Below are 215422 nucleotides of genomic sequence, written 5' to 3'. Positions count from 1 at the left end.
TTTTACGTTATGTTTAATAGAACAAAACCTTTTCTTTGCTGGAAAATCCAGTTCAAACTGGTAGATTTTTTTTTTTTTTCTTTTTTTTTTTATTTGGAATATGGTAGCTAGTTCTAGCTGGTCAATAGTCTTTCAGCTGGTTGACCAGCTACAATGTTCCAAAACCAGTTTCACCACAAGATGGTATGACCTGGTTACAAGTTTAGACCAGCTAAATCTTGTTCTAAAACAAAGCTACCATCTTAAACTGTATTTTCCAGCTGGAATAATCATGAATATTTTGAGTTTTTGTTGGCTTCAGTTTAGAAAGTGATGCTACAAAATGTTAGTTAATTGCACTTAATTGACCACATAGAATCTAATAATGAACAGTCTGAAAAGAACTGTATTAATATTGCACATTAGTACAGAATGGAAAACACATTCCCCCGGTTTCACAGACAAGGTTTAAGCCTAGTCCCTAGAAATGCATGTTTGAGCTGTTTTAACTGAAAGCAACTTGTACTGATATACCTTAAAATATGTCTTGTCTCAAGATGCACACCAGTAATGTTTTTTTTTTCTTTTCTTTTTTTCTAGTGAACATTTATAAAAGCAGCTTAAATGCCCTAATTGAACTAAAGCCTGATTCTGTCTGTGAAACTGGGCCTTTATTTTTTAAGGTGTCCTTGTAATTATACATTTAAGTACTGAATATTAAATAACATACATTTACTACATGTTTAGGAATAAGGCTTGGTTTAGGGTTATTTGCATGTAATTATGCATAATTTACTGTTGTTACTACATTAAGCACATGTAACATAACAAGGACACTGTAAAATAAGTGTTAACTTTTTCTTTCAATTTCAAAAACATTAACAAAAAGTATCTAATAGTATCTGATAAATGAATAAATAATACATAATTATTACATTTTTGGTTGTTGTCTCAAATACTAGTCAAATTATTGCCATATAGTTATTTTTATATTCTTGTTATGAAGTGCTTTTCAATACACTTTGCTGTCATCTACTGCTCAGGGTAGAAATTGCATCCACATGGAACACACACACACACACACACACACACACACACACACACACACACACACACACACACACACACACACACACACACACACACACACACACACACACACACATAAAACAAACAAGAAAAAGCACTCCAGACCACAACTGATCTCAGGTAGATACATTAATGTTTATTATAACTCTTATATATATAATTTGTTACCTGCATTTGGGTTACAATAGATTATAACAATATAATCATAATAGAAACATAATATTATATGTATATATAATTATAATAATATATTTATATTTATATATTTACAATCAGTACATATGGCCATAGACATTAGTATGGACATAAAGACAATGTGAGACTCTAAAATGGACCCTTCGGATTCAACATGTAATAAATATAGTGGCGTAGGACTCGTTAGTGAAAGCTTATGTGGCATTGGCTCATACTGTGAATATTATGATATGTTTAAAGATGCATGGACCACCAACACCAGACTGACTTCACCTTGATCCCAGACCTGCTGGGCTGCACAGAATACACTGCTGTACCAATGATCGAAAATGGCAACATCTTATGCATAGTTTAAATGTGCGTACAAGTTCTGCTAGAGAGACACACACAGAATGAACAATATTGGGTGATATTTGGGTTTGGTGACAGATTAGAAACTTAATGATCAGCAAAAAATAAATGAAGGAAAACAACTGATAGTAGTAGGCACAGTTCTTAGGTTAAATGCTAAAATATCATCAGTATATCTACAGTTAACAAGAGCATAATACAGTCAACCTCTCTCTCACTTTTACTAGCAAGCTTTCACCAATAAAGATAAAGAGAAAGAAACTGGTGCATTAAAGAGGTTTTGCAGGCTTGGCACAATGCCACATAATATTGCATCCAACTTAAATTTTCAGTACAAATGTTCGGCACAATAGTCCTTTTTGGGTTGCCAAGAGCACAAAGAGGACCTCTTCATAAAGCTTTTCTTTGTCCTTTCTATCAATGACTCTTTATACTTTGAATAAATACAGATACTTCATATGATATTCATATAAACTGTATATTCTCTTTACAGAAATTTAGGGATCTTTGTTGTGTTAATCATACTTCAATAGCTGCAGGAAATGCATCGATATATAATCAATATATTATTTTTCTTGTAAATGGCATAAAAGAAAACCTTTAAAAATATGAATCATGACATTTAATTCTTACTTAATAGAGATTTCTGAGGTCACAGAGACCAAGGTCAGCAGAAGAGTCTTTACAAAGGCAATAAGGCCATTTGGAGGGTGTATATGGGGCTTAATAATAATAATAATAATAAAAATTACAGTTTATATATCTGCTTCCTGAGATGTCAGAGACCCAGAGGGCACAAGATGAATATAATAATAATAATTTATGTATAAATGCATGAATAACAAAACATAAATGTAATTATTATAATGGTTTCAGGAACTCTTGGAGTGTGACAAATATGGCCTCTTAATAGTTTAAGTTTACACACCATTCACAATAATGCTAAATTATACAATCATCCTTAAAATGCAGTTTAGCAGAGAACTTAATGATTATTTGAAGGGGAAAAAAGCACAAATTGTTTAAAGTTAATGTTTCGAACATGAAATCTTGGGTTGTTCAAAAGTTTGGGATCTAAGATTTTTTAAATGTTTTTACAAGAAGTCTCTTGTGCTCGATAAGGCTGCATTTATTTGATCAAAAATACAGTAAAAATAGACATATTGTGAGATATTACTACAATTTAAAATAACTGTTTTCTATTTTAATATATTTTAAAATGTAATTTATTCCCGTGATTCTAATATGCTGATTTGCTGCTTAAGAAACATTTCTTATTATTATCAATGTTGAAAAGAGTTTAATACTTTTGTGAAAAGAGTGATACATTTTTTCCACATTCTTTGATTAATAGAAAGTTCAAAAGGTCAGCATTTATTTCAAAAAGATTTATATCAAAGTCTTTACTGATACTTATTTAAAGGTGCCCTAGAACTTTTTTTTTTAAAGATGTAATATAAGTCTAAGGTGTCCCCTGAATGTGTCTGTGAAGTTTCAGCTTAAAATACCCCATAGATTTTTTTAAATTAATTTTTTTAACTGCCTATTTTGGGGCATCATTATAAATGAGCCGATTCAGGGCTGCTGGCCCTTTAATTGCTCGTGCTCTCCGCCCACAGAGCTCTCGCTTGCCTTAACATAAAAAAAGTTCAAACAGCTAATATAACCCTCAAAATGGATCTTTACAAAATGTTCGTCATGCAGCATGTCTAATCGCGTAAGCACAGTGTTTATTTGCATGTTTACATTTGGTTATGAATGAGTTTGATAGTGCTCCGTGGCTAACGGCTAATGCTACACTGTTGGAGAGATTTATAAAGAATGAAGTTGTTTATGAATTATACAGACTGCAAGTGTTTAAAAATGAAAATAGCGACGGCTCTTGTCTCCGTGAATACAGTAAGAAACGATGGTAACTTTAACCACATTTAACAGTACATTAGCAACATGCTAACGAAACATGTAGAAAGACAATTTACAAATATCACTAAAAATATCATGTTATCATGGATCATGTCAGTTATTATTGCTCCATCTGCCATTTTTCGCTATTGTTCTTGCTTGCTTACCTAGTCTGTTGATTCGGCTGTACACATCCAGACGTTAATATTGGCTGCCCTTGTCTAATGCCTTTCATAATGTTGGGAACATGGGCTGGCATATGCAAATATTGGGGGCGTACACCCCGACTGTTACGTAACAGTCGGTGTTATGTTGAGATTCGCCTGTTCTTCGGAGGTCTTTTAAACAAATGAGATTTATATAAGAAGGAGGAAACAATGGAGTTTGAGACTCACTGTATGTCTTTTCCATGTACTGAACTCTTGTTATTTAACTATGCCAAGATAAATTCAATTTTTGAATCAAGGGCACCTTTAAAAAAAAAAAAAAAACCTACAGATCCCAAACTTTTGAAAGGTAGTGTGTAATCATCATTCAATATTTGCTCTGTAGAAATGTAATCATATCAACTTTCCATGGTTTATATGGAGTATTGTTAAAGATTAAAGAGTCCACACAGTGGTACTGAAGAGAAAAACAGCTGTGCTAAAGGTAAGAATTGGACTCGAGCTACGGTGAAGGATAATGAGGATATTTGGCCCTAAGCATGATCATTTTGCTGTTTACAAAGTCAACATACTGTACAAACAGTCTGGCAGAAAAGTAAAAGATGTTGTGTTGATCACAGCAGACCTTCTTTGTGGAGGACAAAGTGGAAGAGAAGAAGAGAGATAGGCTTGAGAGAGCAAACTGGAGTGGGAGTGTTCAAAAATTGCTTAAGTGAGCAGAGAAAAAAGTGGTATAGCAAAACTCACCATCATCATCAAAAAGCTGTTTAATGTGTTTCTATGTTCTGGATGGTTGTGCACTAAACTACTTATACTTTAAACTTGGCAACTTACCATTGTGCACTATGAATATTGCTGGCACTAAATATTTTTAAAAAATGAATAAATTTAAATGTTTGTAAACTGCTTAGTGGACATATCGAAAGAAGAACATAACTTTACTAAATTTATAGTGAAAAATTCATCCGTGCATGTTTAATATATTAAAAAAAAAAAGTTTTAGACCTCGTAATTTTTATTTAAAATGTTAAACTCGATCTTCCAGTAAAATGACAGACTTCTCTCTGCTGACGTATGGATTTCCCCAATCATTTAGACCACCTAAACCTCACTGCTTTCTTTTAATCAACTGCAAGCTTGCATTCAGATTTCATCCAATCAACAATGGTTAAACAGAACCTAGTCTCCGGCCTTCATTTTTTTCTTTTCGATAATCCATTTCACTCAGATGTACGTCGCAATATGGGAAAACAAACATTTCACTTCCGTTTTGTTGCGACTTTAAACAAGTATGAGCAACAGTACAAGAGATTATAAATCATGTTTCTGTTCCTCTACCTTTCCCTACCATTCGTATCCTATTAGCCTCTCTAATGATTCTCTGTGAGCTGGGTTTTAGCCAGGGGCCTGGAAGTGGAGGCCCCGGGGCCCTTTGTGTGGTTTTTGGGTTATGCCTTTCATTCAGATACACAGAGAGACCAGAAATACTGGCTGCAGAAATGCTACACTCAGAGACACTGGCTCCCGACTCGGACTCTGCATAGTCGGATGGCTCAGATGTGAGGAAAGCAAACGGGGTCTGCTTGAACTCAGCGTCCCCTGCCGGCCTTTCCGATGAGAGGCCAGATAAGGGTCGAAGCGTGCGGGGCTGAATGTCTGAAGGTAGCACACGGACGCCCATAGAACGCAGGCGCTTATGGAAACTCGTTTCTTGCTCTCCGTTCAATTCATCTGGAATCTCTCCTTCAGTTTTTTTGTTCAGCTCCCACTCTAGCGTTTCCTTATTCGTCATACTCTCATTTTCTCTTTCCCATTCCCTGTCGTTCTCTAATTTCCTCTCCTCCCTCTCCCATTCTTTGTCTTTCAGCCTTTCTCTCTCTCTCGTCCACTCTTGTTCTGTCTCTCTCTCCCACTCGTCCTCCTCCTCATCTTCCTCCCACTGCAGTTTAGGCTCAGGAAGTCTCTGGTTATTGATGGTTTGTGTGTTCTTGCTCTCGTCTCCTTTACTCGTTCTCTCCACCCGTCTCACCCTCTCCTCACTCTTGCTCCGTCCTGACCTGTCTTCCCTGTTACCTTTTTCCTTCTTTCTCCCATTTCTTTCAACACTTCTCTCCAAGTTTTCTTCACTATGTCCTCTTAGTGTGTTTCTAGGCAAGCTCTGTGACCTTTTGTCTCTCGACCTTCGCCCCCTGCCCTGACTGCTGCCCTCGAGACTGTCAGAGGCTCTCGCGGTCTCCTCCGTCACTTCCACTCTCCCTTTGCACTCTCCGCCCTCTGTTGGTCTTCCCTGGTTTTTGAACGCTGGATGTGGCATCCTGTTGAGCACGGCGATGGCCTACTGAAGCCAAACCCGACTGCAGGGCCTGGGGTGAGGAGGAGACGGCTGTGACGTGATCACGGTCTGAGAGTGAAAGTGCAGGAGATGGATAATGGTGGAGAGAAAAGAGGAAAAATGAATCATTTACTCACTTGATTATGTAATATTATTACATTACTTGGAACAAACACTGTTGCAAAGAGTTCAGTGCTTCAGATTTTAGAATGCAAGACAGGACTTGTGTGGGAAAATATTTCAGTAACTCTTGTTCAAGTAAAATGGAAAGTCAATTACGGTTTAGACAGTTATGAAAACCAATCACATCCAATGTTCCAGAGTACTTCAAGTGTTTCACTCGGGTCTTTTGTCACCCTCTTCAGGAAGGACTTTGAGGTCATTCTGAATGCCATGTGCTTCATATTTAAAGCTCTGGGTGACTCATTAAAACTAAAAGCTAAGAAGCTTTGAAATGCAAAAGAGTCTGTTTGATATGCTAATAATGAACCACTTAATTATATGCAATAAATTATGACATAATTCTACAATAATAAAATACAACAAAACCCAAATAATGTGTACAATTTCAATAAAATCGAAATAATTAGGGCTGACAAAGTTAACATCATTCTTAAAAATACTGATTCCAAAATGGGTTTCCCTAAAGAACCTTGCAGTGAACAATGAACAACCTAAAAAAAAACCCTAAAGAACCTTTTCCATGATAAAGAACCTTTTGTGCAGTGGAAAGATTCCATGGATGTTAAAGGTTCATGGAATTAGGGTTGTCAAAAGTACTGATTTCGGTACCGTCAGTACTGAAATTTTAAAAATGTGATGATACCATTATTTCCTCCTAGCATTTTGAGCACTGTTGAGCGGATTCTTTAACACCTCTGATTGGCCATTGTGTTCATGCACTTAAGAGATATGTCTGTGATTGGCTACAAAGATCAACGCTTCAAAAACATGTTGTAAATAGACATCTATGCTCATCACCGATCACCAGTGTTGGGCAGTAACGCAACGCAGTTACTTTTGACAGTAACTAATACTGTAACGCATTACTTTTTAAATAAATTAACCCCGTTACTGTTACCATATGGTGCGTTGTGCGTTACTTTTTTAATTAATTAATTTTGGCTGAAGTGTAGCCTACAGCCTACTGTTTACTGCAGCGATGCATTGTAGGATTGGTGGATGCCAACCACCGTAAACACGAAGACGCACTGTGGGCGTGTTTCCGTTTATTCACGTATGTGCGGCAGTCATGGCGAGTCAAGGCGAGAACAAGACGAGTTTCTCAAAGTAGAAATATGCTCATTATTTCACTTTAGTTGAGCATAAAGACAAAAACCTTTTAGTCAAATGTAAGCATCTTTCTGGTTCGAAGGTCCTATCTACTGCGATAAACAGCAACTCCAATCTGTCGAAGCACCTCCAGAAACGTTATTCATTTAAGCCATTAGTTGACTAATCACATTTATATTAATTTAATTTCTTAAATATTGGAGAGAATAAACCATAATAATGATCGTAATATAGGCTATAGCGCACGCATAAAGCTTGCCACAAAGAACCGGCAAAATGAATGATTATGAATGTGACAAAAACAGCAAGGAGACATTTTAATTGTTTATTAATAACGTAATGTTTTGTATGTTTTCATCATCTCCTCATGGACGCGCTTAGAGAGAAAATGCATATTTCATTCGGATTAGGCTACATAATCAGAGTAGCCTATTTCTTTTCGTTTTTAGATATTTCAAGCTTTCTATAGATATATTTCTCATGTATGTGAGGCAAGCAGCCGCTGAGTTTTGGTTCATTTAGCCTATAAGTCGCGCTCCAGTTCACGCGCCAGTGATCGCGCCCGCGCATCCATGATTATATTGTCTGCTATATTTACTTCTTATTTATTAAATCCAGGCAATTGGTTGATGAAACATTGATTAAAATTAAGATACAATTTTTACAAAACGAAATTCACTTTAAAGAAAGGCTTTCTTCGAAACAAAACTTTATGAAGTGGTCAAACTCATGTCTGACCCACTCCATGCCTCCCGATATATTGCGCATCTTATGATGCATCTTACTCATGCTGTTCACTTTTCATAATCAAGTAAATTAATTTAAAACATAACATAGGACTATTTAAACATAAATATGAAACTATGTTTTCTTTAATGGCTACCAACACGTATTGTACTGTACAGAGAAATTTCATAAGCAAGAGCGGATCATGAGTCACGAGTCGGATCAAGAATAATTTATTCTTAGACTTATATTAGAATATGTATGATAACATTAGGGTGATGTTATATTAGAATAGAATATTTAATATTGGGGGCATTCAAGTTATTTGACATATTTTAATTTTTTTTAAGTAACGCAATAATTACTTTCCCTGGTAATTAGTTACTTTTCTAATGATGTAACTCAGTTACTAACTCCATTACTATTTGTGAGAAGTAACTAGTAACTATAACTAATTGATTTTTTAAAGTAACGTGCCCAACACTGCCAATCACTTACACAGATACACACAAGAACATTTGAAAGTAGGCATCTATCAGCGGATCCATAATATATCCACTGCAACATGTTCTCCAACCAATACGACCATATAGGTCGTTTGTCACTTCCCTGAAATATGACCCATAGGAGCGTTTACTAAAGTGGCGCCCCTATTGACAACAGGACACTTTCATTTTAATGCATTGTTCCCCTTTATCTGCATCATAATTTGGGTTTCGCGTAGCTCAATTGGCAGAGCATTGCAATAACAATATGCAATCATGTGATCATGCGATCGTGGGTTCGATCCCAGGGAACGCATGTTCTCATAAAGTGTATATGCACTATAAATCACTAAGGGTAGGTTTAGGGGTGGGGTGGGTGTAGTTGTTAATAATAATAAAAAAAAAACTAGTTTTGCTAAATGGAAATAAGAGAAATGGTATAAAAAGTCCACACATTGCATTTAAATGAACACACATTTTGATTGGTAAAGACAGTCATACGACAGACGTAACACGACACTGTCATTATTTTTACGCCAGCTAAAGGGTGCATGACTTTAAAACATAAATATAGGTCATAATAAGGTGCTTGAAAAATGACCTATAGGGTCGGGTTTTTTGAAGGACAGTCTCATCCACTGATAGACGAATCTGCTGATAGACGCCTGCTTTCAAACACTCTCTTGTGTATTGGTGTAAGCGCTCGGTGAAGTCTTTTGACAACCCTACATGTAATTATCAATGCCAATAAAGAACCTTTATTTTTAAGAGTGATGTTAATGTTTTTAAATATTTTTAGTGTCCTTGATATTCATATGGTTTCCTGCAGCTAAGTTCACTTTGCACACTTGTTGGAATAGTGAGAATCTTAGCAGGACAATTTCATAACCAAAATGTCTAATATAATTGGTTAATATAATTACGAGCTGACTAATTTTTTAATGACTGTTCCAAATTGGATGATTTAAACAATAGTGAAGCCATTTGCAGTCTTTGTGTGGCAGAACTGAATTAGTATTCCAAATAAAAAGGTTTGAAATAAAAGCGCAACACCATCAATGGTTGAAATGGTAATGAGAGGGCCAGTTAAGGGCTTCTGCAGAGTCAAACATCTCTGTAACATATTTTATTTTCTCTCATTAAAGAAGTAGCTGAATGCTCTGGGAATGAATGGACAACATTTTGAAAGAAAAAAATGCAATAATGAAATTAACACATTTAATCATGCCCCCTGAGCCATAAATTCTGTAATGAGAAATTTTCTGAAGCTTGAAATACCCTCTGAATGCTATGCATGTTTTGCATGCTTTGTCTGTCAAAATAATGTAATGTCTCTTAATTACGTTCATTTTGTCGGTCTATAAGCATATCATAATTTGATTATTGAAATTTAAATGACTGACAGCCATATGATATGGAAAATATAATGTAATCAATTTCAATTTTTTAAGCCTACTGACAGCCTTTAAAATAATAAGTTAATTAGCTTCATCTGGAATTACCAACAAACATTACAGCTGTTTTTAAACCATTACCTCTTCTGTCATACTGCATCACAAACAGGTTGACAACACAGTGACTCTTGGTGTATTATCAACATGTGACAGGGAGACCGGGAAACACGGTCAAAGACAATTAGACGACAGAGAAATATGAGAGAGATGTAGAGAAACAGTAAAATGGAGAACTAACAGGAACAGCTACCAACCGCGTATTTTCTGTCCTTCCAATCACATAGAAACATGGTTCGCCCAGCTTGGAGTTGGTCATACAGAGAGAGAGACTGGAGAGCTCCACTAAAGGAGGAGGAAAAGAGACAGGGAAAGCCGGAAGAATGAAAACAAGGAGTTAAGGGAGGTGGGGAGGTAGAAAAGTTTCCCTCATGGAAGTTAGAAGGAGAGTGAAAAAAAAAAAAAAAATCATAGGAAATAAAGACAATGAAAGATCAAAGATATAAATCAAAAGAAAGCAATGAGATAAAAATAAGAATGAAGGCCAAATCAAATGAGATGACCCAAAATTAAAAGCAAATTAGTAGAAATGAGTTTTAATAATGTGTTAAAAGACACAAATAATGAAAGAGGACAGTAATTAATTATAAAAATATGAAACCAAGGAGAATAGAAAAAGGGAAAAGTCCAAATAAGAAAGCAGAGAACAGTTAGTAAGCTAAAAGAGAAAAATATTTTCATAAGAAGACAAAGACTGTTGTGTAAAGAATATTGACAAATATAGTCTCTGTATAAAAGTAACAGTGACAATCTACTTTTGACCACACCATTCATTAGAGCTTTTAACGTTTGAAATAGTTAACCCTGGGTCATTCTTAACCCCGGGTAAATGTAATTGTATTTCGACTGAAGAAAGAAAGATATGGACATCTTGGATGACATGGGGGTAAGTAAATTATCAGGAAAAGTTTATTTAAAAGTGAACTAATCCTTTAAGCACAGTGTGAAAAGTCCTATTGAATTCTACACATAGGTCTACATCTACAAAATTATTTTTATTGTGAATTATTATCAGTAATATATATAGTAATATTTAATTATTTATTGAACATTGGTCTATTTTATAATTTTGCTTTAGCTGTTTAATAAAAAAGCAATAAAGAAGCCAAAGAAGACTTTGCAATAGTGGTTTTATTTAATGTTAACAATGGCCCTTTCCCACAGTTAAACCACTGTTACATACAGCCTCTCATGGCTTATTGCTCTGTACACAATCATATTATGTTATTTGACATCTGGTGACTCCATGATCCTAATAGCAATATGAATATGACCATCATGTTTTAGATGATGTATGATAACATTAGGGTGATGTTCAGCTGACTTCTGACCTGTTGTCTTACCGTAGTCAGGGACGTATCCATTTCCTCTTTTGAACACAAGGTGTATCCTGCTTCCTCCAGTCCGAATTTGCTCCACAGCCTGACTATGAGTCATTCCTGTTGTACTGTCTCCATTGATCTCCACCAGCTGATCGCTTACCTACAGCATACACAATTACAACAGAAATGGGCCACAATTGTGATTTTTTTAACACAGTGAATAAACATCAACATTCATAAAAGCACTATATGCCTTAGATTATAGGACATAAGTGGAATTAAATACAATTAGGAAACTATTATGACAATATTTTTTAATTTGTGTTGTTTGCTAAGTCACGTTTCAAAGCAATCAGACTGAATTATTTCAACATTGAAATAATACGAAATGTTTCTCGAACATAAAATAAGCATATTTGAATGATTTCTCAATCATGTGACACTAAAGACTGGAGTAATGATGCTGAAAATTCAGCTTTGCCATTACAGGAATAAATTACACTTAAAATATATTTCAATATAAAACAGTTATTTTAAATTGTAATAATATCTCACATTACTGTTTTTACTGTATTTTTAATTAAATAAATGCAGCCTTCGTGAGCATTATAAAATGTTGTATATTATAAAATGGACGAAAATGGCTCTTAAGGTAACTATAATCACAGACTAAGCTGAACCCCAATATACAACTTAAAATAAAAACCTTTATCATTATTTAGTCTCTTTACATTTTTCTAAAAGTGTTTTTTTCCCCCTTTTTTTCTTCAGGCATTTTGTATAATTTTATCCCCAAAAGAAATGATTTTATCTAGACCACAGCCACACATCGGCACCTGAATTTTGTGGCTGCGTGAGGCCGGTCCCCCCTCCATCAGTCCCAGCACATAGAGGCCCATGTTATATTCACTTCCTCCTCTCAGACTAAAGCCGAATCCAGTCGGCCCCCTCTCCAGTTCCACACTGTAGTACCGCGTGGCATCCTGCTTTGTGTTTCAAAGTGGGAAAAAATAAAAAAGGAGGGAGTTATTATTTTTTTGTCACACAGCTTATGTAAGGTCATTGTAAGGTCAAGGTATTGCTCACCTTTGGTTTTGACCTGTGAGATTTCCTGTTTTTATAATCATCATTATCTGCTCGCTCTGAGGAATCTGATGGGAGAAAGGTGTTAGGAAACAATTTTGTAATGTTATCTATTGCTCACAAAAAATTATGGTGAATATATATGAATATATATACAGTGGTGATCAGAATTATTGGCAACCTTGGTAAATATGATCAAAGATGACTGTAAAAATAAATCTGCAGGGTTTATTCTTTTGATCTTTAATTCATAAAATTAGCAAAAATATAACCTTTCATTGAAGGAAAAGAATTCAAAGTGGGGGGAAAATCACATTATGAAATAAATGTTTTTCTCCAAAACACGTTGGCCACAATTATTGGCACCCTTTTATTCAATACTTTTTGCAACCTCCTTTTGCCAAGATAACAGCTCTGAGTCTTCACCTATAATGCCTGATGAGTTTGGAGAACACCTGACAAGAGATCAGAGACCATTCCTTCATGCAGAATCTCTCCAGATCCTTCAGATTCCCGGCTCCATGTTAGTGCTTCTTCTCTTCAGTTCACTCCACTCATTTTCTTTAGGGTTCAGGTCAGGGAACTGGGATGGCCATGGCAGAAGCTTCATTTTGTGCTCAGTGACAAATTTTTGTGTTGGTTTTGATGTTTGTTTTGGATCATTGTCCTAATGGAAAATCCAACCACAGCCCATTACTGGATTTCTAGCAGAAGCGGTCAGGTTTTGATTTATTATCTGTTTGTATTTGATAGAATCCATGATACCATGTATCTGAACAAGATGTCCAGGACCTCCAGCAGAAAAATATGCCACAACATTAAAGATCCAGCAGTATATTTAACCGTGTGCATGGGGTACTTTTTATCCATGTGTGCACCAAATCCATCTGGTGGGTTTGCTGCCAAAAAGCTCTTTTTTTTTAGTTTCATCTGACCACAGAAGCTGGTCCCATTTGAAGTTCCAGTCGTGTCTGACAACTGAATATGCTGGAGCTTGTTTCTGGATGAGAGCAGAGGATTTTTCTTGAAACCCTCCCGAACAACTTGTGGGGATGTTGGTGCTGTTTGATCATTTTTTTTAGGCTTTCTGAGACTCGAGACTCAACTAATCTCTGCAATTCTCCAGCTGTGATCCTTGGAGAGTCTTTGTCCACTCAAACTTTCCTCCTCACTTCACATTAGGACGATTTAGACACACATCCTCTTCCAGGCAGATTTGTAACATCTTTAGTTGATTGGAACTTCTTAATTATTGCCCTGATGGTGGAAATGGGGATTTTCAATGCTTTAGCTATTTTCTTACAGCCACTTTCTATTTTGTGAAGCTCAACAATCTGTTGCTGCAAATCAGAAGTATATTCTTTGGTTTTACTCATTGTGATGAATGATTAAGGGAATTTAGCCTTTGTGTTTCCTCATGTTTATACTCCTGTGGAACAGGAAGTCATGGCTGGACCATTTCATGTTTATGATCACCCTGGGGTGCTAAAAAATATAAATATGAATGGGAATATACTTCAGAGATATTTTACTCATAAAAAATTCTAGGGGTGCCAATAATTGTGGTCAACGTGGGAGAAAAAAAAAAAAAAAAGTGTGCATTTATGTTCTACTTTTTGCCAGTTTTCCCTACACTGTCTTATGGGAGAAAGGTATTAGGATACGTTTTTGTTGTGTTATCTATTGCTAATTTAAATAAATAAATTAATTAAACTATTTATCTAATAAAGTAAAAGGTGTAGTCCAGGTGTATGAAATAATCTACGTACGAGCGCTGGAGCGGGGTACGATGGTCAAGCGGAGTGTGTTTCCAGCTCTCCTCAGGATCTGAGCCAGCTCTCTGTGAGGTAAATTCACCACTGATCTCCCATCCACCGCCTCCAGACGATCCCCAGGCCTGATCTGACCGCTGCGAGCCGCCGGGCTGCCTCTGCGTACCGTCACAAACCTGTGTGGCAGCAGAGACGCTGCTGCAGAACAAAGAGAGATCAATGCGATTAATTAAGAGTGCTGCTTGCCTCTGCAAAACCCGAAAACACAATATCAGGGTCTTTAGGGTTAGGGCATTACTATGTGTTACTATATGCTATATGCAGCCAGACTGTTAACAGGCACTAGAAAGAGGGACATACAACACCTGTTTTGGCTAGTTTGCTCTGGCTCCCCATTGAGTATAGAATCCAGTTTAAGGTTTTATTGTTTGTTGACAAGTCCTTCAATGATTTGGCACCACACTATTTATCTGATCTTCTTTCTTACCATCAGACATCTAATACCGTGTTGCTGTCTGCACAGACTTACTTAAAACTTAAGGGGGATTGTGTATTTTCAGCGACAGCACCTCCGTTCAAGAAAAGCTTTCATTCCATACCTAAAATCTTCCTCTTCTGTGTTGTTTTTAAATCTTTACTTAAAGTGTATCTCTTTACAGTGGCTTATGGGTTAGAGCAACCATTTCTGGAAATGTTGAGAATTGCTTGTATAATTTTTTGTTATGTATAAATTTATTGTTCTGTAATTTTTTTTACTGTCTTGTTTTGTGTTATACTTTTTTTTTTTTGTTTTTGTTTTTTTCGATTTCTATTACTGTAGTTTACTTGCCTTTGCAGCACTTTGGTCAGCTTTGCCATTATTAAATATGTTATATAAATAAACTAAACTGAACTAAAATCAGATTGTATTATTTAAATACATATCCCCTATGTGTACATTGAACAGTTACCAAAGACTTGCAGAAAAGCACACATAGTTAAGAATAAAGATGTATTATCTAGAGGAAAACGGATAAAGAAATCTCTGTGGAGATTTCTCTCTCTCAGGAGAGGAATGGGAGAGATGATGGATGGAGGGTGGAAAGAGTAAAGTGGGAGTGATTCAAATGGGACAGAGAGAAAGATTGCAAGAGAAAGATAGAGGGAAATTATTCATCAGTGTGGCAGGAAAAAAGTTACTCTCTCTCGCTCAATGTCAACTCTTTCCAGGGTGGTTTTTAAAGGCATCTATCATTAATACATGGCTGAATCAGAGATTCTGTAGCTGCTAGATCCTCAGAAAATCACACTGAATGTCACCTACAGAAGCCTGTGACGCAGCTCGCACTCAGAATATCAATGCAGATTTAACGCAAATCCTTACAGTCATTAAAATCACAGTCATCGTTTCATTGAAGGCGCTGATATGATGTTAGGGATTACAGACAGATAAGAGATTACAGACATCTGAACTGGAGCTAAAATACAGAAATGAGACATTTTGCAGAAAAATGTCATGTTTTAATGTCATTGTAGGGGTTTAATTATTCACATGAGATAAATGCTATCAAATTTTAAATAAAATATAAATATTTGGCAAATACTGATACTGAAATTTATAATTTCATTTATAATTTTTAGAACAGCATGTCGACTGTTAATATAAATCTATACTAATTTCAAAGCTCTAAATCTTTTACATGCTTCAAGTGAAATCTGTGAAGACATTTTTAAACATGCTTTAAATAAAACATTATGCTGTACTTTAGAAAATATAAACTTTAGTTCTTATGACATTTGGCAAAAAAAAAAAAAAAAGAAGAAGAATGCTGGGATAATTAACCTTTACTTTCAATATTCAATGTTGATCATTTGAAAATTGAACAAAACAACAAAACAAAACAAAACAAAACAAAACAAAACAAAACAAAACAAAACAAAACAAAACAAAACAAAACATGGGAACACCAACTTTTTTCCAATTACTGCTTTTTTATATTTTTTTAAACAAATTTCACTCAGAAATCACGTGTATTTTCTTTTAAAATGTACTCCAATAATCTTTGTTTCATTTGCAACTTTAAAAAAATATATATTTTGTGTAATATACAGAGTCCCACACAAAAAAATATTTAACCCTTAAATGCATATCTCGGGTCTTTAGTGACCCGGGACGTCATTCACTACCCTCCTCCTCGTTCATTTTTTAAAGTTAGACATCAACCTTCTTGGTATTCCTCAATCAATTCATTATAAAAAATATAACAAGAAAAAAATCATAAAATTATAAAAGAATGCCTATTTTTGTATTCATTTTTTGTAAAAATTCTATAGGGTCGCAAACGACCCGAGGTGTGTATAAGTGTAAGTATATTTTTTTGCACAACAATAATTGAATCTTAGATGACGGAGTAAGTGCAATTCACCTTTATTCCACAAGGTGGCAATGTCTGAAACACAATGCTGAAGTGACGACTCATTCAGACAGAAAACGAAATATTAAGAAAAATATGAAACGGCTCAGCGATTTACTGCAGAGCAAGTACTGAACGCAATCAAATATGACTGTAACTGTCACTGGATGGATCTGGTGAAGCTGTTAGCGATCGAAATATTGATTTTGAAGATGTTGAAAATTATATAGTTTTGAGAATACGTTTGAGATCGCGAATGGGCTCATATTCGTGACCTCAAACATAAAACTAGCCCATTATTTGCTGAATTTACTGGGAAATGAGCTCTGACGAGGACAGTGATGATGGCATAAAACATCTGCTCAACCTGAGCCCTTTCAAGCTCCAAAAGGTAACAAAATATGCTTTATTTTATTCTTCTGTAATTGTTACTCTATTATCAGAAGAGTTTTATATTATCGCGACAGGTCGAGATCCTTCCGTGTAAGATATAGATTCGGGTCGATAAAGACCCGAATATGTAAGAATGATTGGCGAAACAGTCATGCATTTAAGGGTTAAATTGTGCACTCTTTACTCGTTTCAGTTAAATCATGGCAAATAATTAAGAATTCGTTTACATGACTTATTAATTTGTTTCCTCGTTTGACCACGTTGAACTCATTTGTTCTCTGATCAAATTATTATATTGTTTGCATGATTTACTTAAAATGAGGAAATGAATTAGTATGGTCACATGGTCACTTATTAGTAACTCGATGGAACTAATTGTTATTTCAAGCTCTTCATGAGGAGCATCCTGGGATACTTTTAAACAGTACTGAAGTAGTTCACATTTATGTTACATACTTGGCTGCTTTTCCTCAACCATCTGGTCCAACTCATCCAATAAATAAATAGTCAAGTATTTCAATCATTCTGACAAGCATATGTATCTGAACACATGCACTTACATTTGCTACAGTTGCTAGTTTGCCAAATCCTGTTCTCTAATAAAACCGAACCAGCTGTTGAGTCTTTACTGGAAGTTTCTTGAATCAATTAGTAAGGGTAATGTCTGTGTACATATCCAAAAGTCACGTGCAGACACTAAAGGGAAATGACCTTGTAAGTCCACATCTTTGTCCCTAAAGTCAATCTGCCTGTCTCCATTAGTGTGCGCCATTAACGAGAACAGAAACTTGTCCTGTGCCGACCTACTTAGACACACACTCACATACACTTCCGTTGAAGGCACAAATATTCACATGCCCACACACATCTCTCTTTCTGTCCTGTCTCTATTTTCTTGGGGATGAACCTCTGTTAGCAGTGTGCGGAGAAACAGAAATCTTCATTGATGTTTAATGCTGACTCGCTTTAGCTCAAAGGGAAAAATTCATGCTAAGCCTTTTGATTTTCCCTCCATTGTCCTCAGCCTGAGGGGGTAAGAACTAGCATTAGCGTCTTGGATTAACATGACTTTCTATTACTTTGCTGGACCGATGCCAGTGTAAGATCTGCCTAGGAGGTGTTACGCATTATGATTCTGCTTTTCCTTAAAGCACTAATTGACTGAGACCATAATGTTAATGACAATCCGAGTACCATTTGACTTTTAATGTTGCCTGATTGGCAGTCTGGATTTCATGTTAAGTGTCTAAGTGCCATATTCTAATGTTACTCAATATTTCATGAACCAAAAGCAGATGTACTTGAATCTTATGTGACCATTTTTCACCCTCTTTGTAACTAATGTATTAATTTATACGTTAATGATATTGGTGGTCATATGTGGATTAATTGTGTGGGTTTTTTTAGGGGTTGGGGAGGCATTTTAGTGGTTAGATGTCTGGGCTAGTAAACCCAAGGGCTCAAATCCAATAATGGGAAATATAAGAAGAGGAAAGTGCTCGGAGTTCCCATCACTAATCTGTCTGTGAGTAAAGCACTTACTCCTGATTCCTCTGGAGGGACTGTTCCTGTAATAAAAATAAGTCACCCTGGATAAGATGGCAGCAGTAGCACATTATGTATAGCCTATATATAATGCTTTCGTAATGCCTTATAATACAGCTTACAATTAGATGTTTGAATAATAACCACAGTTATAATAAAATAAATTATAATACTTATCAAATATATGTACACAACCGTCCAAATGTTTGGGATCAGTACGTTTTTTTTTTTTTTCCTCGTTTTCTTTTTTAAAAGAAATTAATACTTTTATTCAGCAAGGACACATTAAATTGATCAAAAGTAACACTAAAGACATTCATAAAGTTACAAAAGATTTCTATTTCAAATAAATGCTGTTCTTTTGAATTTCCTAAACATTATACAATCCAGAAAAAAATATATATAATGGTTATAAATATTAAGCAGAACAATTTCTTTCATTATTGATAATAAGAAATGTTTCTTGAGAAGCAAATCTCATTTTAGAATGATTTCTGAAGGATCATGTGACACTGAAGACTGGAGTAATGATGCTGAAAATTCAGCTTTCACATCACAGGAATACATTATATTTTAAAATATATTAAAATAGAAAACAATTATTTTAAATTGTAATAACATTTCACAATAATACTGTTTTTACTGTATTTTCAATCAAATAAATGCACACCTGGCAAGTATAAAAGTCTTTCTTACAAAACTATATAAAGAATCTTACTGTCCCCAAACTTTTGAATGGTGGTGTATATTTTTATGACAATGGTATTTTTTGTGCATATTTCCCATTGTAATTTTGTATCTCATGTTTTCATTTTGTTGGCATAATTCTATTATTCCAGAATATTCCACATGTTTTGAAAAAAAGCATCCTGTCATTGTAAATATGGAATTGACTTACGTGACTTACTAATGAGATTCAGATAATCATTCTTGTATTACAACTCATGAATTAAATCATAAATTATATTATGTTATTGTCAAAGAATTAGTCGGAGATTCAGTTACTGCAGAATGGCTTGAAAATTATAAATATTTCCTATGGTTTTATTTCCTATTGTGCTATTAATAATGCATTAGTTGTTGTAAACTTCTTCGTAAATAAATTTGGATGACACATAAAAATATGTTTCTAACTGTGACGAGCAGGGCGGGCGAGAGCCGTGAGGGAACGGCGCGAGGCCGGTGGCGCGAGTGATAATGAGCATCACCTACAAGGCGCGCCGGCCTCGAGTCTCTCACGGAGGAGCTCCGGAGGCATAAAAGGAGGAGCGACGACCGTGAAGGACGAGAGAGGACCAGGCCTGGATATTATTTTATGTTTTATTATGTTTGTGTGGCCGGCAGACGTCCGCTAGGGTCTGCCGGCATTACTTTCGTTTTGTTCTTTGTTTATTTTGAATTAAAGTTTCGTTGAATGTTCGCCGGTTCCCGCCTCCTTCTTCCACATTTACGAACTGCGTTACACTAACATAAAATGTACAGTATGTATTTTTGTGGCAGAGAAAGTAAAAATCTGAACTATTGGTCTGATCAGCCAGCAGAGTTCACTTGTTGAGTTCTCCATTATATAAACACAGGATTCAAGAGTTATTACAGCATCTGTTATGACAAATCACTAAATTAATAAATAACAATGAATAAAGTCCTTTCAATATGAGCAAGTGTGAAGCTGAGAAAAACAGACAAGTAGAGTTACAAAATGAGCGGAGGACAGTTGTAATCACGGCTGTCACTGAAAATCATTAATTTTCACACAATGCCGCATCCAGTGTGAGTCATACAGATTCAGCCTCCGGAAACACTTGAACACTGAATGAGAGTGCTGGCATATGTGTGTGAGTGTGTATAAAGAGCAGAGCACATTTACATTTGTTCAGATTCACTGTTGCTAAGACAACGTACATGAAATATAAACCACCTTTAACCTCTTAAACTTTTTCATCTTTCATATGTTCATCCTCTCCTGCATATTTATTTCTTGCCTTTCATATTCCTTCATTTCATCTCATATCACCTGTCACTTCCTTTTCCATCTGTTTCTTTACATTATCTCTCCATCTAATCCATCCATCCCCCATCTTTTGCTACTCGTTCAGTCGAAGCGGCTGTTCTGTTGAGTCAGAATCATTATATAGGCCATCAGACCCAGAAAACACAACCTGCACATAGAGAACAAACTCATTCAGCTATAAACGAATTGCAGTCAGGGTTCAAAAATTTACTTTTTGGTGCCAATGCCAATGGCAAGTGATTTGGGAAAATGTAATGATTATTTTTTTTCTTACCAGCCATTAAAGTTTTGAAGGATTTTAACCCTTTGATGCACAAGCTATGAAAACACCTTCTAATGCACAACATGGGTCAAAAATGACCCGTATTTATTTTCTTATGTAATTTCAAACACGGTTGACTGTTTCTTTGCTGAATCTTTAAAAGAAATGCATTTTATCATTCATTTATTCCAGGTATTCCTTAAATATCTTGTTTTTGATTGTCAAAAATCATTATGTTCATTTTTTCTTTCTTACTTTATAAACAAAAACAGTTTTTGTATGTCTACATCAATTTTACACACATGGGTCAAAAATGACCCGTATTCATTTCCTATGTTATTTCAATCATGACTGAGCGTTTCTTCGCTGAATCTTTGAAAGAAATGTATTTTGTCATTTATTTATACAAACAAACATATTACAAACACAGCTTTTGTATATCTACATCAATTTTACACACGTGTCAAAAATGAAATCAAATGAAATCAAATCAAATTTTCGCAAGTAGGAACATATTTGCAAAAATGTGCAAATATTAAAGATTTCTATATGGGTCATTTTTGACCCATGTGTGTAAAATTGATGTAGAAACTGTGTTTGTTTATAAAGTAAGAAAGAAAAAATAAACATAATTATTTGTAGAAAATCAAAAACAAGATATTTAATGAATACCTGGAATAAATAAATGACAAAATACATTTCTTTCAAAGATTCAGCAAAGAAACACTCATAGGAAATGAATATTTTTGACCCATGTTGTGCATTAGAAGGGTAGTGATACAAAAATGATTTTTATTCAAAAAGAAAGAAATAAAAAATGAAAATGAGGATTTGTGATGATCAAAAACAAGTTAATTGAGGAATACCTGGAATACTGAATGATGAAATTAATTTCTTGCAAAGATATATAAAATTAAAACTCAGCCGGGTCATTTTTGACCCATGTTGTGCATCAAAGGGTTAAATAACATAGGCTGCACTTTGTGTTCTCATGACAATCAGTTTATTTAGCTGTTTTTTTTTTCAGTAAAATTGTTATGATAAACAGTGCAAGTTGTCATCTCTCAGTAAAATGACACCTGTCACAAAAACATCAAGACGATTTGTGATTCTGTTACTCATATTTTTGTGTCGGTGGCTTAATATGAGGAATACTCTATGCATCACCACATGGAGTTCTGGAAGATTTTAAAAAAAATAAGGATAACGGTTATTTATGATAGCCTGCTGATGGTAAAATCATCAGAAGATGCACAAATTTCAAGATGTTTTCTTAAGTAGATTTAAAGGATTAGTTCACTTTCAAACTAAATTTTCCTGATAATTTACTCACCCCCATGTCATCTAAGATGTTAATGTCTTTCTTTCTTCAGTCGAAAAGAAATTAAGGTTTTTGATGAAAATATTCCAGGATTATTCTCCTTGTAGTGGACTTCAATGGACTCCAAATGGTTGAAGGTCAAAATTACAGTTTCAGTGCAGCTTCAAAGGGTACCAGATGAGGAATAAGGGTCTTATCTAGCGAAATGATTTGTCATTTTCAAAAAAATGTAAATGTATATGCTGTATATAAACAAATGATCGCCTTCCAAGTGGTTCCAAAACCACACTTTCGTATTCTTCAAAAAGCTTATGCTGTATGTCCTACGCCTTCTCCATTCAACTTGTGGAACGAACGCAGCGCCAGTTAAATTTTTTTCGTTAAGTAGAATAGTAGAAGTAGAATATTTTGACCTTCAACCGTTTGGAGGCAACTGAAGTCCACTATAAGGAGAATTCCAATCCTGGAATGTTTTCATCAAAAACCTTAATTTCTTTTCGACTGAAGAAAGAAGGACATGGACATCTTGGATGACATGGGGGTGAGTAAATTATCAGGAAAATTTTATTTGAAAGTGAACTAATCCTTTAAATTGTGCACATCATTTGCACAATGTAAAACCGAACAGTGAAATTAATTAAATTAAATGAGTTTGTTTCACTCAAATAATAATGAAAGTTCATTGTACTTAATAGAAAAAAAGTTGCGTGAACTCAAAATTTCAATGAAGCTGAACTTAATATGATTCAGTTGAGTTGCAGCAGATTTCTAATTCCCAGCATGCTTTGCATCAGACTGTATAAATAAATATTGGAATTAAGTGTTATTTTGTGTGTTTTTGCACAAGATTAATATAGGGAGACATAAGTTAGTGTTTAATGTTGTGTTATGTTGGGATTTACAGGGGTTCTGTTATGTTAGTTTTAGAGTTACCATTGCGGTGAAGAGAAGAGCATGTGGTTAAGTTGAGGATGCACTGCAAAACTTTTAAGACCACATAAACTGTATGTTGTTTGATTATATACACACAAGCATATAATGACAGTCTCTTTGATAGTTATGATAGCATGTGTTATTTTCTATCTAACATTTAACCATGATCTGAATGTGATGTTTATGTAAATGAACTGTAAGTAATTGATAAGTTGGGCGAGGCTGAGAACTGTGGGAGCGAAGGGAGGCCAGTGACGTGACTGTTAATAAGAGACACCTGTGCACCACACCGGCCTCGCTCCGCTTCCACGGCTTTCTGCACCACCCCCCTTTTCACAAAAATGTTAAAGTTCTACAAACTTAAAAAATGAGTTAGTTTACTTACATGTATTGAGGTAATAAGTTTCCTCAAATATTTTGAGTATTCTGAACTTTTTACAGTTTTACAGTTTATATAATCCAATTTAAATCATGTATCATGTTGCATTTATGAACAATAAATAATGCATCAATTGTTGGTTTTATAGCATTTTCAATGTGAAGGGTGTTTTTTTAATGATGAGACTTCTTGACTGAATATGAAGTTTGTAATTTCTAAACTTCAAGTATAACTGCTTTCAAAAAGGCTTCTCAAACACTCCTGTTATTGCTCATACAAACAGATTGTCTTGTCCCAAACCAAAATGAAATCATCCTACAAACTGCTTGCTTATGTCTGAGCACATTACATTACACATTACACAGTTCAGCTTTGGAGATCATCCAAAACAAATTAAAATTCTTGAAAATTAAAAATCGTTTACTCACCCTCATATCATTCCAAACCTACAGTGGTGCTCAGAATTATTGGCACCCTTGGTAAATATGATCAAAGATGACTGTAAAAATAAATCTGCATTGTTTATCCTTTTGATCTTTAATTCATAAAATGAGTAAAAATCTAACCTTTCATTGAAGGAAAAGAATTGAAAGTGGGGAGAAAATCACATTATGAAATAAATGTTTTTCTCCAAAACATGTTGGCCATAATTATTGGCACCCCTAGAATTTTTTTATGAGTAAAATATCTCTGAAGTGTATTCCCAGTCATATTTACATTTTTTTAGCACACCAGGGTGATCAGAAACATGAAATTGTCCAGCCATGACTTCCTGTTCCACAGGAGTATAAACATGAGGAAACACAAAGGCCAAATTCCCTTAATCATCACAATGAGTAAAACCAAAGAATATAGTTCTGATGTACAGCAAAAGATTGCTGAGCTTCACAATATAGAAAGTAGCTGTAAGAAAATAACTAAAGCATTGAAAATCCCCATTTCCACAATCAGGCCAATAATTAAGAAGTTCCAATTAACTAAAATCTGCCTGGAAGAGGACATGTGTCTAAATTGTCCTAATGTGCGGTGAGGAGGAGAGTTTGAGTGGCCAAAGACTCTCCAAGGATCACAGTTGGAGAATTGCAGAGATTAGTTGAGTCTCAGAAAGCGATAAAAAAAAAAAAAAATCAAACAGCACCTACATCCCCACAAGTTGTTCAGGACGGTTTCAAGAAAAATCCTCTGCTCTCATCCAGAAACAATCTCCAGCATATTCAGTTGTCAGACATGATTGGAACTTCAAATGGGACCAGCTTCTGTGGTCAGATGAAACAAAAAAAAAAGAGCTTTTTGGCAGCAAACCCACCAGATGGGTTTGGTGCACACATGGATAAAAAGTACCCCATGCCCACGGTTAAATATACTGCTGGATCTTTAATGTTGTGGGCCTATTTTTCTGCTGGAAGTCCTGGACATCTTGTTCAGATATATGGTATCATGGATTCTACCAAATATCAACAGATAAAAAATCAAAACCTGACCGCTTCTGCTAGAAATCCTATAATGAGCCATGGTTGGATCTTCCATCAGGACAATGATCCAAAACAAACATCAAAACCAACACAAAAATGTGTCACTGAGCACAAAATGAAGCTTCTGCCATGACCATCCCAGTCCCCTGACCTGAACCCTAAAGAAAATGAGTGGAGTGAACTGAAGAGAAGAAGCACCAACATGGATCTGGGAATCTGAAGGTTCTGGAGAGATTCTGCATGAAGGAATGGTCTCTGATCTCTTGTCAGGTGTTCTCCAAACTCATCAGGCATTATAGGAGAAGACTCACCATGTTTTCTTGGCAAAAGGAAGTTGCAAAAACTATTGAATAAAAGGGTGCCAATAATTGTGGCCAACGTGTTTTGGATATAAACATTTGAAGAGTTTGGTTCCAAAACGCGATAAACGCCATTTTCAAAAAAATCGAGTTTCCGCCAAAATCAGTATTGTATATGGTCAGTATTGAAAAGTCATTTATTAATTTCGCGCAAAATGCGATATCCGTCGTGTTATTCTGTCATGTTCCCTCCCTTTCTTTCCAAAATGCGACAAACGCCAGTCTCCTTTTTCTCCAAAACGCGATATATCCGCTCTCAACCAATCACAGCACACCATTCCACCCACTGTAAACATTGAAGGCTTTTTAAAAAGCCGATTTTAATAACAATGTACTTGGCAAATGTGTTTATTTAACAGTGCGGTGGCGCAAGATACTCTTTAATCGGTAATGACAAATAATTTATAACATTAACAAGATGACCCGTTGAATTAATTTTGGGAGCGACGGCTGAATGTATTTTTAGTAAAATGTCTGTACATAAGATAAATATTGGCAAAGTTTAGACTCTGTCATATATGTGTGAATCAACTTACTTTGTTGTGTATTTTCAATTTGAAAAATAACTTTTATATTGATGGATTAATTGCATTTTGAAAAAAATTATCATGGATTTATTGCATTTTGGGGAAAAAAAATAACATGTTTTTATAATAAACTTTTTAAAATCAAAATGTAGATTTGAACTTTTAATGTTTTTATAACCAAAAGATGCTATGTGAAAGTTTGAAACAGAAAATAGTGGTTTTCATCTTGCCACTTTCTTGGTAAAGAAAACACCTTTTTACTCAAATTAATCAAAATGGAATTATTGCGTTTTGGAACCAAACTCTTCATTTATTTCATAATGTGACTTTCCCCCCACTTTCAATTCTTTTTCTTCAATGAAAGGTTAGATTTTTGCTAAGTTTATGAATTAAAGATCAAAAGGATAAACAATGCAGATTTATATTTACAGCCATCTTTGATCATATTTACCAAGGGTGCCAATAATTCTGACCACCACTCTATATAAATTTCTTTGTTTTGTGGAACATAAATATATTTTAAAAAAAAGTTTGAAATAAGTAAATGATGAGAGAATTTTATTTTGGGTGCTTTGATAGCTGAAAACTGTGTAACAATATTGGGCTTGAAGTATTGTTGTCATATGCTTTCCCACACTAATGCCGACAAATGGGCCACAATGTAAGTCACATAGACACTTAGCCTTGATATCCTGGAAAACACTGGACCACCTTCATACAGGCAGTAAGTTATGGAGTAAAGCTGAACCATGTGAACAGCACAAGACACTTGTTATTCACATGTACACATATATCATTTTTTAACAGACCTGACTGCAAGGTTTTTGAAGCCATCTATATATGATAATGTACTCCAACAGAGATAAAATTTATTTTAGCAAATATACAATGTAAAAATGTATAGTGTTCAAGGAAAACAGAGCAAAAATATTGACTCTTTCTGCACTACACAGATTTCTGTCAAATCAAATGTTTGATTTGTCTCTAGACATGAGGCCGTACTGAATGTAATCACAGCCATGCAGAAATTCAGACCAACAGCATGATTGTGAGTGTGACACTGCTTTTATACACAGGTAAACAACAAAAAGTTAATATTGAGCAACTGTAGAGACAATATTTTAGCAACTGAGACACGATTTTGATACTGCTAGTTACTTTGTCATTATCCCACCAAACTAAATAGTTCCAATCAAAGTCAAAACAGAAAGAACCATTGAATCAAACAAGCAATGCACAGTAGAGGAGTTTCATTCCAGAGTGAATGTGTTTTTTAACAAATCAGCTGAGTGAATAATTCAATAGCTCCTTTTACACACTTTATTGGTAAATTACCATTAAGAGATCATGTGTGAACAGGACCTTTTTTTTTTAAAAAAAAGCTGGGAAATTGGTTCTAGCAATTTACCAGTATGAAAAGTTGTAAAATTACCAGTAAATTACTGATGCTGTGTATGAACAAAGAATGAAGATTTAGTATGAGCATGTACAAAATGAGAATGCACTGACATAGGAGGTCTGCTTTGGGCCGATCATAAAGTTCTTATGGAGATGACATGATTACTCTGCACTGTTTACAGAAAGCTTTGCAGCTTTGTAGTAGTTTTTCTATGTAAATGTGCCCTAGATGAACATGTTTGACCGTTTTGCCATGTCTTGCAGCTTTTTCAGTGTGTCGTGCTCGAGACCCTGCCTTCTTTTTCATTCATCAGTGCTGCAGCTTTACACTGTAAAAAATGAATGTGATTTTAATGGTAAAATATTGTAAAAACACTACAGGAAAAAATTATTAAAATATATATAAAAAAAAATTAAAATACAGTTTTTTACTGTAAAATTTACAGTTTGTTCTGTAAATGTGTTTACAGTTTTTCCACAACCACAGCTGCCAAAATTATTTTGTAAAAACTACGGAATATTTTTTACAGTGTACAGTTGGATACTATTATGCACGTCTCGTGTTTTTAAGAGACAAAAACGTGTTCTGTGCGATCATCCCCTAACACCTGTCACTCAGATGTCAAAAATTGAACAGATAATGAAACTAAAGACCTCATGCAGGCAAATGCATTTAAAGATAACTTACATTGTCTGACATCACAGAATTTACCGGTATTTCATTGCTGATGTGTGAATGGTCTCCTAAAGGTAAAATGCCAAAACATCATTGCTTGTGTTAACAGCATATTTGTGTACCAGTAAAGTCATTCTGGTAATTTTATGGTAATTTGCATGGATTACTGTGTGAAAGGGGCTAATGACTCACTCATAAAACAGATACTTATTTAGTTCCTGAATGAACTAATGGTTTTGAATGAATCAGTTGAATGAATGATTCAGTGACTTACTTACTCATAAAGACAGTCATTTGTTGCCACCTATTGGCATAACCATGTAACCTGAAGAAAGAGCTGCTGTAAAATCCACAGACTGACAGTCTGTCTAAAACACAGATGAGCACAGTTATACAAACAGTGTGGCCTTTAAGTAACACTGATGAAATATAGAATATAATATAGTAGCAGTCTTTGTACATCTTCATCTCAATAATAAAAGTGCTCCACAGCTGCTGAAATGCACTGGCTGGCACTGTAACACCATTCACTTCAGAAGACCAGCGCTGCATACTAAAATACAAGAGAGAGACTAAGCGGGACAAGAGAAAGACACAGAGAGAGTGTGTGATGAACCTGTGTTGTACTGCAGCAGTAGTTTTTACCAGTACAGTATCAAAATGTACTAGTTATGACTATGTAAATAATGACAACTGTTAATAAATATAACTAACAATGCTGTAGATAGCTATTCACAATTCATTTTACTTCCATAATCTTTTGTATTTCAGTGAAACGATTTAACAACACATTTAAAACCCACTAAAGTACTAAAAATCGAATTTCTCATGACATGAGGAGTATGTGCACAACTTGTAAGACATAAACACTTCTGAGAGAGTTAGGCAAACAGCAACTTGAACCAAATGAGAAAAAAAAAAAAATCTGTCAAGGAATTACATTACTCACTAAAAGCATATGAGGAATGAGGCAATAATTACAAAACATAATTAAAAAGATTACAAGCCCCAGCATTCAGTCACTGCAATGATTGTACAAAATATATCACAACTGAAGCAGATGTATGAACACGAGCTGATATGCATGAGATGAAGATAATATCTTGCTTATCTTGCTATAAGATGTTCTGCAGATGTGCTATTGATTTAGGTACAATAAATGCAGTACTGCTTTTTTGAAGCCCAGAGCAAAGAACGCACAGGGCTTTTGCACCGTAACAATAATAGGTGTGTGTGTGTGTGTGTGTGTGTGAGAGAGAGTAATTTGTGGTCTAGGGGAATGTTTCAGTCACACTTTGTGCAATAATAAGAGATCTTTGACAGCAAAAGCCCCCCAAACAAGTCAAAAACACAGAGAGATATAACAAAACACCATAAAATATTACTTTTATGTAATTAGTTTAGGATCCGATTTTTACATACACAAAATACACACACAACTTTGTTTTTCTGTTATGATGGGGGGCTTTTGCAATGATTTTAATTGTGTTTATACTGAGCAACAGAGAATTGTATCCCCTAACAAACTGTATAAATTATTCCTCAACATATAGACGCATATCTATACCCAAACATTTATAAACGCACTGCAGATATCATCTGTTGTAACAGTTACAATTAACAGGCCATAGAGCCTATTAAACCCCATAATAGTAAAGCACATATCTCTCCTATTTAAAACACTCTGCATCTGCACTGACAATCTCCCAATAGCTAGCTGATTATCATTTTAAGAAATATGGGATGAAATCGAGAAAGAAAGAAAAAATATTTACGTTTGGAGTCCTTGACACTTTTCAAGGCAGACTGCAGTCTCTCCAGCATGGCTTGGTGTGTGCGTGTGTGTTAGTGTGTGTGTGTGTATGTGGAGGCAGGGTCCCGATCCCGGATCACACTCCGTTTAAATCCCCACACATGTGAGAGCGATTACGCGGTAGGGTCATAATGAGAAAACGAATGGAGGGCATAAACAAACAAGTGATGAAAACAAAACAGAACGAGCTTCTGTCTCGCCGTGCGAGTGAGATGCTTACTGTAGCGGGTTCATTTTCCTTTGGCATCTGGAGTCGGTGAACGAGAGTGAGAGAGAGAGGTGGACGGGCAGAGAAAAGGAGGGAATAAAGACAGAGAGATGGAGATAAGAGGAGGGGCGATAAGAGAGCGAACGAGATGAACGATTTAATCCTTGGACCACTGCAGAGCGGGGGGTGCCGATCAGGGGAAGGGAGGGAGCGAGAGAGACCTACATGCACATACAGTACGTGTGTAATCTGACTTTGGCATTGCTGATGCATGCTGGTCATGCCAATAAAAAGCATTTGAGGGATTGAAATTAATGCTGTATCAGTGCAGTGAGCATATGATACCACTGGTGCAATGTAAAATTGAAAATAGTTTATTGATAATTCACCCAAAAATTTTATTCATGTCAGCATTTATACAGCCTTGTGTCATTTCAAACCTGCATGACTTTTTTCTTATGTGGAATACAAAAGGGGAATTTTTAAGAAATATACTGCACATTGTTTTCCAAGTGAATGGGACTGTCAATTATGTAAAAGCACTATAAATATATCATAAAATACATTGTAAAATTGCTATTGTAAAAACCTGTCACTTATTTAACAGTAAAATACCTATATATATATATATATATATATATATATATATATATATATATATATATATATATATATATATATATATATACACACACACACACATATATATAGTGCTGTCACTGTTAATGCATTAATGCATGCGATTATTTTTTTCCACGTTTAAAATTTTTAACGCAATTAACATAGCATCCATTTTTTTCTGTCATCCGTTGGTTAGCTTTACAATATATGATCACGCTCTTATTCATGCAAATGCTTTTAAACCATTCAAGCGCGCCAAAAGAGAATGTGCTGTCTGGGAATGTCTGACTCCTCACACACACACATGAACAGTGATGGGAAAAGTTACTATTAAAAGTAATGCATTACAATATTGCATTACTCCAAAAAAAAAGTAACTAAGTGAGTTAATTAGTTACTTTTTATGAGAAGTAATCTGTTACATTACTTTTGCGTTACTTTTTCTCATCTGGGCTGGGCTTGCTTGTTAGTTTTTTAATAAGAACAAGTTTTATTTTTGGCAAATATTAAGGACCTTTCACACCAAAAGTGAAATGAAAAAGCCTCAGGCTGAAGGAAATGCATATTTACAGCTGTACAGAAGAAGGTGCAACTCAAACAAACCTTTCAGCTGTGCTGCCATTATGGATTAAAGAAGAATAGGATGCATGAGAAGGAAGTCCAACACTCTTATTTCTAAATCTAATCTAAGACATTTTTGCTTATTAGAGACAGGAGAGCTATCAGTCAATAAATGTGAAAAGTAACTTGCGTTACTTATTTGAAAAAGCAACTCAAATATTTTGTTGTAATTTGAAAAAGAGTAATGCGTTACTTTACTAGTTACTTGAAAAAGTAATCTGATTACATAACTCAAATTACTTGTAATGCGACACCAACACTGTCCCTTTAAGAGATCCACTGGCAGTGGCACGACTAGGATAATCACTCTTATTGATTCATTGATCTTGTAACTCCTCATGTTTTGCTTGCTGACATAATTTCTTCTCTCTTTATAATTCTCTCAGTGTCTCCCCTGACATTTCTTATATCGACAACATCTCTGAATTTTATATGGCTCTACAGGCATCAGCTGTACACAAACACACACATTCAGTTTCATCAGGCATCACAGTCTCAAGGCGAACTCTCTTTTATCTCGATACTGAGCCTTTAATTGCCAGACATTTATGTACGGTACATGTGTAGGAACACAAATGAGCTACTTGATTTTTTTAGGCCATTTTCCAGATGACTGGGAGAAGGAACAGGATCAATTATATGAGCCAGATTTGATCTAGCATTGCCCATTTGAGAACTATAGCTTAACAAAACTGGAAACAAACTAACCAACAGGTCAAAGTAACACAGGGTTTATGTGAATGGTACTACAATTAAACTATAAAGTATAAACCTTAAAAAAATATATAATTCATTTATAATACTGTCAAAATCTCAAATACTTTGATTCTAACATAGACTCTGAGGTTGTATAAAACATCACGACAGCACATGCAGCTCACAAAGATTATGAAATCGAGTCATACAGAAGAGAAGCATCTGAGATATTGATATACATGGAAACAGCTGTGACATTGGGGACAGGCACTTTTTTAGATGCTCATGCTTTAGTGATGCCATGGCCTCAATAAAAACCAAAAGGAACACTGAGCAAAATGAGGTCATTGTGGGCTTAGGTAGGGGTGAGTGGGAGGGTGAAGGAGGAGTGCGTGTATCCGGGCCTGACTGTTGGCAGGCCTCGGTGTTGGCAGGCCTCTGTCTCACTGTCAGTCAGTCAACTTAATACAGCTGCCACTAAAGAAACCCAATTATGCGTATAACACAGCATTTGGCCGCTTTAAAAGTATAATATATTTTAACCAACAACATTAAATAGCATGCAACTCCATGGAGCTTCATTAATATAGAAAATTTGGGAAGATTGGAGTTGGTAAGATTTGTAATGTTTTTGAAAGTATTCTCTTATGCTCTGCTACAGTTCCTGCAGAACCAAAACAACAAGCTTAAGCTGCATTCACAACATGTCGTAATTTCCATAATTAAGAGATGGCAACCCGTGACTTTTCACTCTGAGCTGTTCATGTCCTCAGACTCAGGTTTATGTTTGTCTATATGGCAACACTATCAACGCCAAAATTAATCTGCAGCAGTCATGTGGTATAAGTCAGAGCTCTTTAAAGGGTTAGTTCACCCAAAAATGAAAATTCTGTCATTAATTACTCACCCTTATGTCGTTCCACACCTGTAAGACCTTCGTTCATCTTTGGAACACAAATTAAGATATTTTTGATGAAATCCGAGAGGTATATGACTCGGCCATAGACAGCAATATAATAAGGTCCAGAAAGGTACTAAAGACATTGTTAAAATCGTCAACGTGACTGCAGTGGTTCAACCTTAATTTTATGAAGCGTCGAGAATACTTTTTGTGTGCAAAAACAACGAAAATAACGACTTCATTCAAATAATATATTCTCCTCCCTGTCATTATCCTTACGCAGTTGATGCAGTCAGCACAGTGAAGGCTTCTGTGTTTACGTCCGAATGCTGGCTCAGTATTGGCCAAAGCTGCACACGTGAGCAGCATGACGGATGCATGTGATGATTTCATCAAAAATATCTTAATTTGTGTTCCAAAGATGAACAAAGGTCTTACAGGTGTGGAACGACATGAGGGTGAGTAATTAATGACAGAATTTTCATTTTTATTTGAACTAACCCTTTAGGTTGTTTATGTTCATTATTAATGCTATGTACTTTAAGACATGTGGTAATTTAACATAGTCTCTAGTGACGCTTTGCAGACTGCTCTGGCTGTGCATGTTCATGTGTTTTGGTGGAGGCGTGGTTTGGAGGGCGCTCTAAAGGGATGGTGGGATCTTATTCTTTCAAAGCTAGTTTGGTATTGCTAGCCTCTACGAAACTGCACACCCTAGCTTCAAAGTCTTTGTTAATTATTAATGAACATATTAACACCTTATTTTTGATCTTTTTTCTCTGTATATCCTGGGGGTGCACATCACAGAGGGTCTAATCTGGTGCACCACATCACTCTCCAAGAAGGCCCAGCAGCACCTCCACTTCCTGCGCCGACTGAAAAGAGCAAGTCTCCCCCCACCCATCCTCACCACATTCTAAAGGGGCACCATTGAGAGTTTGCTGACCAGCTGCATCACTGGCTGGTATGGAAACTGCAGCACGGCAGACTGCAAGACCCTACAGTGGAAAGTAAACACAGATGCAAAGATCATCTGTGTCTTTCTTCCCTCCATCCTGGACATTTTCCTTGCACGGTGCTCCAGCAAACCCACCAGTATTGTGAAAGAACACACATATCTCTCCCACAGTCTCTTCTAGCTCCTGCTGTCAGGAAGACAGTACCAGAGCATCAGAGCCCGCTCTGTCAGAGTGCTCAACAGCTTCTTCACCCACTCCGCTCACCTCTGAACCCCCTGTCCAAAACCCTATCTCCTGAACCAGAACCATTTCAACCCCCACCCTCCACTCTCACCCCACCACACACTTACTTCTTGCTGCTATTGTTCTGCAAGGACTGTTCTCTTGAAGAACTGTTCACAACTCTTATGTGCAATACTGAGTGTACTATGCACAGGTGGATGAGTGGGTTGTACACCTGTACCACCTGTACGAATACTCTCTACTGTCTCTTAGTGCACTGGACACTTTAAACACTCCGTGCTACCCAGACTCAACATGGTAAAACATATGTTTACATGTACATACACTACAAACTCATCTTGTCTCCAAGTTCAACTATTTGCCCCAAATGTCTCTTTATGCGCTGTTTTTTTGTAGCATTGCACTACGTGTAAAACTTTTTTTGTGAGTGTGCGAGAGTATATGTATATGTATGCATATAGTTATATTAAGTATATGTGTAATTAGTATTTGTATATACAGTGCACAGCATAAATGAGTACACCCCCTCTGAACAAATACAAAAGATGTATTTTCTTTATGATCACTAATACAATTCATGGAAAGATGGCAAAACTAAAATGTATTAAATATACACATAATGAAAACAGAAATATATGTCATTAATAGCCATAAAATAAGTAAATTAGACAATTTTGTTTAAAATAAGGATTGCAGAAATGTGTACACCCTAGATTTAATTCAACAAATGTATAATATTCTAGTACTTAGTATGCCCTCCATAATTTTGAATATACTGCTCTGACACTTCTTGGCACGGAGTGTACAAGTTCATGACAACATTGATGTTGCTCAAATCTCTACAGCACAGGTGCTCAAGAGTGTTAAGACTCCCCACAGAAGGTCACCTTGGGACCTTCAGTTGAAAAAATGCACTCATAGGAAAGGGTAACATCCTGTTTCTTTGTGTATATAAGTGGTGTGGGAATTCATGCTTAAAGCACAACTCCCTCACACCTTCACCACTCCCTATGAACTTTACTGTTTACTGGGAACCAGGCACTTCTCACTGTACTCCTCCTCTAGCAACACCATAACATTTTGGATGCTGTTAGATCCAAAATGATTGATTTGGTCTCATGAGACCAGAGTATTGATTCCCAGAATCTATATTTTGTAAATATGGGCTTTGGAAAAGGCTAGCTGACTTTATTGTGCTTTGGCTACAGTAGGTAGTTCCAGTGAGAACAAGAACCATGCATGTCATTTCTGCAGCCTGCATCTTCCTCTGTGAGACAAACAGTCACTCTTTTCCTAGCTTTTGCTGGCTCTGAGACACTCGCTTGGTATTTCTCCTGCTCTTTGTCTAGCAAAAAAATCCCTCATCACTAAAAGAAAGCTTAAAATGAAGGCCTGACTATTTCAGGAGCCTTGTCACAAGTCCATTGTTTTTGAATTTGTTACTTTTGCTATAATTTCACACTTAAAACAATGATTTGGTAATCCTCTTGTACCACTGTCCACTTTTGTGCTAAGAAATACGTCTCCTGACAGTTCTCTCTCAAGTGGTTCCATTGTTGTCAGCATTAAGTCTGAGAATGATTCAGTGGGCTAAATAACACTTTTAATTGTCAAGAAATTACTTCTCTTTAAATGTTTTGGTTCAACATTGCTTATACCAGAACATTTTTATTTCGTTTTATTTAGTTACTTTTAGGAGGGTGTACTCATTTTTGTTACACAACATTTATCACCTTGATAAGAAAATCTTATTTTCCTGAATAATTTTGACATGCTTCTTTGGTAATTGATTAAGCAGACTTGCTGGAACATTATATCTCTAAAGAACCTTAACATGTCTTCTAAGTAACTGAGTAATTGCTAATTTTCAGAAGTTTTAGAGGGAGTGTACTCATTTATGCTGTACACTGTGTATAGTTAGATTACTTTCAGTAGGTTAGCTATGCGTAGGTTTATACTTGTTTACATGTTTGTACTTTAAATATGTAGCACCGTTGTCCTGTGAGGCACAACATTTCGTTCCACTGTATGTCTCTAAATACAGCAGAATAAAAACTTAGTTTTTCAATGTAAGACTCAGGAACTATCTTGAATCTAATGGTGGTCATGGTGTACTTTCAGGATATCGAATACTGTTGGTGCATTACAAATACTCACCTTTGACATTTTCCACATCCTGAGAGGCGATAACAAATCCAAAGCCTTCGCCTGGCTTCCTCTTCAGCTCCACCTCATACCCTCGCAGCACAGGCTGTTCTTTCTGCTCTGTTTTTACTCTGGGACTGAGCACTGTCCCCCCTTCCTCCAAACTCATCCAATCCCGTGGCTCAAGCGTGAGAGTGACAGGTACAGAATCCAGGAAGCTGGTGCTCTGGACCAATGAGGAGCGCACCAGCGCTGGAGAGGGCGGAGTGAGAGAGTTACGCGATAATGGCACAGAGTCGGTAAGAGGGACTTCAGAGTCGGAGGCGGAGCGAGGAGGGGGCGGAGTTAGTCGCCGCACAGAATTAGGGGAATTGGAGAAATGTGAGGTGCCTACAACAAGAGTTCACAATTATTAATATTTGATGAACGGGGGTGAAGACTACACAATTGTTATTGATTTTCTGCAACCTAAAAATGGTATTAAATAATAATACATACAGTAGGTTCTAAAGTCCGAGACTAATATCAATATTTTCATATGATCAACAGCACAATAATTTGAGTGAACTGAAAAATTAACATGAATATCTGAATGTCTAATTATTTGGTTTGTCGAGCTGAATGAACTCTACAATTTTGATCTGATGATCAGGTATGCAAGATATAGCAGTATCAGCTGATAAATGTTTATCTTAAAATAATAAAATTAAATTAAGAAACAATTTCACAGAGCCTATAAGGTTTTTATTCAGCCAATACATATTCAAAATATAAATAACTGTGGTGGTGGCCAAAATTTCAATATCATACCTACTGATGACAATGTTATGGAGAATTATTTGAAAATATTACAAAATTATCACATGATCAATGTCACAAATTTGATTATTTGATAAGTGACCTAAAATAGTGCAGAATCTAAAATATTAAAATAAATACATACATTTATAAATCCTAAAGCTTTGTTTATTTAAAAGTATAAATGATGCAAAATGTATATTTTCAATGTGAACACTGTATGTAATGGAATAGGTGAACATATAACTTACCCCCTCTGTAAACCAGCAGAATAACCTCCCCTTTTTTAGTGTGTTCTTGCAGAATCCTTTGGACCTTGAATAATAAACAAAGAATATATATATATATACCATAACAAAAGGCTTAAGCTCAGCTCTTAGTCATCTCTTTTTCTACCTGTGCAAAGCTGAGACTTTGTACATCAGCACCATTGATCTTCACAATGGCATCTCCAGACTGCAGCCCATTACACTGTCTGTGGTCCCAGACTTTCTTTACAAGGGTCTGTCTGCCTCCATGACCTCCTGCCGTCACACTGAACCCCATATTGCTTCCCCTCTCACATTTAGCCAAGGCAACAGGGACTAATTCCCCATTTCCCGCCATTCCTCCAACTCCACTGCCAATCACAGCGCTCATGGCTCCGGGTGAGGGAATGCTGTTCGGGCTGCCACTGCTGGCACTGGCTGTGCCATTGAAGGTGAAGTAAGGCCCGTCTGAATGGGCACTGCTAGGTGGGGTTAGCAGTGAATGCTGTGGTTTACGGAGATGGGAGTAGCGCCTTCCACCACCAGGAGAGAAAGCAACAGGACCCGGACTTAGTTCTGTGTGGGGTAGGGGTAATCGAGATATGGGCGGTGGAGTACTCGAGGAAAGGTCACTCTCAGAAGATTTGAAGGAGTACAGGCGTAGAGGTGGCGGAGTGGAGAGAGAGTTGTTGTTGTGGTTACGGATGACCGAGGCCCTGTGAAGATAAAAAGAAAGACCATGTGGTCAGGCAAAGCAAAGCGCAGTAGACATAACGTATCATAATCAGGGTTGGTACAGAATACGTGAAACAGTGAAAATATGAGTAACTGTATTCAGTTACAACCTAAATGCTGATAATCAGTTACATTCAAAAAGTATTTAGATTTAACAGCATTGAAACACTCTTATGATGTGTGTTACTTTCCTCCGAGTAGACAGAGGGCGCTGTCAAGAACAAAAACTATCATTAAGGAACTTCAATTTATGGGGAATTATGAAATTCTGTTCAACAAAAAGTCTTTGACAGATGAAATATGTATCCAATAAAAACAAAATTACGACAATATTTCGTTTGTCTGTGTTTTTATGCAGTTTTACAAGAAATATGAGAAATGCGTTAGCCTTTAGCATCGCAAAGACAGCTACAAATGTATTTTCTACCTCATTCTATGAAAAGAATCCACCAATGATCAGTAAAAAGAAGCTATTTTATACACTCATGGGGTTTTAAAGTAAATTTTGAGAAGCAGAAATAAACTAGTGTAAATTGTCATGTTATCATTTAGCTTTATGCTAAGCTAAAATGCTATTTCTAGTCCTTACATGCATTTTATGATAGTCTTTTATGATAAAGTCTGTCAAGAAAAATCAGTATCACATCAGATAGACTGATAAATACTAATACTAGTAAAAAGTTTCTTGAGCACTAAATCACCATATCAGAATGTTTTGTGAAGGATCATGTGACAATGAAAACTGGAGTAATAGCTGCTGAAAATTCAACTTTGCCATCACAGTATTAAATTACTTTTTAAAGTATCTTAAAACAAAGAGAATTTAAAAAATGTATTTTAAATTCTAATAATATTTCACAATTTAACTGGTTTTGCTGTATTTTTGATCAAATACGCGCAGCCTTGGTGAGCATAAACGACTTCAAAAACATTTTTAAAAATCTTACAAACCCAAATCTTTTGAACAGTAGTATATAATGATTAGATACAAGGGTAATATTCCTAACATTCTTAATCAGTAAAAATCCTTAAAACAAAATTATATATAACAAAAACTGGCAGATTTTTTCACTTGTTTATACTTAAAAACGAGTCAAAAAAATAAGTAATCTAACGGAATATGTTACAAATTACATTTTACAGCATGTATTCTATAATCTTTAGTAAAGTTTAAATAATAACCCACCCAACCCTGATCATAGCAGTGACAATATAACATATAAAATCCTTTCACCTCTGTGATCCAAGCGCAGACACCACCTCACTGTCACTCTGGCTGGCCAGTTCTGCACTCTGTAACCTCCTTATGCTTCTTGCAGTGCGTGGCGGTCTCAGGAATCCACTCCCACACCCGTTAGAGTACTGGTATGATGATGGAGGTCTTTGAGGTGAAGCAATAGGAGGTGAATTACCATTAGCATCCAGACTGAACCTTGATGCCCGTACTCTCAGATTCCTTGAGGATCCCCTCTCAAAATCAGACCACATAGGACCGTTGTGGCTGAGGTGTGGCTGTGCGTATGGGAGAGGAGCCTGGGCCTGGGGTTGGGTGGTGGTTGGTGGAGGTAGATGTAGTGACTGGTCTTGGGAAGCTGTTAGTCTAGAATTGGGCATCTTAGGGCAGCCATCAGAGTTATATAGCATGGGGTAGCCTCTTCGAACCACAACGTCTACAGTGTGACCTACCGGAATGGCTTTCAGCATTTCCACTACCTCTTTGTGAGAGAAGCCCAGCACACAGGTATCATTGATGTACACCAGAATGTCCGCTGAAAAAGGCAAGAGTTGGAACGTGTTAAATTGCATGCAATTCATTTTTGCATGCATTCAACATGAAAGTTCAACCTAAGTTCAAAACTATTTAACTACATAAGAAATAGAGTTTACACACTACCATTTAAACGTACAGGGTTGGTAAGATTTATTTTTTTTATGTTATTTTTGAGTCTCTTATGCACATCAAGGCTGCAATTATTTGATCAAAAATACTGTAAAAACAGGAATATTGTTATCATTTAAAATTAATGTTTTCAAATTTTTTACATTTTAAAATGTAATTTATTCTTGTGGTGGCAAAGCTGAATTCTCAGCATTACTCCAGTCTTCAGTGTCACATGTTCCTTCAGAAATCATTGTAATATGCTGATTTGGTGCTCAAGACATATTTATTCTTCTACTATCAATCTTGAAGTCTGCTTAATATTTCTGTGAATATTTTTTTCAAGATTCTTTGATGAATAGAAAGTTCAAAAGAACAGCATTTATTTGAATATAACTGTGTAACATTGTGAATGTATTTACTGTCACTTCTGATCAAATGCATCCATTTCCCCCAAAAAAAAATTATTTATACAAACTTGTGTATTATATTTTCTTTTTATAAAACGGTTAGTTCCTGTCCTTAATTCTGATTGGTCAATAGCTGTGTTTTATTCACGATAAAAAACGGCTATGACCGCTTCACATAGCGGTTCTGTGTATCACTACACAACACCCTTAGCAACCACTCTTAGCAATGTAAACTGTATGTTCTCAATTGATATTGTTCATTAAAGCTTACTGTATTATGTAGAAGAGTGTTGTGAGAAAGAGATTGAGTGAGCGAGTTTATGACCAGCATTCAGATTTAGCATTTTCCTTCAGGTCAGTCCTATGTTCATAATAAAAAAAATCTGTTTAAATGGCCGCTGTAATATCTTGTCCTTTTAACATTTAAGGGGTTTTCCTGTGACTGACAGTGCTAGTCAAAGCATTTGTCAGTTGCGTCTTGTTCTGTGTTCACAACAATTCAGTCTTTTCAATGTAAAAGTCTTCACTACTGACTGACACACTCATAAAGACAGTCTTTGCCGCCATGTAATGGTGTTATAATGTAACTCCTGTTGCTGTTTACCGTCAAGGACTATTTTTTCCAGCGGACGGAAGGCTTTTAGTGAAAGTTTACTTCATGAAAGTTGCATTGATAAATATTTTTGGCTTTAATATTTGTATTATGTGGAAACTGTTTTATAAAAGCAATAAGGTACTTGAGGCTAGTGCTGTATCATGAATAAGTCATGGCTGAAGGGGTTGCAAGCATTCCGCTTCGCTTCGTGCCTAACAACGCTCTTCAGCTGTGACTTATTCACGATACAACCTCTCAAACCTTATTATTTATGTAAATCATGTGTCCTGCATTTTCATGTCACTACCAAAATACGGCTCTATTTTAACGATCTAAGCACATGGTCTAACGCACAGTGCGCAAGTGTGCTTAGGGCGTGTCCGAATTCACTTTTGCTAGTTTAACGATGGGAAAAATGGTCAGTGCGTCCGGCGCATGGTCTAAAAGGGTTGTCCCTATTCTCTTAATGAGTCATTGGTGTGTTTTGGGCTCATCTCCCATTCCTTTAATAGCCAGTTGCACTCATGCCATGGAGGAATCGCTATTTACATGGCGGAATTTGCAAGAAATAAAACTGAATGCTTCTCTAGTGAGGAGACGGATCTGCTCGTGCGCGAGGTTAAAGCTCGTGAGCAGACCATCTATGGTACAAGCCGGATTCCACCAAAGCATTTTTATCTTTATGAACACAATAATAATCTTTTACATTGTAATACTTTTATTTTTGATATTTGGCATGTTTGTGTCCTGCTGCACGTCCCTATGTGTAATAAGCAGAATGTACGTCGTTGTGCACCCGCCTATAAGTGCATATTACTAACATGCTCTTTAAATAATAAAAAAAATATATTGCGCCATTGACTTCAGACCAGGTCTCAGTTGGTCAATGGCACAGTCTATTTCAGTTGCCTCAAAATAGCAACACACCAACACACCTCGTTTTTAGACCATCACGCCCATGGACGCACAAATAGGTGCAAATGCATTTGCTATTTTTGCTAAATGGTAACAGCATTGGGCTGAAACTAACAAAAAACACTTGCGTCCCGCCTCACGCCTGTTGCACCCGGTGTATAATAGAGTCCATGGCGTATGTTTTAGTCCATTGGCTGAGACTGATTTTAACTACACCCCTACATTTTTGATCAGGAAACATTTCCGTGTCCCTCTCTCATAGCTACATGGTAGGTAGGTTCATTAATTTTGAGGTAAATGTGTTCAAAAGTCTGAAATAAGAAATGTGTGTAACTGTAAGGAACATCACTACCAAACACCTTTTCTGCAATTAAGCAAACTTTTTGGGGTTGTTCCATAAAATTTAGTTTTTATGTGTTTTACTATTCAGAACTGTGCTAGGTAACCATGTACTGATAAGCATCTTTGAGCTAGGCTCAAAAGTTTCTAAAATTGTCACTACCAAAACAGTCACAACTGAAACATAGTAAACTTTTGGTTGTGACATAGTTGTTTTTTGGGTGTTATTCAATAAAATTTAGATTTTGAGTGTGTACAACTGTTCAGAAGTGTACAACCATGTGCTGATCAGCATCTTTGAGCTAGGCTCAAAAGTATCTAAAATTGTCACTAACGAAACACAGGATGTTTTGTCAAAAATAAAGTAAATTGAATTATCAACTAAGATGTTATCATAGTGTTTGGTTCAATGTATATTCAAACTAATGAATCTTTAACTTTGAAATCAGCATGATAAACTTTATGCCTTTTACAAAGACAGATTGGATTCAAAATTCAACAAATATCATAAAATTGCACTAAAAATATTGTTATTGACCTGTGAAAACTTTTGAATAAAATAGCAAAAAACTTCTTATTAAATGATTTATTATTGTTTTTCGGTAGTGACAAATTTGAGGAGAGGAAAAATATTCCAAAACTTTCTTAAAATACAATATGAGAATTAACATGCACAATTACTAGAAATGTGTACCTTGGATATTATACAATTTGCATACATACAAAATTTGTGGAAAAAGACAAATTTTTTCAGGATGGTTCCAACTCTGATTTTGAACCAATTCTGTAGAATGGCCCATATGTGACCAGTCATAGGTGAAGCGTAATATGTAATTCTTTGTCTGCGTGTAATAGTGAAGTGAGAGACAGTGTGTTCATAATGTCACATTTTAATTGTAAATGTGTATGTCGGCAGGCAGTGATAGCTGGATTACTCCATGCAGGCCATTAGGATTAGAGGGAGGTCGAGACTCTCATTCAACAGAATCACACAATCACAACACTAATCCACGGTGGGACAGAAAGAGAAATATAGAGGAAGAGAGAAAGAGATGAGCAACCTATAGATAAAACATAAAAATACCCTTTTTTGTTACAACAGTCCTCTTACTGCAGTGGGCGGCTGAAGAGAGATGAGGGTGGTTACCTGTGTTAAGTGTTGAAGGTCCTCCGGGAGTGATGCTGTAAATCTGCAGGAACTCCCTCCTCCTGCTGCCTCCCACTATGTTGAAGCCGAAGCCCCGTGGACCCTTCACCAAACGAGTGTGAACGGAGAAGCCTCTCAATTCACTGGGCTGGTCTGTAAACTCTGCCACTACAAAGCACAAAATCAGAGAAAGAATATGGTGACAGGTTTAAATATGATGACAGGCAGATTATTTAGGAAATTATCCAATTAAGAGCAAAGAAAAGAAGAAATGATTAACATTACAAAAGATGGATGGTGAAAGGTAAAGAAAAAAATTAAAATTTTCCAGAGACAAGTGAATCTAAATTCTGTCCTGCTAGCTCAACGGGTAGCACATGATGCTAGCACTGCTAAGATCATGGGATCAAATCCAAGGGAACACACAAACTGACAAAAATGTATACCTTGAATGCACTGTAAGTAGCTTTGTAAGTCTGTAAGTGTCTGCCAAATGCATGAATTTGAAATGTCTGAAGGAAAAGAGGTAGAAGTACAGACAGAGGTAAGCATTTGCATGTCTGAGCACATACTGTTCAAGCGTATGTTAAACAGCAGATTCACATGCAGCACTTTACAGCACAAAATGTAAAAACAACCACCAAATGCAGGCATGGAATTTTGAAGCTGTCATGACATCTTGTTTCTATAACATAAACATTTATACCACCCTCTACAGTCAGTAATGATGTACTGCATTTCATAAACAGACTGCAATAACTTTGTAGTACACTTTTGACCATTTATTTCCATTATATTTTATTTATTATTCTTTTAAATATTAATATATATATATATATATATATATATATATATATATATATATATATATATATATATATATATATATATATATATATATATATATATATAGGGTTATCATTTTCTTGACATGACATAAGAATTCTATTTAAGTGAAAGTTAACAATTAATGTATATATATTTCCAATGTTATTTCCAATCCAATCTAAAAAGGGTTTGTCTTCAGTCTTCAATTGTAATTTCATGGAAATAATGACCAGTACATTCTTCAAAATCTCATTTGTAATCACACATCATGTTATACAAGTACAGATACTTAACCTTAAATACTTTAATATATATATATATATATATATATATATATATATATATATATATATATATATATATTAAAAATGTTGCATTTGTGTATTTGTTGCGTATGATATTTAATACATCAGGCCTTTATGACTCATATAGTATGATACAGAAGAATATGGAGCTCATACTCGAGGAGAAAAAACACCTCAGTCTTAATCAGGGGCCCAAACTGAGCAAAACTATGCAATTTTGTGCATTCGTTGATATCTATATATCCAAAAAGTAAGATGAAATTCTGATAGCTTGTAATGAGATTTTTATAATAGTATAACAGATTACTTGCATATCAGTTGTCACTCTATAACTCCTGATAATATTTCTTAGTAATATTATTTTTAAATGCTAGTTTTACGATCAAAGCTCTGTAGTTTTTATATTGTGTTTGTGTGTGGAGGGGTGGATGGGTGTGGGGAGGTGATGACTGAGAGATGAACAAATGAACATTTCCTCAAAAGCCTGATGTATCATATTTGATACTCACATTTTAATAATGATTTTTTTTTTTAAAAAACAATGTTGTATAGATAGTCGGGTAAACTAACTGCTTCAGTCCAGTAAATGCTCATCTTGAAATATTACTAACAATATAAAAGTTATTCTTACATTTACTTAATAAAAATCAGTATATATTTTACAGCAAAAAGACACGTGTACCATGTCTAAGAGGCATTTTACTTGCTAAAAAGTATAAAATATCAATCAGATGACCGAGGGCACATACTAGATTGTCTACGAACAGGTTTTTCAGCAAAAACTTTAGCGCTTAGAAAAACTGTGTATCAAATATAATACAGAAGGCTTTATACTGTAGGGTTAAGAACATGTCAAACCCTCCGTTCATAGGTAGTTTTAAAATATAAATTTTACTACCTGAATTGATCAATGTAGCAAATTGAACAAATCTCTGATTGCTTTTTTAGAAGGGAAAGATGTTTTGTTCATGGGTGATATTTCATGCATTTTAAACTTCAGTGACGATTAAAAGTGTGCCTTTTATCATTTGGCATTAAAATCACAGTGTGACAAGCCCTATATAGACTTTATAAATCACAAAGAGAGTCAGGAGAGCAACCTCACTTTTTGTTATCAAACTTTTAAGCAAATATCCTAATGTAGCTGCATGAACATCTGTCTTTAAATCAAGCTAATAAAAGCTCCCTAGATTAAAAAGTGTGGACTATAACTTTTATACAGTGCATATACTAAATATTTATTGTTATTTACATCTAAAACTGTTACATGACTTAAACCCAAATGGAAAAAGGGCAATAGAATAGAATAGAATAGAATAGAATAGAATAGAATAGAATAGAATCTTACATTCTGTCATACACACATTCTCTCTGCTGCGAGTTCGGCGATTAAGCCAAGAGGATGGCTTTAGATGTTGGCTGCAGGACAAACACATAACACAAGAGGTCAGTGTTGTCAAATAGAAAAAGTCATTTAAATCACCTGATGTTTACATGACTGTAAACATCACACTTAAAATAACTGTGTTGCTAATACATTTATGACAGGTTGAGGTTTTTTAATTATATACTTCATATTGTTTTATAAGTGAATGGCTGCAGGTCTGTTCTGATGGAAAACCATGCTACATAATAAAAAGCAGCTAATCATATAATTGTGCATAGTTAAAGGGAAAGTTCACCCAAAAATGAAAATTATCCCATGATTTACTCACCCTCAAGCCATCCTAGGTGTATATGACTATCTTCTTTCAGATGAACACAATCAGAGTTATATTAAATAATATTCTCACTCTTCCCAGCTTTATAATGGTAGTAAAGGAGGCGTGAGATTTTGAAGCCCAAAAACGTGCATCCATCCATCATAAAAATAATCCATATGGCTCCAGGGGGTTACTAAAGGCCTTTTAAAAATGAAACCTTTATATTTAAAACTTTATAAACTATAATAACTAGTTTCCGGCAGACAGAATTTTAAATTTTTGGTGAACTATTCCTTTAAGATAGCAAAAAAGTCTTAATTTTTAAATGGGAGATGAAAATATTTCCATATATCTTGATGTCAATGACTGTGTGTCCAATCAGAGTCTACCATACTGAGCTGCAAATTCATCTGTCTATTGATTGAAGCCAATAACCAGGTTGTGTGACATTCCCTCATCCTCAAAAAACAAGATCAAAACTATGCAAGTTCAATAAAATTTGACCTAAACCGCATTAAAAACAAATAGATTTAAATTTAACAGACTTTTTTTTTTTTTTGGATGAAATATCCCTCAATGTCCAATGTAAAATTTGGGTCCTGAAGCAAAATCAGCTTTGTTTTTAGTGCTTTAAAACATATGGTCCCAACAGTATATGCTACCTTTTATACTAACAGTATAAATCATTCATATAGTGATCATTAATCTTCTTACTCTTTGTAATAGGCATTCCCTGAGTCACTGTACATCATCTCCCAGTTTTCCGACCCTGTCACCCGTGCACCTCTACGGGGTCCGAACCCATTCTCCAAGGCACTGCCGTCTCCTCCGCTTGACTCTCGTGATTGGCTGGGGGATGAAGTGGGGGCGGGGGCACTGCTCGCTCCAGCCGAACCACCTAAAACACCAATGAAGAGAAAGCAAGACTTCTGAAATGACACGGCTTACTGAAACACAAAAGACTATTATGGCTGAAAGCTTCAATTTGAACATTCATTGAATTATTATTCAAAGTCATTCTGTTTTCTATTCAGCACTAAATAGGTTTATTTCTCCTATTGGACATATGAAAGCAAGAAAAACAGCAAAATGAAACTATCATTGTGCATTACCATTATATAGGCTTCTATTTATAGTTTTCTATTTTGCAAATGTCCCCATAAAGATGGCAATATCCGAAATCCTTGTCCTTTTATGGTCCCCAATGAGAAAACAGCTTTTAAATCATACTAAGTGATGTAAAATACAGAATATTCTCTGTGATGAGAAGAGTTAGTGGATAGAATATACAGTTTGTACAGTATAAAAATCTTTGTGACCATGGAATGTCCCCATGAAGCATTAAAACCGTGTGTGTGTGTGTGTGTGTGTGTGTGTACCCATTGCAGCTAAATACAGTTGCCATACTATAAATGAATGAAATGATCTCTGTAATTATACAGAAAGCATACACTATATGGACAAATGTATTGGTATACACTTTATAATTACTGAATTCAGGTGTTTCAATCAGACCCATTGCACAGGTGTATCAAATTAAGCACCCATCCACACAGTCTGCATTTACAAACATTTGTGAAAAATTGGGTCATTTTGAAGAGCTCAGTGAATTTAAGCATAGTATTGTAATAGGATGCAACCTTTGCAATAAGTCAGGTCATGAAATTTCATCCCTGCTAGATATTTCACGGTCAAAAGTGGTATTATTGGAAAGTGGAAGCATTTAGGAACAGCAACAATAAAGCAGAAGACCAAGTAAAGTCACAGAGCGGGGTCACCATGTGCTGAGGCACAGTCGCCAACGCTCTGCTGATTCCATAGCTAAAGAGTTCCAAACTTCCACTGGAATTAATAAGAGCACAAACACTGGGCGGCGGGAGCTTCATGGAATGGGTTTCCATGGCCGAGCAGCTGCATGCAAGCCTTACATCACCAAGTCCAATGCCAAGTGTCGGATGGAGTGTTGTAAAGCTCGCCACCACTGGACTCTGGAGCAGTGGAAACATGTTCTGTGAAGTGACAAATCACACTTCTCTGTTTAGCAGATAATGTTACCTGCCTGACTGCATTGTGCCATCTGTAAAGTTTGGTGGAGGAGGGATAAAGATATGGGGCTGTTTTTCAGGGGTTTGGCTGGGGACCTCACTTCCAGTGAAGTGAAATCTTATACTCTAACATCCCAAGACATTTTGGACAATGCTATGCTTTGTGGGAACAGTTAGGGGAAGGTCTGTAGTAGTAGGACGGTGCCCCAGTGCACAAAGCAACGTCCATAAAGACATGGTTGGACGAGTTTGGTGTGGAAGAACTTGACTGGGGTTGAGTCCTGACCTCAACCCCATCAAACACTAGGGGTGGGAGAAAAAAAATCGATCCATCTATGCATCGCAATTCTCTCTCCAACGAATTCTGGATCGATTATGAGAATTTTTTTCACCATATGCGCGAAGACGTTGAATGTGGTTTAGAAATACCCATATTCTGCTTGCTTCCGTTTCCTCACACACATACGCCACTCAAACCTTCCGAAAAAGAATCTTTAATAAAGTTTGGAAAGGTTGAAGCGACATTCGCGGGCTTCATTGCTCAGGATGTGCTGTGTGGTCTCGCCCGTCAGTATTTTCCTGACAAATGCTCTACGAAGGCATCATTTATGCCGTTTGGAAAAATCCAGTTGACTTATATGTTTAAAATACAAAACTCACTAACAGAAGGCTGCTTTCCAATTTCGAACGCTGGCGCGCGGCGCACTTTGTTTGTGAAGAGTGCTCGCGCATGCGGCTATGCGTGACTCCGTGTAAGTGGTTTAAAGTACGGTTTTATGTAGTGGATTAAACGGGCATGACAAACCGCATTACTTCTTATATTTCCAAAAGAGATCCATGCGTGAATGCAGCTTAGCAATTTCCCGCTGTCTATGATGTCATAGCAACAATTAAACAACAGTAAACATGAGAAAGAAAAATCACTTATAGCTCTTGAATGGAAAACTTTTAGATAATCTTAAATACTGAAAGCACTCTGTTTATTGCTTGTAATATGTTTCGTTGCTCCTCTATTATTGCCACTTGCTTGTATGTCTTGAAGTTAAATTCTTAACATAAAATTTTAATTACATTTTTTCAATTTGTAATTATTTTAAAAAGTACTTATAATTACTGGAGTAATGATATGTAAATCTAAGGATTTTGTAGTTTTTAAGTTGTTAAACAAATTAATTAAGGAAAAAAAAAGTAGATCAAAAATAGTTTTGGAATCGGATCGTCACTCCCAGAATCGGAATCGGATCGGAATGTGATGTGACTAAAGATTCCCACCCCTATCAAACACCTTTGGGATGAACCGGAATGGTGATTGCAAACCAGGCCTTCTCTTCCAACTTCACCGCCTGACCTCACAAATGTTCTACTGGATGAATGGGCAAAAATTCCCAAAGAAACACTCCAAAAACTTGTGGAAAGACTTCCTGGAAGAGTGGAAGCTGCTGCAAAGGGTGGATCAACTCCATATTAATATCTATGTCAGGAGTGGGCAAACTCAGTCCTGGAGGGCCACTGCCCTACAGAGTTTAGCTTCAATCCTGATAAAACTAACCTGCCTGTAGCATTAGTAACAAAGCCACTGGAAGCCAAGCCTGCAACCTTAGCCAAAAAAGTATAACGGCTAATGCTAACGCCCCGCGGTACGCTGAGAATGAGACCGGAGGCTGTTTTTTTAATGGAAGTCAATGGACGAGAGGCTTCACTATGCTGATTAAACAGCTTTTGTGGGGAAATAGCTAATCATTTAATTAATCGACGTCCTGTTTGCCAATCTTCAGAATGTTTTACACTAAACAATACTTTCGTTGGAAAGTATATGTATATTTTAGCTTGATAAAAATGTATTTTTTCAAGAGAAGGCAGACTAGGGAATGTTGCGACTGCCATTACACGATAGGCTGAGAGGTGAGCACGTGATTAAGTTAGCCGTTATGCTTTCTCCAATGATAAGAGATGCAGACCCTCTTATCTCCCCATTATATACAATCTCTGATTAGTAATCCTGAAGGCATTGATTTGCTGGTTCAGGTGTGTTTGATTAGGGTTGGAGCTAAACTCTGCAGGGGAGTGGCCCTCTGGGACTGAGAACTAAGAACTTTATGTTAAAACTAAAACTTTTTGGGCACTCTTAAAGGATTAGTCCACTTTTAAATAAACTTTTCCTGATAATTTACTCACCCCCATGTCATCCAAGATGTCCATGTCTTTCTTTCTTCAGTCGAAAAGAAATTAAAGTTTTTGATGAAAACATTCCAGGATTATTCTCCTTATAGTGGACTTCAATGGGCACCAAACAGTTGAAGGTCATAATTAGTTTCACTGCAGCTTCAAATTGTTCAACAAGATCCCAGATGAGAAATAAGGGTCTTATCTAGTGAAACCATCGCTCATTTTCTGAAAAAAATTATATAAGTTTTAACCAGAATTGCTCATCTTGAACTAGCTCTCTTCTTCTCCTCTATTAGAATTCCAGCAGTGTAAACGCTGCTAAGCGTATTACTGCCCTCCACAGGTCAAAGTTTGAACTAATTTGTATATGCAATATGCTAGTTCAATAGTATATAACAATTAGTTAACAACTTTGACCTGTGGAGGGCAGTAATACGCTTAGCAGCGTTTACACTGCTGGAATTCTAATAGAGGAGAAGAAGAGAGCTAGTTCAAGATGAGCAATTCTGGTTAAAACTTATATAATTTTCATTTTTTTTCAGAAAATGAGCGATGGTTTCACTAGATAAGACGCTTATTTCTCATCTGGGATCGTGTTGAACAATTTGAAGCTGCAGTGAAACTAATTATGACCTTCAACTGTTTGGTGCCCATTGAAGTCCAATATAAGGAGAAAAATCCTGGAATGTTTTCATCAAAAACTTTAATTTCTTTTTGACTGAAGAAAGAAAGACATGGACATCTTGGATGACATGGGGGTGAGTAAATTATCAGGAAAAGTTTATTTAAAAGTGGACTAATCCTTTAATTGCATTAACTCTCACCATTTATTTTTGTACAGCCACAAGATGCCTAAACATTGCTGTGTTTATCACTATATCAGTAATGATGAGTTTGTAAGTGACTTTTGTATTCCAGATACTCAAAATAAGAGGTTCACTGTGGTGATTAAATGTGTTTGTCATTCCTAAAACAACACTTTGCAGTGTGTTTGAGGTGTTTGTTTGTGTATGTTTTCTCACAAATTTGATTTAGCTAAAAAGCAATACCAAGTTTTCCTCATTCTACAGTCTAAAGGAAATCACTTCAGTGTCAATTGTGAAATGTACTGTAAGCAGGGTCAGCATCTAAGAGACAGAGCGGTACATTTAATCCATAGAGACAGATCGGTATGTAAACCTCCTCTGTTGATTGGCTTCAATGTCATGCTTTGATCGATGCCTCTGTCATCTGTGCCACTACCCATGGGGTGAAGACACCAGGGCCTGACAAAAGTGCACAGACAAACAAAACCCAAGTGAACTTATGAAAGAGTTGACTGGACAGTTTTGTCGGCTTGTAGTCTGAACTCTGAAATGTCTTCTGACAAACTCTATGGCTAGATCACTAAGATTTATTGTTGCTTCATAACATAAGTACTGATGCACTGAAATCAGTTTTTTTATCGAAACACCAAAACCGAAATTACAATTTTCATTTAGCCGAAAACCAAAAACACATTTTGGGTAATTACATTCAGGTAATTAGATAATTGTGTGCTGTTCAGAGTGTTGTGTTTTCTGGTGAAAAATTAAAATAGACGTAGTAAAGTTCTTCGGGAACCAGCAATATATCTATTTTACAATTTTTACATATTGCTACCTTCAGCATCCTTTTTGTTCACAGTGAAAAACGTCACTGCTGACATGTTTATTTTATCTATGCTGTGAGCACTTAAATAGATGCTGACACAGTCAAAGATGGGCATCATCGCTGAATCGCTTATTAAAAGTCACTTGTTTTGGACAATGGTTTCAGTCCTGTAATTGTTTTTTTCTGTACTTGCAAATATATAATATTAAGTGTAGAAGAGAGTACACTTTCATGACAATGTTTTGGGTAGACTTTATTTTTGTGTCTGTGTTACAGTGTAATTTCAAGTACTGAGTAATAATAATTAACGTAATAGGGTTAAGATTAGGTTAAGGGTCTTGGGGTTACATATTATTTTGAGGTGTCTTTGTTACACTGTAATTATACATTTAAGTACTGAGTAATATTATGCAACTACATGTAGGGTTAGGTTTAGGGTTAGCTGCATGCAGTTATGCATAATTTATAGTTATTACTATCGTAACTAGATGTAACATATATAACAATGACACTGTAAAATAAAGTGTTACCGGGTTTGGTATAGGATTAGTTGCATGTAATTATGCATCATTCATAATTACTACACTAACCACATGTAACATGTAATAACGACAAAGGCTAAGCTAGGATAAAGCTAACTTTTAATAATGTTTTGTACATCTATAATGTGTAACTCACACCAACTTAAAAGCCATTGCCTGTATATAGAAACAGCTTCACAATCATCTACAGAGAAAGGTGTTTGGCTGTTAAACTGAACCTGTCTCTCATTCAACATCTAGTCATTAATATAAAGACATCCTCTTATATCACTTGAAATAGCATATGTGCTTGTATACAAATGAAGGATCCCCAGCTGGGACCTGAACATCTGCAACCTGCACTCTGTACTGAGGTAATTAGCATATTCCCACTAGAATCATAAGCCCAGCTGTAAACATACACATGCACCCTTGGCTGTGGTGTCATATACACACACTCAATCTGCTTTAACAGCACTGATGTTTACCAGGAGGGGGATGATACCATGAACTATGACATACAGATGCTATTTTAGTAATAATGATGGATATGGCCATGATTTTCCCCCCATTTTTATACTATTCATATGTTATGGTATATTCAGTATTCAATTGCACCAAGACTCTTTGCATAAGCAGCATTGCATTGAGACTAACCTATATATCACGAAACATTCAGCGCTGAAATGTGGCACACAAACCTTTACATTCAGACTGAAATGATGCTAAATGGTTGGTTTTGGAGTTCTTAAACACTTGCAGTACGCTTCATGCCTTGTAAAAAATAAGTGCACTTTAGCATATCTTTAGCACTTAATACACTTTAAAGGTGCCCTAGAACCAGTTTTTACAAGATGTAATATAAGTCTAAGGTGTCCCCTGAATGTGTCTGTGAAGTTTCAGCTCAAAATACCCCATAGATTTAAAAAAAAAAAAAATTAACTAATTTTTTTAACCCTATAACCCTAATATAACCCTCAAATGGATCTTTACAAGATGTTTGTCATGCATACTGCATGCATGCGTTGGATAATGTGAGTATAGTATTTATTTGGATGTTTACATTTGATTCTGAATGAGTTTGAGGCTATATGCTCCGTGGCTAACGGGCTAATGCTACACTGTTGGAGAGATTTATAAAGAATGAAGTTGTGTTTATGAATTATACAGACTGCAAGTGTTTAAAAATGAAAATAGCGACGGCTCTCTTGTCTCCGTTAATACAGTAAGAAACGTTGGTAACTTTAACCACATTTAACAGTACATTAGCAACATGCTAACGAAACATTTAGAAAGACAATTCACAAATATCACTAAAAATATCATGTAATCATGGATCATGCCAGTTATTATTGCTCCATCTGCCATTTTTCGCTATTGTCCTTGCTTGCTTACCTAGTCTGTTGATTCAGCTGTGCACAGATCCAGACGTTAATACTGGCTGCCCTTGTCTAATGTATATGCATATGCAAATATTGGGGGCGTACATATTAACGATCCCGACTGTTACGTAACAGTCGGTGTTATGTTGAGATTCGCCTATTTTTCGGAGGTCTTTTAAACAAATGAGATTTATATAAGAAGGAGGAAACAATGGTGTTTGAGACTCACTGTATGTCATTTCCATGTACTGAACTCTTGTTATTCAACTATGCCAAGGTAAATTTAATTTTTGATTCTAGGGCACCTTTAAAAGAATATGAAGAGTTTGGTTCCAAAATGCAAATAACTATTTAAGTAAAAAGGTGTTTTCTTTACCAAGAATGTGGCAAGATGAAAACCACTATTTTCTGTTTCAAACTTTCACATAGCATCTTTTGGTTATAAAAACAAAAATTCAAATCTACATTTTGATTTTATAAAGTTTATTATAAAAACGTATAATTTTTTTTCCCAAAATGCAATAAATCCATGACAATTTTTTTTCAAAATGCAATTAATCCATCAATATAAGTTATTTTTCAAAAATTTGAAAATACACAAAGTAAGTTGATTCACATATATGATGGAGTCTAAACTTTGCCAATATTTATCTTATATACAGGCATTTTACTAAAAATAGCAGCTGTCGCTCCCAATATGAATTCAACGGGTCATCATCTTGTTCATGTTATAAATTATTTGTTATTACGATTAAAGAGTATCTGGCCGCCACCGCACAGGTTAAATAAACACATTTGCCGAGTACATTGGTATTAAAAATGCCCTTTTTAAAAGCTTTCAATGTTTACAGTGGGTGGAATGGTGCGCTGTGATTGGTTGAGCGGATATATCGCGTTCTGCAGAAAAAGGAGACTGGCGTTTGTCGCGTTTTGGAAAGAAAGGGAGAAAACATGACAGAATAACACGACGGATATCGCATTTTTTTGCGCAAAATTAATGAATGACTTTTCAATACCGACCAGATACAATACTGATTTTGGCGGAAACTCAACTTTTTTGAAAATGCCGTTTATCGCGTTTTGGAACCAAACTCTTCATATATACTTGTACTAAGTGTCAACTAAAACTGTAATGTTTTGAGACACTTAATTGTGTGTTATTTACAGATAAAAATAAAAAATATCAAAGGGCGCATTAGTAATATGCAGCCAATAGGCGGGAGCACAATGTGCGTACACTCTGTTTCTTATACAAACAGGGACGTGCAGCAGCACACAAACATGCCAAATATTAAAAGTAAAAGGATTACAATGTAAAAGTTATTATTGTGTCATAAAGATAAAAATGCCTACATGTCATAATGGATTGTCATTGTATGTATCAGAATTACCTATTTGCAGTAATGACGAATGAAACTGGCTAATTATTTAACCAATCATGGCAATAGAGGGTATGCACGTGACGTCACTGTCGACCGTTACGACTGCGGTCACGGCCACTGAGTGGCAAAAGACTGAAGGGGCTCGCACACCGAACGCAAAGCTCAGCGCCTCGCCACGTCTTTAAAATTCGAATGCATTGTTATGAGTGTACGCACACCGGCGGCGACATTCGGCGCCTGTCGGCGGCTCCCAGCTACGACTCAGAAAAAAATATAAAACAATGTGTTCGAATTTGAAAGACGTGTCGCGGCGCTGAGCTTCGCGTCCGGTGTGCGAGCCCCTTGAGCGGCAGCATTGGTTTTCAGCGTGAATGTTGCGAAAAACACACAGAACACATCCAAAACGGGAAAGAGCTTTGTGATTGACTGTACAAATAGCTTTGACACAAACCCTGAGGTATATATTTAAAAACTGCAGAAAGCAACAGGGAAAAAAGCAAATGGATCACTGCAATTCACAGAAACAGCTCGACTCCAGGCAGAGAAACATGTTTTAGTTATCATTTTGTGTCAAATTGTTGGATTTTGAGGTAAAATCATACCGTATGTATTGTTATATATTAGTTTGACAACTCATCAATTAATTATTTTTCATCTTATATTCTGCATAATTGTGTGTTTTTCAATAAACAACACTGACAATAACTATACTATAAAACTATATATGTTTTAGGGCTGGACAATATGACGATATAACATTGATATAAGTGATTACGCGGATTTAAACCTACCGATATTGTAGTTATATAAAATATTCACAGGCAGATTTGCTTTATGTGTCTCCCCGCCGTCGAAATCAGGCACATATGTCAGGAAACACGACTCCAGGCTGCATGTCAATATCCATGGATTAGGTTTATTTGACAAGTTGTAAGGAACACATTCAATTCCAACCTTTAGTGTAATTTGTTAGTTTTACTCGCGTTTTCGCAGTTTCCCCTGTTAAATCCAGTCATGCAGCAGGTTCTTTTGTCACTCAGTCCAGCTGAGGGAGCGCGCTTTCGGCGGGAAAGTGACGTCGATGCATACCCTCTATACACATGTATTTAAACAGGTTGTGAGGGTGTCAATATTCAGACATGTAAATAGAGAATCTGCCATTGTGCAAGCGCAACTAGCAAAAGTGGATTTGGATGCACCTGCGTCATGTGTTTCAGACCATACGCTTAGATCGTTAAAATAGGGCCTTATAACTTTTATAAAAGATGTAAATGGAAAGGATCTCAAGCTGACTATCTTAAAATGTTACTGTAGCTATACCCATAATAGACATGGTACTTTTGGTACCTTGTCTCTGTTTTCATGGACTCTTATTTTATATTCTTTTCTCTTTTTGTGCCTATGTTCAGTTCCTGTTTCCTGTGTTTCCATTGCTGTTAGTTCAGAGATTGTATATTATAGGGAGATGAGAGGGTCTATATCTCTTACCATTGGAGAAAGCATAACGGCTAACTCACGTGCAGCACCTCTCAGCCTATTGTATAATGGCAGTGACATCAGTGCCCACAGTTCAAAATTCCTTCCCTGTGTACCACCGGAGCATTAGCATTAGCCATTACACTTTTTTGGCTAAAGGTTGCAGGCTTGCCTTCCAGTGGCTTTGGTTAGTTTCTGTAGATACCCTTGTTTGTAACAATGTCAGCTAATCACCTGTACCTGTCTACCATTAGTCCCTTGTCATCTAGTGTATTTAAACCCTTAGTCATCCTCTGTTCATTGTCTTGTGTTAATGTTTTGTGATGGTGTTTCTCGTTATTGTTACTTGTGTTTATTAAATGTGATTTTGAATCTGAATCATCAAGTCAAGCCAGTACGTGGTAATCTTTAAGATACTGTAAAAGTCATAAAATAAAACATAACCTGAAAACATAATCCTGGCAGAGGTGCCATCTTTATCAAGGTGAGTGCAGCCATGCCCTGTGAAGTATGTAGGTCAGAATAGTATCCTGTCAAATGTGTGGCTGGTGGGCAGACTGCAGTAAGCCCAGATGGTCTATGACTAGGATCTGAGCTGTTCAAGGACCAGTCTCCATGATGTGAAAGAGCAGTTAGATAAAGGAATGTTGGTAATCTCATTTTGTTGCAAACGAATCAGTGCTAAGGCTATTTCTTTAGGGATTTCTGGGAGAACAGAGATTGATACCATAATGACCTTTTGTTTGCTCTAAAAGCAACATTGATTTTATTTTGTCCATCTTAAAAAATCCCAATTGTATACAAATAATATGTACCTCAATCATGCCTTTGAACCAGAAAAAAAAAATCAAATATGAAATCTGTGGGTTTAATAACACAGGATAATGCTGTGTAATGATGTGACAAGCCTCTGTGATATATTTTGTTTTGTGCCCACACATTCCCCTCAGATCCAAATGTCAGAGAAAGGTGGAATAATAATAAAGGACAAGAAAACCAGAAATAACAAAAGGCACACAGGTTTGTAGGCTTCTCAAGAAGAAAGAGAATATGTTAGAGATGACATCAGAAGAAAGATAACAAAGGCTGAAAAAGCTGGCTGGTACTATTTTGCCTGGTAACTACTCTGCTGTCACTTTGAGCATGGAAGACAAAAGAAAAACTGGGAATTTGTATATGACAACAATAACAGCCACAGTCAGGCATTTTTTGGGCTTGTATGTATTAGCTTGATCTTGAGTAGTTTTTTAAAATGGCATTGCCTATCAAAATGTAGTTTTTTTTAAACCAAAATGATCAAAGAAATTGATTATTTTGTGTTTATATAGCACATATTGTCAGAATAGAGGATTGGAGTTCCATTCTTAAGTATGAAAATTCATTGATTTGTTAGTGTAAGTTATGAACAGTGTCATGTCAACCATCCCAAGACGGCAGACATGTCGACTTGTCTGGAGTGGTTGAATGTGGCATCTATGTAATACATGTCTATGGATATGTATGCATTCTTCCTACCTGATAGACCTGAGTCCTCCTTCACTGTTGTCGCCTTCTTCGCCGGCCTTCTCCAGGTTGCTGAGGGACTTGCTACGGGTACGGAAGTTTCTCAGCAGGTTGCGGTGCTCCTGATAGGTGATGGGCGGGCTTTCTGGACCGATGTGAACCGGACGAGGGGTTCCGTAGTAATTCCCTAATCCAGGAAATATAACAAGCTTGTCACTCAGGTCTTCCAAGGACAGTTATTACACTGCTTAGAAGTTATTTTATTCATGAAGTGTTTATTTAGTTTCTTATTTTAGGGTCTACCAGTGTTGGTAGTAATATCCTCTGAACCACCCTGAACAATTTGTTTATATGTCACATTTGATCTCTCTCTCTCTTTTCTCTCTCTCTCTCTCTCTCTCTCTCTCTTTTACAATGTGTATTTAATGATGTTTTATTAACAAAGTTCGGGAGGAACACATTCAAATGATCTACCCAATCAGCATGAGAGGTGGTCTGTATATATATAGCCGACTCGTAGACAGTTTTTGGCATCCCTCCGCCACCCCGATTCCTCACTATTGGCTAGTTCCTATCCCTGTCAGGAATACGGGGTGAGTACTCAGGGTTCGGGCCAAATTCCAAGCTCGGAGCCCTCTCCTCAGAGAGCACGCCATACTCTATCTGAAATTTTTGTAAGTGTGAACTCGTGAAACATAATTAAAGGATTTACATACTAGAGATTTATGGCTAGTGGTTAAATCCATGGATATGTGGTATTATTTCTTTCAGAGTGAATCAATAGCTTTATTTCAATACAAATAGCTAATAGGAGCAACAAAATCTTGCAAGGTCACCTTAATAACACATGATAATCCATTATATTGTCATAGTATATTCACTAAAAGCATAAAAACCACCTCAAGGATGGAATACTATACAAGAGGAGTGACATATCTTCAGACGGTTCAACAGATTGTGAACCCGTCCTGATCTCCATCTGTTATTGATTAAGTAACTTGCCTTTGCAGTGGTAAGTAAATCATACCTTGCCGCGTCGGCAAGGTGAAAATGGCATTTATGGCATTTTGTAAATCCAGCTGCATTTTTTATGCTAATTCATTTTATTCGTTTAATCAGGCGAGGTAGGCGATCCTCCCCCTGAGAGCCATAACTCACATGCTAAAGGCACATGTGTCACAGAGCCCACAGTAATGATGCTGAAAGAGGAATGAGCTTCGGACTCCACACTGAACATTGAATTGCGATACATTTGCCATGAAATGCCTATTTTGGAGAGGATATTATCTGTGTAATGGACAATGAGCTTTTATCTATGGTATAAACTGACATTATGTGGCTCAAAGTAGAAACCTGTGAGCATTTCTGCAATTTACAATAAAAAAATAATACTGTGTTCAAATATAAAGACAGACTGAGATAAACTGAAGGGAAATTAAACTTGCTTTTATTATCAGTTTTACTTCCTCATGAGAGATATCACTGAATTTTAGATATGAGTTTTCTATGAGTTTTTGTAAGACCTAAATCAAGTTTTATGGTAACTAGTTTAAACTAGTTGCTTATTAGCATGCATAAATATTGGCTATTTATTAGTACTTATTAAGCATTAAAGCCTTATTCTGCAAGACCTTATTCTACATTCTTAATCCTACCCAATACCTAAACTTAACAACTACATTACTAACTATTAATAAGCAGTAAATTAGGAGTTTATTGAGGGAAAAGTCATAGTTAATAGTTTATATATGATCTCTATACTAAAGTGTTACCAGTTTTGCTTCTCCAGACATATTGGAAAATATAAAAATATTAAAATACCATTACAATAAGGATGATATCCAAAATAGGACTAATTTTGAAAATTCTGAAATTCATTCAAAATTTATCATGAATATAATATAATATAATATAATATAATATAATATAATATAATATAATATAATATAATATAATATAATTAGTGATGTCAAAATCAATGCGTTAACGAATGTGATTATTTTTTCAGTTTAACATGTTAAAAACTATTTAACGCAATTAACACAGCATCCGTTGTTTGGTTTTTTTCTGTCATCCTTTAGCTAGATTTACATTATATGATCATTAAACCATTCAAGCATGTCAAGACAAAAGAGAGTGTGGTACTGCTGCACTCATGCGCACAGAAAGCAGCTTCAGACAGTGCGTCGGTGTTCTGACGAATAATGTTACCTATTAAACTGTTGTGCTATCAACACTATATTTGCATTGTTTTAAGGGTAGGTTTAGGGTAGGGGTAGGTAAGGACGTTAATAAAGCCTCAAATGACATGAATATGATGTTGGTAGCATTTACCGTTGTGGAATTCTGCTACTTTAACATCTTTCGTGCTTGAATGGACAGAAACACACAAAATCATGCCAAAATGCCAGCTTTATCAAGTATTCTCGTAAGCACAGTATTAAATTAGTTAAATAAAGTCTTAAATTAACACAAAGAGTTGAAGCTGATGCAGATCCAAGTCATAAAAGAACAAAAGAAAATCACTAGTAGCTTTAATAAAAATTTATAAAAAATAATCTATGTTTTAATCTAAATTATGCAGTGAACACTTTAAAGTGTTTGCTACATGCTTTGATTCTGGATATTTTTTTTCTACCTGTTAGATCAAATATTAAAATATACTGTCTTTATGTTGTTTCTACATTCATTGGGAGATTAAATGTGAAATTCTTACAATATGAAAATATATTAAAAACTTTATTGTTAGGTATGATTAAAAAAAGTGTGATTAATTAGTTATTTTTTAACTTGATTGACAGCACTAAATATTATTATATTATATTATATTATATTATATTATATTATATTATATTATATTATATTATATTATATTATATTATATTATATTATATTATATTATATTATATATGAAAGTATTTTCAGACTTTTGGCCCAGTGTTTTTATATATGATATCGGCATGATTTCTTTTTTTGCATAGAACACAAAAGACATTATACATCAGAAATTCCTGAACAACAATTTTTCTATTAACAACAAAAATAAAAAAAAAGGATAAAAAATTATAATAAAAGGGGTCCATACAACTTGTGTGCTATTTTCAGTCTTCAAAAGCTATATTAACTTTGTGTGAGAAACAGGATGAATAATGATTTTGGGGTGAGCTATTGCTTTGAACTTTGAGCAGTTGGATAGATAAGTATTGCCAACACAACAGTTGTGTTGATGCATGTTGATGTGTGTAAATGGAGCTCTTAGAACTGTGAATCAATACATCAACACCGGACAAAAAAGCCCCAAAGATATAATACATGACCTTAAAAAGAACATTTGAAATAATGAAATAATATATTTGCCCTTTAACACTTTATATTCTTCATAAATTACTCATGAATGTGGGCTGACCTTTGAACTTTCCGCTCTCCAACAGCGCCCCCGACTCCTCCAGCGAGAAGAACTCTTCAACGGTCACAAAGTTATAGTCAACTCCCGTGATCTCTCCGTCTCGTGGCTGTCTGGTCGTACCTGCAGGTGACATCGGACAGGAAGTCACACGTTAAATACAGCAAGTCCAAATAAGTTACAGAATTATTGACAGATCGCTGACCCGCACAACAGCCTTCAGCTCAATGTGTGTGTGTGCGCTTCCATATTAAGATGGCATCTTATCCCCTCTCCAACCACCCTTGACTGACAAGTTAACAGGGCTATGAACAGCCCAGACCAATTACAGCGATCCAGCCTCGAAAATCTGACACAGCCCTCCCTCTCTCCGCAGGCTTTGAACGGCTCCGCACTGACACAACATCAATCACCAATTCTTTATCACTCTCCTACCACACACACACAGATCCTACCTCCTTTCTGCTTCAACATCTCTAATTAAGAGTCTGATAAGCGAAATCCCCCAGTACATCACAACATGAACATTAGTCCCAGCGCTTCACACTGAGGTCCTGCACTCTGCAGTGTGTTTGTTTGTGTGCATATTGATATATTCACCCGCAGCTCACACAGCCAGAGGCCTACTGGAATGATTAGACCAAATTACAAACCGCCACACCCACCACACGTCAATCACAGCTAGACAAGAGGACACTCGGAGCGAGGAGAGGGAAAAGCAGCGTCTGTCTAATTTAAGGCTGGCCTCAAGGGTGTGTGTGGGAGCATATGTGTGTGTACAAAATTAAGCAATGCCTAATGCACATGCAATGAGTGGATTCTGGGCAAAAATACTGCTGTGACTGCTATATAATAGAAAAGGTCTGTACATTTCACGTGTTATGCTTTTTATCACGTGTTATGCGACATTTGCGCAACTGCATGTTCATTTAATAATCAGTAATATAGACAATGACTCTATTGACGTTAGTATAGATCATTCTGAAGACAGACATACTGCTGTGTGTTTAATAGATGTACAATCAAAGTGACAGGCCGCTCGCGGTATGGATGGTATTGAGCGGGTTTATTCCATGCCAGTAGACACGTAACGAGATGGATAGATAGCTAATAGATGTGAGAAAGAAAAGATCAAGCATAGTGCAGTATACATGACAGAAAATAAACCAAAGTGTTTTGAAATCGCCCATCACTATCGCCCATCCATTTGCTTTTTTGGCGCACAAAAAGTATTCTCATTGCTTCATAACATTAAGGTTGAACCACTGTAGTCACATGAACTGTTTTAAATAGTACCTTTCTGGGCATCTGAAAGTGTTAATTATCTTTCTGTCAATAGAGGCCTCACTGAGTCTTTGGATTTTATCAAAAATATCTTAATTCAAGTTCCGAAGATGAACGAAGGTCTTGTATCTCACAATTTCAATTACACTGTCCTGTAAATGTGACTTTATCTCATAAAAAAGTATATTTACCTTTATTTCTACAAATTGAGATGTTTAAATTTCACAAATGTTTCTTCAGATCTCAAAATTGTGACAATTTTTTCCCATTTTGCGCCTTTATATCTCAAAACTGCATCTTTATATTTCACAATTTCAACTATTTTTCACAAGTAGACCTTTATATTTCACAATTGTATCTTTACATCTCAGAATTGAGACTTTTTCACAGTTGCACCTTTATATCTCACAACTGCATCTTTATATCTCAAAGTTGTGACAGTTTTTCACAATTGTACATTTATATATCACAATTGTATCTTTATATCTCAAAATTGTGGCTATTTATCACAATTGGGCCTTCATATCCCAAAACTACATCTTTATATCTCACAGATGCAACTACTTTTCACAATTGGGCTTTATATGCACAATTGCATATATTGTTAACAACTGGATCTTTATATCTCACAATTGTATCTTTATATCTCAAAATTGTGGCTATTTTTCACAACTAGGCCTTTATATCTCAAACCTGCATCTTTATTTATCACAACTGGGCATTTAAATCCACAATTATATCTCAAAATTGTAGCTATTTTTCACAATTGTGCATTTATATCTCACAATTGTATATTTACAGTCAAACCAAAATGTATTCAGACAAATTGAACATTTCATTCATTAATAGTTTATTCACTAAAGCAAAAAAAATGGTAATAAAATATGACAAGATCTCAGAGTTAAACTGTGCCAGAAAAAAATTATCTTAATTATGTCAGATAACACTTAAGCAAAACATGGTTAGGTCAAAGTGAATAATTTTTGGCCCCAAATTTTTTTTATCAATTTTACTGGTAGTCCACTGTATGAAGAAGTTTTGGGTATAATATGTCACAGTTTACTTTATTTTGCTATCCTCACTTACATAAATGAAGTATACTGTCCTGCGCCCACTAGTAAAACATATACAAATTATATCTAATATCTGAACAATTTTTGGTTTTACTGTATATCTCAAAATTGTGGCTATTTTTCACAATTGAGCATTTATATCTCAAAACTGCATTTTTATATCTCACATTTGCAACTACTTTTCACAACTGGTCCTTTATATCCACAATTGTATCTTATATCTCAAAATTTTTTTTTTTGTTTTTTGTTTTTTCACAATTGTGCATTTATATCTCACAATTGCAATTTCATATCAAAACAGTGACTTTGTTTCTCATAACTGCAACTTCACATCTCATAATTTGCATCATTTCTTGTAATTGCGACTATAGCTCACTAGAAAAGATAAGGTTTATTTCAAATTTTCTCTGTTAACTTAACATTTTACTTTGAGACAGAAATGGGAATGAGAGCGCAGAAGCATTTTATGTATATATTTTATGTAAATATTTTCTGCTATATATGTACTTATCCAACAACTCCCGTTCTTTGGAGCTTTACTGCATTTTTGCTATACATACATATATATATATATATACATACATAAAGTAGTAATTGGATGGCAATGTGGAGTTACAAATATAGTCAGTGGCATACGAAAAAAAAAATAAAAAATCTGGTCACCAAAATAGACTTGTGAGGTAAACAACAGTTTGCTACTATTACAAATATGCTAAAATTGCAAACCTAAAATATTCTTCTACAAATCCTCTATTATTTTGAAAGTCTACAAATATCAGCAAAATCCCAGAGGCTCACAGGGATTGCAGTGATACCTCCTCACAGACACTATAGACAAGCTCAGTGTGAATAATTCTCTCAGAGCTCCAGCTAAGTGATTGAAAAACACATCAGAGACATCGAGAACACATTAAGACTCTCACCCTCCATGAATTAATGATGAGCTCGTTAATTGATTGCCAGGTGATTCTGACCCTTTGTGTCATAATGGTGACCTTCTATAAATAACCTCGCGGTGACCTCAGAAAAAGCCAAGGTCCTTCTTATGACAGATTGAGACCTACAGCAAGAGTGACACTTCAGTTCACACTCAAACAAACACGCAGTCAGCAGAAGTCTTCCTTCAACATGAGTACAGGGGTATTCAGCAGGGCGTACTGATGCATCTTATTTCCACTTTGTTGAAGGACCACAAATTATGCTCAAGGCACACGCAAAGCAAATTAATGACAAACACATGATGCCAAAGGGAAAATGATATAACTTGAATCAATCTTTCATGCATCGGTTTAGCAGGACTGATGTATAAAAGAGTTTAAAAGTCATTTTTACTTTTCAAAATGCAATCAAACCAGCTGATTTCGAAAGTTTATTGTACTTCATACAAAAGCAGAGTAATCTGTGCAGTGTGCAATCTATTCTCTAAAGAGACCCCCTCTGTACTTACCCATTATAAAAGCCATTTAATTTGATTCTATTGCATGAATAATTGATAAACGGCCGACCGTTTCTTAATTCCTTTAAGCGGTTTAATCCTTTATGTCCTGCACTCCTCTTTAGCAGTGGACCATGTGAACTGTCTCTCAGCCGCTGCCCCAGTCGATCTCTATTGTTCAGTGGCTCTGGTTTAATTGAACAGCAGCGAAATTTGTTTTATTCTAATGTGCCCTCATTTGAAATCGATACAAAATTCTAAATATCTGAAAATACTCCTAAAAACAATGTAGTCTGTGGTGGATGAAATCTTATAGAATTTACTATGCTAAAACATTAAAACCTGCTTGTATGCATACTGTTGACCTCTTTTTAAACTTGAAATGAGGCATGATGGGATAAACAGCATTAAACCATCCAATCATGCTGGAAAAATACAATCAAAAAGTGAATTAAATTCAAAATGAAATATAAATATAAAACTAAAATGTTTGCTGGGGATTTACGTATTCCACTATGTAGACTGTATTTTGAAAGTATTATCGCAACATATTCTTTGCACACTGTCCTCCTCCTGCCTACAGCTATATGAGACAGACATTATGTAATAATGGCCTGGTACAGTCATATACTGTCTAATACAGTCATTATACTGCAGTCATTTGACTTTGCTGTCTACAGCCTTATAATGGTGCAGGTCACGTTTACTGCTGTTCAGCAAATTTTCACAGGTAGAAAGTCAATCATTTCAATAGGAATCCATGCAATCAGCAGTGTTGGGGGTAACGCATTACAAAGTAATGTATGCAAGTTATGTAATCAGATTACTTTTTTTTTCAAATAACTAGTAAAGTAACTCATTACTTTTAAATTTACAACAAAATATCCGTGTTACTTTTTCAAATAAGTAATGCAAGTTAGTTTGTTTTACCAGTCTCTGACTGACACCTCTCCTGTCCCCATGTTGAGAGGAATCAGAGAAGTTGTGGGCGCTGTGTAAACATGATACTAATAAGCATGATAGTTGGTTATTACCATGATGGTTATTGTAGTTCTAGACTAAATGTGAGCATGCATTTACTCATCTCATCACAGATTCAGTATTCCTCAACACTGTAAACCCAAATAAATTGGCAAACATAAAAAAGAATTGAGGCAATCAGTTGCCTCAAAATGTTTAAGTTAAGAAATTCAAAGTTTTAGTAAGCAGAACTGGCAGATTTTTATTTTGTGCTCATACATTTTAATTATTCTTAACTTGAAATGTTTGAGAACACTAATTCATATATTTAACTTAAAATTATCATGTAAACTCAATGTAAACATTTTATTAGTTTAAATTTAGCTAGCTATAACAAGCTAATTCAGAAAATGCTAACTTGCTAATTTGCTAACGCATTAACAATAGCATGGTACAGCATTTGCTGAATGAGCACAGCAATATAAAGCATTTAACATACTTGCTCTGCCGCATACGCCACTTGTCACCATGATGGTGAATCTCTAAAAACCAACATTAAAGGTGCCATAGAATTGAAAATTCAATTTACCTTGGCATAGTTGAATAACAAGAGTTCAGGACATGGAAATGACATACAGTGAGTCTCAAACACCATTGTTTCCTCCTTCTTATATAAATCTCATTTGTTTAAAAGACCTCTGAAGAACAGGCGAATCTCAACATAACACTGACTGTGACGCAACAGTCGGGATCATTAATATGTACGCCCCCAACTTTTGCATATGCCAGCTCATGTTCAAGGCATTAGACAAGCCAGTATTAACGTCTGGATCTGTGCACAGCTGAATCATCAGACTTTATGCAGGTAAGCAAGCAAGAACAATAGCGAAAAATAGCAGATGGAGCAATAATAACTGACATGATCCATGATATCATGATATTTTTTGTGATATTTGTAAATTGTCTTTCTAAATGTTTCATTAGCATGTTGCTAATGTACTGTTAAATGTGGTTAAAATTACCATCGTTTATTACTGTATTCACGGAGACAAGAGCCGTCGTTATTTTCATTTTTAAACACTTGCAGTCTGTATAATGCATAAACACAACTTCATTCCTTATAAATCTCTCCAACAGTGTGTAATGTTAGCTTTAGCCCGTTAGCCACACATAGGCTACTATCAAACTCATTCAGAATCAAATGTAAATTATAGTTATATTAAGTTATATTAGCGGTGTGAACTTTGTTTATGCAATGTATTATAGAGTCGTGAGCTCAGGGGTGGGGAGCGCAAGCATTTTTTAAGGGGAAGCATGCTGAATCTGGCGCATATTTAATGATGCCCCAAAATAGGCAGCTAAAAAAATGAATTAAAAAAAAATCTATGAGGTATTTTGAGCTGAAACTTCACAGACACATTCAGGGGACACCTTAGACTTATATTACATCTTGTGAAAAAGCGTTCTATGGCACCTTTAACAGAAACTCTTCTAAATTAGCATAACAAAACATATATCACTACTTAATCTCCCACTTAACATTAATCTTGCACAAAAAAAATTATATAACAACTTTATTTAGCTAAAAGGTTTGTTTGAGCTGTGCCCTCTAATGTACAGGCATGAATTTGCATTACCTTCAGCCTCAGAAAGGGCCTTTATATTTGCCAACAACAGAACTTTTTTTTATTAAAAAAACAAACAAGCAAGCAAGCCCATCCCAGATTTGACAGTAACGTTACATTACTTTCCATAAAAAGTAACTGAGTAACACCATTAGTTACCTTTTTTAGAGGTGTAATGCAATTTTATAACGCATTACTTTTAAAAGTAACTCATGAGGGCAAAAGATTTCCACACACAGATTTTGCATCATGTTCAAAGCATCGGGGTCACGCAAATTAGCTGCACTGACCAAAAAGTGCAGAAATTTAGCTAATGTGAAGGCACCTAATAGAAATAGAACCTAAAAAGTGACCAATTTAGATCACTCTACATAGGTTGCAACTCATAGCATCGCAACTGATTTTTAAATAGTTTGATATTATTATGTTGCTAAGTTAACAAAGTGTGATTCTATTAAGCATAAAAATGCATTGCACACAAATATTGGGAAACATATTAAATTAGATGAAAGCATTTTTAATACCTCTTTTGTACTGAATTAATAATATTTAGGCAGTGGATATTTAAAAGAAGCTGTATGCTATTTACAATGAGTGTAAATAGTGATGGATACCATGTGCATGTGTGTAAACAGATACAAATAGCATCATATTTACACTAAGTGCAAATAGTGATAGATGATATTCATACAAAGTGTAAATAGAAATGATATGCTGTTTGTACCAAGGGTAAATTATCCAAGCAATGGTGGACAGAAGTTAGTGAAAATAGCCTTCGGGTGGCATTTTGCACTTAGTGTAAATAGACACTGCCTTTATAATATTCTGGGATTGGATTCTCTGTAAAGAATATATGCATTACTTTGCCTTTGAATTTTGGCAAAAAGACAGTGAGTGAACTCACACAATTCAGTGGCTAAGATATGACAAAACAAATATGCTCACCATAATATAACATGCATTATTTAGTAAAAACAACATAAGGATTTAACACTTTTCATTTTTGTCAGCAGATTCAAGGTCAGGCTTTGACTCTGGCTATTTGCATTGATTTATTTATTTCATTGTTGACCTTAGATCAAGGCATGATGGTTTATGCATTCACGTCGCCCCAATCACTGTCAACATTACTGCTGCATATATTGGACAGGTAAAGTATGACTACCAAGCTGGAGGCATCCAGACTGTTTACTCTGCTATTTTCCATCTCTGTCAGATGAAACTAGAGCTCCCAGCCTGAGGCCTCGGCAGGCCTTCCTGTCTACTCTGCTTAGCCAAACTAAAGCCCCTTCAGGGTCAGGCAGAGTGATCTACACAGCTATTCTATGTCGTGTGAAACAGAAGCAAAAAAAGAAGCAAATTCTGTCATTGTTTACTTGCCCTTATGTCGTTCCAAACCTGTATGACTTTCTTGAAAGAAGCCTTTTTTCATACAATGAAAGGGAATGGATGGGGACAACCATCACTCACTTTCATTTTATGGAAAAGAGCAACTTGGACACTCTGCTAGATAGCAGGAATAATAAGAAAACATTTGGCTCATATGTCTGAATGACACATTTGAGGTCAGTAGAGCTGATAGAGCTGTTCTCAGAGTACAACACAACATATAAAAGCCAGAACAGTAACAAGCAAGAGAGTGAAAAGATGTGATATGAAAAGAAACTGCTGACAAAATGAAAATGTGCTTATAAATTTATACTACACCTGGCAGAACTGCATTACAATAGCTCTGCTATTATTACTAACAGTACACCTATATTATTGTCATTATACCACGATATTCACTATATCACTGTGAATGAAAGTTTATTATCAAATGATCTGTATTTTGCATTGTAGTGAGAATAATATTTATTTGGTTATTTGTTTTGAGAGTTAAATCTGTATCATTGAATGGGGTATGTTGCATTAAGATTGCTGTGTGTTATTTTTGCAGCACTACCCTCACAAAAAAAGACGTTTATTCAAGTGTGCTATCAGGTGCTGGGTTTTGATTGTCTGGAGCTACTGTGCTGTTGGCGACTAACAACGAAACACTTTGTATTTACACTTGCTTTCCTTGTCATTCGTTCATCAACTGCGCTTTTTTTTCGTGAAGCTTTTTGTTGCACGTCAGCTGTGATAAACAGACATCCACTCTAGCATTGCGTGTGTAACAGCGGCCAGCTGACGACCGCTAGAGAATGTGGTGTTTAGCGTCACAGGAATCGGGCCGGGGTTTGAGACAGACTCAAGCAGGGTTGTTAGGATTGGAGGGTGAGTTTTGGAGGTGGAGCAATGAAGAGAGGGGAAGGTTTGTTTGGGTTGATTTCAAATGTCAACAATGTCCAACAGCGTTTTTGAAAATCTACTTATCCCACCTTTAAGGGACTTTGATAACTGCATGCAGTGGACAGCCGTTATGGCCAGTTTCCTCTGACCAAATCCATGTCCTTTAAAGCTTTGACTGCCTTGTGATGATTATTCATAATCTGAACTCCATTCACTATCATAATAGAATCTGCTTTTTCAAATGTAATCTGTCAGTCTGGCAAATTAAGCTGTGAAATCAGTCTCATTGTGATGATCAGACACAGTCTCTTGAATATATCATCAAAGAGGGCTAAATGTAACTTTTCCAATGATCATTTTGCCAAAATATTGCATGATATTAACTGAAGCCTTGTTCAAACATAAAAAAAAAATCAGATACCAAATAATTGGATATGGTCTTTGAGTTGTCTGCAAGTTCAAACACAATAGATGACTGAAAATGAAACTGCACAATGGCTAATATTATCACATATCAAACATCTGTAAACATCTCTGTTTGTAGAAAGCTTGTTATTTCCAGAACTAACTGTAGAATTGAACATTTGGAATTAAAGTAGGGGTCCTTCCTCATTCAGCAGACTGAGACAAAGAGGAAAACTTACCAGAGCAGTGTGTTTTGTGAGTTCACTGTCCTGTGTAAGTATTTGAATAATGGATGTTTGAGGGTGTCCATGTGAGAGCAGCACGTGTGAATCTTGAAGTGTGTTGCTGTTTTCCAAATGAAGCTTATGTGTGTTTTGAAAGAGCCAAAGACAAGCTCAAAGGCATGCCTGCAGTTATTGTTTGTGTGTGTGTGTCTCAGCAAGCAGAATGGCACACGGCGGGCAGCGTCAAGCTCGGCATGACCTACTTCACTATAAATCAGAGATTACCCCACTCAAGTCTACGCACTGTTTCAAATACACTCCCACACAAGCTCAAACACATGTGCAAAGCCAGACCATGTGCCATCATGTCCGAACTACGATAACTGAGTGAAAACTTTTCAAACAATGTTTGAGGAACAATTAAAGAGAAAAAGAGAGAGCTAACATCACCAGGAAGTTCCCAAAGTGGCCATGAATGTTTTACAATGTAATCAAAGTACCTTTGAGGCAAGTCAGTTCACTCTGCGGCCATACTGGTAACACCCCACACTCTCAGAAAGGTACAAAAGTTGTCACTGGGGAGGGACCCTTCTAAAAATGTACACCTTTGTACCTTATTTAGCCTTAAAAAGTGAATATTAGTAAATATTAGTACCTGACAGCTACTTTCTATGTAAGCAAGGCTACGTTCACACTGTCAGTCCAAATCCAATTATTTGTCTATTCGTTTGGAATCTGATCTAAAACAGATTGTTTATAGCACCTGTTCAGATCCGATTTGTATTCATGTGGCTCTTTCGTTTTCCAGAATATCTGGTTTCTATGCCAATGAAGTTGCGTCGGAAGGCATATATCAAAAACAACAACAACCGCAATACAGATGTTGTCTTAAGCCCTGGATATACTTACTTTTTTCCACATATGCGCACAGTTGAATGCACAGCCTTGCAAAGTGTACTTCATTTGACCCATACACAGGCGTTCAAGGCATGCACAGTTTTGAGCAATCTCTCACCACAAGTTACAACACATGTAAACATCTTTGCTAGAGTTGTACAAATGAGTGGTACTTTCTAACCTGTTCACACAATCTCTTGTCTGTGTAGGCCTCAATCGTCACTGTAGCTTGCATGTGTTCCAGGTCTGTTCTGTTTATGCAGTTTTTATTTGACTACTTTGTGAATTGATGCCCCCAGAGTACGTTTGCCACCTTGTGGATAAACCAATTACTGCACAAAAAAAATTAAATGCCCATGTGCAACCTAAAGTAAGCGTGGTTACAAAAATCCAGCGGTGCGCATACAGTTCGCGACATACTAATTATGATGACGAAATTCAGGTGCGCTGTACGCTGACCCACACATATGCATAAAAAGTTAAAGGTCCCGTTTTTCGTGGTTTTTTGAAGCTTTGATTGTGTTTATAGTGTGCAATATAACATGTGTTCATGTTTCGCGTGTAAAAAAACACAGTATTTTTCACATAATTTACTTATCTGTATACCGCTGTTTCCACTGTCATAAAAACGGGCTGATGACTTCCTTGTTCTATGAAGTCCCTCCTTCAGAAATACGTAACGAGTTCTGATTGTGCCAGCGGTTCCTGTGTTGTGATTCGACAGCAGCTTAGCGCATCTTGCCCAGAAAGGTCACGCCTCTTACCATAACGTGGAGATGCACGCGCTCAGTGTTATTGTAAACATGTCTTTAATTTTACCCTATCAATTTGAGTCGGAATCAGACCCGGTGATTGGACTGCGGGATGAAAATAACAGCGTTTCGACGACATGGCGACAAACACACTCTACAAACGCAACTCTTGTGTATTCCTGTGGGTGGAGGTTAGTCAAAAAACTGTTTTAGTGACGTCATTAAAGAAGGAAGTAGAGGGATGTAGTCCAAACTGGCCGTTCGATGTAGGCGACTTCTGTTACATAAAATATCTCGCTTGGCATTGAACTTTGAGCTTTAACATTTTACAGATTTTATTTATACTCTAACAACAACATTACACACTAACTAAAGTTTGAAACATGGGATCACGAAGAACGGGACCTTTAAGTATACTTTTGGCTTTATTTGCAACATGGAAATGTGTGTCCACCAAGCTTGACAACTGCGTCTTATGAGGAAGCGGCAGCAGAAGAGGCTGGTATGTGTGGCTTTATTCCATGGTGTCATCTCCGCCGGTCTCAAAACATTACTGTCATTTTCTGCTCGTCCGGTACTTTGCAACAGCACAACCTTGTTTCTGCAGTGACTTTCAGCATGTTTCTTCTAACAACGTCTGATGTTTGCTTTTTATGTGGTGTTGAGAAAGTCACATAAAACATACGAAATCCGATCACTAAAACGGATTTCCAGAAATGCAATTTGAATAGTATTTTAAACCACGTATGGATGTAGCTTAAAACAGTTATTTTTTATCGCATTTCATGTGATTTTTTTGCTGTTCACACTTGCTAAATCTAATTGGATTTTATGCACAAAAACTTGGATTTGTACTGACAGTCTGAAAGTAGCCTATGAGATGTACAAATACAGCTCCAATCAAATTGAGTGAGAAAGACTGAAATCTCTGAAACAGTTTATCAAGATTCTGGTCCAAGAATATGTTTCAAATCAAACAATAAAATTTGACAAGATTTTAAGATCTGCACAATTCTAGGATAAATTGAGAATTAAAAAAAAAAATGTTAATTGCTGCAGTCTATTTAAAAATGTTTAATTAATTTGAGTAAATTATTTTTTAAAAAATGGGGTTGAATGAATGATTCAATGACTCATTCATAAATACTTCACATGTTTCATTACTTTATGAATGAATGATTCAGTGACAAATGCATTTTTTAACAGTCACTTGTCGCCATGTAGTGATAATGTAATCGAAAGAATTGTTATTTGAAGTGCCTAGTTTCATTCAAAAGGTGATTTGCTTTTTGATTGCTACTGTGGACATCAGTGTTTATATCCAAACTATAAACTTTTATCCCAGAACGTCTGTGATAATTTGGATTATTGTTACACAGAAATAACAACACTGTGAAGCTGTTTCATACATGACAACTGCTCTCTGTGGGTCAGCGGCAGTGTGAACGCAGATTTGAACGTTCCGGTGTGATTTTATCAAAGGTTTAATAGGCACAGGCTAATCATTGTTATTTAGGAATAAGATCGTGTGGGTGTTTTAATGGAGATCGCAACTTTTCAACGGTTAATTGTGTAGTGCTACGAGCTTCATATTAAACATGTTTGCTTCTTTAGCTCAAATCACACTATAAACCTTTTTAGGGTTATCTAGTTTTTTTTATGGTGCATTATAGAATAAACTCTGTAAAACTCAATCAAAAAGGTGATTGGCTCTTTTAAATGAAAGGCGGGACTTGTACCTATAATTTCTCCCATTTATTTGCAACACAATTTCATGGCAATTCGTAACTATTTTGCCTTCGCCAAATTGGTGGCTAATTCGTATGAATTTGTACAATTTCATTCATATGTTTTCATACACTCTGCACATTGCAGAGTGACTGTTAGCTTTGTGGGTGAGGTTAGGAGTGGACATCCATGCTTTTTTTTTTAAATATTGTATGTTTTCATATGATTCATGCCATACAAATTCATGCAAAATCGCCATCTCATAATATCTTGTGAGATTGCGTTGTTATTTCCTATGAGTGGTCTATTTCCCCCTCCTTGTACCATCTCTGGTAATCATTCCACTATAAAAACTAGCAGAACTTCATCTACTTAACAAAAGCTTATGATTTTGATGGAGGTTAATCCAAATCTATGTCTTATCACTGCACAAAGATTAAAATGGGAAAGAAATTACTCAACATATAATTAGGATTTTAAAGCTCAGGATAAAGGGCACAGAAAAATGAAAGCAACAGGGAGTTGAGCGGAAAAGAGGGTGTGAAAGAGAGACGACTGATAGAATAAGAGCGTGAAACGCAAAGTGAAAAGCATGGAAATGTTATGAAGGCCATATTCAACAGTTCTCTCTCACAGAGCATGGAGATATGCCTCAAAAATCACTGTCCATATTAAAGGATTATATAAAGTATAAAACCTGTATAAGATCCTTCAAACATTTCTTGACATTCCGAAGGAAAAATAACAGCATGTTGGGTTTGGAGTGACAAGATGGTTTCATGTAAATAATGACAGAAATGTTTTTTTGTTTTTTTTTTCTGCAACAATTGCATTGATAACTATCTTTCACCTTCCCCCTTCTCTGTCTCTCTTTCGTTATTTTGCCTCCTTCCTTTCTTGTCGCAAGTGAAACCAGTTGGAGCTGTCAACACCTGCTTTCTATTAAATGGATCACACGCCAATTAACACTTCATCAGAAAAACTGCAGTACCTTGAGCTTGATCAGCCTGTGTGCAAGATGTTAAGTGCTGTTCCATGACATAACAAGCTCATTTTCTAGTAGTTTATTAGGTTGTTTAAACTTATGTGCATGTGTGGTTAATCATGAAAAAATACATATAAAATCTCTGACAGCAATGAAGTTAAAGGGAGACTTTTTTTCATTAATTTTATCTTATATACTTACTGTATATAAATAGTTTCTAGGTGATATATACATAGAGAATATAAATGGTGTATTATTTGTTTCTATTTTTATTTGTCCTATAAGGGCAGCTTAAACAGCTGAGTCAAATTTGAAACCATACAGGCACTATCAAAACACTACTCTGTTTGTATGAGCATTTAAATACAGCAACAGCTAAACCACTAATGTGAGTTTGGGATGGAGCTATCTGTTTGTCTGACCAAAGACAAAAGTGGGGGAGTGTTTGGGAAACCTGTTTGGAAAACGTCTCGGGTTACGAGTGTAACCCCTGTTCCCTGAGTAAGGGAACGAGACGCTACGTCAATGACGTGATGGGAACCTTCTGCATTTTGTGTTCGTGAAGCACCTCTGTATCCAACCAATGAGAAGACGTGACGTCAGAGGCGGGTGACGTCACGGACCAGGAAACTATAAAGCATACCCAGAAAGCAGAGAACGCCAGCTTCTGGAATATGTCTGAAGCAAGCGCTCCAGGTATGAAGGAGGTACGGCAACGCGACGTAGCGTCTCGTTCCCTTACTCAGGGAACAGGGGTTACACTCGTAACCCGAGACGTTCCCTTTCGTGGGAACTATCGACGCTACGTCAATGACGTGATGGGAACGCTGTCCCAACTACGCCGTATCTTCAAGTGCCTGGCTGCTATCTTGCAAGACCAAGGAACCTGGAGTAGAACTTATATTAAGATTATAAAATCTGATGAAAAGTGTGCTGGGATGACCATCCAGCTGCACCACATATGTCGTCCAGAGACACTCCTGACAAAAGAGCTTTAGAAGCGGCCATACCTCTTGTAGAATGAGCTCTAACAGCTAAGGGACATGGCTGTCCCACTGCTTTATATGCGAGTGAGATGGCCTCGACCACCCACTTGCTCATCCTCTGCTTGGATGCTGGGCCCCCCCTTCTAGGGGACCCGTAACATACAAATAATTGATCTGTTTTTCTCCACAGGGCAGCTCTGTGGGTGTAGGCATCCAGCGCCCTCACAGGGCAAAGCAGATTACGTTTTTCCTGATCCTGATTTTCAAATGGAGGAGGGCAGAAAGCCTCCAGTACAATGGGACCTGGGACTCTAGTGGGGACCTTTGGCACGTAGCCCGGTCTAGTATGTAAGAAAGCCTTGATCATACCAGGCGCAAATTCTAAGCATGATGGAGCAACTGACAGTGCTTGCAAATCACCAATCCTCTTCAAGGAAGAAATTGCCAACAGAAAGACTGTTTTTAGTGTTAGAAATTTATCTGACACTTCTTCTATTGGCTCGAAGGGAGCCTCAGCTAACCCTTGGAGCACAATAGATAAGTCCCAGGTCGGAGTTTTTGTGCGCACCGCAGGCCTCAGCCTCAGTGCACCACGGAGGAAGCGTATGACTAGGGGGTCTCGACCCACCGAGGAGCCCCCTACAGGATTATGATAAGCCGAGATGGCTGCGATATATACCTTCAATGTTGAAGGGGTTAAGCCTTCTGAAAGTTTTTCCTGAAGGAATTGTAGCACACAGCTAATAGGAGAGTGGACGGGGTCCATATTACGCTGGCCACACCATGTGGCGAACAGTTTCCATTTGTACATATACAGCTTCCTCGTGGAGGGAGCTCTGGATTGAAGGATGGTCTCCACAACCTCGGTTGGGAGACCAGATTCTATGAGCCTTGCCCCCTCAGAGGCCAGGCCCATAGCTTCCACATTTCTGGGCGGGGATGGAGAATCGTGCCGCCTGCTTGAGACAGGAGGTCCTGTCTGAGAGGAAGCTCCATTGGAGAGCCGTGAAGGAGAGATATTAGGTCCGCAAACCATATTCTTGTCGGCCAGTAAGGAGCCACCAGTATTATGTCGGCCCTTTCCTGGCGAACCTTGTCCAGAACTCCCGGGAGCAATGAGACTGGGGGGAATGCGTACAGACGTAGCCTCGGCCACGTCTGTAGCATAGCATCCAGCCCTAGGGGTGCTGGGTGCTCCAGAGAGTACCACAGAGGGCACTGAGTTGACTCCTCTGTGGCAAATAGATCGACTTGAGCTCGTCCGTAGACTTTCCATATCAACTCCGCCACCTCGGTGTGGAGTTTCCATTCCCCCGGCCTCGCGCCCTGCCTCGACAGGGCGTCTGCTCCCACATTCAACCGCCCGGGAATATATGCCGCTTTCAGTGAAAGGAGTTTCCCCTGGGCCCACAGGAGGATGCGGCTGACCAAATTGCATAGCAGGCGAGACCGCAAGCCCCCCTGGTGGTTGATATATGAGACCACCGTAGTGTTGTCCGTGCGGACCAACACATGGTGTCCCCTCAGGTCTGGGAGGAAGTGTTTTAGAGCTAGAAACACCGCCATCATCTCCAGCCGATTTATGTGCCAGGAGAGCTGATGGTCCTCCCAGAGACCCTGAGCTGAGCGACCACTCATGATCGCCCCCCAGCCCGTGAGGGAAGCATCTGTCGTTAGCATTACGCGACGACGAGGAGTTCCCAACACGGGTCCTTGGGACAGGAACCAAGGCTTTTTCCACATGACCAGAGCACGAAGGCATCGCCGCGTGACTTTGATCATGCGAAAAGGATTTCCCCTCGGGGAAAACCCCTTGGTCCTGAGCCACCACTGTAAGGGTCTCATGTGCAGAAGGCCAATAGTAATAACGTTGGACGCAGCTGCCATCAGACCCAGCAGTCTCTGAAACTGTTTTACAGTGAGTGACTGGCCTAACTTCACCCCATTCACGGCCCCGAGAATGGCATTCACACGAGCAGGAGTCAATTGCGCCTGCATCGTGGTGGAATCCCAGATTACACCTAGATAATTCGCAACCTGACTCGGGACCAGCACACTCTTTTTGGCATTGAGTCTCAACCCAAGCTTCTTTATGTGTGACAGAACAACATCTCGATGTTGAACTGCTAGTCGCTCTGTTTGAGCTAGTATCAACCAATCGTCGATATAGTTCAGTACGCGGATGCCCTGGAGTCTCAGCGGAGCCAGCGCTGCATCCACGCACTTCGTGAACGTGCGGGGTGATAGAGATAGGCCGAAAGGAAGGACCCTGTATTGGTAAGCTTCGCCCCTGAAAGCGAACCTGAGGAACTTCCTGTGAGAAGGATGGATGGATACATGGAAATAGGCGTCTTTCAGATCTATTGCCACAAACCAGTCCTCGGACCTGATCTGTGGGATAATCTGTTTGAGTGTGAGCATTTTGAACTTCAACTTTTTTACAGATCGATTTAACACACGTAAATCTATGATCGGACGCAACCCTCCATCCTTCTTTGGAACAATGAAGTAGCGGCTGTAAAAGCCTGACATTTTGCTGGGAGGAGGAACCCTCTCTATAGCTCCTTTTTGCAAAAGCGTCGTAACTTCTTGTTCCATCACCAGAGACTGCTCTGGGGCTACCACTGTGTGGAGAACCCCATTGAACTTGGGCGGTCGAGAACCGAACTGAATTCTGTAACCCTGTTGTATCATGAGCAGCACCCATTTTGAAATGTTCGGGAGACGTTTCCATTCTTCCATATATTCTACTAAGGGAACCAGTCTCTCGAGACTGGTCTCTGGTGTTTTTTGAGCACTTGGCTCGTTCATCTGGCGCGGCGCACCGGCAGACAAACGAATCGAGCGCTGACCGATCCCCCTCGGAGGATCGGTGGAGACCGCTGCGCCCTGACGCACGCTGGGTGGCAGGGTTGGCAGGACGGCCCCCTGAGGGCACCGGGGTAGAATGGGCGCCCGAGATGATAATTGAATTACCCCGGAGGGGACTGCCCTCAAAGGTCCCAAATGATTGTCAGGACCTTTTCTTGGAAGCCTTCCGGGAGATAATGACGGTCCTCAGATCCGTCCTACCCCCGGAAGGCTTCGCCTGTGCTGACCGCCCCGGTCCCCAAGCTTTCTGCGGGGGAGCCCGGGTGGCCACACTGGCTTTCTGCTGCGCCCTGTGCGCCGAGGAGCTGGCTATCGGCCGAGACTGCTCCCGCCCAGCAGTCTCGGGGGGATGAGAGCGACGGGGGAGAAGCTTTTGGAACGCCGCTGACTGTTTGCGTGTCTCCTGAAACCTGTCGACGACAGATGTCACTGCGTCGCCGAACAGGCCAGCAGGAGACAGCGGCGCGTCCATCAGGACGTTTTTATCCTTTTCTTTGATTTCGGATAAATTAAGCCATAGATGCCTCTCCGTGGCCACCAGGGCTGCCATAGAGCGGCCGATTGATTTGGCCGTCTCCTTGGTGGCCCGGAGAGCTAGATCTGTTGCTTTTCTAAGTTCATGAATGGCTTCAAATGATGCTTCCCCACTCTCATCTATTTCCCCCAGCAGGTCGGCTTGGTATGCCTGCAAGATAGACATAGTATGCAGGCATGCCGCCGCTTGACCTGCCGCCGAATAAGCCTTGCCCACTAAGCTGGAGGTTGTTTTTAATGGCTTAGTGGGCAACGTCGGGGTCTTAAGGGACGATGCAGACTCGGGAGAGAGATAGCTCGCGAGCGTCTCTTCCACCCGAGGCATCGCCCCATAGCCGTGGTGTTTCAGCCCCATGATGTTACTGTATAATGATGTTTGGGGGCTGTAAACACGGTATTGAACTGGTCTCTTCCACGACCTCGACACCTCGGTGTGGAGGTCGGGAAAGAACGGCAGACCCCGGCGCTGGGGTAGTGACCGCGCTGGAAGAAATCTTTCATCAAGCTTGCTTTTAGGTTGATTTTCCCTTTTTTCTACGGGCCAGTCTATGTTTAACTTTTCAACTGCCCTGGTCACTACCTCCAAAAGCTCCTCGTGCGCTGGAGATGAGGATGGCGGTCCCTCATCTCCTTCTTCGGCACCCTCCACATCAACCTCCTCGGAGGAAGACATGTTGAGTGCCGGTGTCTCTCTCCGGGGGGAAGAAACCGCAGCGCGTGCTTCCGCCACCAGAGGAGAGACACTGGGTTCAGCAGGTAAGGGGAGCGATAGGGCAGGACCCGTCTCTCCCCCCTCTGCTAAATCCATTTGTGAACCCCACGAGTGCAGCCTTCGCTGTGCCTCAGCAGCAGCGGGACCGGACCCGCGGGGAACACTCGCCGCGGCGCCCTCCTCAAAGAGCGCCCGGCGTGAACGCAGCACTCTGAGAGTGAGCCGCTCGCAGTGCACACAGACAGCTCCCTCGAGAGCTGCCTGTGCGTGCTCAACTCCCAGGCATTTTACACACATATCGTGTGTATCCCCGTCCGTAATGAAGCGCGGACAGGGAGGAGCACACTTAGTAAAGTTTCGCTGCTTTTCCGCCATTTATATATATATATTTGTCTTATTTTGTGACTGTGAAACTCTTGTCCTCAGACGAAGAGATGAGTGTATGCAATGTGCAGGGACAAAACAACAGTAAATAAGACAGACAAGATACAGATAGCGCTTGCTGAAGACAACAGAAGCTGGCGTTCTCTGTTTCTGGGTATGCTTTATAGTTTCCTGGTCCGTGACGTCACCCGCCTCTGACGTCACATCTTCTCATTGGTTGGATACAGAGGTGCTTCACGAACACAAAATGCAGAAGGTTCCCATCACGTCATTGACGTAGCGTCGATAGTTCCCACGAAAGGGAACAGTAACTTTTTAAATTCTCTGTGACAACAAGTGACATTTAAAAGTGCAGTAGGAGATCCATTCGAATTGTACTTCATTCTAATTTAACAATCTTGTCGGTTAATAGTTAATGATCAGTAAAAAAATGAAATGAATATCCCTAGTCAGAAACGAAATGCCTATCACAATATCTAAATTTCAGCTCTGGGGGCTTCCTCAGCACTTGATACACAGTGATACGAACAATGCCGCTGGGTTTTCTGTATCAATTTGAGCCCGAGTCCTCATGCTTCTGTAGTACATCAAAGTGGATTTACTTTGGCAGCGCAGAACATGTCGAAACAAAACAACCTCATTTCTTTCTTTAAGGAGACAATAACTCCATTTATCGTTCACTTGATTTTTGAAACAGCTATATTACACACTGCATAAAAGCTAATATTTGATCAAGCATAATAGGGGCATTTATGTTTGAATTGGAATTCAGCATCCTGTTTGCTAATTCAATTCAAAAAGAATTTGAAATCTGAACTGAATTTGAATGTAAAAGGCATTCTCAATGGTCAAATCTGAATGGTTACAGTTGTTCTGATCCAAACCTCTGGTTATGGGTAAAATTTTTCAAAAGCTTCGCCTTGTGTGTGATCTAAATTGTTCAGTACATCTGTTCTCTCTTATGTTGGTTTAAGGTTACACTACTCCTTAAAAGGAAGGTGCTCTCAGTGTCTGCGTGTTTGTAGATGCTCCTAAATTGTTGATGCCTGTTCCCTTGTTAAGTTGGTCATCTTGTGTTGGGTTACACCACCATAAAAAGAAGATGCTGCTCAGTGCGTTTCTGTTTACATGCGTGACCTCTGATACAGCCTCTCTGCGAGCTTGGCAGGAAAGCGTCGAGGTCACATTAAGAGTCCACGAACTAATCCAACTAAATCACACATACATAACAACAGCAGTATGTCTCTGTCCCTTTGACAAAGGAGAGAATATTGGATCCTGCTTACAACCACATCCAGGAGTCATACAAAAACCTTTCATGATCTCACCTCAGGCATTCAGATCACTCCTCTGTGTTGTTAATCTCTGCATATCACCTGCTTCTAAAAGCATGAAAAAAACAGACACAAGTGCTGACATAATATTACCAGAGGGGCTGTTAAGTGTTAATATGTATCAAGCTTCTGGTACAGAAGAGCTACAGGAATACACATCTCTCATTGGCTGAATAGATGATGGGGTTATCTCCAGCACATTAATAGGTTTTACCCAGCCAGAAATCTCAAGGCTTACATCTAACCCACTCTCCTAAGAATTATAAGAAACATCATAATCTTTGGCAGTACCTTTTTTTTTTTTTTTTTTTTGTGCAGTTGTGGCCTAATGGTTAGAGAGTCAGACTAGTGACCACAAAGGTTGTGGGTTCGAGTCTCAGTACCAGCAGGAAATGTAGGTGGTTGGAGTGAATGAACAGCTCTAACCACTCAATGATTGCTGCTAAAACCTAGATCACCTGTCAGACATAACTGTGACAGCAGGTACATTGGCAACATGGTTGTCAAGCATAAATTTGCCAAAACATCTATTAAAGGTGCCCTAGAACTTCTTATTAAAAGATGTAATATAAGTCTAAGGTGTCCCCTGAATGTGTCTGTGAAGTTTCAGCTCAAAATATCCCATAGATTTTTTTTTTTTTTATTCATTTTTTTAATCTGCCTATTTTGGGGCATCATTAACTATGCACCGATATATAGGTTGCAGCCCCTTTAAATCTCCCACTCCCCTCCCCCGGAGCTCGCGCTTGCCTTGAACAGCATAAAAACAGTTCACACAGCTAATATAACCCTCAAAATGGATCTTTACAAGAGTGTTCGTCGTGCATGCTGCATGCATACATCGGAGTATGTGAGTATTTATTTGGATGTATTACATTTGATTCTGAATGAGTTTGAGGCTATGTTGCGTGGCTAAAGGCTAACATTACTACACTGTTGGAGAGATTTATAAAGAATTAAGTTGTGTTTATGCATTATACAGACTGCAAGTGTTTAATAAATGAAAATAGCTACGGCTCTTGTCTCCGTGAATACAGTAAGAAACGATGGTAACTTTAACCACATTTAACAGTACATTAGCAACATGCTAACGAAACATTTAGAAAGACAATTTACAAATATCACTAAAAATATCATGTAATCATGGATCATGTCAGTTAACATTGCTCCATCTGCCATTTTTCGCTATTGTCTTTGCTTGCTTACCTGCATAAAGTCTGATGATTCAGCTGTGCACAGATCCAGACGTTAATACTGCCTGCCCTTGTCTAATGCCTTGAACATGGGCTGGCATATGCAAATATTGGGGGCGTACATATTAATGATCCCGACTGTTACGTAACAGTCGGTGTTATGTTGAGATTCGGCTGTTCTTCGGAGGTCTTTTAAACAAATGAGATTTATATAAGGAGGAGGAAACAATGGTGTTTGAGACTCACTTTTGTTGGTTTTTGTTTTATTAAAAACATTGTTGATGAACATCCAGCAAAAAGAAAACATTCCATGAATTATGTAAAAATAATGTTTTTGTGCTAATGTTTGAGTCCATCATTAAAGACCAGATAACTTTGTACATTCTATGAATGTTTCTGGAAGAACATTTGTTCATGACTTTAAGAATACCTTGGCAGAATGTTAGCCAAAGTTCTGAGAATGTTCATTGTTAGATGGGATATAGGTAGTTTAAGCTCTAAAAGAGCAACTTCTGAATAATATTTTTTGGGGGTACTCACAGGGCACGGCTCTCAAGTAGAGGTTTTCTCGGATCACCTGCTGGAGCTGACTGTCCATTGAACCCGGTGTGAAACATTTGCTCAGGTATAACCTTAGATCCTTGCATAGAGTTGAGCCTAAAAGAAGGACAGATGAGAAATTAGAAAGGGAAAGATGGACAAGCAAACAAACAAACTGAGTCGTTCCGAATTATTTTACCACATACAGTAAGAATATCCCATTAATTAACATTTACAAACGAGTCAATGTGCTTACCCACCTCAAAATCTGCAATTCAAAAATCTGAAGAGCTTGCGAAAATAAACACACACAGATACATTCTGCCTAGTCCCTGAAGGCAGTATTGATTAACCTTTGCAGATATTAGAGGTGTTTCTAATCAATCAAATGAAGCCAGTTCCACCATTCGGCCAGAAAAGAAATGCTACTGAAGACTACAATGAATTCACATTTTTATGGTCAGTATAATGCCATATCACACTATGTAGAAACACATTCGGGTTATAATGAAAAGTGTGTGCAATACAGAGACATTCTCCCACAAACACACACAGCCTTGGATTAACGTGAAAAATGTCACACACGCAGTCTTGGCACGGCTGCCCAGTGCTCCACTCAACATGGCTGATCTCTTTATTTCATCTGCTATGGTTTATGGTCTCTGATGACAGGCCACTTGGCTGTTATAGATGAACAGAGTGCCTCTCGAACCCATCAAAATGACAGACCCACCCCCACTCCACCTCTCCTAGTAATAAAACACAGCTCACAGTTCTCATAAAGGAACATAAGCCCTGCAACCACATGAGCACACACACACACAGTATATAGGTACGAAATGACCACTACGGTACTCTGGTCTGCTGCACTCCTTGAACTCACTCCTTGAATCTACTTAAAGGGTTAGTTCACCCAAAAATGAAAATAATGTCATTTATTACTCACCCTCATGTCGTTCTACACCTGTAAGACCTTCGTTCATCTTCGGAACACAAATTAAGATATTGTTGATGAAATCCGATGGTTCAGTGAGGCCTCCATTGACAGCAAAGCCATTCAAACTCTCAGGGTCCATAAAGGTACTAAAAACATATTTGAAACAGTTCATGTGGGTTCATTGATTCTATCTTAATATTATAAAGTGACAAGAATACTTTTTTTGCACCAAAAAAAAACAAAATAACTTTTCAACAATATCTATATGGCCGATTTCACAACACTGCTTCATGAAGCTTCTGAGCTTTATGAATCTTTTGTTTTGAATCAGTGATTCGGATCTCCTATCAAACGCCTAAACTGCTGAAATCACATGACTTTGGTGCTCCGATTCACTGATTCGATAAAGCTCTGAAGCAGTGTTTTGAAATCGGCCCATATAGATATTGTTGAAAAGTCTTTATTTGTTTTCTTTATGTTGTTTTTTTCCACAAAAAGTATTCTTGTCGCTTTCTAATATTAAGATAGAACCACTGAACTGACATGAACTACTTCAAATAGCCATCGGATTTCATCAACAATATTTTAATTTGTGTTCCGAAGATGAATGAAGGTCTTACAGGTGCAGAACTACATGATGGTGAGTAATAAATGACATTATTTTCATTTTTGGGTGAACTAACCCTTTAATTCAGCCAGATTAAAGCTGATTGCATTAGTTAGGAATCTGCACAAAGTATTACATTTCAGCACATAACTAGTAGCACATTGTTTACGCTAAGAACATGAATGAGGCCACAAATCATACTTTTCTGAGAATTAAGAATGAGAGAATAAATCCCATGGATTTACATTAAAGGTGGGAGCTCTTTTGACTCTGGCCAGTAAGCAACCCCTCAGCAACCACCCTGGGCTGCGTTTCCCAAAAGCATCATAAGTCTAAGTTGATCATAGCTCCATTGGTGGCAATGGAGCTACGATAAACTTAGGCTTACAATGCTTTTGGGAAACACTGCCCAGAGAATCATAGCAACCACCTAGCAACACCCTAGTAACCACATAGCAATGCTCTAAACCAGGGGTGCCCAACCCTGTTCCTGGAGATCTATCTTCCTGCAGAGTTCAGCTCCAACCCTGCTCAACACAACTGTCTGTAATTATCAAGTGCTCCTGAAGATCTTAATTAGCTGAATTGGGGTGTTTTTTCATCAGGGTTGGAGCTAAACTTTGCATGTAGGTAGATCTCCAGGAACAGGGTTGGGCACCCCTGCTCTAAACTACACGGAGAACACCTTAGTGACCACATAACAATTATCTGGAAACTCCAGCAACTACATAGCAACATTAAACACCAATTAGAACACTTCAGCAACTGCATAGCAATCATCTGGTAACTCTCCTGAACACCCTAGCAACGCCATAGCAACCACATGGCAATGCATTAAACACCAGTGAGAACACTTAGCAACTATAGCAAAGGACTGGCAACCTGGTGTTTTAATCCATCTCTTTTATCCACTTTGGACCAATTCTTTTCTGATTTCATAGAGGGGAGGGTCTATAGATGAGTAAATCTATGGATTTTTTTTACATCTTTCGATCAAATGGATGAAATATGCTCGCACAATTTACATATGAACACAAAAGGAGATGACGAATAAAACATATGGAGAAAAAAAACATACTTTCGTTTCTGCTCTGATAGAGCATGTTAAAAATCAGGAATGGTGAGAGAACATTGTGCTTGGTACATTTTCCATCTTCAAACTAAACTTGGGTCTTCAGCTGACAAAGTTTAAATCCCGTGTTGCTAGCGTGCTTCCTATAGTAGGTCAGTAGGTGGAGAGTAGGCGGTATTTGTGGCTGTTCAAATGCATTAGACCACTTGAAGATCTACACTATGAAAGCAATCCAATTTAATGTGTTTTTGACTACCTCTGGAGGTGGTCGAAAGTGGACAAGCTCAAAACGTTTTACACCCAGTTTACACCCGCATTTAGAGTTGTCGACTTGTAATCGGATTACACAGCAACTGCACAGCAATCATAGCAACCATCCAGAACACACTAGCAATGCCCTAGCAACCAATAAGTAAATACTTGTAGCAACCACATAGCAAAGCATTATACACCACTCAGAAGCTAAGCAGCCATATAGCAATGATCTGGCAACCAACCAGAGCGCATCACATATCATGGTGGCATATTTTGCACCGGCCAGCATCACTCAAATTTTAGTATAATAATTGATCATCCTGTAGCAATTCAGTAAATTGCAGAAGTACAAAATCATGAACATGAAACAATGGAAATGAAACAGGTCTAAATGAAAAAGAAAAAAAAAAAAATCCTCAGGCATTCACTATGATCAATTCCTCTGTTTGGAAGACAGAGCTGCTTTTATAAAGACTTGGATGTATTTCAGCAGGGACATATTGATCTTTTTTAAAATAGAAGTGCCAGAATTAGCACAAAGCTCCTCTTCTCTGTGGCCACTGTGCTTATATAGGATACACAGGCAGATCAAACGACGATATTAATAACAGAACAGGATGCATAATTCTGCATTTCTAGGTCTATGAGATATTCTCATCAGCTAATGCAACATGCAACAGTGAATTATACCCTTAGTGACTCAGTTTAATACTCTGCAGTTAGTAGTTGGAGGTGTCAGAGGTGCGAGAACAGCAGAAGGGGGGGATGCAGCAGACTCGGGTTGATCATCTAATAGAGGACAGAGGAAGTCACGGTCAGAGGTGACATACTGTTTGACAAAAAAAAAATAAAAAAATCATCCACACCATGACACCTTGTGATAAATATCAGCGCCCCCTAAGGGTGACATACGACCCATGTGACATAAATACCACCATCCTGCAATCAGGGACCAAATTCTATAAAAAGTTGACAAAGATGGATTTTGCTCTGCTTCAGAAAACATGTTTTTTTTCGCTCTGGCAGTATGTCATACTGTTATGACATTAAGAATAGTTGATATAGCGGTCAAAATTTCATGAATGCTCATACATTTGCTCATACATACATCAATTTTTATCGTTATAACTTTGGGGTCAGTAAGAGTTTTTAATGTTTTTGAAAGAAACCTCTTATGCCGTTGACATTGCTGTTGAAAACTAAAAATGTTGAAAAGAATAACTGTTAATTGAAATAAAGTTGAATTAAAACAGTATTATAAAGGTAAAACTAAAATAAAAAATTAAAATAAAGCTAAATAGAAATATTTAAAATCAACTAATAAAAAAGACAAAAGCACATAACAAGTTGACTAAAACTTAAACTAAAATTAAACTGAAAATCTAAAAACAAAAGCTAATTCAAAGTATTAATAAATATTATAATAGTATATAATTTTATAGAAAAAACAGGAGTCAAAATACAGTAATGTTATAATTACAACTCTTTCCTATTTTAATATATTTGAAAAGGTAATTTATTCCTGTGATGGCAAAGCTTAATGTTCAGGACCAATTATTCCAGTCTTCAGTGTCACATGATCTTTCAGAAATCATTCTAATATGCTGTTTTGCTGCTCAAGAAACATTTTTTTTTAATTATGTTGAATTAATATTAATGTTGAAACAGTTGTGCTGTTTAATATTTTTGTGGAAACCTTGAAACCATGGTTTTTGATGAACAGAAAGTTCAAAATAACAGCATTTATTTGAAATAGAAATGTTTTGTAACATTATAAATGTCACGTTGGATCAATTTAATCTATTCTTGAAGAATAAAAGTATGAATTTAATAATACTGTTCTGTTTAATGTTAATGCATTTGTAAATGAGAAAAACTAGCCACCACACTGTTAGGGTGATATGGATGGTTGCCAGGGTGTTGCTATGTACAGAGTGGTTGCTATGGCGTTGCTACGTGGTTACTGTGTTGTTCTGGGTGGTAAGTGTTCAAATCATTAACCCAAAGTGTGAGCTGTAGTAGTAGTGAAGCTTGCATTAACAAGAACCACTAACAATGATAAGAAAAACTATTGGAGAGAAAAAAAAAACTATTTAGAGCCATGTTCAAACCAGTCACATGAGAATGTAAACTTCTAACATTACCTGGAGACACTGATTTGATGCGGATTGGATGGGGGCAGGAGTTTAGAAGCCCACGCACATCTCCTAAAGTCAGGCCCAAAACAGGAGTTCCCCCGATTTCTATGATGATATCGCCAACTGTGATCCCTCCCCCCTGGTGCAGCGGTGACGAATGGGAACTCTCCATAATCTGCCCCACCTCCAATGGCAATTCCCAACTCTCCAGAGCCGCCCACCAGCGGTATGAAAGTCTCCTGCACTTTGGAGCGCCAGTGCAGCTTCTTTCCTGCAACCTTAGACATGGCCAACGAACTGACAGAAAAAAAGAGAAGAAGAGAGAGGATATAGACAGAGATTAAATTCATGTCAGTAGGGACTAAACAGAGAAAATCTAATGCTAAACATTCAGTGTTTGGACATGTTGTAAATAACCATGGATATAAGACTGTCATATGGTTTTCAATAATCACAGAATATTCATTTTTGCATGAACTACTTCTTTAAATCTGGGGCTAAGATGGAGCAGACAGATCAGTGAGGGCAGGAGGTCAATATGTGCCATAAACCACAAGAAGTATGCCCTCATTTCTATGTGTTCTGTAAGAAGCCTCCAGACAAATCAACAGATGGCGTCTCAGTAGGAGGCACAATGAACACTATACAAACCTGCTTCATCAAAACAGGTGGAGGAGCTCTTCAAGGCAAACAGGCTATTTGAAGTAACCCCTCAACAAAACACATACAGTGCCCCCCCAAAAAATATTTCAGCACTGAAGGCATTCTTAAATATGTATTACTGTCATTGTATTAGACAAATAATCATCAAAGCAAGTGATATATTTGAAAGAAAGATAGAACAAGCACATTTACCAAGCAGAACATTTGTTAGGTTTTACATTTTAAAACCAAAGATATATGACAATTTAACACAACATTATATGACAATTATATTTTAAAGGTGCCCTAGAACTTTTTTTAAAAAGATGTAGTATAAGTCTAAGGTGTCCCCTGAATGTGTCTGTGAAGTTTCAGCTCAAAATACCCCATAGATTTTTTTTAATTAATTTTTTTAACTGCCTATTTTGGGGCATAATTATAAATGAGCCGATTCAGGGCTACTGGCCCTTTAATTCTCGTGCTCCACGACCACAGAGCTCGCGCTTGCCTTAAACAGTGAATAAACAAAGTTTACACAGCTAATATAACCCTCAAATGGATCTTTACAAAGTGTTCGTCATGCATGCGGCATGTATGCGTCGGATTATGTGAGTATTGTATACTGTTATATTGTTTACATTTGATTCTGAATGAATTTGAGGCTGTGCTCTGTGGCTAACGGCTAATGCTACACTGTTGGAGAGATTTATAAAGAATGAAGTTGTGTTTATGCATTATACAGACTGCAAGTGTTTAATAATGAAAATAGCGACAGCTCTTGTCTCCGTGAATACAGTAAGAAACGTTGGTAACTTTAACCACATTTAACAGTACATTAGCAACATGCTAACGAAACATTTAGAAAGACAATTTACAAATATCACTAAAAATATCATGATATCATGGATCATGTCAGTTATTATTGCTCCATCTGCCATTTTTCACTATTGTTCTTGCTTGCTTACCTAGTCTATTGATTCACCTGTGCACATCCAGACGTTAATACTGGCTGCCCTTGTCTAATGCCTTTCATAATGTTGGGAACATGGGCTGGCATATGCAAATATTGGGGACGTACACCCCGACTGTTACGTAACAGTTGGTGTTATGTTGAGATTCGCCTGTTCTTCGGAGGTCTTTTAAACAAATGAGATTTATATAAGAAGGAGGAAACAATGGAGTTTGAGACTCACTGTATGTCATTTCCATGTACTGAACTCTTGTTATTTGACTATGCCAAGATAAATTCAATTTTTCATTTGAGGGCACCTTTAAAATGTATGAGAAATTGCTTGTTAATTTGCAAAATTGTAAGTCCCATTAGATAAAAGCATTTGCTAAACAAATAAACATAAATGTAAATTTAAAGTGGACCTATTGCTTTAGTGTGTTATGTTGCTGTTTGAAAAGGTTACAGCAAAGTCACTCCAAAAGGTACTGTACTGTTTCTGAACTCCCTGAAATGCCTTGGTTGTAGTCTTAAGTTTTGGTCCGGGAACGTACACTCCACAACATTCCTCATTTGAATAATTCCCACCGAAGGCATACACAAAAAAAGGGGCAAGGCCTGGCGTTAAGCTGCATTCACACTGCCAGCGACAGTGACCGTTGGCGACAGTGTTAGTGTGTCCAGTGACACGACAAATTTGAGATATGTTTAAAAGGTTAGTTCACCCAAAAATGACAATCCTGTCATTAACTTCTCACCCTCATTTCATTCCAAACCCGTAAGACCTTTGCTCATCTTCAGAACACAAATGAAGAAATTTTTGATTAAATCCGATGGCTCAGTGAGGCCTGCAATGCTAGCAAGATCATTTGCTTTTTCAATGCTCAGAAAGCTACTAAAACTTATTTAAAACAGTTCATGTGACTACAGTGGTTCAACCTTAATATTAAAAAGCGACGAGAATATTTTTTGTGCACCAAAAAAACCCAAAATAATGACTTTATTTCACAATATCTAGTGATGGCCGATTTCAAAGCACTGCTTCATGAAGCTTCGAAGCTTTACTAATCTTTTGTTTCGAATCAGTGGTTCAGAGCACCAAAATCATGTGATTTCAGTAAACAAGGCTTTGTTGCATTATAAGTGTTTCGAAATTTCCATAGTTCATGTGACTTTGGCAATTTGATATGAGCAAACCACTGATTTGAAACAAAAGATTCATAAAGCTTTGAATTTAAACAAAAAAGCCATTAGATCTTATCAAAAAATATCTTATTTTGTGTTCCGAAGATGAACGAAGGTCTTACGGGTGTGGAACAACATGAGGGTGAGTAATAAATGACAGAATTTTAATTTTTGGGTGAACTAACCCTTTAACTTAATGCAAATGAAGAGTAACTTTTGTGAGAAACAACCAATAGGCGTGAAGTAAGTGGAGTGCACGTGATCTGTCATTACATCCTGTAGTGGATAGTGTCAGCGGCAAGATGGAGAAGTTATTTTAGCGGTCAGCAACTTTCCTACAAATATATATTATGCCTGTGAACATAGGGGTTACTCGCCGTGCTGACTCCTGAATGGTTTAGTGCACCCAGACAGAGCGGCGTTTGTGCTTGCGATGCAGATAAACAGCCTTGACGGCAAAGAGCACTCGCTGTTTGTCGTTCATCTTTAACATTAAGCATTTTATGTACTGATTCCATTTATATTTAGTCTTTTCTCTTAAAAATGTGACAATAAATCAAAACAGTGTCTACAATATGGAATAACATCCGTGAATGTCATTTATAAACGTTACTAGGCAACCAGTAGTGGGAACCCACTAACGACCTCACTGGCAACATGCAGCGACAAAGTGGCTGGCAATGTGAACACAGCTTTAGTAGTGTATTGAAACTCACGGTTATGATAAGGGACGTGATATATTTCCGAAACACACTTGAAGCGGTTGACCAATCACAACACACTGGTCCAGCCGGCCAATCAAAGCACACTGCGCTTTTCTGAAGAAGGGGCTTCATAGAGACAGGAACTAAATAAAGTGTTACTGACAGACTGGAAAAGAGGTGCTGCAACAATGTAAAATATGGGGGAAAAAAATGTGCTTTTGAACATTCAAGCATGAAAACCTATTGTAGTGCACCCAAAAAAACTAAATCAAAGCTTTGTAAAAGAGCATAATATGGCCTCTTTAAGACTGAAAAAAAAAAACACATTGTGTGTTTGAAACATCTATAGTTAAACCACACCTATGTGAACTTAAAGAGGCTTGACTGACACCAGTTGATTAAAAAAACATTGCAAAAATGTCTCAGAAAAGTCTCCGAATACATTTCTGAGAAAAGCTCTAGCAGCATTTGTTTGCAGACGCCACTTGATTTGATTTTGTATTATCTGATGCAATAAAATGAATACATTTTTAGTGGGGCTTAAGTGCCCAAATACTATTTTTGGGTCACTCTAGTGTTTTATTTTCTTTCAACAAAATCCTCTAGAACTGTCCAACTGGGGCCTGTGTTCTGTAATATTAGGCTGCATATACAAAATTGATATTGCATAACGTAAACACAAAGCTTACTGAAATGATGATTTACTGCTGTATTATATATAATGATGCACTGTGTCTAGTCTTCATGTAGACTCTTCATGCCAATGTAGCATATATTACATTTCCTATTCAATGATTAAAAGTCATATTAATTATATTTTAATTATACATTGTTCAATTATACATTACTACTTGTGAAAGTGAAAACCTAAATTAGTTATTTTATTTTTGGACATGGTAAAACATGCTTTTTAAATGTAGCATGGTAATACCATGGTATTCTTTGAACCACCTTGCAGTACCATGTAAATATATCATATATATTTATATATGCAGTACGAAATCTAACATTTCATTACATTCTGTAAAAATAAAAAGGTCAATAGTTTCATTTAAGAAAAAAAAAATGTAATAATTCTCAGATTATACAGATGAGACAGTCCAATTATAGGCCCACAAACAAATAACCTTCAAAGGTTTTCTAAAACAAAACAACTAATCAAATGAACAAAAAATATACATTTTCACTCAATTCTCACATGCCAATATTTATCAAAGTCAAAGGAGATTCAGCTTTCTTTAGTAAAATTTGAGCGGACAGATCCTCTGATATAAAGGTGACAGACCATAATTTAAAGAGACTTCGATTTTTAAATTTCAGAGCTTTAACACGCAGAGATGCCCCACTAAGTGACAGTTGGCCAGGCTCGCGCGAGGGGCAGGTGCAGTCTGAGCGAGAGCGCCTTGAGACATGACAGTATTGGAGCAGCGCTGTCACTCCCTCGCCGGCCCCATCCAATCTCTTACTCTGAAGCGACTTTAAAGCGGCAGAAATGTGTAGATGTCCGGCGAGAAACAGATAGGGGAAAGAGAGAGATAATCAGAGAGGGAGATCAAGACAGGACAGATGGCGAGGGAGCATGAGGGGCTGACAGAATGAAGGAATGAATGTGAGAGGAGGGCAAGGAGTCGGGTCACGGAGGAAAACGCAGAGGTAGGTTAGTTAGAGGACTGATGCCAGATAGAGCAGGAGATAGCGGGAGACAAGAGAGGATAAGGATTAGATAAGATGGGGGAAAATATGCTTGTGCCAGCCAAAGGGGATAAAGCAGATCAAGCAGTCAGTATGGAAAAAAGAGCAAGACTACTGCCTTACAAATACTTGCAATAGAAACCATCATTTTTGCCAAAATACCAAAGCTAATACAGTAATTGCTACTAACGTCTGCTACTGCTACTGCACATCATTGCTGTACAGTTGGTTCAAAGAACATGAATAACATTTCACATAAGGCTTTTTGAGGTGTACAGATACTTTTCTAATATCAGATGTAAATGTGATTTTCAATTGGCAGATGATAAAACTGTTTAAAAAACTTATTAACCATCTCTCTAACACTTTCACAATCACCTAGCAACACCCTAAAATGTCTAGCAACCAAAATCATCTAGTAACCACCCATAACACCCTAGCAACAACCTAGCAATGTTGTAGAAGCTAAGTAACTATCAAGCAACCAATCAGCAATGCCCCAGCAACCATCTACTGTAGCTACCATCCAGAAGACCCTAGCAATGCTTTAGCAACTAAATACCCACACAAAACACTCTATAAACCAACTAGTAACACCCTAGCAACCAATAAACCACACAGAAATGTCCAAGAAACCAAGCAACCATCTAGAAGTAACCATTAAGCAACCACCCAGCAATGCTCCTAGCAACCAAACAAGCAACCAAATACCCACACAGAACACACTAGCAATCACCTAGCAACACCCTAGCAACTAATAAACCACACAAAAATGTCCTAGAAACCATCTAGTTACCATCCAGAAGACCCTAGTAACCACCAAGCAATGATTTGGCAACCTAATACCCACAATGAACACTCCAGCAATCACCTAGCAACAACCTAGCAACTAATAAACCACTCATAAATGTCCTAGAAACAAAGCCACCATCTATTTACCATCCAGAAGAACCTAGCAACCACCTGGCAATGCTTTAGGAACCAAATGCCCACACAGAACACTATAGCAATCACCTAGCAACGAATAAGCCACAGCAATGTCATAGAAACCAAGCAGCCATCTAGCTACCATCCAGAAGACCCTAGCAAACACCTAGCAATGCATTAGCAACCAAATACCCACAGAGAACATTTTAGCAATCACCTAGTAACACCCTAGCAACGAATAAACCACACAGAAATGTCCTAGAAACCAAGCGACCATCTAGCTACCATCCAGAAAACCCTAGTAACCACCTAGCAATGACCTGGCAACTAAACATCCATTTACCAAACAATCCAAAACACTATAGCAACCACTTAACCACACCCCAGCAACCACCCAAAACATCCTAGCAACCAACTATACTAGCATTTTATATTAAATGTTTAATTAATGTATAATTATATTATTTTATATTTTATACTAACATTTTAAATGAGCAGCATCACTTGCACTGTCTTCAAAGCATGTACAAATCTGCAAAAATGTATAAAACCCTTTAAAAAACACCCTGTGAATTAAAAAACACACTGTTTCTACCATAAAACATGATTTATAGCAAGACAGCAAACGAGTTAGCTTCCATCACCAACTTACACTTTCCTCTTAATTGTCTCTCTCATGTTATTACCACCAGGGGGTCTGAGAAAGATCAATATACCCTAATTGGTGATCGATACAATCCTAACCAGGGGTCAGATGGAGGAGCAGTCAACCTGACTGCGGCACAGTAGTAACCACAGTTACGGCGTCCACACGTCCCCTCAGGCTGTCCTGCCCACCAGGCTTAATGAGGCTAATTAAACAGCATGAGAAGCATCTGAGGAGACATGACTAATTGTTTCCAGTTGAGCAATTGGCCGATCGGTCATTTATCCAGCCCCACCCCCAAGAGATCCAGCAGCTGATAGGAGGAGTCTTTTTTTTAACAGCTACAGAGACAGAGATAAACTGAGCCAGGCTCCACGCAGGCTGCCATTGGCACAGGAAGAGAAGTCGTGGATATGACCTTGGAGCAGGAGAGCTCAGGTGTCCATGGATAGAGGGGCGGGATAACACCAATATCTATGTACACCAAAATACATTCCCTGACAGTGAATAAATAACTTTAGAAAACATGTTGTAAAACTTAGAAGTGAAAACTGAAATTTAAACCATACAATCTATTGAAAGGACTGTGCTTTAGTCACTCACAGCCCCATTTTCATGTGAAGAAATGGATGTAGAATTAAAAATAGCATCAAAGGTCTATAAGTTGAGTGATTTGTTACGTGAGCTGAAAGGTGTATATGTGTCAATGTCATGCATGTATACAGATGCACACATCCTATTTCCCCTTCTCTGTCCATCTGTGTGACCTTCTGTTGGGACAGTAAATCTGCACATGAAACAGGGATGAATGCAGCTCCACTTTATAATAGGCAAAAACAAATCATTTATATTATAAAGGATATAATTATTATTGGTCCCACTTTATATTAGGTGGCCATTACTACTATGTAAATTAATCATTTGATACACTGCACTTATTGTGTACATACATGTTTTACATAATACCAGCATATAAATACATCTATAATTATATTTACAATTACACTGTTGACCCATCCCTTACACCTTAACCCACCTTAAACCCATACCACTTTTGCAATACAATAATATAGTAAAAAAAAAAAAAAAGGAAATAATGCTTATTTTTTATGTAAGTGCATGGTAGTTAAGGCCACCTAATATAAAGTGGGACCATATTATTAATTTATAAAAAAGGAACATTTGACAAGGTGCTGACTTGACAGTCTAAGTTTAAAATAAACCTTGATATATATATATATATATATATATATATATATATATATATATATATATATATATATTTTTTTTAGGGTTTATTTTAAACCTTGATATATATATATATATATATATATATATATATATATATATATATATATATATATATATATCCTTATTATTATTACAGTTTTTCTCAGTCGCTTTGGTGCATTTCTCACATCACTATTTACATTTGCACAACAGTTAGTTCAACCTCCACAACATTTAGTCATTTGTGCACATCATAGTAGCAGTTTCTCATTCCTTCGAACAAATTGCAAATGCTTTTGGACATGCATCAATTGCTTTCATACAACTCTCTGCTGTTTTATAACATTATCATTTGCTTATGTCATGTCAGTCAAAATGAACTATACTTGTGAATGCTGAATAGTCATTCCATATAAAACTAACAGTCCTCATTTCATTGCTTGAGTCATTACATACAAAAATGTTGAACTAGTTGTCAAAATCTGTCAAGCAAATTTTTCACATTTTTTTAAATCTTTTTTTCCTGAAAATGTCTCCTAAATTGAACAATTTCTCTCAAGTGAATCTCAACTTTCACCGATGAGAAGGGGTGTGTGAAGCATTAGTTGCAACCAATGATAAGCCACTTCTCTACAATCACTGTCAGAGGTGAATCCCATAAACCCCCACTTTTACAAGCATATACGAACCAAGCAGGACATAGTGTGTACCATTTCTACAATACTGTGACACAGAAGTGGAAGGTCAGCCTCATGGAAGAAGGGGTAAGGGTGCGGGGAAGAAGGGGAAGGGGACAAAACAGGGGAAGAGGAAGAAGAGGCCAAGTACATAGGCAGATCCCTGATGAAATCAGGGCTACAATTGTGGATCATGTTGTCAATCACGGCCTCACAATGGCTGAGGCTGGTCGAAGGGTGCAGCCAAATGTTGGGAGAACCACTGACTGTAAATTCAATTATTCAAACATTTCGTTGGGAGAACAGGTGTGTATAAATGGACAGTAATTCAGCACTAAACAATCTGCACTGCACTACTGTCATCATGTCATACATGAAGCTTGCAGTGGGACAAGAACTTGTCACTGTACATTTTACATTTAGACGTACAGCTTTACTGCATCACACATTTAGTGTATTGTAGTGTACAGTAGTGTTACAGTAAAGATTTGCCATATGTACTGCAATATTGTTTACAGTTGTGCACAGCTCTACCCAAAGGGAGTTTATGTTTGTTGCAAATAAGGGTGTATTTTTTCTTTTACACAATGCTGTGAACAAATTAGAATTGCAAAGAGCATATGCAGTAAAAATGTGAAACATACATATTCAGTATTCAATACAGTAATGTGTAACTTTACTGTATTTTTCAAATGGCTGTGCAAATAGTATATAGTGCTGTCTTGAGCATTTTCAGGTAGTGTCACCAAGATCTGGACTTTTTTGCATTGGAAAACATTGACAGAGTAAACTGTCATAATGAAAACATGACAAAGCCATTTGACTATCTTGTTCATAAACAATGGTGTCAGGACTTTTCATCTTGATGACACTTGACACTTTCATTGACACGAATACTTGCTTTTGAGGAATGACCTATCCATTTTGAGCAAGTGACACGCTTTTGCAGGTTATCAACTAGGTATTGCAGTTTGTACTAATTGTTTTGAGAACTGCATTAACTGTTGTGCAAATGTAAATAGTGATGTGAGAAATGCATCAAAGCGACTGAGAAAAACTGTAATTACATCTACTGTCTTTGAAATATGGTTAAAATGTGTCAACACATCAAAATAAGTGTACTTTCTTTTTAGGCATTATTACAAAGTATTTTATTTCATTTATATTATTTTATCTGCAAGGTTTTTTTTTAGATTTGAAGTACACAACAAGTACACATTCAATACAATAAAGCACACTTGTTTTTCACAATGTTGACAGATAGATAGATAGATAGATAGATAGATAGATAGATAGATAGATACATACATACATACATAGACACAGACAGACAGACAGATAGATAGATAGATAGATAGATAGATAGATAGATAGAGAGACAGACAGACAGAGAGACAGATACATACATACATACATACATACACAGACAGACAGACAGACAGACAGACAGACAGACAGATAGATAGATAGATAGACAGACAGACAGACAGACAGACAGACAGATAGATAGATAGATAGATAGATAGATAGATAGATAGATAGATAGATAGATAGATAGATAGATAGATAGATAGATAGATAGATCACAGCCCAGTGATGTCCATTTACTTGTATATGTGTCAAGATCAAGCAAATATATTCGTAGTTACACACTCAAATGTCTAGAGGTGTCTTTGTGTTAGACAAACTGTCAAGTCTGGTTAGTTTGAGACAGCTCATGCTGTCAGGCACACACAAACATAGTGCAGGTTCTGGTTATACAGCTACACATCTTCACGCTGTCAACCTTGCTCAGCGGCATTAGTTGCATCTATATTCAAAGGTTGAAACTGTGTGAGATGAAAACCCTCCTTGTCATTGCTACAAATAAAAAGAGCATTTTGATCTTTCTCTGAGGGGCGCAAAATACATTTGATGTATACATATGTACATTCATTTTCATTTAATTCTGATTATTTGTCATTAGCGTGGCAAATTTACTTGCTGTCACCAATTGTTACACTTACAAAAAACACCATTATAATGTTTTTCTGTTCCATATTTTCCATATAGCTGATATTCTGCTTTAGAAAAGCTGTTTTGTTACATCATTTTCAACCGGCTGTAGTCTGAACTAGAACTGCTGGTGGCTCTATGAAGATACTGCATATTTTACATGTAGTGTTGAAAATGCTGACCCTTAAGGTCAGGAAAGAGCTGACCACCCCATATCCGTTTTCGCATCCACCCCTCTGTTCTGCTAGGATGGCTCACCAGTGAAATTCCATACAGTCCCAGAGCAAAACAATCTCTCACATCTACCACCATTGTTGTTTTCTCTCTAAATATATCTGTTTCCATTTTTGGAGCAGTCTTTATTCCAGGAACACCCATGGCATATCATTCATGAGAACATGAATAACTAATGCTATAGGCCATACATTGTGTGTACCAATGAAACTAGTATAGAGTCATGTGATCAGCTGCTGTGTGTCTGTTCGTGGTCAGAATGTGGAACAATGGATGTTCATCTCTGTATTCATTATCATAGCCGACCTTACCTTGGGCCGCTGACTTTTTAGAGACTGCTGAATTCATTATCACTGTAAGTGTTTAAGTGTCACATTGTAGGTGTTCAAAGAAAAGCACTCTCGAAATGCAGACTTTTCTGGAATGGTAGGAATTAGGAAAGCATTACAACTTTTAAAGATAAAAACTCTCAAATACGACTTTATTTCTCGCAATTTTAAGTTATACACTCACAATTGCAGGTTATCCACCTCATTTTCCTGGTAAGAGTGGACACAGTCCATTTGTAAATTTAATGTGTCTAGCTTCCGGTGTCATTCGCTTCCAGTTATTCCTAGCTGTACAAAACACCTTACTTCCACAATTGAAAAAAATAAGGTGTATAAAGGTGTTCGAATTATGAGCGAAATATAAACTCACAATTCTGAATTGTGAGAATAAAATGTAACAGTTATCTTTTTTATTCAGTGGCGGAAACAAACTTCCATACATGTCACTGCAAGTGGGAGGGGAAGTTATTTTGAAATATAAGATTATGAGGGCACATGAATATTAATAAATGTTGACGGATAAATTCATTTATAGCAAACTATAGTAAATACTGCAATATTCCATTAAATAAATAAATAAATAAATAAAATAGAAAAGAATTGTCAATTTTGATTGCATGGTGACTACAGAACTTTAGAAAGTTAAGTCTTGGTTAGATGGAAGCAGCAAGCCATTTCAAGGCACTTTCATTATTATGAACACCCAAAGGACAGAGGGAGATAAAAAAAATAAAGATGAGTAACTTCTTTTGGCCAGTGAAGATAAACAGAGGCTCCAGGCTTGTGACACTAATTAGAAGGTGACTACAGCAATAAAGGGATTTATCAGTTCAGACGCCGCTCAGAGAAATAAAAACTGAGATAAAATAGCAAAGATTCATAACATTTAATGATAATGTAATTAGAAAAAATGGAAAGATTAATGAACATGAATTACATGATGGACAGTCAGTCACTTAGTGGCCTTACAATTTACTGTTATTTACTATCAAGATCATTCAGACAGCTGTGATGGTCACCCATTGGGTGATATTGCAGGCAGCAAATGCAAATCAATAAAAACTTCTACTTAGTATGTAAAAATGCTAAGTAAAATCCTGTTAATTGGTTAACTGTAAGTTAATTACCATATACGATAATGATATTTTTAGTAGGACAATACTGTCACAGGTTGATTGTAGTTTAAGAGAAGCGTGACACAGAATACATGAATAACAAAGAAAAATATAACACTTTTAATCAACACAAACAGTGTTGTCATACATAACTAATGCCAAGTTCACACTACAGGATTTTAAGCCAGATTTAAGCACGATTTGCCAGTTAAGAAGCTTGCCAACAGGTCGGGCTGTGATCGGGGGAAAATCAGTGAGTGATTGGCGCTCGCCGATCTTTATGTGTGAACTACTCAACGAAGCATCAAAGAGGCTCGCTGATGCCAGACAAATATCTAGCATGCTACATATCTGGAGCTGTCGGCCAATATCCTGTGGTGTCACGTGTCGTGACGCAACAGCCAATGATATCTAATGATATCACTGATGTCTATGGAAGCAGCAATAACAATCCATTCAAATATAATTTGCCGACGTATATTCATATCAGAAACACACTGTGAAAGAAACTATAAAGCTCACTCACTCTATTGTTCTTCCAGTTCACCACATGTATTTCAGGACAAATGGATGAATTCACATTATATATTAATATCAAGGTCATTACATAGGTTTTTAAATGACAAAACACTCACTTGCACATATTTGAGAATCAGGATATCAGATAGTTTATGACATGGTGAGAAAAGCAATACATCTGTCATACAGTGTGGCCGGCTGGCCGCGGTGTTGACAAGCATGATGTGTCGTCATGGAAACAATAAAGGAAAACATTCTAAAATATGCCTTTTAAAGTTGCCTTAACTCTGGGAGGTCAGACATAAAATTTTAAACTTATGTGTGAAAGGGTTCATTTAAATTTAATTAAATTTAATTCAAAATTTTATCTAATTTCTTCCCAGTGTCCATTTTCAAATAAAGTCTTTGGGTGACAGTTGTCTTCAGGTCATGTAGTGTGTAACCTCCTGTTGTGTCACGTAGTGTGAACACCACAACGACTTAAAGACTCATAAGACTTAAGGTCACGTAGTCTGAACAGCACCGCGATCTGCCGACATTTAAAGTCCTGTGCCCGGTTGCATAAAGCGCCTTAAGTTTTTCCCTTAAGTATGACACTTAAGGCGTGATTTCCCCTTAACTAAGGGAATGACTTAAGGGTGTTGCATATAATCTCTTAAACTGTCCACTTAGGTAAGGGAAACCGTTAAGTGTTTCACGACAGCATCACAGGTTTTGCCCATGGTTTTGCTGTTATAAAATTCTACTGTTGCCATGGTTAATACATATCGTGGTAAGTTTTCACAGAAAACAACATAAGATGGATAAGGAAAACAAAAAAGAAAACCAAATATGAAAGAGAACGACCAGACGAGAAACTCAAATTGATAGTTTACTCAAAATTGAGAATTCCGCCGTCATTCACTCACCCTCATGTCGTTCCAAACCCATAACACGTTCATTCACCTTTGGATAACAAATAAAGATATTTTTAATATTCTTTCATCATTTATGTCCATTTATTGAAAGACATCGATATGATTACGGCTGTGTCGGAAGCTCAAACGTGCGCGCAAGAACCAATGAGGTTTGTTTTTGCGTGTGATGCACGCACGTTTGCGCTTCCGTTGACCATATAAGATATGTGCTACATATGTGATCTCATCAATGTTTATGTGAATAAACGGCTAAAGTACAATTTGTTTATCATATAAAACGGTCGATCGTGTCTCGGTAGAAGACTTGGATTGAACCTGCTCACTCCGTGTAACACTTAAGGTGAAGTTTTCCTAACCTTATGTTATACTTAGGGAAATGACGGTTAAGGGGCTTTATGCAACACTTACGGTTTTTTAAGGGATTACTTAAGTGAAAAATACATACTTAAGGGAAATTCTTAGGGTTTATGACGTTTCACCTAAATAAACCCTTAATTAATAATTAACGGTTATTTTCTGCAACACCCTTAAGTTTAAGGGAAACATAAGGGCAATCTTAAGGGAAAATTACACTTAAGGTGCTTTATGCAACCGGGCACTGTAGTGTAAACTTGGCTTAACATAACTTCAATGAGAGACCATGAACAGAGGAGAAGTCAGGGCTTAAATACACGAAGGAAGATCATCAACAGAAAAGGGTACAGGTGAGGACTAAACTGAAACCATAACAACTAATGGATTACTTGAACTACTTGAACAAAACAGAGACAATGAAAACTAAGACTAGAAACTAAACAAGAAAATATAACAGTACAAGACTGTGACAGTCCAGACTGAGGAGGGAAGGAAGGAGGATCTGGAGGAAGTCGAAGAACAGGCAGAGGGAGACAATAAGAAGATGGACAGGGATATGATGTTGGGAGGAACCAGGGCAGAGATAGGAGGAACCAGAGCAGAAACATGAGGAGCAGAAAGATCACCCTTAGCACATACTGTACATGAAGGTCCACAGTGGAGTCGATAGATCCATATTAGAGCCTTGGTGGAGAAGCTGGGCGGAACCATGGAGGAAACTGACTGAGGTGGAGCCAGTGGAGCCGAAGACCCAGGATGACACAGAATGCCTGGAGGGCCAAGGTCGAGCTGATGGCAGGTGTGACCGAGCTGGAGGCATGGCCTGGCGGATCCGTGTAGCTCAGTGGAACCACTGGAGTCAAGGGGCTGAAGGGAGACAGCGAGGCTAATGAACTGGATGGCTTTGACAGTGGAGGAGGGAGAGGGAGGCTGAGTAGGACTATCCGTGATGAAGGAGACTTAGAGCTGGGCGATGAAGACTTGCTTAACTAGAGACGACTTGGACGACGTGGAGCTGGACCTAACCAGCAATGACTCTGAACTGCACTTATCCAGCAATGACTTGCAACTCGACGTATCCAGCAATTACTTTGATGACTTGGATCTTGACTTATCCAGCGATGACTTAGACGACTTGGAACTGGATTGGACTGGCAGTAACTGTAGCATAGCAAACACCTCCTCATCCAGTTCATCACACATTAATTGTTAATCTATTAATTAATTTGTACAGACTCCACGTTGGGCTCGGGCTCTGGGATGAAATTAAACTCTGGCAATTACTCCAGCTCAGTTGTCATGGCAGGCTCGGGGTCTGAGTCAGGAGTGGCTTTTCTGTGGTGGGAATCGGCTGACGGCTGGCTGGGCTCTGGATCTGGAGTGGGGCTGGTAAGGTCTTCCTCAACAGGGCAGATGGTAAAAGGTGAGCCACACTGCACCAGCACCCAAGTCCACATATTGGACGAAGCTCCCTCGAAGGACTATCCGCAGGCATGCCTTCAGCCGCTCATTAAGCCCAGTGTGATAGATCACACATAGTGAGCGGTCGGGATAGTGGGTGAGGCACGCCAGCTCGAGAAAGTCCCTAATGTGATTCTTGAGGGAGTGACGCAGGGGCTCCAGCAGGAGGAGGTGGACAGTAGGGATATCCATTGAAAATTTTGACTGTAGTTCTCTCATTCTGTCACACCTTGAGTGTATTTTTTTATTTTTAGATCATTACAACTAATGTTGACTAAAATATATTGCTCATTGTTAGTTTATGTTAGTTATTACATTAATGTTAACAAATGAGACCTTATTGTAAAGTGTTACTAATTATTATTTAGTGTCATGTTTTGGTTTACATGGTCTTAACATGTTTAACTTTTTTATTATTTAAAGGTCATTAATGATAAACTAAGTAATTTCTCTGACCTTCTTACCGCCTGTATTATTTATTATGGTTATATATTTTGGTATAAACATTATTTCAGTTAACGATAGGGTCAATGTTGTTCCACAAATCTTGGAGCCCCCGCCTACAAACTGCAGTCTCAAAAGAGACGTGCCCAAATTATGAAAGTAAAGAGAAGAGAGTGTAAACAAAATGACTCAATTACAAGAGTGTCTAATTGAATTCCACAGTCAATCAATCAAAAAATGTGCAACAAACATTCGAAAATGAGAGACAAAGAGTAACAGACAGTGATTGAGATAGAATAAAGATTAATTATATTAAACCACCAAAAGATTGAATTATAAAGAACATAAACATTGTTTATCAAAAAAAATCATAACAATATAATGTATACAGTACACAGCTATAACAGTCATTAACAATAACACATCTCTGTGTCAGCAACAAACCACAGTAAGTTATCTGCCGCATGACATCTATCTTAACAGAAATAAACAAGAGTTGTAAGGTGAATATTGCACCTGTAATATCTGATTAATCTTATAAACATGCAGTGACAGCATCTGCTCAACAATCTAGAACATCTATTCCAGTCAAGGCAGGAAAAGCACCTCATTCATATGAGAAACACCTTACTCTAATAGGAATATCACTCAGTGTGAAATACGCATCTGTGTTTGTTTGGGCGGACTGATTGTTATGCCGGGTGGTGACAAAGTGGGGAAAGACAAAGGAAACAAATCTCTGAATTATTACTGAGAATTTCACCTTGCAAGTTTTCTCCTTTACAAAGCTTGTGAGGAATCAATTTACTCAGCCATTCTGCCTTGTTTGTTTTATCCTTGCTGTATTATAGTGTTGTTAAGCATGAGAACTCTCTGACTGCACAATGAAATGAATTACTTTCCTTCACAGAATCCTGAGGGACCAACAGTCCAATAATGCTGTTATTGGTTTCTTGATATTTTATTTATATATTTAGGGGTTCACCATTAATTATATATTTGAAAAATCAGAAAATTTGACAGATGATTGCCCAAATGCACACATCAACGATGCTTACCCTTGTGAAAAAGAAATACTCTTTAGCATACTTTTAGAAAGAATACTTATTACTAAAACAATATACTTAAAAAATATATATACTTGAGTGCAAACTGAATGTTAAAATCGAACACTTAATTGCATGTTATTTAAAATGAAATTAAAAAAAAGTATTATAGTTTAAATTTTTATTAAATGGAATGAAATTGAGAGTGCTCATTTGACCCGTATATATATATATATATATATATATATATATATATATATATATATATATATATATATATATATATTTGTTACGGATCCCTTGTTTCTTGTTTCCCTGGACTCCATATCCCAAGATCCTCCTGTTCTCCACACCTGCACTCACTTCCCTCGTCATCTCCCCATCATCACGGATCATCTGCACCTGGACTCTATTGTCAGCACTCCCATATATTGCACTCACTCCCTTCACTCCTCGTCCGTTCTCTGTTTATGTTAAGTGTGTGTTTGGTTACTCCTTGCCCGTGTTGATTAAAGTATTGTCTGTAATTGTGGAAATCCGTATCTGCCTCATCTCTCTACCAGCTACACGTAACGTATATATACACACATATAAATATAACATTTGAGATTCAAAGTAAACTACAAGTGCACATTCAATGCATTTAAGCATACTTCTTTTTCACAAGTGTATTCAGTGTTCATCAACACGCAGTCACGGACACAGTAAAGTAATAGGAATAATTAGGACAGAATGATATACACATAAACATCCATTTGCATATAAAAAAAGTTGTTGCAAAAAAGGAAAAAGTTGTTGGAAAAAAGTTGTTGTTGTTGAAAATGTTCACAAAAAAGCATTAGCAGCTAACAGCTTTTCCAGAAGCAGTTTATTTTTAACAGGGTCCTGGATCATTTCAGCCTTTCCTTAACATATTGTTTTGTGAAGCTTTTACAATGGTATTGCAGGTATGTAGATTTTAAGAAGAGCCTTAAAGCTACAGCAGCTAAAAACACATTTATGGGCAGAAAGTCTGAGAAAAAAATGTTCAGCAAAAACAGATTGTTGACTTTCTAGTACAAGAAACTTTAACTAACATTATATGATGACAGAGAAAAAAAAAACATAAAATGATAAAAACATTTAAAGGTTCACTCAGTAACTTTTTGTTGATGTTGCACTGACAGTGGTCTAAAGAGATGGGCACACTACACTTTTCTTTCCATTGACTTCCATTCAAATGCATGTGAATGAAGGAGACCGGAAACACAAGCTCACGTGAAGAAATTTCACGAAAGTTCAAGTTTGGTGAACTCTGACCTGCGAATTTATATCACGTGAGGACGTGTGACTAATAGAAGATAGATAAGCCATGGCTCGACCTCTTGTCTCAATTAAAAGAATGTACATTTTATTGCAGAGGTGGAACAGGTGGAACAGATTGTATATTTATACTTTTTGGATTTATTATTACTTATATATGTTGAATTTATATTTATAAAAAAGACACCACAGAGTATGACATCATATAATAACTATTGTAGTGCCCGTAGAAATTTCACATGCTTAAAGGTGCAGTAAGCAATTTCTGAGAGACAGTGTTGATATTTGGAATCAACCCAAACAAACACACCCCTCCCTTCATTGCTCCGCCCCCAAAATGCATGAACATGCAATGCGAGTGGATGTTTTTTTTTCATAGCTGAAGCAAAGCAAAAAAATACTTCATCAAAAATAAAGCGAAGATGAGGAATGAATGACAAGGAAGAACAAAAAATTAACATACAATACACAAGAGTAATCAAGAGTTGGTTGTTAGTCACCAGCAGCACACCAGCTCCAGACAAACAATGATACTCAAACCTGTCCTGTTACTACAGCTAACATTACAACAACAGCATATCTTGGTTCTGTGAAACAGCAAAACCAATGTTACTCACGTATGGAGCAGAAGCAATGCAACCTCGGCGTCCATTTTCAGGTCTTTGCGCTTTTCTTATATTAATGCAGATCCTAAAGCTCCTGCAATGATCATAACCCTACTTTTTTCAGTGATATTCCCCTGACCTTTTCACTTTTGTAATGTCTCTCAGCTAGTGGTTAAACGGATCGTTGTTGATCCGTGATCCGTACGGACCAAGCCCCACGGTTCGGGACGCATGTGATTTGCGGATCAATTGCAAGTTTAACCGCAACAGAGTGAAAGGTTATCATTTGAAAGTGTTTTGTCTTGCTAGTTTATGCATTAAATAGATATAAAACCATTCCAGTGCTAAAAGAGGATTTAATTCGGTATCTCACGCAGCTATGTTATCGGTGCGCACAGACTCGCATACATACAAGGCTCGCGCGTTACAGATAGCTTGCGAACTCCAAATTGATTTCTCTTTCGAGTCCTCAATGCACTTGGATGGACACATGCACGCATTATGTCAGTCAAAATACCCTTCTCGGCAAGTATTCTCGTAAACACATTCGGTTATGACTTAAGTGAACGAGGTGAGAATTCGAATTGTGTATCTATCGGATGTGTGCGTGCATGGAGTCTTACTCTTAAAGTGACAGCAACCTATAAATACCTGCTGTTGTCTGTCATGAAAATCCAAACAACAAAGCACAGCTTTAACAAAGATTAATCTATATTAAATTTATACAGTAAACAGTGTCATTTTACATTTAATTATTACATTTCTGTACACGAAAATTAATACTACAGTTAGACCTTATACTTTATTTGTAACTTTATGTTGTAATTTATCTATGCTTGTAATTGGTATACAGTATTTGTTCTTTTTACAGTCTGTTCACTTGCCTTTAATAATGTATTAGTTAGGCTAGTAGTTTCTGCTGTCGTATCGGAGTAGTTAAAGCGGGCTAAGTAATAAACGCTAAATAAAAAGTTACCGCCCACCCCCCAATTATTATTATTATTATTTTTTTTTTTTGTGCTGATCCGAAAAATGATCCGATCCGTGACTTCATAACCGTGATGTGATCCGAACCGTGAGTTTTGTGATCCGTTGAACCACTACTCTCAGCCATCTCTCTTTCTACATTCTCCCTTTTGCTCGCTCTCTGTCGTGGTGCTCGGTCTGATCCATTTTCAACAGTGTTTATCAGAAATTGTGCACCTTTAAAGTCTAGTGTGAACGCGGCTTTAGACTTAAACTGAAACTAATGGTGTGCATGTAGCATCATGAAAAAAACATGTTTTATTCACTGTTAGCCATTCAGGTTTGGGGAATAACGGAATACATGTAACGGCATTACGTATTTAAAACACAAAATATGACTACCTGTATTCAGTTACAGTTAAAATTACTTGTAATCAGATTACAGTTACATTCAAGAAGTATTTAGATTTCTGAATGGATTACTTAGAATTTTTCTCTTATCTAAACAATTTCACTTCACGTCAAAATACATTGTACACAACAGGCTAATGCATTACTAGGAATAATAATTCAGGCTTTGGCATAGTCTAATATTTTTAATAACCTGCATTTGAGCAGTTATGTCACCCCTTCACTGTCCTAACCTGTATTTGACTGCTCTGACCCTAATCTTACATCACCCTCCATGGAGAGACTTGCTGGAGGCCAGCCAGCCCATGCATCTTAAATTACAAACGACCTCCAAACGAACCTGAGCATCCACACAGCCTATAGCCTGCTGAAGAATGTCTGGATAGTAACACATCTCGCATCTAATCACTCTCCCGCGCCCTCAGACACGGGGTGCATTAAACTCTGTGATGCTCAATCCTGCCCAAATCTGGGCCACTAGTGTAGCCGACACACACGGACAGCCGTGACAGATTTAAAAATAAAAGATTAAATGTGAGTGGGCTGAAAAACACACAGCAAACATTCCCAAACACAGCCTACGGACACACACACACACACACATACACACACACCCATGTTAGACTTAATACCCATGAAGCTCAATACAATCAGGGTAGGAAATAAATGTGCTGCTATAAATTTAATAAGACTGCATAAAATCATGTACACTACTGTTCAAAAGTTATATTATATATTACAAAATATTATTACAGAAATAATTGTTTCCTATGTTAATATATTTCAAAACTGTATTACTGCATTATGTACCAGTAATGTCAAAGCTGAATTTTCAGCATCATTACTCCAGTCTTCAGTGTCACATGATCCTTCAGAAATCATTCTAATATGCTGATTTGCTGCTCAAGAAACATTTATTATTATTATCAATGTTGAAAACAGTTTTTTAATGGAAACTGTGATACTTTTTTATAGGATTGATGAATATAAAGTTCAAAAGAATAGCTTTTATTTTAAATAGATTTTTTTGTAACATTAAATTATGGATATATATAAGATATGTGTGTATATATATATCATATGCACATATCTTATACATATTTTACATGTGTTACTGACCCCAAATTTTTTAATGAAAGTGTATATTGTCAAGTAAAGTATTTAGGTGTAAAAACAAAGAATGTGCTCTGTCCCAAAAAAATGGATGGAAATTTACAGCAAAGTACTTCAGAGATTCAGTCATAGATCAAAAGTGACAGTGCGAAACAACATGCTTGAAAGCTTTTAATTGTATTTTTTTCTTTGTCGAAGTCTTTTATTGTGAGAGATAAGACATAATTGTCTCTGCATGATGTGTAAAGACCCAAAACAAAAGTATGACGGAGCGAAACGCTTGTGGAGGTGTGGTGATTGTCAATAAAGATAGAGCGAGAGAAAGACCAAAGATGTTGACATAATATAAGGGAGATGAAAAATGACCCAAACACGAAAAAAGTCTTGGTATATCGAGATATGACAAAAGACTCTAAAGCTCTATGATGACAATGACACGATATTGGATAAAGTAAAACCATCACAAATCATAAATCCTGAGTTGTGTGTAGTAGGTACTAGAAGGGCAAAACTAGGAAGGATGAGAGAAGATTTAGTTTGTATAGATGAAAGGTCAAAGGAAAGGGATAGAAAGAGACAGAAAATGAAACAGGAAGAGAGGCTTGGCCTCAGAGAGTCCCAGCATGCTCGGTTAGGTCACAGTGCAGTAACCCGAGTGGGAAAGATTGTGCTGAATCAGATGCCATCTCTGAAGGTGACCCTCCATCGCTCCCTTCTGCATTCTCTCTCCCCACCAGCCTTCTTCTTCTCCTCTTTTGCCCCGCCTCCTCGTCCTTTCTTCAATCCCTTGCCCCTCTTTTTCTCCCTCCTCAACCATGTCTTCCATCCCTCGTTCTTCTCCTGCTCACTTGATATTGATCCCTGCAGCCCTCCCTCTCACCGCCTCAGTGCAGCCTACAGCTCAAGGCTGTGTGCGGTTCTCTTGTAACAATTTTACAGCGACACGCTTATTCCGTACTTGCTATCAATATCCATATAACGGGGACCGATCCATCATCATTCAGGTTTATATTTGTGTTGTTCCAAGCAACAGACATGTCAAGGTCCATTTGGCCTGGATAATGAAGCGAGAGGAACTGTGGTCCAGGTATTGACTCTTGGGTTAAATGGTGGGAAGATAAAGAACAATACAATCTCAACTGTGCCACACTTCACTGACCCATGTTAAGATTTAAGTGCTTCAAACAGTTTGGTTCATTGATTGGTGTGTTGTGATAGTTCTACTAGACTTTTGCCCTTAGTCCCATTACTTTGTATGCTTAAAGGGACAGGTGTGCTCAAAAAGAGTTGATCTATTTGCAAGCATTTGATTTTCTTTAATTAAAACAAAGACTATAGAATAACACAAGATGTGTCACTCGTATTGTTTTGAATGGGAGAAAGTGCAATGCCCAATATGGGGGAATAAGTCCCACCTTCTAAATAAGAGTTGTTCCTATAGAAACAGTCAGAGGTGTGCCTCCAAAATGAGACACAAGAGGGATTTAGAATCACGCATTGGCTTCATCAATCTTGAAAAATACAGGGGGTTTTTTTTTGTCACGATTTCAGTGTTTAGAAACAAAATTTAATGAGACAGTTGTTGTTAGATTTCAAATGTTGGTGATTTCAAATATGAAATTTAATCAAAAGCTTGGCAAACAGTTTTGGAGAATTTGATGTTTCCACATTCAAAGAGATAGGAGCTGTCCCGAGAGGCGTTTCAAAGATGGCCGCCAAGTGAAATGACTTGTCTTAAAGGGACTTTGATTAAAATAAACCCAAAATTACACTGCTTCATGCTATCTGGAAATAAAAACATGGGAAACAGAACAACAACCTATTGTGAGACGAGAACTGACAAAGAACTGAAAATGAGGGCTATATATACAGAGAGAAACTAAACGAGAGGGACTAAACTAGATATTTAACAAGACACAGCTGAGACACATGAGAACAAATTAAAACCATAGCAACAGATGAACAAAGGAAACACAGGAAACTGAACTATGAATTCGAAACCAACTAAGGGGGCTTTCACACTGGGCTCATTTGCCACAGTCCGAGCCCGGGTGCGATTGTTCCCGATTCCCCCCACAGCGTTGGTCTGGTTTCACACTCAAATTGATTCTATCAAACCCTGGTGCATTTGTGTTCATCTTATGTTATCACAGACGTGCGCATGATAGAAAACAGAACGCGGGTCAATAAATTGTGTTTTTTTTTTTATTAATGTGGTGCTATTATGGTCAGCAGAGTAAACGACACTTGTGTTTACTGTATGTGCGTCGCATGTAGATGGTTTTCCTCTGTTTGCAAGCAGCCTATTTTGAGAGAGCTCATTGCCATTAATTTGTCTCTCTAATTGCACTCGCAAAGCGCGAATACACTGCAGGCTCACTCCTGCTCGAATCCAAGATAAATCATCAACACTATCATATCTTACATGTGTTTTATTTAAGTAAATACATTATAATCGGTGAAAAAGCATGCGCAGGTTACTTTACTTCCTGAACAAGTGCGCACCCAAGTCCGTGTTGCTTTCATATTCACGCGAACCGTGGCACAGTTCGAGTGCTGAACTCAGACCACCTCCTTCAGGTAGTCTCGGGTTCGGTACCCCGGTGCGCACCCGGGTACGCATGACAGCTTTCACATTTGAGATTTTTCACGCGAACCATGCTCCGTTTCGAACTAAACTGCCAGTGTGAAAGTCCCTTTAAAGTCCAAAACTCAGGGGCCGTTTACATGACGGCTAAAACTTTTTATGCATTTTGGGCATTCATTTACACAACAACAGCATTTTGGGGGCCTGAAAATGCAAGTGGAATTAAAAGTGCACATTTTTGAAAACAATAGCGTTATAGTCTCTATGTAAACTAAAAAAAATAAATAAATTAAAAAAAAAAACATGTATATTAAATGTTCAGTCTATAGGCGCATAGTGTTTCTTTACAAAGTGACATCACCAACTACTGGAATGGCAGCATAATACAGCTTTTTAGTCGTTTTCACAGATCACAGATCCGTGTGAACAGGGATTGTTTTGACAATGTTGTTGTCTGTATGTGAAAAATGGAAAGGAAAAATGTTTCTATTTTTAGTACATTGTTGTCATGTAAACATACCCTGAAACACAGAACAGATGTAACAGTAAGTGTGAAAGGGTATGAAAGAGAATATTAACTAATGTCATTCCAAGCCATATTTTTTGAGGAATACAAAAGGAAATTTAGGAAATATTGGTCAATAATGAAGAGTGACGTTAAAGTAGGCATGTGACGGTATCAAATTTTCATGTTGCGATTAATTGATGAAGCTTTTATCACGGTATACGGTATTATCACGGTATTAAAATAAGTTGCAAAACCATTTAAAGACTCGTCATGTGGTGTAACAACCAAGTAAGGTCCCACTTAAGAACTGGCTTAACTACTTGTAATAAAACAAAAACAACTCAGTGACTGAAATTGGGTTCAAACAGATTAAAATGCAAAAGAATTAGCTGCTATAAAGAACAACAGATAGGGACACTTTGGTGGTACTCTAGGTTTAATGCATTAACTAAGATTGAGCAATAGCTACATTTGTTACAGAAAGTGTTACAGATTAATTACAATCAGGTGTTAATGTTAGTACAATTAGAAACATGTATGTACAACTGATCATTGTTAGTTTTATCTCAGGTCCATTAAATGTAAGTTATTTTGATTTTAGTAATGTTATTAAATAGTAACTAAGAAATTAACATTAATTAATAATAATTAATACTTTATAAGTATTTTTATTGTCAGTTTAGTGATAATGAATTAACATGTTAACTAATGAAGCTGTATGTTTTCAAAGTTTTACTGAACAATAACAAATAATCAGAACATTTCTAATCATTAGGGCATTTCTAAGCTTCAGAGCTTTATGAATCTTTTGTGTCGAATCAGCGGTTCGGAGCACCAAAGTCACGTGATTTCAGCAGTTTGGCGGTTTGACACGCGATCCGAATCATGATTCGATACATTGATTCATTTATGCTCCGAATCTTCCTGAAGCAGTGTTTTGAAATTGGCCATCACTAGATAAGTCGTTATTTTGTTTTTTGGCACACCAAAAATATTCTTGTCACTTTATAATATTAATATTGAACCACTGTACTCACATGAACTGATTTAAACATGTTTTTAATACATTAATGAATCTTGAGAGAGGAAATGTCATTGCTCCCTATGGAGGCCTCACTGAGCCATCGGATTTAATCAAAAATATCTTAATTTGTGTTCTGAAGATGAATGAAGGTCTTACGGGTGTGGAACGACATGAGGGTGAGGAATTAATGACATTATTTTCATTTTTGGGTGAACTAACCCTTTAACTGAGTTCTGTTAAATGAATGAAAAGGTAATGCCAAAGTTAACAGCCCTGGTCACTGCATGCTTTTGTTGTAAAGACCAACCATTAAAACTCTTCAAAATATCTCTATTTCTGTTTCACGTAAACAAGAAAGTTAAACAACGTGAGGGTTAGAAACTGATGATGTAATTGTCATTTTTGGATTAACTAAGTTTCTAATCTGACATCAATTCCTTTGCAAATGACCTTCACAATTTCTCAAACAATATGACTGATATTCCATTATTACACATCTGAGAATGAATGAGGTGACACAGATTAGCAGATTGTCATGGCCTCGTAATGCAAACAGTGAGTCAAAGAAGCAGAATTGTCTTGCAGTTCTGTCCTACACAGCAAGGGTAAACTGCAGCATCCACACATATCTCTCTCCTTCATCCACGCCTTCAACACATCACCTTGAATATGCATGAAGTGAGGTGTAGACTGTGCATATAATCACACAATTAACAAGCACGCACAATACATGCACCGCGCGGAGGATCAGAATCATCTCATTAGCAGACACTCAGCTATCAGATGAACTCAAATGAAGCAACATTCAGACAGCTTCAATAAGATGATTATAAGTAATTGGCCGAAGTTGGATTGATAATTTAGCTGAAATTGAGAAGGTGAGGGGGAGTCTAGAGTACACACACGACCATATGTTCACACACACACATACACACACACACAGCCTGGAGTGTGAACTGAGTGTTTCTCAGGGATTCGGGAATGGGGAATATTGCAATTGTTGCTTTCTTCAGACTTCTCTCTCTTTCCCCTGTCTCTTTCTCATATTAATGAATGATTCATAACTGTAGGATAACCTTGACTGCTCCCTGAGCCTACAGCAATGCACTGTTGTGAAGTCTAGGTCACAACATTCATTATTTCAGAACCAGATGAGGACAGACACACCCAAACACACAACCGCAAGAACTCCAGCATCTCTCTGCCTGTTTCTTAAACACATACACTAGCCACATAGAAATGACTCTGATTTAAAGTTGTATAAACATATTCACACATGCATGCTTTCAAGAGTCATTCAAACCTGATCAAATGCAAAGACGAGCATCGAGTTGATGACATGCAAAACAGTGTTGCATCACACTCATGTGAGAAAATCCACAAACTAGTTTACAGCATCAACGATAAATTTGCCATTTGCGTGAAAAATTAGACAAATAAACCAAGCCAAATAAATTCATATCTGGCTATCTGTGCATGTCTGAATTCATCTTAATGTACATATGAAGGTATAATAAGAAGGCTACACTAACAAATAAATTACATATAAATTCAAATATCACACACACACATACGTGACCCTGGACCACAAAAACAGTCAGTTTTTCGAAATTGAGATTTATACATCATCTGAAAGTCGAATAAATAAGCTTTCCATTGATGTATTGGTTTGTTAGGATAGGACAATATTTGGCCCGAGATACAACTATTTGAAATTCTGGAATCTGAGGGTGCAATAAATAAAATAAATAATTTTTTTTTTTTTTTTTTGAGAAAATCACCTTTAAAGTTTGTCCAACTGAAGTCCTTAGCAATGCATATCCACTCACAAAAATATATTTTTGATACATATTTATGGTAGGAAATTTACAAAACATCTTCATGGAACATGATCTTTGCTTAATATCCTAATGATTTTGGCATAAAAGAAAAGTGATAATTTTGATCCATACAATGTATTGTTGGCTATTACTACACAATGCGACTTATGACTGGTTTTGTGGTCCAGGGTCACATATATCATTACATTAATTAACATATAGCTAATTATATAATTAAAACAGTTATTTATTAAGTAAACAGTTTATAGTTTATCATACAAAGTAATTTTTTGTTTATTTTTATGATTAATCAGATTAAAATATGTACTATTACATACCATATATATATATATATATATATATATATATATATATATATATATATATATATTCACTTTTAGTTTGAATCAAATTAATCACAAAATTAATGTGTATGATTAAATGTAATGTGTGCGCTAATGCTAAATTGTCATTAATATGAAAAAATAATTTATAAATTATTATTATTTAAAATAAATAACTTAAAGTAAATTAAGTATGATCATATATCAACATTTAACAAAGAACAAATTTGTACAAATAACTGTTATATTTGTAATTTTATAGACTTCAAAAAAGAATATGATTGTTTAGAGATAAATAAAAAGAACTAAAAAAGGAACATTTGTCAAGGTGAAACTGAACTGACATCCTGAAATTAAAAAAAATAAGCCTAGATAGATAGATAGATAGATAGATAGATTTAAAAATGAAGTGAAAATGAATCAGAACTACCTACTATGTAGCATAAGCTGTTGACAATCACAAACTCCAGGCATCTTTCTGTCTAGAGTCTCTCCCACACCCACATTTACAGTCCAAACATTTCGACAACACGGATATTTAGCAGAAAACACTCACCTGCACTGCCGCTGACACACACACATTCTTTTCAAACAATTCAGCCGTTCAAATATCATCCGTTTAAACGCGTCTATATACATTGATAAAAAAACTAAATTTGACCCCGACGGTCAAATTCTTAAAATAATTCCTAAATATTAATTATTCGGAAGGATGCTGCGAGACTTGTAACTTTATACGACTTCTAAAAGGCTGTTTTCTACAGAGAACACTATCTGCACGCAGATGAGATGCGCGCGCCAGACGCGTATGTGGACAGTGTGTGTTCAGCTGGGAACGGGACCAGTGATGATCTGCGAGGAAAAAAAACCACAGGGTGAAAAAAAACCGCACATCGGATTCGGACAGCACGTTTGCACTTGGTTGTAGACACTCCAAAACAACAGACACTGTCATTGGATTGTGGCTTTTGGGCCAATGATAACTTATGTCCCAAACAAACTGAATAGCTTTTTTGAATTTTCTTGGCATTAGCAGCACCATGAGTGATTTTCAGTTTCACACAGACAGCAACACGTCCACTTAGAATCAATGGCAGCATAGCCCAAATCTTACCTTCATAGTTATCTTTCTCCTCATCGTGTGTCCCGAGGCGTTTTAATCCGCGTAATTGTTTTGACTTTCTGGATAAATGCGCTGATCGGTTACATTGCAGCGGTTATGCTGAGTCTGGCTTCTCGCAGCGCTCAATAAGCAGAACACGGCGACAGTATCGATTATGAACCGGAGGACAGTGTCACGGATGTCTGTGAAGGCATGCTGCGGGAAGCGATGCGTGTCACCGGTCCAGATCGCATCTAGCGCACGCTTCGATATTCCCAGGCGCAGGCAATAAGGAAAGAACACTGTAATAAGAGTAAGAAGCGATATTGGAGGCGCTGAGGGGAGGGAAAGATATAAGGGGAAGAACCGCCCCTTGTGTAAACGAACCAGGTAGTTTGCCGGTTTTGTTAAAAGCGTATCAGGTCAAGGGAGAGAATGCGGACAGGTGAAGTGTGAGGATTAAGAGGATAAGTGAGTTGGGAAACTATGTGGAAGTGCCATTTGTACCACACTCTCCCTGATAAATAAATAAATAAATAACAGCTTAAACCGGTCTAAGATGGTTTGCTGTTCTCTAAGATTGATATTGGCCTGTTTACTGGTTTCAGATGGACTTTGCATGGGCACCTTTAGCTGCTAAACCAGCAAAGACCAGCAAACAATCTTAGGCTGGTTTAGCCTTGGTTTTTTTTCCCAAAACCAGTTTAGCCCTGGTTTTGATACCCTTTTTATTAATCATTGATACACTGTCTATGAAACTTTTTACAAACCTTCGCCCAGACTTCGCGGTCAAAATATAAACAACTAGATTAAATTTAGACATGTTGATGTGCTTTTAGGCTTATACTCCTGTATATTATTTTTAATTACAACATTTAGCCTATTCATATTTAGGAGCAAAAAACTACAAGTTTTAGTAACATAATAATACATTTTTACTAAAAATATGTGTAGCTTTATATTTTCACTGCTAATTTACCCTCAAATCCCCCTAAATTAGGGGTCAATGCAAGGTGAGTTGAACCAGGTCGAACTATATTCATTATTAATATAATACTATATTAGTAACAAAATAATAGAACAGTTCTTTATGCGTTACCAATGTTAGACTCTAAAATTTATCTCAACTATATTTAAAACATTTAAAAAGAAGTGATACCGTCGTTAGTAGTGTGTTGCATTGTGGAAATTGTAGTCTTTTGAATCTTTCAGGTATAGAGATGTTGGCACAATAAAACTACATTTACCAGCGACTACAAACCACAACAAACATGGCGTCGCCGGAGCCGCATCAGGAGCGTCAATCACTGAAGATTAATATTAGCCAGGATGATGGAGGCAAAAAATCTGCTCCAATATCTTTTGGTTTTAGTAGAAACATTAAGCAGGGCCAAACCAGGGAAAGCGGAAGAGCGAGATTATTTAGTTGAAGTCGAAGGGAAAGAACTAAAAGGGTGAGTTGAAGGCTAACGTTAGCTAGGTTAGCAGTAGTCTCATTTGAAAGCAGTATAATGTTGATTGTTTATATCTCATCGTGTGCTTCAACTCGTGTATGTTTGCTGCTTCTTACAGAACAAAACCGGTGGAGAAACCGAAGGAGCTGGTTATCCCGTTGATCCACAAGAACCGCTGGTACCGGCAGGATGCTGAGCGAGGGGACAAGAGCAGCGAGGACAAGACCAAAGATCCGCCCCAGGAGGTGCAGGACACGGTGGAGTCTCAAGCCGTCAAAGAGCTCATCGAGGGTGTGTTGCTCTATTATTCGTTCTGTTTGTTTTGGATGTGTTTTGAAACTTAGTGAGATGTATAACAAGGAAACATTTTGGGGCACCCACAAATATAACATTGCTATAAACTTACACGATTCATGACATTTAGGCTGGAGTATTAACTTCAGTACAATTGTACATGAATATTGTAATAATGTTAGTGTTTGAAAAATGTCAGTGTACTACACAAAGTTGCCTATGATGCTCTAAAAGGCTGTCCAAGTCGCTAACTAGATATTAAAACACAACATTGCTGGGTTTGTTTACTTGTGCGATGCCAATTTTACCCTACGGTTTCAGATTATGGCAGTAAATCAGAAGGATTTCACTTGTGAAAAAGAATTCTGCTTAATTCTATTGATGTGTACTATTGTACCTCAAATCTTAAAGTAAAAACAAAAAAGTACTTGCACTTTAAGTTTACTTTTAAATCATTGTTTTCATTCTTATTTTTGTTATAAAGAAGTGCTTTATTTTTATGTGTAGACTAACATACTAAAGCAGATAAAAAGTAGATTATTATGATTTTAACTTTAGTGTGTTATTTGATATTACATTTAAAAGGTAATATATTTTAAATATACTAAATTACAATAATTATTACAAATGTGTAATTACAAATACTTTAATTACACAACATACAAGTTTCAATAGAAATGACAAAGTATATTGTAATTTACTATAAAGGCTTGTCATATTTCAAAGACAATAGAAGTAATTTTGAAATTACATATAAAGATATACTAAAGTCCTACTTAAGTGTGTCAAAATGCTCTTAAGTTCAACTTATTGCATTTAATATAAATTTAAACTAGAATACATTTTCATTTAATTGCAAATAACATGCGAATCATATGTCCAAAACATTACATTCTGTTCACACTTTAGTGTATTCTTTTAACCTACATTATTTTTTGTATGCTAAAGTGTGTAACTACTTTTTGACAAGGGCTAATGGAGGAATCCATGTGCTTCCATATGCAGTAGTTTTTCATTGATGTAATGCTTGACATTAAATGCTTCATCAATAATTCTTAAAACTCAATTGGTGTGGCAATAATGTGGCTTAGTGGTTATAGATCTGGGATGGTAAGTTAAAGGTTATATGCTGAACTCCTTCAGTTATTGTACTAAAAATACAGCAAGTCACTTTTTTTTTTTTAACAAGAAAGCATTTACTAAATGAACAATAATGTATTAATTTAGTTCTGTTTGAATGTCATCTACAGAGTCTCAAAAACACCAGGAGAGATGGAAGAACGGACCACAGTCGGATCCGAACCTTTCCATTCCTCTTCTCATGCAGAATCAAGCTCCTGAGGGCTTTGAGGATGGTGACAAAGTCAACGTGGATTTGCGACCAGAGTCTGTAAGTCCATGATGGATAAAAAATAAATAAATAAATAATTTAACAAAAAAAAAAAAGAATTGAAGGACTGGCATCCCTGTTTTAGCCAAAGTTGAGCCCCTCTGCTGTTTTTGAATAGTCTATTTAGCAATGAATGTTGGTTTTCACAATGCAGTGTTACACATTATAAAAGGGTTAGTTCACCCAAAAATGAAAATTATGTCATTATTTACTCACCCTCAAGTTGTTCCTGAACAAAAGAAGATATTTTGAAGAATATGAGAAACCAAACAGTTGATAGGCCAATAAAGAGGCCCCATGGACGTCCATAGTATTTTTTGTTGGAGCCCATCAACTGTTTGGTTTCCCGTATTCTTCAAAATATCATCTTTTGTGTTTAGCAGAAGAAAGAAATTCATACAGGTTTGGAACAACTTGAGGGTGACAACTTCATTTTTGGGTGAACTATCCCATTAAATTTTTAAATACTTTTGCAAATACTTTGTCTCCTCCTGAGAATCCTGCACATAGGATATGTTTTTAGTGTCAAACTCATCATAGCAAATGCTATTGAATTAAATGGAAAAATCTTGTAAAGCAGGATGAATCTGTCCTTATAGATCTAGAATGAATGTGAGGTACAGAACGAGACTGTAGTGTGCACTCAAGTCTAATGGACTCTATACAAGGACATGACTGTAGCATTAGTGTGAGGCACAATCATACAGATTTAACGTTCTGTGAATACTGTGAGTTGAGAAATTCTAAACATTAATGGTTCAAGAATTGAAAATTGTTAGTAGTATTTGGTTTTCTCCTTCTGAATTTTGGTACAGTTTGTCTTGCTGAACAAAAGGGAGCTAAAACTGAGCTGAATTTGCTAAAACAATGTCTAATGCTATTAGCGATTTAGCTGTGACTAATAGCCAAAAGTTGTTTCATAAGAATAGGTTAAAAGGTTAGTTCACCCAAAAATGAAAATTCTGTCATTTATTACTCACCCTCATGCCGTTCCACACCTGTAAGACCTTTGTTATCTTCGGACACAAATAAGATATTTTAGTTGAAATCCGATGGCTCCGTGAGGCCTCCATAGGGAGCAATGGACATTTCCTCTCTCAAGATCCATAAAGGTACTAAAAGCATTTTAAATCAGTTCATGTGAGTAAGTGGTTCAATATTAATATTATAAAGCACAAATATTTTTGTGCGCCAAAAAAAAAAAACGACTTATATAGTGAGGCCGATTTCAAACACTGTTCAGGAAGCATCGGAGCACAGATGAATCAGTGTGTCGAATCTACTGTTCGGAGCGCCAAAGTCATGTGATTTCAGCCATTCAGTTTGACACGCGATCTGAATCATGATTCGACACACTGATTCATTTATGCTCCGAAGCTTCCTGAAGCAGTGTTTTGAAATCGGCCATCACTAAATAAGTCGCTGTTTTGTTTTTTTGGTGCTCCAAAAATATTCTCGTCGCTTTATAATATTAATATTGAACCACTGTACTCACATGAACTGATTTAAATATGTTTTTAGTACCTTTTATGGATCTTGAGAGAGGAAGTGTCCATTGCTCCCTATGGAGGCCTCACGGAGCTATCGGATTTCAACTAAAATATCTTAATTTGTGTTCTGAAGATTAATGAAGGTCTTACGGATGTGGAGGGTGAGTAATAAATTACAGAATTTTCATTTTTGGGTGAACTAACCCTTTAAATATATTTTGTTGATACACTATCATTCAAAGTCGGGGTTGAAAAAACACAAAGTCTTCAGACGTTGAATTTTAACTTTACATGGCTTTCTAAACATGCGTCTCTTTTTTGCGAGACGCAAGTGCAAAGGTCAAATGTGTCCGTCTAGTACATGTCTACATAGAAAACAATGGAAAAGCAGTGCAGAAAATGCATTGTGTGAACAGTTTTGACTTAACCAAGATTTTCTCCACATTCTCTATTTCTGCAATGTTTCTGCAATCTAGTGGGTTAAACTGTATAGGCCAATAAAAACATTAAAACACAACATCACCATCACTCATTTCTTGTGCCACTGATAAAGCTGCCTGACGCACATCTAAAATTCGTATACACCGTTTTTGATGTTAAATTCGGCAAATATTCGAAATTTGAATTTTATTTGACAACCCTAATGGATGCATTACAAAAATAAAAACAGAATCAATTTTGATTTCATCCAGACGTAAATGGAAAAATAGAAAATTGTTTCATAAATTCTGCCTCATTAATCATTTAAAAAATATGGACCTCATTAAAAATCTCATGTTAGTATGCTGTCTGTTTAAAAGAGAAATGGCTATTATTGGTGTTGCACCAATTTGTACTTGCTGTATATGGCTGTTATCAGATTTGTATACATATAAATCTCTTTCAGTTAATTGCAAATCTGAGCCACATCAGTGTGTTTGAACATGCTGAGGGTTTCTAATGCAATTGTAGCTGTTGATTTGTGAAGTGTGTTTTATTAAAACTCATTAGTGTTCCATCAGTGTATGTTCTGCAGCTCGGCTGGTCGAGCTGTTGTCCAGTAATGGTGCCAAATGTGGTGTCAGCACAGGGCAGTTCAAGGTCATTGTACATGCAGTGCTCTTGTTACATTTACTGTGTGTGTGTTGTGTGTGTGTGTGTGTGTGTGTGTGTGTGGGATAAGGGCGTGTCCTAATGAAATGAGTGATGAAGAACTCTCCTGCTGCATCCAAACAGCTTACTCTGCATAAACTCTCTCTCTCTGTCTTACACACACCTCCAGTGTCATTTTCTCCTGCAGTGCAAGTCCATCACTTGTAGATTGTTGTGAGAGCGCCAGCTACAGCTTGATTAGGCTTTAACACGGCTCAGTCATTATGAGTGAATTCTGCTCTGCCTGTCAAAGCGCTTGTTTATTCCACTACATAAAAAGAAGCTGTAATATTTCATCTAATTATCAGCTTCTCTGTAGGTTGAGGTGTGTGTTTCTAATTAGTGTTTTGTGTCTGAACGTGTTTTCGGTTGCTTTGTAAGTCTGTGCGTGTAAGCTTTTGCTTGATTTCTCTGTGGAGATGTTTGAGATGTGTGTTGAATATTGATCTGATTCAGTCCACAGAAGCAGACTATGAACTTGTTCCTGTGGAGGCTTATGGGTTGGCCATGCTGAAGGGAATGGGCTGGAAGCAGGGAGAGGGAATTGGACGTACATTTAAACAGTAAGGACCTCTTTCTTTTTTCTTTTTCCAATTAAATTAATTTTTCAATTAATTTTTTTCAATTTGTGTAGTAAAAGTAATTCAAACAAGTGGGGAGGGAGCAGAAAAATGTAACCTGTTTCTCCAACATGAGCGCCATGACTCAAGTGTGCCACTATAGCCCTGTTCAGACTGTCAGTCCATTCCAGTTTTTGATCCGATCAGGTTTATCAAGTGTGAACAGCAGAAAATCACATGAAATGCGATTTTTACAAATACGTTTCGAGCTACTTTCATATGTGATTTGAAATACTATTTAAATCGCCTTACTGGAAATTCGTTTCAGTCTGACTGCTCAGATTGGATTTTGCGTGGTTTGTTACTTTCTCATGCCACATAAAACGTAAACGTCAGATGTTGTTATAGGAAACATGCTGAAAATCACTGCAGAAACAAGGTTGTGTTGTTACAAAGTGCCGGACGAGCAGAAACTTAGAATATAATGGGGACATGTTGAATTTTGATACCAGTGGAGACGACAGCATGGAAGAAAGCCAAGCATACCAGCCTCCTACGTTTCTGCCGCTGCCTTTAGAAGACGCAGTAGTCCAGCACGGCAGCTACACATTGTCATATTGTAAATAAGACAACATCGGTATTGCAAACTCCTCCATGTTGCGGTTGTTGTTTTTGGCGTATACCTACCAACACAACGTCACTGCCATAGATACCAATGCCGATATTCTGGAAAACGAAAGAACAAATCGGATCAGAACAGTTGTGATACATAGTTTGAACAGTCAATCAATTTAGATCAGATTCCAGTTAGATACTCAAATAATCAGATTTTGACTGACAGAATGACAGAGTAACCGGGAGGCCACAGCTTCGACTTTAAAGTGGTCTTTCATTTTTGTTTTTCAGTAAAAAAAAAAAAACATTTTAATTTTTTCATTTATTTATTTTTTAAAGTGCCCATGATTCTCAGCATATTCATATGTTTTTTGTTTGTTTGATTTTTAATTTCCATGACAGCATCTGTGACTATTTTTTATGGTGAGAAAAGTGTATGGTAAAATTATATCAGATTTTTAAAATCTATTTTTGCTTAAATATATTTGGATTAACTTTGTTAAATTTATTTTCTTAAAGTGTTAACTGAATAATAAAAAATAGTTTTCTCACAGGATTAAACCTAGGGCAATCTAATAAAATATCCTTGAGGAATAAATGATTTTGACAAAAAGAACATGTTGGTGGATCTTCTCCTAATATTTAAAAACTTGTCAGATGTTCTTGAAAAGCTTATATTCAGAAGTACAGTGCAATATACCATCATAGCCATCACAATATTAAAAATCAGATGTTTTAAAGTTGAAAATTCTACACATTCTTATTTTTGATTTAATAACATTTTTATTATTTATTATTATCTTTAATTATTAATTATAGCCTAAGTGATGGGTTACTCATTCATCCCTAATTGATATGTAGACCCCTTTTATATAAAATGTACTGTATGTATATTTTATATCAATATAATTGTATAATTAATTTCCTTAACATGCTTAACATTTAGTTTTCAGTAATTAAAGTGTTTAGAAACAAAGTATTTCACCTTTATTTATATAGCGCTTTTTACAATGCAGATTGTGTCAAAGCAGCTTTACATTGATAACTGGTACATAATTTTTGCTGCACAGTAGCTCTTCAAGAATAGTGTCAATGCAGGCAGATCAAAAGCACTGTTGAATAAATGTCAAGAATACTGTTGAATATCAAATGTCAAGTCAAATGTCAAGTGTCTCCAACTAAGCAAGCCAAAGGCGACAACGGCAAGGAACCCAAACTCCAACAGGTGACATCAGGTGGCAAACAAGTGGCAAATAGGTGTTAAAATGGAGAAAAAAAAAACCTTGGGAGAAACCAGGCTTAGTCGGGGGGCCAGTTCTCCTCTGGCGGGCAATATTTAATGTTTGTTTGAGATTATGTAAAGAATGACCTTATATTTTTGTTCTATAACTTCAGAGTTGCCTTCTTAAATGTAGTTAACAGACTTATTTTCCCTGTAAATCGCATAAAACTGAATTTAAAAAAAATAAATAAAAAATACCATTCACTTAAGCATACTGTATCAGTGAATCACATTTCAGCCACAGAAAGTAAATATTTTATTTTTAATTTAATAGTTATTGCTATTATTGGTCACACCACATGATGTGTGGTCACTCCAAATGACACGAAGACCTTAAATATAATTTAAAATCTATTTAAAGAGATCAATAAGCAATCAGAATTAGGCCTAGACACATTAGGCCTAAATTGATCAAAAGTGACAGTAAAGACATTTATAATTTTACTAAAGATTCTATTTCAAATAAATGCTGTTCTTTTGAACTTTCTATCCATCAAAGAATCCTGACAAATGAAATATATATATTAATCATAAATGTTTCTTGAGCAGCAAATCAGCATATTAGAATGATTTCTGAAGGATCATGTGACATTGAACACTGGAGTAATGGTGCTGAAAATTCAGCTTTGATCACAGTTTACTATATATTCACATAAAAAACAGATATTTTAAATTGGAATAACATTTCACTCTTCTCCTAGCAAGGTGTAACTCCATTCTTCCTGCACGATTTTAATACATGCATAATTACCAAACTGAAATTACTTATTGTACAATACAAACATAAACTGTCTGAAATATTTTTATAAAATTACCCAAATTGCATAAAAAAACTATTCCAAATGATACTAAAATAAAGTACTTTATGTATATAAACCATCAATTGAATATAAAAGCACAAAAACTGCCAATATAGGACATATACTGTATCTATCATGGAAAACACTCTGCAGTGGTCGCACCACATGATATTTTCAAATTCAGTCAGAATTTGCAGGCACAGAATTGGCCACCTAAACAAAACAAGCTAGCTTCCCACAAAAGGTCACTATGGAATCTGTAATAAAAGTATATATTTGCAGAAATAACTTTAATATTCATTGTTTTTTTGAGGTCATACTACATGATATCCAAATGTGGTAACTACATACCAGCCGTTAAATGGTTATTTTTTCCCCAATTTAAGACAGTTACAAACCTGCTCGCTGCTTCCATGGATTCTTCGCAAATTGGTATATGATGCTATTTCCTGTCTTTGAATGGATTTCAACATGAAAGTCCCAAAGTGGTAGTTTGTTGATGGTCGCACCACATGATATTTCGCAAAATGGACATCATCGAACAACGTTTGATTGTATATTAAGATGGAAATATACTGTAAATACAAATGCTTTGAAATTTTGTACAGGATTACAAAACACGTTGGAAATCATGCCTAATTGTGCAGAAAATGAATTTGAATAAATTTAGAGTAATTTCAAAGACATTTCCAAAACAGAAGTTATGGCCGGATGGTCACACCACATGATATTTTGAAAAGTTAAAGTGAGAACATGCACGGGAGAGGTACTACATATATGGTATCTTTTTATGCATTTAAAACAAATTTTAACTGAAGCAGAAAATGTAGGCGTCACGCCCATATATGTATGTTTTTGTTTTTTTTATATATATATATATATATATATATATATATATAATATAATTATGATCTGTAGGTCTCTAGTTGTCACTTTAAAGATTCATTTTTGTTCAGTACTGCTCATCTACACTTGTGGTTATTTTTGTTTTTAAAGCTGTCACAGTTTATCTTCTTTAAAATAATGAAATATTATCAACAGCCATACGTCCAGCATTATAAATCATCTCACATTGACCATGTGTTTGAAATACCTCAAATAGCGTTTTGACCTCTGCAGTATCTTTATAGTTTCGTCACTGTTTTGTGCGTTAAGCGCTTTCTAATGCACATGATGTTTGGCGCTCTGCAAGTCTTTTCCACTCATGTTTCCTTGTGTTAGGATTACTGTCCCAGTTGGAGACATTAATGATGCGAGATTATGATTTTATGTCAAATGCAATGAAGAATTATTTCAGACCGGCTGAGGGAATCTTTGGCGCAGACTGGCCGCACACTTTTTAATCTTTTGTGCTTACGGGCCCATCTGTCCACTTGTATGGACATGGAAACACACAGGCTGCTCTTTATGAGGGGCGGGATGCTGGCACACACGTGATGGAGATTGTGTTAGCTTGTGGTTTGTTTAACATGTCCTTAAAGCTCCTTGTTTTTTTTTTCTTTTCTTACCTGTTAGAGATGTGAAGCCTATAGAGCATCAGTTGAGGCCTAAAGGACTGGGTTTGGGTGCTGATCGCTCAGCCATTAGAGACCTGGAGCCCGGCGTCCCCAAGAGACCCCCTAAACCTGGTGATGAGAAGGGGAAAGAAGAGGAGGCACTGGTTCTGGGGCCTGGAGGATGTGTGCAGGTCCTGGCAGGAGCCCATAAAGACCTGTACGGGAAGGTGAGTGGACTTTACTTCAACCAGATTCACTTCTGTGACAGTAATGGAGAACCAATGTACTGACACAGTAAAAAGCTGTTAGAATTACGTAAGCTGGAGCACTACAAGGATTCTTGTGAGCCAGCAAAGCACATCTTAAGCATGAAATATTAGTGATCTAAGAAAAGTATGAGATTTTATATCTAGGGCCTTTATATCCTTGCTGAAACCAGATTGAATAGCCCTGACCATGTAAAGTGAAGTGCAGAGGTAAACTGCACACAGCGGTAATTACAAACGCTGTGTTTGGAAATCTGTTTGCTTTGACCTTATATCTAGTATTAATGATTTTATGCTGTTATTGTGCTGTAGCCTGGAATATTATATTAATATATTTTATATAGAGACACAATACTTTGGAGATATGTTTTTTTTTTTTTTTTATAAATAATAAGAATTATTCCTGTATTGGAAAACATTGTTGCACCAAGATAGACTATTATGAAGGGGGCCCTTGGGTTTGCTAAATCTGGACCTGTTTATATCTACCAACAAATTTTAAAGCTGTAATATGTATATATAAAGTTGATTTATCTTTTTTTTTAATTCTATTTTTTTAATATATTTGTAAGGTTATCAGCTTTGGTTGTTGGTTAATAAAAGTTGTTAGCACCCTCTCCTGTCAATTAATACATTTTTAAGAAAATTTCCATATTTTTTTATATATATATATATATATATATATATATATATATATATATATATATATATTACAGATCCTTCTAAAAAAATTAGCATATTGTGATAAAAGTTCATTATTTTCCATAATGTAATGATAAAAATTAAACTTTCATATATTTTAGATTCACTGCACACCAACTGAAATATTTCAGGTCTTTTATTGTTTTAATACTGATGATTTTGGCATACAGCTCATGAAAACCCAAAAAATCTCAAAAAATTAGCATATTTCATCCGACCAATAAAAGAAAAGTGTTTTTAATACAAAAAAAGTCAACCTTCAGATAATTATGTTCAGTTATGCACTCAATACTTGGTCGGGAATCCTTTTGCAGAAATGACTGCTTCAATGCGGCGTGGCATGGAGGCAAACAGCCTGTGGCACTGCTGAGGTGTTATGGAGGACCAGGATGCTTCGATAGCGGCCTTAAGCTCATCCAGAGTGTTGGGTCTTGCGTCTCTCAACTTTCTCTTCACAATATCCCACAGATTCTCTATGGGGTTCAGGTCAGGAGAGTTGGCAGGCCAATTGAGCACAGTAATACCATGGTCAGTAAACCATTTACCAGTGGTTTTGGCACTGTGAGCAGGTGCCAGGTCGTGCTGAAAAACGAAATCTTCATCTCCATAAAGCTTTTCAGCAGATGGAAGCATGAAGTGCTCCAAAATCTCCTGATAGCTAGCTGCATTGACCCTGCCCTTGATAAAACACAGTGGACCAACACCAGCAGCTGACATGGCACCCCAGACCATCACTGACTGTGGGTACTTGACACTGGACTTCAGGCATTTTGGCATTTCCTTCTCCCCAGTCTTCCTCCAGACTCTGGCACCTTGATTTCCGAATGACATGCAAAACTGAGCAACAGTCCAGTGCTGCTTCTCTGTAGCCCAGGTCAGGCGCTTCTGCCGCTGTTTCTGGTTCAAAAGTGGCTTGACCTGGGGAATGCGGCACCTGTAGCCCATTTCCTGCACACGCCTGTGCACGGTGGCTCTGGATGTTTCTACTCCAGACTCAGTCCACTGCTTCCGCAGGTCCCCCAAGGTCTGGAATCGGTCCTTCTCCACAATCTTCCTCAGGGTCCGGTCACCTCTTCTCGTTGTGCAGCGTTTTTTGCCACACTTTTTCCTTCCCACAGACTTCCCACTGAGGTGCCTTGATACAGCACTCTGGGAACAGCCTATTCGTTCAGAAATTTCTTTCTGTGTCTTACCCTCTCGCTTGAGGGTGTCAATGATGGCCTTCTGGACAGCAGTCAGGTCGGCAGTCTTACCCATGATTGCGGTTTTGAGTAATGAACCAGGCTGGGAGTTTTTAAAAGCCTCAGGAATCTTTTGCAGGTGTTTAGAGTTAATTAGTTGATTCAGATGATTAGGTTAATAGCTCGTTTAGAGAACCTTTTCATGATATGCTAATTTTTTGAGATTAGCATATCGTTTGAATTTTGGGTTTTCATGAATCTAAAATATATGAAAGTTTAATTTTTATCATTACATTATGGAAAATAATGAACTTTTATCACAATATGCTAATTTTTTGAGAAGGACCTGTGTGTGTGTGTGTGTGTGTGTGTGTGTATATATATATATATATATATATATATATATATATATATATATATATATATATTTTTTTTTTTTTTTTTTTTTTTTTTTTTTTTTTTACTTGAATATAATAGTCTGAGTGACATTTATTCTTGATCTCTCCCTGTCTGTTTTCCTTATTTTTTGCTCATTTCTTGTTCTCACGCTGTCTCTTTGACAGATAGAGGGAGTGGATCCAGATAACGCCAGAGTTGTAATCAAACTTGCCATTGGCGGAAAGACAGTAACCATCATTCAGCACTCTTTAAAACTAGTCACCCGCAAGGAATACGACAAATACGGCAAAGACCTCAGTAAGTTTGCTCTTACATCTATATCCGTTGTTTATGTACAGCTGAACACTGACAAATTGCTTTGAATTAGTCAATATAGTATTTCTGACTGGAGTTTTACAGTTATTCTACATACAAATCAAAAACATTGGTCATGATTTTGTTATTCTTGCTAAATCTGGTGCTTCTCCATCTGTTTTTCCATTAAATATTCTATTAAAGATGAATAAAGAAGAAAATTCATTCACAATACATTTAACGTCCAGACTGTGTCATGGTTTCTTTTGAAAGTTAAGGTCCAGTGGGAAATAATGCAGTGCATGGCATTTTTTATTCATTATGATTTCATTGGATTGTAAAAGTGAGCTCTGATATTATTAGTTAACTTAGATCAAACCAGCTCAGTTTTGATTTCATGGTGTGTTTTAAATGGTCTAAGAACTGGCTTGACTTTGTAAGGTGCAATTTGAGCTTGTGGGAAAACAAGTTGTTTGGGTTCAAGCGTTTAAACCCAAAACATCATCAGCAAGTCTTTATTTTTCTGTAATCAGAAGCTGTGTGCTCTGGGATTCTCACAAGTGAAACCAGTTTCATGTATGCAAATGAATTTTAATATTGTAAATACTGCTTTTTGTGCTTTTGAAAAGACAATTAGTCATTTTATTTACCAGATACTTAGCAAATGAATTGTCTATGAGTGTCCACTTGTCCTTTCTTTTCTTTAAAAAAGCAAAAATCCTAGGCACTTACAATGGAAGTGAATGAGGGCAATTCATAAACATTAAAATGCTCACCATTTCAAAATCATAACCACAAGACATAAACAATGCACGTAACATGATTTTAGCATTAAAAATGCAGCAAACCCTAAATTTCTAAAATGGCTATAAAAAATTAAACACCTTTACAGCTCAAATAGTTTTAAAGAAAAATGTATGCAAGTGCTTTTATAAATTGATTAGTTTCTATGAGATTAATAAAACTCAGTTTTAATAGAATAGAGATTAATAAAACTTAATAAAAGTCATATTAATAAAATGATTCCACACTTCACATTTCTGCTTTTAAATTCTCCAAGAATTGGCCCCATCCACTACCATTGTAAGTGACTCAAAATAACTTTTTTCTATCTTCCAGGTCGTCTTAGTAAAGCACACAAGGAAAAAGAAAGAGAAAAAGAGCGGGAACAGCAGAGGGAACGAGAGCAAAAGTTAAACGGTAAAGATGAGAGAGGAAAGACAGATCGAGATCGGGATAGGGAGAAGGACAGAGAGAAAGATCAGAAGAAAAGGAAACACAGAGAATCAAGTGGAGACAAGTAAGTCAGACATGCAAGAACACAATATTTTGCATGTATGTTATTGAACCGATGTTTATCTGTTTGAACTTACTGTTCCTCCTAGAGAGAAGCCTCCCCCGGCAAAAGAGTCGCGTCCCTCCCCACCAGCCCCCTCATGGCTCCAACGGGACCTCCGTGTGCGGTTCATAGATAAAGCATTCAAAGGAGGCAAATACTATAACTCAAAGGTACTTAGTATTGTGAGCCTGCTTCTTTTAGTGTTGAGAGAGATTGAAGTGTCTGTACTGGTGCTTTAGGGGGGTAACACACAGATGTGTTCTTGTTTTCATAAATACACTGAACAGAATGGATTTTTAAAGACTTTTTTTTTTTTTAGATTATCCATGATTAAGATATTATGAAGCCATAAAATATTAGTATAAATTTAAGTTAATTTTTTTAACTGTTTTGTGTGTTTAGATGAGAGTCGAGGATGTCCTGACGCCCCACACTTGTGTGTGTCGTACAGAGGATGGCAGGCTGCTGGACGGTACGACACACTTTGACCTTGACCATTATAAGAGGCATTTTAACAGTGAGGATCTGGTCTAATAACTGATTTTAAATTTTACTCATTCGTCTGTTTCAGATATTAGGCAGAAAATGCTGGAGACAATTGTACCTAAGAACGACTCAGACAACATTATGGTGGTTCTGGGAGAACACAGAGGACAGGTATATGACGGATTCACTTGTCTGTATACTACACTATGGCTCTGTTCTGAATCCTAGTGGGCCGCCTACTTAGACAGCATTGTAGGCCTGATAGACACACTTCTGAACTTCATAAACAATGCGCGTTAACGTGATTTTAAGACATAAACATAATTTTATGTCTTAAAATCTGAACTTCTTTGTTGTTAATTAAAACTATTAAAATAATTTTCATTAAAGTAAAGCTAAAATATAAATATTACATGAAATACTTAAACTTAAAATAAAAAGAGATGTTGGCTGGTTATTAAAATAAAACAAGTTAAAGGTGCAATATGTAATATTTTTGCAGGAAAATACCCAAAAACCACTAGGCCAGTGTTATATTTTGTTCACTTGAGTACTTAAAATATCCCAAATGTTTCCAACTATTTGTAAATCGTGAGAAAATTGCAATTTTAACCAAGGCTCTGGGACGTTTGAGGAGTCGCCTGTCAGTTGCGTCATACCCGCATTAACCCTCGATCTGCCTCGGTTTCTGGTTTTATTTTGTAGAAACCATGGAAACACCATGGCGAAAGACAAAAGACGCTTTAATATATTACACGTTTTAATAGACAAGGGAACAACTGTTTTGATATATTTATACACAGAACGTATTGTTGTTATATAGCTCAACACGTTTAGTCTTATTGTTTAAATAAATTTTCTTGATTTTTTTTGCGAGTACCATGCTTTACCATGCCTCAGAGAAAAACAATATTTTGTAATCAGATGAGGCTTTATTTTTAGTAACAGTAATACATAATTTTCTCCCTCATACAAGATGTTTTAAAATGAATTGCATGCCATTTATCAACACAAGCCATCCAGCATTTAATATGATATTCTTAAAATCGATCTATCTTACTGCAGTGTGTCTCATAGCAGCTGCCGAGCGAATGCACAGAATAACTTTATAACATGATTTAAACACTCTCAAATGTATCCAATATGATAAACAGAGTTGCTGTACCTCATACTCATGACCGAAAAAAAACGTAAGCGGCGACTACGGCATAATAAAAGTTCCGCTGCTCGCGAGACGTGTGTTGCGCAATCGCTCCGACGGCCTCGTTCAGCTCCCACAACACTCGGTCCTGCTCTGCTTCATACTACAGTAACGTTAATAATCACATCCATGAACATGATTTCTTTCCGAGTCCTATCCCGATTATTTTCCACCGGCTGTTGAGGTGGAGACCACATGTCCCAAGATTCCTCGCTCAAACTTGCCGTCGTTAAGCTACGCCTTTGTTTTGAATAGGCCTCTAGCGACCTCTAGCGGACAAAATTATTACATACTGTACCTTTTTAAAGTACTAAAATTAAAAAAAATATATAAATGTAAATAACGCTAATTTGAAATAAATAAAATGATGAAAAGCACTTAAAGGATTAGTTCACTTTCAAATTAAATTTTCCTGATAATTTACTCACCCCCATGTCATCCAAGATGTTCATGACCTTCCTTCTTCAGTCGAAAAGAAATTAAGGTTTTTGATGAAAACATTCCAGGATTTTTCTCCATATAGTGGACTTCAATGGCCTCCAGACGGTTGAAGGTCAAAATTACAGTTTCAGTGCAGCTTCAAATTGTTCTGCACGATCCCAGACAAGAAATAAGGGTCTTATCTAAAGAAACCATCACTCATTTTCTAAAAAAAAAAAATAATTTTATACATTTTAACCACAAACACTCATCTTGAACTAGCTCTCTCTTCTTCTTCTCTATTAGAATTCCAGCAGTGCAGACACTGCTAAGTGTATTACTGCCCTCCACAGATCAAAGTTTGAACTAAATTGTCAAATGCAATATGCTAGTGCAAGTATATAACAATTAGTTCAAACTTTGACCTGTGGAGGGCAGTAATACACTTAGCAGTGTCTACACTGCTGGAATTCTAATAGAGAAGAAGAAGAGAGATAGTTCAAGGTGAGCATTTATGGTTAAAATGTATAATTTTTTTTAGAAAATTAATGATGGTTTCTCATCTGGGATTGTGAAGAACGTTTTGAAGCTGCACTGAAACTGTAATTTTGACCTTCAACCGCTTGGAAGCCATTGAAGTCCACTATATGAAGAAAAATCCTGGAATTTTTTCATCAAAAACCTTAATTTCTTTTTGACTGAAGAGAAAAGGACATGGACATCTTGGATGACATGGGGGTGAGTAAAAAATTTTAATTTGAAAGTGAACTAATCCTTTAAAATTAACTAAAACTTAAACTGAAATTAAAATAAACTCTCAAAAAAAAAAGCTCATTCAAAATATTAATAAATAATATAGTGGTATAAAAATAATACTGAAATAACATTGCTTATACCTCATTTGGGCCAAAGGCAGGCAGCATGGCATTTATCCTTCACAGATGAGGAAATCCCAGAATGCACTGGAAGATGAATTTTATTTTAGTTGTTTTCACTACTAAAATTAGTTCTGCCTAATTAAAATTAAATTTTTGTGTGTAGCATGTATTTTTGTCCAGAGAGAATTGTGTTGTTAGCGTAGCATCATGCTAACATGCCTTGGCTTTGAAAGTAGCTGCATAAGTAGACGGCGAGGCAGCTCTCAGGAATCTGGAACAGAGCCCATAAGTTATTACACTTATTTGAAATGAATCTGTGGTCCACACATTTTGTCACTCCTGTAATAGTTAAGTCTTTCATAATTTGTCATTTACTTCTATCCATATGGGAAGATGTGCATTTCTGCTGTAGAATCATAACACATGCTCTATCATGCAGGTGGGCCGCATCCTGAAGCGAGACCGAGAGAAGTGTCGAGCCATGGTTCAGCTGGACCGATACGAGGAGCAGCTGTTCACACTCGACTATGACTCCATCTGTCATTATGTGGGCGGAACAGATCACTGAGAAAACAATTGGATGATACGACACACCTTTCATCATCCCAACCCTGTTCTGATTGGCTTCCCTTAAAGGGATAGTTTTCCCAAAAATGAAAATTCTGTCATCATTTACTCTTATGGTGTTCCAAATATGAGTTTTCTTTCTTCTGTTGAACTAAAAAGAATATATTTTGAAGAATGTTGGTAATCAGACAGTTTGATGATAGCCATTGACTTCCATAGTATTTTCCCCCTACTAGGGAAATCAATGGCTAATGGTTACCAGTGTTCTTCAGAATATCTTCTTTTGTGTTCAACAGCAGAAAGAAACTCATACATGTTTGGCTGAGTAGATGATGGCAGAATTTTCATTTTTGGGTGAACTATCCCTTTAATTGCTAGTGACCAACATATCAGATACATTACATTTTTAATACAACCAAGACTTAATTTATTTTGCTAGTTGTGTTGTATTTTTAAATGCATCTGAATGATCAGACACGTGATCCTAAAACAACATAATATCCTGTTAGTAAGAGTCTGTTGTTACAAATCCACATTTTGCATATTTGTTGTTGTGCTTAGAAATGTGAGCAGGATCAATGATATAAAGTGACATTTTTCTCTCTGTATAGTGATGATGAACATTTACACAGGTCAGCCTTGTAGCATCAGTGTTTGAGTGTCTGCTGCTGATCTGGGAAGAAAATGAAATTGCATTTTGGCCCAATGTAATTAATTAAATGTAAAAAACAAAAAATCTCACTGCCAGTTAATTAGAATCCAAACACTTTTGAAACGGCTTGGTTTCTTAGTCCAACAAAGATCTCAATTTATTAAACTGTTAATAGTTTGTACAATGTTATACACAAGCCACCTAGAATTTCCACTCATGTTATCTTTTTATAATAAAATATTAAAATTCCTTCAAAATGTCTTTGAATTGATCTCTTGATCTATTAAAACATCACTCATGAATTTGTGATGCATGAATTTCTAAGGCCTCTATTAATATGATCAACTTTCCTGACAAACCTGCAGTACACAATCATGCTTTTTTTTAAAAGGCCTTTTAGTATGATTTAGAATAGATTTTTATAAAGTAAATGTAAGAATGACTTGTATATATATTTCTAGATAAATATTTACTAGACTGAATCAACTTAGGTTTACTTCCTTAACCAGACAATTTTTTTTTATAGATTTTTCCTGACACTTAATTCATGTTAGACTAATGTATTTTTTCATTTCAAATGACATTATGCTAACGTTAAACCGCGGCCAATGAGCGTGAGCATTCTCTCTTATGATGCATTTCAACATGGCGAAATACACTGAGGGCTATATTGAGCACACATTTAAAAAAACAACAACAAAAAAAAAAAACAGTATTTTTGTTGTTTTCCAGTACAGATATCTAAAAATATCAAGATACATTTACTTGTGGAAAAAAACGCTTAAGATATTATTTTCTGAAAATAAGACAATGTCTTCCAGTGAGAATAATAAAACTTAGTTTTAAAAAAAGGGAAAACAATATTATTTTTTGAACCTGACAGATTTTTTTTTTTTTTTAAGTTTTAAACAAATTCACTTAATTTTTTTCAGTATTCATGACTGTAACTGGCAAAATTTTTCATCTCAAGTAAAGATTTAAGAATGTTTAGATATTTGTTCTGGAAAACAAGACATTCTGAGTAAAAACATATGTTCTTACTCAGAATTTGTGATATATATATATATATATATATATATATATTTTTTTTTTTTTTTTTTTTTTTTTTTTTTGCATTGCATTGCATTGCATTGCATTGCATTGCAGTCTTCATCTCGTGTGTATACCATTCAGATGACTTCTCACAAAAAACCTTAGTGTAGATTATTTCAAATTAACAACGAAACCACTGAATGCACCTTTAAACAAAATGTTTATTTTGCAGGAACGACATCACTATGTTATGTAAAATGACAATTGTTTATAAAATGTATAACACAACACATGGTATATTTACAAATGAATCTGTCCTAAATGTAAGAAAAGAAATTACAAAAGCCTTTTAACAGTCATAAAGGCTTTAAAGACACTGTTCCTGCTCAGTCATCATCACTATCATCATCCTCCTCCAAACGTCGTGTGTTCTCAGCGTTCGCTCTCAGGACGGCTCCAGGACTGGGGTACGGCCTCTGCTGGAACAGGGGTCCTGCCGCTGTGGTGTCCGCTCCTGTCTTTGCCTCATTGCGTTTGGGGAGACCAGTGGACCATAAGCCCCTAAAACCAACAATGCCATTTAATGATCAGGAACATGTTCTTTATTACAGAAACAAATTTTTAGAACTCATGTGAATGCAATTTGAGTACATTTCAGCAAATTTAGTATGTATTCATTGTAGGGCTCTATGATTTATGTGATGCAGAAAACATGGATGGAATATACTCATAAAAATGGAATTTACTGTGTAAGGCATAATTAAAGAATTTGGCAAAATTTGGATGAATAAATCAAAAGTAGAGCTGTATAACTTATTACATACAGGAAAATCACACATTTTTCTTCAATGTTTTCATTTAAACAGTAAAACTTAGTTGTCCAGCACTTTGTTTGCCAAAAGTAAAAATGAAAGTAATAGTTCAGATTTCATTTACATTTTAAATGATCAGTTAAGTTGTTAAAGGTTTATACATTCATTTGATTACCACCGTTTGTGATAATAAATTTGTATTAAATCGTAAAACAAGGAATCATAAAAATAAATAAATAAAAAAATTCTGGGGGAAAAAAAATAATTTCATAGAGCACTTTTATTGGTACATTTTTAAATTAATTATTAAATTGTTCAATCTTTATGAATTCAATTGATTGATTAAACATCCTTTTTGATTATTAAAATTTAATTAAACTATTAAAACGAAATCAAAACAGAATTTTGGAAAAAACTAAACCAATAAAATTGAACAGAAATTCAGCATATGTTGCACAGACACAGTGAGAGTAGCATGTTATTTTACCATTTTAAACACAGCCATAGTGTTAATATTAAACTAGCTGGTCATTACCTTGGAGCATCCGAATAGGCGCTGGGATCCATGGGATCCATTTCCTCCTGCTGCTGTTTCCGACCTCCTCCTAGTCCTCCTAAAAAGGAGTTTGCATTTATTCAGGCTTACTGAGGCAATATTTTTAATTATGAATTAAATATTTAATGAGGCAGATTATGCATAAATTACCTCTCTTTGATTTGTTATATGGTGCACTGTCATCTCTCCGCATCCTTCTATCACGGTCCCTGTCTCTGTCCCGGTCTCGATCTCTATCCCTATCTCGGTCTCTATCTCTGTCCCGTCCATCCTCCCGGTCTCTGTCCCGCTCCCGATCGCGCTCTCGTTCCCTCTCTCTGTCTCGTTCCCGGTCTCTCTCTGCCTTCTCATAGTGACTGTCCCCTTTGTCATGTCCACTATCACCTGGGAAGTAAAACACAAAACATGTTGAGCATATCTTTCAACAACATCACAAAATCCTTGTGTTCTTCTGCGTGTCCATGTCTTACCTTTCTGTTTCTTAGCCGCTTTAGTGATGACAGCAGAAGGGTCATTGGGAGACAACCAGCACACTAAATCTGTTTCCACATTCCAGTAGTACGGAAGACCGCTAAGGACAAGACAATTACACAATAATTATTTATATGTGATTAATAAAGATTCAGTCTGGAATTTTGGACATGTATCATGGTATTTCCATGCTATTCTTTTAGGTAACTTCAAGAATAATGAATATGGTAATTGTTCATTAACAAAGTCAATTTCAACACATTTACATCTCAAGCGATAGTAGCGTCATAGTATGTTTGTACTTTTACATTAAAAACGGATGTTTTTATATCTTAGAGCTGAACAGAGAAAGATAAAAGCTTATGAACAGCTTACCAAGAGGGGTCAAACACTTTGTACCAATTCGTTGGTAAATTTTCAATCCTTGTAGCCTCATAATCAACGTTGTTATCATCATAGTCTTCAGCGATGATCTCCTCTTCAGCCTCTGATGATGGGAAACATTAAAGGAAAGCATAAACTCATCATTCATTATGTTTTATGTATTACTCAGTAAGATAAATATGCATCATGTATCTTACCGTGGTCAGACTGTTTCACGATCCCTCTTTTAGCGAGGCGTGCAAGTAAAGCTGGAGGCAGAGGCATCTAAAGACAGAGCAAATCATCTCAGTGATCACACAAGTGTTGACGAGCCACGAGTAAACTGTTACTATCTAAAACTGGGCTGACAGAATGCTGATTCTGCATGCAAATAATGGACAGAATATTACACATGCAATTTTATTAAGAAATACATGACGGTGAGTGCAATAATGTACCTTTATGACGTCCAAAAATGTAGTTATGTGGTTAACGTTTCATTGAAAAGAGCCAAACAAGCGACGCGGACGCAGAACAATGACGTAGCAAAGCGTAACGTGACGTCATGTAAAGGAACAGGAATTAAACGTTTATCTGAGAAAAAAAAAAGAAGCAAAGCGGATCTGAACATCTGAATACTTTTTCAAGAAATACGCCAAGAATATGGCGTTTAAACCAGTTTTAAAAATGAATGTAAATGTAATACTTAATGGTTTTAACGCTAGATGGTGACAAAAACGCTCTGAAATTAATTTCATTGCCACAATCCTTGAGGATGTTTTTTGTTATTCTGATGACAAACTGTCAATTTTTTTCAGTAGCAAATGCTCTGCTGATGTTTACCAAGTATTAGGAAAAAACGTAATATTTTATATTTACTAATATGCAGTAAATACAAAATATTAGCTACCGCATTAGTGTCTAAAATTGCTATTGCATGTCTCATAATTTTTTTTACAAATTATCAGATTGGCCCATTATTATAGATTTACAGTTGATAAATATATAATTATAATTATATACACCACCAGTCAAAAGTTTGGACACGGTAAGATTTTTAATGTTTTTAAAGGAAGTTTCATCTGCTCACCAAGGCTGCATTTATTTAATTAAAAATACAGTAAAAACAGTAATATTGTGAAATATTATAATTTAAAATAACTGTTTTCTGTTTTAATATATTTTATAATGTAATTTATTCCTGTGATCAAAGCTGAATTTTCAGCATCATTACTCCAGTCTTCAGTGTCACATGATCCTTCAGAAATCATTCTAATATGCTGATCTGCTGCTCAAGAAACATTTAATGTGTACAACTGTACAGAATATTTGTGTACAATATTTTTTTTCAGGATTCTTTGATGAATAGAAAGTTCAATAGAACAGCATTTATTTGTAATATAATTTTTTGTAACATTGTAAATGTCTTTACTGTCACTTTTGATCGATTTAATGCATCCTTGCTGAATTAATTTCTTTAATTTCTTTTTAAAAAATAAAAATTCTTACTGACCCCAAACTTTTGAACGGTAGTGTATAATGCTACAAAAGCTTTGTATTTCAGATAAATCCTGTTCTTTTGAACTTTCGATTCATCAAGGAATCCTGAAAAAAAAAAGTACACAACTGTTTTCAACATTGAAAATAATCATAAATGTTTATTGAGCAGCAAATCAGCATATTAGAATGATTTCTGAAGGATCATGTGACACTGAAGACTGAAAATTCAGCTTTCACATCACAGGAATAAATTACTTAAATTAAAACAGAAAACAGTTATTTTAAATTGTAATAATATTTCACAATATTAGTTATTTTACTATATTTTTAATTAAATAAATTCAGCCTTGGTGAGCAGATGAAACTTTTAAAGTTTTCTTTTAAAAACATTAAAAATCTTACCGTGTCCAAACTTTTGACTGGTAGTGTATATATATAACTTTCTTTTGAGGACTATGCATGGAGCAATTCAACTGTTTCATGCATGGTGCATAAATTTAATAAAAGGATAATTTTAAGTACATGAGGCAAATAACCTCAGAAAAATGAGGTCCAGACCATACTACAGCATGTACACTATACCCAAAGAGGAAAAAGAGAATGTTTTCATACAAAAGAGGGAGCTTTATTAACAAACAGCACAACAGGAACGAGTGAACAATTGTCATATGTTGATAAGTGAGTGTTTAATGGCTGATATTCATCTCACTGTCTTCATCATCCTCTGTGGAAAACGAGGAGAAGCAGACCGGCTCGCACTCTAAAGTGCGCAGGTTCACAAGACAGGCTGTCTGTGTGCTGCTGAATTCTGGGATTGCTACCAGGAGAACATCTTGTCCTTCAGGCCCTGAGAGGAAAAATAAGACAAAAATTACCATACAAAAAGATATCTGTAATGCCTGGCCACACTGTTACATAGTGCTGTTTTTAATATTATTAAACAGTCTTCTGTTCACCTGTGACTCGTTTAGATTGGTAGCTTGGTGCATTTCCACTAAAGTACACATGGGGGCATTCTTCCAGAATAAAGGGATCTTTCTGATAGAAGGGGTAACAACCTGAAGAGTCAACAGAACATGTCAGAGCAATCAAGCATTTTCATGGTGCTTTATTCAAAACAGGAATACAATGATTATCAATATATTAAAAAGCTTCAAAATTAATCTAGTTGATTTTTTAGGTTCTGAAAGTGTTAAACAATAATGAATAATTATATTATATATGGTAAAAATAATGGGAAAAAATGAGAAAGTATATGAGGAAAAATAAATATTTAAATGTGTTTGCGTTCTCAAAAAAAAAAAAAAAAATGGTGACAAAAATAATGGGTGGGAGAAAAACTAGAGAACAGCAGCATTAAAATATATATTTTTCCATTAATTTTTCAGAATATCTCTTAAGGGCCCCATATCATAACGTCAAAATTATAAATAAATAAATAAATAAATAAATGTATAAATGTATATTATATATATATATATATATATATACATACATACACAGCTATGGAAAAAATTAAGAGACCACTCCAAGTTCAGAAATCAATGATAAGTGGTCTCTTAATTTTTATATATTATATATTTTTATATATATATATATATATATATATATATATATATATATATATATATATATATATATATATATATATATCTCATGCATTAAAATTTATATTACAGGTTATTTTAACCTCATGTCTCTGTATTTCATTTTGTGCGATTACCACCAACAAAAATGTCAACTCAATCCACAGTGTGAATAAATGAATGTGAAGCTTGTATAACCCAGAATATCCCTATTAACAAATTAACAATCTGGCCAAAATGTTACAAATAAATAATCTGAGAAAATAGTGTGTCCAGACCCAGTGTGTCCGGAGCGGTGGGAGCCAGGTGACGGAGTCTCAGTGTGCTTTCTAAGATTTCCAGATGATCCTCCATACTGCTGTACTTCACAATATCACTGACATTCTGTCCTGCTGTGCCCAAGAACCTGAGACCACAAAACATTCATTGTAAGGTGCTGTTCATCAGATCATACCACTAACACAGAATAAAAATAAAGGGAGTTAGTTACTCACCGGACGCCATCTACGACGGCTTGGTATGGGTTGCTGACCAGCTGCAGGGTGGGGAAGGGCACAGATAGAGGGAACATGCAGTGGTGCAGAGGCTGCTGGGGTAGAGTGTAGTTCGTTGGGTCATACTGTCCAGGCATGACATCCACAGGTACAGAGGCCTGTAGAGGACAAATCACATATTACAGACACTTGGAAATGAAATGAAAAGCTCATTCATTAATCATTTAACTGTATGATGACAGACTTAAAAGAAATGGAATAAAAGGATAACAACCAGTCTAACCCCACCATAAGACCAGAAAACAACTAAGAGCTATGGGATCTGGTCCTAGAAACTTGATATTTGGAATAAATGTAGGCTTATTCGGCTTATCTATTATGACCTCAGTAATTTTGGTCCTTCACCACACTTTGGGTAGCAAACACTCACCACTAACTGAACTAGAAGCTCATCCAGCAGTCTGATAGCCTCCACACTCCCAGCCTGAGTCTTCTTGGTCAGATACTTTGCCTTCAAATGGAAAACAAGATTAACTGACTAAATGTAATTGCATTCTGCTTAAGAACTTCAATTAGCACTGCGTAGACCTGAAGTCTCATTTGCACACCTTAGTTGTTGAGTCTTTGTCCTGAGTGCTTTGACTCAACAGGTTTCCAGCTAATATGACTCTAGAGATGGATGCTGCTCCGCTCTGCTCCCCCTGGTCTCCAAGCTGACCGGTTACCATATCAACCAAAAGTTGCAATCCCATCATGCTATCTGCTCTGGTGCCGTTCAGTCCCAGACCAGAAGCAAGAAGCACAAACCTACAATGATATAGGAAAAAATTATGTGTGTACAGTACCACTTTAACAGTAGGGATGCTCAATATATCAGATATAACAGATCAGTTCTTGGCTGATATACATTAACGTTTTTTATTTACTGTTCAATTGATATCATAGGGCTGGGTGGTATATTGAGTTAGTACGATATATCTATATATTCTTATAAAAAAAAAATGTAGGATGAGGCAATAACTTTTATATAGACATATAATAGTCTGGTATTAGGAGCACATCTGAAAAATAGTGAAGACAGCGGGCAAAGTGCATAATACAATTTGTCCTAAAAATGAGACAATGCTTTATATTACAAGCTTCAAAACAACTCATTGCATAACTAACATTTCTCTGGTATATTCTCCATCAGTAAATGTTAGAAGGTCATGCAACCTTCCATTTTTCCATCAGGAGTAGACGAGCCTGCAAGCTTAGCTAGTCTCCAGACTTCAGTGAACGAGCGACATCATTTTGCTAAAATATTTGCTATTGGACATTAAATGTGTCATACGTAGAATTTTAAGCATACAAGTAAGTGTATTTTTATGATAATAGTAACTGTAAAGTGACTATTGTAATGGGGTAATCTAAGCTTAGATGAGTGAATGTGTTCCTCTTAACAGTTTACATTTAGTCTGTGCTTTTGTTTTTATTTATTTTCAGTTTAGTGAATTTAACTTTGCTTTAAAAAGCATTATTTTTGTTTTTAGATTGCAATGTTGAGGTTTCAATGTTAAAATATAATGTTATTTTTTTAACTCCTTTTTTTTTTGCACATATTATACAGCATAACCTACATTCACTATATTTGTTTTCATAGCCTTCAATATGAGAATTGTTTGTAGGACAACACTGGGCAGGTGTGAAATAACATTTTTTTAAAAAAAAAAAAAAGACTTTAAATAAAGATTTTTTTTTTCCCAAATAGGAAATTTGAAACTACAGAGATATGTACTGTATATCGCCATCCAGCCAAAAAAATACAGAAATGTGATTTTCAGGATGGGGGTCATCTGACACACTTATACATATATAAGATCTCTACAAGGTTGTGTACTGTCATCCATTCTCTTCATACTTTATGAAGTGCTGAATGTGTCAAAGGTTCTCAGGCTAATTGTGATGTTGTTAAATATGAAGATGACACAGTCTCTCTGCGTTCAAGCTCTGTCTATAATAATAGTTCACCCGAAAATTCTGTCATCACTTACTCACCCTCAATTTATTCCAAACCTGTATGTTTCTTTCTTCTGTTGAAACACAGAAGAAGATAATTTAAAGAACATTGTTCATTGTTCATTGTTGACGGCAGCCATTGACTTCCATTATAGTATTTTTTTCCCTACTATGGAGTCATCATCCTAAATATTTTATTTTTCGAGAATCCATTAAACTTGAATGCATCACAATAAGGAAGAAAATATCTTTCAACACTTCTGTTTTATAGTGACTTCAATACTAATCATTTATCAATTAACATTCATAACATAAAAATCATTATTAGTTTATTATATCGACCAGAATTGTAATACTGGTGAATCCCTATTACACTACAGAGTCTGACTTGTAACCCAAAGGTCGCAGGTTTGAGTCTCAGTACCGGCAGGAAGTGTAGATGGGGAAGCTTGAACGCAGGGAGAGGAGAACGGTGTAGAAGAGGGGGATGAACTCTTCTACTCTCATCACCTACAACTTGTGTCTCTATACCTGTCTGAGCTGGGAGGCTGTCTGGGTGTCTGTGGAGGAAGATCAGCCATGCAGAAGTCTTCAACAGTGAATTTCCCATCATTCTTCTCTGCACCCATGATGGCAATTACACTACCTGGAAATACCATTTCATTACAAAGCAGGAAAACTGAGATGCATGAGATGTTTGAGACCGATAAGATTTCTATATGTATCCCACCTGTTACAAACTTGGGTGTGTCGATGTTGCCCTCCAGTTTAATCCTCTGAAGTTCATCCTCCAAAATAAGCTCATCTGATTGGCTGATGTATTTGGCACGAGGCGGCTGGGGCAACAGATTGTGCTGAAGAGAGAAAAGTCATGTTAAAAGGGAAGACTGAAATGGACAAAAAACAAAACAACTAATGTTTAAAACAACAGGCTGTGTCTAACCTCCTCACTGATCTCCTTCAGGATGGAGGGCTGTAGCTCCATGTGTTTGAATATGGTGCCCACTATTATACACTGTTCACCCATCTGCAGGTCACACAGCTTCCTGATGGGCACGACACAACCTGCCACACACAGCCACACACATTCACTCATGTTCAGAAGCGCTTCAGGTGAAATACGAGCCTGTCAGTGAGTTCATGGTGGTTTCTCACCCCACTTCTCCGTGGCTCTGTCGGTGAGGATGTGTCTCATCTGCATGAGTCTGGTGGCGTAGATGTGCGCGTACTGGCGGCTGAAGCTGCGCTCACCGAGGCGGAATCGCTCCGAGCAGCCGCTGTATGAGGGCTGCTGACGGTCAAACACGGGCTCCTCTGAGCCTGGAGGAGACAGTAACGTCTCCTTCGGCACGATCACGTCTGAGAACATGACTGACGGCAAGGTTTGGACGCTAAATTAGCAATTTAACAATTTTATGTGAACAAAATATAAATGCATTGTAAGACCTTTTCCTGAAAATCTATGGAGTTGTCAAACAAGCATCTTAGTGTAGGCTAACAGCACTGTAGCTTCACTTACTTACCTTGTTTCTTATTTACTGTGTTGGTTTTCTACAGTATATTGTAAATCTGGTTTGATTCGATGATAAAGTAAATAAACAACAGAATCAGGTCAACCTAACCTGTGTTGATTTTTGGTATCTCCCGCTAAATATTTCACCTCTGACCTCTATGAGAATGTGACGCGACTTCCGCTAAAGTGTAACGTTTTCAAAATAAAAGTAACCGGAAACAAAGGTACCTTCTGCGTTTATATGATGTTGCGTTTTTTAGACATTTACATTTTAAATATAGTTGATATTTCATATCTTTTTATTGATGCCCACCAAAAATACTATAACATGAAAAATAAGTCAGTCATTGCCAGCATTTGTGAGGAAAAAAGACAGTATGACTAATAACATTACTTAATGAAATTTATTAGGTACATTTTCCTAAGAGACATTTTTGTGTATTTAATATGTATCCCACAAAATACAATGCGTTTCAAAGCTGAACTTCAAATTTACAAATATTTAACACAATCACTTCAATGAAAAGAAGTGCAACTAAAAACATTCTAGGAGCGGTTTGCTAGGACAATGTTTTGTTATTTTAATCATTCATAGATTGAATGTTATGCATATTGGTAGGATACACAAGACACTGATTACTTTGTATTACAATTTTTCTACAGCACACAGCACAAGTTCTGTGAAGTGTACAAATGTAGCGGGACTATAAGCACAATAATAAATGTGGAAGATTTGAGCAGAGAAGAAAACATGAGCGATCTACTTCTTCCTTCCTCCTCTCTCCTTAAGGGCCAGATGGATGACAGAGCCATTGTTCATGTTGTAATAGGCCAGAGAGTTGGAATCTTTGATGAAAATACCCTGGAGAATCAAACACAATATGAGATCTCTGTTTGCAAAGTAAATACTCTTATATTTAATAATGTCATAAAACATTCACCATTTAAATAATAAAACATCTAAAAGATTTAAAATAATCTGAAATTTACCTCATACTGCAGCTTCTGCTTTCCAGCCGGCATTCCAGTGGCTTCATGGATCTTAACCTTGATGACAGACACCTGAGGCACATAAAGGCAATTATTTAGCTCAGATTTTCATGTATTACACAAAATGTGTATAGAATTCTATAGGTCAGTGGTTAAAAATGTCTACAAATGGAGTTGGTACATACAGATACCGGATAGGCAAAGTCTTTACCTGGTCTGTGAGAGGCAGGTTGAAGTTCAGTACTTGGCCACTCAGCTTCCATTCTGTCTTGTCCTGCATGTTTGGCACCTGAACCTTGACTGCAACAGGTCCCTAAAAGAGAGCAAAGGTCAAATTAAAAAGATTAACAAATGACCCTGATGTAATAGTTATAAAATAGTCATTGCTTCAAAGTGCACTTAAAATAGTATGTTGCAGCATTGTACCTTGTTCCTGCGCAGGAACTCCTCTTCTGGAATCAGGTTGTCCTCTGTCTTCATTTTCTTGCTGGAAGGCTCGTCCTCGTGAGGAGGTGGAGGATGAGCAGGAGGCATGGGTGCGGAAACTGTGCTGGGAGGTTGAGGTACAGGGGGAGCGGGTACAAACGCTGAAAAACAAAAACTATTTATTAATTACAACAAAATTATTATTAATATATTTGAAGGTACACTATGTATCTTTTTTGTTCAAAAGTAACAATTTAAATAACGAGGTACTCTGATTCACTATGGTAAGCCTATTATAAGTGTTTATATTTTAGACCTGACTGACTGGATGGTTGTTGTGAGAAATTGTGTACATTCATCACTTGCCCGTTTGTGTCTTTATATCTGTAAATAGAGAAAAGTTGCTACGGCTACTTTGACGTGTGTATGGTGTGGGAGTGGCATAGGTTAGTTGTCACAACAAGTAAGAAACGTTGACATGGAGCAGCTAAATCTCGAACCTCCAGGGAATCACCTGCTAAAAAAACTAAAACAAAATGCTGAACAGAGGAGAGACTGCTGACAAAAAGAAAATGCCACAGAGCTCATAATAAAACAAGAATCAACATTGGCTTGGCTTTTTGGAGATGGCGAGAACTGATGTATTTAAAATGTGGAGGGAGCTGAAATGCAGAGATGGCATTTTTATTACTCAACAGGTGAGTAATGCATAAAACATATATATAAAACAATAAATAAATAATAATGCTTAATAATAAAAGTCTTTAATATTGTTATGAATTTCTTGTCTTTAAATTATATTTAAGTAAAATGTACCAGGAATATACATAATAGATCAGTTATTTCAAAGACTCACCAGCAGGAACCACCATAGGTGGCGGTCTGGGTGCCATAATATGGGGTCCAGACGGTGGCATGGGCACCACATTGATGCGTGGAGCATGTAACATGGGTGGCATGGGGGCCAGAACTTGTCCAGGGGCCAGACGTACCACTGGGGCCACTGGAGGTCTGGGTATGACAGGCACAGCAGGAAGCAAGGTGGTCCGTACTGGGGGTGCCATCTGGAATATACACAAGTGCCTTTAGTTAGGACTAGCACTTTTATTTTTATTTTTGACCAACAAATGGACCTTTCGAAACTCTTAAATGCAGAAACAGATTGAGACTCACAGTAGACGTGGGTCTGGGGACAGTGTTGACAGGTGGGGTGGGTTTGGGCAGACTGGGGGCTACTGATGGCAAGGGCGGCTGAGGAATCTCGTTGGGCTTGCTAGGGCCGATCTTCTCCTTGGTGTCGTCCTCCTGCACTAGACCTTTAGCTTTGTGGATGGCTTCAATCTGCTCCTGCAGGGTGATGTTAGCCTGAGCCGCCTGCTGAGTACGAGCCATACTGCCTGAGTGACCGTCCCATGTGACCTGCAGAGAAAGAGGAAAGTGTGTTAGATAAACACTACTACCCTCTGGTATTCCTCACTTAGGGGGACTTTTTTTATTCATGAAATAAATGTACTGTAACAGAATTTGTTTTTTTTATATTTTGTATTTTGAAGGGATTTCTTGGTACTAGACAATATTCACCACTAAATTACAATTTATTTCTATATAAAATACAAATATTTGAAAAATAATATATATATATTTTATACTGATTTATAGATTTGATATTTCAGACAATATTAAAGGATTCTTCACTGCAGCTGATTTGTAGACTGTACCCCATAACATTGCTTTGTATTTATGTATTTTCTATGGCGGTCATTTTTGCCCATGAAGATGACAAGTGTAAATATTTTTTTAAGACTATTTACTCCTTTCTAAAGTCCATAAGTATATAGTCGTACATACTTTGAAAGCTGCGCAGACTTGACAGTGCACAAGACGGAGCATGATGTGGAATATGAAGTGTAACCGGGCCTTAATCATGTCCACTAATTTTTTTGTGTGTGTTCATATAGCAAGTAAATCCACAATAGTCAATTTTTTCTTTGTCTTTCTTACCTTCTCTTCAGGCTTCTGTATCTCCTCCTCTCCGATCTTCTTACCGATGGCCGTTTCCTCCACACCAAAGATATCGGTACGTCTCTCGGCCAGCTGCTTCAAGCTGCTCTCAATGTCAAGGCCGGGAGCGTACACCTCCTCCTCGATCTGACGCTCTCGGATGTTGCGGTCACGCTGCTCCAGCCAGCGGGGGTCCAGCAGGCCGATGCGCATGTGCTCCTGCATCTTACTGGCTGGGATCTTCTCACCCGTGATGGGGGAGATGAGGTACTCATCGGGGGCGGCCACGGGAGGCAGAGGCTTAGAGGCTGAAGAGAAGAGGAGATAGAAAGTGAGTGGATGCAAAGAAATGTGTGCCGTTTTAGAATGATAAAGTGTGTTTTTATAAATGCCCTTACCCTTGGGGTCGTAGTCTTTGCGGATGATAACCTGGTCTGGGGTGGGGGGCAGAGGTGGTGGCATGGGATTATCAGGGGGTAGAGGAGCTTTCATTCCATCATCATCTTCATCAGAGCCCTATTGAGAAGAACAGATGCAAGTCAGTCAGAGTAATAATTAACCCACTTCTACAAACTCACCATCTATGCCATTATGTGAACAAGCTTCTTAAAGCAAGTTTGGCAAAACCCCTCCTCATCCCATTGGGATGATCACCCTGGTTGTCTCACCTCATCCATGTCCTGCAGCTGTGTGTCCTGGTCTAGCTGAGCTGCGCGTCCGTCCTCCCTCCCTCCCCTCTCATCCTCTTCATCATCACTCTCCACCTCCATCTCCACCTCCTCACTTTCTCCAAACTTCTCATAGCGCTCCTGGATCAGGATACGAGCGCCCAGCTCCTCAGGAGTAGTGGGAGGAGGGAAATTACCTGCAATATGTATAATTTTAAAAAGTATTAATGATGATGAATATAATAATAAAAAAACATAAATATTTAATATCAATCATTAATAAATATTATGAACAATCATTTAATATGAATCAATATTTTATTAAAAATGGTATAGTATAGTATATTTAAATAATATAATAGCTGTATGCATTTTGCAAATAAATATAAATTTAAAGTTAACAACAATGATATAGTATTCATTATAATACAATTATTAATTATAGTAATTTCTCCATTATCTTACAATAAAGGTTATTGTGTATGTAATTGGCTAATTGAACCACAGCTCTGAGACTGAAGAAATTTCTTGCTCTTACCAAAATAAAGAGCATTTTTCTGATGCTACAGTATGTTTGCATAAATAAAAACCCTCAAATATCTAAAATCATTGTCAATTGTTGTGTGAACTAAACATGCTCACCCTGCTCATTTGGTTGGAAGTCCACCGTCTCCACGACCACAAAGTCATGCCAATCAATCTGAGCATAGGCCACCCTCTCCTTCTCTCGCTCCTCCTCTTCCTTTTTCCTCTCTCGCTCCTGGAATTTGGCCCACTCCACACGATATCTGACCTAAAATATTGGGGAAAGATGTGATATTACAGGTCAATCTGATCTGTCCTTCCCTTTTTTGATCATATGAGTTTCAAAGCTCAGATTGATCAATTCTACAGCCTGAGAGAACATTTTGGGACTAACTGAATTTAATAATACTACTAATAATACATGACATGTTATATATTTAGCAATTTCAGTTCTAATGTGGTTTTAAAACTCCAACATAAACAATACGCCCTCCTCATACTAGGCTTATGTTATGTAGATGTCTTAACATCCACTCAGTTATTCCTTTTCAACCAGAATGGTTCCCGTTCTGGAGGCAGAGCCTGTTCTCGGCCAGGCGAGCAAGAGCCTGATGCGAATCAGAGCGTGTTTCCACGAACTTGAGGAACGAACAGTGACGTAACACTGCCATGTGTTGTATACCTGATTATAACCACGCTAAAAATCAAACGGTGTGCATCCCATTGTTTGAGCAGACAGTGCAGCACTTCTGTTTTTCTGTTCACAGTACCAGGAGTGATTCTAGTGTACCAAGCTACAGACAGCTCACAAAAACTCCTGATTTTCTCATCTGTCCATTTTTTGAGATATATTGAAACTGAAACCATTGATTTACTCTCTTGCGCACACAGTTTTATATATTTAAATATGAAGAGCAATGCTGTGCAACGTTATTACACTGCTCAATGAGAATGCCATAGACAGTGGCAGCATTTCTCCACCCCCGCTCCCCCAGCTCCGTTTGAGACCAGCAAGTTTTTAGGGCCAGAGCTGAACCGATCTTTCTGGCCCAGAACCACATTCAGGAATGGACACAGGCCAGGAACCCGCACCGGAACCGTGATGGTGGAAAAGGGGAGTGTGTGATCTGGAGTGGCTGTCATAATTAATTACCTGGTCCAAGACCTCACGAGAATTCTCTGCTTCCTTCTTTAGTTTCAGCAAAAGACCTTTCGGAGGGATTAAAACCTGCAAGAAACCAATCAATTAAGTGAATTAAATGTCACACAAAAGCTCTACTTTTATTAGCAACCTCAATCTGATTCATCCTGAGTATTGCTGCCGTACCTTTGTGTATTGTTCCACCAGTTTTGTAAAGTAGTTGAACAAGCTGTGCTGTGGTCGCAGGAAGTCAAACTGGTAGTTCCTCTGCTCCTTCTGCATCAGCTGTGTGAGAAACTGACGACCATTTCGGGCGACGAACTGTGCGGTCAGCTTCACCACATCCAGGTCAAAGGCTGCGATGGAGGGAGGGTCTGCAATGAACTCAAACTCCGGTGGAGGCTCCTTGGGCACCACCGTCTCATGGATCACCTGTGCCTGAACCTAAATGACCACAAACACATACGTTCTTCATAAGATATCCAGATATGAAAACCTTTCAAATCAGACTGCTTAGATTATGACGACTGGTTTTATTTCAATAAAAGGAATTAATAACTAATAGGTGATGTATGAAGTCAATGACAGGATCCTGACCTTCTGAGGAAGCTGCTGTGATGCCTGCTGCTGCATGACTTTAGGCACTGCTGCAGACGGTTCCTGAGCTTTGCCCTCCTTGAACTCATTGACCTTGTGGCGGTAGTAAGCATGGTAAGGGTCGTTGGGGTTGAGGAAGTTGAATTTTGGGTTGTTGATCTCATTCTGTCGAATCCGGGCCTCAAACTCAGGTCCATTCCTTTGGAAAATTTAAAAAAATGGTTAATTATTGATTAAACAAATGTACAATAATGAAACTTGTGATATGATGTCAAACCTGGCCACGAAGCTGGCAGTCTTGTCAACAATGTTCCGGACTTCAGGAGGCGGATAGATGATTCCCACAATGGGCTTTGTGGCTGGAGTCTCTTCTTTCTGGTCCTCTGGGCTTTTATTAAAACATTACACAACTTAACTTATCTGGTACTCCATAACACTTTGGTTGCAAAGATTGCCTCACAAGCCAAATTTTGTTGTATTCTGTATCTTAATCTGGTCAAAAAGAGTACTTTTAGTACAGTGTTATATGTAAAACAGTATAAGCAAGGTTTGTTGAAAATCAGTATGTGACAAAAGACATATGTCCGAATTCACAGTGCTCATGAAAGAGTAGGCAAAAAGTACCCAGATAACCTACTACTTCAAGCAAGATTCTTAAGTGTGCATATGATCAGGGCCGGTTCTAGACATTTGGAGGCCCTAGGCATAATTTATGTTGGAGGCCCCTGACTCTTCTCCCCTCTTTAATATTGTAATAATTTTACCGTTACTCTCCAAATTAATGTAGAAACAACTTAAAGCAACAGCTTAAAAAAAAAATGTATCTGTGGCCTGGCCCAAATAAATGTATCCATATATTTCCTACCTTTTAGACAGGTAGGAAATAGTAATTGAATAAATTTATCAAACACTTTATGCAGTCTTCACTGCATAAATTATAAATTAAACATAAGCCTTATTAAAGCAATTGTCTCTGTTGGCTTTGTTCTTTGATGAACATTAATGACAGACATCACTGGTTTATTAGGCTGCTGTCACTTTAAGAGCTCCCGCTGATGTGACGCGCATCTCATTTTCTCACAACTCTTTAAGTTCATTTAAGACGTTATTTAACTCTTTTAAGACTACTCTAATGAGGATACTTGACAAAACAGGCATAATTCTGTGTGTTATTGTTTGTTCAAGAGTGAAAGGGAACTTGATATTGCTGCGCATTTCTGTCTTTTCTTTTCTGTGAGTCTTGTGTGTCAAATGCAGTGCACGTTATTAAAAAAGTAATTAGTTATAGTTATTAGTTACTTCTCACAAATAGTAAATGAGTTAATAACCGAGTTACATTATTATAAAAGGAACTAATTACCAGGGAAAGTAACTATTGTTTTTTACTTTTAAAAAAATGCCCCCAATATTGAATATGTTAAATTAAATGGACATGCAATTTCTGTGTACTGTATACGTGTTGGTAGCCATTAAATACGTATTTAGTTTAATATTTATGTTTAAATAGGCCTATTATAATGTTATTTTTAAATTTAATCTATTTGATTATGAAAAGTGAACAGCATGAGTAAGATGCATCATGCGCAATATATCGGGACACATGGAATGGGTCAGACATGATTTTAAACACTTCATTAAGTTTTGTTTTGTAGAAAGCCTTTCTTTAAAGTGAATTTCGTTTTGTAAAAATTGTATCTTAATTTTAATCAATGTTTCATCAACCAATTGCCTGGATTTAATAAATAAGAAGCAAATATAGCAGGCAATATAATAATGACATGGAGGTGCCGGCGCGATCACTGGCGCGTGAACTGGCGCGTCTTATAAATTAACCGAAACTCAGCGGCTGCTTGCCTCACAGACATGAGAAATATATAGAAAGCTTGAAATGTCTACTTTTAAACGAAATAATTCAAAACGAAAAGAAATAGGCTCTCTGATGATCATCCGAATGAAATGTGCATTCTCTAAGCGCGTCCACGGAGATGATGAGAGTCAGTAATGTCAACTTCATCTTCGCAGCCGACACGGATTCAGAAAACATTAGTTTATTAATAAACAATTAAAATGTCTCCTTGCTGTTTTTGTCACTTTCATAATCATTACTTTTGCAGGCTTTTTATGGCAAGCTTTATTTAGCATTTTGCTTCGCAACACCCACAGGATGTGTTCGTTTTGGCGAGTCCATCGGACCCACTCTGACTATGGTTAAGATAAACATCGTCACTATTTTTAGTTAATTAATAAATATTGAAATAAATTGTAGATAGGACATTTGTACATTTTTTTTATTTTTTTATTTTTTTTATTATTATTATTATTTTTTTATTATTTTTTTGTCCCTCTGTCTGGGCCCCATCCCGCCAATCGGGCCCTAGGCACGTGCCTAGTTTGCCTTTGCGTTAATCCGGCTCTGCATATGATGGACACTTTATATTATGAAGCCACGGGAGAGGATTTATGAATGGCAGTGAAGCAACATAACTGAAGCTGGTGGGTCACATAATAATGACAACATGGCGAAAGTAGTTCGTCGGAATAACGTTCATACTAGCACACACATTCCTACTATATAGAAAGTACTTTTTAGCGGTCGTAAAATAATTACTTATTCAAAATAAATACCTTCTCAAGAGAGTAGGCGGTTTCGGACGCAGCCATAATCTATAAACATGCAATACTATGGGTCTATTAACGTGTTTGTAAGTTAATGGATACAAATATTTTAGTAAGTGAATATAAATCAGATGAATCTACCCTCTACTGACTCTAAAATAAATAAATTTCAAGTTTCATACCTTGTTGTTTAGCTCCGGCTGCATGATCTGCACAGGCCCAGGCGGCATGACTGCGACACTACAGGCTCTTCTCTGGCCGAATTAAGTACGCTGAGAAAAATAAACAGTTATTGTCAGTCTACGGGTCATTTGTTTGAAAAAGTCAACGTACAGCCCTTAAATTTACTAAAGTAATATAATTCTATTGTACACTTTCATACAACTTCACTAACCTCTCGTTTCACCAAACGCCACAAAACAGAAGACGACAAATGAACGACGACTTCCGGTAGGAGGGCCAAGGGGGGTTGTGGGAAATGTAGTTCAAGTGAAATGATTCTGCCTACACGCGTCCATGGAAACCTGGTGTGTATAGAGCTAATGCACATGTTCTTGCTACAGAAACTCTTAACTAACAAACGCATATTTTGGTCTGTTGAACAATGACTCATCTGTTAGGCCGTCAGGACTGTATCGACAGCCTTCGGAGAGATCTTATTGATTTACAGGGAGCGGTCCTTGATGTTTTTTCTAAGACTGGACCCGTCCGTTTCCAATCATGGAAATTTCCCGATAAACTGTCATGTAATCTGGATTTGGTCAGTCTTTTAGAGGAGTATGACTATGTAGATGGTGAGGAGGAATTCAGTCAGCACTCCCACATAGTCCTGCTAGAGCTGCTGATTGACAGGTAGTCAACGTTGTGAATTGTGTCTCTCATGCTGACCTAAGATACATTTATTTGATCAAAATAGAGTAAAAACAGTAACACTGTGAAATATTATTACATTTTAAAATAACTGTTTTCTGTTAATATATTGTAGATTTAATGTGATGGCAAAGCTACATTTACAGCAGCCATTACTCCTTCAGTGTCTTATGTTCCTTCAGATATAATTCTGATATGCTGATTTGGTGCTGCTGTTCAATATTTTTGTGGGAACCATCTTTTTTTTCTAAATCAAAATTATGTGCATTTGTGTTTTTGTCCCAGATTAATGCTTCTTCTCCAGAGTTTTAACGTTCATGCTGAGCTGTTGCTTGAGAAGCAGAGAGTTTTATCATCTGGTCAAAACGAATCCTCTGTTTCCATCGGTCCTGTGGTCAAACGCTTCTGGAACAACCTACTTCAGCTCAGAAATCAACAAGCACAAGAAGTAAGAAGGATGATAAAGACAAAACACACATAAGACTCGCAAAAATGATCCTTGCTTATAAACTAAACCATTAAACAGTGTAATCAATCCTATTTCACTGAAAACAATCTAAAGACCTTCTACAAACAACCTAAAGATTTACTAAAAGATCTTTTCTTTCAGGGGACTAATGGACAGCAACTTCGATCTCAACGGAGTTCATCATTCATTACCAGAACAGCAGCAAACACACCTACTGTTAATACGCACAATACACAGAGCACCTCCATGACAAGCCCCCATAAAACCACCTCAAGTACCCCAGATTCCTCTTCCCACCACAGAAGAGCGTCCACTGCAGGCTCCTGTGTGTCTCCGTCCACTCACACTGTGAGCTGTCAGACAGTAGAGTCGGCCCTGGTGCCCTGTGAGGCCTGTGCTTGTGTTCAGGCGGTGATGAAGGAGAGCAGTGATGCTCTAGTGTCTCTTTGCCAGTCTCTGGGTTTGCCTTGCTCCATGCAGGGCTTCCTGGAAGCTGTGGAGGAAACACAGCAGCTGGGCCGCTTGTCTGCATGTGACATTTCCCAATGGGCAAGTGAGCAGCGTAAGGATATGAGCCGTGTTGGGAAACATGTTCTGGAGGTGAGGGTCTGAGTATATTATTATAATTTAAAAAAATCTGTTTTCTATTTGAATATATTTTAAAATGTAATTTATTCCTGTGATGCAAAGCTGAATTTTCAGCATAATTAGTCCAGTCTTCAGTTTCACATGATCCTTCAGAAATTATTCTAATATGCTGATTTGGTGCTCATTTATTATTTCAATTGAAAAATCCTAATTACTCCAAACTTTTGACCGGTAGTGTATTTCCTCATTTGATTATTCTTTTTAAATTGGAGGTGAGAGAAACTGTTGAGCCACTGAAAAAGAAGCTGAAAGAGACCGAGAGTGAGCGAGAGAAGCTGAGAAAACAGCTATCAGAGACAGTCAAAAGAGAGAAGGAGGAGAGGAGGAAGATGGAGGAGGAGTGTGAGCACAGAATGCAGGAGGTGAAGGTCAAGGGAGAGGAAGCAGTAAGGAGGCTAAAGGAGGAGCAGGAGGAGTTAAAGAGAGGTGAGTGTTTCTTTAAAACCCTTAACTCATATCTGAAACTTATTATATAAAAGTTAATGCAGTTAATGTTAATAAACATTGTCATTCACAGGTGTGACGCTATTAGAGGAAAAAAAATCTGAACTCACAGCAGAACTGAATTTGCATACAGAAGCAAAACAGAGTCTTGGTAAGCTGGACATCATTATAAAAGTATCCACTACAACTACTGTCCACAAAAATGGAACTGTAATAAAATCTTTCAAAAATCTTTCCCTTTTTTGAGCTGTATTGTAGTACAAAATGATCAATGCAATGATTTAACTAAATATATTAAGTAATACAGGGCAGGGGTTTTCAAAGTTTTTGATGTTAAAGACCCCCTTCTTAAAATGCAATGGCAATTTATATATATTTAATAAGAACTTCTAATTCTATAAATGTGTTGACAAATATTGCATTAAACAATTTTAACATCTTGTTCTTGACAGCCCTAATAAATACTTTTGTAGAATATTTTATTATTGTAGAATTTTATCTCAAATTTTCTGAGCCCTCGACCCCAGTTTGAAAACCCCTGAATTAGGGAATGTGGCAAAGGCCTAAAAGATTGATTTTGGGGTGATATAAATAATTGGTTACATTTATTTTCTATAGAATGTGAGAGGGCTGCACTTCAGGAGCAAGTTCATCATCTGCATAATTCACAAGAGACCATGTTAAAAGAGATGGAGGAGAGCAGGAAAAACCTGGAGAAGGAGCTCAGAAGTACACAGACACTGTTAGACAAAGAAAGCGCCAAAAACCACAGTGTGCAACGCCTGCATGAGGTGTGTCATAGTATGATTACTAGGATAAATATCATAATATTAAAGGTGCCCTAGAACGTTCTTTCACAAGATGTAATATAAGTCTAAGGTGTCCCCTGAATGTGTCTGTGAAGTTTAAGCTCAAAATACCCCATAGATTTTTTTTAATAAATTTTTTTAACTGCCTATTTTGGGGCATCATTAACTATGCACCGATTCAGCGCACAGCCCCTTTAAATCACGCGCTCCCTGCCCCCGAGCTCTCGACTATAATACAGTGCATAAACAAAGTTCACACAGCTATTAAAGCTGCAAGCAGCGATGAAAGGGCCCTCGCACCCGGGCTCACCGCCATCCGTTGGCCTCAGGAAAACAGCGAACAGTGGGCGACATGCATGTGAGCGAGTAAATACAGGAGAATTATGGCAAAATCATGTAAAAGTGCCACACTTCCTGCTGCCAACAGGTGGCGCTAACTGAATATTGTCATACAGATGTCTTTAGGCCAGAACTTTTATCACTCATGTGAAGTTTGGGGCAGATCAGACATAGTATGCCTGAGTTACAACAGCTTCTTCTTTCATGGAGAAACATCAGACTTTGTCAGTCCGCCACACACACACCCTTCAACGAAAACTCAAGATCTTTGCAATTTAACATCTCAAAGGCCTTAAGATTAGACTGGCCATATATGATGTGCTTCTGGTTTAATCTCTATGAGGAGTTAATCACAGTGTAAAACATGTCATTTCCTGTTGCCCCCAGGTGGCGCTATGACTGTAACTGAATATTGTCACATAGATGTCTTCAGGTCAGGACTCTAATAAAACATGTGAAGTTTGGGGCAGATCAGACATTGTATGCCCGAGTTACAACAACTTCCTGTTTCATGGCGAAACATCGAACTTTGCCAGGCCGCCACGGACACGCCCTTCAGTGAAAACTCTAGATCTTCGCAATTTAACGTCTCAAAGGCCTTTAGATTAGACTGACCAAATATGATGTTGATCTGATTAAAGCTCTAGGAGGAGTTTGTTAAAGTACAACGTCTGGAAATGGCAAAAACTGCACAAATTTTGTAGAGAAAATTCAAAATATCTCACTTCCTGTTGGGTTTACAAACTTTGCATCCACGGGCTTTTTTGTAGGTATTGGGCTGTTACATCTGTCTACTGAATTTCATAACTGTACGTGAAACGTAGCACAAAGGGCGCTTAATTGAAATTTTGTAGGTGGCGCTATCGAGCCATTTTGCCACACCTAATTCTGAAACCCATATCAGATGTAAATTTTCACCACTTCTGACACGTGTGCAAAGTTTCATGAGTTTTTGAGAACGTTTAGGCCCTCAAAAATGCGATTCATTTTGGAGAAGAAGAATAATTGGCTGAGCAATTACAATAGGGTCCTCACACCATCGGTGCTCGGGCCCTAAATATAACCCTCAAATGGATCTTTACAAGATGTTCGTCATGCATGCTGCATGCATGCTTCGGGTCATGTGAGTAAAGTATTTATTTGGATGTTTACATTTGATTCTGAATGAGTTTGATAGTGCTCCATGGCTAAAGCTAACATTACACACTGTTGGAGAGATTTATAAAGAATGAAGATGTGTTTATGAATTATACAGACTGCAAGTGTTTAAAAATGAAAATAGCGACGGCTCTTGTCTCCGTGAATACAGTAATAAACGATGGTAACTTTAACCACATTTAACAGTACATTAGCAACATGCTAATGAAACATTTAGAAAGATAATTTACAAATATCACTAAAAATATCATGATATCATGGATCATGTCAGTTATTATTGTCCTTGCTTACTTACCTAGTCTGATGATTCAGCTGTGCACATCCAGATGTTAATACTGGCTTGTTTAATGCCTTGAACAGCTGGTATATGCAAATATTGGGGGCGTACATATTAATGATCCCAACTGTTACGTAACAGTCGGTGTTATGTTGAGATTCGCCTGTTTTTCTGAGGTCTTTTAAACAAATGAGATTTACACAAGAAGGAGGAAACAATGGTGTTTGAGACTCACTGTATGTCATTTCCATGTACGGAACTCTTGTTATTCAACTATGCCAAGATAAATTCAATTTTCCATTCTACGGCACCTTTAAAATCAACACTTTAACTTTAACAATGTTACTTCCATAACATGATATTCAATGAGGAAAAGTGCTGAGCTGGACTTGATTCCATCTATTTAGATCATGAAACATGGTCGTTTTGTGGACAGGCTCTTCAGGTGAAGCAGACGGCTCTGCGGAAGCATCTGGATGTGCTGGTTCAGCAGACTGAGGATCTACATGGCAGTCTGGAAGAATGTGAGGATGAAAAAGCTGATCTTGCCAACAAACTCACACAGATCATACAAGAAAAAGACACACTTCAGGAGCAACTCACACAGCAGCAGGTAAACATCTCAAATAACTAATTTAAAGACAAAAATATTCAGTATGACAGAATCAGCCTGACTACATTAAAGTAAATCTGACGGTTTCTTTCTCTGCAGTCCCGATGTAGTTCACTGTGTATTGAGAAACAGAGGCAGCAGACACAGATCACAGAACTGGAGAAGAGTGTGTCTCGTCTGAAAGAGATGCTGGAAGAAGCTGCCCAGAGAGAGAGGATACTGGTGGCCTTTCCTGAGCTTAACCCACAAGTAGCACCACAGAGTGAGTGAACTCTGCCCACTCCTGACACTTAAACTTGGCATGAAATAGAAGATTCAAAGCAATAGGTTTTTCTTCCCTATTGTGATGTATATTCAAGTGAAACGGCTACTCGTACACGAAAAAAATGTAAGACAGAAATGTTTTGCCCATCATGAATTGATTAGATCGTTGTGGTTTGTTATTGCTGTGAGTGACAGGTTGTCCCACCCTCGTGCCAGTAAACATCATTAGAGAAGAGAAGAGATGTGACTGCAATGGAAGGGGAAGTTATTTTGATTAAAAATTGATTAAAAATATTGCAATACTGCAATATTCCATCAAAACCAAGAATTGTCCACTTTGATTTCATGGTGACTTTAAAGGGATAGTTTACCCAAAAATGAAAAATATTCCATGATTTACTCACCCTTAATCCATCCTATGTGTATATGACTATCTTCTTTAAGACTAACACAATCAGTGATATATTTAAAAATATCCTTAGTCCTCCGAGGTTTATAATGGTTGTACATGGGGGGCCACATTTTGAAGCCAAAAATAATGCATCCATCCTTAATCCTTATGACTCTAGGGGGTTAATAAAGGCCTTCTGAAGTGAAGGGTTTCTGTCACGTTTCCACCCACTGCTGCTTCCTTCCACTCCCCACCAGAGGTCTCTGTTTCAACATTAAGACTTTTTCATTGCACACACAGAGTCACTTCACTCTGGACTACATTTCCCACAAACCCTCAGCTAGGCACTGATCACACTCACACCTGTTTCTCATCAGGTTCACTTTATAAGCTGCACTCCTTCACACACACTTTGCTGAGTATTGTTTAGCCCTTTTTTTTTTTTTTTTGCATTCCGTCTGTTCCCTATCCTGCCTTGTCTTGCCTAGCCTGTGTTTTGACCCTGTACTGTTTCCTTGTTTTTGATCTTTTACTGCCTGCCTTGGCCATTGCCTGTGTTTTTGGATTACTCTTTTGCCTTGCCTTCCTGTATCTGTTTTCTGGCGTTTGACCTACTGCCTGTACGACTACGCTTTTATAAATAAAGCCTGCACGTGGATCTCTAACTCCGTTGTCCCCCTCCCTACATTACAGTTACGTTTTTGCAAGAAAAATATCCATATTTAAAACTTTATAAATTCAAATAACTAGCTTCTGGCGGACGACTGTATGCAGAATGCGCAAGTCGACTAGTGTTTATTGAGTAACCCAATGATGTAGGAGTATTGTAAACTTAGACGTCTCTCGTAGTTCAAACAAATAGGGCTCTGCAACAAATTTAAAAATTTTGCAACAAGCTTCTCTTCTCTTATATTGACATTCTCCAACATTTCTCTTTAAAAATAATTTTAGACTTGTAATTCATAACCGATAATTTGTTTTGCTCTATCCTCTGTGCCTCTGTGTTCGTCATTACTTTGTGCATCAGGTCAAAGGATACTCTTCAGCGGCATATCGATTTCTGCGTTGCGCATTCTGCGTATGGTCGCTGCCAGAAGCTAGATATTTGAATTTATAAAGTTTTAAATATGGATATTTTTTCTTACAAAAACGCATTGCTTCGCTTCAGAAGGCCTTTATTAACCCCCTGAAGTCGTATGGATTACATCTTTATGGATGGATGCATTATTTTTGGCTTCAAAATGCAGACCCCCATTCACAACCATTATAAACCTTGGAGGACTAAAGGATATTTTTAAATATATAGTCTGATTGTGTTTGTCTGAAAGAAAGTAGTCATATCCACCTAGAATGGCTTGAGGGTGAGTAAATCATAGGATAATTTTCATTTTTGGATGAACTATCCCTTTAAGTTAGGAAGCAATTACTTATTCAGAACTAGAATTTATTCAGAAGGTAGTAGTTATTTATACTCGGTGTAAAAATGTAGGTCCTATTTTCCATTGAGTGTAAGTAGTGGTAGATACAGTTTTCACACAGAGATGGGCACAAATACATAAATAAGTATTTAGTTACAAATTAAAAATACTTACTCATCAAATGTATTTAAATAAAATACAAAACACTACTGTGAAAAATGAAATTTTAATTAAAATTCAAGTAATTTGTAAATTGAAAATACAAAAATTCAAACAAAATTTACACGCAATCATTTGAAGTGTGAGAGTAACATTGGAGATAGATACACGTAAGAGAGTTGCTCTGAGTTACTATGTAATATCCAAAGCATTCGAAAAGTGCTAAAAACTATTTAACAGTAGCATTAAAGTAAGAAATTATACAGAAATTGAATAATCAAATGAAAAAACTTTGCACTGAATGAATTAAATATAGGTTAATGATCCTCATAAAGATATTCAGTCAGGAGCAGTAAGTGATTTTTCTTTTAATTTTGTTGCTTGATTAACATTAATGACAGAGAGCAGCAGGTTTATTATGTTGCTGTCACTTTAATAATGAACGTAAGGACCAAATATACTGACACTCATCCAGTTTTCACTTGACCCACCCGCCCGCGGATTATCCGCAGATCCCGCGGATATAGCTGCAATCCGTGCATCACATCAGTCTTTAGCTAGCAAGTCAGTCCACAAGTTCTTGTTATTTGCACTAATCTTCTGTCCTATAATGACTGAATAATAGTGTATTTTACGAGATACTTTACCTTAAAGCAGTTTGACAGCACAAAAGCAGCTTCTTTACTTGCTTCTGACCTTGTTCACAATGAGCATTCTGAAATGGATCCAACACGATATTAAAGTATAAAGGGGTGGTTGATTATGATTTCACTTTTTATAACTTTAGTTAGTGTGTCATGTTGCTGTTTGAGCATGGACAACATCTGTAAATTTACGATGCTCAAAGTTCAATGCAAAGGGATATATTGTCTTTTAAAGAATTCTCTGTTTAAGGACTACAACAAATGGCTGGTAGGGAATACAACAAGCTTCTTCCCAGGTTAGTGACATCACTAACCCTAAAATTTACATAAACCCTGCCCCTGAGAACATGCAACAAAGGGGGGGAGGCCATGTTGGGCTGCTTTAGAGAAGACAGTTGTTGTAGTAAAGTGTTGTTACCATGCCGTCATTTTACGCCGGACTGCTTCACAAACGAGGGTCAATTCAATGCTGGATTTGCACAAAAAATTAACATGCCGGCACATGCTAGTCAATCTTTATCTCAATAATCAGTGAAATTAAAGAATAAATTAAATAAATTTTTTTTGATACATAGTTAAGGCCAACTAGATTGCCTTTATGTTGCCTCTCTTAAAGTTGCCCTAGAACCCTTTTTCATAAAATGTAATATATGTCAAAGGTGTCCCCTGAATGTGTCTGTGAAGTTTTAGCTCAAAATACCCCATAGATTTTTTATTATTTAATTTTTTAACTGCCTATTTTGGGGCATAATTATAAATGTGCCGATTCAGCATGCGGCCCCTTTAAATGCTCGTGCTCCCCGCCCCCAAGCTCGCAACTCTATAATACATTACATAAACAAAGTTCACACAGCTAATATAACTCTCAGAATGGATCTTTACAAAGTGTTTGTCATGCAGCATATCAGATCATGTAAGTATAGTATTTATTCGGATGTTTACATTTGATACTGAATGAGTTTGATAGTGCTCTGTGGCTAAAGCTAACACACTGTTGGAGAGATTTATAAAGAATGAAGTTGTGTTTATGAATTATACAGATTGCAAGTGTTTAATAATGAAAATAACAACGGCTCCAGTCTCCGTGAATACAGTAAGAAAAGATGGTAACTTTAACCACATTTAACAGTACATTAGCAACATGCTAATGAAACATTTAGAAAGACAATTTACAAATATCACTAAAAATATCATGATATCATGGATCATGTCAGTTATTGCTCCATCTGCCATTTTTCATTATTGTCCTTGCTTGCTAACCAGCATAAAGTCTGTTTATTCGGCTGCGCAGCTCCAGACATACTAGCTTGTCTAATGCCTTGAACATGGGCTGGCATATGCAAAAGTTGGGGGCATACATATTAATGATCCCGACTGTTACGTCACAGTCGGTGTTGAGATTCACCTGTTCTTCAGAGGTCTTTTGCAAAAATCTAATTTACATAAGAAGGAGGAAACAATGGTGTTTGAGACTCACTGTATGTCATTTCCATGTACAGAACTCTAATTATTTAACTATGCTGAGGTAAATTCAATTTTCAATTCTAGGGCACCTTTAAAACACTGTAAAACCTCATTTGAAAGTCTGTATAATAAACACCTGGATTTATTACATTTCTTGCGATTCCCACCCCTACCTGCTGCTTACAACCGGTTCTCTCTGTGTCACAGCTACAGGTGATGTGATGTGTGATATGGAGCAGCAGCTGAAGGCAAACTCAGTGAGGATCAGGGTTCTGCAGCAGGAAAATGCCTCCCTGAGTAACAGCCTAGCCAGACTGAAGGACAGAGAGGAACAACAAAGATCTTCAGACTCTGGCATAGTAGAGATGGACAGGAGCAGAGAAGCTGCACCGATGGGACCCCTGGACAGCTCTAGCACCTCCTCTCCCACTTCCCCTTCATCCATTCTTCATCATCAGACTCTCTGCCTCTCTCTGCACCAAGATGTGGAAGAAAGATACATGAACATTCGTCAGGCTGCTCGCATCCGGTCTGCAGGCACACGTCGCAGGAGGAAGTGATGTCACTTAATGGACTGATAGGTCTGGAGACTGAAATATTATTGTGACTTCTGTGTTCTTCATTTGTATGACATAGGCCTTACAATGGACATTTGGCATTTTTCGGATGTTGCACAATATACAACAAGCCTGAATGTTGTATGAACTGGATCTTCAAATCCATGTTGTTCAGCAGCTGGGGTGGAAAATATTGTTGCTGGTAAATATTTCAGTCCAAAAAGATGCTAAAAAAAAAGCTGGTTGACTTCATATGAGGACTGTATCAAAATTAAGTTATTCCGATTTTGTCAGTAACTTACGGAGCCCCTAAAGGGACATGGTGGTGGGAAAAAAAAAATTGGGATGGGAGGATTTTTTTTCCCAAATCTTTTGCGTTCCCAAGAGAAACTTTGCAATCTCACGCAAAACTTTTGCGTTCCCTCGCAAAAATATTTGCGTTCCCTCGCAAAGATATTTGCGTCCCCACGCAAAACTTTTGCGTTCCCTCACAAATCGTTCTCTTGCTGTGAACTCGGACAAACACTTCCTCTTTAATGTCCCGCTGGCTGGCAGTAGTGTTTCAGTTAGTTCCATACGTTAATAATGCACACAAATAATGTGCGGCTCATAGAGTTTGAACTTGTTGGACTCAAATATAAAGAAAGTTAGTGCTTAACTCAATGAGTTCAGTAAAGTGGGCAATATATTCACAGAATCGAACTTCCCGGATCAATAACTCTGGAGCTAAACTTTAATAAAACACAAATGCAGCTATTTCCAATCATAGTAACGAGCTAAAACAACCCAATTGTCCACAAATGTGCTTTATAATATAAATTCGTCTCTATGAGCAGGCGGCGCAGAGACAAGTCTGAAGGGACCGTCTGAAAAGTGCAAAACCCTTTTGCTCTTTTTATATAATTAAAAATACCCAATAACTTCACTGTAACACACTGTCACCAAATTCAGTTCATACATCACTGCTCTCCTGATGGTAATAGGTACTACAACACTTAGTTTAGCAAGTAGCACATAAAGGCCTTCTTTACACAAATGATGTTGGACACAGATTAAATACAACAGCTTTTGCATGGCATTACAATTTATTTAATATTTTTTACAGTACAACCAGCAGGACAGCAGTGACGTATGAATTTGGTGATAGTACAGTGTGTTACAGTGAAGTTATTGAGTATTTTTCATAATATAAAATGACCAAAAGGATTTTGGGTTTTGCACTTTTCAGACGGTCCCTTCAGACTTGTCTCTCCGCCGCCTGCTCATAAAGACCAATTTATTATAAAGCACATTTGAGGAAAATTGGGTTGTTGTAGCTCGTTGGTTACTGTGATTGGAAATGGCTGCATTTATGTTTTAACAAATTTTAGCTCAAGAGTTATTTATCCGGGAATCTCGAATCTGTGAATATATTGCCAACTTTACTGAACTGCTTGCACTGACTTGAACTGACTGCATCTCGTTATATTTGAGTCCAGTAAGTTAAAACTCTATGAGCCGCGCATTATTTGTGTGCATTATTAACGTATGGAACTAGAAACACTACCGCCAGCCTGCGGGACATTAAAGAGGAAGTGTTTGTCCGAGCTCACAGCAAGGGAACGCAAATATCTTTGAGAGGGAACGTAAAAGAATTGGGGGGAAAAAAATCCTCCCATCCCAAATTTTTTTCCACGACCACGTCCTTTTGGGAGCTCCGTATCTTCACTGTTTGTATATGGACTCCCTGCTACAAAGATTAACCTGAATTGGGAAAAGTAAATTGATACATGGATGCATTTCCTCTCTATGTGTTGCCTTCCTGCTCCGAATTTTCTCTTTTCTTAATAAACCACATTATGGTCACCTTACTACTAAAAGTGAATATTGATAAAAACGAAAGTAAAAATCCTCATGCTCGTCTTGGTCATATTTCCTGTACTGGTTGTGTTTGATTGGCTCCCGCGCTTTTCTCTGTTTGAATCTAACCGTATCAAGGTAAGTTTTAGTTTTTGTAACCAGCATGGCTTGAATTAGATTTGAAAACTTTATTAATGAAGCCATGTTTCTGAGGCATAGTGTTTGTGGATGGAGGAATCGTGCGTGTGTGCATTAGTGTGGGTTTCTCTAATATTTTGAAGCTCTTTTGTATTGACTTACTACTTCAATTCTTTTAAAAGTATCAAGTTTCCGTCGTATGTGGATTCTGTGCGACACCTGAAGTGAGTAGCCTACGTTATAGATTTTCTACCACAATGAACAAAGTAAACATTTTAAACATGTCTGTGGCTGTTTTACTATAATGAAATGTATGTGATCTTCAACGGATGATGCAAAACTTTACTTTTTTTTTGGTTGTATTATTTCCTGCAAGTGTTTTTTTATGTTAGCGTATATGCACGGCACGAACTTTGTGCTATACGTGACCATGCTTTTGATTAAAAAAAAAAAAAATGACCACGGTACTTGATAAACGCAATAAGTTATTTTAAATAATCCATTTTCTGCACATAGCAGGAACGACAAAGAGCACTAAAACTGGCTAATTATTACTTTCTTGTTTCTGCAACTACATCGACGTCATATAGGCTATCTGCACAAAATATTGCATCACCCTTTAGTTTACAGGCATTTAAATATCCCAGTTAGCTGTCGGTTGAGAATTACACTATTTTAGTTGTAATGTATAATCTAATGTATAATTTTTTTAAAGGCCACAAATTTGCATTATAGTGAACTTTTTTTCTGGATAAGATCATTGCTGAGGTTTTATTTTTTGTTATTTTTTTTTATTTTTGTTTAATGTATTAATTATGGGTTTTGTAATATTTTCTTGGTCCTGTTAGGTCTGCTGAATATGTAGACTCATAGCACCTCATAAAGTCAGCACCTCTCTTTAAGGATCTTAAGTCAAAGTCCATCAGAGTAAAATGAAGAGAAAGTCTAAATCTAAAACCAAACGATCATCAGCAACAAGCAGATGTCTGTATAAAAAGTCTAAAGGTAAGTTACATTAAGGTATTAGCTATTCAAACACTAATAAAGTAATAGTCATATAACAGCACAAAGACCGTGAGCCCATTATTGGTATTTGTACAATGCCACCATCTCACATCAGTCTTAATTAGTTATCTGTTCATTGCACTAAAGTTACTGAAGCAAAATGAGTACTCATCTCATTTTTATTTCTTATTGATAGTTTCCAAGACGCAGATTAAAGGCTAATCAATGTGTAGTCATATTTACAATTGCTCTGCAAAATGTTCCAGGTGAATTCCAGTCATTCAATGTGATTCTATGTGATCTGCAAAACTGCTTGTTTGCTGGTTTGAAAGTGATTTCTCTGTGAGTGGTGCTTTGTGCATTATTGACAATAAACCTTTTTCGCCTGCAAAATTTCACTGAAATATGAAATGTTACATTTCTCATTTAATTCATATTCTTAAAATACCAAGCTGTTATTAATGCCTCTATCCTCTTTGTTTTTCCACATCTCTCCAGTTGATGCGGACCCAGAATCAGAAAACATTCCCCCTTGCCCAAGTCCATTGCAAAATAAATCTGGTAAGAAACACTGTAAAAGTGTAAGTTGAATAGGTGTCATTTGGGAGAGTTGGGTTTACTGTCAATTGACATTTTAGTTTGTTAGGTATTTTAACTTATGGAGAATTAATTTAACTTATAACTCAATCATGGGTCAAGTCTACAGCATTATCATTATGCTAACCATTAGTTTTTGACTGGTCATTTCTGTTTTTGTTTCTAATTTCTCTCAGTAAGAGACCATGTAAGGGCAATTTTAGCTCATACTCCTTCACATCTGAATATCACTGCTTCAGCGGATCATGGAAGTCCAGTCAGCGCTCCAACAATTAGCCAGACAAGTGTAAAAGGAAACATAACTATAAATCAAAACTGTAAGTTTTTTTTGTTTTTGTTTTTTACCAGCTGTGATTTGTAAAACATACATGATGAATATAATCTCCTTTCATGTCTCTTTAGTTACAATGGTCTTGCAGAATCCCTCTGATGATTATTCTTTGGCTGAGGTGAGTTGTTTAAAAGATTTTTTTTGTTAATAATACATATTTAAAACATTGTCTCAATCAGTTCTAAATCTCAAGTATCTAAAATTGTTTCTGTAACACTGTAACAATAACACATAGTTTCAGTTGTAACCAGTTGTGTACTTCATGGAATTGCATTTGAAAATATTAGTGGCATAAATATAACTCCATTTGCTCTTTCTGCATTATAGGATCACCCAGATGGGGGGACATATGATGAAAATCAAAATCTTCCTTCACACAACACTGAACAGTAGGTACCTTGCAAAAAAATAATTTTATTGTCAGATGTTAGTATCAGTTCCTGTAACCTGCATGTCTTGTTAAAAGAATGGAATATTATTTACCTATACAGGTATAATGCAGATCTGGGGCCGTATGTATAAAGCTACTCAGGGTGAAAGTTTGTCAACATTTTTAATCTTCATTCATTTTACTCTTATTCCGATTCATAAGTGTGATTCATAAGTGTTGGTCTCAGATCCTTTATTATTTAAGACAACTGAGTATCCAAACCTAGCTGCAGGACTTTTGTATTACGCACTCAGAGGATCACACAATTTTCACAAAGGAAGAATGTGTTAGTTATGTGATAACATTGTTATTTGGGCCATGTGCATAGCTTATATTTTACTGATGAAGCCTAAGTTTACCTGTAAATATTGTACTTTCACAATCATGTGAGTATTGCAAGATGGCTATTAAACATCAAGCATGTGTGTGTGTCAACGAAACAGAATGCAACAGAGAAAGGTAGCACAAAGGTAGCGTTAAGTACAATTTGATGGTTTGAACATTACACATAGCTTTAAATATAACATTTAACTAAAATTTACATGCAAGTAGTGTTATTTCAATAAGAGCAGAAACTGTAATGGGATTATAATAGGACTTTTATTTTTTTATAATAATTTACAGAAATTTAAACTGTCCTGCTGCATGCAAAATTTAGATAAAATGCTGTTTTATGGTTTTGATTATGTGAAAAACAGAAACGTACCACCCAGCACTAATTGTCAGATTAATTTATTATCAAAGTAACTGTTACAATTCTGTTTTTTATCTTGGATCAAAATGCTGTCATAGTTATTTTACCCTTATAAGTCGCTATTGCTGATTCCGTGGTTGAGGGCAGCCATTTTGGGTTGACATCATTGTAAGCCTTACTTCACAAGACCTAAGTTTTATAAGACTTTATAAGACTTTTATAAGACCATAAGCAGGGTTCGACAATAAGGACTGCCCGATGGCCCGGGGCCAGTGTGAACGACGCTCGGGACAGTAGACGGAACGGTCACTTGCCCGATCGGGCCAGTGCTGTAGGGTGTGCGATATATATCGTCTATGTCTATGATTTCGTAATTGTTGATTAACGATCTGAAATGATCGAGTATGTCCCTCACTTTACAAAAAAACAAATAAAAACACACCCATTGAGTGCACGCATGCAATACATGACGTAACGTTAGTCTAGTAAGTTAGGTTAGAAAAGTGCGCGTAACGTTATCTATTTTAGAGTGTGCGCTTTCACTCGTGATTTAGTCTATTAAAATGCCTTTAGAATGCCCCAGAATTCAAGATAAGGGGCAAAATGCCCCAGTAGGCTATATCTTTTATATTTATATCATTTAATATAGTTAACCAATATTACACAGCGCCGTTTTTGTTCAAATATCAGAAATTACAAATGCGATATTGATTTTATACAGAATACAGTTTAATGAACAATAACTTAATATCAAGTGACTTACATGTTAGACACCAAATCGCCTGTTTCACTCTATTTCGCCAACGAAAATAGTTCCAAACAAAGTCCACAGAATTGTTTGGAGTCTCTGAGCAACACTTCCTGAATGAATCAGCCATTTGAATGAATCGGTTGAATCCAGTTGAATCTCAATGACTCGCTCATTAGCAGGGACTTGCTGCCACCTACTGGCGGGTTTAATTTCAGGTTTAAAGTGTCTTTTCAATTTTAAAATAATTTAAAATAACAGTATTTAACGTTTTATATTTTCAACATTTCAAAACATTACGCATCTGTAACTGCTCTTGACTTATTAATAAAGTTTGTTATAAAGTTATATTATATATCTGTAGTTATAGATATTACAATTTCTGTACCTGAAAATCTCCTGTTAAAACCTACATGAAAAACTTGAAAAGCATTGTTTATTTCATTTATATGTTTGTTCTGTTGTATTCATTTGTGCTAGTAATTTGATTATTTATTACTATTTTATTACTTGCTGTTTATTTATCTAACAATATTTAAAATTTAAGTGAGTTAATCTAGTAACTTTTGGTGTCATAACCTTATTTATTAAAGTTACATGTATCAAAAACAACGAAAACAATAACTTGGCTTATTTTATAGGCCCATTTTCTTTTCAGTTACTTTAATTTTTTTGTTGTGGGGCAAGTGAAAAGTTTGGTGGGGCAAGAAAAATTGGAATCACTGGCCCAACTGGGCCAGTAGAAAATATCCTTATGTTGAGCCCTGCCATAAGACTTTAATTAATCTTTGAAACACAAATTAAGATATTTTTAATGAAATCTAAGAGATTTCTGCCCCTCTATTGAAAGTCTGTTCACCCAAAACTCTGACCGTTCAAAACGTTCACAATCACTTTTATATGATTTAACACTGATCAACTCACAGACCACATCAAAAAAGGTAAACTGAAGCACAACCGCACTTACTTGAAAAAAACTTTTATTCATATGTTTATATGTGAATTAAATCCCAATAAAAGTCATTGTTTGTATAGTCAGTACATTTGAATTACAATAATAATGAGCAAAGCCTATATTTAAAAATAATAATAATATATGCCAATCTTTTAACTTTTTCTTGTAGGGTCCTTAAAAAATGTAAAAGCTCTCAGCGTTTACATCATAAGAGACGCTTGTCCTTCAAAAATTGTCAAGAGCAACCAACATTAACTCTTGCAGAGGTGAAAAAGAACACAAATTACTTAAGAGAGGTCAGTAAATTAAGTACAATATTTTTATTTCTTATCATTTTGTATGTTTTGTTATCCACTACAAAAGTTTGGAATCTTAAAGGATTAGTTCACTTTAAAATGAAAATTAGCACAGCCATTACTCGCCCTCAAGCCATCCTAGGTGTATATTTCTGATGAACACAATCAGAGAAATATTAATAAATATCCTTACGCATCCAAGCTCTATAATGGCAGTGAACGGGGACCAACGAGCTTGAAGCTCAAGAAAGTGCATCCATCCACATCCATCCATCATAAACATACTCTACACGGCTCCGGGGGGTTAATAAAGGCCTTCTGAAGCGAAGTGATGTTTGTTTAAGAAAAATATCCATATTTAACAAGTTCTAAAGTAAAATAGCTTGCACCAGACTGCCTTCAATATTCAACTCATGAAGAAAGCGTACCTAACGTCGTCAGTTACTTCCCCCCGCCACCCCCGTACGTTGAATACGGAAGGGGCGTAGAGCCATCATAAACGTGTGGAGTACATGGATGGATGTGGATGGATGCACTTTCTTCAGCTTCATAGTCGTTGATCCTGTTCACTGCCATTATAAATCTCGGACACGTCAGGATATTTATTAATATATCTCTGATTGTGTTCATCAGAAAGAAGAAAGTCATATACACCTAGGATGGATTGAGGCTGAGTAATGGGTGAGCTTGGGCTAATTTTCATTTTAAAGTGAACTAATCCTTTAAGATATGTTATGTTGCAGTCTATTATGCTCACCAAGGCTACATGTATTTGATCAAAAATACAGTACGAAATTTTCAGTAGCCATTACTCCAGTCTTCAGTATCACATGATCCTTCAGAGATCATTGTAATATGCTGTTTTTCTTTTCTTTGAAGGCTGAATAATGTCATTTTATTTTAAGGTTATTGTTACTGGAAAGATCTTAGAGAGTCAGCCTGCAATCAATATCCTACCTAATGAAGAAGGGATGCATTATTCTCATCATACACTGTATGACAACACTGCAAAAGTTCACTTGAGTCTAGCAGATGGATTTTCTGTAACCCTCAATCAGTGGTATATATTTAAAAGTCTTTCCATCTGTGACTTTGGCGAAGGAAATGTACTCTGTTCAACTGAACTCACAACACTGGAGCCATTTCCTCCTTTAGAAGACCATTTACAGGAGCCTAAAGAGACAGTCATCTCAGGGCTGGTCACTGAGGTATTATGGAACTTTGAGTATTTTTGTTCATGTGGTGCCACACTCTCTTTCTCGAATTCCAAACTGTTCCATATTAAATGCAAGGAGTGCAGAAAAAGCTGCAGGTGTGAAAGCGTTCAAAACAGAGCCAAGGCCAATGTAACCATCAAACAGCCCAATGGAACAGAGCAGAGAGTGGTGTTAGATGATACACTGCTGCACTCCATTGTTAGCTTTAAGAGAGAGGGATACTGTGACAGTCAGCAGCTAGAGGAGCGTCTGCTGAGAGCTGAGAGAATGACTGTAGTCTGTGTGAATGATGAGCCTCGGCGTGTGCAAATAGAAGCAGTGGAAAAAGCAAAGACTGGGGCAAAATCCCTTTTTTCTAGGTTGAGATGTTGTGTGACATGAAGCCTTGTCCATTGATAGCTGCAAAAAGGTCTTTTCACTTCAATGAAAGATTATCTGTTCAAGTCATTGTATGTATGAATTGCATTTACAAATTATGCATTTACTATGTTAAGTCAAGTCACCTTTATTTATATAGCACTTTTTATAATACATATCATTTCAAAGCAGTTTTACAGAGAATGCATGTCAAAATTACAATTTAAGAAGAATGCAGTTAGCAAACAATGTAATAATTTGGGCAATTAATTTACAAACACTGTTAGCATTTAACTTTAAGGTAGAAGCAATGAGCTCCTGGAAAAAGGAATTACATATTAACAATAATTAGGCTATATAGAAATTTGGGAATGTGCATGTATTATGTATTTCTTTTAGATTTGTTTTTTCCCCTGTTTGTGTATGATGGATGTTTATTGCATATGCCAGTAGAATGTAAATTTGACTTGATCAGACTGTTTTGACAAGGAGAACATCAAAACAGCTAAATAACATAAACTGACAACAAAGAGTATGAGCTGTCAACACCCAGATTATTGTAATCTGTTGTGGTTATTGTAATTTGTATTTACATTTTCATAAATTAGTAACACTTTACAGCTAGGTTTCATTTGTTAACTATTAGTTAACATGAACTAATAATGAACAGTACTTCTAAAGCATTTATTATTCGTCGTTAATGTTAAAGCAGAACTAAGTAACTTTTTTAAGTTTTCTAAGTCCTTACGATGGTTAATTGACTTGTAGTGGTGTGTTTGAGGCGAGCACTAACCCCCTCTGGCACATCTACGCCAGAATACAGCACTTGCAAGCTGAGCTGCGCCGCCGCCGACTCGACACAATCTCGCCTCATGTTCACGTTCATGTGAGAGTGACAAAATGCTTTACGGTAATTCAATATACACATAGCGACCTCACTTTATAAGAAAATTTCGAAAATTACCCACCTCCATCGAGATTTCTTGTACTGTATTTGCAAAACTACTGCGCTGGTGAGCGTTGTAGTCATTGTAGTCCAGAGCTGCGCTTGGAGTATTTACGACAGTGTGATTCACTGAAGGAACCTGTAGGGGGAGCTTCGCAAATCTTACTGAGTTCCGCTTTTTTTTTTTTTTTTTGAAATTACACATTTGCTTACAAAGTACAAAAGTGAGAAATAGTCAAGAGAAAAGAGCCAGGGGTTCAGGGACAGCCAAACATGACATCACATTGAAAATGAGAAAGAAAAAATAATTAATAGTAATAAATAATAATAATAAAAAAAAATAAAATAAATAAAAAAAAAGGATAAAAAAAAATAATAATAATAAATGGGGAAATATCAAATAAACAGATCACATAAAGAATCCTCCCCATAAAACAAAATAAAGATTATACAAAGACACCAAAAAGTGAGCATACATTTAAAGTTTTAGTAGCCTTTTTGTTACAGGAGGTAGATAATGATTTAATATAGAGATCTTAACATCTTCTTGAAAGTGACAAAAGTGGGGGTCACTTTCATAAATTTACATTTGTGGATAAAGTATTTTGCAAGTAAAATAATTAGGTTGGAAAAAAAAAAAAAAAACATTTTCGTGCTGCTTCTCAAAAATAACAAATCCAAACAAGACATCCTTAAAATAAAGCTCAAAGTCTTTATATATATATATAGTCTACCATAAATTGGCAAATGTCTTGCCAAAGTTTTCTTGTATGATCACAATGCCAGAAAAGATGAAAGAGAGTTTCTGGTTGTGAATCACAGAAAGTTACTGAGTTCCGCTTTAATTTCAACCTTCACTAATACATTACGTTATTTATAGTATTTTTTTCTAAGAATAAAATTATTTATTTACAAGAACTTCATCCTTTTAATGAGTTTTTTTCTTCATTCTAAAATCAGGAGTTGTATCACCATGTCATTTTTTTTTGTTATTATTTATATTAGAAACATGTTTATCATAAAAGAGGTGTATTCAAGTAATTGTATGTATGAAATGTATATATATATATATATATATATATATATATATATATATATATATATATATATATAAATTAATAGATTTGGACAATAAAAAAAATGTGTCACTGACCCAGATGCTAAAACAACCAGTTAGTTCCAGGGTACCGATGCCAAGTAAATGTCCCAGCTTTGTCACGCAACACTATGTGAGTGTGTGTGAGAATAAGGGGAGTTTGGTGTGTGTGTGTGTGTGTGTGTGTGTGTCGATGTTAACATTAGTTAATGTATTGTGAACTAAGATTTTTTAACCTTGACAACTGAACAGATGTGAATGTATTACTGACAAAGGCCTCAGTATGTTGTTGTCATGGTAACCCTCAGGTTTGAGTGAAACCTCATTTTTTCACTACAGAGATTCATCAGTCTATCAGTGCTGTATGTAATATTGAATCAACTGCACACACAATGTTTTCTGTCACATTGTTTCCTGTGTTGGTGCCTGTGGTAAACTCAAGGTAAACACTGTATTGTGCATTACTACGGAACAATATTGTGTTTATAGGACTGACAAACTCAGCATGTATAAGCGAAATTTAACCCCAGTGTTTTGTTCTGTGGCACTGATGGGATTCTCATGTGCAGCTAAGCATGATGGGGGTCATATTATGGAGTCTGAGTAGATTCTGGTTGTCAAGCTGCATCATTCATGTAGCATTTGACAAACACATAGCAAAAGTTAATGCTCCAATTATCTATGTACACCTATTTAAGCCAGGATCGTCTAGGTTAAACTGGTAATTGGAAAAAATTCCCATGTGACTTCTTACAAGTTTAGCTTAACCTAATAATCCATTCCTGTCAGATAGATTTATTTGTCATTCCTGTTGTTAACCTTTTTACCATGGATTATTTAAAAGAAAATTTATACTATACTTTTTGTGACTTAATATTAACTATAATAATAATTCCACAAAAATAAATATAAAAGAATACCCCACAAATTATATGAATAACATAACCATATGATGCTTCAAAACATTTATTCATCACTATAACAGAATGTTACAAAGACAGAGGTATATGCTCATGACACAACAAAGAGGAAATTTCTTAATAAGAGATGAGAGTGCAAGTGAGAAGGGCATAAACAAACCAAGCTGGTTTACAGGAAAATTGTGTAGAAAGAGGTTAAGACAAAAACAGGTGCTCCAAAATTTCTTTAAAACAAGATCTCAGCTTTATAATCATTTTCATCTTTGATTCAATAATCTTAAATTCCACAAAATTACAGTCTACAGTAGCTGTATGTAAAACTTTGGGAATGCTTCAGTATCTGAATCATTAAGGCCATTGGTTACATGTGCTATACAAACATACAGATATAATATGTATTTGTTAACTGGGACTTGTGCCTTCATCTAGTCTTCAACATCCTCATTAAGCAACTACGTCTGGCTGCCAGAAAGACATGAAGTGGATTATACAGCAGAGTGGACTGGCAGACAGTTTTAGATACAAATTCAAGACAGCTGTTGAACAAAAGTAGAAAACAGACTTGGAATATAAACCTCCATTAGAAGCATTAGAAGCGTCTGAACAAACACCAGAGCAAGTGCACTCAGTAAAGGGAGTATTTTATATCAATATTCTATCTAAAGCAGTGGATGGGCAGCCACAATGTGATGTGTTGGGCTTTTACCCTAATCATGTGATTGATAAAAATGGTATGAAGGACATAAACAGGAATATATAATGACATTTTGGTATACCGAGATGGAGCAGTCACATTCTTTATTTCAGAGAGGAAGAATTAGAACTGTGCATGATTAAACAGAAACAGCAGGAAGTAGAATGACACATCATGTTTCTGAATGTGTGTAGCGCTGTACAATAATCTCCAGCTGCACTGACTCTCTCTACAGGGATAATCTGGGTCAATCTGTGAGGAAGAGAACGCTGTAAATCTAGGGGGTGAGGGAGATTACAGGGGCTTGTGAAGCGGAATATCCCTTACTTGCTTTTGTATGGAATATTTTTTAAAATCTGCTATCCAGCCAGTATCTATATATGTATAAAATGCACTCTTCTATTATGCTTGTACCGAGGAAAGGGTCCATTCTGTGCTTGTTTCTCAATAATATAGTGTTAATGTGAAGTATAAATTATTATTAGTCATTTTACGTTGTAAGTTCCTAAACATTTATAATGCATCCCAACTAAAACGGACAGTCCACTTTGAGAAACTCTTTACTGGTAAAGTAAAGTGCTCTGAAGGGCACACTGGTGATCGGGGGGCCAGTAATTCTCAACACTGTGTGTATGTGTTTGCCAATATAATTTTGAGTATTCTATTTTCTTCTATTCTAATAAGGTCAATCATGAAACATAAAATCATGAAGCTTGCTCAATGACAAATGTTTAAGAGTTTGTTCACACTTGGCAGGTTTGGTTTGATTAAAATGAACTCTGGTGTGATTACATGCTTAGTGTGGTTTATTTGATTAAGTGTGAACGCTGACATCTGAACCCTAGTGCGCACCAAACAAGTGGACCGACACCCACATTTTCAGAGGGTCTGGGTCTACTTCCAAACAAACTCTGGTGCGGTTAGACTTAAATATGAACACAACAACACAGACCAAAGATAAACAAACTAAAAACAAGATGTGATGTCACAAGGTGTGACCCTATAAAGTATAGAATGCTCAAGCATACTTGATTTCTCTCATCATAAGAGCTATGTTGCCCATTAGAGTTTAGTACAGGCATCAAAACCACGTCTCCTCTCAGCAGATCTTCATCTGTGTGCAATGGAGGATTTTCTGCGGCTGTTTTGACTCCTTTACACATTTTATAAGATCTTTATGAGTTCTCAGCTGGGAAAAATACCACCATATGTACACACATACAAGCGCATTTAGCACACAGCATTGTTTTTGATGTTCGGCAAGTTCTGTCACAGAATATACACCAAAAAAGCTGTCCAATCAGGTTGTGACCTTATCCTTATGCCTCTTCTTTTGTGTCATTAGGTTTGGTGTTAAATGACAGCAAACCAGGACTAAATGTGTCATTTTCTTTAAAAAGTGTTAACACACCCTTAAATGCGTGTGTCATGTTTTTGGAAATTAACTCTTTTCAAATAGTTTTTCAAATATTTATAGTATTTTTTTCTAAGAATAAAATAAATGTTAAAATTACTTCTTTTCAAGAACTTCATCCTTTTAATTCGTTTTTTTCTTCATTCTGAAATCAGGAGTTGTATCACCCTGTCATTTTTTTGTTATTATTATTTATATTAGAAACATATTTATCATAAAAGAGGTGTATTCAAGTAATTGCATGTATGAAATGTATTTTTTTTCATATATATTTAATAAATTAATAGATTTGGACAATAAAAAAAAAAATGTGTGTCACTGACCCAAATGCTAAAACAACCAGTCAGTTCCAAGGTACCAATGCCAAGTTAATGTCCCAGCTCTGTCACGCAACACTGTGTGAGTGTGTGTGAGAATAAGGGGAGTTTGGTGTGTGTGTGTCGATGTCACATGAGATGTGCAAATCTGAGTGTGGGAATAAGGATTAGTGAATGTTAGGGTAAGTGTGTTTGCAAAGGTAAGGCAAGTGAGGAGTGTCAGTGGACACAAATGAAACACGATTACTCAAGAGCAGCTTAAGGTTCAAAAGGTTATCAAACAAACATATGAAAAACAGAAATACTTAATTCACTTTAACATCATGAATAGTGAACATTATTAAAACATGATTTTGGTTGGGTTACACTGAAAAATAAATAACTATACAGTTATACCGTATTATAAAAATAAATATTCATGAGGTGCAGAAAAGCGATGGAAAACAAAACAGAGAGAAGTGTTGGAATCAGGGACACTGAGGTTAGTGTGTGTTTAAAGAGTGTGTTTGTGACCCAGACACACAAAAGACAATTTATGTGTAAAAATGGTAATGTTTGAGTAGATTCATGTGATCCCTTAATGATTCCTGCCTTCTGTTAAATTAAAATTATGGCTGTCAGAGTATGTGTGTGTGGGGGGGAGGATATGACGGGGGAAGGGAGATAGATTTGAGTAGTTCCACATGATCCCATTACAGCATTTGCTGAGACACTCAGAGACCTTTAAACAGACCCTATATATTCTGTCTAACAACCAGTGATTGTCAGTGATTCCCACAGATCTGCAGAAACCATAAAAATATCAGGTATCTGCCAGTAACTACATTCCAAATTATCTTTCAACAACCACAGACTACTGCATTATAAATTAACGTACCATCATACTGTGTGTTTCAGTGTTTGGACTACACAAATAAAAATGTTTCCTCTGAATATGCTCAAGCACCAACTTCCATCAGTGTTTGAATGATAAACAGCAGCCTGTCTTAAAGGTTTCAGCTTTCAAAGAGCAGCAAAGCGGATCTACTCAGCTCTATGTAAACACCATAAAAGACAATGGAGATACTGAATCCGGTTGGGCCAGAGAATTATGGTGCACTTCACTTATTCCCATATATAATTTACATACAAGCCAGCATAATTGCTCAAAGTATCTTAACAGTGGATATGTTACATAAGAAAGAAAGTAAATGGCCCACAGTTATGTTTATGATGCCAACAAAGGAAGTTGAATACATAAAATACAATGACTTACTGACTTTAGAAGAAATATTTCATGTTCAGTACAAGTTTTTTCTCACAGTCTTTGTGGCATAATGTTGATTACTACATGTTTTTACATTTGTCCTTCCTAAAAAAATAAGCAAATATCTGAGTTACAGTGAGACGCTTACAAAGGAAGTGAATGAGGCCAATCTGCAAACATTAAAGTCCCACTCTGCATTAAAAAAAGAGGTATAAGTTGAAATGAGTTTATTTTTTTATGGAAATAAACATTATGCCACAAATGCTGGGCTTTACTTGTATCAAACCCAAACATTCCTTTAATCCGTGATGAACAGTTTGGTTTATCTTGACATGGTGACAGCAGTAGTAAATGGAAGTGAAACATAAGAGAAAGAAAGCAAGAGTAATAGAACAGGCAGGCATGCAGGTGTACTGTAAACACACCTCAGCATGATCAGATCACCTGCTGGCAGGTGGATTGTCGAGGGTTGGTGTGTGTGTGTTGTGAGTGTGTCCTTCAGGCTGGACGTTCTGGACTGTCTCCACCAGGCTGCCGCTGGGAAGGACCACGTATCGCGCTGCCACTTCCTGCCCCTGCTTTTCCCGTAAACCTTCCTTACTGTGCCAGACGCCATACCCGAAATACACCAGAAGACCTGTGACAGAGGAAGAGGACAAATTTGATTATGTGACTCTGCTGGTTTAACTGTTTAAATGGTTTGTAGCAGTGCTGACAGGAGCTGAAGATAATCATGTTATTCTTTTCCCACAGATGAGTCCATAGCCAATTAAAGGGATAGTTCACCCAAAAATGAAAATTCTGTCGTCATTTACTCACCCTCAAGTTGTTCCAAATCTGTATAATTTTCTTTGTTCTGTTGAACACAAAGGAAGATATTTTGAAAAAAGTTTGTAACCAGGACGCTTTGGGGCACCATTGACTTCCATAGTAGGAAAAAAACTACTATGGAAGTCAATGGTGTCCCAAAACTGTTCAGTTTAACACATTCTTCAAAATATCTTCCATTGTGTTCAACAGAACAAAGAAAATTATACAGATTTGGAACAACTTGAGGATGAGTAAATGATGACAGAATTTTCATATTTGGGTGAACTATCCCTTTAATGCTGAGACACTAAAGACAATAGCTGCCTTGTCTCTTTAAGAGCTTGCATGTGGCGAAGCATCCACCATTTAGCTATAAGCTTTGACTAAAAAAAGCTAAGAAAACAAGTCTAAACAATCTATAGACATGTCATTTTCAATTTATAACTTGTTGTAAAAATATTGAAATTAAAATTTAATTATAATGGTCTTTATATTCACCTGTCAGGGTAACAGTACATTTAATAGTTTGAACTCGAGGCTATTAGCTACAAGCAATTTCCAAACAAAATGTCAGTGTGAAAATATTTAAAGGGACAGTTCACTAAAAAATGAAAATTCTTTCTACTCTCCAAATCTGTGACTAACAATTTACAATTCAGAATGTTCCATGCACAAAGCTACTGGATGGGTTTAAAAAACTTTAAGAGTACTTTTTTGTCTTTTTGGAGCTTGACAGTAGTCGCGTTTACACCTCCCTTCAAATTGTGCAAATTGAAATAGTGAATTAAAAATACGCCCAATGGAAACACGTCAAATATTTTACAAAAATTCCTATATATCTTAAAAATGTTTTTCGCTTGTTGGAGGTGGTTTTTCAGGCAATTTAAAAAAAGAAATTTAGCAAAACTGCAATGGAAACAGTTTCTTTTCGCATTTACAGGTCATCTGGCGTATGTTAAAGTCAATCATTCTTTAAAGATGATGTGGTATGTTTGAACAGAAGACGAGACAGAGTTCTTTATTAAACTCATAAAAGAAAAAAGAATTACAGGAATACTGGATTCTAAACAGCAAAGAAATGCCACAATGTATCAAGTCCTTGAAGCAGATAGGATAGAGAAACACCCAGAAACACATCATACGTGGCTGCTCCGAAGTATAAAGGGCTTTCCTTGCCATTAATGCTTGGACATCACACCTATACATCTCCATTAAAAATAATGGCTAGTGCAATGGCTGGGATATACGTACACCTACCAACATTCATTGCCATAATTTTTGAATAATTATGCTTTAGTCTCATAACATTGGTTAATGGAAATGCCGTCATTTCGCAATAGTTTTTTACATTACGACATTTAGAAAATATCGAAAATGTTTTGTGTAAATCTGTAATGGAAACACAGCTTGTAATGGCTGCCATTCTCTTTAATGATAAGAAAAAAGTAGGTTAAACATTCAGCTTAACATCCCTTTTGTGTTTTACACAAGAAATAAAGACTTACAGAATGGAACAATATGAGGGTAGATATTTATTTTTGGGTGTACTATCACTATAAGACAGAGATACATTTATTGTTTTCAGTAATTTTCTTTAATAAGATAATGCTGTACTGTACTGAGTCGGTCAGTTCATAAAGTTTATGTCTCCTTTGCTGCTTTACTTTTTTTTTTACTTTTTTTTTACTAAATTGATGTTTATGTAATTCACAATACAGTGGTGAAGGAGAAGTGAAATGTGATGAACTGGTACCTGCTGCGAGCCATATGGTGAAACGGATCCAGGTGAGCGGACTTAACTTCAACATGAGAAATACATTCAGGAGGATGCTGAAGCCAGGAACAAATGGCACCAGAGGAACCTGAATGATGAAACACATACTAGTGACTTATTTCTATGAATCTCAATCTCTATGTTTAAATCAACTGGTTCAAGAAATCTATTCAGTGATTATTTTACATACATCTTACATGAACTGATTATCATGTGGTTCCTGGTATACTGGCATTTTACTCTGTTTTTTTGTTTAAAAACCAAACTCATTTTGAAATTATCTAATTTACATTAAACAAACAATGCTAAAATCTATTTACATATCAAGACTGAAACAATTTTTGCATGATTTTATATCAGATATCAGTATCCACAGTTCACTCCCAAATGCTCTTAGTATTGATCAGTTGTCATTCATTACACATTCAAGTTTAAAAGATCAGTTAGTTAACATTTTGCAGATACTGCAAGGTGTAAATAAACTTATGACCACAAATGTACAGTATAAGCAATTGTAACATTTCATGATGTAGACTTGCACAGGATATTAGACAAATATGTGTGTAGATAAAAACACACGTGCTTCAATAATAAATGAAATTCAACTAATTACGTGTACCATACATTCATTTCCATTTATTAAAGTGTAAAGTTCAACCAACAATAAAATTCTGTCATCTATCACCTTCATGTTGTTCCAATCCCATAAGACTTTCATTTATCTTTTAAATAAATATTTTTTTATTTATTTATAGAGATTTCTGTCCTTCCATGAAAAATCTAATCAACCAAACCTTGGTTCAAAATGTTCATAAAAAGAGTGCTCTGAGAATGTTCACTGATCAATATGTGAATATTTTCACTGATCAATATGTTAATAAAATCCTAAATTAAATTAATTTGGATTTCTTTTACGATCTCTTTATGAACTTGTTGAACATCAGTTTTGGGAGAATACACTTCAAATGGAGGGACAGAAATTTTATTAAAAATTTACTTTATTTATGTTCTAAAGATGAACAGAAATTGTATGGTTTCTGAATGACATGACAGTGAGAAATTGATGACAGAATTTGCTGCGGTATTAGTAACTCACCTGGAAAGTCTTGTGATTGGGCTGCTGTTCATGGACCCAGATGAGAGCCAGACTGAGCAGGAAGACCAGACTGAAGATGACCAGAAGCAGAGTGAAACTCCAGACAGGCAGATGAAGCTGGTTATTCCCAAACACCAACACAGCACAAAGAGAGACTGCACTGACCATCAGAGCCAGCACAGAGAACGCCACCACCTCCCCTGGCTCACAGTCCCCCAGTATACGACCCAAATACGGTTCCCAACAAGCCTTCAGTGTTCCAGCAGCACGTCTCTCCTTCACCGCCTTCTGCCTCTCCACCAGCTGAAGTTTATCAGAGAAAGATTCATACTCCTTCGGCTCTCCGCTGTCCTGTGCAAAGGTCTGGGTCTCATTCACTGCCACAGATGGATCCACCTGCTGCCCTGACTGGTTCAGTGAAGGTGTGGATGAAGCATCTGTCTTGATTCCACCTCCTCCTGAGCTCCCAGTACTTTTATCCGATTGAAAGCGGAGCACTATGATGCTGGCCGCTACAAACGTGTAAGCAAGCAGAGTGCCAATAGAGAGGAACTGGACTAGTGCTTCTAGATCAAAGATGAGGGCAAGAAATGCCATAAGGCTGCCAAAGACAAGAATGGCGATCACTGGGACTTTGGTTACAGGGTTGACACGAGAAAAGACAGAGAAGAAGAGGCCATCCTCCGCCATGGCATACACAATCCGCGGGAGAGAGAAGAGGTTGCTGAGCAACACAGTGTTCATGGCTAGATGAAAGAGATTAGACGGTTTTAATTAGACAAAATAGGAAACAGTATAAACTCCATAGTCTTCTTTTTAATAATCTAACAATACTTCTTTATCTATATCAACATAACAGTTATAGAGACTGATATGTATAAAGTTCAGTCATGTCTTCCAAAAAAACAATATCTTAAATAAAAGAAAAAAAATATACAATATATAATATATAATAAATATATTTTACATGTCAAAGTGACCATATGAACATCAGTATGGATCTGTACACACACTAACGTTCAAAAGTTTGGGGTCAGAAATGCTTTTTTATGTTTCTGAAAGGCTCTTATGCTCACCATGGCTGCATTTATTTAATAAAAATACAGCAAAAACAGTAATATTGTGAAATTTTATGACAATTTAAAATAACTTTCTATGTCAATATATTTTAAACTGCAAGGCTGTACATTGACTGCAAAGCTGAATTTTTCAGCATCATTAGTGTCACATGACCCTCATGAAATCTAATATTCTAATATGCTTATTTGGTGTGCAAGAATAACAATAATATATATATATATATATATATACACACACACACACACACACTTCTATATACCTAGGATGCATTAATCAAAAGTTGCTGTATGATCTTTATAATGTTACCAAAAATTTCTAATTCAAGTAAATGCTGTTCTTTTGAACTTTCTATTCATCAAGGTATAACAATAATCAATCAATCAATCAATCAATCCATCTATCCATCTATCTATCTATCTATTTATTTATTTATTATTTTATTATATTAAGTATATAAATTTTATATACTGTATATATCCATCCTGGAAATTTATTGAATACACTGTAAAATGCCCAGTGTTAAATCAACTCTGCTCAGAGTACATATGGTCCCTTTCTAAATAGTGTTAAAGTAACACTGAACCAGAGTTAAAGTTAATGAGATAATTAAGCAATTATTTTTGGCTGTAACTGAAGTCAGTTGTAGTTCTTGTGTTTCTCTTTTTTTCAGTGATTATGCTTGTTAACAGCAGGTGTTCATCACTAATGTGCAATCATTACTTAATTTATAGCGTAGTTTTCTCATTTATTTTAATTCTGCTTCGGTGTTATTTTAACACTAGAGAGGGGCCATATGTACTCTGAGCAGAGTTGATGTAACTCTGGAGATTTTGCTGTGTAGATTCCTAAAAGCGCATCAAAAAAGTGATGTGATATTGCTTCAACAAGACATGTGACTGAATAATTTGCTTATATTATTGGCCACTAATACCAATTTTTTTTTTTTTTGCAAATTAATGAATGAATGAATTTTTTTTTTTTTTTGTGAATGAATATTTCATGAATAAGTGGTTCATCCACCCTGCTCTCTATATATTAACACTGGCCATCGAAAACCTATACGGCAACCACCAACTCATACTCACCACAGATGGAGCCCACAGCCACAATGAACCCAGCCCAGCTATATCCCCGTCTGAAGAACGCATCTGACAGAGCTGAGTTTGGGTCGAGCGTATGCCATGGAACCATCAACGTAAGAACTGTGGAGACCAGGACGTAGGCTGTGGCCGCCAGGCCCAATGAGATGGCAGTCGCTGCAGGAACAGCCTTCTGAGGATTACTGGCCTCTTCACTGGAAGCTGCTATCACGTCAAAGCCAACAAAGGCATAGAAGCATGTTGCAGTTCCTGCCATAATACCTGAAAATCCAAATGGGGCAAAGCCTCCCTCCTGAGCACTCCAGTTGACTGGATCTGCCAGTGCGAAGCCAAACACCAAGATAAAGGCAATGACTACCATACTGATGGCCGAAAAGATGTGGTTGAGCCAAGATGAGACACGAACACCAAATGAGATGAAAAATGAAGCCACTAGGAGGATGGAAGCTGCTAAGAGGTCTGGGTAATGAGTAAGGAAGGGCACGTCCCAACGCATCACATGACTTTCAGTGAAGTTCTGGATGCGGTGATTGAAAATAGAGTCCAGATAGCCACTCCACGCACGAGCTACTGCTGCCCCGCCTATCATATACTCCAAAATTACATTCCAACCAATCAGGAAAGCCCAGATTTCCCCAACAGAGACATAAGTAAACATGTAGGCGGAGCCTGTCTTTGGTACACGGGCACCAAACTCAGCATAGCACAGCGCTGCCATGAGAGACGCTACTCCTGCTATGATGAACGATACTACGACAGCTGGTCCTGCGGTGTCTTTAGCAACAGTTCCTGTGAGAACATACAGGCCTGATCCCACCATCCCACCTACACCAAGCAGAGCGAGGTCCACTGTGGACAGACAACGTTTCAGTGATGTTGCCATCACGTCATCCTCCAACGTCTTTAGTCTGTTCAGCTTCTGACAGAACCTCATCACTGAAGAACAGCCGGAAACACATGATGCCATCTTGATAGAGAATGAAGAGTTGGGAAAAGAGATGATATATAAAACACCAATGTCACACTTGGTCCATGGTTTTCAGAGTCAAACAGGCCCTATAAACCTGAAATAAAAATAAACAGAAAATAAAATCAAATTTGTAATATACTGAAAGCCAAAGTCAGAAATTAATGAGTGCTTGGTGCAAAAAATAAATATATAAAATATATAAATAAATAAATAATATATAAATAAATAAATAAAATAAGGATGTGCATGATCAAAATAATTAAATAATTTAAAATAAATACTTCAATATTCCATAAAGAATAAGAATTGTCAATTTTGACTTCACTGTGATTTAAAGTGGTTGTACAAGTTCTACTCATAAGTTTACATATGGCTTGCAGAATATGCTAAATGTTTATAATCTTAACAAAATATAAGATTTTAAAAATTCTATCTTATTTTTTTTTTGTACTGTCCTAAATAAGCTGTTTCACATTAACAGATGTTTACATATAGTCCACCTGACAAAATAATAACTAAATTTACACAAACGGACCAGTTTAAACGTTTAAATACCCTTAAATCTTAATACTGCGCATTGTTACTTGGATGATCAGTGACTGTTTTTATGTTTTGTGATAGTTGTTCACGAGTCCCTTGTTTGTCCTGAGCTCTGTTCTTTAGAAAAATCTTCTACATATTGCATATTTTTTGTTTTTTTAGCATCTTCTGCATATTTGAACCATTTCCAACAGTTACTGTATGACTTTAAGACCCATCTTTTCACACTGAGGACAACTGAGAGACTCATACACAACTATTACAAAAGGTGAAACGATCACTGATGCTGAAGAAGGAAACAATGCATTTGAGTGCCGGGTAGTGTAAACCATAAGAATTGGATGAACGGGGTAAATTGCAATTATTTTGTTTTCTGGGAAACATGTAAATATCTTATGTAGCTTAAGACGGTATTAAATAAAAAATAAGATGATTTTTTTTTTTATTCTTATTTTGTTAAAATTATTAAAACCATCCATACTCTACAAGGGTTATGTAAACTTACAAGCAGATTCAGCAGAACTGTATGAAAAAATTAATATCCAACAACTTTTTGAAACAGTTATTACACCCAGGTCTACTATGACGGCACACAGCAGAGTGCTGTATAATATAATGTAGAAACTAGTCAATTATTTAACATGCATTTATGTTATGAAATTTTGTGCATTATTTACAGACAGCCATCGCTACAATCATGGTCTATGTAATTTTAATGGGTGGGCTTCCTCTCCCTTGGGCTCAATGCCATGAAGGACAAAGGACACAATCTTTAAACCATTATTGGTCTGCAGCTTTAATATTCGTTTTAAATGTCATAATGTATATAACAGGCCCTATGTATTAAGTTAGTGACGTTACTTTAAACAGGTTACAAAAAAAAACGCATCCATATGGCACAGAAATTCCTAGTCTTAACTGAAATACTAATTTAAGCCAACACACCTAACTTAATTTTTTATCAAATCAATCTGTTGTGTGGAAATGTGGCCTGGTTACAGTTGTTCAGTTGACAGTCTACACATTCATGGTGCAGATGGCAGATGGTGATTCCCGTTCCCATCACATCACATCCGCTGCCTCTCCAGATCCACTGCTGGAGCGAGCCCTGGGTGACGTCATATCTGTCATCCTTATCTGAAAATCTCCATTGTACAGTCAATCCATAACTCACTTTAATACTTAAAATTTATATAAAATACAAGCTAAATGTAGATGCACCACCTTTCTCCATGAAATGCAGCATGAATAATTAAACTCAACACGCATTTGAGACTGCAGCGATATTTAAAAGACCCGAAATAAGCTCATATATAAGAGCCAGCAATATTATTTTTCCGCTGTTGTTGTTTGATTGAACTATACCGTACCAGCTGTCTGTTTTCATCCTCCTTTCACGTTAAAGCCACAAGGTGTTTAAGCATCGTCACGAAGACAGGTGAGAAACTGCCCCGCTCTATTTCGTATCAACGACAAAGCTAATCATTAAAAGCATATAAATGCACATCCTCATAAAAAAAATAGTATGGCTTTTTACCTGTAAATGATTTGTTCTTTCATTCGTGTCTTGCTCGGTGAAAGCGATGTTGTAAAGCGTCATTGAACAGAGCAGAGGGTGGAGGAAAGAACAGGAGCTGTTTCCGCTCTTAAAGGTACAGTAGGCTACTTTATTAATTTAGCCCTATATAAATCTCCCTTTTACCTAATGCCATTATGTTGGTACACAGACTTGTTACTACTGGTACTGATATTTCATTCAGACATAAAATCTACTAAAAAAAGGTCTCATATCAAAATATGCATATCTGATATGGGGTGCTTTACCGTGTACAACAGTACAAGACACACTACAGAGCATCAACACACAACAACACATGATCCTATTTTGACCTAGATCTTCACTGAGTATAACATGATTTATGCAGTAAAAGGCAATCCATATTAATCAGGAAAATCAGCATGTATTGCCAACAGCAGCGGTAATCAATCATGGGCTGAATTTGGAATAGCACATAGCATATTAATCTTAGTACCATACAGAGATATTGATATTGAGCCACTCTCTCAATCTCAAATGAGGTGCAGGGAAATCTGATTTATTCTTTTGAATCAGTTTGTCCAAAATGACTCTCTCTCTCAGCACTGGAATCAATGTCTAATTGATAGTATAGTAGAGAAAAGAAATATATTTATTAAAAACATCAATTTCTTTAACTAGACACTTCTTGAACAAACAAATTTATCCAGTTTTTAATGTATTAAAAGTTACATATTTAATAAAAAGTAACATTTTATATCTAGCTGTTGCCCTGTTGGTCATGTTTTGTTTTTTTTGCACTTTTATCGATTAGTACTTGAGTTATTCTGTCCTGAGATACATTTGATCAATCAACTGGTGCCTTATTTTATTAAAAAGAAACTAAAATACACCTGGAGGCAACACGGTACCATAAAGGGTTTTAAAGTCATGTTAATGTTAGTTCATAATAATTTAATAATTTAAAAATATATTGATAAATGTAAAATATAAAAAATGTATATTAATATGTGATAATATTATTTCTTTCATGTTTATGTGAAGAAACGTATAGCCTACATGTGTTGCGTTATTGTGTTGTTAATACGAACTAAAGTACCTAATTATGTTACATAGCCTACTTATTGTATGAAAACTAGCACATTAGTTACTTATACATTTAAAAGTTGTCTCAGTGCTGCGCGAGCTCAGAGAGGGAAGCTCATTGTAAAATGAAAATTGCCGTGCTTGGTTTAAAATTTGTTCTTGCTTGTGTTATTTTTTTTGTCAGAAAACATTTTTAATTATCCACCGTGTTTTTAAGATTCGGTAAATGACGGACACTTTAGTTTACACAACCCCTCGTTATATGTCGGACTAACTTCTACTTGATATTCTTGAATACTCGATGCGTTTTGCTCTTATTGGTCCTTTCTATTCATTGTCAACAGTTTTCTATAAATATGTTTGTATTGGCTAACCTTTTATTCAGCAAATGTTTGTCTTGTTTATAATTCAAAGACAGCATGTTACAAATAGAAACCCTTTTTTCTGTTGGATTTAGTATCATATTTGGATATTAAAATAATAAATTAAGTATTTTAAATGAATCACATGTAAACTCAATGTTTACTGTTTTCTAAGAGTTTCTTAATTTTAGACTAGTTTTCATTACAAAACCTGTATAAACGACTCAACTGTCAGGTTAGTTGTATGTAAATATAGCCTACTTGAAATTGCAAACAAAATTTTTTAGTCCATATTAAATAATTGAATGCGATTCACTTGTGGTTGTCAGTTTGTATAAGCACACGTTATGCAATGCAATATTAATCATGAATTAAAAAAAATGCTTTTGAGCAGGTGTAGTGAAATTTTTAATTGTGTCAAATTAAAAAAAACTTTAATAGTCAAAATTAGATTAACGAAGATGGGTGTGTGTGTGCTTTGTGTGTTGTGTTTGCAAAAATGTAAAAAATTATATGACCCCCCCCCCCAAAAAAAAACTTGTCCCATCCCGTCACGCTGGTACTCGAAAAAATTTTCCAAGGTTGGCAGGTCTGATGATGTCCTGTGAGCAGAGCTAAAGAGTGACAAGCAGCTTTTGCGTAGCAATCGTCTGCAAGCTATCGATGGTCAGCTAAACAACTGTATTTAAACACACACAATACACCATAGCATATTAACCCTGGATAACTTTTGAAACACTATATGAATATAGCATATAGTGAATGATAAATAATGAATTTATGAATTCACTACGTTCATGTTAAATAATTTTTCTCACTACCTGTGGTTCTGACTCATGACCGGGATCATTATCGCTGTGATCGCTCCATCTTTCAGTTTCAAATGATCTGTAAATCCAGAGTAGAACTGGGCCTTTTTTATGAAACCATAAGCGCCGAGCCTGAGGGCTCGCGCAGCCATGAAAAATTGCGTGAGCACAAAACTCTCAGCTCCACTTAACGCTGGGTTCTTTGGGAAGCAAGGTTATCTTTCTCTCACAACCAAAAACACACTTCTTCTGTGACATTGTTGATTTTGTGAAGTTCTGTGACCTGCGCAGCGCTGCTGACGACTTCCGTTGATGGACGTGCTCTTGCTCTCTTGCTCTGGTCGACGTGTGCACATGCGCCCTACAAGAAAATTCTGATCTTTATGATGTCACACAGGCCCATACTCAAAAAAAAGTCTGCGCAGTTTGAGGATTTGGAAGAGTATTTTTGGCACAGAAACATTCCGTCACACGTCCAACTCTTTAAGTCAGAATACATGAAATAGCACTAGACCCCCCCCCCCCCCCCTTTAAAAGGTGATTTGCTCTATTTTGATCACTGCTATGGTATCATCACTTACTATTTATATCAAACCTATAAACTTTATTTGCTTTTATCCCAGTACTTTTGTGATAATTTGAATATTTGTTACACAGAAATATGATAAGGCCTACTGTGTGGTTTTGTGAAGCTGTCAGGTGCAGATGCTGCACCATTGCAGATTTGAATGTTCTGGTGTGACATACAGGTATTACCAGGCTAGTGACATACACAGTCACAGGAGAATCAGTTTAGGAATAAGATCGCGATCGCAATCTTTTAACAATTAAGCATCGCTCTACAGCACAGTGTATATTCTCTAAATGTTTCCTCATATGCATAATAAATTGCAACTGCATGGGGATGAAAACAAAAATGAACTTTATTAAAGCTGCAGTCCATAAGTTTTGCCTCTTTGATGCCAACTCTGTTCAAAACCTCCAGTTAGCCTTTCGCCGAGCCCCGCCCCCCTTAGTTACTGTTGCTTTGTCTGACAAGCCGTGGCGCTGTCACTCCACTCGCAGTGAAAAATACATTGCGGAACAAAGAGGATACTGACCCCACATCGACAGACAAGACAGAGCAGGTTACTTATGATATTAAACAAAGTCCCAGCTTTCAAACCGTGTAGTTATTAAAGAAATTCAAACAATAAAAACCGTTTTGTTGCTCTTTAATGTGTCGTGACCATGGTCGTGACAGATTGCTGTAGATCCTCAGCTCAACTGCTCGTAAAAACCGATCATCTCTTCCTATTAGTCCATGAACATGAGAATGAATGTTGTTTCAAACGCGGAAAGACATCAGTACACACCATTTTTCAAGTTTAACTCCACCGAGGTTAATCTTTTAACTACTGGCTGCTTTGTCGGACAAAATGGCGAATGCGGCGTTCTGATTGGTTAGATCGCTTGTCAATCAAACTCCCGGCGAAAGGTCAATTGCAGTTATTTGAGTAATTATCATCTTTATGTGGGTTGTGTTAGCACGGCTCCTCAGCGCGGATGAATCTAATGTGTGGCTGTCATTCACCGCACCAGTGATACTGTACTTCAGAATCACAGATTGGTGTTTTGGAAGTATCCCCATCGGCTCAAAAACAGAATCCGACAGCCTGGGCGAAGGTTTAATGCGTGTATGTCTTTTCAGCGCCCCTGTAAAGTTCACTTAAGTTTTAGAATTTAGTTTCAATTTTACTTTAGCTGCTCGTTTAATCTAAATGATTATTACTCTTTGATAGTGTTTCTAATTAGAAATTAATCATTGGTCATGTATTAATTTAGATATTGGATTATTCTGGCTATCCCGTACTTTCAATTATTCGTTCATTGCGGGCCCGGTATCGCTTAGAAAATCACTATCACTTTGGCCAACTGAGTGCTTTTCTCGGACACAAACTAGTCAGTTCTGACCTTAGACATTGGATGCAGGGTAAATATTTACCTTTAAGTCGGTCGTGTTTTAATTACTCGTAACAAAAAGCATAGTTTTTATATATTTATGAAAACTGCAACTTACTAAGGCAGTGATAGTCAGAAATCGAAATGGTCTCAAATTATGTGCCCTATGCTCCATTCATTGAGCCTCCTGTATGATCTATCCTGAACACAAATTTGTGGGAATACCTTCGCTTGAATCTACTAGAAATAATGAATTAATGAAAATGCAGAATAAATCAAAAATTATATTTGTCAGGTAAAAATGTCATGCCAATTACACATTCAAACAATTAGAAGCCAATTCAGAAATCATAAATACATAACATTAATTGCTCAAAGACTCTAAGAGTCAGAAATGCATATACACACAGAGGTGTGTGATTATCTTCAGACACTCACCCATCTCGGCATGGGGGTTTCTGTCTTCAGAAGATCTCAGCTTTTGTCTTAGCAGGAAAATCAAGTCTTACATCACCGAAAATGTCATCTGAACAAGTAAGGTACAAATCTGCCAGTTTTGTTCTGACCAACGGAGAAAAAAAAAACATTACAATAAATCATGCTACCAGTGGTGATTAAATCTAATGATTGTGTGATTAAGTGTATTTAGTGTGTATTAGCGTTACCTGTTGATTTAAATTTCTGTACAGTCTATTCTGTAATTGTCCATATGTCATACCATACAATACGCCATCAAAATGATACGTTTAATTATTGCAGCTGCTGTGATGATCTGTCACCTACAGCATCCTCACATGCCATATAGAAGCTGGGACTCATTCTTTGTAACAGATGTGATGTAATGACGCAAAGATGAATGGTGGCATGCTCAAATTTCCCGTGGAAACCCAGTACCACTTTAATTATAACACATAACTCCAAGCTTACAGTTGTGAATCAGGTTAAGGTAAGGAGATGGTTTTGAACACTGGCTGGTTATGTATTTGCTGAAAAATTTATTTTGTCTTTTATCCAAAAAAAGTTACAGATTGCAGCTTTAAAAACTGACACATTTATATTGATAATAATGAAAACATTCAAACTTGTCAGCATGATTTTTCTTAATTTAACTTGGGAATTTATTTCCTCAATCTCACACTTATGGCAGCGCATGCAGGTCAGAGATGGCCTCTGTAATAATAATACACATGAATGATTATTGAACTGTGTTGTGCACTTTCATTATCAGATAGATAGTTTTTTTTTTTTTTTTTGGAGTGTTAAACAGACCATAAAGGTTGCATTCAGAATATTGAGATGTTGATGGATATTAAGGTAATAAAAATGCAAAGAGATGCAAACAGTTACACTATACTGTGCCCTCCACAATTATTGGCACCCTTAGTAATTATGAGCAAAAGCAGCTGTAAAAATAAATCTGCATTGTTTATCCTTTTGATCTTTCATTCAAAAAATTCACAAGATTATAACCTTTCGTTTAAGGAAAATAATTGAAAGTGGGGGGAAACTCACATTATAAAATAAATGTTTTTCTCCAAAACACATTGGCCACAATTATTGGCACCCTTTTATTCAAAACCTTTTGCAACCTCCTTTTGCCAAGATAACAGCTCTGATTTTTGTTCTATAATGCCTGATGAGTTTGGAGAACACCTGACAAGAGATCAGAGACCATTCCTTCATACAGAATCTCTCCAGATCCTTCAGATTCCAGCTCCATGTTGGTGCTTCTTCTCTTCAGTTCACTCCACTCATTTACTATAGGGTTCAGATCAGGGGACTGGGATGGCCATGGCAGAAGCTTCATTTTGTGCTCAGTGACACATTTTTGTGTTGGATTTGATGTTTGTTTTGGATCATTGTCCTGATGGAAGATCCAACCACTGCCCATTATAAGATTTCTAGCAGAAGCGGTCAGGTTTTGATTTTTATCTGTTGATATTTGGTAGAATCCATGATACCATGTATCTGAACAAGATGTGCAGGACCTCCAGCAGAAAAATAGGCCCACAACATTTGTGTTGACAACACTGTGCTGTAGAGACAAGGCGTATATGGAAATCCACAATAGTACGGGCTTTATTCACAATCCAGGAACAGATAGAGACAGCTTTACGCATATAAGTCAAACAATAGAACGGACAGGGAGTGCTAGAAGTGAGTCCAACTTAAAGGAAGTGCTGACGAGGACAACAGGTGCTGGAAATCCAGGGAAATGGCGGAAAGACTGATGAGGGAAGTGCAGACAGGTGTGCAGAACAGGAGGATGCTGGGAACTGGAGTCCGGGAAGGCGTGTTTGTAACAATACTTCCCCCTCTCTGGTAGGCGTGTCCACACGCCTCAGATGTTACAACAGAGGAGGGGGGGTGGGCGCCCTGGAGACCTACAGGCAGGTGCGGGGGGTGCAGATGGGTGCGGAGGTCTCTTGTTAATGGTCTGTGTGTTTTTCAAAATAAATGAATTCATTTTGAGCTCTGCATTCATTGTTCACAGCTGTTGGAATAGCCTTTAAATTAGTCTGGGCAAATGAGGACATAAATTAGGTTAAACTACTGCATGTCCGCCCATAGAAAAATAAATAAATATAAAAATTACCATCTGATTACCAACACACAACTATTGATACACAACGTTGCCACGACGTCGCAGTTACTAACTGATGCAAAAACTTGTGAAAATGAGATCCAGGCAGTAAATAAAGTTGATGAAAAATTATTTATTCATTACAATTAAATTTAGCCTCACACGCAACTTTAATCGATAATGAACATACTTAATAAAACCAAAAGGTAAAATAACCATCATAAAGTATTAGTCAATAGTTAATAATAAAATTTTGAGTTTTGTAAAATTTAGAGTATTGTATCTAATAGATGAAGATCAAAGAGAGCAATAATTAAGACATTAGCAGATAAGAGACAAGAAGTAGAAGCCAAGGAGAGCAAAGGAGAGCAAAAGCTGCATTATCAATGACCCAGGCAGCTTCTTTATACCATGAGCATATAGGGAAATTTACATCCCACACAAACGGATGTTTTTGTGAAAAGAAAAGGTTAAATGGTTTTACCCAGTGTCAAAAATAGTTGTTTTATCCCCAATGGGAATTTTGCAAATCTTTACCCTTTTAAATGTCATTAGGAAAAATAACAGACATATTTTGATCAGATTTCAAAGTCAAATGGTTAATTCTGCAGGCGTCCAATGTCTAACCACAAACGTGTCAGCGTGACCTGTCACATTGGAACACTTGAAAAACAACTGAACATAACAAGCATACTCTCTTAAATATAAAATAAAAATAACCATAAGTGTACAATAACAAGTAAATACTTGAAAATATGATAAGAATTAATATATAAAGTATTAGTACATAAATATAGGAAATCATAAGCCATAAACGATTAACATAAATATTAATAAAAGTGCATGAATATGAATATTGACCATTTCGGATCCATCAGTCCCCCACTTGAGTCTTGAGAGACTCATTACAAAATTGTCAAAAGATACGGAATGGATATCGAATAAATTGAATATAAAAGCATCACATCTAAATGAAGATGCGGGTACCTCTCTAACCCCAGCTGACTGCATAAAATATTGACTGGAAGCCTTCACCAGGCTGGTCCGACGAGGGCCTCTAAACAAACCCGACCCCGAACGTCCCCTGGACTTTTGCTGGGTTGAGGACTTACCGCAACTATCAGGCGGATAAAATTTATTCCATTAGTCTTAAATTGTTAGCCAGTTTTAGTAAAGAATCAAATTAATTTGCCATAATAAATTGTGAATTCAATATCAACTAGACCCAAATAAAAACTAAGAAAAATAATATATATCATTTGACAACCCTAAACAACACAATCCTTCAAAGTCTCAATCTCTCCATTCTGTGCTGCAGCAGCAGGATGATGTAATCAGTTTCAGTCTTTCTGTGGACTTCCCCTTGCGTTGCTAAGCACTGAGGTGCGTGCTCGTCGATCCTTTCTTGGTCCTGGGACACTCAGTTGGAGCAAACATTGGGCCACCAGTTGAGTTTACTCATTCTCTTCGTTGACCCTCCTAAAGGACAATGGACACTTCCTTTCCAAAGGTCACAATCAGGCGTCCCACAGGGAAAAGAACTTGTTTGATGAATATACCACACATAATCTCCTGATTACATCTACTCGTACTGAACCTAAACATGGAGAAGATATAACGGACACAAAGAAAAAACGGACAACAAAACAAAACAACATTGTCGTTTTTCACATGATTAACAATACATTAGCACTCGGATTAGTAGGATGAATTTCAGCAATCAACAGCACGGCTTTGACCTGTGAATGAAGACTCTGAAATGTTTTGTTAGAGACAACATATATTTACACATCACCCCGTCCAGTCCTTCTTGGGGTAACAAAACCTGTGAAAATTCATTCGGATTTGGTGTGAGGGTTATCCAGGGCTGCTTGAACCCATGATATTCCCTCATTTGGCAATATCATACATGATTTAATTTAATTGTTATATTATTTCCTTTGTTGATTAAATAAGTGAATAATTTCTTATTTTAACCCAGTAATATAAATTCCTCTACCTGGATAACACTCAACACTTCAACATGTTAACAATCACAAAGCAATACATTATACATTCAGAACAGAATCAGTTCATTCAGTGGAACTCATCATGACATGCTGGAAAGAAAAGTAAAGTTAGTGTGGGGTAAACAGGACAAGATTGCTTGTTCTGCTTTCCCAAGAAATTTTCCCCCTGCGCAGGTGTGGCATTGTTTCATTCTGCCACAATAACCCAAGTCAGGATTATTAGCCAAATTCATCCATGACCATTATTTCATTAGGTATAATTCATATAATGTGCCCATTTTAAGAAAATTTGAATACAGCTGTTTATGGCATTTTTCTTTACCATGGTGCACCATCACTCACACAACACACACACACACACACACACACACACACACACACACACACACACACACACACACACACACACACACACACACACACACACACACACACTTCCACACTTTTATGTCTCTGGCCAGAGTATAATTTTTTTTTTGTTCTTGTCACTGCATCTGCAAACAGTGAACTGAATGGGGAATAGATATTGTTGAGGGTGGAATACCACCGAGTTGAATCGAATAAAACTCTTTCGACGATATTGGAAATGATGAAACATAGGCACTGTGGCATTCCCCGTGAAACAGTGTCTAGGTTTTTTTTAAATTGGAATGATTTAGTCAGACGACGTTTGTCGCAATAGAATTTATTTTAACACTGCAAAAACAAACACCAGTTTTAAATAATTTTTTTTTTCAAGCCTAGGCATGCCACAGTTAAGAACACAAATTTCTTAAATATATTTTATCATTCATCTATGTATTGGGGAAAAAAGTATCTTTCTACAGTTGCTCATGAGCTGTTCTAATAATAAAAAAAAACTAGAGATCTCATAATTTTGGATCCATGATTAACCATAATCATAATCTCTGATGACAGCATTTGTGATGAAATATAATGATCTTACAGGGTTTTAATTAATTTGTTTGTTTTTTTCTTATAATAAAGAATGCATATCTATTAGCCAAGATGGAGTGACTAATATCAAATCTCTACCATCCATATTCTATTTAAGAGAATTCTGTAACACACATGTCTGTCCTGAGAGCAAAGTTTAAACTCTCTTCATTGCACAACATTCTCTAACTAAGTCCAAACCCAGTTTAACTGAACGTGAGTCAAGCAATCACTTAAATTCCATTTCATAAAGGGTTGGACTGGTGCTTATTGACAGAAAAGTGCAGGAGGTTAACAAAATCAAGAACTGCTATGAGACTATTATCAATTTGTAAGTTGTGATGACGAATCTAATTTTGAAGCATTCTCTGCAGTGATCACAGTAAAGGCAGTACCTGCATCCACACACGAGGGAGAGAAGGAAGTCCCCCACTCGTATGGTCAGTTAGTCAGTTGAGCCTGTTTGGCAGTTTTTTTAGTGTCCTTCTTCATCCAGTACGTTGGGTCTCTCAGTCTGTCATGAGGACCAGTTGAAACATGAGGTTGACTCTGAATGCAGCTATTTTTCTCTCTCTGCATCATGGCAGGATGTGTTGTTTCTGCATGAACTCAGTCTTTTCGTCTTCAGCCCCGAGAAGTTTCAGCTTCCTCTTTCAGGGTTTAGCTGGAATCAGGGGTGAGCTGAAAGCCCATCAACCAGGTGCCTGCGTTTCTCTGCAGCCTGGGTCTTTGAGTCTCTTTTCCCCCACTGGCATGCACAGTCCATTCGCTCTTGTTCTCTTGTTTGTGTTGGGACATCTTCTTCTGGAAATTGAACACTCAGAGAATGCAATAAATCAAATTGACCCCACATAAATTGTCATCACAACCGAAAATGAGCAATCTGCTCAGCTTTTACTTATTTCAAGAGTCTCATCCAACTGACAACAGCAGTTCTGTATTTTATTTAATAAAGCGAGTTCTTCTTTGCAGAAAATAGAGCAAGCAATTTCTTCTTTGCAAAGTGCAGAAAAGAGCAAACTAAACTATATTTTTAATTATCTGAACATATAAATAATACTCACAAAATCAAAATCAAACAAAACAAAACAAAATGAAACTTTTCTTTCTGTACCTAAATCAATTTAATTTTAACTTAGTCACTCAATCTCGTTCTCATTCAACACAATGCAAAAGTTATTTCCATTAACACTTACTAAAAATCTCTACAATAGATAAAATTTCAAGCTGTCCACCAGGGATTATGAATACATATTTCAGACATCTTCAGATCACTGATAACAGAATATATTAAACCTATATTTTTGCTTCATTCAGTTAATATTGTACTATTTATTAATTTCTCTTTTAAGTAGCTTTACATTTCATGCATATCGTATTTTTATTTAACTTTTAACCTATCTGAGACAATGCATAAAATAATAATAAAACAAAACTAATCAGCAGAATTATCGAGGTGCAATTGTACATATCATATCACTAAGATTTGGACCACAATAAAAGGTAGCAGCACACTCGATATAACACAGCTGGGACAGAACAGAGCAGAACAGGAATTTGGTTCAAAACTAACTTCACCTCATCAAAGTGACTTGGAAGAAATAGTGAGTGGCAGATAGATAGCCATAAGTTTTAAGCCTTTTTACAGTCCAATCTCCTTTATAAGACGGACATCCACATACAAGAATAATTACTGATGTGCTGCTCTGCTTTGACACCCACTCTGCCAAGATCGAGTTATGTAGGACATTTTAAAAGTTATTTAGCATTTTAGGATTTTAGTGCCTTGCAAGGACTTAAGTACACAAAAGAATAAGTCATGACCGAATATAACTTCATCTATCAGATAAAACACTCAAAATACTTGTGGTTGAACACAATGTTAGTGATTTTTTCTTATTTCTTTTCATACAATAATTTCTACAAATTTGCACACTTTAAATTTCTGCTTTCTGGATTTAGACAATTTCAATTTCTCTTGGATTTAAATTTAAAAATTGCTATATTATTTGCCAATGGATCTCAATTCAATAATTCAGCAAGGCCAGTCTTTTCCTGTTATCGTAATTGCAGAGCCCTTTTTAGAAGCTTCTACCCAAAACACGAGTTGACTTCACAGACTTTCAATAAATCTTCTCAAAAACACAGTCTCACCCGAGGATTAGCCTAAACGGGGAAACAAACGGTAGAATATATATATTGATATCAAACATTAAACAACAACAGTTGTCAACAATTGTCATCCTCGCAACAGAGCGCTCCCTCACTTTTCTCCCCGGATTCTGAATATTTCAGTTGATAATTTAATATCAACACCAATCACAATCAATGAATATTCAATAATTAAACTCATCGGGGTCCCGGACTCGTGATTATTTCTTTGGCTGCAGTCCAAAATTATTGAAATATCACATCCTCATTACAGCAGATAGCTTCAAGGCTCAACAATTCGAAAAACAGCAGACTAGAGACAGAGGGTTTTTCTACTCACCTCTCTTTTAATCCTTGCAGTGCATCATTCGAAAGAACCCGAACCGGGCCGAACAGATCCGGGTCACGGCACCAAAACTGATGCAAAAACTTGTGAAAATGAGATGCAGGCAGTAAATAAAGTTGATGAAAAATTATTTATTCATTACAATTAAATTTAGCCTCACACGCAACTTTAATCGATAATGAAAATACTTAATAAAACCAAAAGGTAAAATAACCATCATAAAGTATTAGTCAATAGTTAATAATAACATTTTGAGTATTGTAAAATTTAGAGTATTGTATCTAATAGATGAAGATCAAAGAGAGCAATAATTAAGACATTAGCAGATAAGAGACAAGAAGTAGAAGCCAAGGAGAGCAAAGGAGAGCAAAAGCTGCATTATCAATGACCCAGGCAGCTTCTTTATACCATGAGCATATAGGGAAATTTACATCCCACACAAACGGATGTTTTTGTTAAAAGAAAAGGTTAAATGGTTTTACCCAGTGTCAAAAATAGTTGTTTTATCCCCAATGGGAATTTTGCAAATCTTTACCCTTTTAAATGTCATTAGGAAAAATAACAGACATATTTTGATCAGATTTCAAAGTCAAATGGTTAATTCTGCAGGCGTCCAATGTCTAACCACAAACGTGTCAGCGTGACCTGTCACATTGGAACACTTGAAAAACAACTGAACATAACAAGCATACTCTCTTAAATATAAAATAAAAAATAACCATAAGTGTACAATAACAAGTAAATACTTGAAAATATGATAAGAATTAATATATAAAGTATTAGTACATAAATATAGGAAATCATAAGCCATAAACGATTAACATAAATATTAATAAAAGTGCATGAATATGAATATTGACCATTTCGGATCCATCACTAACTAAGTTACATTGTGGCGACGTATAGGCACCTTTCACTTTTCCGGTTGCCATGACGTAACTAGTTACGTCGCCACGACGAAAGTTTGGTCACCAAATTATGGTGCAGTTACGTAACAGTTACGTAGTTTTGTTAGCTGGGAGCCTACTGAGCTGTTTGATGCAAGTAAATTGCACTGTTATTTTATTGTAGCCTATATGACAGAATATATGATGATGTAATATAGGCTACAGGCTATCATATATTTAAAATGTTTAATAAATGGACCTGAACTTTCATTAGGCTAATGGTCTGGGTTCAAACATTCACATGACCTCTTTTTGGGTGGTGTCTCTTCTCCTCTCCCCCAAAACAGGTGTTGGTTTAATAAACATTTACGATCCTTTTGTTCTGGTTCTGGTATAAAAGGTAAAGAGCAAAGCAGTCATGGGGATCTTCTGCAGGCCCCCACAGGGATGGGTGAATGTCTGAGGACATTCACCCATCACTGTGTATATATGCATTTCTTTGAGTAATCGATGTTATGCATTTATCATTTCTGAATTGGCTTTAATTGGTTATGTGTGTAATTGACACGATACACTGTTACCTGACAAATAAAATGTTATATTTGATTTACTCTGGATTCTCCTGATATCATTATTACCAGTAAATTATGGGAGGCTAATGCTACCGTAAATCTGTGTCCAGGGTAAAACAAACTGAAGGCGCATGAATGAAGGAGCAGTAGGCACTTCATCTGAAGACCTTTTGATTTGAGTGGCTAAATTAAAATACACTTTTGTTCGAGTGAGCAGTAGGCAACCGACTAAAGGTATTAGCCAACTTATTACACCCTCTGACGAAGATCAGACTGGCGAGTTTATGTCCGTGAGTTTACCGCGAAATCCCGGGGCGAGTATCTCTGTGCGGCATCGGGTCCCTAATGACTGAACAATTGAAATATGGAATATCCAGAATCATCAAATATCTAAATTAATGCATAACTAATGATGAATTTCTAATTGGAAACACAACCTAAGTGTAAGAATCATTTGAAATTGGAGTCAGATTAAACGAGTGAAATTAAGTGAACTTCACAGAGACGCTGAAAAGGCATACACGTGTTAACCTTCGCCCAACGCCGTCGGACTCTGTTTTTGGGCTGATGGGGGGTTCCTTACAGGGGGGCTAGTTCTGTGCCCTGAGATAAAATCCCTGTTTTCATTAAAATATCATTAGTTTTAACTGAGTTTTATATTACAGTAAAAAAGTAGTAAAATCGTTTATTGGTTGTAGTCAGCCAATGAAATGGGACATTTTTGTATGCCATGACGTGACTACATAGAGCAGATTGCGCCGTTTTGGTGGTCCATGCATGTAGCAGCCACCCAATTAAATGACTTACTACTTTTTTACTGTAATATAAAAAAAACGTTAAAACTAATGATATTTTAATGAAAATATTGTCTCGTACATATGCAAATATTTATTACAGCATGCCAAGTCACACTGGATGGCGTTGTTCATTGGTCAGGCATCGACCACTTACACGCTTCACCCTGTAAGGCCCGCCCAATCGGCCCAATGGCGGTTTCCCACAGGACGGGGAAGGTTTCTTGCGCGTTCCGTCTTTTCAGCGTGGCAAAGTAGTTTAATTCCAAATAATCTTTTATCTGACTCCATGTTATTATGACCTCGAATTTAGTTTACAATGTCAATTGATTATTGGTCATTTGTATAATAATTTGGCTTTACATTTGAATATTCTATTTAACTCTTTACACTTATTGTACTCGTTCATTCAGTTCTCAGTGTCGCACAGGGTCCTCGCACTGGCCATTCATTAATATGCGGGCCCACGATCACAAACTCGTCAGTCTTGGTCACTAGACAGAGGTAATTGACTTTACTAATAGAGTGCCGCTCTCATGCTTGCTTTCTCTAAAAGTATTTGGTTTAGTCCCCCATATATCTGTATACACTTGAATTAAAGTAACACTAACTCTAGTCAGGGGTCATAACCACTACTACAGTTAAGCCGACCAATATTACTTCTCTTATAGCAGCTTTGGTTTGGTTATGCCATGGTTTCCCATGTACACTTAGCTAGAGTAACATTACAATAAACAGAGGTAAGGCTCACCCTATTTAGGTTGGTCGATCAACATTTTGTTGTCCTAAACGGAAATTCCATTTTAGCCTTTACAGTCTAAGTACACTTGAACTAATGCCAAGCGTTAGTCGGAGCTCTAAAATCACAGTTAGTGTGCCCTATGCTCCACTCAACTGGACTTTAGTCCGTTACTAACCTGACGCAGATTTGCGGTAACAATGGATACATCGTAATCTACTGAAGTCAATAATTTCAGAGTAAGTCAGAATAAAATCAAATGTGACAATTTATTAGTCAGGTAAATGTATCATGCCAATTACATAATCAATTCAAAGATGATTAATACAAAACATCAAATGCTCAGAAAGATATACCTGACATGAAAAATACACATTGCTGAGTGTCCTGGACAATCAGCAATGTGGGCTTCATCTGAATACAGAGTCGCCCTGAGGCTTTTGCAACATTTCTTTAAATACTCACCAAGACAAAACATCCCCCAATGTGAGGCATGAACTTACAGAATTTGCATTGACTAGGGTCACAGACCTCAGGGTTTAGATGAAAGACCCTGGGAAAGAGGCACACCCATGGTTGCAACCAAAGTATCCCTAAACTCTTAAAACCTTTAATACCTTTGGTTTACTTTCATGTAGATGAGACCATTGTACCAGTTGCACTGAGACATTTCAAATGATACCAAATATTGTATAGCATTCTTTGATGATTGTTCACATTAAACCAGATAGATTTTGGGTGAACTTTAGGTCATCTCTGCATGTAGAGAGAAGAGATGGGGGAAGAGGGTGAAGGAAGTGAAATGTAGATTAAGGCAAATGCTGAGGTGTGATTGATTCAGTGTGATTGCGTCTCGGGTGGGGATGCTATTTTGCAAGAGAGAGTTCAAATGTTAATTTCCTTTGTTTTCTCAAAGAGTAGCCCTTTCTTGGTCCAATAAATTGTCACATTTGATTTTATTCTGACTTACTCTGAAATTATTGACTTCAGTAGATTACGATGTATCCATTGTTACCGCAAATCTGCGTCAGGTTAGTAACGGACTAAAGTCCAGTTGAGTGGAGCATAGGGCACACCAACTGTGATTTTAGAGCTCCGACTAACGCTTGGCATTAGTTCAAGTGTACTTAGACTGTAAAGGCTAAAATGGAATTTCCGTTTAGGACAACAAAATGTTGATCGACCAACCTAAATAGGGTGAGCCTTACCTCTGTTTATTGTAATGTTACTCTAGCTAAGTGTACATGGGAAACCATGGCATAACCAAACCAAAGCTGCTATAAGAGAAGTAATATTGGTCGGCTTAACTGTAGTAGTGGTTATGACCTCTGACTAGAGTTAGTGTTACTTTAATTCAAGTGTATACAGATATATGGGGGACTAAACCAAATACTTTTAGAGAAAGCAAGCATGAGAGCGGCACTCTATTAGTAAAGTCAATTACCTCTGTCTAGTGACCAAGACTGACGAGTTTGTGATCGTGGGCCCGCATATTAATGAATGGCCAGTGCGAGGACCCTGTGCGACACTGTGAACTGAATGAACGAGTACAATAAGTGTAAAGAGTTAAATAGAATATTCAAATGTAAAACCAAATTATTATACAAATGACCAATAATCAATTGACATTGTAAACTAAATTCGAGGTCATAATAACATGGAGTCAGATAAAAGATTATTTGGAATTAAACTACTTTGCCACGCTGAAAAGACGGAACGATGGACGAGTGGAGCTCCACTCTCAAACAGGTAATACGTCACCTCCACTTGTGTTTTACTAACGTCTACACCTACACCAACCCTAAACCTACCCTTACAATAATGCAAATACAGTAATTAAACTAGTGGAGGTGACGTATTTCCTGTTCGAGAGTGGAGCTCCACTCACCCCCTCAGGCTGCAGCTAGACCCTATTGTTCTGTTGCTTTTATATGAAAATAAACATAATGAAAAATGCACGCAAAGTAGGCTACTTGTTATTTTTTCTATTCGAAAGATGTGTGTATCAATCATTTTTACTTTTTTTTTTAAGGAGTAAAACAACATACATTAATACAATCAAAGATACATTTTACTTCCTTCTTTTTTAAATATAACAACAACACCCCCTCCCCACCCACACAATCCTATCCATTCCCTACAGCTTAGCTACAACAAAACAGCATAATGTCTGACATCTTTTCAAGGAATGGACCCATGTATACCACTACATAGTGATGATAATATTAGTATTACAATAATAGTATTGCAGTGTGAAAAGATAAAAGAAGAAAAATAATAATAATAATAATACTTTTTTAGCCATTCTGTAAGACAAATTACAAAACATCAGGTCAAAACATGAAATACAGCAACAAAAAAAAAAAGGTAAAGAGAAAGATACATATATGGAGAGTAAAAAATTAACAACTGGCTAATTCTTTAACATTTTTAAAGTATGACAAAATGGGTTCCCATTTTGAGTAAAACCTGTCCACCGATCCCCTTAACGTAAATTTTATCTTCTCTAATTTTAAAAAGGACATATCATCTTCTAGCCAATCTGTCACAGAAGGAGGGGTAGGGGATTTCCAACATAACAAAATTCTTCTGCTGGCCAATAAAGAAGTGTAAGCAATAATGTCCCTCTGGGTTGCAGTTAAAGAAATTATCATAGTGTCACTGGGGGTTCCAAAAATACCTATTGAAGTTCAAGGCTGCAATATCACCCCAAGGGCATCACTGATAGTTTTAAACACCAATGCCCAGTAATTATTTAGAGAGGAGCAAGACCAAAATGAATGCGTCAGACTGGCTGGGGCAAAGGAGCACTTATCACAGGCTGCATCTATTCCAGGATATATTCCAGATAACCATGCCTTGCTCAGGTGAACCCTGTGCAGCACTTTGAATTGTATGAGCCCTAACCTAACAGAAGATGATGATGAGTGGACCTTTTTAAGCGCCTCCCTCCAGAAAGTCTCAGATAGCTCAATGCCCAATTCATCTTCCCATCTGGATTTGATTTTTTCCAGATTGTAATCTTTCAAAGACATGAACTGGGAGTATAAAAGTGAAATCAATCCTTTATCATAAAAATTGAGAGTAAGATTATCTAAAGGTGAGGTAGGGGAAAGGTCAGGGAAGGATGGGAATTTCTTTTTAACAAAATTGCGAATCTGAAGATATCTTGGTTTTGTGGGTGGTCATACAATCTGCAGAGGTTCTCAAAACTGTTGAATAAACCTTATATAAATCTTTGATGCATTTCAACTAGGAAACTACCCATTGTCTAAATGATGAGTCCAGTGTAGAGGGAGGGAATAAATGATTTTTGTAAATAGGACCCAAAACCGATGCAGATGTAAATTTATAGCGACAACGAAACTGATTAAAGATCTTGAGAGTATAAAGTACAACAGGATTGGATGTGAATCGAGAAACTTTCAAAGGCAAGGAAGAATACACTAAAGCAGGGAGAGAAGAAGAGTGACATGTATGTGCTTCAATTAAACACCAATTTGTTTCTGGGCAATGAAGCCAAAATAATATCTTCTGAATATTTGATGCCTAGTAATAATGAGTAAAACTTGGGAGACCTAAACCACCAACATCACGGGTTCTTTGAAGAACATTTTTGTTAACCCTGGGGATCTTATTTTCCCAAATGAAAGAGGATATGGATTGGTTGATTAAATGGAAAAAAGATTTGGGCAAAAAAACTGGTAGGCACTGAAACAAATAAAGGAACTTGGGAAGAATTGTCATTTTCACTGAATGTATTCTTCCAGCTAAAGTAAGAGGAAGACTATGCCACCTTTCCAACTCTGCCTTTAATTCTTTTACTTGAGCTTTATAATTGGCTTCAAACAAAGAAGAAAAGGAACACGTCATATGAATTCCAAGGTATTTAAACCCATCAAGAGAAAAACGGAAGGGTAATGATTCTTGTTGAATTTGTAAGGCCAAATTATTAATGGGGAAACATTCACTTTTTAGGAAATTTAATTTGTATCCAGAAAAGTGACCAAACCGACCTAATAATGATATAATTAGAGGACAACTAGATATGGGGTCACTGATGTAAAGCAAAAGGTCATCGGCGTATAAAGACACACGATGTTCAATACCTCCTCGCTTAATTCCTTTGAATGCTGTTGATGTTTTCAGCTATTGAAAGAGGCTCAATCACAATGGCAAAAAGGAGTGGGGACAGTGGGCATCCCTGACGAGTCCCACGTGTAAGCTGAAGGGGACTTATATATTAATTTAACCCAAGACATAAAAATATTACCAAAACCAAACATTTTTAAGACCGCAAACAAATATGGCCATTCAGTTCGATCAAACGCCTTCTCTGCATCCAAGGAAATAACTACCTCTGGGTGCGGAGAAGGATCAGAAAGATACATTATGTTAGCAAGTCTTTGAATATTAGAAAATCAATGGCGACCTTTAATAAATCCCGTTTGATCGTCTGAAATTATTGAGGGAAGGACGCGTTCTAAACGAAATGCTAACACTTTAGCTAATATTTTAATGTCAGTATTTAAAAGAGATATGGGGCGATATGATTCACACTGGGTAGGATCTTTATCTTTTTTAAGGAGGAGTGAAATGGATGCTTGCGAAAAAGTTGGAGGCAAAGAGCCTGCCTCCAACAATTCCTTAAAAACTTGAAGAAGAATTGGCGCAAGTTTTTCCCTAAATTTCTTATAAAAATCTATTGGATACCTATCAAGGACCGGAGACTTCCCACTCTTCATTGCCATAATGGCCCTACTGATTTCTTCAATCTCGAGGTCATGCTCTAAATCTACCACCTTATCTGATTGCAAAGTGGGAATATCTAAATTATCTAAGAAATTTTCCATATCTGTTGGGTCTGAAGGGAATTCAGAAGTATATAATGAGGAGTAAAAGGTTTTAAAAGTTTTGTTAATTTGTTCTAGATTGCTAGTTAAAGTTTGATCAGAGTCCTTTATCTGGGAAATAAGACGGGAAGCAACCTGACGTTTCAATTGGTGAGCCAAGAGCCGACTTGATTTGTCTCCATACTCATAGTAAAGACCATGTGTCCTCATTATTAATTGCTCTGCATGAGTAGTGGATAAAAAATTAAACTTTGTCTGCAAGTCCACTCTTTTTTTACGTAATTCGGCTGTAGGCGATTCAGAATATAGTCTGTCTAAATCTAATATGGATTGTGAGAGTGCTTGCAGTTCCTTATTACATTCTTTATTAGCATACGATGTATAAGATAATATTTGGCCCCTCAAGTAAGCTTTCAAAGTCTCCCAAAGTAAAGAGTAAGACACTGTATCTGTTTTATTGAATTCCAGAAACGTGTCTATATTAGTTGAGACAAAGTTACAGAATTTATATAGTAGATAGTAGTAATGAATTAAATGTCCAGAGTGGGTGTTCCCTGATGTTTGAAGGGAAATGCAGGTCCAGCACCACAGGTGCATGATCGGAAATAACTATAGCTGAGTAGTCAACTTTCTTAACAATTGATATAAACAAGTTGTTTATAAAAAAATAGTCTAGTCTGGAAAAGGAGTGATGGACATGGGAATAAAAGGAGAATTGCCTAGTCATTGGGTTTAAGAATCTCCAAGGATCCACACAGCCATTCTGTTGCATAAATAGAGAAAAAGCCTTTGCCATATCAGAAACATTACTACTAGTGCTGGACCTGTCAAGCTGAGGATCGAAAACACAATTAAAATCACCAGCAAATAACAAATGATGTGTATTTAGCTTTGCAGTGGAATCAATATAATTTTTTGAGGACATGAATAGTGTTTGCACATATTTTTGGTGTCAGGTGTCACATTAAAAGTATTACAAAATACAAAAAAAAATGAATAAAAAAAACCAGCTTATATTATTTCAAGGATTATACTGTAGGGAAAATATAGTTAGACTCCATAAAGAGACCAATATGCTCAATGTAGCAGGAGTCAAAGGTGAAGTTCAATCAGTTGACAGAGAGTTTAATGAAGACAAAGTTCTCCACTCTTCCAAAAGTCAGAGAAAATGAATAAGAGGATCCAATCTCGAAATAACAGTGTCATGTTTTGAGTTCTGTTCATGTCTGTGTTTCTTAATTTATCTTCTAATCTGTTTATTGGCTCAGTTCTCCTCTGTCCCCTGTCAGTTTGGTTCTATACATATTGTTTTGTTTTCTGTTCAGGTGTGTCTCATCTACTGTATTATCTTAGCTCCCCTGTTTGCTTGTATTTTCTAGTTGTCTGTTAATGTTACTATTTTGCCTGGTTGTTCTGTTCTTGTTTTGGAAGTCCTGAAGATTCACAAGTATTTCTCTTAGTTTGAATTTGTTGTAAAGACTGCTGCACATTCAGTTTCTTCTCTGCTGCAACCAGACCCATGACACTTAGGATACAGAAACGCTAGTACGGATAATGGATCATATGGATAATCAGTTGACATTATTTCTATATGTTCTGATAGATTAACAGTACAAATATATTTAGCAATTATCTGAAGATGGTATTCTGTTCTTTACACAAATTAGGTTATTAAAAGACATTCCCTTGGTTTCACATACAAGGCTTAAGCTAGTCCCAGACTAAAATGCCTGTTTGAGCTGTTTTAACTGAAAGCAATTTGTACTGACATATCTTAAAATATGATTGTTTCAGGTTTGAGACATTGATTTGTCTGAGGATTGATGCACAGCAGAAATGTTTTTTTTTTTTTTTTTTTTTCTAGGGTATGTTTATAAAAGTTACTAAAATGCCCTAATTGAACTAAGGCCTAATCCTGGCTTAGTCTAAGCCCTGTCTGTGAAACTGGCCAAGTGTATCTTTTATACACTTTAAGAAACTTTGGTAAGGGTCAAAGGTGAGTCATTAATTCCGGAATGACTCTTCTCATCTGGGATGCATGTCTCATGAGAACAGCAGAATAAAATGAAAAAGAATAAAGTTCAAACTGACAATTCTCTTCCTACAAAATATGATTCTTGAATAATTGTGTTGTGTGAGCAAATTAATTACTTACAAAACAAGTATTCTCTGGAAGCCGGGCTAAATGAATAAACACTGTTAATGCATTCCTGGTCAGACCCTAAGTCACCTCTCAGATATTATACAGACATTGCCTGTAACATACCATAGATAGACTTGTTTCTTAAAAAAAAATAAAAAAATAAAACTGAAAATCCACTAGATGGTGCTTTAGAGTTATTTTTTAATCTCTTGCAGACAGAGGGTGGCAGCAGTGAGCAGTTTTTCCATGGATGGTAAAAACTATTCTAAAAACTTTATTTCCTAGCAACAGATGATTCTACAATAGAAGCTGAAATAAACCAGTATGATTGGTTCTCTTCATGGGGATTTTTAGGGGATTTCTCAGACCTGTTCTGATTAAAATAACACAAGCTTGATAGTGTGATATTCCATGTTCATATAAACAGATTGCTTGTATTGACTGTATATGTACATTCTGATAAAGTCAAACTTGCATTACTACTATTTACACTATAGGTTTGCTTTCTCATGAAACCACATGAGTGGTTTGTAGACTTGTGTGGCACGCTTTCACATCCCTCCAAATCCTGGTGACACAACCTGTTTTAGAATCAGAATCAGACAAGACTTCAGATGTTTCACCATCCCTTTTCTGGGAAACTATGAAGGCTTACTTAAGGGGCCAAATCATTTCATACACTGCATACAGGGAAAAAATGAGGAAACAGAAATTATCCGCGATTTTTCAGAAAATTGCCCAAATAGATAGTAAATACGCAGTCTCTACACTTCCAGATATATACAAGGAGCGTCTTGCTCTACAGGAAAATTTATAATTATCAGGAAAATTTTATTTGAAAGTGGACTAATCCTTTAAAGTGGCAGAAAACATGTTTGATGTCACTGATGTCAAATACCATTGGCTGTCATGTGTCTTGTTATAGATTGACATGCCCTGCGTTCCAATGTCCATACTATCCATCCTAAATAGTATGTGAGATTAAAATAAGTGTGTCCCAAAGCATAGTATGTTGAAAAGAGCATGCCAAAAGTCCCCGGATGGTCTACTATTTCCGGTAGAAGTGTGGATCCGTGCACACTATAAAGGCTAATATTGCCCACAACCCATTGCGCATTGGACGAGGATTCAGTTCAGAACTACAAACACGAGTAAAAAGTGTTAAAAAACTACAAAACAAGGCGGATACGCGCGATCGACGCTGAGATGTTTGAGTGACTAATAATCAGTTTAACCTGATAGAAAATATATATTTAATGTTACCCGTGTTATTTTTCATCTGCAAATACCAATGTGGACTTTTATAAAGATCCGAATGGCCATTAACTTTTAAATGCATCATTATGCATTAATATGAGGAGAGTTCTCCACATGAAAGACCCGTGACTGCATATCAACGTGCTGTATTTCTCTCCGATACGGTAGGAAATTAACTAAATGAAATGTGGAGGATGTAAGATGATTGACAGGCCAGTTTACGGTGACAGGATGCGACAGAGAGAAAAGACGCGATTGTATGACGTGTTAGTATGTCCCAAAGCTTGTTAACTCTTTTGGTACACACTCAAAAGTAAGTACTTTTTGTTCACAGAAAGAGTACATAGGCCTACTTTTAGGGCGTAGTATAAGTAGGCGAATTGGAATGCAGCAATGGTAATGGTATTTTCTGAATGAGATTTGAGAGCTGCATAAAGGGGTGTGATTACTCTTTCTTTCTTTCTTACAGAGGACTGTAGCAAATTAGTCATTTTATGATTACTTTTATGGTGTTTTGGGGAAGGGTATTTGTTGGATTAAATTATCATGAGTTTACATTATCTATGGTTATTATATTGTTGAACAGTGGTTGGGAATGGGGTGGGATTTGTCTTTATGATGCCTCTCTCTATAGCCATGCAGGTTACACTAGACTTTGAACACTCTATAACCATGGCAACAAATTAACATGGGGGAAAAAGGAAACCTGAAATAACACTTAAACTAGGAGAAATAAACTAAAACAGAAACCTCATTTTACAATTATACATCAAAAATGTAAAAATACAGACTTTACTGGAACATTGCAATCATGCAGATTTCTATTCTTTTAAAATTTGGCAAAGAGGTCATGCTGTGACTTCAGATGTCTTCATGTGATACAAATTTGCAGGTCATAGTTTGCCAGACTTGAACTTTAGAACACAGCAAAATTCACATGAGCTTGTGTTTCCCGTCTCCCTCATTTACATGTGTATGAATGGAACTCGGATTGCCTGCTGCAGTTGGGAGCCTGGTTGCAGTGCAGTAATCGAAGGAGTCACACTTTTCAAGGGCTCACATTTATTGTACTTACTAATATAAGAAAACATTCAACAAGCTCAGTGATCAAGAGGATTAAATGACTTAGGAGTTAATTTATTTTTCTAAAAATCTTTATCAAGCTTCATCAAGCTTCAAAAAACCCATAAATATTTGGCATCAGCAAATATTTTGAGAATTCAGTCATGATTCACTTCGTAGGGTACACACATACCGAAATTATAGTTAATCTCTCATTCCAAAAATATAGATAATGAGGGACTTGGTAAAGGGAGCAGCTTTTACTATTTTTTTTTGTCTTATGTATCCTCTCAGCTCCATCAGTAAAATTTAAAGCCTTTCAATAGGCCTATGTCCTGCACCAACATTCTGTTTTGTTAGGAAATAAGTCAACATAGCAGAGAAACTGTACTTGTCAAGCTATTTCATGGGTTCTTTAAAGACCATGTGAAAACTGCAGCTACAGTTAATGTAATATGTTCCAGGATCAACATCTTTGTTGATCCT

At 36.7% G+C, this 215422-nt stretch overlaps 8 protein-coding genes across 12 annotated transcripts; 3 read left to right on the top strand and 5 right to left on the bottom strand.

Moving 5' to 3' along the window:
* Nucleotides 1-4785: 4785 nt before the first annotated feature.
* Nucleotides 4786-118677, bottom strand: LOC125280209 (membrane-associated guanylate kinase, WW and PDZ domain-containing protein 1). Its single transcript, XM_048210572.1, is given in 21 exon segments — nt 4786-5904; nt 5906-6084; nt 11374-11512; nt 12189-12338; nt 12439-12503; nt 14205-14405; nt 36096-36473; nt 37133-37196; nt 37278-37845; nt 39099-39633; nt 43150-43317; nt 43596-43661; nt 45631-45701; nt 46700-46883; nt 58105-58123; nt 58125-58279; nt 61499-61618; nt 83692-83808; nt 88707-88839; nt 88841-88997; nt 117561-118677. Coding segments are annotated over 20 exon segments (4362 nt in total). The 5' UTR covers nt 88988-88997; nt 117561-118677; the 3' UTR covers nt 4786-5001.
* Nucleotides 118678-118804: 127 nt separating this feature from the next.
* gpkow (G patch domain and KOW motifs) lies at nt 118805-136702 on the top strand. Its single transcript, XM_048210573.1, is given in 12 exon segments — nt 118805-118924; nt 118926-119002; nt 119121-119293; nt 120547-120686; nt 123764-123870; nt 128080-128287; nt 130773-130905; nt 132022-132202; nt 132288-132411; nt 132644-132713; nt 132813-132898; nt 135666-136702. Coding segments are annotated over 12 exon segments (1533 nt in total). The 5' UTR covers nt 118805-118819; the 3' UTR covers nt 135795-136702.
* Nucleotides 136703-137680: 978 nt separating this feature from the next.
* Nucleotides 137681-140290, bottom strand: pqbp1 (polyglutamine binding protein 1). Its single transcript, XM_048211126.1, has 7 exons — nt 140138-140290; nt 139898-139964; nt 139692-139803; nt 139316-139416; nt 138996-139229; nt 138825-138903; nt 137681-138038 (listed from the first exon to the last, which is right to left on the bottom strand). The coding sequence occupies exons 2-7, from the start codon at nt 139962-139964 to the stop codon at nt 137864-137866; spliced, it is 768 nt and encodes a 255-aa protein (XP_048067083.1). The 5' UTR covers nt 140138-140290; the 3' UTR covers nt 137681-137863.
* Nucleotides 140291-141782: 1492 nt separating this feature from the next.
* pold2 (polymerase (DNA directed), delta 2, regulatory subunit) lies at nt 141783-146939 on the bottom strand. 2 transcript variants are annotated; one of them, XM_048210571.1, is made up of 11 exons: nt 146781-146939; nt 146413-146628; nt 146201-146322; nt 145988-146111; nt 145789-145903; nt 143868-144066; nt 143690-143770; nt 143260-143417; nt 143044-143171; nt 142136-142237; nt 141783-142026 (listed from the first exon to the last, which is right to left on the bottom strand). In XM_048210571.1, the coding sequence occupies exons 2-11, from the start codon at nt 146624-146626 to the stop codon at nt 141866-141868; spliced, it is 1404 nt and encodes a 467-aa protein (XP_048066528.1). In that variant the 5' UTR covers nt 146627-146628; nt 146781-146939; the 3' UTR covers nt 141783-141865. The 2 variants fall into 2 exon arrangements, with proteins under 2 accessions (XP_048066528.1, XP_048066527.1); XM_048210570.1 differs by having other exon boundaries at nt 146413-146648; nt 146781-146932.
* Nucleotides 146940-147155: 216 nt separating this feature from the next.
* Nucleotides 147156-156262, bottom strand: sf3a1 (splicing factor 3a, subunit 1). Of its 2 annotated transcripts, XM_048210567.1 has the most exons (16): nt 156129-156262; nt 155917-156006; nt 153396-153505; nt 153119-153317; nt 152708-152965; nt 152534-152608; nt 151498-151648; nt 150856-151052; nt 150586-150703; nt 150188-150495; nt 149360-149605; nt 149043-149250; nt 148187-148347; nt 147972-148073; nt 147761-147832; nt 147156-147632 (listed from the first exon to the last, which is right to left on the bottom strand). In XM_048210567.1, exons 2-16 carry the CDS (start codon nt 155962-155964, stop codon nt 147531-147533), a joined length of 2355 nt encoding a protein of 784 aa, XP_048066524.1. In that variant the 5' UTR covers nt 155965-156006; nt 156129-156262; the 3' UTR covers nt 147156-147530. The 2 variants fall into 2 exon arrangements, with proteins under 2 accessions (XP_048066524.1, XP_048066525.1); XM_048210568.1 differs by lacking the exon at nt 156129-156262 and having other exon boundaries at nt 155917-156091.
* Nucleotides 156246-166555, top strand: ccdc157 (coiled-coil domain containing 157). Its single transcript, XM_048210569.1, has 9 exons — nt 156246-156586; nt 156890-157052; nt 157215-157673; nt 157934-158147; nt 158239-158316; nt 158784-158956; nt 161185-161361; nt 161461-161623; nt 165909-166555. The coding sequence occupies exons 1-9, from the start codon at nt 156339-156341 to the stop codon at nt 166259-166261; spliced, it is 2028 nt and encodes a 675-aa protein (XP_048066526.1). The 5' UTR covers nt 156246-156338; the 3' UTR covers nt 166262-166555.
* Nucleotides 166556-167181: 626 nt separating this feature from the next.
* Nucleotides 167182-175507, top strand: LOC125280723. The gene is made up of 8 exons (XM_048211467.1): nt 167182-168459; nt 169084-169240; nt 169739-169801; nt 170014-170154; nt 170240-170286; nt 170496-170557; nt 173165-173291; nt 174197-175507. Exons 2-8 carry the CDS (start codon nt 169168-169170, stop codon nt 174887-174889), a joined length of 1206 nt encoding a protein of 401 aa, XP_048067424.1. The 5' UTR covers nt 167182-168459; nt 169084-169167; the 3' UTR covers nt 174890-175507.
* A 2350-nt stretch (nt 175508-177857) lies between these two features.
* slc7a4 (solute carrier family 7 member 4) lies at nt 177858-190509 on the bottom strand. Of its 3 annotated transcripts, XM_048210564.1 has the most exons (6): nt 190239-190476; nt 189814-189976; nt 187344-188422; nt 185179-185924; nt 184062-184170; nt 177858-182135 (listed from the first exon to the last, which is right to left on the bottom strand). In XM_048210564.1, exons 3-6 carry the CDS (start codon nt 188323-188325, stop codon nt 181939-181941), a joined length of 2034 nt encoding a protein of 677 aa, XP_048066521.1. In that variant the 5' UTR covers nt 188326-188422; nt 189814-189976; nt 190239-190476; the 3' UTR covers nt 177858-181938. The 3 variants fall into 3 exon arrangements, with proteins under 3 accessions (XP_048066521.1, XP_048066523.1, XP_048066520.1); XM_048210566.1 differs by lacking the exon at nt 189814-189976 and having other exon boundaries at nt 190406-190509; XM_048210563.1 differs by having other exon boundaries at nt 189814-190476.
* Between the last annotated feature and the right edge of the window lie 24913 nt (nt 190510-215422).

This window comes from Megalobrama amblycephala, linkage group LG12 (genome assembly GCF_018812025.1).
Source record: "Megalobrama amblycephala isolate DHTTF-2021 linkage group LG12, ASM1881202v1, whole genome shotgun sequence".
Classification (NCBI taxonomy): domain Eukaryota; kingdom Metazoa; phylum Chordata; class Actinopteri; order Cypriniformes; family Xenocyprididae; genus Megalobrama; species Megalobrama amblycephala.
This window is presented reverse-complemented; position numbering and strand designations above follow the sequence as displayed.

What these genes read in the sequence shown, in the direction of transcription:
- LOC125280723 (XM_048211467.1), top strand. Translation starts at nt 169,168, where the DNA reads ATGAAGAGAAAGTCTAAATCTAAAACCAAACGATCATCAGCAACAAGC. An exon ending in TCTGTATAAAAAGTCTAAAG is followed by an intron (nt 169,241 to 169,738) that starts GTAAGTTACATT and finishes ACATCTCTCCAG; the next exon opens with TTGATGCGGACCCAGAATCA. An exon ending in ATGATTATTCTTTGGCTGAG is followed by an intron (nt 170,287 to 170,495) that starts GTGAGTTGTTTA and finishes TCTGCATTATAG; the next exon opens with GATCACCCAGATGGGGGGAC.
- sf3a1 (XM_048210567.1), bottom strand. Translation starts at nt 155,964, where the DNA reads ATGCCGCCTGGGCCTGTGCAGATCATGCAGCCGGAGCTAAACAACAAG. An exon ending in TGGTGGAACAATACACAAAG is followed by an intron (nt 152,609 to 152,707) that starts GTACGGCAGCAA and finishes GGTTTCTTGCAG; the next exon opens with GTTTTAATCCCTCCGAAAGG. An exon ending in ACCTGCCTCTCACAGACCAG is followed by an intron (nt 147,833 to 147,971) that starts GTAAAGACTTTG and finishes TATGTGCCTCAG; the next exon opens with GTGTCTGTCATCAAGGTTAA.
- pold2 (XM_048210571.1), bottom strand. Translation starts at nt 146,626, where the DNA reads ATGTTCTCAGACGTGATCGTGCCGAAGGAGACGTTACTGTCTCCTCCA. An exon ending in CAGAGCCACGGAGAAGTGGG is followed by an intron (nt 146,323 to 146,412) that starts GTGAGAAACCAC and finishes TGTGTGTGGCAG; the next exon opens with GTTGTGTCGTGCCCATCAGG. An exon ending in CCAATCTAAACGAGTCACAG is followed by an intron (nt 142,027 to 142,135) that starts GTGAACAGAAGA and finishes TTTTCCTCTCAG; the next exon opens with GGCCTGAAGGACAAGATGTT.
- slc7a4 (XM_048210566.1), bottom strand. Translation starts at nt 188,325, where the DNA reads ATGGCATCATGTGTTTCCGGCTGTTCTTCAGTGATGAGGTTCTGTCAG. An exon ending in CCAATCACAAGACTTTCCAG is followed by an intron (nt 184,171 to 185,178) that starts GTGAGTTACTAA and finishes TTCATCATTCAG; the next exon opens with GTTCCTCTGGTGCCATTTGT. An exon ending in CACCATATGGCTCGCAGCAG is followed by an intron (nt 182,136 to 184,061) that starts GTACCAGTTCAT and finishes CCTCTGTCACAG; the next exon opens with GTCTTCTGGTGTATTTCGGG.
- ccdc157 (XM_048210569.1), top strand. Translation starts at nt 156,339, where the DNA reads ATGACTCATCTGTTAGGCCGTCAGGACTGTATCGACAGCCTTCGGAGA. An exon ending in GTGTGCAACGCCTGCATGAG is followed by an intron (nt 158,957 to 161,184) that starts GTGTGTCATAGT and finishes TTTTGTGGACAG; the next exon opens with GCTCTTCAGGTGAAGCAGAC. An exon ending in AGCAACTCACACAGCAGCAG is followed by an intron (nt 161,362 to 161,460) that starts GTAAACATCTCA and finishes CTTTCTCTGCAG; the next exon opens with TCCCGATGTAGTTCACTGTG.
- pqbp1 (XM_048211126.1), bottom strand. Translation starts at nt 139,964, where the DNA reads ATGCCTCTGCCTCCAGCTTTACTTGCACGCCTCGCTAAAAGAGGGATC. An exon ending in AAAGTGTTTGACCCCTCTTG is followed by an intron (nt 139,417 to 139,691) that starts GTAAGCTGTTCA and finishes TCTTGTCCTTAG; the next exon opens with CGGTCTTCCGTACTACTGGA. An exon ending in GCCTATTCGGATGCTCCAAG is followed by an intron (nt 138,039 to 138,824) that starts GTAATGACCAGC and finishes TGTTGGTTTTAG; the next exon opens with GGGCTTATGGTCCACTGGTC.